This window comes from Chelonia mydas, chromosome 11, assembly GCF_015237465.2.
Source record: "Chelonia mydas isolate rCheMyd1 chromosome 11, rCheMyd1.pri.v2, whole genome shotgun sequence".
In the NCBI taxonomy this organism is placed as follows: Eukaryota; Metazoa; Chordata; order Testudines; family Cheloniidae; genus Chelonia; species Chelonia mydas.
Genome location: NC_051251.2, coordinates 13,207,545 through 13,471,227, shown reverse-complemented (window position 1 = coordinate 13,471,227; position 263,683 = coordinate 13,207,545). Strand labels below are relative to the sequence as shown.

Genomic DNA, 263,683 nt, shown 5'->3' with positions numbered 1-263,683 from the left:
GGTCACCCTACCTCACGTGTATTTTCCACCAGTGGGTTGCTTCCAGCAAGAAGCCTAGAAGTGCGAACTGTAAATAACAGCTTCATAAAGACAAACAGCTCTTTTCTATCATAGTGAGAAGGTAGTAATGGAGCTTTCTAGGGTGTGTATTGGAAATTCCCCTGCCCAAGGATCAGGCCTTGCACTGCGGAAGAATGTGTAAGCAGAGTGATGAGCTCTACCCTGACATCTGGTGGTGAGTCGTGGTGGGTTATGGAAAAGAACTTCAGGGGCTGATCTCATTTGCATAGGCACACCCACCCACCCCAGATTGTCACTTTGACAGCTGCAGGAGCCCCAGTTTCTCTGTTATTGGGGCAGGAAGAATAAACTGTTATTATCCTGATTATGTGAATAGTGGAACTGTACTTGGCCTTTTGTTATGATGGAGGGACTCACCATCAACTAAGCAGTACTCGCTAGGCAAGGGTCATGGGTTCCAAAACCTAGTGAAATGAGAGAGGCTGGGGGTAGGTATTAATATCTGGTGGTGTGGGCTGTACATGCTAATTGTACTGTTGCCTCTCTCTACAGGTGAATATCAGAGCCAGTTTTGATTCCATTAGGAGTCTAGTTATAGGGTGCTGAGCTGAATTGACTTTGGGCTGATGGTGTACCATCACTGAGGCTCCCCTCCTACAAGCTAAAATTACAAAGAGCTGAAATCACTGAGTGTTGTGTTAAGTAGTGGGTGGGGGCTGAAGATATATTGTGGAGCACTTTGTGGGATGGTGGGAGCGGCTCACGGGATGGTGAGCAGAGCAATTTGTGGGGTGGCTGGTGGAGCGGAGCCCCACAGAGAGGTAACACCCCCCCGCCCCCCATTTCCACCCAGGTTGGGAGGTAAAACTCTGCAGATAAACTTTTGAATTCTGGGGCTGCCCTGACCAGGGACAGAGGCTTTTGGGTTGTTGGACTTTTGGGATTTTGGGTGACTTTTGGGTTGCTGGACTCAAGAACCAAAGGGAAAGGACACAGCCCAATTTGCTTGGGGTGGGTTTTGGCTCATGGGTTGTTATGAATCCTGTTGGTGGTGTTTCCCCAACGTAATGCCACATTGTTTCTCTCTGTTATTAAAAGGGTTTTGTTACACTTGGACTCTGTGCTTGCGAGAGGGGAAGTATTGCCTCATAGAGGCGCTCAGCGCGGGTGGTATATATTTGTCCCAGGTCACTGGGTGGGGGCTCGAGCCGGTTTTGCATTGTGTTATTGGAAGGGAACCCCTAGATACTGAACCCGGCCCTTGTTGCTGCCAACTCTGATGGGCAGAAGGGTTACAAATATAAAAGATGGACATAATGATAGATATCACTGCAGACTGTAGAGTAACCAGCTGTGTGCCTTGTATACTCACTCTGCGCGTTGTAGAGCATTCCTCCCTGATTGGGCTATTTTGTGGAAATAAGACTACAAAACCAGCGGCAGGCCGGGCTGCACTGGCAAAGGGTCAGGGCATGGGGGAGACGGCTTTCCCTGTGCACGGTGAGAAGCTGTATTTCTTTGCCACGGTAAAGTTATACACACCAGCACCTCACTCTCTTTTGGCTTCACCATACTCTGCAGGTCATTTCGTTGCTGACACTGCACAATCCAGGCAGACCTTCTCTGCTAAATAACACGTTTTACGAGGACACCTGGCTGTGGGTGTGTGTGGGGGGGGGGGTATGTCTGGTGGTGGGGGGGAAGGGAATGAGGGGTGCAGGGGAAGGGATAAGGCCAGGTGGGGGTCCAGGGAATATGTGTTGCCGGGGCAGGAGCTTTGGGTGGCGCGGGGGAGGGCAGGAGCAGCGGCAGGTTTGGCTTCCCCGGGGCGGGGGCGGCTGCTGTGTCTGCTCGAAGCGGGTCTGGTCACCGGCTCTGCCTTCCGCCCCCCCCAGCCAGAGAGAAAGAGAAGCGGGGAGCGGACGCTCCTGCGGAGAAATGAAAGTGAAACTGGCCCTGCAAGCTGGGAGCCGCCCAGGCCTCACAGCAGGAGCTGGTCATGGCCGGGGAGGCGACGTGCCCCTTCCCGCTGGTGGTGGAGGGGGCTTGGGGGGGCTCGGGGCTCCCCAAGAACCTAAAGAAAAAACTCCTCTGCTACTTCCAGAGCGGGAAGAAATCCGGAGGGGGGGAGTGCGAGATCCAGGAGCGGCCCGGCCAGGTCCTGGTTTGCTTCGCCCAGGAGGCAGGTAAGGCGTCGGGGGGGGGGGGGGGGGGGACCACGGCTCGCTTTGCTTTGTATGTCATGTGGGCACCAAATGTCTGCTCGGAACGTGTGTGTCCGCTCCCTGCAGGAGTCCGGGTGAGTGAGGGGCCCACGGGCCGCAGGACAAGGCTGTGCGGGTGGGTCGGGTCCTCTCCCTCGCCCCAGGGAGTCTCTCTCCAATTTGGCCCCGTCCAGCTTTGATCTGACCGAACTGTGCTCTAGGTGCAGGGGCACCATTTCAGTGGGGGGCAGCTTTCCGCGGGGGTCTCGGGCCCACTTAGGCCCCTGCAAGCTCTTGGAGTTTTGTTTTTGTTTTTGGAAGGATACAATGTAAAAATCTGCCTATTTTTTGAGCATGTGTTGTGCGGATTTCCTGTATTTTTTAATAACAACTTTCCAGTACTGGAAACGTTTCTCGTTCTAGCTCTGTACTTTGTCAGCTTCTCTGGTGAAATTTACCAATGCACAGAAAGCTCCTGTCCTATGTAATGGCCTCATATAACCATCCTGACAATTGTAGTTTATATCTGCCAGCCCCTCATGGACATAATCTCATCAGTTCATGGAGGCCTTGATTCAGGAAAATCTTCAACTTTTAAGCATGTGCTTGAGGCCTGTTTGACTTCATTGGGGTTTAAGAACATGCTTAAGCTCCCATCCGAAATGGGCAAATAATCTCCATGCCTGTACAGTTTCTTTTGAACTGTGAGTCAGGGTATGTCTATACTGCAGTTAAATATGCGTGGCTGGCCTGTGTCAGCTGACTCAGGTTTGTGGGGCTTAGGCTGCAGGGCAAAAAACTGCAGTGTAAAGATCCAGACTCCGGCTCTGGTAACCAGCCTGTCTGTGTCACATTAATCTCCTCTTGCCGTTTCACTGAGAGACGGGAATCTGTGCCACTTAGTCCTCTATGCTGTTCACATCACATCTGGTTGTGTTGGAACTCACAAGCTGGACAGCACTGGGCTTTATCAGTATTTGGATGAAAGACCTCCATCTGGGAAAGCCGTGTGACTTGGGAAGCAGTGTTGGATGTTCTTCCTCGATAAGTGGCATTCAGAGGTTGTTATATGCCGGTATTTCTGCATAGTAGCTAGGGGTCCAGTGCTGTTAGAGATGCTGGGTATGGCCTTGCACTCTGTGTAGTTACATATGCCTGTGCAAAATGGGTGTATAACTTTACCACTTTGTACTGACTTTGCACAGTAGCACGCAGAAAGAAAGTCAGTAGGGAACCAGCCCTGCTGTCCTTCAGATGGGATATAAAAATGAGGTAATGACTTCTTGAGACCATTAAAGATTCCTTGGCATTTTTGCTAGAGTTAGGGGAATGTTGCAGCCTTGTGGTCCCGGGCAAATGCCTCAGTGTAATTGCCTTCTCTTTAACTTAAATTTGCCTTGTTGATTCATTAAATAGGATAGTCTCCTCCTCTGTTCCTAAAGGGATATGATCATCTTGAAATCTAGTGATTTTAAAAAAAACAAACGATAAAACAGGTTACAAGTAGTTTTGGGTATTACAACGTACTTTTGAGTCCCCATGCCAATTTTTGGCTTTTGCAAATTTTTACATTTAAAAAATATTTTCTTCTGTTGCTGAAATACCTACAGGAATCGGGGAAACAGAGAAAATTACTATATACAAGGTGCTGCCAAGTACACAATTTAAGCAAACTTATAAAAAGAGAACTCTTTTTTCTTTTTATAATCCTAAGTGTTGTATCAATAAGTAAAAATAAGTTCAGATGGAGGTATTATTTTGAAGTCAGCAAACTGTTATTTAGTGTTGCTCTGTGCTGTTAAACAGTTCCTGCACGCCACCCAGAAGTGGTTGCATTTCAGGGCTGGGTGAAATGTTTCTTCCATATATACAACAGTTTACCAAGGGCTAGATGGAGCCTTTGCTCCTGCCCTGAGTAAGGGGCAGTGTGCAAGTGCTTTGCCCCAGAAGGAACCTTGGGAAGGAATTGTGACTTGGTGAATGGAGTAATTAAATTATTGCAGCCTTTTACAGGGTGCAGGTTACTTCCTGCTTGTGTCAGCCCAGCTCTGTTGGTCATTATATTAGGGGGTGGGGCCTTGGAGCTGGTTCAGTCCTCACCCCCTGCCTTTCTCTGCCATTCCCTATGCACATGCTCCTGTTTGAGGGCTGGGGCAGGGAGTATTGGTCCCACAGAGCCAGCTCTCACAGCATCGATCTCACGATGATCCGGCCAGGCTGCACAGAGGTGTGGAAATAAACCTTACTCCCCTGCGTGGCCACGTTAGGGGCACTGACAGCCTGCCCCAAGTTCTGTAAAGCACTGGGGGTGAAAGTGCTATATTTATGTAATATCTTATTATTTATTACAAGTTTCTTCTCTTTAGAACATATTCCTGTAAACGATTGACTCATAGCTCCTGAATGGAAAACTGGGTGTCATCTATATGTCCATGTTCCCCATCCCACACACGTTAGATTCAGTAGATCTCAGACCTCCCGATACAAGTAATTCCTTTTTTCTTTTTGTAATTTTTAAGTTGATTAAGGCCGTTCATTTGTCCCTACCACAAATCTGCCAAATATGTATCTTTGACTCTGAGCAAGCCTTAAAAACAAAAACCAACAAAAAAACAAAATATCCACTAGATGGAGCCACTGGTTCAAAAACGGTGTACAAGAAAGTAAACATATTCAGGTTTCATGGTGCAATCAGTATCTGGTATCGAGGATAGATTAATCCTCTGGTGTGTCTGGATTGACATCGTGACATTTATGTTGGTATGCACAATGGAAAGTCTCTGTGACAGGTTCCCCGTCATAATACCCTAATCCTGCAAACATTTATACTCATGCTAACTTTCTGCACACAAGTAGTCAGGGGCGCTGGAACAATTTGTGTAGTGGGGGTGCTGAGAGCCATTGAACCAAACTGTAAACCCTGTATTTGATGGAAACCACTTCAGACGAGCACCCCCAGCACCTCTAGTTCCAGCACCTATGCAAGTAATCCCATTAGTATTAGGGTAGTGCCCTGACACACCAGTGAGATTGAGGCCCTATTGTGTTGGGTTCTCTGCAGATATGTGATAAGAGACAGTCGCTACACTGAAGAGCTTAAAGTTTTAGGCCCCATTCCTGCAAACATTTAGGCACTCGCTTAATGAGGTAGCCAATAGGACTACTCACATACATCTAGTTGAGAACTTAGATAAGTGTTTGCGTAACTGGGGCCTATGATCAATGTTCTTTAGTGCAGGGACTGTCTCTTGCTATGTGTTTTTACAGCACCCAGTGCATTAGGACCCCCATCTAACTGGTTTTGCTGAGCACTACCAAATACAAAGAGTGACGAGGGTAATATACCTAATAAATAATAATGTGTTTATATATTTTTGCTCTTCTCATGACTCTTCTACAAATGAACAAAGCTAGTATTTATGTAAAGCTAATATTTTATGTAACTCTGTATGCTGCCCCACCTCTGACTTTCTACAGCTCTTAAGATCAAGGGATGCTGATCAAAATTGCAGAACTGGAAAGGTAAATTTACCAGAGAAAGATTTTGTGAGATTGAGAGAGCCTTGAAATGAGCTTGTGCTCCCGTTGGGCCAAACAAGGGATGCCATGGTCTGACTGAGCAAATTTCAGTATGTGTTGCATTCGTGCCATGAGTCTAAAAATTATTTTCATGTGATTATTGGACATTGGTTATATTTTACCTTGTTCAATTGGGGAGGAGGATGTCACCTAGTATTAGGATATAAGAGTGCCACATAGACCTACATACAGACCATCCTTTCTACCAAGGTTATAAGTTTTCTTTGTTTATATTTTAGTGAGGCAACGAGTTCTTGAGAAAAGGACCCATGAGCTCGATTTGCCAGAGACAGGAGGATTAAAGCTCGTTGTCACATGGCCTGAAACAACAGGTGCAACCGAAGAGGCCGTGTTTCAGGAAGAGTTGGATCCCAAACAGGTAAATAAATACAAACCGAACCCGCAGCATCCAGAGCTTTGAAGCAATAGCAGGAGCATCAGGTCATTCGTTAATATTTCTACTGTCGTTTTCTTTTTAGACTTTAAAGACAGCAGGCAAAGCCCAGGAGCAAGGTAAAGTGTTCTTCATCATATAGCACATAGAAGAACAGTGTGGTTCTTCATCGAATGAAAATGTTGGTGCTAGAAGTAAAACTTCTCTTTCACCACTGAGCTGTACTTCTCTAGGGCGTTGTTCAGAACGATGTCTCTCTGGGTTTGGCTTCAAAAGCTGGTCAGAAAGATAGGCAGCTGAGAAACAGGAATATCTGGGACATGATCAGCAAGTGCCTATTCCACAATTCTGCTGAAAGTGCTCAAACTCTGAGACTTTTATGACACTTTTCTCCTCCCTGTGCAGAAAAGACAACTTCAGTCAGCTAAATATGCTCTTGAAACTAATAATTTTCCGTTCCTTTTTATGCACCTGTCTCATTCAAGGTTTAAATAGCCATGGTGTGTCCCTTAAATACCTTGGCTGTCACTGAAAATTCTAGGCATGACTACGTAAAACACACCATGTGTCTGGTCAGTGTACCAGATTATCAGGTACATCCAAAACTATCTTTCATATTCCATTGGTTTCAATGGGATGCCAATGGAAGAACAATAGCTGTGGAGGACAGGCACTGAAAGAGTTAAGCATAGGTGAGGGATCTTTGTGTACGTCTAGTTTCAAGATTCTTCTACAGAAATATGATGCTTGCAAGTATTTCCTGGTTCTATGACATAGTTACATTGGTGCCCATGTATTTGGGTCAGGTTGTGCGGTCACACATTGCGATACTAACTTGAAAAGACACAGTGGAAGATCCTGTTGCCGGCAGAATGCAGAACTACAAAGGGATAACTTCAAATGTTGTTATGAAAAATTATACATCTCATTAATATGTTAATGAGCTTACTTAGACCCCCCCTTCCCAGCAGTACTCTGGTAAACTTTCTCATTCAAAGTGTGGTCTAGAGAGTAGTATCTCGGACAGCAAAACTAATCATCACCAGTGAAAAAGTAAAGTTCAGTCTTCAGGTTAAGGAAGTTAGGTTAACCAGGAAATTCTTCTGTTGTTACAATTACTTTTATAGACATTTTTGATTTCTCAAAATTTAATATCAATCCTATTTTAGACATTACAATAAACTATAGCAGTAAATAGCTGTCTCTATCTTAATGTTTATTCAGTGCTTCTTTTCTTAGCTCTTCCCTGCTTCTAACAATGGGTACTTAAATTTAGCATCTGTTATATTAGTTCATGTTAGAGGTGGGCCCCCAAATAACCCCAAATATTAAAAATCTCCAGACTTTGGATCTGCAGCCATGTCTTGTATCTTAAGCCCATCTTCAGTTTATGCTTGTGTGCTTACTCCTGGGGGAATTCTGCACCACTGCGCATGTGCAGAATTTACGTCCTCTGCATATTTCTTTGCTTCCCCACAGAAAAATGACTTTCTGACAGGGAAGCCACAAGAGTGGTCATGTGACCCTTTCCAGCAGTATGTTTCAGATACCCAGGGCAGCCAGCAGAGAGGTAAATCACAGTGGAGCAGGAGGCAGGACTGGGGAAGACCCAGCTGGTGGCTCCTACCCTGCACCAGCCTCAGTTGCTAGTCACAGCTGGACTAGGGAGGACAGGACTTCCTCTTCCCCTGCACGGCATCCCCACCCCCCACACCTCCCCATTGCTCCTCAGCTGCAGCGAGAGGGATCCCTGTACAGGGAGCTGCTCCCCCATCCGCCCAACCGCCATGCATCCAGACCCCCTCGTACCCAGACCCTCCCGCCGAGCCTCACCCCCACCACACTCAGAACCCCCCTGATGAGCTCCATTCCCCCTGCACCTGGACCACCTCGATGAGCCACCCGCATCTGGATCCCTCCCTACCAAGCCCCAACCAGCTGCACCTGAATCCCCACCCCACTGAGCCCCACTCCCCCAGCATCTGGATCCCCCACTGAGCTCCCCAACATCCAGACCCCCCCACCGAGCTCTATTACCCCAACCCAGACACACACGCCCCACTGAGCCACAACCACCTTCACCTGGACCGCTCTGCAGAGTCCCTTTACTGTTGCACCCAGAACCCTCAACAAGCCCCTGTGCATCTGGATCCCCCACTGAGCCCCCCACACCCAGATTGCCCCACACAGAATCCTGTCAGCCCACACCTGGATCCCTTCACATTAAGCCCCTCCACACTTGGATCCCACCTTGCCGAGTCTGCCTGCCCACACAGAGGGGCAGGGTCCTGGGATGTTTCTGGGTCAAGCCTGGTCCTTGCGGTGTGTCAGGGTTGGGTGAAGCCTCACCGCTGAGCCTGTGTCCGGGGGGGTGGGAGGGAAAGCTGCACACTGATCTCCCACCTCTGTGCAGCCAGTGGCCTGTGCTCCCCAATGCCATGCTCCACATTTATTTGACAAAATTTGCAGAATTTTGCAGAATTTTAATATACTGTACACAGACTATTAAAATTTTTGGCACAGAATGCCCTCAGGAGTAGTGTTCTTTTGATGTTTTATCAGATGTGATGGATGAGGCTCTATTCCTCTGGGTGATTTTCCTGTAGATAGGTATGACTACCCTTTGATGTTTTACAGTATACAGTAACTTAAGCGAAGCTTTTGTCCCCATAATCATTTTACTTTTTCCAGAAGAGAAAGCAAGAGTCTTTTTGAGAGAAAGAGACAGGATGAAAGTTTAAAAAAATTACAAACATTAGAAAGTAAAATAATATTGAGTTTGCCCTAATATATTTACCCCATGAAATGTATTGAGTGTGTACAGCTGTGTAACCCAGTGACATCCTTTTATTTGTACTTTTTGTCAAACTAGATGTGCAGGAAGTCTTGCAAAGAAAGGAACGTTCGGCGCAGAATAGTGTACCCCATGTGGAGAATATTCAAGAACACCCCCAAACGACTTCATCTCTACTTGTGCTTGAAAATATAGAAGAGTCTGTCACAGAATGCATGTTAATTATGCTGTTAGAGACTATCAGTGGCTTATCAGGAGACAAGGACTTCAGTATGGAAATTATACCTGAAATAAATGCTGCCGTAGTTACCTTTTTAAAAAGTATAGGTAAGACAGAGTGTACACCGCCAGTAATTTTTATGTGTAGTTTTAAAAGGTAGCGGTCACCTAATGCATTAAGAATTGCCATAAAAGAAATCTGAATAGTAAATTGGGATCTAGATTGACTACAATCACTCATGAAAAAGACCTGGGTACCATTGTGGACAGATCCGAGAAAACATCTGCTCGGTGCACAGCTACTATCAAAAAGGCAACCAGAATGTGAGGCTGTAGAAAAATTTTAAGAGAAAATAATATTGAAAATATTATCATGCCAACTTCATAAATTGATGGTGCAACCACACTTGGAGTGCTGTGTTCCATTCTGGTCATTCCATCTCCGAAAAGATATAACAGAAATAGGAGGGGACGGAGTGCAGAGATGGGTTGAAAATATTAGCAGTATGGAAATGCTTCCCTATGACAAGAGAATAAAAAGATTAGAACTACTTATCTTGCAGAAGAGATTAATAGGAGGAGACATGTCAGATAAATACAATAATGAATAGTATTGAGAAAGTAAATTGGGTGCTCCTATTTTACCTTTATGATAATACAAGAACAAAAGGACAGCCAATGAAATTGAAAGACAATTAATTTAAAACTAATTACTGGATATAATGTATTACAAAATAAATAAATACCTTATTACACAATTGGCCTGTGGAATTCATTGTCAAAAACACAGTGGTATTTACACTAGGAAAATGTATAGAGAGAACCAAACCACACTCAGTACCATTCCAGAAATCATAGCTGAGCCCTAAGAATGCTACAGTAAAAAATGTTTCATGAATGCCTATTTTCTGATTTCAGATACCGTGAAATTTTTGGACATATGTGCCCAAAACAACAGAATGAAAAACTTAAAAATTACTTCCAGGCTTCTTGAATTGACACAAAGCATCAAGGCTGAAAACATACCATCTAATGTTCCTAAAGATTATATAACGATCTACTTTGAAAGTCCAAAGAATGGAGGTGGCCCAGTATTAGATGTTAAATATTTCTGTGAGGAGAAGTCAGCTATCATTACTTTTTGTGATCACAAAGGTACGACCGTCTCACTTTCATGTTCATTTTCTAATTAAAAGAAGTACTGATATTCTTAGAAAATGGTTAACCATCTTGGTGTTGAAAGTAAATGGCTACACTACTAATAAGAGACCCAGGTCAGGTTTGGTGTCATAAAAGCAAAGTGCTTAGGCCCTGTTCCAAGGTGCTGAGTTCTTTCCAGGAGGTGTTGTGCAACCTCTATTCAACATTGGCCTCAATGTGAGTTGCAGGTTCTCAGCATCTCAGAACTTGACCCAATGAAAGTTTATATCTAAATAAGAATTAAGTAGAATCCATGGGTTGGTTCACTAGAAATACCCACATGTATTTGTTGCCTGTTCAGGATTTCAGAACCATTCCATCCTGTGTACAGGAGATCTTTATCTAACCTTTAATATCTCTGTTATGAATGGATTGATGACTCTCTGATGTTGTTTTCTAATATAAACACATCCATGGTTTTTCACCGTAGTTTAATTATATGTGACGATAAGGAAATCAGGTTCTTTAAACCACTTTGAGCTGTGATCTGTTTGGATTTCATAAGCTAAGCAGGGTCAAATTTCTTCTCCATCTGGAAGGGATATTAAGTGGTGGTGATTCAGTCGGTTGCAGTGTTTCTTTTGAATCAGCATGAAACCAATGCCCCATCCTAGTGTTAGGGTCACCTCCAATAAATAACTCCCTGTATTCAGAGTCCCAAGGTTTCCAGAATAATTTTATTTGACTTTTAATTGAAGACCTCTAGTAAGTGACTTATTTTTGTCTAACATGCTAAATGATTGCTTAAGAAGTTTCAGTATGTTAGACTTTGATGCATAACCTGGCTTATGGTAATGACACTTTTTGTAGTATCATCAATCGCATTTTCCTTTGCATTGTCTATATCCCATTTAAAATGGCAGGAAAATGCCCCCAAATTGACGTAACTTTCTGGATGAGCAATGGACCAAGAGTTCTTTTGATAAAGTTTAGAATAAGAAATATTTGCTCCTCCTTTTGATATGGCACCCTTCCCTGCCCCTCTCTCAATAAGGCCTCATTGTAAAGCATAACTGAATTAAATGGTGCCCAGGTGTACTTAATGAAACAAATAGAAAACAGATTCCTCCACCCCTCTGAAAATAGTGTTTTGGAAGCCAAAAAACACAGAAATAGACGCAAAAGACAAATTATTATTCTATTTAATAGTGTTTCAGGCTGACATTTTTAATTTTTATTGAAATTCTTTGTATATTTTAATTTTTAGATCTGAATACTGTCTTGGAAAAGCAGCATTCCCTTGATCAAACACCAATTTCTGTACATCCGTACTACAGTTCTTTGGGTACAGCTCTTTATGGAAAGAAGAGACCACTAATAAAGATGCCAGAACCAATCAGAATCCCAGTGGATCCTTACATCTTGCAGTTTTTACAGAGCCATGATAGATTAATACAAGAAATAAACCAGGAAATGGAAAATTGCCAATGTGAGCTAAAATGGCCCCAAACCAAATGTACACACCCAGAAATTACATTGTGTCCTTCAGCAACTTTGTCTAAACAGAGAAGGTCAATGATTAAATTGATTGGGACTTGGAAAGAGGATGTTTCCACTGAGTTCTCTTGTGTCATGTCAAAGTACAAGGCTATTAAGTGCAAAGTAAATGCAGTGGTTTGGGAAGCCATAAAAAACAGATTGGCGAAGGACGGTGTTTTGACCATACCTGATGTTTCTAAGGAGATGGTTATCATAGCAGGTGACATGTTGGCTGTGGAGGATGTGGAGAAAGAACTGAAAGAACATATGGAAAACGCTGTGAGAGAAACAGAAAGGGAAAAGCAAAATACAGAAATAACTGTGTCAGTTCCCCCAGGAAAGTATGCAATTTTACACAATGCTGGGCTAGAGAAGAATATTTACAAGGAGTACCCATGCTTGAAGATCTCTTATGATGCTGCAAAGAAGTCAGTTGGCCTATGTGGAGTAGCTGCAGAAGTTTATAAAGTCAAAAGTGACATACTGGAAAAGGTGCAGAACATGGCACAGAAGTCAATTACTATTCATCCTCAGATTTTCCAGTTCCTACAGCACATCGATAATGAAACTCTGTCACAGAGCTTATTTGTGACAAATCAAGTCAATGCCTTTTATCAGCTTGAGAATGATACTGTACTGCTGGTAGGAGACTCTCCTAAAGTTCTCTTAGAAGCAGAAGAACGAATGAAGACAGAGTTAGACTATAAATGCATTACTCTGGAAGACCGAGAAGTCATCAAAAAGAGAGAATGGAGGGAACTCACTAGCACCTTGTACAAGACATATAATGCATTCCAGGAAACTCTAATAATGGATGACCTGCTCTCTCTGGAAGGAGATCAGAAAGTAGTTATTGCTGGTTATTCTAAAGCTGTAGCAGAAGCTTATCGAAAGCTTTCTGTGTTTGTAGATAGAAACACACAGGTGCAAAAATTAATCCCAGTTCAGTCTGTGGCAGTTGTACAGTTCATAGAGAAGGAAAAATCCCACATTTGTCATGAATTGAGAAAGAAAGATGTGACGATTAATTTTGGCACACGGACTTCACATAAAAGTATTTCCCTGAGTGGACCAAAGGTAGAAGTATTGAAGGGCATCCGCCTGATTGAACAAATTCTGTCTTCGCTATATTCTACAAATGTGTTAATTGATAAACCGGGAGCCAAAGCATTTTTCAGAGACAAAGAACGCTTGTATGTTAGTGAGGCAAAGCATCAATTTAACTGTCTGATCAGGCTGCAAGAAGATGGAGAAGAACAAAGAGAGGATGGTAATGATACGACAAAACAGCTCCGCTGTAAAATGATCCTGCAAGATGGAGTTGTAGTAGCAGTTTATAAAGGGAATTTGTGCAGTCATCCAACTGACGTTGTGGTGAATGCATCAAATGAGGACTTAAAGCATATTGGTGGCCTTGCTGAGGCCCTTTTAAAAGCTGCAGGGCCAGAACTACAAACAGAATGTGACCGTATTGTGCGGAAACGAGGCCCTTTGCAGCCTGGCCGTGCTGTTATTACAGATCCTGGGAACCTCCCATGTAAACAAGTAATTCATGCTGTTGGGCCCAGGTGGAGGGATCACGAGGCAGAAAAGTGCGTGCGCCTGTTAAAAAGAGCAGTGAAGGAAAGCCTACGCCTGGCTGAAACGTACAATCATCATTCCATAGCCATCCCGGCTATCAGCTCTGGGATATTTGGATTCCCGTTAAAACTGTGTGCACATTCAATTGCAACATCTATCAAGGAAACCTTGGAAGATTCTCCGGGGGAAAGCTGCCTGAAGGAGATTCATCTTGTGGACTTTACAGAAAAAACAGTTCAGGTTCTCACTGATGCCTTGAAAGAAGTGTTTACAGAGAAATCACCCCAACACAGTTTATTGCCTCAGTCCAAAACAGGCCACCAGCCCAGAGAAAGTAGAGGTGCTCAGAACAGAAAGGGTCTCCAGGTGGTAACAACGGATGAAGGTCTGAGTGTCATACTGGAGAAGAGAGACATTCAGGACGCCACAGTAGGTGTTTTAATTGTCAGATATAACCCAGTTTCATGTAAAGCTTTTTCTCAAAGTTAAACGGGAAATGAGAAGATACTAGGTTAACTTCATTTCTAAAATGAGTATTCTGTAATGAAACACACAGTGTGTGTTAATTAAATCAATAAATGGGAGAGGGACCCAAGCCACAAAGTTTACATCTAGGTCTGAATTTCAAACATTCAGAAGTTCCAGGGTTTTTGGCTCTGTGGTTTTGGTTCAGCTTACTATAAAGATAACGACCATTTGCAAACTGCCCCCTGTTTGGGGGTTCCAAACCCCAGTTTTCCTCCAACTACCACAAAGCCAGGATGTTTCAATCTTAGTTGAGTGTGATGTTGGGTCCACCTCTAGAGTCAACATACAAAATAATTGGCTTTTTCAACACACTGTATTGAAGTTAGAAGGGTTAACACTTATTCATAGTCCTCCAAGCTGATAGAAGGGAATCCAGGCCATGAGGTGCCATTTTCTCTGGTCTTGCTACTGTACAAGGGGTGTCCTGTGAGTTTCCTTCCCTTCTACCTCCACTGGGGAAGGCCATGGTGCTGAGTCTGAGTTGTACAGCTTGCAGGAGTCTTGAAAGAGGAAGACCAGAAGCGGCTGCTTAATTTGCTTTTGCTGAGGGCTGGATCAGTAGGCTGGAAACCTGAACCAATTGCACGTTGGTTTTCACACTCTCTGTTTATCCAGAGTTCAGCTGATGCATTTCAGACTGGCTTATCTGGAGTGTCTTTGTGTAGTCCCTTAGTGTTTGTTTGTTTTTTTTTTTTATATTAGTGGGTCCAAGTGCATCTCAGTAGTCTATATCTTAACAGCCCGATTTTTCTTTTTAATTAAAAACTTCCCCTCTCTGACTCACCACAGCCAGTTGTGGTGCTCCTTCATAAAGTGTGATCTTATTGCACTGGCTATTGGCTGCTCTCTTTGAAAGCTTTATATTTGTAAGTTCTATGGCAGTAACAGCCCTATCTAACCCAATAACCCATTAAAAATACCCCCGTATTCAATGTTAAAGGGGAACTACAAAACCAAAAATTGTGGGTTTTGCTCTTTACTGTGTCTTTATGATGCAAACAGACTGCCTCGGTTTCTACCACCCCAGTTTTATATCTGGGATATTGCTTTTCTGAGAAGTAGCATCCTGTCCCATCTCAGTTGTGGGGAGGGAGAAGAGCCCCTAGGTTACAGCTGTATGTGACATCAGAGACATAACTCATGGGTAAGGCTATGATTTGGCCACAGAGGTCATGGAAGTCATGGAATCCGTGACTTCTGCAGACCGCCGGGACTTCAGCCCGCAGCAGCTGCGAGCTGCAGGGTACCTCCACCTCCTGTGGTGGCTGGGAGCTGTGGGGTACGCCTGCCACCGCAGGTGGGGGGGTCCCCCACAGGTCCCCAGTCCCTGCGGGTGCGGGGAATCCCTCGAAGCTCCCCAGCCTCCGTGGGGGGGGGGGGAGGGAAAATCCCCTGCAGCTCCCCAGCCTCCGCGGGGGGGATCCACCAGAGCTCCCCAGTCCCCGCAGGTAGCAGGGGACCCCCGCAGCTCCGCAGCTGCCGCTGCTGGGGGAATCTCCCAGAGCTCCCCAGTCGCCACGGGCGGGGGAAGGTCCCCCGTAGCTCCTCAACTACCGTGGGTGGGTCCCCGCTGGTGCAGGGGACCCCTGGAGCTTCCCAGCCACCGCAGATGCGGTAGCTCCTCTGCCTGGAGGGGGGAATCCCCCAGAGCTCCCCAGTCCCCAGGCAGGGGGATCCCCCGCAGCTCCCCAGCCGCCACAGGCAGGGGTCCCTCCCACCTCCCAGCCACGGGGCAGGGGCCTCAGCTTCCAGCCACAGCAGGGGAGGGTGCTGGACTTTCCTCCCTCTCCATTTTGTCATGGACATTTGTAGTAAAAGTCAGGGACAGGTCACGGCTTGCGTGAATTTTTGTTTATTGCCCGTGACCTCTGCATGACTTTTACTAAAAATGTCCATGACAAAATTGTAGCCTTACTCATGGGTGTTTAGTTACTCAAGGCCATAAGTGTTTTGGCTTAAATTTGCTTCAGTTTCGTTTTGGTGCAGCTGTTTCTTCTGTTGGTGCTGCTGGGAAACTGCCATGGGAAGGAGAAGCTGCACAGCAGAAATTCTTCCCAGAGGAATTTAGAAAATGCTGCAGGGAATGTCAAGCAGCAAAATGCAGGATTCCTGTACTCCCATGATGGATTGACACCTCTATATACCTAGTATGCAGAGCTCTTGCTGAGAACCTCATGTCTGTGTCAACACATTACCTCTTGCAGCGTGTTACTTACACAGGCTATTGGTGCTGGTAAACACTTCTATTTAAGATCCTATTTGAAATATTTTTGTTTTGTTTTTCTTTCAGACGGATGTGATCGTAAGCAGCGTTGGCATGGATCTGCGGCTTGGTGTAGGTCCACTTTCTCAAAGTTTGCTGCAGAAGGCTGGACCAACACTCCAGCTTGAGTTCAATGAAGAAAGCCAAAGACAAGTACCTACTCAAGGGTCTGTGTTCCAAACAAGTGGATGTAATCTGGCCTGCAGCTTTCTGTTCCATGCCATTGTTCCTGTATGGGATCAAGGAAGAGGCGCTGCCATGACGGTAACAGTCTTTATACATTTTCTTCAGAGCATTTGTTTGAAGTTGCTCCTCATTTAACATGAAAATGGATTTAATATGGATCCTGTATTGAAGTTACATAGTAGTGAGCAGGGAGTATCAGCTCCATTTATTTCAGTTTGAATGACCTCAAGATGTGTGATGCGTGTTTAATAATGAGGGGTGGGTTTTTTAGGACCAACAGACACTGTTTGAGATTAAAGAATGAAGACGGTGTTGACAAAAACAAATGCTGCTGTTTTTTTTTTTTATACAGACCCTAAAAGACATAGTCAAAAAATGTCTGAAGAAAACCGAAGAGCTGTCTCTACAGTCAATCACGTTCCCAGCAATTGGGACTGGTGGGTTTAGGTTTCCTAAACCCGTTGTTGCTAAATTAATGTTTGATGAAGTGTTCAAATTCAGTAGTAACCACAATTTGAAGTCTCTTCAGGAAGTTCATTTTCTGTTGCATCCAAGAGATACAGATAATATTCAGGTAATTTCTTTCATGTTAATGTTTTTCGTATTACACACTGTTTTAGTTATTCATTATAAATATGATTTAGTTATCATCATGTTTTTAAAGGCCCAATTTATTATATTCATTATAAATTTAGTGATGGGTTAAAACTGATGTCTCAGTGGGCCTGATCCTGTGACCCTTACATGGGACATCCATGTTCATGAGAGAGGTGCCCTTGATCTCAATATATTGGATTCTGAAATCGTTACTCGGGCAAACTCCTGTTTAGTTCAATGGGAGTTTGCCCTAGTGAAGACTTAGTGAAAAGTGAGTGAGGACCTCAGGATTTGGCCCACTAAGTGAGGATTACAGGATTGGGCTCTGAAAGATCAGCTGCTTCCTCATAGAAATCTGAAAACATGCTGTGTGGAATCATGGTGCCACTGAAGTCAAAGGAGGTTTACCCATTTACTTCATTGGGACCAGCATTTCACTCTCTTGAGAAACACTCGTCTTCTGTTTTTGTTGGTTGTTTTCCTTAGCTCATTATTAATAGAGAGATTTGCATGATGACAGATTACTTGTTTAATCAGATCCTTCTGCTTATTCCTCAGATAGTCATTATCTTCTGCATGTGACTGTATAATTGTTTCCATAGAAATCACTTGTGATGTCACAAACAGATGATTTTTGACTTAAAGTGTGGAAAACCTCCATAAGCAGATGACCCGTAAACCAAATAAATAAATAAATAAAATAGAATCCTGTTTTCTTTCATATGTAGCCAGTAATAAAACTCTGAGGAAGAGGAATTCAGAAAACCTGTATGTGTGTATCTTTATTCTGTGTACGCATGAATATAATGTGCATATATTCAATATTGTTTCCGAACTGAGGTCCTGATTTTCAGACCTCATTCCCCACTCATGCTTTTTAAGCACCAGTGCGTCTGCATACAAGTGACAGGTGCTGCACTAGATGGCATTAGACAGTGCCAAAAATCAGCTAACCAATTCAGAACAAAGTAGCTGCTTAGCAGTGTAAAGTTTCAGTAGGCTCAGGATTTTAAGGTTCAGTCTACATTAGGCTCCCAAAATGTTTCTCACCTTTGCTATTACTGGCTCAGCTCCATGACTGGTAGAAATGTTGTATTAATGTAGACGAGATTCCCAGGGTTGTAGGCATTTTAAATGCTGTATTTTCTAACCCTGCTCAGAGTAGTTTTACAGTAGTAAAAATACCTGCAGCTACCAGCACCTTGTTTCCACAAAAGTTCCCGTTACTCCCACCACTGACACCTAGACTCTGCTGTAAGGTGGACATTATGTGCATGAGATATCTCCAATTCAGATACATAGCTGTTAATTTTACTTGTGAGACTAGCCAGGTTTGAATCTGTCTCTGTTGGGCAAATCTCTGAAACCTTGTCTGCAGTACCTTTTGATTCTATTTCTAGGCATTTACAGATGAACTAGAATCTAGGACCAATGGGAATCTCCAGGCTGTATCATCGAGTCCAAGTAAGGTTGTTTATTTGGATTGGGTTTTATAAATACACAGTTGGCAGGAGAACGTCACAAGGACGTAAAATAGTCTAATGAACTGACATTCCTAAACCTGGGAGGTGAAAAACTCAGGGGAGAAAATCTTTTGTTATGGTGACATTCTTGCTCTTCAGGGATGCTGCGAGGCTTACTACATGGAGGAGAATCCACTGGTACTATACTGATAGATTGCAGTGGTTGCTGGGATTGTAAAGATGCAATCGCCATGCCAAGCGAACCACAGATAACATGCTACAAGAGCAACCACTAGAATGGGTGGGCTCCCAACAGCATCATTTCCCTTCTTCGTGCCCTTTTAGGCCATCTGTGAAGACTACCCCCTTCCCTCTGTAACTTGAATGGTCCTCACGAAGGTATCCAGCAGATGTAGTTCCTTTCCATTTATTAATTTGCAGGAGAGAAATGCTGACAGCACAGTATGTGAGTGAACAGCACGCAACACCAGAGATTTGTTCAGGAGAATGTAGAACCTATTCCCTCTTCCGTTGAAGTTCATAGCAAAATCGCATCAACGTGAATGGGAGTAGCAATGGGTCCACAGTATTTAAACTGAAAGAGTTCTATGTCTCCTGGGTCCTATGGACTGAATAATGGAAAGCAGAAATAAAAAATCTGGGTTAGAGAATATTGGAGTCAAAGAGGATACTTTATGTCTGGAGATCCCAATCTGTGAACTCTGTACTGAATGTACAAAGCATACATAACCTCAAGGTAATAGCACTTTTACTAGGACAGACCACTCTTAATGTATTTTTATTTTCCTTGCAGTTTCCTCTGGGCGTGTTACAACCCCAGTATTGGGAGTTCATGAAATGCAGCTTGGTTCCATTACATTCCAGGTAGCAACGGGCGATATCACCAAGGAAAATACAGATGTGATTGTAAACATATCAAATTCATCATTTAATGCCAAATCAGGTACTTATTGAATATCTATTAATTTAATGATAAATTCACTGCCACTTATTGGAAATGGAGGGAGCATTTTTTTTCACGCTGGAAAAGTGGGATGGCAAATGTCTGTGCTTTGTGTTAGTTTGTTACATTAAAGGCCATCGGTCTTGTCCTTTCATTTCTGGGCTGTGGTTCTCCAACGTTAGTGCTATTTCCAGTGGGAATTTTCCATTGTGAAACGTATCACTTAGACCAGTAGAACCCAGCTTTGCAGCATTTGCAATTCTATTAGACGAAGAGGCTCTCAGAGAGCTAATAAATAATGGCTGAGTGCTCTCCTGACATTGCGTTGGGATGTTTCAAGATAGAAGCACAATGCCAAGACATAGCAATACAACCTCATGACACAAAATAATATCAGGGTACCCAGGCATAAGTCAGAGCCGCCTGAAGAGACAATCCCCTTGTTCTCCCACTCTCTAGCCTATGCTGTAATGTTGATCCCCCCCCCCCCCCCCCCCCAAAAAAAAAAAAATTCTAAATATATTGGTAGGTGCCTATTCTGCTTCCTGGGGGCCTGGCCCATTAGCTAATATATGCAATATGAGGTCATGTAAAGGACTGCCCATAAGTAAATTAACATTCACCATGCCCTGCCAACCCTCAGTCCACCCCGCTCCTCAGGAGCCCAAGAAATAAGATGGGCCTTGCCCCTTGCCTAGAAGGTTAACAAACTTAGTCTCTGGCATTCTGTGGAGGTGAGTCAGTTCCAAAGTTGAGGACCCCACACAGAAAACACCCTGCCAGCAGCCCTCATTTGTGTCAAGGGGGCTTCAGCTTGAACATCTCTGCTGATCCCAGCAGTAGCAGCATGACACAGAGAAAGAGGCAATCTGTCAGGTAACATAGCATGGTGACTGGCGTACTGTCAACCAAGAGAGCTATGAAATAACGTTAATTTGTAAATGGAGTATATTCTTTGCAGGCAATATGAGATGTTATGCAGATTACTGAATACAGTGGGGATTGGTGGGGCTCAGCATCTTGTCAGATCTGTCCCCATGGGAGTTTTGGCTATTCAAGGAATACAGAATATGGCTGTTAGTGCATGAAAATGTAGCATGTGGCAGGGCAAAGTTTATGAGAGTTTTCATACAGGTGTGAGGTGATTTTTGGGTAACAACAGTTAAACTGACTGAGCAAACTGACATATTTTCTCATTTATTTAAGGTGTCTTCAAAGCAGTGATGGAAGCTGCCGGACCCCAGGTTGAACTAGAATGTGCTATGCTTGGTATGATGCAACATATATTCCATTTGATTCCATTATTAGTATAGGTTTCAGAGTAACAGCCGTGTTAGTCTGTATTCGCAAAAAGAAAAGGAGTACTTTTGGCACCTTAGAGACTAACCAATTTAGAAGTGACCTGTAGCTCACGAAAGCGTATGCTCAAATAAATTATTAGTATACCTGCTCTTTCCAAAATTTAAATGGCTGCTTATGCTTAGTCATGATGTTACAATCCCCCAGTTGGACCATATAATTATAATAGGAAAGCACATTACATTAAATAAAATTGTGCTGGCTTTTTTGATTTTTGAAAACCCTGCTCTCACGGCACTCACATTATTTTTGCAAAAGGAAGATAATTTGGAAGAGAGGCTATTTGATCCTAATGAGTACATGGGAAGTAGTGCAACCATAGGCTCCTATTTTATGAAGGTACTTTAGCACATGCTTAACTTTCAGAATTTGAAGAGGCCCATTGGCTTCAGAGTCACTTTAAGCTCATGATTTAAACTCGCCTGATTAAAGTTAGGCACATGCTTGATGTACCTTCTTGAATTGAGGCAATAGCCATTTTGGGACTGATCCCGCTCCAGGATAAGACAATGGGAGCTTTGCCACGGACTTCAGTGGGTGCAGCATCAGGCTCTTAGATTATCAGTATCTCTCCTTTTGTATTCAAAAGTGCACAGTTGTAGTTAATTGAAATGATGTAACCCAATAGGTACTGTCTGTGAGCTCTTTTACAGTCTTTGGATTCTGCCAAACCAGTGCCGAAATTAAACCATTGCCAGCTGTGGCTGGCACCCATTAGTGCAAGAAAAACCCGTAGTGCGCATCCTGAATCACAAAATGAAATAGCGCCCCCATGATTCTGGCAGTTCAGTTCCAATATTGCACCTTTTGCTTCAAAATTTTTCACTTTTGGCAAATCTGTGGATTCTCCCCCTTTATTAGCCTGATCCTTGCCCTCAACTCCCAAGCCAATGGGAGTTGAATATGTCCTGCACTTAGCAGGATGAGCGCATAATCTCACAATCAGTTTCTTGCCTTTCTGCATAGTAGTGCTATTTGTACCGTTGCGCTCATGAGTCCATCAGTTTTTTGCCGTATAAGCCCTTTTTGATGTGTTTATAACTCATTTTAAATGACCTAGCACTTTTAAAGGATTTTATTACATGGGCTCTTGCAAGGAAGCTAAGGCACAAGTGATTTTGAGGAGTTTCTCATGCAGAGGTATTGTGCACATTCCATCGATACACATTTTAGGAAACGTTGATAATACGAATAAAATTATTTAAATTTCATATACATTAAAAGGTCGGTTGTGTTAAATTGTAAACTATTATTTGATGAGCACCCAGATTTCAGTCATAAGTAAAACAGGAAATTCGGAGCACATACGAAGTTCACCCCCAATTTAAGATATCAGCGTAAAGAAATTTTAAAAGCAGAATGTTAGCAGCGAAAACGTTAATCAGATGAAGCTGGTGGAATGTCAAGACCCTGTATGGGTAAAACATTCAAGATGGATTTGCTTTCCACTTTCCTGTTTGCAAATACCAGGCACGTTTCTATCCAGAAGCTATATTCTCATCTGGTGTAGATCAGCATGGCTCCATTAAAGACATTGGAACTGCTCCATTGTGCACCACTTGAGGCTCTTGTCCTTTGTTATTATAAAGTGTTGATCTCTTTATTTTGTGTGTCATATTTTTTTCTTCTATCTTCTAGCCTTGCAGCCTCACAGTGGCTTTATAACCACACAAGGTGGAAAGCTGATGTGTGGTAAAATTATTCACCTCGTTCATCAGAAAGATGTTAAAGCTCTGGTCTCTAAAGTGCTCCAGGAGTGTGAACTGAGGAAGTACACATCTGTCGCCTTCCCAGCAATTGGAACAGGTTTGTTTTTTCTTAGTAGATTTTGAAAGGAAAAGCAAAATCAAGATCACTGTAGTAAGTTTACACACAAACTCATACCAGCAGTGTAATGTTAAAATTACAGATTTGTACAGCAAGTATCCATATGGTATTAGCTTCTAAAGGCCTGACACTACTCTTACTGATTTCAGCAGAAGCATGTTCTGGTCCGAAAGTAGCCTAACTACTTGGTTCAGTTGGCTTGCTATAGACAAAGTGCGTATCACAACATTGGCAGGTAACTGTATGGCTGAGGGTTTTCATTCAATGGAGAGATATTGAAAAAGCATGCAGTAATGTACAGTCACCTGGCTAAGGGAGGTGCCACTTAATGATACCAGAGCTGAGTGAATAGCTGACTTTTTCAGGGGCAGAACTTTAAATTCTGAAAAAAAATTCAGTTTGGTTCTAATCAAAACTGATATTTTTTTTTCTTGCCAAAATAAAAATTAAAAAAAAATTTTTTTTTGATTTGCATCAAATAAAACATTTAGTTTAGCCCCAAACGATTTTTTTGGTTATTTCATTTTGTGGTGTTCTTCTCCTGTTTTTTTCAGTTAGCTATATCTTGAAATATCACACCGTTTAGAAAGGAAAAGTCAAAATGTTTTGTTTCTAAATGGCTGAAACAATCTGTTTCAACTTCTTTGGGGGAAAAAACCCACAAAAATTGGTCACCAAATTCGCAAGTAGTTTCAGAGCCCTGAAAAATGAAAATTTTTGTCTAAATTATACATTGACACTAATGCAGGGGTGAAAGTAAGTTAGAGGACTTACCGGTACGCTGGAGTCCTGAACAGGGGGCAGCCGGAAGAGGCAGGGCCTTAAATCTCTGTTAAATTTGTTAAATCTCTGTTAATCTTCATCTGATTAATCAAGATTTAAAGGGCCTCTGGCTCCCAGCCACCACTACCGCAGCTGGAGCCCTGGGCCATTTAAATCACCCCCAAGCTACCAGCTACAGAGGTGGCTGGGAACCCCGGGGCTCAGGGGCGATTTAAAGGGCCCAGGGCTCCAGCTGCTGCTACCGCAGCAGAGCCCCGAGCCCTTTAAATCACAGAGGAGCCCTGGGGGCTCCTGGCTGCCACCACTACCCCAGGGCTCTGGGCTCTGGCAGAGCTTTAAAGGGCATGGGGCTCCGCTGTGATAGCGGCTGCTGGAGCCCCGAGCCCTTTAAATCCCCGCCTGAGCCCTGCTGCCCAACCCCTGGAGTAGCGGCGGCCGGGCTCTGTTGGGGATTTAAAGGGCCCCAGGGCTCCAGCCGCTGCTACCACCCCGGCCGTTTAAATCCCCTCGAGCCTCGCCGCCACTACCCCAGGGCTTTAAATTGCTGTCTGGGAAAGCCAGTCCCGGTACAGCGCACCGGCTTACTTTCACTTCTGCACTAATGTGACATTATCTAGGAAAAACATGTTGCACTACAATATTTCTGCTTTGCAAACTATTTCTCCAAGACTGTAGACACGTTTTAGTCAACCTTTCAGATATATATTTACATGATAACTTCAAATGTCAGTGAACACTCTGGTGTCATTTTAAAAAAAACCTGTAACATTTACTTAAATGAGTAATTCTGTTGTCTTCAGCAGAACTGTTAGCATGAGCAGGATTATCTGTGTAAGAGTGGCAGGATTGGGCCACATGTTAGTAAAAAAGCGAGACATTCAGAACTGTTAGGGTAGCCTCTAAGACCACTTCCACACGGCTCCCCAAGAACTCAGTTCTTGTCACTCAGGTTCCTTTATCTGGCATACAGCAAAGCTATACTGAGTTGTTCATACTCAAACGTAGCGGGTAGGTACAGGATATACCACACATCCAAAGTAATGCAGAAACCCCCTTCTGTTATGTACATTTATACATTACGTTGCATTTACTTTACATTGCATCACATGGTTTTTGGATTGGCTTGGACACTTAGTAGGAACCAATCCCTGTACAGTGTTCACAGTCCATGCACGACTTACTCTTTACCTCATCTTAAGTTTCGGGCTTATCTTGTCTATTGTTCTCTCATCCAGTTAAAAGCTGTTAGTATTGTTTTAGAAATGTGTTAAATCCATTTGTCAGTGAAATTATACTTTATGAAAATGGCAGACTAATAGCTCTTGCTTCAGTTATGGCATCAAAAGATCCGCACTTTAGCAGGGATGTTGGTAATATGGATCTTTTTGGGGAGAAAGACAGAGAATGACATATTCATAGTCTGCTGCCTGTCAGCTAATGATTGCAACCAGAAAAACATTGGAGCCAGGTTTCTCTTTAAGAGCTTACAAAGTAACTTTCTTTTCACAATATATTATTTCCTCAAACTGTGTTTCATATCTGGTTATTCTGACCTCATTATAAGAATGAGACTGTATTGCCTTTAAAAGGATGTTTCAGTAAATCATCGTAGTCATATTTATCTGTTGTAATTATGAAGAATGAAGTCCTGTGTTTAGCCACAGAACAAGTACAGCACAGATATAGCAGCCGTGCAATATACCTCAATTTTGACTTGGAGGGATTACCTTTAATTATTATTATTATTATTATTTTATTATATTACTTTACTGTGTTAAGTGTCAACAGTGTGCTTGGCCCTATACAGAAAGAGTGTCTACCCTGACGGCTTGCAGTTTAGAAAATAGACATTTTTTGATCTTTTTGCTCGGACTGTTCACAACGTCTTCAGATAGTACAAGTAGGGAGCAGAGAGGCTCTTTGATATAGAGAGCATCTCAGTTCACATACTGTTCACCAGCAAATATGTATTTTTTTATTTATTTGTTACAGGTCAGGCAGGGCGGAATCCAGCTGAGGTAGCTGAAGAAATGATGGATGCTATAGTTGAGTTTGCAAGTACAAAAGCAGTCCAGCATGTGAAAAAAATTAAAATAGTCATCTTCCAGCCACAGATGCAAAATGTATTTTATGCAAGTATGCAGAAAAGAGAAGGAGATACAATTTCACCAACATCAGAATCATGGCTTTCTAAGTTAACTTGTGAGTAGTGAGTGTTTTTTAAATGGGTACATAAAATTAAATATTTTCTAAAATAAAAGTTACGTAATTACAGACCTTATACTTCATTGCAGCACTTTTAATGGGCAAAAAACGTCCTCCTGGAAAGAAACGTGGATTCGTGCTGGAGAAGAAAATTGAGTTAGCCACATTTCAGATTTGTGGTGAAAGCCAAAAAAATATGGAAGCCACTGAATCTTGGATAAAAAGTCTGATTTTAAAAGAACAGTATGACAACATTATTTCAGATGAATTAATTGACAGTTTTGGTGAAGCAGAAGCTAAGAAACTAAGTGAACTCCAGAAAAGCCTACATATTACCATTCATGTGGAAACCAAGGAAACTCCTCCTTTCGTTAGAGTTTCGGGTATAACTAGAGATGTCTATGAAGCTTCCATGAAAATTCAAAACATGATCAAAAGAACTAAAGATAACCAAGAAGAACAATCAAAGGCAAAACTTGTCAGCAATTTAGTACAGTGGAAGTATTCCATAAACAAGGTGCATTTCACAGACTTTGACCCTCTGATAAATATGCACTTAGAGGATGCTAAAGTAGCTAAAAAAACTCAAATTAATATCAAACTCCTCAGGAAGGACTACAAGGTAGACATACAAAATCTATGTGCTACAGATGAACAAGGAACAGTTATAATCATTCAGCGTGAGCCAAAGGATGAAGGTAAATTAAAGCTTTGTTGAGCTGTTCGTCATAGCTTTATTATTAATTATTATTATTTTGTTATTGCATGAAGGGTCTGACAAAGTACACACACTTTCATTCATATTTAAAATTCTAAATAATGCTAGTCTATTTTCTTAGAAACTATTAATGATTCTGAACATATATTTAAACATATTGAGCTTGAGTCTCTTCTCACTTACACTAGTGTAAAACTAGTGTAACAACATAGACTTCAGTAAAGTTACCTCTTATACCAGTGTGAAGGGGTAAAAAGAATTCAGATTTGAAGAGGACATAGGACATCTCCCAATAGGATATACCAAAAAGGCTTTCTCAGTCATCCAACAGCAATGCTTCTAGTCTAGATGAAGACTTATGCCCAGAAGTAAACCTATCTCTTGCCATAAATTTTCAGTTGCTAGGCATTACCTACCACTGTCAGTGATTCCACTTAGCAATTTTAGTTTGAAATGTAACAGCAGCTGTGTCAGAAAGCCAGCACATAATTTTAAACTGAGTTTCATAGAATCATAGGACTGGAAGGGACCTCGAGAGGTCATCTAGTTCAGTCCCCTGCACTCATGTCAGGACTAAGTATTATCTAGACCATCCCTGACAGGTGTTTGTCTAACCTGCTCTTAAATCTCCAGTGATGGAGATTCCACAACCTCCCCAGACAATTTATTCCAGTGCTTAACCACTCTGACAGAAAGTTTTTTCCAATATCCTACCTAGACCGCCCTTGCTGCAATTTAAGCCCATTGCTTCTTGTCCTATCCTCAGAGGTTAAGAAGAACAATTTTTCTCCCTCCTCTTTGTAACAACCTTTTATGTACTTGAAAACTGTTATCGTGTCCCCTCTTGTCTGGACTAAACAAATCCAATTGTTTCAATCTTTCCTCATAGGTAAGGCCCTACCAAAATCAGGGTCGATTTTTGTCTATTTCATGGTCATAGGATTTTAAAAATAATAAATTTCACGGTTTCAGATACTAAATTTGTGGGGTCCCAACCCAAAAGGGAGTCATGGGGGGGAGTTGCAAAGCTATTGTACGGGGGTCGCGGTATTGCCACCCTTACTTCTGTGCTGTTTCTGGTGGCGGCGATGCCTTTAGAGCTGGGCAGCTGGAGAGCAGCAACCGCTGGCCAGATGCCCAGCTCTGAAGCCAATACTACTGCTAGCGGGGCACCGTGGTGGGCGGGGGTTTCCCGTGGTCACCCTCCCACACACACACAGCCAGCCCAAGGCCCGTTTAACCCCAGAATGCTGGGGCGCTGGGCCTGTAGCCAGCGAGGGGCAGGGCTGGGGGAGCCCTGGCCAAGGACTCCTTCAGTATGCCAGACTCCAGCTGCTGGTCCTGGCTGGGCTGCTGAGGGACAGGACTTCCTCTTCCCCTGCAGGGGCCTCTCCCAGGGCCGGGTCAGACCCAGCTCCAGGAATCTTCCCCGACTGCAGGAAGCTCTGCAGCTGTCGGCCGGGAGCCCAGCTCTGAAGGCAGCAGCACTGCCAGCAGCAGTGCAAAAATAAGGGTGTCATGGTATGGCGCTGCTGCTGGCTGAGGCGCTGCCTTCAGAGCTGGGTGGCCAGCCAGCAGCCACTGCTCTCCACCTGCCCAGAATACATTAAATTGTAAATGTGTCTCTGTTCTTTTCCATATTTCATGGTGGATTATGTTTTCCAAACCCTTTTACAGTAGTGCCAGTAGAAGCGTATTCAGACCCCGACACAGCAAAAGTACATGTTTATGTACTGGATCAGGACCTCCATAAACAAATCTCTCTTACTGGCAGAAGAGTGAATTAGCTGTAACCATATTCTTTCTCAGCTTAATCACTTGGCTAATAAATCATTTGATTTACCAATATAATTTTATAAGCCAGAAGCAAATACCATTCCATATAAAAAAGATAAATGTTCCAGTCTTGCCACTCTTTACTCACATGAATTGTCCTTAGTCATGCGAGTTGTCCCATTTACCATAGTTTGTACCCTGAGGCCCAAAATGTTGAGTGGTCCAGAAGTAATGAGTAAAATTTCCCAACATTTCTAAACTTTACTTTAGTTAATTGTTTTTGTTTGGTAAGTGAGAGCTCAGATTGGTAGCAAAACAGAAAATCTAATCTGTGCTACAGAAGCCATGGTGTATTCATGGCAAAGAATAGGCTTGCCAAAGAATCTGTGGAAGAAAAGAATCGATAATAGGTGCTCTTTTCAGTTTTTAATAAGGCACAAGCCCGTATAAGCAGAGTCAGTTCTTGCTGTATTAACAAAATGTTTACTTTGCAGGTAAACAGTTAGTAGCGTTCCCTAAAGAGTGGTGTGATATGAAACAAGAACGTGTCAAAGTGGTTATGATAAATACAGCACAGCAAGACTATCAAGATGTTCAGAAGAAGTTTCTAAAAACCTGCTCCACATTCAAAATAGAGAAGGTGAAGTAACATGAGAGTGAAGTTTTTTGTTTGTTTTTTTAAACAAAAACTTTCATCTTTTATTTTTTATTAAGTATTTATTTGTAGTCACCCCTTCCAGTTCTGTATTTTTCCAACACTACACACTGAGGTCATTGATAAAATCCAAAACTTCATTGCAAATCTAAGGAAATTTTCCGTTCTAATATCATATGATAGTGGCTGTCAATGCTTAGATCAGTGGTCCCCAAACAGTGGGGCCCCTAGGGGGCATGGAGGAACATTTGGGGAGGTGTGGTGAGGCCTGGGCCAGCCTCACAGGGAGGGAGCATCACCCAGCCCTGCTCTGCCCCGGCTCTGACCCCAGCCTTGGTTTGCAGCTCCCGGCCCTGCTCCCAGCTACAGCTGTGGATCTGGACCCTGCCATGGCTCCACTCCTGGCCCTGGGTTCCGACCCGGGCCACAGTCCCAGCCCCAGCCATGGCTTCACTCCTGGTAGCGGCCCCAGCCCCCAGTCCCAACTGGGCTCTGCTCCTAGTCACGACCCCGGCTGCCAACTGTGGCTCCGGCCCCGACTCCGCTCCTGGCCATGGCCCCAGCTGCAGCTCCACCGCTGGCTCCACTCCTGGCCACGGCCTTGGCTCCCAGCTATGGCTCCTGCTCCAGCCCCAGCCCTGGCTCCTCTCCCAGCCATGGCTCCCAACACCGGCCCCCGACACCGGCACCAGCTCCTGACACCAGCACTGGCTCCCAACCACGATTTCAGTTCCAGCCCCACTCCCAGCCCCCAACCGTGGCTCCATGGGGGGCGTGGACAGAGTCCATTATGGTTATGGGGAGGCACGACAGAAAAAGTTTGTGGACCACTATCCTAGGGTGATTGGGCATTCAAGCAGTCTGTGTTCAGTATCCCCAAATTATGAGATATTGAAGGTAATTTATTTATGAAATATAGGCTTACACACATACATAGTCGAAAATCAACTGAAAATCTGTCTGCTGTGAATGTTACAGTAAACCATCTCTAAGAAACAATCAGATTAATCTCCACCAAGTAAATGATTGACTCTTGAAGTCCTTACTTATGCAAACCTCTCATTAGGCCAAATCCTGCTTGTTCGTCTACAGTGCATTTTTATTGCTGAAAGGAATCAGGATTAAGGAATCTTGTGCAGGAGATCTGCACATATCTCTGCATTGTGCGACTCTGTCCTGTAGGAAGCGAAGCTCCCAACAGCCCATTGTACATGGTGGGAGGCAGGCAAGGGGAACGTTGGGTCCAGGAGAATGGCACCTACTCTGCACAGATCCTTCTGCAGGTGGAGAGCTGGTTGGCCACACACACTTCTGCAGCCCTGAGGCTACAGTAGCAGTCATAGAGCAATTCCTTTAATCCGTAGAGATTAATCCACAGTTTGGGGACAGATTCCTTCCCTGTGAGTCCTATAGAGAGATCCCCTTCAAGCTATGTGCTGGTTCCAGGATACAGGCCACTGACTTCAGTAAGTTTTGCCTGAATGTAAATTGTAAAACACTTTACAAAGGTGTCAGCATCAAGGACAAAGCGGAATTAGTTAACATCAAAAGGGAATATAATTAGGAGAAATCAGATGAAATTAAGAATGAGTAAGTATTCTGAATATTCCAGGATACTTGCCAATGGTGAGATCCTCTATCCTTGAGGAATAATGTTCTGAGAGAATAGAGGAATGCCATAGCACTTGGCACATTTAAAAAAATATATGGAGCAAAATGCTAATTAGCATACAGTGGGAACAATTGCGCAATGGCATGACCTAAGCAAGCTTCTCCAGCTCTAGATTCTATTAATGTTAATTTGCCAGTTGGAAGCTTTTATACCAGTGCTCTTTGAACCAGCTCCAACAGGAACATTTCCTATTGACTTCAGTGGGAGTTGGATCAGGGCTTTGATGCCGATATACCAGGTTGCTCCCTGGAACCATTTCCTTACAAATAGATTGCTTTCGTGAGTAGGCCAGCAAAATTTGCTCCCTGGAAGTGTATTCTTAAATGGCAGTTTTCAGCGGGCTAAGTTATACAATTGAGGACATAATTTTAACCCCCAAGTTGGGATCTAGAAAAGAAGCTTGTTCTTGTAAAAGCATAATGGTAGCTCTACAATTCTCCCCTTTAATGGGAGAATTATCAGCAAAGAGTTCAGATGTTCAGGGTGCATCTTACTCAAAAGCCCCTTTTGCTGCTGGCGATACCACGATAGCAGAATACAACAGCATACCTCTAAAAACTTCATCATTTTGCTGAGAACATGCCAGTGTTTGCTCCACATACTTGGCACATGAGGCAAAGCTCAAGTGATTAAAAGAAAATAGTCAAACTAAAGACTTTTTCTAGGTTATCATATTCTGGTTATTTATTGGTTCACATTCTGTAATGTTTGGATTTCCAGCGTCCCAACTCTAAATAGACACCACAGGGGCAGAGTGATCTGAAAACCAATTAATTTATATTTGTTATTTTTTTAATGCTTTGCTGTCATCCTAGATATTGGGCATTATCAACAATGTGTTTTATTTTCTAACTTTGCAGATTGAAAGGATACAGAATCCTTACCTGTGGCAGACCTACCAAATCAAAAAACAGTCCCTGGACAAAAAGAATAGCAACACAAATAATGAGAATCTCCTATTCCATGGAACACCTAGTTCCTCACTGAGCACAATTAATTACAATGGGTTTAATCGTGGTTTTGCTGGAAAGAATGGTAAATTGTTATTCAAAGCAAGTTAATTTCCTAACCAAGGAATGGATGAGTGAGACATGGTGTGTGATAATGGTGTCATATGCACAGTGCATGGTGAGGAATGAGGTCAGAGAAAGAGACAAAGAATTAGTAAATATGGGGAATAATTCTGTATGGAGGGAAGGAAGTATTAGATGACCTAGTAGACTCTTCTGTGTGTGCCTTGAGCATATCCTAAAGGGATGTTAGGAATCATTAAAAAAGGGATAGAGAATAAGACTGAGAATATCTTATTGCCCTTATATAAATCCATGGTATGCCCACGTCTTGAATACTGTGTACAGATGTGGTCCCCTCATCTCAAAAAAGATATACTGGCATTAGAAAAGGTTCAGAAAAGGGCAACTAACATGATTAGGGGTTTGGAACGGGTCCCATATGAGGAGAGATTAAAGAGGCTAGGACTTTTCAGCTTGGAAAAGAGGAGACTAAGGGGGGATATGATAGAGGTATATAAAATCATGAGTGGTGTGAAGAAAGTGAATAAGGAAAAGTTATTTACTTGTTCCCATAAGAACTAGGGGCCACCAAATGAAATTAATGGGCAGCAGGTTTAAAACAAATACAAGGAAGTTCTTCACACAGCGCACAGTCAACCTGTGGAACTCCTTGCCTGAGGAGGTTGTGAAGGCTAGGACTATAACAGGGTTTAAAAGAGAACTGGTTAAATTCATGGAGGTTAAGTCCATTAATGGCTATTAGCCAGGATGGGTAAGGAATGGTGTCCCTAGCCTCTGTTTGTCAGAGGGTGGAGATGGATGGCAGGCGAGAGATCACTTGATCATTATTTGTTAGGATCACTCCCTCTGGGGCACCTGGCTTTGGCCACTGTCACAAGACAGGATACTGGGCTGGATGGACCTTTGGTCTGACCCAGTATGGCCGTTCTTATGTTCTTATATGAGAATTGTTCATATGTCACCATCCGTCCAGGCTCTGAAGTGCGCTATTGTATTCAGTAGTTATTGAAATGTCTAGCTAATGAGTTCCGATATACCTGTGCAGATATCATAATTACACAGCTGTTTATTCTTATCAGACAGACAGATCATTCCTTAAGCCAAAGGGTTTTCTTATGTTTTGGAGGGTTTATAAGTCTAGCCAGATAACATGCTTTCATTATTGGTTAATTTGAAGGCTTTTGTTTTAAGTTTATTTGTACTGTTTATTGGAGGGGTGGGCAAACTTTTTGGTCCGAGGGCCACATCTGGGTATTGAAATTGTATAGCGGGCCATGAATGCTCACAAAATTGGGGGTTAGGGTGCGGGAAGGAGTGAGGGCTCTGGGGTGGGGCCAGAAATGAGGAGTTCAGGGTGTGGGAGGTGGCTCCGGACTGGGGCCGGAGGTTGTGGTGCAGGGGGGGACTGAGGGCTCCAGCTGGGAGTGTGGGCTCTGGGGTGGGGCTGGGGATGAGGGGTTGGAGGTGCGGGAGGGTGCTCTGGGCTGGGACCGAGGGGCTCAGAGGGCAGGAGGGGGATCAGGGCTAGGGCAGGGGGTTGGGGTGCAGGAGAGGGTCAGGGGTGCAGGCTCCGGGCGGTGCTTACCTCAAGCAGCTCCTGGAAGCAGCGGCATGTCCCCCCCCACTCTGGCTCCTATGTGGAGGTGCGGCCAGGCAGCTCTACATGCTGCCCCATCCGCAGGCACCGCCTCTGCAGCTCCCATTGGCCACGGTTCCCGGCCAATGGGAGCTGTGGGGGCGGTGCTGGGGGGGGGGCAGCATCGGAGCCCCCTGGCTGCCCCTCTGTATAGTAGCCAGAGGGGGGACATGCCTCTGCTTCCAGGAGCCACGTGGAGCCACAGCATACGTGGAGCAGGGTAAGCCCTGGACCTCACTCCCTGGCGGGAGTGTGAAGGGCCGGATGTGGCCCCCGGGCCGTAGTTTGCCCACGCCTGGTTTATTGTCTAAAAATCGAAAAATTGTGAATAAGATCTGAGGAGTTTATCAATGTCAAGTGGTTAATCCCTTGGCCCGTGCACAATATCAGCTGCAGACGAGCAGAGAGATCATCGTACTTCGCAAATCTAAAATCATTTAAAACTTTGGTGGCCTTTGTGAAAGTTGATTATATTATGAAATGTATTACCTACCTCACAAAAACTGTTAATCAGAACAGTCACTGCCTGGCTTCCTTTGTTCATGCTCAGCTGAGATATTACAAAGTGAATGGACATAGAGATACAACTAATTATCTTTTCTGCCTAGAAAATGGTGCCGCCTTATCAGATATGAGACAAATTGGCTGAACAGTGTGGGGAAAGCTTCCGCTGCTGCTTGTGCTGTATCTGTTCTTGGGGATAATTAGATGACACCACTCAATCGGGCACTTTTCACAGGAGTTAAATTTAATATATACATTCTTCCTCTTTAACTAGCGTCATGGACAACTCTGTTACATATAAATCTGAGATGTTCTGCACTGATCATACAGTTGTCTTTGGGTGCTACAAACCAAAACATTGTATTTGGCGCAGAGACTATCTGAGGCCCTGATTCTGCAAAGACTTGCACCTGTACTTAGCTTTAAGCATTGAACTCAGTCAGATTACTCAGAATACGTACTTTGCAGGAGCAAGGATAGTATTCTACATGACACAATGAACAGATGTGATGCACAGCAAAGAGCAGATGGGGCAAAGAAGGATTAAGTCTTTAGCAATAGGATTCAATTCCCTGCATATATTTTTGACTGTTTGCATTAGAAGCTTTCTCCCACTTTCAGAAAAGAGAAACAGGTCCCAGATGAAGACCCATGATTCCTCTGCCTCTGTGAAGTATAATTAGAATATTATAATTACAATTATATAATCTTATAATTAAAAAATTCTAAATGTTTGCCATGTGGGATAGTGACTAGATAGATAGGATAGACAGAAAACTACACAATGACAAATAGAGGGAGAAAGTTTAATCTCTTTCACCATAAGAAAAGGCAAAGTAAGTCCGCATGATTAGCTCAGTGATAAAGTGTCATCTCAGTAAACTTATGATTGATATTTTGGTACAAGGGCCTATTCCAAGTGAGGCTGGAACGATGCTGTCAGACTCTTAATTTTAATTTCAAATGATCCTTTTTCACTGATAGAAGAGAAGGTTGCGCGTTTTAGGGGTTACATAAGAATGAAAGTCTTGTTGTTCTTCAAAAGTTTTCAAAACTTTGTCTTTCTGATGACAGGTGCAGTAATTGGAAATGGAACCTATTTTGCTGTTGATGCCAGTTATTCTGCTCAGGATGGATACTCTAGACCTGATGGGAGTGGCAGAAAATACATGTACCTTGCTCGAGTTCTCACTGGAGAATATTGCACTGGAAAAGCAGGATTAATCACTCCACCAGCAAAAAACTTGGCAGATCCTACTGACCTATATGATAGTGTGACTGATAACATGGTTCGTCCATCAATGTTTGTCATATTTAATGACATTCAAGCTTATCCAGAATACCTTATTACTTTTAGAAGATAAGATTTATTTTTTAAAAACAGTGGAAGAGATTTTTTGGTGCCTTTATTTTGTGAATAACATCGCAAGGATAATTTTGCTACCAGAAATTCGAAGAATGAGAAAAGTACTGACTTTTATAGCTTTTTATATTTTGGTTTATTGACTCAAATGACCATTTATATAGCCAATTGCCTAAATATATATAAATAATATTAAGAAAAGAGACAAGGTTAAGTAGATTTTAACATGCACCCTAACAGTGCTCATAATTTTGGTGTCGATGAGGGTTGTGAGCAATGTTCCCTCTAATTTTTGACAGGCCACGTGCGCAAAAAATTTCTTCTGTGCAAATTGTTGTGCTTCTGTGCAAATTTCTGTACACGCGGTGTTTAGGATCTGTGTGCGTGTGCACACACACACAGCTTAGAGGGAACAGTGGTTGTGAGAATAGCACATTCAGGCTAGGCAGATAGGGCTCTTAGCAGGAAGGGCTGTTGGATGCAATTTTTTGTTACCCACAACCTAAAGTAAACTGAATGTAGCAGGCTGGTGCATCAGTAAGGATGCTGTTCCCAGAACACATCATAAGGCACTGAATAGCTGAAAGAGGGTGTCTTTCAAACCGTCAGACGTGTATGCCACAAGCGGGGGGGCCCCTTGATCTCAATTTTTTCCAAGTATACATATTAATCACTCTCAGCAAATTACTGCTCCTGGTTAGCTTAGGGTTCAAGGAAAACCCAAAAACATAGCCACTAAGATATAAGTTACATTCAGTAAATCGCCTTTGCCCCATCCTATTCATCTCCTACATACTAGGGCTCATGTCTATATGGGTATTCTGCACATTTCTCTGTATTATCCAGATGCCTTTCTTCCCAGGTGCCTAGCTGACTGCTGGTGCTTTTGCACTTCATTCAGCATCCTGCAGAATCAATATGTTCAAGTACAAAATCAATCCTTCTGGAATATTCAAGATAATCATCATATTGAGAAAGCTGGCATTCTTTCTGCACAGCCTTGAGGCATAATAAGCCCTTTTTCTGTAGAATTATAACCTTGTATAGATGGTAACCTCTGGGCATGGGTTAAATTCTGAATTCTAGAAAACAGTTGAAAAACCATCTATTGATAAGCTTCATAAAGCCAGTTTTAAAATATTTGTACTTCTGAAAATTAGGTACATTCATAACAACAGTGATATTAACTTCTTATGCTGCCACTCATACCACAGGGTCATATTTCTGGTGTCTTCAATAAAGCTGTTAATTATTCTGAATAGTGAATGGTGTATTATAGGGTCATTAGTTATACAGCTACCAGAGACACAATCAATTAAAATGAACTTTTGTCTGAACATTTTTGTCTGCTATGATACAAGTGATACGTAGGCTCACTATTACTGAAAGGGTTTAGAGAAAAATTAGTCTCTTTATTCAGTTTGTACATTTTGTGTATTTGACAGCACTATGTGTATAGGCCCTAATTCAGCATTTCACTTAGTACAAGCTTAAAGGTTTTGCTGAACAGAGATTGACTGATGCGATCGGCCATCGACTGTTTAATTTTTGAAGAGATTTGGACAGTTTAAACTACAGGCTCTCTTCTTTGCCACTTGGTGTTCCCTTCTGCTCTGTTGCAGAAACTCTCCATCAAAGTGAATAATGCTTCCCAGCGACTGTGGTAAATGTTTCCATGGCAGTACACTGGAGATTTTATGATGCCCTATTTATTGGCTCTTTGAGAAACAGTTAAAATACCGCATTGCGCCTTAAGATTGCTAGAGAACGACTGCACATACACCAGAGATTTACTCTAGTGATGAGTTAATTGCAGCAGAGCCACAAGAACAACCCCACCCCACAGCGGTAAAAAGGAGCAACATGAGGGGACCATCTGGTTCAGAGTCTCCCTCTTTTCTAACACAGTAAAATATTTATTATTTATAGAGCAATGTGTATCTGGCACTTTTCCAAAAGGGAAAGGACCCATAGTGGCTGCCCTCCAGATTGCTATGGGGGAATCCCAGTCTCTGGATCCCAGGTGTTTTACGCTTCCCTGGGTCTCAACAGGCTGCAGCACCGTTTCCTCCCTTGGCCTCTCAGACAGATTTCTTGTGCACAAACCCTCAGGCTGCTTCCCCTTCACGGAAGTGGAAGCAGGGGTGCTGGAACGGGGACACAGGGCTCCGGGTTGGGGGGCCATGGCTCCCCACAGCTGCCCAGGAGGCTCTTACCACGGCTGAGCTGCTGCTCCAAGGCCCCGTCCACTGGCCAGAACCAGGCTGGGGTAAGAGTTGCACAAGCAGCTGTGGGGAGCCGTGGACTCCCCACCTGCCCTGGGCAAGTGTCCGGGGGTCAGGGACAGAGGCCGGAGGCTGCTCTTGGGGGTTCCCCCACCCCCAGCAGGTGGAGGGGCCCTAGGGTTGCCAACTTTCTGATTTCAGAAAACCTAACACCCTTGTCCCAGCCACTGCCCTGTCTTCCCCGAGGCCTGCCCCGTCCCTTCTCTGAGGCACCGCCCCGCTCACTCCATCCTCCCTTGCTCACTCGCTCATTTTCAACAGGCTGGGGCAGGGGGTTGGGATGTGGGAGGGGGTGGAGGTGGGGCCAGGGGTGAGGGTTTGGAGTGTGGCTGAGGGCTGGGGAAGGGAGTTTGGGTGTGGGAGGGGGGGTGAGGGCTCTGGCTGCAGGTTCTGGGCTGGGGCCAGGGATGAGGGGTATGGGGTGCAGGAGGGGGCTCTGAGCTGAGGGGTTGGGCTGAGGGGTTTGGAGTGTGGGAGGAGGCTCTGGGCTGGGGCAGAAGGTTGGAGTGCTGGGGGGCGGGTGAGGGCTCCGGGGTGGGGCTACAAATAACGGGTTCAGGGTACAGGAGGGGTCTCAGGGCTGGGGTAGGGGGTGCAGGTTCCAGGCGGCACTTACCTCAGGCTGCTCCCGGAAGTGGCCAGCATCTCCCTCCTGCTCCTAGGCGGACGTGCAGCAAGGCAACCCCATGCACTGGCCCAGCCTGCAGGCACTGCCCCCACAGCTCCCATTGGCTGCAGTTCCCAGCCAAAGGGAGCTGCGAAGCTGGCGCTTGGGGCAGGGGCAGCATGCAGAGCCTCCCTGGCTGCCCCTGTGCCTAGCGGCCACAGGGACATGGCGGTCACTTCTGTGAGCCACGCAGAGGCAGGGAGCCTATCTTAGTCCCGCTGCACCCCGACCAGACTTTTAATGGCCTGGTCAGCTGCACTGACTGGAGCCGCCAGGGTCTCTTTTCAACCAGGTGTTCCAGCTGAAAACTGGACACCTGGCAACCCTAAGGGGCCCAGGCTCCCCACCCGGCTCTGGCTTCCAGCTTAGCTGGGGGCAGGGTCTTGGGGGAAGAGGTGGGGCAGGGGTGGAGCCAATGAGGGGGCAGGGGCCCCACTCCCTGACTTTTGGGACGGCTTCCCCCCCCCCCGGCCATGATGACCAGAAACAATCAGTTCAATTCACTACGAATACTAATTTCTTTGCTTAATAAATCAGTCGGCTTTAAATGAAAACTATGTTTTGATAAACTTTTTTCTTATGTATCCAATCCAGCATATTTAAGGTATTTATTTAATTTACAGAAATAAAACGCTGTTTTTGCGCATTTGAGTTGAATTTCCACCCAAATAGAAGTTGGCACAAAGCCTTAAGTAAAAAAATTAATCATTATCTAGTAAATAAGAATTGCATCATTCACCATTTTCTAACTGTTAAGTGCTGAAGAATGTCGTTGCTGCTGCATCTTTGTTACTGTTCTTGGAGCTCCGATGTCAGCTGCGTTAGACTAGCAGACGGTGCAGCATGTTAATTCTGCAGACATCGATGTTACTCATAAGAAAGATCACAGGCTTGGTTCAGTGGTGAAGGTGCTCAGCCAGGTTTACTGTCGATGAAGCCCAGTTCCTAGTGCCCCACAGGCGCTACGCGTACACTAACACATGTACGCCTGTGAGAATGGACCAGCTCAGTCAGCCGTGGGAGTCTCTGCTGTCTCCTAGGCTGGACAAAAGTGCTCCTCCTATGACTTCCCCTTTTATACATTAGTAGAAACAAATTGCATATTACACTTCTGACATGGTTAGCTACCACCCTTATCCTTGTATCTGCTAGTTTGAACAGAAAATCCTCTTCCATTATCCTGTTGTCCCATCTTTATCTTACTTGGGGCCAGTGTGTGCCTGTTCCTTTGCCTAGAAATGTGTTTATGCAGTTACTTGAGACCTCTAGATGTTCCTGTACCGTCCTCGCAAGTGAGGAATGTGCTTACTTGGTGTTAGCTAATAACTAGTATGTTGTTATTTTGCATAGGCCAAGCCTATTCTGGTTCACAGCCTTTGGTTCACACTATTAGTTATGCCTAGGCCTGCAGCAAGGCCTACACTAGAACTGGAATACATGTAAGTTAAGCTAAAAAATGGCTTTAATAAATTTTTATAGATGTAATGAATCCTCCTGGTTAACAAATTTAGTGTAAAGGCTCTATTTAGTTGCAAATCAACATGTTTTAATGCTTAACAAACAAAGAGAATCAATCTTTCTTTCGGAAAATAACCAAAATATGATTAAAATTCATTATTTAAATCAAGGTGTCCTGCCTGCTGATTTAAATAATGATTTAAACAGTTGATTTAAATCTATTCACCCTGCATGTTTACCTTTCCTCTGCCTGCTGCACTAGTAAAGCTCCTTCTTAGTTCACTTAGGTAAAAGCCTGTGCTTCTGAAGCATAGGTCGAGAGTTAATTGATGACCATGCCGTGCTATACAAAGCAAGTGTCAAAATAACGGATGGTCACAGTTGTGCAGGAGATAACTATACCAGACAATGCACAAAAGGCCTGATTTCCACCACCTCACAGACCACAGAACTGCTGGTGGAGATGCCCAGCTCGCTTACCACGGGCCTTGCCAACCACCCTGTTGGCCAACCCAATCCCTAGCAGCCTTTCCCACTTTCCTCGTTCCCCAGCATTGCTCCAAAGAGGTCAGCCCAGCCCACTGCATCTCTGCCTGGACCACACACCTCAGCCCAGCACTGCCTAACAGACCCCATCTCTGCCTGGGCTACCAAGTCCAGCACAGCCTGCCCTAGTCCAGCCCAGCCCAGCCTACCCGATCTCAGCCTAGACTACCCAATCTCAACCCAGCCCAGCACTGCCTACCCTAATCCAGCCCAGCCCATCTCAGCCACGACTAGGGTTACCAACTCTTACGGATTTTGCCGGGTGTCTCCCAGAATGGGTCTTGATCTCCCAGAGGCTACTGAAACCAATCCGGGAGATTTTAGGCCCCTAAAAGTCCGGTGGGTGGTGCACCTCAGCCCAGTCCAGCCCAGGCTACCTACCCAGGTTCCGTGGCAGCTGGCACATCCCTCTAGCTCCTAGGCACAGGGGCGGCCAGGGGGTCTCCGTGTGTTGTCCCCACCATGAGTGCCCACTCCAGAGCTCCCATTGGCTGGGAACCACGGCCAGTGGGAGCTGCGGGGGTGGTGCATGCAGGCAGGGGCAGCATGCAGAGCTGCCTGGCCGCCCCGAGCCTAGGAGCTGGACATGCCGCTCACTTCCCCGAGCCGCCTGAGGTAAGCACCGCCCAGACGTAGCCCAACCCCCCTCCCAGAGCCCGCACCCCAACTGCCCTCCTGCATCCCAATCCCCTACCCCAGCCTGAGCCCCTTCCTGCACCCAAACTCCCTCCTGGAGTCCACATCCCCTTCTGCACCCCAACCCTCTGCCCCAGCCCTGATCCCCCCTCCCATACCCAAACTCCTTTCTGGAGTCCGCACCCCCATCTGCACCCCAACCCTCTGCCCCAGTCCTGAGCCCCTCCCACATCCAAACTCCCTCCCAGAGCATGCACCCCAAGACCTTTCCCACACCCCAACCCCCTGCCCCAAGCTCAGCCAGGAGCCCCCTCCCACACTCTGAACCCCTCAGCCCCAGCCCAGAGCCCGCACCCCAATCAGCAGTCAGCACCACCATGTTGCGCGATGGACACTTGATTACTGGACTTAGTGATGGACATTGGCGGGGAGCAGAAGGGGGCTCTGGGCTGAGGCAGAGGGTTGGGGTGTGGGAGGGGGTACGGGCTGTGAGCTGGGGGTGTGGATTTCGCGGTTGGGCAGAAATGAGGGGTTCAGGGTGCATGAGGCGGTTCTGGGATGGAGCAGGGGGCTGTGGGAGTGTGAGGGCTCTGCTGGGAGTGCAAGGTCTGGGGTTCAGCTGGGGATGAGGGGTTGGGGATAGAGGAGGGTGCTCCGGGCTGGGACCAAGGGGTTCAGAGGTTGGGAGAAGGATCAGGGCTGGGGCAGGGGGTTGGAGCATGGGAAGGGGTTCAGAGGTGCACGCTCTGGGCAGTGCTTACCTCAAGCAGTTCCCAGAAGCTGCCACATGTCCCGCTTCCGGCTCTTACACAGAGGCATGGCCAGGCGGCTCTGCCCCACCTGCAGGTGCCGCCCCCAAGCTCCCATTGGCCATGGTTCCTGGCTAATGGGCTGGGAGCCACAGAGTCAGCACTCGGGGAGGGGAGATGGAGGCAGTGTGCCTGCAGAGTCGCCTGGCTGCACCTCCACCAGCAACAGCAGGGGCGGGGAGCAGCCTGAAGTGAGCGCACCCACCGACCTCAACATTTTTTTTTTACCACAGACTCGTTGCCAACCTCTGACCCCAACCTCCTGCCCCAGCCTGGTGAGAGTGAGTGAGAGTCGGGGAGAGCCAAGGATGGAGAGAGGGGGTGAAGTGAGGCCCCCACCCGTTGGTGAAGGGGCAGGGCCAAAGCGTTTGGGATTGTGCAATTAGACATTTCACAACCCTAGCCCGGACTACCCACCTCACCTGAGCCGAGCCGAGCCGAGCCCGGACTACCCACCTCACCTGAGCCGAGCCGAGCCGAGCCGAGCCCGGACTACCCACCTCACCTGAGCCGAGCCGAGCCGAGCCCGGACTACCCACCTCACCTGAGCCGAGCCGAGCCCGGACTACCCACCTCACCTGAGCCGAGCCCAGCCCAGCCCAGCCCGGACTACCCACCTCACCTGAGCCGAGCCGAGCCGAGCCCAGCCCAGCCCAGCCCGGACTACCCACCTCACCTGAGCCGAGCCGAGCCCAGCCCAGCCCGGACTACCCACCTCACCTGAGCCGAGCCGAGCCCAGCCCAGCCCGGACTACCCACCTCACCTGAGCCGAGCCGAGCCGAGCCCAGCCCAGCCCGGACTACCCACCTCACCTGAGCCGAGCCGAGCCCAGCCCAGCCCGGACTACCCACCTCACCTGAGCCGAGCCGAGCCGAGCCCAGCCCAGCCCGGACTACCCACCTCACCTGAGCCGAGCCCAGCCCAGCCCAGCCCAGCCCGGACTACCCACCCCACCTGAGCCGAGCCGAGCCCAGCCCAGCCCAGCCCGGACTACCCACCCCACCTGAGCCCAGCCCAGCCCGGACTACCCACCCCACCTGAGCCCAGCCCAGCCCGGACTACCCACCCCACCTGAGCCCAGCCCAGCCCGGACTACCCACCCCACCTGAGCCCAGCCCAGCCCGGACTACCCACCCCACCTGAGCCCAGCCCAGCCCGGACTACCCACCCCACCTGAGCCCAGCCCAGCCCGGACTACCCACCCCACCTGAGCCCAGCCCAGCCCGGACTACCCACCCCACCTGAGCCCAGCCCAGCCCGGACTACCCACCCCACCTGAGCCCAGCCCAGCCCGGACTACCCACCCCACCTGAGCCCAGCCCAGCCCGGACTACCCACCCCACCTGAGCCCAGCCCAGCCCGGACTACCCACCCCACCTGAGCCCAGCCCTGCCCAGCCCAGCCCGGACTACCCACCCCACCTGAGCCCTGCCCAGCCCAGCCCGGACTACCCACCCCACCTGAGCCGAGCCCAGCCCAGCCCGGACTACCCACCCCACCTGAGCCGAGCCCAGCCCAGCCCGGACTACCCACCCCACCTGAGCCGAGCCCAGCCCAGCCCGGACTACCCACCCCACCTGAGCCGAGCCCAGCCCAGCCCGGACTACCCACCCCACCTGAGCCGAGCCCAGCCCAGCCCGGACTACCCACCCCACCTGAGCCGAGCCCAGCCCAGCCCGGACTACCCACCCCACCTGAGCCGAGCCCAGCCCAGCCCGGACTACCCACCCCACCTGAGCCGAGCCCAGCCCAGCCCGGACTACCCACCTCACCTTTGCCGAGCCCAGCCCAGCCCGGACTACCCACCCCACCTGAGCCCAGCCCAGCCCAGCCCAGCCCGGACTACCCACCTCACCTGAGCCGAGCCCAGCCCAGCCTGGACTACCCACCTCACCTGAGCCGAGCCCAGCCCAGCCTGGACTACTCACCTCACCTGAGCCGAGCCCAGCCCAGCCTGGACTACTCACCTCACCTGAGCCGAGCACAGCCCAGCCTGGACTACCCACCCCACCTGAGCCGAGCACAGCCCAGCCTGGACTACCCACCCCACCTGAGCCGAGCCCAGCCCAGCCTGGACTACCCACCCCACCTGAGCCGAGCCCAGCCCAGCCTGGACTACCCACCCCACCCGAGCCGAGCCGAGCCCAGCCCAGCCTGGACTACCCACCTCACCTGAACCCAGCCCAGCCTGGACTACCCACCTCACCTGAACCCAGCCCAGCCCGGACTACCCACCTCACCCGAGCCGAGCCGAGCCGAGCCCAGCCCAGCCTGGACTACCCACCTCACCTGAACCCAGCCCAGCCCAGCCCGGACTACTCACCTCACCTGAGCCGAGCCCAGCCCCCAAGAGCAGCGATTTGCTCCTGCTTCTAGCCCGCCCCTTGGGTGTCACCCCTAGGAGCCAATCAGGCGCTTCTCTCGGCCGGAAGCCGTCTCCTCCTCCTCCTCCCGGTTGGCTGCTTGGGGCGGAACGTGCTGCCACTCACTCGCTCCATCAAGACACAGCGGAAGATGGCGGCCGAGCCCCCCAGCCGAGACCGGGTGCCGTACGCTCGGCCGCCGCTCTCCGCCCTCGCCGCTGCGCTGCTCCTGCTGGGCTGCAGCCCGGCCCCCGCCGCCGCCTCCAGCTGTCACCATGGCGTTTCCAGCGGCGGAGAGGTGAGGGGGTCTGCGGGGCTCGGCGGGCGGCCCTGGGGAGGGCTCTGAGTGGGGCAGGGGGTTTGAGGTGATTGCGTGACGCGTGGGGCCCCAGGCGGGGCGGGGTAGTGCGCGTGCCCTCTGTGTCACGGGCGGGGGCGCCAGCGGGGCGTGGAGTGTCCTGTGCGTAATGGGCGGGGTATGGGGTGCCCTCTGCATGGGGGGTAGGGGTGGGGCTGGGGTGCCCTGTGTGTAATGGGTTGGGAGGGGTATGGAGTGCCAGCGGGGCTTGGGTGCTCTCTGCGTACAGGGTGGGGATGGGGCAGGGAGTGGGTATGGGGTAGTGCCCTCTCTGTAATGGGTAGCAGAAAGGTGAGGCGTGGGAAGGGGTATGGGGTGCCCTCTCTGTAATGGTTGGGTAAGGGATGGGATCAGGGGGTATCGGAGCAGCCTGGATAAAGGGAGCATGGGTGGCATGGGGCAAGGAGGATTGGTCGAAGGGTGGGAGAAGTGGGGACTAGGCTACCATGGTATCTGGGTGGGTTTTATAGAGATCTGTGTTAGGAGTCAGGTAGTGGAAGGATGTTAGAATGTAATGGTGCTCCAGTGAGAGATCTCAGTAATGCTAGAACCAGCTGCTATGAAAAATGGCTTTGCTGAAGCTCTGTGGAGTAAACTCAAACTAAAGCAAACAGATGGCAGATAATGAGATCATTCCAGTTGCAAAGAAAACGGCTTATTTGATATGGCATTCCAGGTTTAAATGCTTTGGTCATAATCCTGTTACTTCTAGGCCTGATTCTTGCTGAAGACATTTGAGGCAGCTACCTGGAACTTAAATCAGAAATTCAAGAGAGTAAATGTAAATAGACAGTCAGGGCTTCTGCTGCCGTCAAAATTATATGTTTAGCCACTTCTGAAACTGTCTTTTAAAAATTCAGACTATTTTAGTCAATATATAACTAATCCAAGTAAGAGGAGATAAGGGGTGTGTGTGTCTATGTGGAAGTAAATACATTGACTTTTGGGATGCTGTCCAGAGTACTGAGTGATCTCTGATTAGGAAGGTGAGTATTATTATTATTTTCATTTTATTTTAAATCAAGAGCCTTTCAATATGAAAAGCTCTTGATTTAAAATAAATTTTGTAATTCAGAATTTTTAAATACCTGTCAGTTTAAAAAAAATTGTAAATATAATTTGTCAAATCAAGTTCTCTGCTCCTGTTTTTACCAGGTTGTCTACAAAGTTTATCTTAAGGAAAATCATGTTCTCAAGAGAAATGTTGATCAAAAACTGAGAATTAAGACTATATATGACAGAAGTGTCGAAGAGTAAGTATAGTGGTATTTTTCTGTAGTTTTGAAATGTAAAAATATATTATCTATATCAAAAGGTTTCCTTTTTTTTTTTGTAGTTTGCTCCTTGAGAAACGACACCTTATAAAGGTATGTTTCACTTGTTTCCCCTTTCTGTTTGGGAATGTTATGTATGGCATTCCGCTGTCCCAAAAGCTATTCCACAATGTGCTGTACATCAGTTATCTGCTATTCTTTACTCCAAAAATGTCTGGTTTCTAGTGGCACTTTGTGTATAGTTTATAAAGCACTTTGGGATCGTTCAGAGTAACTATATATTACTGTCAATATTATTGCTGAGACTGCAGTGCCATACAGTGGCTTAGCTGCACTTAAGACTTCAGCAAGTCTTCATGTCATGCCATCCGTTCTTCTTCTGTGCCTTCATGTTTAGCAAATGTCCTGTAATGGGAGAGTTAGTGCTCCTAGGATGCATTTGTACTTGTATTGCAACAAGGAGCCCATTGTTTGTATTTTTGTTTTCGTTAAATTTAGAACAAACTTTTCCCCCAAGCTATTTCTTATTTGGAGAAGACTTTTCAAGTCCGCAAACCAACAGGTACTATTTCACTAAGCAGGTGAGTGAAGGTTTGTTTACTGTTTACTATGTTGATATTTAAAATAGTTTGAGTGAACTTTAATATAAATGTGGAACAATGTCTTTTTTTTCCACTACAGTGTAACAGTAACCTCTTGCAAGTAATATTTCTCATACTAAAACCTTACACAGTAATATTGTAGCATCTGTTTATTTCAGTATCTTTAGCTGCCATGAATTATTTTACAGCTTGCCTTTTCACTTATAAAATAATTTTGACTTTAATCTAAATTAATTGAAGGCAATGTGCAACAAACCAGTATTTAAGGAAGAAAGATGACCCTCATAGATATTGCCGAGGAGCCTGTGCAGAACACACAAGATGTGGCCCAGTTATAGTTCCCGAGGAACACTTACAGGTAGTTCAAACCAAGTGACATTTACTTAGCATTCTAAATTTTATGGTTTGTGAAGATTACTAATAAAGTTAATATTAATATGTTTGACCTTTTCTATGTAGCTTTTACTTGTGGGAGGTGATCAGATTTGAGCAATAAGACACAATACAATCTGAGGCAATAGCAGAGTTTCTCTGATTATATTATAGAGCCAAAAGTCAAGTGAAGCAATCCTTACAAAAATAGCTGTAATTGCATTACAGTGCATTGGTGTGGAGCGTGTGTCAAAATTATGCAATATAAATGTTACAAATACTAAGGAAAATAGATTCAGAAAGGACATTGTTGAATATTAAGTCCCAGATATTACCTGAGTTCTAAAGCCATTTCATAATACCACTTATTCAGTGTGTCCAATTTTCTAGAATTAATTTGCCATCATAGGGTCCAGTTGTGAAGTTTTTACTCATTCAAATCTTCTATTGAAGTCATGTTGACTCATTTTCGATTCATACTAAAACACATGATTAGCACTTCTCTTACTTGCTCTGATCATTGTAGCTTTACACCCTTGATAACATTTTTCAAATGTTTTGTGTAGCACTTTTACTTAGTTTATTTTTAAATTCGTTGAAATTTCATTAAAATGAATTGAGGGACACACTTAATGAAATGCAGTCAGAACCTCTAGTGATAAGTGTGCCTCAATTTTTGGATGTCCAAGTTGGAGACACCATGAAAAGGTCTGACTCTGAAAGTGCTGATCACCACCTTTTTAGTACACTTCGTATTGGGCACCACTCAAACTGAGGAATCAAAATCACTAATCACTTTTTAAAACTTTGACCCAAGTGTATTCACCCAGTCCACAACAGGGATTCTAATCTTTACTTGGCTTAAAAGAACAAATATTTGTGATTGGCTTTAATATTGACATATTACATTTCTAAGGATTTAAGTTATTTAGGCTAATTATTTCATCTCTTTCCCATTTTAATTGCATTATCATAGCAATGTAGGGAATGTAGTGAAAATGAATGGCATTGTGGACCTGCTGGTTTACCAGACCAAGAAGGAGTTCGAGATGCCGATTTTGTACTTTATGTTAGTGCTCTTACTACTGAAAGATGTGGTCAGGAAAATATTATTGCGTATGCAGCCTACTGCCAACTGGAAGCAGAAATGGACAGGTAAAAATTCATTCCAGGCTAACTTTTACTGAGTAATTTTTTCAGGTCTTTGCATTCACTGCAGAAATCACTAGATTTGTCTGTTCTGCTGAGTGTAATGGGTTGTTGGTTTACGTCTTATGTTCCTAAAATCTCATGCTTCAAGGCTTTAGCTGGTCACCTGCACGGGCCTAGAAGGGACTTCCCCAGTGTATTCTGGGTTTTTGCACTGAAGCATCAGAGATGGTCACAGCTGGAGGTGGGACACTGGATGTGGTGGGCTGGTGCCCCAATGTAGCTCTGAGCATTCTCTCTCTCAGCTGTTCAACTGGCTGATTCTTGCTCATGTGCTTATGGTCTAACTGATCACCATATGTAGGTTTGGGAAGGAATTTTCCCTCAGGTCAGATTGTCAGTGACCTTGGGGGTTAGCAATTTCCTTTGCAGCAGGGGTGCGGGTCACTTGTGGGATTATCTGGGTGTATATCATTTAATCAGTTCCCTGCCATTGCAGGGACCTCAGGCATTGGTTCACCTCAGTCCCTCTTATTTGCCTATGGCACAACAGTCCAGTCTCCTGTGACTTGTAATACTTAGGTCTAATTTTGGTTGTTGAGTTTAGCGTGTGAGTGCTGGATGATGTTGGTGGCCTGTATTATACAGAAGTTCAGACTAGGTCAATGGCTCTCAACCTTTCCAGACTACTGTACCCCTTTCAGGAGTCTGATTTACACCTCACTTAAAATCTACTTGCTTACAAAATCAAACATAAAAACATAAGTGTCACAGCACACTATTACTGATCTTTCTAATTTTTACCACATAATTGTAAAATAAATCAATTGGAATATAAATACTGTATTTACATTTCAGTGTATAGTATATAGAGCAGTATAAATAAGTCATTGTCTGTATGAAATTTTAGTTTGTACTGACTCCGCTGGTGCTTTTTATGTAGCCTGTTGTAAAACTAAGCAAATATATAGATGAGTCGATGTACCCCCGGAAGACCTCTGTGTACCCCCAGGGGTACTTGTACCCTTGGTTGAGAACCGCTGGACTAGATGACCCAGTGATCTCTTCTGGCCTTAAACTCTAGGACTCCACTACAGTGGAACATGGTAGTTCAGACAGGTTACATGTTAAGAACTAAAACATTCATTCTCATGTCTCTCCTTGACACAGTGTACTTTGAGATTTTGCAAAACAATATTTTGCTTTAAATATTTTTCAAGTACAAATTATGCCAACAGGAATATTTTCAGTATTTATTAAAATAAACTGAACTTTATTAATGCGCGCGCACACACACACACCAAACTACACTAAACCCAGAGAAGCTGGGACATAACTGAGTCAAAGCTAAACCTCCTTCCTTAATACGCATACTGTATAAAGCTTCCATTGAAGTAAATGGCAAAACTTCTACTAATTTAAATGGGAGTAGGATTGGGCCCCTTCTCTGCCGAATACATGCACCTTGATCTTGCAATTGTATCCATTATCACCTATGTGGAGCCTCATGGAAGTTGACCTGAGTGATGCACTTTGTCTTAAATCTCCATGCAGACAACTAGCTCCCACTCCTCTGCTGCTGCATGAAGTTTTACAAGCTTAAGCAGAGCGAAAATCTCTTTATTTTAAAATAGATCGGGGTTTTCAAACTGGGGGTCATAAGGTGGTTACAGGGGGTCATGAGCTGTCAGCTCCATGGGGCTGACAGCTCAGAGCCCCCATTAAATTAAATTACCCCCCCCCCCATTTTTAATTTATAAAGGGGGTCACACTCTGAGGCTTGATGTGTGAAAGAGGTCACCGATACATAAAGTTTGAAAACCAATGCCCTAGAGCTCCTGGGTGTGGGTAGAAAAGAGGTCTATGTTTCTGCTGCAACAAGTCAGTTTTTAAGAACAAATACTGGCCTTGTGGGACATAGTTCTGCAGTAAAGTAGTAGCTTGACCTAATTTTTAATTTTATTTTTAAATAGTGTGTGGGAGGGGGGAATTTATTTTGGGGGGTCAAGTAAGGGAGCTGAAATAATACTCCTTACCCTCCTTTTGAGGTTTTAAGAGATAGCTGGTTGTCTTTGTTTTCTCTCTCTTATTATGGCTATAAAACAGAAGGTTTGTAATGGAAATGGACTGACTGACCCTAAGCTTCAGTTGTGCAGTGTCTGCTGCTAGATTGGAATGCTTTTATTCGATGAGTTAACTCCGTGGTTTTCAACCTGTGATCCACTGACACCTGTGGGCCCACAGCCTGTCTGATTTCCAAAGGTGTCCACACTTTCATTCGAAATCTTGTAAGCATCCACAGATGAAATAAAGGTTGAAAACCATTGGGTTAACTTATTGACCTCCAATAATTACACACTTTTTGCATGCTGTGTTTTAGTGTGTGTGTGCGCGCACACGTACTATTGCTGGTAATCTATCTATTCAGGAAAAACATTACATGGAAGGACTTATCTCCAAAAGAGGGTGAAAAGTTATTTGCATTAAATCAGATAAGTGTTTTTTAGGTTTAATTTGTTACCTTCATATTTAATGTGATTTTTTTTTTTTAAGTTGCCCAGTATTTAATCAAAATCCAATTTATAAAACAAAGCAATGTTTGTCTTCCAGGCCAGTAGCAGGATATGCTAATTTGTGTCCAAATATGATTTCTACTCAAGCTCAGGAATTTATTGGCATGCTCTCTACAGTGAAACATGAAATTATTCATGCACTGGTAAGACTTGATATTTTAACGTGTCATTTCCTTACGTTCTCCCAGCTAGTTTATATAAAAAGGAATGCACTTAGTTTGCGTCTTTCAACATCTGTGCTAATTGCCTTCAGGTATAATATTCTCAACATATATTTTGGGGGTTGTATATTGGTCTCTTAATGGCTTTTAGTATTCTAGATGAATTAGTATTGTCTAAATATGATTTTTATTTACCTTTTTGAAGGGTTTCTCTGCTGGTCTGTTTGCATTTTATCATGATGATGATGGAAATCCTTTGACAGCAAGATATGCAGATGGGCTCCCACCTTTTAATGACAGGTATATTTTTAAATCCTTGAATCCCCTTGGTTTAACTTGACAGTGTCCTTTCATTTTTGCAAGAATATATTCTGGCTGTCAGCTTCTTGAAAGTCAGAGTTGTTTCCTTTGCAGAAATGTTCTTTCTCTTCACACTCAAACATTAGTTTCATTTTTTGTAGAGTTGTTTCATTTGTGGCATTATGCTTTTTTGTGTTTAAATATAATTTTATATACATGCACAAATACAAACCACCCCACCAAACATGGGGGAAAAAGGTCAGATTTAGGATGTTAATTACAGTGCTACCTGCACCTTTGCCTCCATTGGTGGTCTGTCTGGGTGCACTCCCTCAGGTGTCAGGCCTCATGCCTCCACCTATTTCAGAGTAGAGTTTTACAGTTCTCCCACTCTTAGATTGGGCGTTGGGCTACAGTACACTGTGTATTAACCATTCTTATCTGAATTCAGCCAAACCTGCAGGGGTATCTGTTGTGCCATTCTTCCCTTTGGGAGTCTATGACTAGTGTACACAGTGATTGGGCATCCTCCTTAAATCAAAGTATTGTTTGCTTTAGCAGTAGGAACAAAGAATTTAGAACAGTGGTCCTTAAACTGAGGGGCATGCCCTCCAGAGGGGGGCGCAGAGGAACGTTCGGGGGGTGGGGCCTGGGCCAGCCCTCACGGGGCATGGGGAAGGCTTGCCACTCACCTCTGCCACAGCCGTGGCTCTCAGCTTTGGCTTCGCTCCCATCCCCAGCCTTGGCCCCTGGCTGTGGCTCCGCTCTCGGTCCCAGTCCCAGCCTCGTTTCCTTTTCCCCGTCTGTGCCCCCGCCCCAAGCTGGGGCCCCACTCTTGGCTTGGTTGGGGGGCGGGCAGGCAGGGGTAAGGTGGGACAGACGGTGAAAAGTTTGGGGACCACTGATATAGAGAAAAAGGATTGTAAAACAATAAATAGTCTATAGGCAGTGGGATGTCTGTGTGTTTGTCTGGTTCCCCGGAACTACTCCCTTTTCTGAGAGCATTCCTTTTTAAACCAGCCAGAGTTCTTTTGACCTGCTGTGTTCCCAGCCTTTTCCTGTCCTGGGATTGTCTCTTAACTCTCAAGGCTTTGCTGAGAAGTTGCGTATCTTGAGCCATTCTTTCTCTTTGGCTTGTGTTTCCCCACAGCCTCCCATTAAACCAAAATATTCATACTATAAACAGCCCAGTAACCAGGTCAATATACAGTATTCATAAACTATGAAAGAGCAACTCCAAATTAGTCATATAGGGTCTATTGAATCTGGCAGCATAACTTCAGCTTTATTTCCCCCATTCCTCTACACTATACGTAATGCTAAGTAGCAGTAATGCCTACAATTAAACTGTGCTGATTAAACATTGACAGAATCCTATCAATTTTTCTTAAACTGACCACTTCACCTGCTAGCGATTCTAGGGCAATCTATTCAAACTTGGGGATTCTGAATATATGAAATCTTCCTAGACTGCAAAGAGTTGGAGGTCCTGTCATAATGAAATGGGACTTTGTCTTCATTTTTCAATAAGATCTCAAATTTGACCTAAACCTTAATCTGCAGTAATTTGGTCAGTTTTCCTGTCTGTTCCTTAACTGGTACCACCAATAGTTAGTTAACTAAGGGCCTTCCTCTCATTGAAATACTACGGTAGAATACAGCAGTTGTTCATAACTCTGCGGTATTATTATTCTGTGTGTTCAGTAATGGACAACTATTGTATAATATTGTAGGTTATCCTGCAGTCCTCTCAGGTCTTGCCTCTGAGGTCTGCATGATCCGTCACTGTGGATCAGTTCAGTGGTGTACTTAAACATACACCTAACTTTAAGCACGTAAGTAATCTTACTGAAATCAGTGGTACTATATTCATGATTAAATTTAGGCATATGCTTAATTACCTTTCTGAATCAGGGTTTATTCTTCATATATATCTTATATCGAGTAAACTCAATCACAATGATGTATCATATGTCAAATGTCCTTGTAATTTAATTTACTCAGTATAAGATGTCCATCTTGCAAGGTTTTTAAATATAGAATCACAGAACTGGAAGGGACCTCGAGAGGTCATCTAGTCCAGTCCCCTGCACTCATGGCGGGGGATGTTTCTAGACCATCCCTGACAGGTGTTTGTCCAACCTGCTCCTAAAAATCCCCAATGATGGCGATTCCACAACTTCCCCAGGCAATTTATTCCAGTGCTTAACCACTCTGACAGTTCAGAAGTTTTTCCTAAACTGCACTTGCTGCGTTTTAAGCCCATTGCTTCTTGTCCTATCCTCAGAGGTTAAGAACAACCTTTTTTTCCTCCCTCCTCCTTGTAACAACCTTTTATGTACTTGAAAACTGTCACCATGTCCCCTCTCAGTCTTCTCTTCTCCAGACTAAACAAACCCAATTTTTTCAATCTTCCCTCAAAGATTTTCTAGACCTTTAATCATTTTTGTTGCTCTTCTCGGGACTTTCTCCAATTTGTCCACATCTTTCCTGAAATGTGGTGCCCAGAAGTGGACACAGTACTACAGTTGAGGCCTAATCAGCATGGAGTAGAGCGGAAGAATTACTTCTCGTGTCTTGCTTACAATACTCCTGCTAATGCATCCCAGAATTATGTTTGCTTTTTTTGCAACAGTGTAACACTGACTCATATTTAGTTTGTGATCCACTATGACCCCCAAATCCCTTTCCTCAGTATTCCTTCCTAGGCAGTCATTTCCCATTTTGTATGTGTGCAATATGTAATGGCACTATGTAGGATGATTTCTGCATGCCTATAAATCTCATTTACTAATTTAAAAAAATCACAAAACACTTTCCTGTCTTTCAGTTAATTTAGATATTTTCAGTATAAATAAACAGTTTTGCAAGTGTTTTTTCCCTTTTAGTAGTAAAAACTCATTCCTTCATGCAATTTCTGCAAGTGAAAGTTCTTAGCTTTTTATATTCTTTCCTGATATGTACAATATATTTTTATTAGTGCATAATAATTCTGAAAATACCTCTTTAGTAAACTTCTTCAGTTTGGCTTATTACAAAATGTGAATTAGACTTACAACTTGGAAAATATTACTAAGGAGGAAAGTTGCCGAGTTAAACTACTTCATTTTCAATAAGGAATTAGAGTACATATTAAAAGGATACTGAGCACTGTTCCTTTATGGAAGGTAATGTTCAATTTTGGAGTGCAGCCTAGGTTTATTGCTTAGATTCTGGTAAAACATCTCTAATTAAAACACTCTCCTTACAGTCTAGGTTTGTATCAATGGAGCAACAAGGTTGTTGATAAAGCAGTTAGGTTATGGGATATACGAGGTAATAGGATGCTGCGCCATGACGTATTTCTTCTGGTAACACCTCGAGTAGTTGTAAGTACTGATTATCTTAAACTTCTTTCACACTGTATCTGCCCTGATTACCATCAGATACTTGAACTTCAGTCATTACTATCTTGTTGATAACAAAAATGTTAATTTACTGAAAACTAAAAAGAGAAGAATTCTTGACCACATAACCTGGTTTGGGTCAAACTTTAAAGAAAATCATACTCCTAGTTAATTGAGGGATATTTAAATAAAATGGAAAACAGTTAATTGGCCTTGAGGTGTAAGGGGAGAAATAATTGAAATGCGAAGAGAAAATTTAGGGCTTGGGTAGAGATACCATGAAGGATAGAGCAGAAAATTAAAGCAGATTTGTAGTGATTAAATGGACCATCCTACTCACATCTTGTTTCCATAAAGTCTGATCCTGAGGCTTTGATCACTCTCAATTGCTATTGACTTAAGTGGTAAGGCCCTTAATCCTTTCTCTGTTCAATATTCATCTTTTTTTCGTATGACCCGTATACCTTTTCCTTTCCCATTTAAATACTACTTGTTTCCATGTTTTCCTAATTCCGCCTTTAATGAAGTGTCAGAGTTGAAAAATTTAATCATACCTTTCCTCTTGTTTTAGAAAGTATTCAAAAACATTTGAGACCCTTTCTACTCAATGCTCCCTCCACCCCACTCTCTCTGTCTTTCCTCTCAAATTTTAACTTTTTAATTTTAAGGAATTTGAGGACAGAAACCAATCAATAAGTGAAACAGAACTACAGTACTTTCACCCAAACATTAATTTTGGTATTATAGGCTATTTGCAGAAATTCTAGTCTAACCTTTACTTTCAGGAAATTGAACTAACTATTTGTAGTCCAACTCTTAAAGCTATATTTAAAGCTGTGCTACTAACTATAGTAAGGGGCTTCTGCTCATCCTGGTTACTGTCATATTGTGTGGTGGGAGCTGGGAGGGCAGGCCACAAATCTTAGACAAGATTGTGATGCCGGTTGGCTAATAGCGGTATGTTTTGATTTTTCTCATGGAAAATTCCACCAGAATCTCTTTCTTCTCATGGAAAATTTTGATTTTGAGAGAACCTCATTTTCTAATGTGAAAATGTTTTGTTCAGAATTTCTTGAGCATACCTAATTGTGAAGGGGGGCTATTTGAGGAAGCTTATTTTCTGTGAAACATTGTTTTCAGATGATCCTGATATAAACTTGGAATAAGTAAGTAGTATGTATGTTACTTATTAGTGGCTAACAGCCAGATTGCTGGATTCGGTACTGGGAGACTCACTAGCTTGTTAGAGCTTCAATAAGGAGAAGTCCTTCTGCATTCAAAGGAAAATAGCAGACTGTGGTAAAAGGAGGACATTAAAATGGTTCTTTTAAAAAAAAAAAAAAAAAAAAAAAAAACTTTAATCAAGAAGTGCATATCTGAGTTTGTTTCTCAGTATTTTTAGAATGGGGTTGTAACACCAGTTCTGTTTTGTAGGAAGAAGCTCGGAAACATTTTGACTGTCCAATTCTAGAGGGAATGGAGCTTGAAAATCAAGGTGGCATGGGTACAAAGCTCAATCACTGGGAAAAGCGATTGTTGGAGGTTAGTGCTGGTAAATAATTCTAAATATACCTATCTTATCACTAAAGGGGATAAAAATGTAGATTTTCAATTTTTCAAGTGTATCCGTAGATCTATTGGAAACCCACCGGTGTTAAACTTAACTGAAATACATTGCAAATAAGTAAACTGTGCACATTAAACCTCTATTCATTCCCAAACAGGTCTCATACCATTCTCCAAACCCTTAATTCTCAAGGTTCACCAGTTCCTAGAAAGACAGTATCAAATGATAAACAATTGGAGGTTCACTTTTCTATAGTTGTTTACCTATCTTCCACAATTTGCCCTGTAGAGTTTATTAGTGTAATACAGCTATACAGTGATCCTAGTTTAATTTGTTTTATATACTTCTGTACCAACTAGTCTCTTCATAAGAAAACTACATTTATAAGGGCACTCCTTGAAGTTGATCTTTGTTTACTAAGTGATTGTATCTGGGGGAGAGGGGAGTGGAACTTCCTTTGAGCCAACTTATCTTTTTGTCATCCCCTCTCCTTCTACCTTTTTGTCTCAAATCCTGGAGCGTGCAGTTTAATCACTACCTTGACTTCATAAAATCATAGAAATGTAGGGCTGGAAGGCACCTTGTGAGGTCATCTAGCCCTTCCCCCTACGTTAGGGTAGGATTAAATATATCTAGACATCCTTGACAGGTGTTTATCTAACCCAGTGGTCTCCAAACTATGGGGCATGGCCCCCTTAAGGGGGTGCAGAGGAACATTCTGGGGGGCACAGCGGGGCCTGGGCCAGCCCCCACAGGAGGTGGGGAGGGAGTGCTGCTCAGTCCTGTTTTGCCCCTAGCTTTCCTTCAGCTGTGGCCCCGCACTCAGCCCCAGCGTCAGCCCCTTACCGCAGCCCAGCCGTTACCCCAGCTGCCGGCCCCCACTGTGGCCCGGCCCTGGCTCCATCCCTGGCTCCAGCTCCAGACCCGCCCCCCAGCTGTGGCCCCAGTCTCAGCCCCCTTACCCCTGTCCACATGTCCTCACTCCCACAGGAGCCACGGGCCAGGCATGACCCTGAAAAGTTTGGGGACCACTGGTCTAACTTGTTTCTAAAAACCTAGCAGGGGGATCCACATCTTCCCCAAGTAACCTGTTTCAGTGCTCATCTGTATTTCCATGATCCCCTCCAGTCTGGCTTTTGCCATCTCCACTGTGCAGAAATTCCTCTGAACAAGGCAATTGACTTTCTCTCACTAAGACAGTGGTCATTTAGCCTATTGGATTGTTCCTTTTATAGTACAAATGTTAGTGACCTCGTAGTCATGGGTAAAGCCACAATATCAAATCAGTGTTGTGGAGGTAAGCAATAAGGGAACACATTTCGATTTCAAGATTTCCTAGGGAAGTTGGTAAGAAAAAATTAAACGTTTTTGGAAAATACTTTAGTGTCTCTTAACTTGCAGTGAAATTTTATCTTTATGGAGAAATAACTTTTTAAACTACTTGTCAGGGAAAATGTGCTCTGAAAACACTATGAATCACTTTTCAGAAGCTTCCTAACAGTTACTGGTAATTTTCAGAATGAGGCAATGACTGGATCCCACACACAGAACAGGGTCTTCTCCCGGATTACCTTAGCATTAATGGAGGATACAGGGTAAGAGTGAAAAGACCAAATGTTGTTAGTCTTCAATTTCAGACCTGTGTGTTTTCAAGTTATAAACAGTGAAAGTATTGTGGAGTTCATGCACTTAGAGATGTTGCAGTTGAATGAATACAACTTGCTTTATGTAAAAAGTTAATCAAGATATTTGGAATAGCACTATATTATCTTCATTTTTCTTCAGATGTCTCTTGAATGCTATCTATCATTACTCTGTCCATAAAGACTACACCCCCATGTGTATCTGGTTTGTATAATCAAATTATGCCTTTAGCGTAAAATTCTCCTTGAAAAGCCATATAGGAGATCTTCACTGTCATTCAGCTCTTCTTACAGGTATAGAATTTCCATTCCTGGAAGGAGGGCAGAATCCATCAAGATTTAACCTGTGGATATGAGAGCAGAATTTCCCCTTCATATATGTAAGCCCTTTGGGCAATTAAATTTTTTTGGCATGTTTTATCCATTGTACAATGCCAGATGTGCATCTCTTGCTGAATAAATGATGACTACATTAATAAATAAGACAAGTTTTTGCTTTAATTCACTATCTGTAAAGTCAGAAGGAAATATTCATATCAGTTATAGAAGTATACACAAGGGGACATAATTTCCTTGTTCATTCACTGAAAATTTTAATGTAGGTTAAAGTTTTTTGAACTGTCTTCTGCTGATGGGTCAGAAAACCAGTTTCTCAATTGTATTTCCATTTCACAATATCTTTACAGCTGGTATAAAGCCAATTACAGCATGGCAGAGAAATTAGACTGGGGACGTGATAAAGGCTGTGACTTTGTGATGAAAAGCTGTAAATTTTGGATTGACCAAAAGAAAGAGAAGTAAGAACATACTATTTTTTAAACGCAGTGTTCATGTTCATCTGTATGTTTGTCTTCTCTCATATTATAAACTTTTTGAAATATGTGGCTGTTTAGTGGTGTGAGCCAAAAGTCCGATGAACTATCCCACTCATCGCAACGCGTGGTAGCTTTTAAATCAGAAGAGAGTTCAATTTTAGCTGCAACAAAATTTCCAGTCTGTCTCACCAGAGTGCTACAAAATCATTTGACTTGCAACAGAGGACAGATGGCCTTGACAATAAGTATCCTCTGTAGATGTTCCCTGCTTCCCTTTAGCATGTATCTCAATATGATGCTTTGGAACCTGCTGAATTTGCAGTTATTGCAGGGTGCTTTTTCAGTGTTCATCTACATCTTTCTCTTCTGTTGTGTAGACCATGAACTCGCTTTTATTAGGTTATGCAAGATTAATAGTTTGGCTTCCAGCACTAATATCCTTGCTTTTACTGTCTTTAATTTTTTTACATCTAATCTTGAAAAGTGGCCATGCTATTACTTTGTCTCCATTGAATTGGAAGTACAATTTATAGTACTCTTAGAAGTCTAAATATCTGATGCATCTGCAACAATGAAAAGTGGGTTAAAGTCCTCTTCAGAATCAGGCCTACTTTGTGTTTAGTTCTAATAGTATTTTAAATACTCCTTGGAGCTCATTGCTCTGACCCATGGGGGCATACCTCGCTACACTTTGTATTAGCAGGCCTTCTCAAATTTTTAATCTTTTCACCTGCTTAAAAATTTGTAAAGACAATAGCAAATTTCACATGCTTAAAAATGTGAAGACAATAGCAAAAAATTAGACCTTCTAGTTGAGTAAGTGCATCCTAGATGAAAGACTTTTATTTAGAGAATATTGTGTTGGTAAACATATGGATGCGTTTCCCATGACATTCAAGACCAATCAAATGGCAATAATGAGCTTGGCAGCCAACCAAGAGACCAGTGCCCAACACATGATGGACCATATGAGGGGTGGAAAAGAGACACCAGGCCTTATAGAATTGCCTAGCAAAAGCAATTGATGTAAATATGATCTCATTCAACTAAGATTTTCTTTCCTCTTTTTGAAGGAGGCAATCGGTGAGCCCATACTGTGACACTCTGAGGAGTAATCCACTGCAGTTAACTTGTAGACAGGACCAAAAGGCAGTAGCAGTGTGCAATTTACAGAAATTCCCAAAGCAGTTACCTCAGGAGTATCAGGTATGATGCATCTTACTCCACGGAACAGCTCAAATTATTTTTGTTACTTAGGTCAGGGGTTCTCAAATTTCATTGCACCGTGACCCCCTTCTGACAGCAAAAGTTACTACACGACCCCATGAGGGGGGACTGAAGCCTGAGCCCTGCTGCTCTGGGTAGAGGGGCCAAAGCTGACGCCTGAGGTCCTTTGCCCTGGGTGGGGGGACTAAAGCTGAAGCCTAAGGGCTTCAGCCTCAGGCAGGGGCCTTATAACCTGACCTCTGCTGTCCACCACTGAAGCCGAAGCCTGAGCCCCGCCGTCCATGGTGGTGGGCTCGGGCTTTGGCCCCAGGCCCCAGCAAGTCTAACGCCCGCCCTGGCAACCCCATTAAAATGGGGTAGCAACCCACTTTGGGGTCACAACCCACAGTTTGAGAACCGATGACTTAGGTGGTGCAAGAGGTAGTGATGACTTAGGGTGTAGCATTCTTTCCTCTGAGTTGGTACTGAACTAATATGTGAAGGGGATGTGTGTTGCTGAAAGTGCCCTATTTCAGAGAAGTACAAATGACATCATGACCATTTATGGTCATTAGAAATCTCATGTTGGTCTCTTTCGAAAGAACAATGATGTTAATCTGGCACTCTGACCAAATTCCGTCATAAGTCATTGCATGCTCCTACATAAATTTCCCTGGAAGATTTTCTATATATGGTATTTCCTCAATTCCTTACCTAAACTGCTGCCTGATATTGCTGTGCATTGCTAAAATAGTATGGTTTCACTCCGGAGGTGGCTATGATTTGGTAGGAAAAGTCATTTATCTCGTGTGTGCATATATGTGTATATATGTGCAGAGTTACTTAAAACAGACTCCTGTTACCAGTGCCTATGTGCAGCACCACTGATGTTAGAAATTTGTAATTATGATAGATTCAATAAAAGCTAAATATACACTTGTCCTTGTTGAACAAACTATTTCACTGCCTCCTTTTTTTTTCCCCCCCAGTACTTTGACAGTCTTAATGGAGTACCATCAGAAGATTTGCCTTATTATGGCGGCTCAGTAGAAATTGCTGACTATTGCCCCTTTAGTCAAGAATTTAGTTGGCATTTAAGTGGTGAATTTCAACGCAGCTCAGATTGTAGAATAAAGGAAAATCAGCCAGGTCAGTTTCCAGTGAAGTATATTTTCGAAGTGTCGTTCTTGTAGCAGAATTCACAAGGATGGTCTTATCTGGATGCCCACACATTTCCAGTTAAGAACATTCTTTAGAAAACAAGCTTCTTTGCTGTTTTCAGTCCACTTTCTATTGTCTTGTTTGTTCAACAGACCATTTTTTCCCTTCCTTTCTCCACTCCCGACACTTTCCTTTTAGTCTTCATTTTTCTTCATGTACAGATGGGGCAGGGTAAATTATATTGAACAGTTGCCATCTGATTCTCCTGCTGCACTCCTGCCTCATTTGATAGTCTGAATTTTTACACTGCTGAATTGAAGAAACAGATTGACAGAGCCAGAAGATTACCCAGAAGTCACCTACTACAGGACAGGTCCAACAAAGAAAATAACAGAACGCCACTAGCCATCATCTTCAGCCCTTAACTAAAACGTCTCTAACGGATCATCAAGGATCTACAACCTATCCTGAAGGACGACCCATCACTCTCACAGATCTTAGGAGACAGGCCAGTCCTTGCTTACAGACAGCCCCCCAACCTGAAGCAAATACTCACCAGCAACCACTAACCCAGGAACCTATCCTTGCAACAAAGCCCGTTGCCAACTGTGTCCACATATTTATTCAGGGGACACCATCACAGGGCCTAATCACATCAGCCACAATATCAGAGGCTCGTTCACCTGCACATCTGCCAATGTGATATATACCATCATGTGCCAGCAATGCCCCTCTGCCATGTACATTGGTCAAACTGGACAGTCTCTACGTAAAAGAATAAATGGACACAAATCAGATGTCAAGAATTATAACATTCAAAAACCAGTTGGAGAACACTTCAATCTCTCTGGTCACTCGATTACAGACCTAAAAGTGGCAATACTTCAACAAAAAAAACTTCAAAAACAGACTCCAACGAGAGACTGCTGAATGGGAATTAATTTGCAAACTGAATACATTTAACTTAGGCTTGAATAGAGACTGGGAGTGGATGGGTCATTACACAAAGTAAAACTATTTCCCCATGTTTATCCCCCACCCCCCACTGTTCCTCAGATGTTCTTGTCAACTGCTGGAAATGGCCCACCTTGATTATCACTACAAAAGGTCCCCACCCCTACCCCCCGCCCCCCCGCGCTCTCCTGTTGGTAATAGCTCACCTTAAGTGATCACTCTGGTTACAGTGTGTATGGTAACACCCATTGTTTCATGTTCTCTATGTATATAAATCTCCCCACTGTATTTTCCACTGAATGCATCCGATGAAGTGAGCTGTAGCTCACAAAAGCTTATGCTCAAATAAATTGGTTAGTCTCTAAGGTGCCACAAGTACTCCTTTCTTTTTACACTGCCAGTGACTCAGTGGCTTTACTGGGATGGTAAATTAGTACTACTAGTGTACAGTTTAGCTGGCAGGCATACATGTGCAGTCAGGTGGAAGACTTATTTAGTTTAATGTTAACAGAAGTTGATTTATTCCAGTGGATATTAAGCTGTTTCAGGTAGTATAATGTTCACAAATTGTGGAAATGGTGTCCTGGCATTTTAGTCTAACATCCTATGAGCAGTCTGAAGAGTTAGGTTTTCTTTTTGGTGTTTGTTGAAATTGCCCTATGGATCATTTACTACTTGAAGTTCATTTTCTTTACTAATTTACAGTAGGGGCTTGCTGATCATTTAACAAAGCTGAGTTAACTCTTCAAAAATGTGTTCCTCTTTCCTTCAGATCCTTTCAAAAACTATGGTGCAGAGAAATATGGACCAAACTCTGTGTGTCTCATTCAGAAATCAGCATTTGTCATGGCACAGTGCAGAAAAAAACTCTTTTACCCTGACTGGGGCAGTGGATGTTATCAGGTAAGGATGACATTTTAAATAAATTTAGAAACCGTTAAAAAAAAAAAAAATCACACCTTTTATAAAAACTCAGAATTTGTTTAAAAAATAGGTTAAGATTACTTAATATGACAAAAAGAAAAGGAGTACTTGTGGCACCTTAGAGACTAACCAATATATTTGAGCATGAGCTTTCGTGAGCTACAGCTCACTTCATCGGATGCATACGAAGTGAGCTGTAGCTCACGAAAGCTCATGCTCAAATACATTGGTTAGTCTCTAAGGTGCCACAAGTACTCCTTTTCTTTTTGCGAATACAGACTAACACGGCTGTTACTCTGAAACCTGTTAATATGACAAGCTGTTTTTGTTAAATAACCCAATAATTGTATGCGTGCTTTAAAAATAGCTTCCTAACAGGAACATGTAACTTAAACCATCCACTGGAAGTTTAATAAAAATAAATAAAAGTTAAAAAAAGATTGATGTTAAGAACATGGCTAGAGGACAGACATAGATGTTATAGTTATCTCTACCACAGACTTCCTATGAATGACTTGTCCAAGGTCGTCTTTGTGCCTCAGTTTCCCTAGCTGTAAAATAGGAATACTTATTTTTTTTGTTTTGTAATTTATATTGGGATGGCATCCTCACAGGATGTCTAGCTTAATTTGTTTTGTGAGTCCCACTGAGTTTAGGTGGAAGGCCCTGGATCTATGCAAGTTATTTTTCATAATGATTATCATCTCAGCTGTATTACTTAAAGAATGGGTTCAAAAATATTCTTGGCACAACTGAAAATGCACTTGTATAAAATCATTGGCAGTATGTAGATGATGATAGTAATTCTTAATTCAGTGGTTCAGTCAGTATAATTGCATAGAAGAATATGACCAAATCCTTGAAACAAATAGCAGATTAAAATAGTTAATTGCTAATTTTAGAACAATGTGGGTTTCCAGTTCATCTGTGCTGTCTCCAAGCCAGTTTGTGAACAAAATTATTTACTTATTAGAAGAATCTATAAACAAGTTTGGATAATAAACAGTGACTTATGTTTAAACATGACAGACCTAACTCGGTTTCTTTATTTTAAGGTTTCTTGTTCTCCCAAAGGGCTGAATGTTTGGGTCAAGGACACAGCATACTTGTGCAGCCGCTCAGGTCAAGTGTTAACTGTTAGCATTCAGATGAATGGATGGGTACATGCTGGAAATCTAATTTGTCCAGCTTGTTGGGACTTTTGTGATTCCTGTCCCCCTGAACGGGATCCTCCAGCTTCTAACATAACAAGGGCATTATCAATTGGTAGGTTGCCTTATGATTTGCTTATGTGAAATAAAGATAGGTAAAACATCTTAAAACTTCAGAGGATTTTGTCAGTTGTTGGAAAATATTAAGTGCTACAGGATTTCAGCATTATAACTATTCTTAAATAACTTGAATGGTTTGTACTTTGATTAATTAGATTGAAAATCGAAATGTAGACGTCTTTGTGGAAAAACTGTATTGACTGCCAAGTAAATCAAAATGGAGGGGCAAACCCTCCCTTCCTCTCTATTCCAAAGTCCTGAAAACTTTGAGAAGGAAGGGAGCAGAGCCAGAGTGGTGGTATATTAATACTGTGTGGTCATGTTTCTGCTGGTCTGGGGGATGGTTGGTTGGAAGAAATATGGCTGAGGAACAGCCACTTCATATGATATAATCTCTGGCAGTCCTCCCAGAGATGTCTCGGTAGCCTATGGAACTTCCAGTAGACCACGAGGCACTTGTGTGTTTGGAAGGTTATGACTCTCTCTTGGAACCTCTTATGGGCCTGGACTCCTGCTTGTAGTCCCCAGTGGGATGTTCAATTAACACTTTTGTAATTTCTCCTGTAAACTTGACTTTATGGGGATAAGATAACACAGAACATGTATAACCACTGTTTAGAGAGGTGGCTGCATGAGCATCATATGTTAATAACTGGTGGTCTTCCTTTACTGACTTGGAGCTTTCATTTTATAATAATTTGTTTTGCCTGGCTGCTTTCTAAAATGAAAGTTATTAACAGAAAATCACATAATTTACCTTATTCACACTAATGGTATATTACTTTCCCATAACTCCTAAAATGTTCTTTAGTCCTTAGATATGCTGCCCATATTCCAGCTTGGGTAACTACATTGTCTCTGTGAACCTGCCGTCTAGTCTCAGTTGAATATGCTATTTCTCTTCAACTCCTGTCCTTAAATTTCTATATAATTCTGTTGCAAATTGTTAAAACAGCTGTTTTTGTTCCATCCTGGAAGTGACGACATTTCAGTGGTTAGTGAAGGAACTAGTGTATAGTTTGTAAAAATTTTCTAGGATGAAAAGAATTATATAAATTAATATAAGGTAAATTAACTTGAGTTCTAGTATCTGCTTTAGGTTTAACATAGTGTATCCTGTATTCTTTGTGTATAGAGATTATTCAGAACAGATCTCTGAAACTGCTGGTTATGTTAGTATCACCTACCGTCTTATAAATCAATAGAAAAACATGCAGTGAGAACTTAGAGGGACAGGTATTTTTGCAAGCTCCCGCTTTCAGTTCCCCCTATTTTTCTTCCTGTTCTTTTCTTTACCTGAGTTCTGTGGTTTGGTTTTCAATGTTCTGCTTTTACGGCAATCTAAATCAGAATTATTCAGAAAACAAACTCTCTTGTGAAAGCCTGAGGCACTGTTAAAATGTTGATTCTATCCACTCCCACTTTTACCCCTCCTGCTCCTTTTCTTGCTGTGTTCAGCTATTTTCTGACCATTTTCCTAACTGCTAATCCTTAATCAGCTGTAGAAGCAATACAAAGCATGTCCTGTCCTAGGGGCTAATCATGTTGTTACTGCAGAGTTCCTAGCCATGGAAAGCTAATACCATTAACATAAACAGTATTTCAAATGACGTTTGTATGTTTTCATGCCTTTTTTTAACTGAAATTCATGCTTGTTAAATTGTTCGCTATTCTGTGTCTCAGGTGTGTGCATTTTGTAAACTGTATTATCTTTATATTTGACTTTAGATTTGTGCTCCTGTTCCTCCAGCCTGGTTGTAACTCTCTGGCTGTTGATGGCTAACTTGATCCCCTTGCTGGCAGGATTTCTTCTGTGTGTATGGAGTTAAGTGTGGGTAAAAAAGGTACTTACTCCAAGACTTCACCACCATGCTGCATTCGTCGGGTCAAGAGCGCTACCATAGTGCAACATCTTTGCAGACAGCAGTCTCACACTGAATGACTCCCTTTTGATCTATCTCACTACGGCTTGTAGCCAAGAAGGTGCTGACAACAGCAGCTAGCTTTTAAGAGGAGACAAAGTTTACTATATTTTCTCAATAAGTGCCAGTATTTTGTGAATTCAGACCTTTAATTTTAATAGTAACAACTTTTGAAGATCAAATGTGCTAGCTGCATTAGGCAACTGGCAACGCAATCATTAGTGATATACATGTGAAACCGTAAGAATGCTTCTTGGATTTTGTTTTGCTAAATCCTCTGTGTAAGTGGTAGAAGGGTGTTTGGTTGTTTGTTTGTTTTGTTTTTTTTAGCATCCTCAAACTGGAGATATACCTCAACGTTTCCGTAGTCAAAAGCCATGTAAAAAATCAGTTGCCATTGCTGCTAGGAACCTAGGCTGAAATGGGCTTTTACTAACTCTTGCCGTTTCAGCCACATGCAGAGAGAGAGAGAGGCGCACACACACAGACACATGCACAAACACACCCAATTGATATTCTGGCATTGCTTCCAAAATACTGTCCCGTACTTTGAAACTTATGATGAATTGATGGTATATTTTTCATGAAATTGGTTTCTTTACATTTATTGAAATATTTTAGGAGTCCCACTTCAGCTTTTTGAAGCCCATTCTCATTTAATGTGTGTCAGTTATATGAAAATTGATGCACTAAATATTTGAAACTTGCCAGGGTAACTTTAAGAAGGGGGAACACTGATGCACTTTTGATGGGGTGGTCAAAATATTTCACTTTACTACAGTAGTTTTTGTCCTTTACCTTCAATACCAGTGTTCAGATTGCAGGATTGGAGTGAGGTGGGTGGTGGTGGTTGTTTTTAGACACTTTATGGGTGTTCAGCAGTGAAGTAATGAAGAGTTCTATTCTGCATAGATAATGTGAACACACAACACCTGTACTCTAATTTGACTTTCCTTTGAGGGAAAAATAATAGTGATGGCAACTGTAGTAAACAAAGACAATGTTGACTATTTTTAGGCCAAAACAAGACTAATACACTAAGAAAACTATAGACTGGCTCTTCTGATGGACATGCGGCTGATCTCTAAAATGATACTGGATATGTGAAGATTTAAAATATTGCTATGAAAACAGCTGTTTTTTAAAACCAGTGCATACTGTGCTATAAAGAAGCACAGGTTAGCGGTGGACAAAATCTACTAGATTTAGGGAAATGTGTAGAACTTCTGTCTCTACAGGATGTCTGCTCCTGGGGACACTTAAAGATGCAAACTTGCCCATATTTGACCCCTTTGGACTTACAAATAAGTCTTGCTTGCCCTATTCAGTTTGTTCATGGTGATAGTTCTGATTCTCAGAAAACTGTTTCCATTACAGATGTGAGGGGGCAGGAGTGCCCAATGTTTCCAGAATATACCAAGACGAGGAGGATAAATATCTTTTTAACCTCCCTTTAAGTTGCTATAAGGCAATGGATTTGTCAGGGACTTGCTCCCTCTTTGCAAGGAAAAAACAGTGGAGATATGGAATAAAAACCCTTTGGTCACAGATGAACTTGTTCTTTAATAGGGAGAGTTTCCATTATGGTTATATGCATGTTAAAGAAAAATCTCTTTATATGGCTGCTGCATTTTTTTTAACATTATCCTTGTAAAAATAGGGTTTTTGTAATGTGGCCAATGTCACTGAACCCCCAATTTGCTACACAAGTTAAAACTGCCTTAAGGAATCACAACTGAGAATCCTTTGCATTGGGCTAGTTCCAAGTTATACACGCTGCTTTAAATTATATGAGGCCTAAATTAGCTTTAAATATGTGTGTTTTAAAAATTAAAATAAAATAAAATAAATAAATAAATAAAAATGAGGGATAAAATGTTTTAAACACATACAAATCTGGATTAAGACACTACAAATAATGAACAGACTGATACATTTTAATATATACACAATGCAATGATGGTGTGAAGTGGTTCCTTGAAAATGCATAATACTTTGAGAAGATTTCTTAGGCCCCAGAGGTTGATATTGTATCTTTTGTCTGTCGTGCAATAATAGAATTTAAGTAGCATCACTCAACAATGATGCTTTTTATACTTGAACATTTTTCTTGATTATTTTTTTCTTAATAATGTAAAATATTTGCACTGTCTCAACTTTCTGATTAACTTTATAGCTGTTAAGCATTTTTACCAGTGTTAATTTATTGCATTTGACACTTGATATCCTGATCTCCTGTCTGTACAAATGTGAAACTTGCTATCTTTGAATGAATAACCTTGTCTTCAACTGAACAGTTATCTATCCCAATTGCTTAGTCTTTTCTCTGAGAATTTTAGTGAAACATGTAAGGTGACTTGAAAAGTCAGTGCTTTCTTACATCTGAATTGTGTACTATATAGTAAGTGAAAGTGGCCATCATGCATTGTAGAGGGAGAACTCACCTACCTGTCAGAACTTCAAGGCAGACTTAACAGTACTCGCTGAGTAGCTGTTTTAATGTATCCGGTGAAGTAAAAATATAATTGCCTTAATAATCTGAGATTTCAGTCATGATTTCTGTGAGCACATGCAAGCAGTGAAGAATCCAGCTGTGAATGGTAGAATTGGAAGTGACTTCCTGATTTTTGTAGAAAAAATGTATTTGAACAGGTTAAATCAAACACTTGATATTTTTATATTAGTAAGCTAATGACAGGTAGCCCCATTGTAGTAACAATGTGATGGCTGATAGATGTAATGAGGTCACCTTAAGGTGAGAGTGAAGGCTGTCAATACAATGGAAATATCCCTTTCCATCTCAGAAGAAGTAATTGAATAAAACTGCCTACCTCAATTTTCTATACTGTCTTAAATTTAAATATTCAACATACTGTTAACTTCCAAATCTCAAGCTGAATAAGTAAAAACATCTCAGGTTTTTAAGAGCAGAATTAGAATAGGAAGCGTAAGCCATTTCAGAATATACAGCTGAAAGTCCTAGTTTAAACAATCATTTAGGCAGCCTTAAGTGTTGTCTACCTAACGAAATTGTCAGTGTTGTTTTTCTAAAATAACCTGCAGGAAGCTACTCTCGTTTCCTAGTTGCACTTATTCTGTGATGTACTTATTATTGCATCGTGTGTGTATTATTTCCAGCTTTCTTCCTGGACTAGCAAATAAGTTACTTGACTTGCTGTAGCTGTATTTTCTTGATTTATATAATATATAGAATATTTATTTTGTAAAATACTACGTGTTTGCTTATAGGGAAAAAAACTCTCATTTCTCAAAGGTGTTTCACAATTTTTTTCCTAGTTTTAATCTAAAATGGTAATGGAAAGTTCAGGTGACCTAGATTTGAGGAACACAATAGTGGCAGTGGTCTCAAAGAATTACAGGGAGAGAGGATAGTTCTTGGTCAGACAAATTGTATGCAATGAGCAAAATGCTCCAAACAGCCAGGCAGTTCTGTTACTTCAGTGTTCTGCTCTCCTAAATGAGCTGACTCCTGGGACTTCGGAGTCTGGATCCATTGCAGGAATCTAAGGAGAATTTTGCTCCAATGTCTTACTTGACTGTTGGTACAATGTAGTTTATCTTTTTGATGTGCACTAGTAAACTAGGAACAAATATCTAATCTAAAATCATGTGTCAACTGTCCTTATTTAGGAGGGACAGTGCCTATTTTCAAATATTTTTTGTCCTGAAATTTTTTCTACACTAATGTATCTCAGTGCAGCTGGAGAGGTATATGTTCGTTCTTCTCCAGTTCATATTTATGTCAAGTTGGTGAACTGTGGCTGAGCAGGATAAGGCCCTGACTCTGCAAAATGAGATGGATGGGATGTTGTGGGTGCAAGAGTCTGTATGTATATATCACTTTGCAAGGTTAGGGTTCGTGTGCATACACTGAGTGGTACGTTTGTGTGGTGTATATAGTATTGGGCCTATGTGTACAAATGTCACCTTTTTGAAAAATAAAGCTTATTCTGAAAAAAGAATTATTTTGGATGAGAACTGACTGTGACCTTGAGTATGTGTTTCCTATTTTAGTACAGAATATAAATATACAGTACGTTTTACAATGTTTGTTTTTGTGATTGGAATTGAGGATTAAGGGCTAACTTTTGTTTGTGCTGTTGCGAGTAGAAGTTTTTGTTTAAAAGTGTTAGGTACTGCCATCTTAAAATAATGAAACAAATCCTTGTACATCAATAAACACTTGTCTAGAAAATTGTATCTCAGTCTTGCCCTTCTCTGAGAATGACACACATGTTCTAAATTCAAACACTAAACACAATCAAAAAGTAATTTATGTATTAAAATAATGGACAATTCTAACAGTGCCTTTGAAAAATGAAATTACAGCAAATATTTATAAATTTAGCAGAGTTAAATTGCTTTATACTTATATGAACTCATACTTGATAAACATTGGCTAAACCTGAAAATGCTACATAATATTAAAATGACTTCAAATGGAGTTTGGCCTGACTAAGGGGAGCAAAGAAAGGGCCCAAAACTTCAAACCCATGATTGTAATTTCCATTTAAAAATCATGCAACATATTTACATTCAACCCCAAAAAGACACAAATTGAAGTTTTCAAAGCTGTGTAGGGGATTTAGGCATGCACTTTCCATTGAAGTGGATGGGAGTTGTGTGGCTGTTTCCTGATCATCTTTAAGGCTGAGATTTTTGGGTTTTTTTCCATGTTTCTATATTTTTAATCTGAACAAATCAGTGTAAAGGATGTAACAGGGTTCTTGTAAAATGTGGAAGAAAAATCTTTCTAATGTAAAAATCTTTTACTTCGGTCTTTGTATAGAGAATTTATAAAACAGTAACTTATGCCCTAGCATGATTGCGAAATAGAGGCAATTTTGTGCAAAGAGTAGGTTACATCCTTTCTTAATGTACATATCTTTTCAGAAGGATTGGAATACAAAAAGTACCACAATTCATTCATAGATGGCTTTTAACCCTGGAAAACATCAAGTATGCAAAGTTACCCAAACAGTTATAAAACAGTGTTCAAAAAGTTAAATTACAGCCTTATAATCTGGCTGCCAACTGTAGCAAAATTAAAATATTGGTTTGAGAGTCAGCATGGGTGTCATTTGAGATTCAGAAGTGATGTAGATGTTTTTGAGTGTAGACTGCATGATGGAAATGGCTAGTTTAATCTCTAAAAGCAGTAGGGGTGTGGCTGCAATGCTTGCTGTCTACTGGATGATGCATGAAGTTGCACTGGCCTCTAATGGAACCTCCTGCCTGGAGTTAAAATGCAGCATACTCATTCACCAATGTGATTACATAGGAAGTCTGCGTTTATAGCAATTATTTTGTGCATGTGTAGCAATGAAGCATGAAGGGCTTTAACTTCACTGTCCAAATTCTACCCCTCTTTGCACGCTTGTAACCCCATTGAAATCAACAACATTGCACATGGTATACATCAGGGTGAAGCTTGGATCCTAATTATCAATCTTAGATATATTTTACTATCTTGACTAATGGTAATTACTAGGCATCAATTGTTGAAAAATACTGACGCTAAACACAGATGCATTTTGCAGTGTTATTTAGTCCCTCCAAAATCCTTGTACTTTAAAAAAAGAAATTAATGAAAATCCCTCAGCAGGACACTTGGGAGCTTCAGAGGTAAGATTTTTCATTATAGTAAACTGTTTTGTTTGTGTCTACTGAACAGTCAGTCATATTTGAACAGAGTAACAATTACCCTTTTCCACAAGAGTTTTCTATTAGGAAATCAAATTGAATAAAAAGAATGAGGAGTACTTATGGCACCTTAGAGACTAACAAATGTATTTGAGCATAAGCTTTCGTGGGCTAAAACCCACTTCATTGGATGCATGCAGTGGAAAATACAGTAGAGAACATGAAAAAAATGGGTGTTGCCATACCCACTGTAACAAGAGTGATCAGTTAAGGTGAGCTATTAGCAGCAGGAGATAATAGTGGGTATGGCAACACCCATTTTTTCATTTTGTGTGTCTATCTTCCTACTGTATTTTCCACTGAATACATCCGATGAAGTGGGGTTTAGCCCACGAAAGCTTATGCTCAAATAAATTTTAGTCTCTAAGGTGAGAATTAGATTTGACGCGGGTGCGGGGCAGATGAGTTTGGGGACTGCTTATAATTAAGGCTCCGATTTAGTCATGGAGGTCACGGAATCCGTGACTTCAGCCTGCGGTGGTTGGGAGCTGAGTCCCCACCGCCTGCTGGCGCAAGGAGTTGCAGGATACCTCCGCCACCTCTGGAGGCCCTCGGAGCGCCAAACCACCGCAGGCAGCCAGTACCCTACAGTTCCCAGCCACCGCGGGCGGCATGGGAACCCTGGAACTCCCTGCCCCTGCGGGCTGGGGAACAAGCTCCCTGCTGGCAGTGGCAGGAAAACCCCCGAGCTCCCAGCCTCCGCAGGCACTGCAGTGGGGGAACCAGAGCTCTTGGTGTGCTCTGGTAGAGGAGCCCTGAGCTCCCTGCCACCCCAGCTGGTGGGGTAACCCCTGCAGCTTTCAGGTGCTGGGTTGTGTGTGAGGGGAGCCCCCCCCGCTTCAGGCCAGGGGTGGGGGGGAACCCCCGAGCTCCCTGCTGCTGCAGGGCAAGGGGAACCCTCAAGCTCCCAAACGCTGTGGGTGGTGGGCAGCTCTGGGCTTCAGTGGGAAACCCAAGCTCCTGGCACCTGGGGTACACCAGGAGCTGCAGGGGGCAGGGGTGCCCTACAGCCACCAACTGCTGCAGGCAGCTCCTAGCATCTGCACCGCTGCCCCACAGCATGGGGATCTGCAGATCCCCATTTTGTCAGGGATATTTTTAGTAAAAGTCACGGACAGGTCATGGCTTCCATGAATTTCTCTGTTTTGCCCATGACCTGTCTGACTTTTACTAAAAATATTCATGAAAAAAATCTTAGCCTTACTTATAAGCAACAGGAAAGAAAAGAATTCTCCTAGGGCTGATTCTGAAAAGACCAACCAAAGTCAAACCCATATTAAGGTTATTAAATCCTGTATCCATCCTACTTCCTTGGAGATACTGAAATATTCAGGCTGATGGTACAAAAAAAAATTTCTACAATTGCCTTTACAAGAAGAGTTATGTGCCACGTGACTTATTTGGCTGCTTTTATTTACTACCAAGTAGAGAGAAGCCCAGAAGAGATGAATCCACATCCGGATGAGCCACATGAAATTCTTATGTGTGTTGTGGATGATTCTGTAGACAAGAGATGAATTCCTGGACCAACCTACCCTCATAGCAGATCTGGTAGACAGTGGAGAACAATGGAAACCTAAAAGAAGGATGAAATTAAAGTGGTTTTGAAAGTTTACTTTATGCAAACAGCTCCAATATTCTTGACACCTATGAAAATGGCGGCTGTGGGAAAAGTGCCGCCTTTTTCTGCTTTAGGATGTAAAACAAAGTTTGAAGGGTTTTCATTCTGCTTTTTTCTCCTCCTTTCACAATTTCCTCTTATCTCAAAATTTTAAGCCTATCTATCTTGTGTTTTTTTCAGAGATTGTCTGGATAACTAGAGAGCTAGTTGTATGATTAAGACATCAAGTACAAGGAGAATGAAATTGAGAGGAAAGGATGTTACTGTTTATCTTGAGGTAGGGAAGGTATATGCTATTTAACATTAATGCCTGACAAACAGGTGGGAGAAAGCTGTATGGAAAAAACTCAACAACCCATGCTTTCAATTAAGGACTTGAAAAGCTTTTTTTTTTTTTTTTTTTGCTCCCTACTCCTCCCAAGGAGTCTTCCAGGAAAGACAAGAAGTGATATTCCTGATATTTTTAAGGTAAAAGCATGCAGAACTGATTTACTGATTGCCTTTTAAGTTAGATAATTGTACAGTCAAGAATGAGAGAATGGAATTGATTTGAAACTAAGTGTATAATTTAGAATATCATTCAAGGGGCACTGTGTGGTCAATTATAGGTTCTGTCAAAACAAGCTTTTATGAAATCTAAACCCAACAGAAATTTTTCCATAATTATTACAATTCCAATGGATGAGGTTTTTTAAATGCATCCTTAGTGCTTCCACCCTAAATACTGCAGCTGTGTGATAGTGTAGGAGAACCTGAAAGACTCATCTACTTTCATCGTGCAAGTTGAAACAGAGGCAAAGGTTAATTCTAATTCAAATTTTTTCATTTGTAATCTCAAGTGCATATATAGAATCATAAAAATGTGGGGCTTGAATGGACTTTGAGGTGTCAGCAAGTCCAGCCTCTTGGGCTGAGGCAGGACCAAGTAAACCTAGACCATCCGACAGGTGTTTGTCCACCTGTTCTTAAAAACTTTCTATGATGGGGATTCCACAGCCTCCCTTGGATGCCTATTCCAGAGCTTAACTATCTTTATAGCTAAAAAGTTTTTCCTAATATTTAACCTAAAGCTCCCTGGCTGCAGACTAAGCCCATTACTTCTTGTCCTACCTGCACCAGTACTATACCTGGCCATTTAGTCCCCATGGTGTAGTTGCACATCTGCATTTTCCCTTCATATGTGAATTATTCTGCACTTGTCTTTATTGAATTTTATCTTGTTGATTTCAGACCAGTTCTCTAATTGGTCAGTTATTCTGAATTCTAATCCTATCCTCCAAAGTGTTTGCAACCCCACCCAACTAAAAAATTGAATAATTCCAGGCTCAGGACTGAGCACTGTGGGACCCCACTAGATATGCCCTTCCAGACTGACAATGAACACTTGATCACTCCTCTCTGAGCATGGTCTTTCAACACACTGTGCACCCACCTCACAACAATTTCATCTAGACAATTTTTCCCCCATTTGTTTGAGAATGTCATGTGAGATTATATCAAAAGCCTTCCTAAAATCAAGATATCACATCTACTGCTTCCTTCCCCATCCACTAGGCCAGTATCCCTGTCAAAGAAGGAGATGAGGTTAGTTTGTTGTGATTTGTTCTTGACAAATCTATGCTGGCTATTCCTTATAAACCTATTATCCTCTAAGTGTTTACAAACTGATTGTCTAATAATTCGTTCTAGTATTTTGGTATCAATGTTAATCTGACTGATCTATAATTTTCCAGGTCGTCTTTGTTCCCCTTTTTAAAGATAGATACTATGTTTGTCCTGCTCCAGTCCTCTGAGACCCCACCAGTTCTCCATGAGTACTCAAAGATAATTGCTTCAGCTGGTTCGTTAAGTACCCTAGGATGAATTTCATCAATCCCTTGCTGACTTGAATACCTCTTATTTAAATATTCTCTAATCTAACCTGTTTTCCCTATTTTGGGCTGTTTTCCTTCCCCTTGTTAATACTGTGAGTATCTGGTCATTAACCTTTTTAGTGAAGACTGTAGTCCAATAGGCATTAAACACCTCAGACTTCTTGATGTCATCAGTTATTAGCTCTTCTTCCCATCTAAATAGAGGGCATACGCGTTCCTTCATCTTTTTCTTGATCCTAGTGTATTTAAAGAACTTCTTGCCTTTTATGCCCCTTGCTAGATAACTCATTTTATGCCTTATCCTTTCTCATTGTCCATACACACTTACACTGTTCTTTTGTACTCCTTAGCAATTTATCCATGTTTCCACTTTCTGTAGGATTCCTTTTTGATTTTTCAGGTCATTAAGGAAACTGTTTAAATGGCTCTGTATTCCAATAACATCCCTTTGTGCCACTAAAATGCTCCTAGTGCATAGAAATTTTTCAGCACACAAGGAGTCTTTGTTTAAAAAGATTATCCTGTATAGCATACTAAGAGAAGGCACTAGTTAAAGTTCATATTGTAGCTAGTATCAGTGAAAGGTGTAACAGTGATAGAGCATGAAATCTTATTTATCTACAGACCAGGTACCCAGGCTGCCCCCACCACTGCATCTCAAACTTTCCTTTTTTTGGAAAGGACCATTGCTAGGTGAAGTAGTTCGTTCTGCATACCATTCAGCCTTTGGCCTGTTCTGTTGATACTGCCAATAAGCATGCAGGCTAATCTGAACAGTGATGGTGCCTTGATGTGCACACCTGTCCTTATGGACATGGACAGACTATATACTAGTTTCATAAAGACCTTTTAAACAGTTGTGAACTAGTAATTTTTGCTCATAATAAGTCTGTCAACTTGATATTCAAAAAATCAAACTACTTACTTATCAACCATGTTTTTCTGTTTCAGCATCTTATAGACTTCAGCTGAAGTCTGAGGACCTTGTAGCTTTTGTCCATTCAGCATCTCTTTTTCCAGCTCCTCAATTGACTAGAAGAAATGACAGCAATCTCACAAACAGAATAAAAGGAAGGTGCATAACAGAACAGAGTGTTTCAAGTAGAAAGCTTCTGAAATGTTAGACAAAAGAATCCAGTGATTAAACTGCAGCCTACGCCTGCCTTGTACTTTTGTTATAGGCCAAATGATTAACGAACAGAAGGTAGTGGGAGGTTTGAACAGATTCTTTCTCGGGTCCCTAAGCCATGGCTGAGGCATACAGTCCATATTATATAACCGTTGTTTTTAAAAGCAGAAGGAAGCAGCACTGGATGTGCTGTTCCAAGCAGGAAGAGGATTTTCACTTATTCTAGAATTGTGGGATACTATTCTCTCTCCTTCCAATTTATTTTAGTCCATCTTTGTTCAGCCTAAAGCTTTCAACTCTTGGGAAGTGCTTGGAATAATATGTGCTACACCATTCCCTGAAACACTCTCCTTGCCAACTGCAAAGACTAGGAGTCACTTCTGAACCCTCCTCTCTTAGATCATAGAGCCAGTGTTATCCTTTCATCAGGACGATGACTGTTGATGTGTGGGTAAAACACAATTTATTAACACATGGGCTTATGATGCCTCAAAAATGCTTCTTACTTTTCCTGTCCGCACGAAGGCTTCTGCTACTTTCCTGTTGCGTCCCCCGTAGCATGTAGTGATTAGATCAGCAACACCGCAGCTCTCCAGAAAAGTAGCTATTGATACCGGACCCCTGCAGAACAGCTTTGCAAAGGCTACCATCTCCATGAGGCCCAAACGAATGACTGCTGCTTTAGTATTATCACCAAAGTCCAGTCCATCGCAGAATCCAGCTCCCACTGCTACTATGTTCTAAAACCAGTTTTATGGAAAAGGTGCAAAAGAGAGAAGGAAACCAAGTTAGATAAGACGTGCAGTTCCTTAGTAGCATATGCTAACTGTAAGTGAACACAATAAGTAAACTTGTTTTTACCTGAGTGCTCTCAGGTATTCCAATTCCAAATAATTGTGAGCATACTTCATAGCACTTAAATGTCTAATTGCTCCCAAATGTCAACTAGTTGGACTTCTAAGGCCTAAAAAAATGTTCCCATAATTATTTCCGGGTGCAAAATGAAGGGCAATGTGTTAAAAGATTTGGCCCATATAATGCATATGGAAATACTTTTTTTTCCCCTTGTTGCCAGGTTGGTGTCAGGATCCAGTGACCCTTCTGTTCTTACCTTTAATTGCATCTTTGCCTAGCCTCGGTTTCTACCACCATTGGTTGCAGGAGCTCATGCTTCTTTAGATCAAACTTAGCCCATGCCTACAGGAACATTTTGCTCTCCTTACAAAAGTTTAAAAGAGGTTCATTGGGCATCCTAATCAAATACTTAATCAAAAATATCCCACACTTTGTATTCAGACAGTGTAGTTCACTATAGATTGTAGTAGTAGGTGTTAGTGTGGCTACCTTTAAGTTTGAAGTCCCAGAAATGCTCATGCCTCAGTTTTGCTCTCTGCACCATTACTGCTGAAATTCTCATTTCAGTAGGAGCCAGGACTGGGCTATTTCTATACAAAAAACACTCCACTGTGGCTGAAAACTGCCTGAGATACATGTTTGTGTGTATAAATAACTAATTTACTTGTAGGTAAACCACACACCGATTCAGTTCAAGCCAAGAATGCTTTTTGTCAGAATAAGTTGAATGATAAGAATATACATGACTGCGCTGTATGCTGGAGTGCATTTTCAATGTGTTTCGAAGCAAACTCAAGTGCTGCTTGGAACAGGCTTCAACTTCAGTATCATTTCTCATTTACATTGCAGTTTAATGCAGAGGTCCCAATCAGGATTGGAGTGTGACTAATCCTGAATGTGTTACAAAACCACTGGGAGACATGGTTCCTGCCCCACAGAGCTTACAGTCTGTTACTTCCTTGTAAGTTATTACTTGAACTTTGGAAAGAAAACATTTGCTTACAGAGGACTATCAATCCTTTTGCCACCTCTTTTAAAAGAAACAAGCTCTTAAAGAAATCTAACTTAAGTTGTATATCTAATTGTAGTTCGAATGATTGATTATTTATATTACAGGAGTGTCCTGAGGCACCAAATAAGATCAGGGTAACATTGTGTTAGGTGCTGCATATACGCATGCTAGGAATTCCTACCACTAAGAGCTTACAATCTACCTAGACAAGGAAGTATTGAGGACCAAATTCTGCTCTCAGAAGCATGTATACCTACAACAAGGAAAGCATTTGTATAATTTGTTCTGAAATGCTTTACAAACAATCATTCCTCAACACACTTATGAGGCACATAAATATTTCCATATGATTTGCTCAAGGCTATTTAACAGCTTCGTGGCAGAGCCAGCACTAGACCAGGGAATCTTGAAACGAGACATGTGAGGGTAGAATTTGGCCCCCAAAAAACAATTATTTGGTTTGGAATCACTAACTTTTAAGGCTCCGCAGATCTCCACTGTATCACAGTCATCCACCACGGTAATCCTGAAATTTGGGGTCTGCATTAATTCTTTAAAGATCTGTCCATGCTTTTCATTTTTGCACCCTGTGGAAGGAAGGATGGGAATTACACGTTCTTTGTTACACAAGTTACAGGGTGATCAAAACGTGTATGTTTATAAGATACTGAAGTAGGGGGATGACTCTGAGGGAAGGGTTAGGTTTTGTAATCTGTATAACTAGACATTATTAAAGGGGGATTTGTGAACCAATACCAGTTCTTGCAGCTGGCAGCCAGTATAACGACACAAATCAAAATGCATTAGCAAAACACGTGTCCAATAATGTGTCAGGTTGTTACAGGTAGGTAGCCTCCAACACCCATCTCTGCCCAACAGGCATGGTTAGTCTGTATAATTCCAAACCTTTCCAAGTGCTGTTTTCTAGTGTACGTTTATAGTCCCTTACAGTGAAAGCACTGATTGACACACATATGCCATCAGCTCACACAGCCCTGCCTGAGGGCTACGGCAGCCTGAGCACTGGGTTGAGTTAAACTCCTTAGCTCTAATCCTGGCTCAGCTGTTGACTCACAGTTTGGGTATGGCCAAGTCACTTAACCTATTAGCAGGGTGGTGTCAGGATCAATTCATGTTTGCACATTGCTTTGAAAATGTAAAACAGCATCACTGCTAAGTATTGCTCACCCACTGGGACAAATGTCTCCTAACACCAAACGCATTCCCACTTACAGGAGGATCCATAGACAGAGGTGTTCAGTATTGGCGCTGTGAGAAAAGTGGTGTTACAGCCATACTGAGGTCATGTATCAGACTATTAAAACACTATCCTTTCGTATGGAGAAGGGGACATGACAGTGCTACGGGGAAAGCTGTGTGGGGATCTTTGAATGAGGCTTTACCTGGCTTTTGGAAAGTTGTGTTGGCCTTTGTTTTCATAAGAGCGATGTGGCCCTGACATTCAGTGGGCTGAGCAACAGCAGTTCCCATTCCAGTGGGACTTCTGGGTGCTCGGCCCCTCTGACAATTAGGCCCTATGCTGTTAAATATCAGAGCAAGCCTGAGCTGCTTCCATCCTGCAGCCCTGGTATTAGTGCACTAGCTCTAGCTCGGAAGCCTGATTTGGATCCCTCACTAGGCGAGTTGGCATGTGGAAATACGTTGTTTCTCTGAAGTGCCGATCTCTGGCCTGTCTAGCAGCAAAGGTAGCTCTTCTAGATGTTCTCTCCCAAACAGAAGTGGCAGAAACACTTCGAGGAAGGGCATGAGAACAAAGAGGCAAACTCCTCTGAACCTCAAAACCATCATTAAAACTTAAGCAAAGGTGCTGAACTCATCTCCAAGCCTTCAGAAAGATCTACTGCAACAGTACTGCTCAGCTAATGTTCATACTGATGTCTAATAGCCTCCTCAGAGAGCAAAAGTTGCCAAGATGGTATAGTTTTCACTATTAACATTGCACAGGAATGGGCGGTTTGAAATTTGCACATACAATCTGAAACAGCCAATCAAGCTGCAATAAATTAAAGTTGCATTTTTAATTTTCACAATAGATTTTAAGCTACTGTAAAAAGGTAAAGGTTAGGGAGGCCACTGAAACAGTTTGTGCTTAGGTAAGAAGCGTGAGAGTGTGTGTGTGTGTGTGTGAGAGAGAGAATAAGTGACACAATTTCAGTTACAAAGAGGTGGGAGAGTTGAGAAATTTAAACTAGGGGTGAGGGAGGGTTTGTGGGGCTGGTTGCACTTTCCTTGCAGTATGTCAGCTGCTGAAGGACTTGACATAATCTCTTTGACATTACTAGGAGTCTCCCATTAACTCTTGGAGGAGGAGAATTGAGCCTAATTTTTTAATGGACGAGATTAGCTAATAGCTGCATCTACTAGCACGTGCAGTAGTTTGAGTTTGATCCTGTTTCCATTGGAATTGTTGGAAATGTGGCCATTCCTTTAAGGGAAAGGGGTTCAGAGCTTAACATGTGGTGTATATATAAAACTGTTCAGAAACCCTTCAAAGGCTTCCATGTTTCAGTTACACATTATACTCCATTGTTATCTTTAGATGCTGTCCTATTCCTATGCTAGGGATTGCTAGAAGTAGAAATGAATATTTGTGGTAGAACCAATCAGAGCTCTTGACTGTAACTCTCCCTGAATGATAATTACCAATGGTGGTTTCACAGAACTTCTCATCAGCCACTTCATTGGCTATATTGGCCCCCATGAGCACGCTGACTTCTATCTTCAGTTTCTCTCGAATGATGTCTGATATGAGCTTCAAGCCTTCAGCACCCTCGTCAACTCCCTGGTTAAACGATAACGTTCAAAGTCAAGTCATTAGAAAAGAAACGAGGGTGACAGAGCATCAGTGTGTGAAAAGTAGGCCTCATGCAGTAAGCCTTCTGCAGGCAGTTCTCCCTATGATGTTAGTGGGAAACCTTTCAATGAAAGGCCTTAGACCCAGTGCCACAGTGCGTCACAAGGTTTTACTTTATGGTGAGGCTGCTTTTTCTTTATATGTTAAATTTCCCATAGTTGTAAAATCATTAAGTTTTCATATAATATGTTTTTAAATGTCCTAGGCAAGATTTAAACATAACACCTATTCTAGGAAAGCGGAAAGAGCCCAGCCCCGGTTCTGTTTTATATAAGGAAATAAGGCAAGGTGCATTATGCTTTCCCTCCTCTTATGTTGCTGTTTGCAGGAGAATCTTAAAAGGGAGGGAAAAGGCAACAGCTGTAGAATTGTAGGTCTGAAATTTTAATTGTATTTCCTTCAATTCATGTTTTAAATGAGACATTTTCTATAACAATTGGAAAGAAAGAGCAGTAGAATGAAAGCTGGAGGCAAACTGCAAGTTTTAAAAACCTCCTAAATTTTTTTTTTTCCTTTTCAGATTACAATGTCTCCGGATTCTTTAGCTTTTTAGCCGCCCTGATTCCAATTGCAAATCATTTTAACTCTCTGTAAAACCAGCTATAAATGTTGTTGTCCCTGTTTTTGTGCTTTCAGAATCAGCCCTGGAAGGGGAGAGTACATGGAATAGAGCATTAAGGCTTTAAAGTTGTAGCTCTTTGGCATTTCTAGCCCCAAGTTTTCCTTAATGCATACTTATTCCTTCACTGCATACAGATTGATTGTGGAGATCACAAATTACCTTGATCAGTGAAATGCCAAATGCTCCAGGTTTTATGTGACCAACAATCTGGTCACAAATTTGTGTAATGAATTGATGGGGTATAACAAAGATGAAAATATCTGCCCCAGCCGATGCTTCAACGACATCTGCTACAGCCACCTAAGATGAAAGTGAGGAAAAAAATTAACCATCCCTCGTACCATGAGTTAACATACTTACAAAATAATTGTACACCTAATCTGTCACAGAAGGACATTAAAATAGGAATCCATAAACTAAAAATAAAGGAATCGTTAAACTAATTAATGCTATGACAAAGTGTTCCCCTTTAATGCAATCAGTTATTGTATTCCAAATCAAAATGTCCATGAAGGCAGCATATCCTAACTTCTTAAACCAGTGTCCCACACTAGCCCTGTGGAGATGAGCGGGGAAGTATAATATACCCTACAGCTGCATTACCTTCTCAGAGCAGGGAAGGCCCTTCACACCTTTTAATGCAGTTCTTAAAGGCAGCCAAGTAACCCTGGTAATACAGTTACATTGGAGCCGTGCTGCCAGGGTGTGGAGGCATAGGGTCTCTCCGCAGATGACTCTGGTCACCTGTGAATGCCTCAAGATCTATGGGGATCTGCAGGGTTTGTGGGCAGACCCCATGGCTTACCATGTTTGGGTTACTCCTCTCATCTTGATGGAATGATCAAGGAGAAACTCTGCCAGGGGATTCTTATAGTTATCCTGCCCAAGCAGGATTTACTGGAGGAGATAATGATTTGGCCTAGTATTTGCAAAAAATTAACACAAACACTCCAAGGAGCTGGCAAGCCCTACCCCTGTCCCAAGCGTAAACCATTCCAGTTGGAATTAACAACAAAACCAGGGCTTATAAGGAAGCTAGCAGCTGAATTTCACTCTGCCACAGCTGCCAGTAGCTTTATTGATAATAATAAGAGAACATATTCCCCTAAGATGGGGGCCCTTCATCTGTGCCATAGTATAAGCTGAGCATAAATCGAACAGCACTTTCAGGTCCATAGCTAAACAAACTGCAGCTCTCCACATCAGCTCCTTCAAAGCAAAGGTTTCACATTCTTTTAAAATAACTGGCCTAACTCAGTTAGACCAATGCAAATGGGGAATTCCACTCTGTCATCGAGCATATTGGAGTGAAGTGAGCCATCAAAAACAGGACTGATTTTTAACTAATTAAAACACACCCTTCTAGCAAATTGTTCATGCACACTTCTCCAATAGCATTATCCAGCGAAGATGACCTGGGATACTTACGACCTAAGCAGTGAAGAGCTACTCATTGTTTAAATTCTACAGTGATGAGTGTGATACAAACCCCAGCATGTGAAGTGTCTCCAGTGGAGGTGACAGGGTCCCTGCTGATTATAGCATCCAGCATGTTATAAAAGGCACAAGATATGCAGGTGGGTCCAGAACTCCTAGTGGTGTTCTTCACCTTCCAGTTTAATTACCTCTGCGCCTTTCACTTTGTGCAGCACTGGGACTCTTCTTTGGGGTAAATATCTGAGCTTCACCACATCACTGTAACTACTCTTCCTGCAGGAGCAAAGTAGCCTGCACACACTCCTCTCCCCACAGTGCAAGGAAATCTAGCCCCTCCAGCCTGGACCAGCAGGCAGCATGAGACCAAAAGCAAGGAGAGGTAATTTCAGCAAAAAGTTAGCAGATAACAGGAAGAGATGTGGCGGCGAAGGCAGTCCAAGGCATTTAGAAGCAAGGGTGACTTCCAGTCACTGTGACCCCTGGGCAGTGGAGTTCAAAAGTGTTGCCGGAGAATGTATGTTGTGTGTATGAAGGGAATGTATGTTGCATTATGGGAATGCAAGTGGAGGACTGCTTATACGGTACAGGTTGTGCATCGACACTGCCACTGTGCTGATAGAACTATACCAGCAGGGGCTTATGTTCCTCCAAAAAGGGGAATAACTATGCTGGAAAAAGTGGAAAGTTTTGTCAATAAAAGACTAAATTAAGCATGGACACCTGCCAAGCTGTGCTGGAAAAAGGCTGGTTTAGCTGGTACAACTTTCTAGTGTAGGTCAGGTTTTAAGGTGAGTCTGCTACAGGGATAGGAATAAAAAACTGGCTTTTTCTCCTGTTACGTTGTTGTAAAAATAATCAAGGTTGTTCATGTCTTGCTTGGTGTTGGACCAAGGAGATCAAATCCATCTATGTCAATTTCAAGTCATGGGAGTGCAAACATGCTCTTATAATACTAAATTTAGAAAAATTAACTACTCTAAGTAAGGAGGCCACTCATCTGCAGCATGTTAATTTCTGTTTGCACGCATTAAAAGCTACTCTGTAAAGGCTATGCTAGTTTCTTTACTTTCCAAAACAGGACCATATGGCAAGCTCCTGAACAAACAAAATGTCACCCTGCTTGCTTTAAATTAAGTAGCTATAAATAATCTAGAATGATCATGTTTCTTTAAGTTTATGAAGCTATAAATTATCTAGTATGATCACACATTTTGAATGGCTGTAAAAGTTATAGTTTTTTGCTTTTGGTAGATTTTATTGCATTACCAATTAAAATGCCTCAGTTTTTCTATTCTGAAATCACACATGTAATCACAGCAATGCTATTCATGCTGTTATATTCCAGAGCTGTTAGCTTTTCTATTGAACTTTTAGTTAGAAAGGGAGGGGGAGTTAAAACAACCTTAATTTTGTTTAGGGTGGACGCTATGGGCCACATACTCTGCTGGTGTAAATCACCATCTCTCTATAAATGCTATGGAGATGTGCTGACTTACAGCTGGGCAGGATCTGGGGCTTTGTGTACAAAAACACAAATATAGCTGGTTTGTTTTGAAGTTGTATGTCCTTTAGATGAAACATTTGTAAGCAATGCAAACAGTGGGTCAAATTCAGAAGTAATGCAAATGTTAGAGTAAGCTGGGCGGAAAAGAGATGTAAGTAATCTTAATACTTGGCATGTGTATGTAGGATGAGATAGTAAATCCACAGATAAGGTCTGCGGTTAAAGCAGGATTAAAGTCCCTCTAATTCATACTTTAATGACTAACTGTAAATGATCCAAACAACAGGGATTCCATTTGAAAAATTAAGGTCTAAACAAAGAACTTTATCTTCTCCGAGTCAACCTATTACCTCTTTCTAGTGTTAAATCCACTTTAAGGTATTTTTTAAAAGCAAACCAGGGATTGTAAAATTCTCAATCTGGCCCCACCATCAATCCTAAAGCTTTGAAAGAACATTTCCGTTGTTTAGCCAACTTACCACATTTTTAGGTAATGTATGTCCTGGAAGATACTTCACATTTTCATGATCTTTGTTTATGATCTCTGTGAGTTTCCTCCCATTTATGATTTCTTCAAACACCCACATCTTCGTAACAGGATCAAACCTGTTAGATTTCTGGATATTTTTGCCAATAATTTTTGCAATAGCGGATCCCCTGTATAACAAAGTAAAATACTTAGAGACAGGATTCTGTATATTTGTTTTGAAACAATCTCCTTAGGAAAGTTGAGTAACCTTAGTTCCAACTGGAAGCACAAACTGCATTGAGCAAAATACTCCTACCTCATTGAAAGGCCTGCATTACAGAAACTATGGCCATGTTTATATGCTCACTGAGCCCAATACAAGGCTCTTCCCTCCATCAAGAAAATACTCACTAGAGATATACAGAAAATGGATACCAGGTAAAATACAGTTGTGGCCAGAAATCCAGGGTAAATATAAGCATGATGTAGCATGTTACATCTTGTTTTTAATTTAGAACTTCGAATAATATTTTTTGTTTCTCAGATACTTTTCTTAACTTCTTTAAAAAAAAAAAAAGTAGAGTAACTCAAGCGAGAAGATGCTGCTGAGCAATGTGGATACACTGAAGTCTGTGCATCTTACCTGAAATGTATCAAACTTTCCTATCAATAGCTGCATTCCAGGAGGGGCCTGCCTGAGCGGTGGTCTAGCTTAGCTAAATGGACACTATTAGGTTAAAAATCACTCTTAAAGTCTAACAGTGTGACAAACAAGACCTTAAATGGTTAAAACCTGAAACAACTGAAGTCATCTAGTTTACTTTGCATCATTCATGCTGTGCATTTACTTGCTTTTCTGTCAGCTTAGACCATTGGTTGTCAACCTGCAGCCAGCCGGCCTGCTAGCAGCCCAATCAGCACACAGCTGCAGCCCATGTGACCTCCTCGTGGCCATACAGACAGTGTGGATGCGTCCCACATAACACATATGTGGCCCACAATGGGAAATAGGTTCAGAACCACTGGCAGAGACAGTGAAATTAGACTAGTCATTTTCCCTGATTTCATTTGCTCATGCACCAGCACAATACTGCCATGTCTGAGTTATGAACACTGCAGGAAAAATATTTAAATTAAACAAAAAACTTGATTTAACTGTAGAAGACGACCATGAAAATACTGGTTAGTGGTCTTTAAATTTTAAGAAAGAACTTAAAATTTTGAGGCTACTTTGACTTTTAAGGACCTGTCCACACTACAAATACAACTTTTGAGTCAGCGGATCTGGTTACAATACTCTTGTCCCCTGACCCAGTTACAACACAGCTACAATTAGAAGCATGAACAGACCATAATTTGTGTGTTAGACAGTTATCTGTAACTGATAAAACCTTGGGTTTATCCAAGGTTAAGTCCAATTAGATGGTGTAGAAACAACAAGTCATAACTGCTTTGCAACTGGGACAGAGGGAAACCATGTTGTAACTGCCTCCCTTCACTCAAATACAGTAGTGACTTAAATCAGCTTGCTCAATAAGCAATAACAGAATAAGGGCCCCTACCTTACTGTCTTTATTCATTCAAAAGTCCCACTGAAGTCAATGGGCATTTTGCCTGAGTACTGGCTGCAGGGCAGGTGCCAAGGTATGCAGTGGTACCAGGCTACCCAAAGACCATGGGGGTGTTGTGAGGCCTTGTATAATGAAGGCAATTGTTTATTTTTGTAAGCCATTTACAAATGTAAAGTATATAGTTAAAAATTTCAGGGGGAAATCTTCATTAAAGGGGCATAAGAATTCTCTTTGTGAAACAGATGGGGCCTACCATATTTAATACTACATTTATACCTAATTTATAGTTCAGTTCTTGGCTCCTCCCATTAGAATGGGATACGAAGGTGGGCGATGGTTTGTGGAAGAACACAGTGACTATGCATTGGGGAGAAAGGTTGCTTTTGTGGTAAAGGCACTGGTCTGGGACTCTGGAGATCAGGGGTTCCTGGTTCTGCCACGCACTTTCTCTGGGACCCTGGATCAATGATTTAGTCTCTCTGTTCCCAATCTCTAAAATGAGGATAACAATGTTCTTCCCCTCCCTCCCATCCTTCATCGGGCTTATACACCCTTGGGAGCTGGGACTGTCTCTTACCAAATGCGTACTCAGTACCAAGTACAATACAGAGGCCAAGATCTCATCTGGAGCCTCTCTGGGTGCTACTGTAACATAAAAAGTTGGCCTGATTTTCAAAGCTACTGAGCATCCACAGCTCCTGTTGATTTCAATGGGAACTAGAGATGGTTGGCATCTTTGCAAATCAGGCCAACAAAGGCAAATCTAAAATTACTTAAGTATAAAAACATGATTCTGATTATTTCGGCTACCATCTAAGGAGTGCTAAATGTTAAGAGAAACTGCTTGTTCTGGCCTTTAAGCAATCCAAGCTCATTTTTTAAAATTGAAAGATAGGCTCCCACACACTATAACCTCTCTTTAAAATTTTTAATAGCTTACGATGGACTGGCAGCTCTCAGAGAACCAGACTGCTTTTCCAGCAGAGCCTTCACAGCTCATGTGCCCAGGTGCTGCTGGGACACAGTTTTGAAACTGACAAGACTGGAACACAAAGGAATCTAGGTTACTAACTAAGCAATTTTAGAAAAATCTGAGGCAGTGATCAGCAGTCAGCAGGAAAAGATTCTCACTGTGAATTAATGGGAGACTCGCACATGAACAAAGAGCTCAAAAACTGGTGCTCTATGTTACCTAACCTATTTGAAATTCATAGTTCAGCACTAACCAGCCTTTGGAAAGAATTGCTTTGTCTGTGAAGCCCGTGTTTAGTAGACTATAGGAGCATGGCAGGGAAGGTTCACGTATGCAAACAAAGCCAAGGGACACTCCCCCATAAACAACATTCTACCTCATTTATTCTCCAAAGGTCAATTTATTAAAGATAATAGAAGGCTGTCCTTTTAAATTAGATACCGATTAAAGCGTCGACAGAAACCCAATTTATAAAAAAATCAACAAAAATAAATAGTTTTTCCTGCTAATTCTTAAAACAATTTCCTCCAGGATAGATGAATAATAGTAGTAATATGCTTCAAGTGCTGGCTGTCAGCATTAATGGACCGTAGAACTTTTGGTGGCAGTGTTCTGGCTGAACTCAGTGACAACTCTACCAGTAACTTCAACAGAAGCAGGGTCAATCCCCAGAGGAGCCAGATGACTCATTAATATTAGAGTAGTGTCTTTCTCTTTAATTTGTATTGCAGTAGCATCCAGGAATTCCAGTCATGTATGAAAGCCCCATTGTGTGAGGCTTTGTATAAACACAGAACAAAAAGACAGCCCCTGCCCTGAGCAATTTATAATCTATAGGGTTTGGCTACCTGGGGAAGTTATACCAGTTTGAGCTAGGCTTTGAACTACGATAATTTATAGGCATATGGGTATAACGCCCCATGGGGGTGCACACACTTATTCTGGAATAAGAGTGTTTTTTTTCAAGTTTAGCCTATGTCACTCTGAAAGTGGTTTATGCTAAACTTGAAGAAAACACTCTCATTCCAGAATAAATGTGTCCAGATATGGGGTTGTACTGGTGGAATTATAGAGGTTTAATTATACTGGTATAACTGGAACAATCTACCCAGGTTTTCTACAGGAGAGACAAGTAACATTTCACACACACACATGCACAGAGAGAGATAGTGTGTGTCCCCTCTACATTAAATAGACACTTGCTCCTCTACTAATAAATGACAGGTTTCAGAGTAACAGCCGTGTTAGTCTGTATTTGCAAAAAGAAAAGGAGTACTTGTGGCATCCGATGAAGTGAGCTGTAGCTCACGAAAGCTTATGCTCAAATAAATTGGTTAGTCTCTAAGGTGCCACAAGTACTCCTTTTCTTTTTACTAATAAATGCTCAGTCTTTTAAAATAGTGAGCACCCCCAACTCCTACTGAAGTCAATGGGAGTGGAAGGCATTCAGCATCTTGGAGGATCAGGTCCCCAGATACTGTAATTCAGAAATTAATCTATATTTTTTAAACAAATAGCAGAACCATTACTAACTAACAAAACCTATTGCTCCTCTGGTTTGGCAGGTAATTTATATAATCAAATCAGCTGTAAGGCTTCCGATACTGTTGGCATAATAAGGATCACTGTGACTCACTGGGCAGCTGGGAGAAGCCGTTGAAACATTTGTGTCATGTGTCAACTGTCTTGCTGAGACTCAGAAATGATCCCTGAACTGTTACCTAAATATCTAGTTTGAGGGCAACTGAAGGAAAGATGAGTCAGCTAGAAGTAAACGAATTCCACTGTTATGTCTACTTTTTAAAGAAACACTGTTCCAACTTTGACAAGCTCAAAAAACACTCTTTCCCCCAAATAAAAATGATTTTTTCTACTTTAAAATGTGTTTCCACCAGCTGCAACTTCCCTAAGCCACCCAGCTCCTGGCTTAAACAATCCAAAGAACCACTGGGAAATCTGTATCACACACACACAGAAGTGTGCATGCCATGCTGTTCAGTCATACTCTGCTCTTACAGTCCAGAAGGAAAGCAAACTCCAAAGTTCACTGAACATAGAGGAAAGAGACCTACTGATTTCACTCATATGATGGCAGCAAATCCAGGACGCATTTAAGGCTGAATTCTCACAGAAATATGAAACCGTATCAGCACCTTTCTGGAGAACAGTGGATTCCTGGGAAAGGTGCTAAAATACTTCAAAGGAAAATGCAAATACTGTTTTAAATCTCTGTGTGGGTATGGTGTGAAATGAAGGCTGCCCTGGTGTTAGTCCTAGCCCCTTCATGTAAGGAGCACATACAAGGCGTACTGACCTTTTGCTCTCCTTCTGAGCCAGAAGGGGGATGAAATGAGATGGCCTGATCCTGCAAGTTGCTGAGAACCTTCAGCTCCCATTGAAGGCAAGTGGTGCTCAGCTTCGCTAAAATGCTTTGATAATACTTAGCACATTGGGATTTTCCTCTATAAATATTCGAGCGTGCTACAAAGGTGAGTAAATATCAATAACCCCAAGGTGGAGAATTGGAGGCACAGAGTGACAAAGTGATTTGCCTCAAGCCACTAAATTCCTGGCAGTGCTGTGAGTGCAACTGAGGCCTCCTGCCTTCCAGTCTGGTCTGGTGCAATAGATCACAGTAACAACAATTTAGAGTGAATAAAGGGGCAGGGTGACACACATAAACCTATTGTATGCAATTGCAGCAAACTCAGTGTCCAGATAGTGGTTTGGGTTGCTTAGGCCAGGAACTGGAATTTTAACACTGGGCAGCCCTCCATAGTTAGAGCTGCAACAATGTTATTCCCTTGGGGTACAAGGATAGGGACGTATATCGATATTAAAATGCACAATGTAATTTGTTTTGCTGCAGGGGGTTAAATTTTCAAAATCACCTTGTTCCCTTTCCAAAGGTGAATTAGGTGTTTAGGAGCCCAAATCCTATCGATTGAAAATGGGATTTGAGCTTCTCAGTTACTCAGGCGCTTTTCAAAATCTGACTTGTCATCTCTAGGGTGAGACAGAGTTCCTTTAAAATAGAGATGTTACATAATGTGTATCTTGGAGAGACTGGATATTAAGACAATAGTTCAGAGATCTGCATTTGAATATACATGCACTGTTCTTCAGAAAACATGGTTTCAAATCCCAGTGTAAACAAGACCTTATGGAAGAAACTCTGTGTTCTCTAGCAGCAGGGTGTGGGGATGGCAGAGAAATATTTTAAAACAAGTGTACATGCTAGTGAGAGGTATCAGATTTCAGACCTGGCCATCAGGGTTTGAACTGTGCCAGTATAGGGTGCTACACCTTTCAACTCTTCTCTGGGGACACCATCAGCTTTTGCAGAATTTAAGCTTTCAGTTTAAAGATGGTTGTGAAGATAATGACCAGAATTCTCATCCAATGCTGTCTTACTAAGTCTGCAGATAATAATACTCAACTCTGAAGGACTACCCTGAAATTCCATTCATCTCAGGATGTTTACTCTGAAACCTAATGATTTAAATTTAAAATTTAAACATTATTTCTCTGTGATCTTTTTAGCAGGAACAGCTTGGAATTCTGGGATTTCTGGAGTCTTAGTAGTGTATCCCCATTTTTCCCCACTGTGAACCGTGCTCTCAAATTTGTGTCCCTTTTTAGTGTAGAACTTCTTGAAATCTGTGTAAAGAACCAGTTCATTATTTTGAGCACATATTTTGGGAGACTGAACTCCCTCACTGGGAACAGAAGGGAAAATAATTCCTTACAGAGGTCCAATTCTGCACATATGCTGATCCAGATTCTGAAGTCAATGGAAGTATTATGTTGTATAATAGCTGTAGAATCAGGACCCTCATGTTCTCTTTCAGTAGGAGACATAAGGATCCCTGCAATAACTTACTGAGGAATATAGCCCAAAAAACACCAATCCTTCAACTGAGGAGAGAAAGAACTGTTTACCAAAGCCAAAGGGAGAGTAGAGAACCTGGCTATCCCTCTAGCAAATTGCATGCACTTGCCATTTCCAGGCAGAGGTAACAATACTAACTATCAAAGTGGGAGAAATTTAATCTGCATTCAGTGGCAGTTCATTACCTGAAAGTTACAAAAAGAAGAGTACATGTGAAGATGGGTGAGCATGAGGTTATTTCACAGTCAATCTGGGGACTGGGGCACATGTAAGACACTACAGACTCTCCTGGACCTCCATGGAATCCTCCTCCTCTTGCCTCTCCACCCAAGAGGTACAAGGCTCAGAGTAGTCACTTTCTACCTTTAGGTTTCAGTATGCATTTTACAGGAGCAGCCATGTGACATGCTTCCCCTCATAGAACAGTCGAGTGGAGAGGGCACTGGATGAGTTATCAGCTGACTTGGATTCTGGTCCCAATCCTGCCACTTACTCTATATGATCTTGGGCAAGCCATATAAGCTCTGTAGCTACCTAGTTTCCCCATTTTAAAAAATGGGGATAATACTGATGCACCTCTGCAAAGCTTTGAGATGTATGCATGAAAATGCTGCTAGTTCTTACTAATAAGTACCTGGTGTTTCATATTTCTATTGTTTTTTCTCCTATTCTTTGTGGCATGTGTTCCTCTTCCATGAGCCACCAGCTTCTGATGGGCGTGTACCCCTGATGTAGGAATTCCAAGAACTCTCCTCTGGACTACCATTGGGTTCTCCTAGCACCCAACTGTAAAATCCTGAAACTAAAGGTAAAAAACAGCTTCTTCCGCTAGTCACAGGCTTTCCGCCTATGTCCCATTGCTCATTATTGTTTCACATTTATATTACAGCAGTCCCTAGAGTCCAACCAGGTTGGGTCCCTGTTGTGCTGAACACTGTACCAGCATCTAGCAAACGTAAGTCCCTGCCACAAAGAGCTTACAGTCTGAGATGAGACTTAGCAGGTGGAGGAGCCAAACAAGGAGGTCAGGCTGGGGGACCAGGTAGAAAAAGTAACAAAACTAATAGATGCACTGAGCTCTTAGCCAAGCAAGACCAATGATCTTGTACGGTTCACTAGGAATGTTTTAGGACCACGGGTTCCTGGCTTTCCTATCAATAGACACATTCCAGGAGGAGCCTGCTTGAGGAGTGGTCTAGCTTAGTTAGAGGGACACTATCAGGTTAAAAATCACGCTTAAAATATAACGGTGTGACAAACAAGACGTTAGATGATTAAAACCTGAAAAAATTGAAGTCATCTGTTTTACTTTGCATATCTTTTTCTGGCATTTACAGCCCAATCCTGATTCCTTTTTTCCCCCAATCCAAATATTTCACTGACTTTAAGGGCTCTGGGGCTCCAGGCTGGGAGATGCTAAGAACCTCTTGTAAAGTCCTGAGTACCCCCTTCGCTCACTGTCTCTAGTAGCTATTAGGAGTGCTCAGCACCTCACAAGGTGAACTCAGCCTGCCAACTGGTAGTTCGCAGACTTTTAAATACATCCAAATTCTGCTCTGCTACAGGCTTCTGCTTCGGGACTAGCTGCACTGACTTCAGTGGAGTTAATCCGGACTCACATTAGCATGGGGCAGTATGTGGTTTTGCAAATTGCTTAAATATGCTGCCGGCCGGTACATACACCCCAATAAAACCATCTCGGGTGCCACTTTTTTGTGGTGACTAAAATTGCTCCGTTTTGTGTAAAAACACAATCATTCGCTTCTGCTCCGTGAGAAGGGGAGTCGGAAGTGGGAGGCAGGAGCTGGCTGCGGATTGCCCTGGAGAAGGGGCTGAGTTCGCTGCAGCCTGGCTGTAACGGACTGAGCTCCCTGGCCCCCCCAGACCCCAGCCAATAGACACAATCTCTCTTGCAGCTGAATGAGTCTCAAGCACTGAAGTCTCTGCTCCTCGGCCCGCGCCCTCCAAGGAGGAGAGAGGCGCTCTCAGCTACCCCTGCGCTGCAATCCCCTCGCCCTTCCAGCCCCAAGAGACAGAGCCCAGCTGAGCGCTGCGGACAGCACCGAGATCTCGGTGCAAAGCTAGAGCCCAGCGCGGCCCCGCCACAGGTCCCGGGCTCCAGGCGGCACTCACCAGTTCCCAGACCCCACGATGCAGACTTTCAGAGGAGGCATGGTTGGCTCACGCGCCCTGGGGCAGGGCCTGGTGCTTGTCTCCGATGTCACCGACCAGAAAACCAGTTGCGCAGCAGCAGCAGCTTGGTGCCTCCAAGTTGTCCAATCTTCCGCCTGTCAGTGTGTGTGGTCGGGGGAGGGAGGTTTGAACACTCCCCAGCGTGCAAGTCCCGCCCGCGCCCTCAGCTCCCGCTCGCCGGCTGCTTCCCCAGGTGTCCGCAGAAGGATGCTGCCCCTGGAGACCAATGGGAGAGAGCAGGGGCCAGTGAGCGACAGGGCGGCTGCTGCCGAGGTGGCGCCTACCTTTGTCCCCGGGGCTGGGCGGCAAGGGAGGGACAGGCGGGGGCTGGAGGAAGGCAAATGTCACAAGTTCGAAACGCCGCTGTGCAAAGCAGGTGCCGTGTGCCGCCCACCCGGGGGGACCCTCCCTGCTTAACCCTTTCATGGCTGAACATCTTTGCTACCCCGTCCACGGTGTCCCACCACAGCACGGGTCTCACGGGGTGACGTTCAGCAAAATCCAGGATTAAAGTCCACGCCTAACTCCGCCTCCCCGAGCCCCTTTATGGGCAGGCGCCGGAGCGATCACCCGAAATGGCAGAGACAGGACAAGAGGCGCTGTAAAGCCCAGGCGAAGGGCAGAAGATAGTGTTATGATAGCCTGGGACCGACGGGGCTGCAACCCCGCTGCAAAGTATTTATAACACCCTTTCTTTGCATGCCTATAGCCTCTCTTAGGCAGGGGGCACAAAGCCCTCTAGAAGAGCCATCCCCTAAGACAGGCCGTGTCTAAACAGGAAGGGTCTACCACTATAGTTATACATGGAGAGCTGTATCCCTATAACCCGCCGTGGGGACATACTCCTGGATAAGAGTGGCTTTTTTACTGTTAGCATAAAACCTTTCCCAAGCAAGGTAAGCGAAACCAAGAAAAGCCACTGTTATATTAGACTAAGACCACCCACTGGTATAGCTGTTTAAATTCATACCTTAAATTATGCCCGAAAAAACTTTCCCATGTAAACAACGCCTTAGTCTTGTAACCCCCATTATACAGTGAGTCAGCGTCATCTTCATTTTCTAGGTAGGGAAACTGAGGCACCGAACGATTCGGTGACTTGTTGAAGATTGGGCATGCGGAGGCAGTGGCAGAGCGCAGGAGTCCAGAACAAGTCCCCTAGTCTACCCAATAGTGCCTTTATGTCATGACCACCTGTGACCTTGCCTAAAATTGCCACACAGTTACCTCTCGAACCTCCTGCACCCACCTGTCTCCCCCTCACGTGCTTTGTCATTCGCTGACTTCTGCAAGCTCTCTGCTTCATCTTCTCTCTCTCTCTCTCTCTCTGTGTCATCTCCATGACTTTTCATATTTCCCAGTATTCTGCCACAGTCCTGTGCTTCGCCATCGTGCAGGGGACTGCGGGCTTGCTCACGGTGTGACAGCATATGCTGCCTTTGCAGCAGGACCCTGAGTCAGTGAGTTTCTGGCTCTGTGTGCTGAGGAGGGCTGCACAATGACTCACAGAGGGAAGACAGGCTGCCAACACCTGACAGGCCTGTGGGTGGTCTCTGAGGTACCCATGTGCTCAGCCAGCCCACCTGTCAGTGTCACCAGTTCAAATGGCTGGTGGCCTCCTTCAGGTGACCTGCGTCTGTTTGGGGTTACAAACCAGGACAAACTCTAGACTTTGCAAAACTGACCAGGGGGGTGTCCCTGACACCTGGCCACCCTTTCCTGTACACAGGTGTGTAACACTATTATTGCTGTATTGTCGAGGCCCCATGCACGTTCTCCGTTCTGGGCTGACTGGGAATACACCTACACAGCACCTGGGAGGTGTAATTCCCAGCGCAGGCAGCCACGCCTGCACCAGCTCTGCGTGAGCTAGCACCTAACAGTAGCCGTGTGGCCACAGCAACACGGGCAGTGGCTCAGGCTAGCCCAGCTGCCCAAGTGCGTGCCCAGGAGGTGGGGTGGGATTGTACTTGGGTAGCTGATCCAAGGTGTTCCCTGCGCTGCCCCAGCCACATGGCTACGTTTAGGCACTAGCGTGAGCAGAGGTCAGGTGCATATGGCTACCCATGCTAGGAATTCCACCTCCCTCCCCCTACTAGCGTGTAGACATACCCTGGGTGTTTGCTCCAACTCCCTCCTGCCCCCTGCCTTTCCGTCTCTTCACTTCAGCTTTACTCCATGCTTGCAGCTCAGATCATTCTCCCCTCCCTCTTCTCACTTGCCCTGTCCCCTTCATCCTTCTCCCTTCCCTTGTCTTTCCATTTAGTTTATCCCCTCCTAACTAACCCACATACCCCAACACACTGTGGACCTAAATATTTGCTGCCATCACATTGTTCACTCTGCTTGTGCGATCCCTTTCCCCACCCTGTGTCCATCATGTCTATTAGACACAAAGGCCTTCAGGGCAGGTACTGTCTACTGCTCTGTGTTTCTACAGTTGCTAGCACAATGGGGCCCTGATTTGGGGAGCTTCCCAGGCACTAAGATGATAAAAAAATAATAGCATTCTCTGTAACAAGCTGGATCTAAAGTGTGCAGCTGTTAGCAAACATTAATCTTTCATTATTCTTTTTATATGAAACTCTCATGATTACTTGACCAAAAACCCCAGAATCATTTCTGTCAGCCAAAGGTTCTGGCTAAACTCTGAAGAGGGTTTTCTTTTGGATACATGAATGTCTTTGTCCTAGTAAGCCTGTCCGTTATTATCCACTCTGTACTCTGAACTTTAGCTAACCCTAGTGTGTTATGAATACGCGGAACTTTAGCTGGACTATAGTACGTTATTAAATAATAGATTGCGTGTCTTTTGTACTGTAAACTCTTGACTCTTAGGGAAATGTCCAGATATCCAGAAAGGAACTACTTATAACTGATATGGGGCAGGTGTTTTCTGTAACCAGTAAGATAATAATCTATTGAAGGATGCTTTTAGCTTATCAGTAACTACTTTACCAGATTGTTTCTGTCATAGTGACTTGGTTATAGATATTTTTGCAATTGATAAAATAGTGGCTGGTTGAACTGATGTCTTTAGCTTATCAAGTACGTAAAACAGATACCATGAAAAGAAGTCCCCAGTCAATAGTTCATGTTCTTGGTCTCTTTTCTGTGAACATACATAGTATATAAAGAGATGGCTGTTCTAGATGTATGCTGTAATGGACAAAATGGTGTAATTGAAAAGGGTTGCTCATAAGTGCTCTGTAATTGATAAACTTGTAATTGACAAAATAGGCTAGGAGATGTGTTCTATATTCAATGTCTCAGCAAAACATTAAGGTATGGGTTAATGTCTAAGCATTAAGAGCTAACCATGGTCCTAGCAGTGATAAATTAATTACAAATATCATTGGCTTATTGATTCAAAATAAGATCAAACATGAGAGGACTTTTCTTTGTTCTGAACAGTCTACAAGAGGTGAGTTTCAGGGAGCTTGTCTGAAGGGAACTCAGGTAGGCTGCCTCACTTCTCTACTCTTAGATTTAGTATGTATGTTTCCTTTGCTATATTCTGTATAGTACTGCATTAAGTATTGCTTGATGGTCTGTCTTAACTAACTCAGTTGAAGTTTTATTTATTTGACATCATGACTTATTAAATCTGAACCTGCAACATAACAAATTCCCTAGTTTACGTGGCACTCTGGTGCAGCAAACTGGAAATTCCGTGACCGCTTCATTTAAATTAAAAAGGTAACAGCTTTGAATTAACTATAAAATGAATAATTCAATCAGTCCAGTAGTCCCAATGTTTATGCTGCCATACATTTCAGTTTGCAATAGGCTGCTGATTCAGCAGATTCATGGGAACTGTCAGGGAGAAACCTGGAGGTTTTGGCAGCTAGATAGGGGACAATTGGATCCTCCAGCACCTGGGAAGACATGGGGTGGCAGTCTGGGATTGGGGGGTAAGCACATTAGTTGCATGATACTGCTGAAGTTATCAGCTTGTGAAATACTTCACTGTCTTCACATTTGAATTGTCATCTTTTGACTGTGATGTCACCAATCCACCGAGATGATCGGGACCATTTACAGTTCAGAACTATTGTTTCAGGCTGTCTGCAGACAGCACTGCATCAGTTTACACCTTGTTCACATTTGAAAGGTTGTCTTAATGGAAGGCTTAGATTCCAGACTGCAGCAAGAGGTGGGTGCTGTAGCAAATTCCACAGTCATGGAATTGCAGACCACAGAGATAGTAGTTGTTATTTTATGAGGTAAGATGAAGGCTCTTTTATTGAATGGAATTATATCAAATCCAGAAAGGCTATTTTAACACAAGCACACACACCGCAAACATAAGTCACTGGGCCATTACGTAGATAAAAGCTCAGTCTGTTTAACAAAGTGAAGACAGAGACTAAACTCCCAAGGCCTCCTCTGCCACACCTCCTCCAATCAGACCCAGTCGCACTGGTAATCAAGTGTGCATCTTCTAAACAGCCATACTTTACAAAGGCAACAGCATCTTATATGGAGCTGAGGTCTTAACAGCTGCTACAAAAGTAACAGGTCCTATTTAATTGTAATGATACATGTCTAGGAGAAGTTGGAGAGGTAAGGGGAATCTCCCAGATGAGAAAAGAAAAGGAGTACTTGTGGCTCACGAAAGCTTATACTCAAATAAATTGGTTAGTCTCTAAGGTGCCACAAGTACTCCTTTTCTTTTTCAAAATACAGACTAACACGGCTGTTACTCTGAAACCTCCCAGATGAGACTCCCTGAAGCTAGCATAGGCCTTTTCCTACATTCTCTCACTGTCATGCTACCATCAGTGTAGCCCCACCAGTGGTTTCTACAAGATATGAGGAGTCCGGTGGCACCTTAAAGACTATCAGATTTATTTGTCTTTAAGGTGCCACCGGACTCCTCATTGTTTTTGTGGATACAGACTAACATGGCTACCCCTCTGATACTAAAAGATACGCTCTAGCTCAGCCAGAAGATATGGGCTTGATGTAGGAATCATTGGGTGAGGTTCTATGGCCTATGTTATGCAGGAGGTCAGACTGGATGATCACAATGGTCCCTTCTGACCTTAAAATCTGTGAATCAATGGAAACAGCCCTGCTAGTGTAGACTATTCTGTGGTCTCTTTAGCACTACTCTGAACAGGGTTAAACAATGCAGTCGTGAAATATCTCCATATCTGTGTCTTCTCTATATCAGTGCTCCAGCCACTGATGCAGGTGGAGCTGCAGTAGTGAGAGATTTTTAGAAAAATGCCAGGGCAGACAAGGTCACATAGTGTAGGTAAGTTCAAAGTAAAGCTGTGTTGCTATATTCATTCCCCTCCAATCATAGAATCATAGGACTGGAAGGGACCTCGAGAGGTCATCTAGTCCAGTCCCCTGCACTCATGGCAGGACTAAGTATTATCCAGATCATCCTTGACAGGTGTTTGTCTAACCTGCTCTTAAAAATCTCCAGTGATGGAGATTCCACAACCTCCCTAGGCAATTTATTCCAGTGCTTAACCACTCTGGCAGTAAGGAAGTTTTCCCTAATGTCCAACCTAACCCTCCCTTGCTGCAATTTAAGCCCGTTGCTTCTTGTCCTATTATCAGAGTTTAAGAAGAACAATTCTTCTCCCTCCTCCTTGTAAAAATTTTTTATCTACTTGAAAACTGTTATCATGTTCCCCCCTCAGTCTTCTCTTTTCCAGACTAAACAAACCCAATTTTTTCAATCTTCCCTCGCAGGTCATGTTTTCTAGACATTTAATAGTTTTTGTTGCTCTTCTCTGGACTTTCTTCAGTTTGTCCACATCTTTCCTGAAATGTGGCACCCAGAACTCTCTGGTGCCTCAAGCAGAGGAATGCAGTGCTGTGCTTCAGTGAAAGGAAATCATCTTTCTCTACCCCTTTCCCCACTACCACTACTGCGGTAAGAATCGGTTACTGATAAAACAGATAGAAGACAATTACATCGGCAAAGAATACAGAAGGCTAGACCCTACTTTCCTGATTCACCCAAACAATTGTGGTGCCTTCAAAGGAACTACTCTCATCAGTCATGATTTGGGCCAGAATGTCCAGTGGAAATAGAGGGATAAAAGTGCAACATGTATTTTAATTTCCCTCAGTTTAAGGAGAAACCTTTGTGCTGCCACTGGCCCACATTGATGGCTGCAGGTTAGCATTGACGCTCAGAGATGCTTAATACAACCTGGAGACTAGATGAAAACTCCCGCAAGGGTAGGAGGAGAAGAAACAGCTGCATAGCAAGAGTCGTGTGTTGCTAGACTCTGCTGCCACTTAGGCTATGTCTACAGTACCGCGGTAAGTCGACCTACGCTACGCAACTCCAGCTACATGAATAATGTGGCTGGAGTCGACATACCTTAGGTCAAATTACCGCGTGGTCTACGCCACGGGGGGTCGATGGGAGAAAATCTCCCATCGACTTACCTTACTTTTCTCGTCGGGGCTAGAGTACAGAGGTCGACTGGAGAGCGATCTGCAGTCGATCTGGCAGATCTTTACTAGACCCGCTAAATCGACCACCTGTGGATCGATCTGAAAGCGTCGATCCCCACTGTAGTGTAGACCTGCCCTTACTGGTGATGGCTGAACAGTAACAACATGGATTAAAACAGAGCAGACCCTCAGCTGGTGTAAATCATTGTAATCCCATAGAAATTAGTGGGGAGATACTTATTTACACCAGCTGACAATCTGTCCCACAATATCGGTATGACAGGTCACATTGTATGGAGTTATAACTGCAGCTAAGGGTACAGTTCTGCTTTGTTTTACACTGGTGCACTGTGGGGGAAGAAGGCACAGGGAGCCTCTTCCCTTCAGCCAGTACAGTCATGTAGATTGTAGAATATGAATTTAGCTCTCCCTGGAGTGAGGGTGGGGGGACCAGCTGGCTACAGAACGTGGCCCTTCTGCCCCCGCATGAGTACATACTTCTTTGGAGAAACAGTAAGCATATATGGGCGGGGGACCAGCTGGCTATAGAGCATGCCCCCTGGAGACATCCAGCCCTGGACAGACATGTAGCAGGGACCCTCTGCAATACCACTCAACTCCACCCCCAGCACATGCCCCACATTAGTAAAACCAGGATTTTGCCCCAAAGATGTCATCAGCAGATGGATGCACTTTTCTTAACATAAGCGGTTAAAACTCAATGGAATGTATCAGCAAACATGAGACAGTAAACACTGGTTCAGTGTGGACCTGGGGTAAATGCAAATTTTAAACAAACAGTGTTAATGCAGTGGTAAGGCTAGAGCAAGGGGATCACTTTTGGAATGTCCTGACTGAATGCTCAATATTTCAACCTAAACTTTGTATTGAAGAAAGTTTATTTTTGTTTTCTTTTTTTAAAGTGTATTCTAATGAGAGAAAGAGAAATCTAGAGTTATTTGGCTTGGGTAGCTTACTCTGGCTTTATCAGCCATGTTTGTCAATTGCTTGATCAGGACCTACTGCTTTCCTTTTGCAGAGCTTTCAAGTTCTTTTAACAAGCAGGCTTTTGCTGAAAGTTCTCGACTTGGGGGTTCTCTCTCCTACCGAGTTTATAAGAATTATAGGCTCCCAGCTGCAGCAGATCACATGGAGGCATCCTTAACTGACCTTAAGTAAGTTCCTCGATGAATAGAGACCTATTCAGCCTAAGACCTTACAAGTCTGATTGCTTCAGCAACAATGTAAGAACAGCCTTAACAAATGTGTACTTGAAATTAGAGCTGGTTAGAAAGCCAATTTTTTTCCCGCAAGAAATTTTAAATTAAAAACTGTTTTGAATTGGCATTTTCAATAGGTTTTTTTTAAAATCAAGAAACCACAACAAATTACATTAAAAATGAACATTTTCATTTCAATACTTCCGTGGGGGTGGGGGGATTGACAATTGTCCATCAGAATTGACATTTCCCCTAGAAATGTTTCAGTTTTAATTAAATCATGTTTTGGGTAGGTAAATGTCTGCACTAAAAATTTTGACCAGCTCTACTTGAAATGTGATTTTAAATAAAATTGAAATGCACACTTCCTCCGGAGGCTCCCATAGGAGAGGGTGAAGGTGCATGAAGGATCTACAACTTGATTCTGCTCTAACAGTTAGACCTGATTTAAAATTATTATTAAACATTTATATTGTGGTAGTGTCTAAAGGCTGCAGTCAGTTAGAGGCCCCTTTGTGATCGGCACACTGCAAATATAGAGTAAATGATAGCTCCTGTTCCCAAGGAACTTACAATCTAAAATGTTTGTAACTTTAAAACTACTGAACTGATTTTTGTCAGGTACTAAGGGGATTGATTTGATTGGATGAAACCGCTCCAAAATATGGCATGGAAATCAGTGCAGAGAAAACCAAGCTGATGACAAACAAACGTGATGGAATCAGCTCACATATCACTGTCCGTGGACAAGAGCTAGAGACAGTGAAACAGTTCAGGTATTTGGGGGCAATCATCAATGATGAAGGATCCAAGGCAGAAATTCGGGCAAGAACTGAGCAAACAACAGCAGCAGTGGCAATTTGGAGGAATAGGAACATCTCCCTGGAATTCAAACTGAAACTGCTGCACACATTGGTCATCTCCATTTTTCTGTATGCATGCAAGGCATGGACCCTTACAGCAGAACTTGAACAGAAAATACAGGTAGTAGAGATGAGATACTTCTGTAAAATCCTGGGCATCGCCTGCTTCGACCACATCACTAATGAAGAGGTCTGCAACATCATCACCCAATGCCCTGGGTTATATGAAGACCTCCTGATGACTGTGAAGAAGTGCAAGCTGAAGTGGTATGGCCATGTAACAAGATCATCTGGCCTATCCAAGATCATCCTCAAAGGGACAGTACAGGGGAAGAGAAGAAGAGGTAGACAGAAGAAGAGATGGATTGACAACATAAAAGAGTGGACAGGAATGGACTTCGCAGAGACTCAAGCACTGACATAAAATCATCAGGAGTGGAGACAATTGGTTAATTGCTCATCAGTGATGGTGCCCCAACGACCAATGCGGTTATGGGAGTAATGACTAAGGGGATCTATTAAAAAAACCCAAGTCTGAGGGTTTTAGCTTCACTCATTTTAGTTGGTTGGGTGCTCAATTTCTGATTGAAACATACGGAGAAAGTGTTTTTTACACCAGAATGGTTCAAAAACTGTTTATCTGATTTTCCTCAGGGTTCCCCAGAAATGTACCTGTAGAGAAGACCAAGCATGGAAAATTTCTGAAATTGTCTGCAATCCAAAAAATGAGAGTAGAATGGACACTGGAGTTCCACCTGCAAGGTTGGCGCTTGCTCTAACACAACAGAGAACATTTTCAGGGCAAGTAAAGTTCGTGGTCAATATTACTGCACTGTTGCAGAACGAGACAAATATTTAGAAAATAGCCAAAGCAGACTTGAGGATGGGAAAGTAACCAAAGATAATTCTCTATTCAAAACAGAATTTTGTACAAATAAAAAAGGAGTATTATGGTGTTTCAAGGAAAATGGCCTGTCTGAGGGCCAGGCATTCAGCACTTGTGAATGAAAAGCTGAAGAAACATTTGATCTGATTAGAACAGACCTGCAAAGATTCCCCAAAGTCTGAGCGCAAACAGCTTGTAGGCAGCACCAGTCATGATGAGACTGAGGAGATGACCATTTGAAGTTATGATGCAGGTACAACTTCAATTGAGCAGGGTAAGGAGAAGAAATAAGGCAGCTGGCAACAGAAAGAGCATAACAGCAAGCTCCCTTAAACGGGGCTGATACAACAACATATCAATTGAGCACAAACAAGCATGAAACACAGGTTTGCCTACCAAAAGTACGAATGGGTTTTGGCTGATTTTCCAAACTGACCTGGCTGTTGTGATGTACCTAGACACTGCACTTGAACACAGATTACATGGAGGTAAACGTGATAATGGGAGATGTACAGCAAATGGATAGTGTGACAAAGCTCTGTCCTTGCCTCCGTGGGTCCCACGTTTCCTGGTGGATTTTGCTAGCCTCAGAGGCTCACTGTGACCCTGCACGTAACCCTTCTCTCTCTAGAGACAAGGGTCACAGTCTACTGAGCCATTTTCATTATAAGCCAGCGAGGGAGGTGAGGAGAAGTTATCCTTCCTTGCACAGTCTCTGTTGTCTCCCAGTCTCAGTGATTAATCAGGGGGCAAAGGTGCGGGGGGGGGGGAGCCCGGGCCCACCCTCTACTCCAGGCTCCAGCCCAGGGACCCTAATAGTATCAGCTATGGTAGCTGACCTTTTAGAAACATTACATGTACAATTCCCTGGGCTACTTCCCCCACAGAAGCCCTCACTTCCTCAAGCTCCACTTCACCCTTACCTCAGGGCCTCCTTCCTTGTGCCTGATATGGGGTGTACTACTCAGCCTCTCCAACAGCACAACTTCCTCCCACAGCTTCTGACATGCACCCCCACCTGACTAACTGGGAGGCTTTTAACTAGTTTCAGCCAGCCCCCTGATTGGCTTCAGGTGTCCCAATCAACCTAGCCTTCTCCCTGCCTTCTGGAAAGTTCTTAATTGGCTCCAGGTGTCTTAATTGACCTGGAGCAGCTGCCATTTCACTTATCCTGGTACCAGGGATTTGTTTAGCCTGGAGCTAATATATCTATCTCCCACTACTTTTCTATAGCCATCTGGCCTTGCCCCGTCACAATAGATACCAACATTGCCATAGGAACCACTCTGCAAAAGTGTGTAGGAGGGCAGCAAGGCATGAAAAGCTTTTAGGAAGGAAGGAGGGGGTCGTGACTGAGGCAGCTGAATTCACTCAGTGACTGGTAAATTTAATCTAGATATTAATAAAATGCATTAACTTTCAAAGAGATTGAGAAACAGAATGCAAAACAAAAAAGGTCTTTGTCTTTTATTGCTCCTCTGTGACTCAGGGAGCAGCCTCATAAAGTGGCTCACCCCCAACTCCATTTCCTATACAGGCACCCATGAGAGGAGGGAGGGTGCAAAACGGATAAAGGGCCCCATTTTGCTGTAACTGGGAGGAGAACCAGGCCCTCAGTGTTTGAACTGTGAAGTTCCGGCTGCATTCCCCTTGCAAGGGGTCGGGTGTTCTTCAGACTTATGCAAGGAGAGTTTGTATTACATATGTTTTTACATTTAACTTTACATCCCCTTCACAGTGCACAATCCAGAACTGTTCCTAGTTATACCAGGCAGCTCTCTGCTCTGTTCAGCAATGACCCCATTGCTCACCTTTGCCTCTCCCAGCCTTCACCTTCCCAACGCAGCACTATGCAGGAGAGTTGAGGAGGGGGCACATGGGCTGCTGCTTCCTGGCTCTCCACAGGAGGGGAAGCCTCTGCAGGAGGTCAGGCTACCAACAGCTGCCTGTAGTGGCAGAGGCCACTGAAGCATCCACTGTAATTCAGCCAAAACTGCTGAGCTGTCAGGCACTTCCTGTGAGATCACATGAAGGAAAAAAATGCAGCAAAATCACAGGACTCACAAAAGATATAATAGGAGTTGGCAGCGCCGCAGCTGGTTCACATGGTGTGCTCCCCCTGCGCGTGTGCGCACACATAGGTGAAAACCCTGGGACAAGGCAGAATTTTAAAACAGACTTTTTTCTTCTTGTTTTGTACATTGGAAACATCAGCTGCTGTCTCCCCTCTGTACTGGAGAACCCTTTGGAGCAATGGTTCTCAACCAGGGGTACGCGGACCCTTGGGGGTACACAGAGGTCTTCCAGGGGGTACATCGACTCATCTAGATATTTGCCTACTTTTACAACAGGCTACATAAAAAGCACTAGCTAAGTCAGTACAAACTAAAATTTCATATAGACAATGACTTTGCTGCTCTATATACTATACACTGAAATGTAAGTACAATATTTATATCCCAATTGATTTATTTTATAATTATATGGTAAAGATGAGACAGTAAGCAATTCCTCAGTAATAATGTGCTGTGACACTTGTATTTTTTTATGTCTGATTTTGTAAGCAAGTCGTTTTTAAGTGAGGTGCAACTTGGGGGTATGCAAGACAAATCAGACTCCTGAAAGGGGTACAGTAGTCTGAAAAGGTTGAGAGCCACTGCTTTGGAGGACCGAAATGGAAGAATGCCATCACAACAGCCTGAAACTCAAACTGCAGTTTTCTCAGCCTTGTTAAGTCATCGATGTATAGATGGCTCATCAGCTGCTTGGTTTTAGATTGTTGATTCTGTAAGTCCCTGGTTGGTGCACAGTGGGATGTGAAAGTTTGTGGCACTCCAGCACAAAGGCAGGGTAAGCACGACTGGATCAGAAGTAACTCTCCAGCTCCTTGCGCTGCCAGAGCCAGATATGTAAAGGCATTTAGATGCTTAATGCACATTGGGAGTTAGATGCCTAAATATCTTTACAGATCCTGCCCCCACTCTCTCTCAGAAGTGCAAGGAAAAATGGGTGGCATATAGGTGGAGAATGGACATGTCTGCAGCAACTTCAGTTTATGAGCCTCATAAAGCCAATGGTGCTACACATTCCCCTCTCTTGCCTCATTCCTGCTAGTAGGCAGGAGCAACTTGGCCACACAGCATTATTGTGGGTTTGGGAATCCTCTGAGCTTCCTTGTCTACTTATATTTCAACCCTGCCTCTGTACACCTGAACTATTCAGGATCAAGCCCTAAAGAAGGACTTTCCTTCTGGGGAAAGCTTCTGTAAGCAGTGTCAGGATGAACTCCACCCTGACATCTGATGGTGAGGTGTGGCAAGTTGTGGAAAAGAACTTCAGGGGCTGATCTCATTTGCATAGGCACACCCACCCCGCCTAGAATGAGGCCATAGCTGCCCAAATGGTCATTTTGGCTGCTGTGGGATCCCCAGTGTCTCTGTTATTGGGGCAGGAAGAATAAATTGTTATTACCCTGATTATGGGAACTGTGCTTGGAACTGTACTTGGCCTTTTGTTATGATGGAGGGACTCACCATCAACTAAGTAGCACTTGCTAGGCAAGGGTCATGGGTTCCAAAACTCTGTGAATTGAGAGAGGTTGGGGACAAGTATTAATACTTGGTGGCATGGGTCCCTTGGTGAGGGCCTTACATGCTAATTGCACTTCCTTCTCTCTCCACTGTGGAATAGCAGAGCTAATTTTGATTTCATTAGGAGTCTAGTTACAGGCTGCTGAGCTTACTTTGGGCTAATGGTGCACCAGCACTGAGGCTCCCCTGCTACCAGCTGAATTCACCAAAGAGCTGAAATCACTGAGTGTTGTGTTAAGTAGTGGGGGAGCGTGAAGCTATATTGTGGAGCAGTTTGCGGGATGGCTGGAGTGCCTTGTGGACAGGCTGGTGGAGCAGTTCATAGGACGGCAGGAGCTGCTGGTGGGACGCGGAGCAGTTCGTGGGACGGCGGGAACTGCTTGTGGGCTGTGGAGCTGAGCAAAGCAGTTTGTGGGGCGGCTAGTGGACCGGAGCGAAGCGAAGGCTATGGAGCTGTGGGGAGGTCAGCTTCAGATCATGTAAGGTGCCTTTTACCCCCGCCCCCATCTCCACCCAGGTTGGGAGGTAAAGCTCTGCAGATAAACTTTTGAACTCTGGGGCTGCCCTGACCAGGGACAGAGACTTTTGGGTCATTGGACTTTTGGGACTTTGGGTGATTTGGGGTTGCTGGACTCAAGAACCAAAGGGAAAGGGCATGCCCCAATATGCTTGGGGTGGGTTTTTTGCTGTTGGATACAATTAACTTAGGCTTGAATAGAGACTGGGAGTGGCTAAGTCATTTCCTATTTCCCCTTGTTTTTTCCTACCTCCCCCCCCCCCCCCCAGACGTTCTTGTTAAACCCTGGATTTGTGCTGGAAATGGCCCACCTTGATTATCATACACACTGTAAGGAGAGTGGTCACTTTAGATAAGCTATTACCAGCAGGAGAGTGGGTTTGTGTGGGGGGGGGGGGTGAGAAAACCTGGATTTGTGCTGGAAATGGCCCATCTTGATTATCATACACATTGTAAGGAGAGTGATCACTTTAGATAAGCTATTACCAGCAGGAGAGTGGGGTGGGGGAAAGTATTTTTTCATGCTTTGTGTGTATAAAAAGATCTTCTACACTTTCCACAGTATGCATCCGATGAAGTGAGCTGTAGCTCACGAAAGCTTATGCTCAAATAAATTGGTTAGTCTCTAAGGTGCCACAAGTACTCCTTTTCTTTTTGCTCATGGGTTGTGTTATGAATCCTGTTGGTGGTGGTTCCCCAACATAATGCCACATTGTTTCTCTCTGTTATTAAAAGGCTTTTTGCTACACTCAGACTAGGTGCTTCCAAGAGGGGAAGTATTGCCTCTTGGAGGCGCCCAGCGGGGGTGATATATATTTGTCCCAGGTCACTGTGAGGGGGCTCGAGCCGGTTTGCATTGTGTTATTGGAATGGATCCCCTAGATATTGAATCCGGCCCTTGTTGCTGCCAACTCTGACGGGCAGAAGGGTTACACTTCAAACATGTCAGACTTCAAGCAAAAATTCTTTCACCTTTTTTGTTTTCTCTTAACATGTTTGCTAGTGCCTGAAATTACTGATGTGTAAATGGGTTCTCTCTTTCACAGCCTCCTCGTCCTTTATTCCTAGTTCAACCAGTGGCAATGTCAGACAAAATCTGAGATACAAGTCATTGCAAAAATAGACACACCGAAAACTAGTCAAAAAGAGAAAAGATTTATGGGTGCGATAATCCCTTACATGGGAGGAGATACTTAAGAAGGAAACCACCTGGCACTGGTAGAAAAAGTATGAGGGTACCAAGGAAACCTGTGAAGGAGAGTGAATGGAATGATCTCTGACATACCGTGCAGCAGCCAGTCATATTCCCAGCAGGCGTCTCCAAATCAGGGTGAGAATCGGGGCTGATATAAAATGCTACAGTTAGCTCTGAATAATGTAGAGCCTTATTTATCATGGAGGTCATGGAGCCTAGTGGGAAGCTATGAGTTGTCTAGAAGGGCTGCAAGCTTGTTTCTGCTCTTTGTGTTTCCACTGTTGTCACTTTGCCTAATTATTTAACACTGGTCCTCTTCATGATGCCAACAGTTACACCAGATCTTCTCTAAAGCTTTAGAAGCAAAGAATTCTGGGCATTCATGAGACCTGGCGCGCAGCTGGGGGAATAAACATGTCTGAATGTCAAGTTGTGAGAGGGAAACAATTGAGGGGTCCTGTTGTGAAATGTGGACACCTTATCAAAGAAAAATGTGTGATGTTACCTATCTGCAAAAATTCTTCAAAATTAGAAAGCAAATGCACTTTCTTAGTGGTACTAACTCTTTGTTCAGTGGTATTTAGGATACGTCAAAACAGAGTTTGGGAGGGTGTCCTATGAAGTTATGAGCAATGTTGGTTGAACAGATCTAGCATGCCCTAATGAATGCAGCTGGACACATTTAGACATTAGCATTATTAATTGCCAAAGCATTTTACTGACATGAACTAATATATACTCAGAACTGTGACCGAATGCACCTCTGTATTCACACCCTACACACTATTGTAATAATCTCTGTACAAAGTATGCTCTGTGAGGTATCATTTCAAAACTAATAACTCACTGGTGAATAATATCATGGTGAGATGTGTGTAACAACATTATATATAAAGTTACAAACATAAGCTGAAATTATATCTAAAATGTGGCTGCCAGACAAGTCTGGGGAGTGGATAAACCTGTTTTTCAAAGACAGAGGACAAGCTGACTCCTCTAGCCAGGTGTCACCAAAGTTGTTCGGCAATCTCCTGTCAAGTCGCCATATTTTGACAAAGAAGGGGGGCAAAAACAGATGGATCTACATTTTAGCAAACAGCAGCATAGACCTTCTTTCACTGTGAGACATCATGACTCAAACTTCATTCCTGCTGCGAGGTTGATCTAGAGGTAATCCTCAGGAAAATGCCTTTCAAAGGGGACTGGACTATAAACGTTTGGAGCAAAAACACCACAAGGTAGCACTCCCTATCTCTGTCTCTCTCTCTCTTTTACCTAAGTAGGCAAAAGAAGCAGCCATTTGACTTTGGGAGAGATCCTGACCTGAAATTTGGTCAGCCCTGTTGCTGGGAGCATGTGGTTAGGATATTATCTTGAACCAAGTCTAGTTTGTTAAGTTTTAGCACTAGGAAGCATTTTATCTTTATTTCTCTTGTAAGCATTTCTGACTGTAGTGCCTTGTACTTACTTAAAATCTATCTTTGTAATTAAATAAACTTGTTTTACTCTTTAATCAAAACTAATCCAGTGTTGCATTCAAACTGAATTGTTTGGGTAACTCCAATTAAAGTAGCAAACTGTTGGATATTTTTCCCTTACAGGGGTAATGGACCTAAAATATCGAACTGTCCAAGAAAGGGTTGGACACTGCAGAACACACATTCTGGGGGAAAATTTGGGACTATGTGTGTGTTGGGGTCACTCTGCAAGTGGTAAGCCAAGGCTTGTGGGAGCCAGAGTGTGACTGCAGCATGCTGGCAGGCTGCGTCTGTACACAGACACTCAGGATGTGACCTACAGGCTGTTTGGCTGTATGTGATCTGGATTGTGACATTGCACTTCCTATGCTTTATGGAAATATGCTTATGAATATGACATAACTGGAATATGCTTTATGCTAAATACCCCTTGTGTGGTATCATTAGAAAGCTTCTAATCTACTGAATGTGTTCATCCTATTTGTTTGTATGTATTATTTCTATGTCTGGAGTTAGAAAAATAAGATATAAACTTGTATTACTGATGTAAACATATTAAGTGAAAGCCATTAAGGGTGCTTCAGAATCAATGAACTGTAAATGACCCTGTTTATTTGCAAAACCTTCCTGTGTACATGTGGGCCAGTCCAGGAAGAACGGAGGCTGGGGTCTCAAGGGACATGTGACCATGTCACATGATACTGGAATACATCTTAAATCTGGTACTTTTCCATTTAGAAGGAGGGGTGGGGACCCAGAGAGACAAAAAATTCCTGTCTTGTGCCAAAGCTATAAAAGGGGTGGAACAGGACAAAGGGGGCTGCAGTCATGAGAACACCCCTGCTTATCACCTAAGGATGCCAGTCATGAGAAAACCCCTAGTTTCCACCTAAGATGTCTGCTGGAACTAACAAGGACTGTACCAGGGGAAAGGATTGGGCCCAGACTAGGAAGAAGTCTAGTCTGTGAAAGAAGCTTATTGGAACATCTCTAAGGGTGAGATTTTACCTGTAATCAGTTTCTTAATGTATTAGGCTTAGACTTGCGTGTTTTTGCTTTATTTTGCTTGGTGACTTACTTTGTTTTGTCTGTTGTTACTTGAAACCATTTAAATCCTACTTTTTATACTTAATAAAATCACTTTTGTTTATTAATTAGCCCAGAGAAAGTGATTAAAACCTGGGGGAGCAAACAGCTGTGCATATCTCTCTATCAGTGTTATAGAGGGCGGACAATTTATGAGTTTACCCAGTATAAGCTTTATACAGAGTAAAACGGATTTATTTGGGGTTTGGATCCCATTGGGAACTGGGTGTCTGGGTGCTGGAGATAGGTGACCTGCTGAGCAGTTTTTGGTTAAAGTCTGCAGCTTTGGGGGTGTGGACCAGAGCTGGGTCTTTGTTGCAGCAGGCTAGCATGTCTGGATCAGCAAGACAGGGTTCTGGAGTCCCAAGCTGGCAGGGAAAATGGGCTCAAGGTAACTTCAGCATGTCAGGTGACAATCCCAAGGGGGTCTCTGTGACAGAACCCATCACAGGGATCTACAGCAGCAAAGCATTGTGAGGCACTCCAGTTGCAGGGCAAGTGGTGTCAGAACTCCTTAATAGTCATGACTGCATCCTGGAATGCGATGACAACCCTCCTGTTAGGGTGCTAAATGTTATTCATAGATATGAAGGTCAGAAGGGACCACTATGATCATCTAGTCTGACCTCCTGCACAACGCAGGCCACAGAATCTCACCCACCCACTCCTGAAAAACCTCACCTATGTCTGAGCTATTGAAGTCCTCAAATCGTGGTTTAAAGACTTCAAGGAGCAGAGAATCCTCCAGCAAGTGACCTGTGCCCCATGCTACAGAGGAAGGCGAAAAACCTCCAGGGCCTCTTCCAATCTGTCCTGGAGGAAAATTCCTTCCCGACCCCAAATATGGCCATCAGCTAAACCCTGAGCATATGGGCAAGATTCACCAGCCAGATACTACAGAAAATTCTTTCCTGGGTAACTCAGATCCCACCCCATCTAACATCCCATCACAGGCCATTAGGCCTATTTACCATGAATATTTAAAGATCAATTAATTGCCAAAATCACGTTATCCCATCATACCATCTCCTTCGTAAACTTATCGAGTTTAATCTTAAAGCCAGATAGATCTTTTGCCCCCACTGCTTCCCTTGGAAGGCTATTCCAAAACTTCACTCCTCTGATCGTTAGAAACCTTCATCTAATTTCAAGTCTAAACTTCCTGGTGGCCAGTTTATATCCATTTGTTCTTGTGTCCACATTGGTACTGAGCTTAAATAATTCCTCTCCCTCTCCAGTATTTATCCCCATGTTGCAGGTGGGAAAATTAAGGAAGACTTTGGGCTTGATCCCGCAAAGTGCTGAGTACCCCCAAGAGATGCTGAGCAGCCTCCACTCTCACTACAGACAAACTTTGCCTCTCCATTGATTTCAATGGGAGCTGAGAGCATTCAGTCCCTTGCAGGATCAGACCAAAGTCACTATGGCTCGTATTTTCAAGGGATACTTCTTATCCTAGCCATCTCAGTTTTAGAGGGCTCAACATTAGACACCAATGGCCTCATTTGCAAAGTGCTGCCTTGGCCAGCTCTTGCAGATAGGGGTGCTCAGCACTGCTGAAAAGTGACTTACTCAAAGCCGTTTGATAAACTAGCGGCAGAGCCAGGATTAGAACTCAGCAGCAGCTGGCTCCAGTCCCTGTGCTCCCAGCATGCCTCCCTGTCAAAGCATTTTACAGAGTTTACCATCAGGGAAGAAAGTGATCCCTTTTGCCTCAACAGAAACAGCCATTTCATGAGCTGCAAAGTTCTGGAGGAAGGCTGCAGCAAATTCCTTAGCTTGTGCAAAATTAGCAAATTCAGCTGACATGCTTCAGTCACATGCTCGCATTGTGCAAGAGTGGCTTGGCCTTTCCACACAAAGGGAGACTTGGGAAACCCCCCCTCCGCCAACGTATGCATATGCATAAGTGAAAAGGGCAGGGGAGGGTTCCTGTGTGACTGGAGCATGCAGAGGCTGGAAGCCAAAACGAAGGCTTTGTACACATAGTCAGCTATTAACAACAGCACTGACACACTGCCAATTTAAAAACTGGGCTTGCTTCCAAAATCACTCCTGGCCTCTGGGGAGGTGCTTTGCCAATAGCAGGAGTCACAACTAAGTGACTACATCAGACTATGTGGAAGGCCTCATCTAGACTGGCTACAACAGCGTCCAGGGATCTGGCCACAACACAGTTGTCCCCTAACCAAGTGACAACACGGTTAAAGGCTGTAGTGTAGATAGTACCTAACTGTGGTTCTGTAACCAGGTTGTAGTCGTAATGCAGAGGGGGCCTAAAAGTCATCCTGAAATCCTGCCTCCACAAGACATATGCTGCAGTGAGACTGTGAGGTTCTGCTGCGTAGGTGTAGGGGCATAATTCTGGCAGCACATGCAGGGGTGCAGGAGGATTGTATGCATTTCACATGCTGTGCAACTGAGTTTGGCAAGCTACAGCCATGACGGCACATATAGGGGGGTTGTGATAGGAAGGGACATGATCAGCTGATCTGTAACTATGTAGATGTGGGTGACTTTCCTAGGGGCAGCATCATCTGCCACTGAAGGCATCTGCGGGTTGTGCATGGCAGAACGCTCTCCAAATATGGTGGGTAGCTGTGATTTAAGCAGGGAAACCTGTTGAATAAGCAGGTCCAGACAATCTGACAGCAGTGCCAACAGTGCACAGTGGAGGCGCTGCTGCCCTTATAAAATGCCACAGATGCCCAAAGATTCATAGATTCATAGATTCATAGATATTTAGGTCAGAAGGGACCATTATGATCATCTAGTCTGACCTCCTGCACAATGCAGGCCACAGAATTTCACCCACCACTCCCACAAAAAAACCTCACACCTATATCTGTGCTATTGAAGTCCTCAATGTTACTAGACATGGTGAATGGAGGCTGCCATCAAATAAGCCGGCAGCCAATTATAACCTATAGGGCAGTGGTGGGCAACCTGCAGTCCACGGGCTGCATGAGGCCCATCAAGGTAATCTGACTGCAGGCCGCGAGACATTTTGCTGACGTTGATCGTCCGCAAGCACGGCCCTCCCCCCACAGCTCCTAGTGGCCGCTGTTCGCCGTTCCCGGCCAATGGGCGCTGCAGGGAGCGATGGGCCGCAGGTTGCCCACCACTGCTATAGGGGCATGCAATGGCCCCTCCAGAAGTAGCTCTGGAAATATGGAGGAACTATGAGGGCTCAATGGTAGTCACTAGGAGAAGGAATTCTGAACTTACATCTGCACCCGTGTTTGTCACCCTATTCCTTGCAATTTCTGCACCGGTATGGCATGTGGCTTGCGTGGACGAGAAAGTGGCACTGGAACTGCACCCATCTTTTCCACTGTAATCCAATCACCGTGCAGGTAATTCAGCAACACAAGGCTGACTCTGCAACCTCTTAATCTAAGTGCTCCAATGATGGAGACAGGCAGAGGATGGTACAGCAGCTCCTGAGTCACAATCCTGCATATAGGTGGCCTGAGAGTGATGGTCATTTGTCATAGACTGAAGCAGATGCCACATTCATATCTGTCCTGTGTGTCAGAACAGCCCTATCTAGGGACAGTGCTGCTCTCCTCAACTGGGGAAGGGGATGGAAAAAGATCTCTAAAAAACACTTGTTCCACACAAATCTGTCAGAGTTCCGCATCTGTCTGCTGCAGTCTAAATATAAAGAAAACCCAAATAAATGTTGAAACTTGGAATTTTTTCATGTGCCTCGACAGAGGCGATGGACCTGGGCATAGCGGGGCACAGTAAAACATAGCTATTGGCTTCACTCAGTGCGCCAAGACTTGCTGGTGAGCCACAGCTAGGAGTGAGTTCTCATTACACCTTTTACTGGATTGGCAAATCTGAGGCTGAACGCAGTTGCTGTGGTGTGTGATTTGCCATTGGCTCTTCAATGGCCCGCAAACCTGTGTCACTGCCAAAGCTTGTTAATGACAAACTTATGCTTGTTTGTATAGGCCTTGTTAAAGGTTGTTATGTTTCTGTCATCCGTGCATACACACTGACAATGATCCATCCAGGTGAGCATAAGGAGGATGTCTATCAAACTCTTGGTAGCATCATCAGGTTGGTCCCATGTAATGATAAGCTTATCATTTCAGGTGATTTCAGTGCCACGGTTGGTCATCACTATGCATCATGGGGCAATGTGATAGGTCATCACAGAATAGGTAATATGTACTCTAACTGCTTGCTATTACTTTCCAAATGCACTGAATACAATCTAGTTATCACCAACAAGTATAAGATGACCTGGATGCTCCCTGGTTCAAAACACTGGCATATGTTCTGTAGGTGAAGAGATCTCAGGGACGTCTGGCTCACTCACGTCATGAGAGGCCTGACTGCTACTCAGAACCATAGACTAGTGAGAAGTCAAATATTTCTCTGTATTGCTCTCAAGCAGCATAGATAGTGACTCAAGCTTGTGAAGAAAATCAAATTTCAGCCTGGAGCACTGTGACACACAGTCTAAGATCCAACAGAAAGTCATAGAAGCATTTTCCTCAATTACAGAAGCCTCAGTGGCTGCTGAGACAGCTTGGAAACATTTTTGAGGCACAACATATAATATGGCTGCTGAAGTTCTTGGTTTCATTCAGAGGAAATATCAGGATGGGTTTGATGAGAATGGCCCTGAAATATATCCACTCTTGAACTCACAGCATGTTATCCATAGAACTTACATAGAGGACAAGGGTTCAGCAGCTAGGAAGACTGGTTGAGATCAGACTTCGGCAAATGAAATACCGGTGGTGGGAAAAGAAAGTATAGGGCTACAGCTGGCAGCAGACCACAAAGATACCAAAATCTCTTTTGTTGGCCTCTGTGCTGTGTATGGCCCCACGTGCAGTCAGATAACCCAGATGTGGTCACTGGATGAAAATTGACTCAACTAACAAAAAAGAAATGCTTAAGTGATGGATGGAACATTTCAGTTCCCTTCTCAATCTCCCTTCCAACATTTCCGAGGAAGCAATTAATGCTCTTCCGCAACTTCCATTAAAAGAAGCGCTTGCACTAGCCCACACCTTACATGAGACTATCACAGCAATCAAGCAAATGTCAAAAAGGAAAGCACATGAACCAGCTGGCATTCCAGCAGAGATCTATAGGCAGGGTGGCTACCACACTGCAAGACACCTCATGTGGCTCTTCTGTATTATGTGGGAGCAAGAGACAGTGCCATGGGATTTCAAGGATGCCAACATTGTGCACCTCTATAAACATAAGAGTGGTAGCGCAAACTGTGATAATCATTGTGTCATTTTCCTGGGAAAATTCTTGCACGGGTCATAAGGAATAGATTTAACACTATCTTGTGGAAACCATCCTCCTCGAGTCTCAGTGTGGATTTTGGTCTGGATAGGGCACTATGGACATGATCTGCACATCCCGTCAGCTTCAGAAAAAGGGTTAAGAGCAAAACTGTGGTCTTTATACAGTGTTTGTTGACTTAGCTAAAGTTTTTGACTCTGAAAATCATGAGGGACTTTGGCAACTTTTTGTTCATCTTTGGATGTCCTCCTAAGTTAATTTCTGTCATTCGGTCCTTCCATGATGGGATCATGGCCAGAGTGGTGGAAAATGGCAAGGTATCACACCCTTTTCTGGTCATTAATGGCACCAAATAAGGTTGTGTGCTGGTTCCCACAGTCTTTTCCATCCCTTTTATCAGCTATGCTTATGGATGCATTTCATGACTTTGACAGAGAAGTATTTATCCAGTTGTACACTGATGGGAAGTTGTATAGTCTGCAATGCTTCCATGCACATGAAAGTGACAGATTTACTCATTAAGAAGCCTTTATTTGCTGATAACTGTGCACTGGTAGCTCACTCGATGACAATCAGTTTTTAACCGATCACTTTGCTCATGCAGTCAGCCATTTTGGTTTAATAAATAGCTTAAAGAAAAATGAAGTACTATACCAGCCTGTGCTGGGGGATGTGCATGTCTACCCAATTATTAAGATCAACAATGCTCCTCTCAAGTCAATGGAATAGTTTTTCTAGGTGACTGTGAGCGAGATCTTAGCCACCGGGTTCTTTTGGGAGCTGGAGAGAATGAACGGGATCGGTTGGTCCCAGAACGATCAAGGGAGAGGGACCTTTCAGGAGAGCGATCCTGCACCGGGATTTTAGGGGGCAACGATGACCTGACTCCAATCACATGAGGAGCACCAAGCTTCACTGGGAAAGACTCTGTATGTGCAAGATCCAGTGATGGCACATAGTTCCTACTTGCAATCTCACTCCCCAGGAGCCCTGGCACATGGTTGACGGGTGATGTGGAGAATGTCGGAAGGCCTAAGCTTGTTAGTGCTGGATACTCTCCCAATGGTTTGACTAGATGTCTTGGGTTCAGAAACCACTCTGACTCTGCAGATTGCTTTGGTGAATCTCCAGTGTCTGCCTCCGCATAGGTCTCATTATGAAATCTTGGCCACGTAGAATTAAAAGTGCTCTAGTTGACTGTAGTGCCAGAATCTATGGCATAATCTTGATGAGGGTCAAAACTCAGACTTGAGGCCAAACCGTCCACCTGAACTTTAAGTTTCCGCAAACTTTCTTCTAAGTCATCAATGCTGGGATTCTCTTCTATATATGGAGATAAGCTAGTTTCAATTTGTTTTTTAAATAATGAAGTTCCTTCCCAGTTGCTGTGCAGTGTCTGGTTCTTTTCCGGTCCTTTGAGGCTCAGATGGTGAGTTGTAGTGGTTTTCTGGGTGCTGCTAAGGAATTTGTTTGGCTTCTCTCTGATCCGGGCTCCGTGGCCCTGCACCCGTAGCGCTCGCTCCGCCATGTCCAGCACTGGCAGCTTCCCCCTCCTTAGCGACGCCCCCAACACTCTCGTTGCTAGGCGGAAGCGCCGCCCCGTTGCCTTTCAAGGAAAGGAAGGAATAGCTCAGTGATTTGAGCATTGGCCTGCTAAAGCCAGGGTTGTGAGTTCAATCCTTGAGGGGCCATTTAGGGATCTGGGGCAAAAATTGGGGATTGGTCCTGCTTTGAGCAGGGGGTTGGATTAGATGACACCCTGAGGTTCTATGAAAGTGCATTAACACCTTATGTGAAAAACATGAACAGCCTACAGTGATCGTGGATGGTCTTGTCTGTCCCATCTGCATCATGTTTGTAGTTCTCACTTTTGTCTGACCTTGCATATAGATATTCACCTATAGTGTTTGCTGAGTCCTCATACCTTAACATCAACGTGAGACCCCATCATCATGTGGTTCCAGCAGCAAACCTCCTCCGCAAACATATACACACATGGTAGGAATTCAGTTACCTCAGAAGCTGCAATAGCAGCTATGAAGTAGCTGTTCCATAGGCTGGAGGAAGGATTTATTTTGCCCCCCAGTCTCTGCATAACACCCTTGGGCACAGGCTCAGCCCATTGCTTAGACTGTGCTTTTTTTGTGAGGAGAGCTACTTAAGTTGCCAAGCATGAAATCCTACAGAAGGACGGGCTTCAGTGCCAAAGCTTCCCAGCACATTGAATTAGTCCCATTTATATTTTCAAGCAAGGCTCATGTGCTGATGCTTTGATGCATGTGCACAGAGCGTGGCAATGAGTAATGCTAAGCAGAACTGGAAATATTGCAGAACTTGAGTTTGAAGGAGGTGAAAGGGGAATAGGGAAAAGAGGGAAGTTTCATACACAGAGTGAACTGCTGCCAAATTCTGGACAAATTTGGCCATGGCACTCAGTTACATAATCAATTGAGTGACTCTAGATGTACACCAGTGTAAATGGGAGCAGCATTTGGCCCTATGTCTATATGACTAAGGTTGGGTTTAAGAAAGAAAAGTGAGGACATTATGAGAAAGTGGGTAGCTACTAACCATTACAAATAATTTACAAAACGTGTTGGCCTATTAAAGCTACATGGGGAATTAGCAGTATCCAATAAAACCAAGCTCCTTAGTTTGTATAAAGGTCAGAAACCTAGAAATTTCACCAGGCCATTTCAGCAATTTAAAATACTATAGGTCAAATTCTGCTCTGTGTTACACTGACTCGGCTACTTTTGTAATGGGGGCAGGGAATACCAGTTGGTATGCAGGTTATTTTAGGAGGCAAGGCTGTTCTTTTAATTATATTTTCCCTTCAGATTTTGTGCTATTGCTCTGAATAATACCCCTTGCACTCAGTTTCTACTTTATTATAGCCATCAGCTAGAGAGTCACAAGAAGCAAGAAATGTGTGTTCTTAGACTATTAATAGACCAAATGCCAGTTGCTCTGAGTAAGTGATTAACCTTAATAGTCAGTTATTGATCAATCATTGCAAAGATTACAAACACAGGCAAGAGCACTACTAACAATGATATCTTGCCACCCATTTTCTCATCAATGAGTAACTATCTAATTCACTAGTACTCAGGGGAAAAAAATTCAGTGTGAGGAAGGTGGAGTAGCTTCTTTTCTTCACCAGGACCACGTGCACCAAAGCATAGGTTTCTACCATTTTCTTCTGTGTGGACCAGCTACCGGAGGGGAACACAATGCAATTAGCCAGGCTGTTTAAACTTGGTTTCAGCCAAAGGTAATTTGTTTTTAAACTGGAGAGAAATTTGTTCAGCTGTTGTGGGTGTATTGGGAAATATCTTGCCTGTTGTTTTTTTTTTAAATAAGACTTTTTGGGTCACAAATAACTGAAGCTCAGCTGATTTTGAAAACTTAAAACTTTGAATGTGGTTAGTCCCCAGTGAGGACTGTAGGAAAAGCTGATTCAGAGAGGTGTGGAGAACCCACAACTTCTGCTCATTTCAGATGAAGTCAGTGGGTGATCAGGATCAGGCCTGGGTAATTTTTGTAATGACCAGGTTACATATCATTGCAAATTTGATTTAATATGTGTGACAACAGAAGATGACTATTTGTTATTTTAGTTATATTGTTACCTGCACTGCTATCGGATTGTACATCTCTTTAATGCCACATTATGGAACTCCATGGTACTGCAAGTAATGACATAAGTAAACACCTAAACTAGTTTTTTTTTAACTGACCATGTATGAAAGCAAATCTATACTTTATTTATATTCTTATAACCCAGGGCCTGATTCTGAGAGGTCCTGGATACCCCCAGGAGGAAGCAACTGCCTTAGTCTTGTGTTGTAACAGACTGCAGGCAGAATTAACATCCCAGTGCAGGTGCAGCAGCAGTTACAAAGGGCCTAGTGGAAAGAGGTGAAAAGTTACTGTGTTCCTTTCAGTAACAGTTGCCCACAACAGAAGGAAATGAATCAGGGACATGAAATTTCTGACTTAGTTCTTGTGTTTCATGTTGCAGAAAATTTTCCGAGTATGTGCCTGTGTTAAAATACCAGGTTTTTCCTTATAATGCAGGGCCAGAGAGAGGGCTATTTTTGGCAGAGAATTTCTTCAGTGGAAATTCTATGGCCCCCAGCCCAATTTTGCATGGGTTCACAAAGCCAAAAACGCAGTAAAACCAGCCTGGTTCTGTTGTAGTGAGGGGTGAGGCTGCAGAAAGACAAAACAAGGGAATTTTGCACCTCTTCCTGCTCCAATACGTTCAGTCTGTGTTCAGCTCTGGGGGAGGAATCACACCCCCAGTTACTATGGAGAGCTCTCACATTGGGTTCTTTCGTTCAGGCTTTTGGTGAGGGAAAAGAATTTGGCCCCAAAGTAAAGTTCTAGAATTTCACTTTTAATACTGGATGCTAGTGAAGGTCCAACCTCACTCTATTGCCTCATTAGGCAAGGATGTTATGAATGTCACCGATATTCTCATGGCCCAAGAGTGCCTTTGTGTAGTATAAAGCGAGCTGCTAGTGGTAAGTGTCTCTTTCAGCTCTAAAGGGATAGAATTGTGTACTGAATTTTTTTTATTTGGGATAAATGCTCTCACAATATCCTTAGTCCTGTGTAGCCTATGCAGCCATGTGTTTCAAGTATTTTAAACATTTATAACATATACATACAGTGCCATAGGAGTTCTGAGTTAGACCTATTTTTAGGGGTGGGTATGGTTGCTGCCTCTTTACAGGAAGATGTCTGTTCCCAGGGATTAACTGTCCTGTGGAGAAAAACTGAGTCTCTTACTGGTCTGGTATTGCTTTTTCATTCTGCCGCCACTTCATAAGTTCTTTGTTTTTTGTAAGGGGAACTGTCGCTGTTATTTCACTATTATCAACCTTGACTTCGAGGTGTAGTACTTGATTTGAAATCCAATTTTCTTTAAAATCCCTCATTCACTAGAGGGCACCAACTGATCAACAAAAACAATAGCTTTTTTTTTTTTTTTGAAGCAAAAGGCTTCCTCCAAAAGAGAATACAGGTCAGAGCCAGGGCTAGAAGAGTGTTCTATAAAGGGTTGCAATCTGGTGAGGCCCATTACCTAAACTGATGTGGAAAGAGTGACTTTGACAGATACCACGGGAAGATATCTAGTTAAAGAAATGTCATCCTTTGAACTCAAGAGATCTGAAACAATATTGAGCTCTTCATCCAAGTAAGAACAGCACTTAATTTTAGCATTTTTTGTTGGCGGGGTTAAAGGATTGCATATTCCTGTCTATTTTCCCTATCTATGTAGAGTTTCCTAAACCATACAAGAAAAGATTAATTTTCTCAAACAAACAGTAGCAAGGAACCTGAAAGGAAAATAAGGTAAACAAAAACCAGCCAGAATGGTGTTGCCAGGCTGAAGAATGTAACAACTGATAGCTCTTATTTAATCTGTCCTCACAATACAATTTGGATCTTTTTTTATTTGAGGGTAAAATAATTTAAACACTTCCTGCCCATATGCTGACCTTTATTTTAACCTGTAGCTCTGAAAGAATTTAAGACCCTTATCTCCTGGAAATATAGGGTACCATCACCTTTTTTCTATTGTTTATATTACAGTAGTGCCTAAAAACACTGTGTTATTAGAGTCATGACCCCATTGTGCTAGCCACTGTATAGATATGGAACCCAGTCTCAAGGATTTACAGTCTCTTCCTGTATTATATTACTTAAGGTATTCGTTCTAACAGTATTACCGGGACATACATCAGGATGGGGGGAAAAGAAAAGGACCAGTTAAAAAAGGCTTGAAAAAACAAATAGTTAAAAATGTTATTAAAAAGATTTGGAAAGGATAAAAATTCCATTTGGCTGGTTGTGAGAAAAGAGTAATTTTTCGTGATTTTAAAAAACTGTTCAGGTGCTTCTTTTGCACTCATAAAATTAAAATAGCGTAATACATTTGTAGACATTTAGGATTGTCACTGTGCTACATAGCATGGCCATTTGGGACTTCACAGTGATGAAACTCAAAACCTCCTACTGCAAAAGAGCAGACCCTTACCAACAGAGCTAAAGGAGAATCTCTGTTAGTTGTTGGCAGAATATGACACAGTTAAGTAGTTTTTTCTATTCATTAGAGGAGTTGTATACGTACATACTAGCTAGTCCATCACTATTATTTGTAGTGCCTAGAAGTCCAAACCTAGCATGCTAGAACTGTACACACACACAAATATGGTCACTCCCTCAAAGAATTTTTGCGCCAAGTGTAAGAAGAGAATCAACAATTAGATACAACAAACATGAGGGGAGAGCACATATTCTCCCCATTGGACAGAGGCTGCCCTTGAATGTCTAGGGTACAGAGGAGTTTAAATTTCAGTGCTCACGCCAGTGCAACAAATCAGGGGCCACTTAGGGCTTTACGATTGTTGCTATCCTGTATACCACAGCCATTTCCAACTTTACAGCAGCAACAGGGACAGAAACCCTTGCTACATAAGCCTCAACTAATTGAACTAAGGGAGACTGTCCTTTAACCCTTAGCATTACAGGGCCTGTAACAGAGTGGAGCTATTTGGATTCTATTCAGGGGTCAGAAGTGGATTATACATACATAATAGCTAGCTTAGTTATAAAACCTCAAATTTTACTTAATCCTTGGAAATCCAAATGCCATTGAGCTGTCTGAATTAATTTGAATCAGAACTGTATTTGAAAAATGCCATACTATGTACAGTAAAAAAAGACACATACAAAATATGCCTGGGTGGATGCAGTGCTCCAGATACATGCAGTGCTTCAGATACCTTCACGTCTCAGCTCATTCAGAGGTGCTGAACCAGATGGTGAACCAGATTAAGAACCTGTGTGTCACTGCTAAAACAAACAAACCTTTTCTGTGGGAAGCCATGTGTTGATTTGATTAGAAGGTGTGGGGTTTGTTCCCCAGTTATACCATTTGAGTAAATTGCATCCTTCCTTGTGCTATGACAGCCTTGGAACACAAATATGAGCAAAACACCTGCCATCAGGTCTGTGAGGTTTGTTTGTTACAATGCCCTCTCAAATAATGCTTCCCCACTCCACAATGGTTTTCCATCACGTGCGGCTTATTGAGAATATGGCAGCATTTTAGTATGACAATATTTTTTATTAATATTTAATATTTGTTATGGTGGTGCCTTGCGGACCAGGTCTGAATTGTGGCCACATTGGACTATGCTCTGTACAAACACAGAGGAAGACACATTCCCTGCCCTGAATGGGCATACAATCTAAAAAGACAAAGATCTCCCAACCAAAGTGATCTGGATGCTAATAGTCACAAGTCTTACTAATTACATTGTTGTATGTGGCTTTAATAGAACAAAGCAAAAACACTAAATCTCCTTGCCCTGCCTTCCCTCCCCTATTCATCCCTTATCTTTCTTCCACACCAATTCCAATTCTCCTTACTGGACCCTCCCAACAGTCAACCCCCTCTCTCCATAGAGATTCATGAAACTAATACATATGTGACTGGGCTCTTGTAAAAGTGGGGCAGGAGGGATTTAAAAGAGGAAATCCAGAGGACCAGAACAGCAAGGGCATCCCATGATGATGATAATAAAGACGGCAGAGTGCAGGTCAGGCAGTCAGACTATCAAATTAATCAGTCAAATAATCAGTTTACCACACAGGTATCACCCCAGATCTATGGTATAGCCCTATTTGTAACTTTTAAAACAAATGTTTGTAGCCCTCTCCCAGTGGGGCAGAAGAAAGGGCAAGTGGTTAGGGCACTTGCTTAGGCTTGGAAGATCTGGATTCGAGTTGCTGCGCTCTCACAGATTTCCTGTGTGATTTTTATCCCCATCTGTAAAATAGGGATAAATAGCTCTTCCATACTTCACAGGGGTGTGGGGATGATAAATACTGTAGAGTCTGAGGCGCTCAGATACTGCGATAAGGGGAGCTGGTGTCATAAATATAAAGGGAAGGGTAAACCCCTTTAAAATCCCTCCTGGCCAGAGGAAAACTCCTCTCACCTGTAAAGGGTTAAGAAGCTAAAGGTAACCTCGCTGGCACCTGACCAAAATGACCAATGAGGAGACAAGATACTTTCAAAAGCTGGGAGGAGGGAGAGAAACAAAGGGTCTCTGTCTGTCTATATGCTGTTTTTGCCGGGGATAGACCAGGAATGGAGTCTTAGAACTTTTAGTAAGTAATCTAGCTAGGTATGTGTTAGATTATGATTTCTTTAAATGGCTGAGAAAAGAATTGTGCTGAATAGAATAACTATTTCTGTCTGTGTATCTTTTTTGTAACTTAAGGTTTTGCCTAGAGGGATTCTCTATGTTTTGAATCTAATTACCCTGTAAGGTATCTACCATCCTGATTTTACAGAGGGATTTCTTTACTTCTATTTACTCCTATTTCTATTAAAAGTCTTCTTGTAAGAAAACTGAATGCTTTTTCATTGTTCTCAGATCCAAGGGTTTGGGTCTGTGGTCACCTATGCAAATTGGTGAGGCTTTGTATCCAACATTTCCCAGGAAAGGGGGGGTGCAAGTGTTGGGAGGATTGTTCATTGTTCTTAAGATCCAAGGGTCTGGGTCTGTAGTCACCTAGGCAAATTGGTGAGGCTTTTTACCAAACCTTGTCCAGGAAGTGGGGTGCAAGGTTTTGGGAAGTATTTGGGGGGGAAAGACGTTTCCAAACAGCTCTTCCCCAGTAACCAGTATTTGTTTGGTGGTGGTAGCGGCCAATCCCAGGACAAAGGGTGGAATATTTTGTACCTTGGGGAAGTTTTGACCTAAGCTGGTAAAGATTAGCTTAGGAGGTTTTCATGCAGGTCCCCACATCTGTACCCTAGCGTTCAGAGTGGGGAAGGAACCTTGACAGCTGGGTAAGTACCATAGACAGGATTGCCACCCTTAGCAGACTGAGGTGCAGGTTAAACTTGTTTGTGTTGACATGGCTGGAACCGCCAGCATGACCCGGGGACAAGCTTGCATGTTTCCAGAGGGCTGGCTTCCAGACTCCCACAAGCAGGTTTCCGCGCTGCCGTGGCACCCTGAATGCAGGAGCGTCTCAGGGTCTGACTGAAACACACCCTGCAAAGGCTCTCTCCAACCCCTTGCCCGTCAAACCGCTCCCCACAGAGGTGGCTCCTGTCCCAGAATGGGATCGCCCCCCTTCGCCCCAAGGAGCTGCTGTGAAGGAGGGAGGTGCCCCCTTCCCCTGGGGGGGGGGCAATACCGGGGTGGGGGTGCTGGGGTGGCTGCTGCCCAGGGCTTCCATCATACGGTTTGGTTCAAGGGGTCTCTTTAACCCCAGGATACACTTTGTTCCAGCACCCCTGGGTGGGGGTGCTGCCGTGACAGGGAATCGCCCCCTTCTCCTCGGGACCGGGGGCGCTGTGAAGGAGGGCGGTGCCCCGCCTGGGGGTGCCGGAGGGAGGCGCCCCGCCTGGGGAGCGGTCAGCAGGTCCCTGCCTCGCCCCTCCCTGCCCGTGACAAAGATGGCAGCCGAGCCTTCCCTCCCCGCGCCGGGCGGCTGAGCCGGAAGGGGAGGCGGCGCTGGCGCTCTCTGGGCGCAGGGAGGACGGCGGCGGCGGGCCCAGCCCAGCCGAGCGGGCTCTGTGTCTCCGTCCGCCGCACGCTGAGGCCGGACCCCGGTGGGTGGGGAGCAGCGAGCGGGCGGGCGGGGCGGGACCTGGAGCCCACAGGAGGCGGGCGCGGCCGAGCCCCGCGGCCGGAGCGGGGGCCTGGCGTGGGCGGTGGCTCAGGCGCAGCCAGGGAGCGGAGCCTGTGCCACGGGGAGCCCAGCGCCGGGCGGCAGGGAGCGAGGAGGCCGAGAGGGAGGGAGCGGAGCAGCTGCTGAGCTCCAGCCGGTTCCTCTGCCCCGCTGACGGCTGCACCCCGGGGCCTGCGCCGCCCCCTTGCCCAGAGTCTCCCCCTCCCGCGCCTGGGCCGCTGGCTTCCCGCGGAGACCCGCTGCCCCCTGCGGGGTGCTGTGGCAGCGGCGCCTGGGGCGTAGGGCCCTTCGGATCCCTCCTGGGTCGGGTGGCTTACAAACGGTGCCATGCAAAGTGGGGAGTCGGCCTCGGCCGCAGCCATGAGGGTGTCCGAGAGCGAAGCGAAGCTGGAGATCCCGCTCCCGGCCCAGAACAGCAGCAGGAGCCCCGGCAGCCGGGGCGGCAGCGCCAAGGGCTGGCAATACAGGTAGGTCCTGCTCTGGTGGCCTGGCGACCATCCCCTAAGGAAAGGGGGTGAAGGGGATCCCTTGTGTGAGCTATTTACGGGTATCCTGCTTTCCCAGGTGCATCTCGCTTGGGGTAACAGCCTCCCTCCAGACCCCGACTGCCCTGTGATGTAATACTGTAACCCCAGAGGGGACAAAACGTGGGGGGAACCAGCCTCCCTTTGCGGGGAGGCTAGTCCCCAGGACCTCAAAGGGCTGAACAGGAGAGAAAGGGAGGCTGGAGAGAGGAGACAGAATGGGAAGTCAGAAGCAAAGATCTCAAGTAAATCTGACTGACCTACATACTTATTCATTTGTCATCTCATTTTCGGACAATATGTTCACTTTTACTCCATGTAAATCCGTTGTTGTAATTTATTAGCATAATTAATAAAATCAGGAAGCTGAAGTTAGAGGGACTACTATGAGAGAGATGGAAATTAATCCCAAATCATTTCAGCTTCTTTGATTTTTAATTATTTGAGTTGTTTCAGATCTTACCCTGATATTTAGGGTTTACCAGATAACACTGTGGTTAGTGAACCTGTCTAATCAGTTCCTTGTTTCTACTAAGTGAATTAATTTTTTTGATTGAGAAGTCACCTTTGTGAAATCAGTTGTCTTGCACAGAGAAAAAACTTTTAGATTATTTGTGCTGTTGTGAAATTTTATACATCTGTTTCATGGCAACAACATGTCATTTGTGACATTTCTCTGTTGCAATTGGAAACCAAGGATGCTGCTGGTTTCCACTTGTAAAGCTTCTTTTGATCTTAAAATGATCTTGCTCTATAAAATGGTTGTCAACAGTACTGTAATACCCATGAAGAGTGAGATAAAATCACACCTAGTCATTCCATTTGCGTGGAATAACATGGCCATGGATTTAATTATATTGCGTCTGTATTTTATTTAGGCTCGTATTAATATTGATGCTTAGTTCCCAAAGCTTGTTAGAAATATTAACCTATATTAGTTATAGTATTAAAGCTATAGTATTCTCAGATTAAATTATTTTTTAGATCAACTATTCAGTGTTTATGCTGTTCACTTTTTTGCATTTCTATCAGCTTGGACAATGAAAATATGTTAGTTTCCAGTCAGTTACGTTTTCAGGTTCTTGTGCATTAGCACAAAGCTGCAATATTTGAGTTGCAAATGCTATAAGGAAATGTTTGTTGGTTTTTAAAAAAATCAAAACATGGCAACATTTTTATTTGTCTTAACTTTCGAAAAAGGTTGTTTTCTCCTCACTTCCTCCCAAAACTTAAACTACAGGCCAAATTTGACCATGCAGTGTCTTTCAGAGTTTTACTAAAACCTCTATAATTTATATTGAAACAGCATACTTTTCACTGACTGATGATAGGTGGAAACTACTCCCTTTCCCCCCCCTATAAAATGCAGAGACTTTTCTCTCTCAAATGTTGAGACCTTTGATGTCATAAATATTCAGTTGAACAGTAAGTGTATGCCATTTTTAAAAGAAAAGAAAAACAATGTTACCAACGTGCCTGACAAATTAAACTATAAAAGGTAAATTCAGTGGTTGTGGAGGCAGGGCGGGAAAAATCTTTTTTTTTTTTTTTTTTTTTTTTTTTTTAAATTCAGTAGACAATATCAAGTTGAAATCTGGTCCATTAAAAACAAAACAATTAAAAATAGATTTGGGTGCTATGTTTGCTGTGAAATTCCTTTTCTTTTTTTGTTTTTGTTTTGCATTCATATTCCCCTTTCTGCCATTTAATATCTCTCTCTCCCCCCCTCCAAATCTCTCCCCCCCCGGTAGATTATGAGCTCTCTGGGATAGGCACCATCTTTGTTACACATGTGTACAGTAAGTCCTTGATCCTTGACTGGTGTTCCTACACACTATTGTAATAAAAATTCTAAATAACAATAATGCTGTTTGTAAGACTTTTGCAAACTGAGAAAGTGACTGACCGTTTAAATGGCATTACATTTAAAGTATTAAAAGTATTACATTTTAAATATTAGTCAAAATAGGTTAGGTTAGATCTTGTATCCACCTTTTTTATACAGAACAGTATTTGATTGTAATGGGTTATATATTGTAAACTAACTGTACTGACCTTGACATGGGGATTGCTTCTATTGTTGAGCAGATGTGCAGGCATTAAGGACGTGGAATAACTTGTGGCTGAAAGGTAAAGAAATATATATTCTGCATTTTTTAAAATGCACACTGGCTATGCAGTCTTTAGAAAAATATTGCAGGAAGTGAAATCTAAAGGCAATGGACACAGCAAACAAAAGCCTTGCTCCCAGATGTCTTGGAGTAAAGTTTTGAGGAGATTAAAAAGCTCAACATTCTTGCATTTCAAGCTATGAGTAGGAAGAAAAATGTGTAAGGCAGTGAAAGACCAAGAAATACATTAAAAACCATCCTTTAATCAGATCTAAAATTAACTAACATCTAAGGCATATATTTTGAAATTAAGGTGATTTGCCTCTTGGGTTTGACTTTGATAAGAATCCTTTCTAGTGAAGTTTGGATGAGTTGGAGTTAATCTGAAAGATCAGAGAGTCTCCCCCCGAGGGATCTATCTAATATCTGTAGGCTCTTATAACATGCCCATCACCAGAGTATCTGAACCCCCAAAATGCCCATTTTTAAGCCTACTGGTCTGCCTTTTAAGACTGTAAATTAAATTAGGGAAACCAAGTAAACTCAGTTATTGCAGCACACATAGTATTTGAGAGCAGTGGTCGGTTATTCTCTAACCTCTGCAGTAGGTTGACCCTTGATTCCCAACTCTGATTTTCTTTTTGTTATATACTTATGTCAACATTATAACTTAAGTTTTAGCTGTGCAGTGCATCAGAATTGCATAGCTAGTAGTAACTGATTTGATTAAGATTGGATTTTTGAGAATAAGCCAGGGCTTCCATTAAAGTCAAGGTCCCTAGTATTGTGATGAGTAAGGAAGTTCAAATGCATCAGTTTTAGTGGTCAGTTTTCTTACGCCACTTCTTTGTAACTTCCACTCTAACTCTTGTCCCTACCTGTTCTCTCGTTATCATTTCTGCTCTGTTCTGTTTAAAGGTAAAACTTCTTGGACTCCTTATCTGTGGATTTTTTTTGGTGATGATTTCAAATTATTATTCTAAACTTCTTTTGCTTTGCAGCAGCCAGCCCACAGCGCCTTTCACAGAGAGAGGCGAAATGACAGATTATTATTACCTGATAAGTCTGTTTTAGAGCTGGCATGCTTGCATCTCCTCTGTCCCCTTCTTGCATTTCTTCTTCCCCCTCCCTTTGTTTCTCTGTTGCCATGCCCTTAAAAAACTCATAGTTGGGTGCTAGAATTGTGACATCAAGAAGTAAGTCACCAATTGGCATCGCCCTCTCTCTCCTTCTATCTTTACCTTTCCTGTGTTTTCATACTGTTTTCCTATTGGTTAAATGCCTTAGCTCTAAAGTTTCAAATGATTAGAAATTTGGATGCTTCAATTTTTAGGTGTTCATCTTAACACATCTTAAAGATGCCTGGCTTTCAGAAAGTGCTGAGCCCCCAACCCTTTGAAAATTGGGACCCTTTAAGGTGGCTCAAGTTGGGTACCAAAAACTTGAGGCATCCGGATAGTCATTGGAAAACTTGGGCCTTTATTCTTAATGTGTGTGGCTTTTTAAAATCCTTTATTATTAAAGTTAAAATTGGTATGTGCTTTCTCCTGTTTAAAGCTCATTTTTCTCCTTCCCTTTCCATTTTTTGCTTTCCTTTTCCTGTATAGTGCCTGCTCTTCACTTACCCCATAGTCTCTTCCCATTTGCAACTCTGTGCCTTTTTTTGTGTGTCACCCTTATGCCTGTTACAGACTCACTCTTCCTATGTATCCAGTGACCTCCTTCTCCTTGAAATCTCTGAGAAGTTGCTTCTTTCATGACTGATCTCCTCTACGGCACAATGTACTCATGCCCTGGATCATGCAAAAGTTAATAAATCTTTTATTTAAAAAAACCCAATAAAACAAATTCAAAGTGAAGACAAATTAATTTACCCACTTACAAAGTAATACACTCAAGCAGTCTGTAAAGCACAGTGTGCACCTGTGATTAGTAGATAATAAATAATTACATGCCAGCATGGAGTTACAGCATCACTGTTTAAATATTGTCTGTTGGGAGCTGCATTGGCAAGCCTCGGTCTTGGGGATCTGCATTGGCATGCAGTCAGTCATTGTGATTTGTCAGCGGGGATGGCTGAAAAGACTTAGTGCTTGATGCTGCTTATCTTAATTTTTGACTTCTCTGTACTGAGAGATTGCACCATGTTACAGGGCTATCAATCGCAGTTAACTCATGCAAATTTATTCAAAAAAATTAATCACAATTTAAAAAATTAATTGTGATTAATCGCACTGTTAAACAATAGAATACGAATTGAAATTTATTACATATTTTTGGATTTTTTTCTACATTTTCAAATATAATCGATTTCAATTACAACGCAGAATACAAAGTGTACAGTGCTCACTTTATATTATTTTTGATTATCATTTTTACAGTGCAAATATTTGTAAACAAAAGAAATAGTATTTTTCAATTCACCTCATTCAAGTACTGTAGTGCAATCTTTCTTATGAATTTGCAACTTACTAATGTAGTTTTTTTTTACATAACTGCACTCAAAAACAAAACAATGTAACACTTTACAGTCTACAAGCCCACTCAGTCCTACTTCTTGTTCAGCTAATTGCCAAGACAAATAAGTTTGTTTACATTTATGGGAGATAGTGCTGCCCACTTCTTAATTACAATGCACCTGAAAGTGAGAACAGGCATTTGCATGGCACTGTTGTAGCTGGTGTCGCATATTATTTACGTGCCAGATGCGCTAAAGATTCATATGCCTCTTCATGCTTTGGCCATCGTTACAGAGGACATGCTTCCATGCTGATGACGCTCATTTAAAAAAATAATGCGTCAATTAAATTTGTGACTGATCTCCTTGGGGAAGAATTGTATGTCTCCTGCTCTGTCTTACCCACATTCTGCCATATATTTAATGTTATAGCAGTCTCGGATGATGACCCAGTATGTTGTTCGTTTTGAGAACACTTTCACTGCAAATTTGACGAAATGCAAAGAAGATAACAATGTGAAATTTCTAAAGATAGCTACAGCACTCGACCCAAGATTTAAGAATCTGAAGTGCCTTCCAAAATCTGAGGGGGATGGGTTGTGGAGCATGCTTTCAGAAGTCTTAAGAGCAATACTTTGATGCGGAAATTACAGAACCCAAACCACCAAAAAAGAAAATCAACCTTGTGCAGGTGGCATCTGACTCAGATGATGAAATGAACAGGCGTTGGTCCGCACTCCTTCGGATCGTTATCGAGCAGAACCCATCATCAGCATGGACATGTCCTCTGGAATGGTGGTTGAAGCATCAAGGGACATAGGAATCTTTAGCGCATCTGACATGTAAATATCTTACGACGCCGGCTACAACAGTGCCATGCAAATGCCTGTTCTCACTTTCAGGCGACATTGTAAACAAGAAGCGGGCAGCATTATCTTCCGGCAATGTAAACAAATTTGTTTGTCTGAGTGATTGGCTGAACAAGAAGTAGGACTGATTGGACTTACAGGCGCTAAAGTTTTACATTGTTTTATTTTTGAATGCAAGTTTTTTTCGTACATAATTCTACATTTGTAAGTTCAACTTTCATGATAGAGTTTGGACTACAGTACTTGTATTAAATGACTTGAGAAATACTTTTTTTTTACAGTGCACATATTTGCAATCAAAAATAAATATAAAGTGAGCACTGTACACTTCCTATTCTGTGTTGTAATTGAAATCAATACATTTGAAAATGTAGGAAACATCCAAAAATATTTAAATAAATGGTATTCTATTGTTTAATAGTGCGATTAATGGTGTTAACATTTTAATCATTTTTTTAATTGCATGATTAATCACTTGGCAGCCCTAGTTGTAATTCATATTCACAAAGGAGTTAAGCACAACTTATCACTCAATATAGACAAGGACTGTCGAGTTTAAAATTGTCAGCTGGTTGTGGTTAACCTTAGGGTCCATCCTGGGTTCACAATTATTAATATGATGAGGAGATGTGATTTTTAAAACACAACCTTTCTTGTTTACCTTGAGTCTTTAACATTGTGTTAACAAATGTTATAACAGAAAGCATTTCCCCAGTGTAGGCAAGTTTATGTTCATGTTTATGCACGAACTAAAGCACTAGATGGGTGGAACAAAGGGAAGGTCACAGAGGATGTTGACGTATGAGCAGTGAACCTGGCTGGTGTTTAAAAACGTGGACAGGATCATGAAAGAATGGCTAAAGGACTTAGGACAGACACTCAGAGGTGCAACTCCTACGGTTAGCTGTCTGCTACAAAGAAAAAAAAAATACCTGGGCCCAATTATACGTGAAGTGGGCCAATGGGGAGGGAGTGCTGAATGTTCCTCTTAATGGACACTAAGGACTGAGAACTCTGAGTCTCCAGTTCTGCCACTACCCTTCAGGAGCATCGGATGCGCATCTGACACGGACTCGGCTCCACTCTCGTGTACAGGTTACCTGGCCAGTACCCTGTCACGAGCAACCTCTAGGCTGGTAACTATAAACCCCTATGCAGAACTGGTATGAATGAATGAATGAATGAATGAATATATATATATAGTTAAGTAAGGAATAAGTAACGATAGGACAGTGTGAGTTTTATATTTCTTTATTATATTTACAATAAATGTAGCATTTTGCCTTTTCCCTCTAATAAGATCCTGCTGGTTTTTATATTATTGGTACAACACTCTCCACTGGCTTGTCAGGGCTGATGAGTGGTTGCTAAGAGTGTTATCCAGGTCTTGCTGCCATTGAGCGTCTTCACCAGGTAGGACCCTGAAAGTGAAGGCCGTAGAACCCATGGGGGCAGGAACGTGCAAAAGGCTCTATTCATTCATATTCATATTCTATATCATAGCAGAATATTTGTCTTAGTGATTTGACCCAAGATCACTAGATATTAAAACTATCTAGATATTAAAACTAAATAGAATGTACAGGGGAAATGTTTTTAACATGTCATTCTGAGAGATCAGATCATTTGTGTTGTTGATGGCTTCCTGTGGAATGAATTCTCATGGGAACCAAGGACCGTCACAAATCTCATTACCTTTTCACTACAAGTGCAAGGTCTTCAACCTTGTCTTCTCTAATGTAAACACATAACTACATGTATATTAAGAGTAAAAATATTACCAAAACCAAACGTTCCACAACGCACAACATAAGAAATTCTCCCCTTGGGGAGAACAAACCATGCATGGCAGATGTTTGTCATGTCACATAATGTACTATAGGAAAACACTTGACAATTACAGTTATGTATACAGTATAAGAACATACAAAGAATAGAATAGTTCCCTGAAACATAGGGAATGTATACAGGACTCTTACTTATCCTGAGCATTCTATCATGATACATGTTCCTCACATTAGATTATAGGTGCAGCTGGTAGCATCGCCTATCATTACAGTTGCCTAACGCTTTCCATTATAAGACCCTGTTTTTAGTTGCTTGTAACTTTGCCAAACTTTAACCATTTAGACTGAAATTTTCTGTGCTAGGTGGCTGCCTGAGGCAGATTATTTCTGGGGAGAAGTTCAGCTGTTTGAGAACTATGGTAGGGAAAAACACATTGTTTTGCCCATGTTAAGAAATTCTGGAAATCCTTTCTTTGAAAAAGCTGTAGCTCCCCCATGCTTTGGAGCTGAGCCTTGAAATTTGGCAGGTGGTGACCTTTGTGTACTAACTCTGTGAAAATCTGCCCAAATTTGGCCAAGTTATATGCCTTTGCGAAATTGCAGTGTGCACATGCTCTGTAGAGACATCTTAGATTTTAGCAGCTAGATACCCCGAACACTGCATCTACACTGGGCGGGCTCCATCTCTGTTTTTGCCACAGAACTCCTGTGTGATGCTAGTCATTGCTTAAACCAAACTTTTCACTTGTGGTCATTAATTGTGTGTTCTTTATTTTCTCAAGTCAAGCACCCAGATTCTGAGGCTTGGGTTTTCAGAAGTTCTGAGCACTTACAGCTGCAACTGAAGTCAATGGGAGCTGTGCTTTGAATATATAAAATACTATATAATGCTATGTACAGTGAAAAATCAGGTCTTGGACATCTCAAATTGGGCATCCAAACTTAGTGGATAATTTTGACCTTGATCTCTCGGTGCCTCAGTTCTCCATCTGTGAAATGGGGATAATACCTCTCATCTCACCAGGGTGTTGTGAAAATAAATTAGTGTTTGTGAAGCACTTAGATACTACAGTGATGCACACTATAGAAAAGCCCATGGGGACATTTAATAATTCTGTCTTCAGAGCAAGGTTTGAATAATGTACAGCAAATAAGGCATGGGGCCACACATTGAGCAAGGAGGAGAAAACACAATATTGAATAGCTGTTAAATGAGCACAGTCTATTCTGTACTCTGAATGAGGTATGGCAAAAAAAACCATGTAATTAAACACTATCATGGAGGTCAAATTAAAATTGCAAAGGCAACCTTAATTCTGGCACTTCCTAGCTTTTGAGTGCTTGACTTTGGAACCTTAATGTTTTTTTAACTTTTAATTTTGTGGTGTGTATGCATAGTATTTGAAACAGTCCTCTGAGTATCCAGACAAATTGCAGTTTGTTGTAAAATGAATTTAGCATTGTTAGGTGCTTTTCAGCTGACACACACAGAGAATAAAACCAATGAATCTGAGAGTCTTGATTTTGAACCATTTCTGAGATGTGGCACTTAACAGTTAATTATCTTTCTTCCAAGATTCTTCCAAAGGTGGTTTAGGGGATGGTGAAAGGACTTAATAGCGGATGTCAGTCGGTTGCATAATTGATTGCTTATGACTTGATGTTTGCTGCAAAGTCTATAACAGCCATGTAGAGTATCAATATTATTCCGGGATACGGTAGTTTTACAGTTACAAGAAAACCCTCTCATGTTTCTTGGTAGGCTGGGACCTACTACGTACTATTGTTTAGCAAGAAATGCAGTTGTGAAAAGAGACATAGGAGCTGCAGAGCAAACCATTGTTCTGGGCCATGCTTGTGCTAACCTAGATACGCTTTATAGAGATTTGTTTCAGAGTAGCAGCTGTGTTCGTTTGTATCCGCAAAAAGAAAAGGAGTACTTGTGGCACCTTAGACTAACAAATTTATTTGAGCATAAGCTGTAGCTCATGCTCAGATAAATTTGTTGTACTTGTGGCACCTTAGAGACTAACAAATTTATTTGAGCATAAGCTATAGCTCATGCTCAGATAAATTTGTTAGTCTCTAAGGTGCCACAAGTACTCCTTTTCTTTTAGAGATTTGTTGTTGTTTTTGCCTATTTCTGTGCATAATTATTGCTTAGGGTCCATTACTCTAAAAGTGAAATCCTTTTTATTTGGTTTCAAGAATAAGCCTGACATTTAATTCCAATAAAATGCATAGAAGCAAATTTTGTGTTGTAACGTAACTCTGAGTAGAGCAGCTTTGATTCACCTTCTGAACTTAATGAAATTGATGTCAGGAGACTAGCAAGTGAATGTTCTGTTGATATTTATCAGAAACTGCAATTACTAAGTGAAGTGGTGCATTGCTTAATTTGTGGTACCAGACTCAAAGGGAAATTTGTTGATATAAAAATGATGATGAAGCTATACCTATGCAGACAGTAACAATTTCTGTGCTCCACTGTGTAACATAACCATACTATTGAAATGTTGGCATCTTGGGACGTTTGTTTGACACATCCATCTCCAAAACCTTGCAGTTCATTTTATCTAGATGTATACGCCAGACTGTATATTGATGATGATTTTAATGGTGGTCTTCAGAAGCCAGATAATACAACCATAGGATTTTCAAAAATGGCTAGTGGTTTTGCATGTCTCCATTTTTAGGTGCTCAATTTGAGATATTTTAAAGGGTCCTGTTTTTCAGAAAGTGCTGAGAATGTACCCTATGAAAATCGGGCCTCTTTAAAATGCCTCAAATTGAGGCTTCTGAAATCTCCAGTACTTCTGATGCTGTAAGCCAGTGTCGCCCATAGATTTACTTTAGAGTTCATTTTGAATTGATGATCATAGTTGTGTATGTGGGAGGAGTCTTTGCTAAATTTAGATGTATTTACAGGGTAGTTTCAGTATTAATGTAAGCAGAAATTAAATTGCTTGTTTAAACACTCACTTCAATGTGTTTGTATGGCAGATATATTTTGAGTGCTAAAGAGCCTTCTGAATGACAGTGCAGTTAAACAGGCCATTTTACAGCTATCCAATGAGAGCAGTGTTTTGCTTTTTATTCATTAGGTATAGGGTCTTTGCTCTGTTTGCTAATTTCTGCCCTGCATCAGAGTTAGCGTGGTCACTTAAGGAGTTTCATTAATATAATGGACAGTAGGTATTACTATGCATCCTTTCCCCCCTTGTCTTGCAAGTTCAGGCAGAATGGTATTTCAAAACACTTAGGGCTGATTTAAAATTCCTGTTGACAATAAGTTTTCAGGGGGAATAACTCTTTTCTCCCAGTGCATACTGGCGCTTTCAGTGGGTACAGAAATATTAATATCTTATAACATATTAGGATTTCAGCCTTGCTACAAAAACTGAGCAGTGTTATTGACCTAGAATCTAATGTAATAGCAAATCCTCTCAGTTTGAACTTAGAACAAAGAGGGATGATCTCTTGTAGGTCGTAGGTTATAGCCTGAAACTTATAAATGGAAAGGGGTAAGCAGTGTGTTTAACTGAAATAAGTGTCTTGCAGCACTTCTAGAGGCTTACTTTGTGTTGTCCCCAAATTATTGATGTCTTTGTGTTACAGAATCCTAGAAAAGTTAAGGGAGAGCCCTTGAGAGGTTATCACAGGGGTGGGCAAACTTTTTGCCCCGAGGGCCACATCTGGGTATAGAAATTGTATGATGGGCCATGGATGCTCACGAAATTTGGGGTTGGGGTGTGGGATCTGGGGTGGGGCCATGGGATCTGGGGTGGGGCCAGAAATGAAGAGCTCAGTGTGCGGGAGGGCTGGGACAGGGGTGTGTGGTGTGAGGGCTCTGGCTGGGTGTGCAGGCTCTGGGGTGGAGCTGGGGATGAGGGTTTGGGGGTGCAGGAGGGTGCTCCAGGCTGAGGCCGAGGGGTTGGGGGGGGGGAGGATCAGGGCTTCGGCAGGGGATTGGGGTGCGGGGGAGCGGCTTGGGGTGCAGGCTCTGGGCAACGCTTACCTCAAGTGGCTCCCGGAAGCAGCGGTATGTCCCCGCTCTGGGTCCTATGCAGAAGCATGGCCAAGTGGCTCTGCTGCACGCTGCCCCATCCACAGACGCCGCCCCTGCAGCTCCCAATGGCCGTAATTCCCGGCCAATGGGAGCTGTGGAGGTGGTGCTTGGGGCAGTGTGTGGAGTGGAGCCCCCTGGATGCCCCTACAAGTAGAAGCCTGAGGGGAGACATGCTGCTGCTTCCGGGAACCACGAAGAGTGGCTCCCGACCCTGCTCCCCAGCTGGAGCGCAGGATCAGGGTAAGCCCCAGACTCTGCTCCCTAGCTGGAGCTCGAGGGCCAGATTAAAACGGCTGGCGGGCCATAGTTTGCCCACTCACAGGTTATCCAGTCCAGTCCCCCACCTTGAGGCAGGACCGAGTAAACCTAAACCATCCATGACAGGTGTTTATCCAATCTGTTCTTAAAAACATCCAGTGATGAGGATTCCACAATCTCTCTTGGAAGGAAGCCTTTCTAACCTCGATCTCCTTTGCTGCAGATTAAGCCCATTACTTCTTGTCCTACCTTAAGTGGACATGGAGAATGACTGACCATTGTCCTCTTTATAACAGCCTTTAATGGGTTTGAAGACTGTCATCAGATCTTCTTTTTCTCAAGACTAACCATGTCCAATTTTTTAACTTTTTTTTTTACTCTGTCCTCAGAGGTCAGGTTTTCTAAACTTTTTTTATCATTTTCGTTGCTCTCTGCTGGACTCTCTATTTGTCCACATCTTACTAAAGTGTGGTGTCCAGAATCGGACACAGTACTCCAGCTGAGGCCTCACCGGTGCCAAGCAGAGTGGGGAAAGTTACCTCCCATGTCTTACACATGAAACTCCTGTTAATATACTTCAGTGATATTAGCCTTTTCATGACTGCATCATGTTGTTGACTCAGATTCAGTTTGTGATCCTCTATAACCCTCAGCTCCTTTTCAGCAGTGTTACTACCTAGCTAGTGATTCTCCATTTGTAGTTTGATTTTTCCTTCCTATATGAAGTATTTTGCAATTTATTGAATGTCAGCTTCTTAATTGCAGACCAACTCTCCAATTTGTCAAGATCATTTTGAATTCCTATCCTGCCCTCCGAAGTGCTTGCAACACCTCCCAGTTTGGTGTTGTCCGCAAATCTTATAAGCTTACTCTCCACTCCATTTATCAAAGTCATTAATGAAAATATGGAATAGTGCCAGACCCAGGACTGACTCCTGCTGGACTCCATTAGATACACCCTCCCAGTTTGATAGTGAATCATTGCTAACTACTCTGAGTATGGTCTTTCAAAAGGTTGTGCACCCACCTTATGGTAATTTCATCTAGACCACATTTCCCTAGTTTGCTTATGAGACTGTCATGTGGGACTGTGTCAAAAGCCTTACTAAAATCAAAATATATTTTGTCTACAGCTTCCCACCCTCTCCCGGCCCGATCCACTAGGCCAGTAACCCTGTCAGAGAAGGAAATGAGGCTGATTTAACATGATTGTAAGCACCTAGATGATAAGAGGGTTATAAGGAAGAGCCAGCAAATTGATTGATCAGTAATTTGTTCCAGTATCTTCCCAGGTGTCGGAGTTAGCCTGACTGATGGTCTGTAATTCCTCTGTAATTTGGTCCCATATTTAACAACAGATACTGTGTTTACCCGTTTCCTGTCCTCTGGGATCTCATTCATCCTCCACGAATTCTTGAAATAATTGCTAATGGTTTTGAGATTGCTTCAGTTAGTTCCTTAAGTACCCTAGAGCAGTGGCTCTCAACCGTCTGTCTACTGTATCCCTTTCAGGAATCTGATTTGTGTTTTGTACTCCCAAATTTCATCTCACTTAAAACTACTGGCTTTCAAAATCAGACATAAAAATACAAAAGCGTCACAACACACTGTTACTGAAAAATTGCTTATTTTCTTATTTTTACCATATAATTATACATCAGTTGGAATATAAATATTGTACTTACATTTCAGTATATAGTAGAGCAGTATAAACAAGTAATTGTCTGTATGAAATTTTAGTTTGTACTGACTTTGCTAGTGCTTTTTATGTAGCCTGTTGTAAAACTAGGCACATATCTAGATGATGTGCCCCCTGAAAGACCTCTGGGTACCGCTGGTTGAGAACCACTGCCCTAGAGGAACTTGTTTCCTAGATTTGCTTGCTCTGTATTTTGACTGAGTGGAGGAGAATGTGCTGATTGCCACAGAAACCAGTAAGTGTGAAAAATACAACTTCTTCTGCCACAAGTCTAAATGATGGAACAGGAACCGCTGCTTCCAGTTTGCAGTTGACTATTGAAATGCTGGTGAATTGCACAGTGAATCTTACTGTTTTTCCCCCTTCTAAATAGCTTTTGAGAAAAAAAATAGGATGTCAGAGTATATGCTCTTTAAATGATCAAGCAACTTCTGCTGTCTCTCACTTGATGCCTATAGGGTCCCACCCATGCCCAAAAGACAGGAAAGGAGAACTCTTGAGATTTGGGTGGTTTCCCAGTATCGCATGGGCGTGGCACCACAGTTCTAGGAACCTATCCTCAGAGGAAGTAGTGGGGTGGTTTTGTCCCCCCTTCCCCCCCCCCCCCTGCTTTTTTAAAAGAGAACTAATAATGCTATGTAGATGGAAACTTTTGGACAGCCCATATGCAAGGGGAATAAACTAATATAGTCAGCAAGCCCCTGCACACTTTTCCTGAGATTTTAGATGAGCAAATGTTACGTGAGATCGGGGTATTACCTTTCAATTAGGAATTTTTAAAACTGTTACTTAGTTTACATTTTTCAAAAACATAGGGTTGTGCATTCTATTAGCTACGTATACCCTCTTCTTCTCTCCCTTTTCCTGCTATTTGTTTGTTTTTTTACTCACTTTGTTACAGTCGAATTGAAGGCAACATGTAAGGTCTTGGTGGATGAGACTCTGGTTTCCTGTGTTCGTACATAGCTGAGTACAATGGGGCCCTGATCCTGGAGGTGCCTTCATGTACTATCCTGTAATAAATAAGTGTTGTGATGGGAGTCATCAGATCTTGCTGTTAGTCTTCAAGTTTTCTCTTAGCATGCAAGCACTTCTCAGTCTGCTGAAATATTGCATCAATGTTAATTTTTTTTAGTAGATTATTTTTTTGTGTGGAGAGCCATGGCAAGCAGATTGGGAGTTTGCGCTCTGCTTTAATCTGCCTTACTGAGGTCAATTTTTGAAGCATATTTGCTCCTTGGAACCGGGCATTGGTGTTTTGGCTGAGTTTCTTGAATGAGGCCTGACTGCATGCCTTTTGTGACCACCTGTGTTCAAGCACTGCTATATATAGTGTGAAGTAAACAAGTTGCACAAAGAATATATCCCGATTTAGCATTACTGATTTCTCCAACAACAGGAAGCTGGCCTGCAAGGCTTTGACATCTGCTGTCACTTGACAGAGCGCCAACAGTAATAATACAAATGGACTAATGATAGTAGGTTGTGGAAAAATAGTTCTACATTTTAATGATCCTTGGACATAACTGTTTAGGTATCTAAAATCTGTCTCTTGAAAAACATCTGAGGCTTCCCCCCCTTTTTTTCTTCAAGGGAGTGTGTGGGCTATGAAGGAATCTAGCTTGTTAGGAAAAGGTACTGGAGTGGTGGTGTTTGCCCATCAGTAAAATGGGGATAATTCTTACCTATCTCAGAGGGGTGTTTGTAAAGGAGGTGGAAAGTGCTGTATATAAGGAGCTGCCTAACTTTAGCAGCCTGGAGCGATTCCAAGGGAAGGATGATTTTGTGGCTAAGACACTGGACTGTGGCTCATATTGGCTCTCTGTTTTTTCTCTGCCACAAACTTCCTGTGTTATGTTGGGCAAGTAACTCAGTCTTCTGTTCTGCAGTTCTCTGAGTGTAACGGGGGTAATACCGCCCTGACTTAGAATGATGGTGTGAAGATAAACATGGTCTGACATGAGCAGGTGCTGTGGTGGTGGTGTCCTTGCAAAATTTATAAATAAATTCCATTAGCTAAGAACTATCAAAGATCAACATTTCCATATAAATACTGTATACAAGTTTGGGCCTGAAGCTTGTTTATCAAGGGAATGCATAAGGGTTCAGTCTTGTTTTATGATATATGGACATATTTTGTAAAAGCAGTTACTGCACACCGAGGAATCTCAAAAAGCAAAATAAAGGCTTCACAGAGGAGTGCAAAATGAGTTCTTGTTGGCTTTCTCTAAAATAGGTGCAAGGATTTCATTGCAACACATGCCTACCTGTATAATATATTTGACATTTATTATAATAAAAGTGGCAGACTATGACTACTACAGGAGAGCAGTAAATGAGGCTAAGATTTTGGCACAAGAAGTTTTAGTAAATTTCACGGCAGAGGTTCAAGGAAAAGTCACAGGAAGGTCACCAACGTTCCTGGCAGGGGCAGTGTGGTTTTGCTTTTAGGCAGATTAGCCATGTACTTCTCATTCAAGGCATTCCACAGAAAAGACATTTCATGTCCTTGGTGGCCTAAATATATAGTCAGTGAAATCTTGGAAAAGTTTGGGTCAGGGGAGGGTTTGAGAGCAAGTTGACCCTGCATCAGCAGTTCCTGGACCCAGCTCCCCACTCTGGGCATGAGACCTGATGCCTCTAAACTTTGGGTATCCGCCGCTCTGTAGATGGAGGGGTAGATGGGCCAGATTTGATTGGTGGTGTGACCCCATGCGCTAGGTTGCAGTGGCATTCTGATTTGGCCCATCTGCCCCTCCTCCTCCAGCTACAAGAGGGGTGGATACTGAAAACCTGAGTGGTGCCAGATAGAAACACCTGGAGCAGGAAGCTGGGCCTAGCTCTGCAGCTGAAGTACTCCCCTCTTCTTCCCACAGCCATTTCCAGAATTTAACTAATTTTATTTAGATTCACAATTTCTGTGACCTCTGTGCCAAAATCATAGCCTTAGTAGTAAATATTTATACTGTGGTAGTATCCAAAGGCCCCAATCGGAATTGGGCCACATTGTCCTGTTCCCAGTATATCCTATTTTGGGATGAAACATCTACACAATGTTCGTGCTGTAATTCTGCTAATACTTTTACTGTATACATAACTCATCTTTTGTAATACAGTGGAAACAATTTTATTAATATTCTTGAAAATATAGTCTTCTAGATTAAATGATTGTTGAGACATGGGTTGTCTTAATTTTGTTTGTGGGCCTGAGAATATTGTCAGGACTTTTGTATTCACCCACGAAAGCTCATGCTCCAATACATCTGTTGGTCTATAAGGTGCCACAGGACTACCCCTCTGAAGCTTGTCAGGACTTAGAAATACTTACATCCAAGTGTATTTACTCCTGAAACTTAGATAAGTTATGAACAGTTGTAACAATTTCAAGTTACTATCCACTTAATAGAATAGTGTAGAGTTCATATTACTGATACTCAAAATCCTTTCCCAAGTCACTTTGAACAGTTCACTCACTTTTTCACTGTTACAAATAACTGAATCAAATACGCGTATCACAGATTTAGAGTGAATTGTACAAGAAGGTCATTATCTTTATATATTTTTTATATATAATATAATAAAAATATAAAGATGGGGTCTTAATATTGATCCATGAAGTGCCCTGATAAAGACTTTAAGGACAACCCTATTTTTTTTCTGATGTTTTACCACCTAATCTGTGACCAAGCTAATGCCTGAATTTCCAGACCAAATTCTAGAATATTAAAAGCATTCTGTAGATCCCTGAAAAGAGCATAAGTATCGTTATTTTCCACCCAATAAAATAGTGCTGTATTTTTTTTTTTAAGCCAAAGGTAATTGAAGCAGATATTTATGAAGTCATTGGGAGGTGAACTATCTCCAGTTCAACAGGTTAATCATTAATATTTGGAGGATTTTCTTGCCATGCTGTATTAAGAGGAGATCACCATTTAAATTTGTTTTATTTAACTAAAAAAACAACCTTATGTATTCTGGATTTTTTTCTTCAACAGCAAACATAATATTTTAACAAAACAAGCGCATGAATTTTTGAATGTAGTCAAACTTGATTTTAAAAAAACTTGAATATTTTTGTTAAAATTGTTAACTAAAATAGTTAAATGAAATATTAAAAAAAAATTAAATAGACTGTCAGCCAGGTTAACATGAGAAACTTAAAATATTGGCTTCTGCAGCTGACTTAGTCGTCTTCACCTTCATTTTCCTGTTTGTTCATAATCTGGAAAAGAAAAACAAGCTTTCCTGCTTTTTTCAGGTCCCAAACGATTTCTCAATTTGGAATGAATTAGTCCAAAGAAAGAAAATCATCTTCCTACACCAGCAGAAGAAGTTACTGCTGTTAAAAGTGAGATTATCACTTCAACAGTGTCTGAATCCAAGTGCTTAGGTGACTTCCACCAGTTCACTGGTGTGACTTTCTTTTAAAACCTCATCAGCAAACATATATTTCTTGAATGGCTCTTATTCCCGAACTGGGTCTCTTTTATGGCCTGCTGCCATAATAGGTTTCCCCTTCTAGTGAGAGAATGGTATGGTAGATCTCAACTCAATGAAGGCTACACTCAGAAAGACCTCAAGGCTTCTGGAATATGCTGCTCAAACAGTTTCACTTTTGTTTCTACTGCCTGTCCCTCCGTTCTCACATTTATCTCCAGACTTCTTCTCCAGATCTATTCCGCCCCAACCATCTTCTATTCATTGAACTTTTTGAAACTTTGCACTTCTAGAGAGAGGTAAGGGATCGACTCTGTACACAAACTTGCAGAGGGACAATAGGGATGATGTCTGTTATTTCTCTCTTTCTCTCTCCAAACATTTTTTCTGTTAACAAGCATGTTCTCTTGAGACACAAATCCACAGTTTGAGAACTGCAAAACTAAGCATCTCTGATAGTATCTTCTAGACTGAGCACTGAGTCCCATTGGGTAGATAGAAAGATTAACCTAAATAATCTGTACAGAAGCTCTTGGAACCCCATAAAATGGGGTCCCTAATCCATGAACTATTGTTTACAAAACTTGTTTACAAAACGTTTCTTAAACATTACATGAATATATTGTCTCATACTATAGAATTAGAATTTATAATCCCTATTCCATGATGAGACATTATAGCTCAAAGATATATCTTAATTAAAACTATGTTTAGACAGGTTTTTTCCTCAAAAAGCATTTTATCCAAAAAACCGATTTAAATAAAAACTGATTTTTTTTTTTTTAAAATCATTGATTTTTATCCATCCTGGTTTCCATGATAGTACAGAATGAACTGTGCGCACATACTTCTGTTTAAAGAAGGCATGACTTTGGCGTGGCAACACAAGTAGTTTTAAACCTGGTGAGGAGGCTTAGTCATGGGGCTGATATATGTTGAGTAAATTTTTCCAGCCATACTTTAATTATTTCCTTAATTGTGTATCTCGATGAGGGAGTGGATGGTTCATTGGTTAGCTTGGGTTGTGGGAGACCGAGGTGGAATTTCCTGCTCTGCCACAAACTTCATGTCTGACCTTGGGCAAGTTATTTAATCTCTGTAAAATGGGAATAATAGCACTTCTCTACCTCACAGGGGTGCTGTAAGGATAAATATATTAAAGATCGTGAGTTGGTCAGCTACTAAGGTGATGGGGACTATGTTGCTCCTACTGTACTCGGGAAATGTCGTCTGCTGGCATAGTTTGTGAAAAGTGCTGCTCAGTGCAGGTGCATGTGTGGGAGGCTGGAGACTCCATGTGGGGTTAAGGTAAATTCCACTGTTACTCACTAGAAGTTAACTTAATTCCACTGTGAAAGTCTCCAAGTCACTTCCCTTATGTATTCATCTGCTGAGCTGCACTTCTCTATGTTTCAGTCAGTGTTCTCGGACTGGGAAGATCACAGCTCTCTGTTTCACTGTTACTTATGTATTTTCATTAATTTTTTTAAACCATCTGATTCACCATCATTATAATCCAATAAGGTGATTTCCAAAACATAGTATGCGGATTGCCATATTCCTTTACTGGTTGGTTTCCTTTCCTCATCTTGAGGTGTTGCTTGCAGAAGCTACCACTCTGAATTTCCTCACACTTATTTATTTATTTTACAGCATAAGCATGATTTAAATTGTGGTGTCATGAAGCATGGTGGTGGTTCTGTTTTTTCTGAGTGTGCGGTGTTCTAAGGGATGTGTAAATGAAAGGCAAGGCTTGATTTATGTTCTGCAGTTGGTTTCATATCATGAAAAAGTGATGGGTGAATCCAATCCAAGGAGATTGGAGACAAGTTTCAGACCAAACTCTTTAAAAATTGAACTTCATACATGTTTACAAGCAAGCTTGTCCTTTAAAATTTCAAAACACTTTTTTTCTGTTCAAAGTTGTTAAAACTTCACCAAAGTTTAGGTAGCTCTAAATGAGTGCAACTGATTCAAATCTTGATACTTTTTTGTTTTGTGTATGCCAATAATATGGTAGCAGTTCTGAAGCATTTTCAGACAGTTTATTCCGTTACTGTTTCTCCCTTTAAAAAATTCTGTATTCAGAATATATAAGTCCCTTGTTTTCAGTTGAAACCGATATTTTTACTGGAAAAAGTCCCGGGTTTTACAAAAAGTATTTGTTCTTTTTCCAATTTTCACCCTACTTTTATATCATTCAAATATATAAAAAATAACTTGCTTTATTAGGAAAATACAATACATTGCAAGAGAGAGATGTATTACGATAATACACTAGTCTGTCTATATGCCAAGCTGCCTGTTAAAGTAAGGCTGTGTAGTAATCTAAAAGATACACACAACAAACAGGCACGCAAGTTCTAAATGTACTGATGAATCTCACACCTACCACGTACACATTCAAACTCTTAGCAGATAATGTTTAAAGGTCTGACACACTAAAATGGAAAGAAAACGAAAATCTGTATCAGAAGACATTTCAGACCACAAGGAACTAATTGAAAATTTAAAAAAAACCAAAACCGGAAAACATGAAATTGAGCGTATGCACTGCAAATGGTGTGGCCCAATTATTAAATGTAAATATTTATGGGCTAATAGTTCTAAGTCTACAACAGTAAACTGTTTATTCAAATGAAAAGTTTTATTTGGGGATTAGAGATGTATTGTTTTCTTAAACTCAGAGGTGGCACTGTGTTTTGAGTTTTGGTTCTGCAGCAAACCATACTGAATTCAATTAATCAAAGTATTACTCTACTGAATACTTTTTACCCCTGTCCCTCCGTCCACCAAAATAACCCTCCCATGTTTACGCAGAAAATTATTAAGTTTTTTCCACTGATTTTAATCTGTTTTTGTTAACGTAGTAATAAACACAGATAAATTCCTGGGAAAAATTAAATAAAAGAACTGAAAATGAAGGGCCCTAAGAATATATGACCGCATGATTCCCTTCCCCGAATGGTTTTGTTTTAGACCTGTAGTATTGTTTGAGCAACTATAAATAGTCTGCCATCTTACTGGGGATTCTTTGTTGCAATGTTTCTTTAATGCTGCCACATAGAAGAAAAGGGTGATTCTGCTGGTAACAGCTGGATATGAACTATTAAGCTCTGTTTTTAAATAGGGTGTGGGGGAAAGAGTGGAGGAGATTGTTGTGCTCTAATTAGAGCATGCCCAACCCACTCTGTTCTGTTTTGATCTTGTCTGCAGATATTGCTACTAAAATGTTTTGTAGTTATATCTTAGAATGAATCATGGACTAGATCTTATTTAGGGCATGTTTCCTCATGATTAAAGTGAGGAATTTCTCAGAGGCTGAGTGAATTGCTTCGAAATAAATTGTATGGGGGAGGGGCAATGAAATTTGGTGTAGTCAGTCCAGTGCTCTATGCAGACACTAAAGTCCCGTTTATCCACACAGGCAGCAATGGCAGTTGCAGTAGGACCACAAGATTCCTCCTATCATGCTCACCCAGCTACTGCATCCCACTCTGGAGGAGAAACAGAAGCGGGAACATAATTATTTCCCAAACCTGTCAAAGCTCTGTAATTCTTCTAATGGTTTCTGGCATGTTTGTGTCACATAGACATCTATTGATTAGGAACTAGACTAAGACAACCGAATTGATTTCTATAATATGGGCTTCAGAACAGCAAATAGTCTTCAGTGCAATTCTACAGTGCCTGTACCCATGCCTCAGTGACACCTTCCGCAGCTCAGAGCACTTACCTACTGGCTGTGTGCAGGCTCAAGAGCAACACAGGCAGTACTCAGCAGGTCTGAGCTCTGCCCATTGCTTCCTCCACCCTCCAGGTTTACTGCCCCAACCTCCAGGGCAGCAGCAGAGGAAGTTACAACTGTAGAATGAAAAATACGTCTTCAGTAACACTTTCTAAAACATGTAGACTTTGTCCACAGGGATTCTCTTGTTATATAGAAAGGACACAAACAGCGGCTGGTTAGTGTCCGGCACATACCTCAATGAATTTACTTTACTGGAAGTTGTCACGACAGTCAGTTCACTGCCCGAGCAGCATCTCTGTACTCCTGAGCAGTTTAAAACAGAAAACACAAAAGGATCATTAGTTAGAGGTTACATAGACAGGCAACTCACTCTTCTACTTAACTTGTGTATATGTGCTTAACTTCCCTGGGTTCTCCAGCACCTATTATTCTCCTCACTCTTCGAAGAGTGAATCATCCTCAGGATCCTTGACAGCATTACCTGGGGAAGGGAAGATGAGGAACTTACTGTAGGCCATAATGAGGGACCCAAAAAGATGTCTTCCCTCCAGATCTAGAGCATACCTGTCTCTCCCTCCTAGAAGAAAACACTGGGGAATGGAATTGTTGTTGCAGCTATGAAAGGTGGGGGAGGGGAATAAACTGTTTTCAACATGAAAAGATCAAATAAATGTGTGTGTGTGTGCGCACACACGTGCATACAAAATCCGCAAGCAGCGTCACCCAAAGACGGTGGAATTCATACTATATACCAGGCCTTGAAGCCTAGGAGTGGTGTGGCAGGAGTTGCTGGACCTCCTCCACCGTGGCATCTTCTAGTGTCTCATGACTCATGTAGATCCTCATATGTAGGATGGAACCATTCAAAACATCCACCGGACAAACCAAAAACATGAAATGTTGTTAATAGACCCATACCATGGAACTTATTAACTGGGTCCAAGGAGGCATTCATGGAATTGTGGGCTGGGGGAACAATTCTGAGGCTGTACGATATTTAAAAGGGGGGGGGGCTGTGTGGGGACATGATGTACTGTTTGAAACAGGATGGAGCTAATTTTTCACACTCACAATACTGCAACTTGTATTGGTTCTGTCACACCTATTTAAGTTGCTGCGCTGCAATTCTCTAATGAAAAGGAGGCTTGAATGACCTGTTTCTGTGCAGAATGGATGGAGTTGGGAAAGGAACCAGTCACTGGGTTTCTATAGAATACTTTTTGACATGAGAAATGTTGGTAGATTTTCAATATTGTTAGGCAATTCTTTCTCATGTTCTCTCTCTAAGATGAATGTTTCAGTCCTTATGTTTTGTCAGTTATTTACATGCTCTCTGGGCATAGTTCTGAAAGGAAAGAACTTTGATGGAGACTACCAAAGGGGAAAAATAGGTCCTCATTTATTAAAAGTTGCAGTCATTTGTGTCCTCCAACACAGTTTCTACATTTTGTGTGTGATAGAGTTAATTGTCCAGCTGCTTTAGCAAAATCATGATGCCTTTAGGAAAGAGATTGTCTGGTAGACTAGGAGCCTCTCCTCAGCCCTATGTAGACCTAGTTTTGTAATGCTATATGACCACATTCAACTATAGCCACTTGTGTTTTATAGGTCACAAGCCAGTTGCTATGTAAAATTAAATTGCCCTACTTTTTTTTCTTTAAAGCTCTGTGCTTCAGATGTGCCATGTTTAATGTACTATAATTGGGTGAAAGAATTAGTGTCGCTTGTTTTGATTTCCTCTGCAAAAAAGAAAAATTAAGAGTATTATTCATAAACTGAATAGCTTCATAGAGACCAAGTCAGCAAGACCTCTTACTGGAATAGTGATTTAGCATGTTACTTTGGATTGTCCGATTAGGTATGTCATAAAAAAGACTTTAAGATGTAATTGGGTGTAATTTTTCTACATAATGTTGAAATAGTAAGAATTTCACATATATAAACAGTTTAACATTGTCATATTAGTGAAATCTTTTGGAAACAAAATGTAGGCAACAGATTGATTTGTGCATACAGACAAAGATTTTCCACTGTGCCTAGCAGTCTTTGTTAATGAATGGATTTTACATTAATTCCTTGACTTCAGTAGCCATATTCTCCAGCATATGTTCTTTTAGTAAAGATGAAAAACTTGTTTACTTATCAGTAAGTTATCTAGGTAAGGTGTTCCCATATATTCTGAATTCCGGGAAATGTAAGAACCATCAACTACTATAATAAGGCAAACGTTTGAGATTTAATTAGAGGTTTAACTATGATGAAAATATTTATAGAGAATTATAAAGGTAATTCTCTAATAAAGTAAACAATTGCAGCCAGTGATTGCAGTCTTATGAGACCTGGGTTCAGTTCCTGGTTCTGCTGCATATTTCCTCTGTGATGGTAGGCAAGTCACTTAATCTTTCTATGCCTCAGTTCCCCCACTGTAAAATTGAGAACTTCTTCCACCCTTTGTCTTGTCTATTCGGATTGTAACCTCTTCCGCAGTAACTATATTTCACTGTGTGTGTGCATGGTGCCTAGCACAATGGGGCCTACAGGAATTACTGTAATACAACTCTGATCTGGTCTCATAAGAAGACCATCCCTAACAAGTACATTCAGAGTGAGTAACTATTTTGGCAAATATTTATTAATTGAAAATATATACTAATAGTTCTGTATATGGAGCTTAATATTGCAAAGTACTGACTGTCCTCATTGCCTCTTGTCTTCACTGGGAGATAGCGCTGAGCTTCTTACAGATTTCGGTCCCAGAAGAGAAGTTATTTGTTCATCTTTTGTGCCAAATTGTTGTAAAACAAATGGTGAAGACATTTTAATACTTTAAAGTATTTCTTAATGTGATCTGAAACTATCTCTTGGGTTTCTCAGAGCATCTTCTCTATTTGCAATATGGCAGTTTTAGTGTAGTTGTTGATGGTTCTGGAAATTCAACATAAATAGAACTTTATTTACTTAATTAGTAGTGCCTAATGACAGATTTCTTTTTAATTACTGAGATTAATATGGGTCTTTTTTAAGGTGTTAAAAATTAATTTTGTGTAGAAACTCAAAACTACGCCCCCCCCCCCCCCCCCGCTCGCGCACGGAGAGAAGAGGGGTGGGTAGGCAGGCAGGTGTCATAAATAGTTTATTGACTACTTAATATTGAAGCATCATAAATGTGTCCAGAAGTGTCTATTTTATGTTATGGATCCAGACTGTCTTTCATTGCTTCAACAATATTGAAAATTTTCATTCTTTAATTTTACTGATAGTCCAATAAGTCTGCTTAAAGTTTCTTTATTCTGCAGTAAGCCTGCAAAAACAAATTCAAACAAATTCTCCTTCTTAAAATAAATTATGAGCAGTTTGCTGAAAGTGGACTTTAGACTGCATAAATGAAAATCTAGATCTTCTACTTTAACGGTTTTAATTGTTAGTTTATTTGGTCTCATCTGACTGGTTTTTGTCTTGTTGTTTTTCTAACAGTGATCACATGGAAAATATTTATGGCTATTTAATGAAATATACCAATCTCGTCACTGGCTGGCAATATCGGTAAGTCTGATTTTTGGTTTTTTTGTAGCATTTTTTTAACAAGGTTGATTGACATATCTAAATCGATATGTTTTTCACAGTTTTTTTTTCTGCTAAGCAATTAACATAATGGAAAATACTTGTATGTATTTTTCAGATTTAATATGGATTAAACCAACAAGTAGATAAGAGGTGGACCTGCTACGTCCATATTAGGGATAACATTTTGTTTTAGCATGTGACTGAGAGATTAATGAAAAGCAGAGAAGGACTACTAAGCATTTCAATGGCCTTTTTTGGTTGTTGTGATGTATGTGTGTAAGGGGGGGTATTCAGCAACGCTTTCTCAAACTTTTCATGGCACTGCAACAATACAACCAACGTTGTGGTTGGAGGCACAAGCTGTCTAACGCAGTATGTTGCACAACAGTAGTGGCAGAGAGTTGAGCTAAGGACACCTGTTGAAATACCTTCTATTGTGTGCTGCATAAGTTGTGAGTGTGTCTATTCCTAACTAGCATTGGTCCAGTGATGGAAACTACACTCCCCTATCTTTGTAGCTGGTATTGCTTTGTCTTAAAGTTTCTCATATGCACAGTGCTAAGTCTTCCAAGACTGCGTTCCTGAAGTATCATAAATGTACTTTTAATTTACTTAGTGACAGGTCACGTACACCATGCAAAGGTTTGATCTTTAAAGAATCTTTGTATGAGTCTAATCTTGGGCAATTTTAAGCTGTTGCTAGTATATTTGGTGAGGTTGTGTTGGCAAATTGTGGTATTTGCATAAACCATTTGATGTCTGATGGTCCGATTAAAACAAAAACGAATTCTCCCCAAACTTATGTGGAGATAGTTTTGGTTGAGTGATGATTATTTATATTAAAAATGTGTGTTAGTTTTATTTTATAAATGGACTTTTTATCACAATCACAGATTTTTTGTTTTAAACAATGAAGCTGGCCTGCTGGAGTACTTCGTGAATGAACAGTCTAGAAATCAAAAGCCCAGAGGTACTTTGCAGCTAGCTGGAGCTGTAATTTCACCCAGCGATGAAGACTCGCATACCTTCACCGTTAATGCTGCTAGTGGAGAGCAGTATAAACTAAGAGGTATGACTTAAGTTCTTGGACAGAAGATTTTTCCACGAGAGGATACTCCTGCCTCCTATATGTGGTTGTAGTTTTGTTTGGTTGTCTCTTTGTTTGCTTTAGAAACATATGAACAAAACTGCACACACAGAATATAATATCCTAATTTTTTGTGTGGCGCCCCAAAATCTATGGGATGGTGATTGGTCCAAGACCATAAATCTGACCATAAAGACCATAAATGGGGAGGAACCTTAATAGACAGTCCCTTAAATTCTATATTTCAGTGTTTCATAACTTATGTTAGGTAACTTTTGCTGGTGGGAAGAGAGCCAGCCAATAATTCCAATGGAAAAAAGCTTCAAGTATCAGTGATTGGGAACCACTGCTATACAGGCATCTTAGTCTAGAGCCGGGAAAAGACTTTTATGGAAATTTGGGCTAAAGTCTTTTTGTTCCTGTTCCCTTGAGGCTCACCATTGCATTCTTCCTGACCTGTGTATGTTTCCTTGTATCGTGTAGATTTACCAAAGAGGAAATTGTACATTCCTTCTGAAGGACAATAAAACCAGGATATGGTATTGGTTCCATGCACTATATAAATAGTTTAATTTGGTTTCTCTCTTTACCCAGAGAGAGAAAAAAAGCTTATCGTGTACTAGTGCTACATTAGTGTTATTTTAAAGGAATAAGAAAAATTATCTGTACTCTTGCCTATACTTTAATTTTTGTTCCTGTAAAATTATTTTTGTTTTTTATCAGCCACTGATGCTAAAGAACGGCAGCATTGGGTTAGCAGACTTCAGATATGCACGCAGCATCACACGGAAGCAATTGGAAAGGTACTGCATGATTTTAATGTGTTCTTGAATAAAAACATATGAGAGAAAATATTCATGTTCTTTATCAGTTAGGGTCTGTGGTAAAAGTAATTGAAAACTGATATATTCTGTTAATCCATGAGCCAGATAAGGTTAAGGAGAAATCTGAAAAGTTCCCAATACTTAAAGAGGAAACGTGAGTGTGGCTGAGTACACTTGACATATAGTCTGGAGTAGAAATGGCCTTTTCCTAAAATATGTAATATGATACTATGAACTGGTGAAGGTACTGCAGCCTGTGAAGGGTTAACAGGTCCCAGCTGGTCATATTGCTGATAGTACAGAGTATAAAAGGAAGAGGAAGCTGAAGCCCCTGGGGGTTTTAAAGCTGAGTGTTTTTCATGGTTTGCTTTTGTTTTGTGGGTAACCCCACAAGCCCTGAGGAAAGGGCCATAAAAGGACTAATGGTTGGAGCTTGATTTCTCCTTCCTTGGTTGTTTATACCAGATATATTTTACAGGTACATTTTAGGATGAAACTTGAAGTTTAGTGACTTGAATTAACATTTGTGTCCTAACCTCAAATGTACAATAAAATTGTTCTAGCAACATGCTATAAATCACCTGTTGTTTTTGTTTTTATTTTTCAGTGATTTTAAAAACAATATTTTACTCCTAAGGCATTTCTAGAAATGTATGTTCGTTTGTTTGTTTAAAAAGTCAGTGTTTATTTTTATTTAGTTTTTAAGTTTTGTAAACTAATTCCTGTATTGACTTGCTGACTAGATGGGGAGTAGCATAGCAGACATCTGATGAAAGGGTATTGTTCACTGTGTCATGCAGTTCCTAATTTTAGCAGGTCCATTTTAAAGGTATGACCCTGAGTGAATTGAGGGTGAAGGAATAAGACTTCAGGAGTTCATTTAGGGCAGTGATACAATGCAGACATTCATCAAGGTGAAAATGTTTGTGGGGAGGTCACATTCTTTTATTTAACAAAGATATCTTGCTGCAGCAAGGGTGAATGTTATCTCGTAAGACAAGAAGTCAGCTCCACCACATTATTGTACTTAGGCTGTTTTTGTATTTGCCCCCCCAATACATTTCTACTAAAGTTTTGCTATCTGGATAGTTTTCAATACTTGAAAAACTCAGGGAGTGTGGCTATATTGAATACAGCTTTTGGTCCTAAATTTCTTGGTTTTAGAACTTGAGTTTTGAATTGTAGCTCAGATTTCCAGTTGTAATTTTCATTTTTTGCTTGGCTTGTTTAAAAGGAAAATTTGTTTATGTCCAAATTAATTCTCCTGAATTAGATTTCTTTTTTTAAAAGGCAACTCCATAAGTCCATGTTCCTTGAGAGGACTTTCTAGCAAGCCTGATGATTAAGACCTGCTAGCTCCTTTCGCAATCCATTTTCAACACTTCGTTGATTTAGTGTATACGTGGACTGTACGTTATAGAAGTATATTCTTAAATTTTTGCTTCATTTAACCTAAAATCTGGCGGGGGGGGGAATCCAAAACTCTAAGATTCTTCTAAAACAGGATTAACTCCTTGTGACTCCCCTATCATCAAGAGATTGAGCCCTGGTCTATGTTACAAACTTATGTTGTTATAACTATGGTATAAAATCCACATCCCTGAGCGACATAGTTATACTGACCTAACCCCTGGTGTAGACAGAGGGAGAGATTCTCCTATCAACATAGCTACCAACTCTCCTGGAGGTTGAGTACCTACGCCGATGGGAGAAACTTTCCTGTCAGTGTAGGTAGCATCTTCACGAAGTGCTGCGGCACTGTAAGTGTAGACAAGTCCTGCATGTTTTTCACTTTGTCTTCTAAATGGTTGTAAATGAAATTCTTCTCTATTAAATGTCAGGTTCAGCCCTGCGTAGTCTGTTGCCTCTCAGTTTACATGTTAATCTTCCTGCAGAGCTCAAACCTGAATCGAAAGGCCTACTTCCTAATCATATAAAGTGACGTATATTGTTTCAGCGCAATTTCTGGGTTGCATGTAAGCAAATACAAGCTGACTTAAGCAGTGGAGCAAGACAATTATCAGGAAATAGCACAAAGGAACAGATAACTTCCTCTCTTAACGCTTTGTGCACATTAATTACCAGAGTAGTTGAAAAACAGTGAGTTAAGCTAGCTTTCCCTCACTTTATTTAATTCTTGATTTTATATTCTGATTTATGTACCTAATGAAATATTTGTTGAGTATGAGGAATTTTAAATTTCTTTATATTCTTGTTTATTCACTAGAACAATCCTCCACTGAAATCTCGCAGCTTCTCTCTTGCATCCCAAGGAAGTGGCAGCTCTCCTGGTGTTCAGAGGAGACCCAGCCAAAATCCAGTTTCTTTTTTCAATGTTGGACATCACAAGTTGCCAGCAGGAAAGAGAGTTCCTATTCTGCAGCCAGACCACCTCATAGATGTTAGAGAGGTTTGTATGAATCAAAATTTAAATAAATTACTTTGAGAATGAGAGAGAACCAACATATTATTGTCCTTACTACTTTGGATGACACAGAAACCCTGATAATTTGATGGTTATAGTATTCCTAAATTGGCCTCAACTGCTAGTGTTTTGCTGTTTGAGGTTAAAGAGCTGCAGTGTTCCCACCCCAGAGCTGGCAGTATTTCAGTGGTGGTGGAAGTGATCAGAATGTATTTTTTATCTCACTTTAAATATGCTTCAGCATTAAAGTGCTTTGGCATTAAAGGTTCTTTATAAATGTCATTTTTATTATTTAAATTGTTGGGTGGGAGGTGACTTCGGTGCTGTTAGCTGTTATAACGTCCTGACGCTGAAGATTGTTTATCACATATTCCTGTCCCTGCTAGTCCTAGCATTACGGCTCAAGAAGATGTCATATCACATACTTCTTCCCCCTCTCAAGCCTTGGAAGAGTTGACTTCTTTAAGGGCAGAACTTTTTTTTCATGACCTTCATAGGATGGAGGAGGAATTAGTTTGGTTCGTATGAGAGAATTTTGCTGCTAATATACAAAAAGTAATGTTACAAAGTTTTATGGCCAAAACCTCAAAGTGTGATTGAGAGGGGAAAGCAAAGAAAAAGATGCAAGCCAGCAATATGATTCCACTGAATACTAAATCTGGATGAATGGTATACTTTGGTAAAAGGGGTGAGCACTACGGTGCATGACAATCCTTTTTTGTATCCTTTTGCAAATATATGTTGATTAAATGTTTTTAAATATCACTTACATCTAACATATCTCTAAAAGGAAAACTTGTTGCACCACTCACCTGTATCAATTATCTGTTCTTCTTATGTGGCATATCTATTACTGGAGGTTTGCAACCATGTTAGCCTGTTCTGTATGATCCTCTGCTAATCTTTTGTGGATGAATAGTCCTTTTGATCCATCCAGGATACCACATTGTCCATCCAAGATCTTTTTCTGTCTCCTGTTGTTCTGCCATCAACTTTCCCTTCCAGTGCCAATCAACATGTGTTGCCCACTGAATCTCTTAAAATGTGCTCTGCAAATTGAATCGTTCTTCCTTCTCATAAGATCTCTAACTAGTGTTGGCCTATTACTAGTATTATCAATATTAGTATTATCACGACTAATAATAGTTGTAATGTATTGTGCTGATCACATTGCATTAAACAAAAGATGTGTAACACCGACAGACCCTGGTCATTGGTGGGTGGGGTCGAACCTGGGACTTCTGGAGTTAAATCCATGAGCCTCTACTGCATGAGCTAAAAGCCATATGGACCTTAGCTAAGGCTGTAGAGCAGACTCATTAATCTCTCTAAGTGGTCTCGGTGCCACTAGATGGGACAGAACACCACACCCAGGTGTGTGGGTTACAGATGTTTTTGGCCACTAAAAGGTAGATGCACAGAAAATACTGTACTAAGGAATCAATAGGTGAGCAAGCGTTAATTAGTTTTTCTTTCCCCTTTTAATTATAAGATTATTGTAGACCTTGCAGTAGAGGCAAGTTTATAAAAGGAGCATGTTGTTGAGTGTGAGGCTTGGCAAACTGTCATAGACTGGACATTCCACAGTCACAAGAATCAAATTCCTTTGTTAAAGATTTCTGGAAGAGCCTTGGCTGTCAACGTACCGTAGCAAGAAGGTATCTTGCTAAAGTGGTGGAGAGATGGCTGAGATATTGAAGAGCCAGTGACTAGACTGCCAATATGAGTACCAACGCTAATAGCATGGCTCTTAAAAAATATATTACAAGGTGAAATCAGTCTTGAAAATGCATCCTTCCCCCTTAATCTGCATACAGATCCTGATCCCACAAATATCTTGAAACAAAAACATTGGCAGTATTCATGAAATGGATCTAAATATTCCATCACTTATTGCAACATTTCTGTGTAAAAAATCAAAAATTCCACATTGCATCATTCAAAATTATTGTTTTAGATGTGGTATATAATTCAGAAAAATACAGCTAAAGAATTCATGGAATCTAATTTTACCCTTCCTTACAGCTGGTTAGGAGTGGATCAACTCAAGGAACATGTTGGTCTGGAAAAGCAGTCCAAGGTGTAGACATGCTGAGTATGTCTACACTGCATAAAAAAACAAGAACTCCCTACAAGCTGTGATAGCGAATCTCAGAGCCTGGGTTAACTGACTTGGGTTTGCGGGTCTTGCATTACAGGGCTAAAAATACCAGTGTAGATGTTCCCACTTGGGCTGGAACCCAGGCTCTAAAATCCTGTGGGCGGGGGACAGGGTGCCCCATGATTCTGAGTTACTTGACCCGAGCTCTGAGACTTGCTGCTGTGGGGGTTTATTTGCAGTGTACACTTACCCACTTTCACTTTAAAACATCTTTCCAGTGCCACAAGATTAAAAAATGCTTCTACTTTCCATATGTAAATAGAGGTCTTCTGACCAATTATGCATCCTTATAATCTACAGACTAATCAATCTGCAAGGTTCCTTTAGGTGCCTGTATTTGGACAAGGATCTCTCCTTGTAGCTAAAGTTTTGTCACAGCACATCCTGAAATATGCAAATTGCCTACCAGTAATGTTTCCTTTCTGTTATGGCAAGCGCTACTTCTTTAGCCCATAGAACTGAGAGAAACCTGGGTCACAGACAGATATTTGTAAAGAATTCTTGCTTTATGAGACGAAAATATAAGGAAAGTGATAGAAATGGCAGGGTTTGGTCTCTTTAAATCCCTGCATTCTATCTGGTTGCTAACAGGCTCAGCAGTTCCTGTAAGCATCATGAAACACTGGAGTTTTGAGAGCAGGGAACAAATTCTGAAGGGAGAAGGTTCTGACTCCTAGGCAGTTATGGTCCATGAATGAACAACTATCCTCCTGTTTACTTTCTAATAGAAGGTAGGGATAATGCAACGTATGGGATGTTGCTGTGTAATGGACTCCGTGGTCTGTGTATGAAAAGAGCTAACTGTTTTATCTTTGGCCTTTTCATCTTGTTAGAGTAGGGTTAAATAATTTATCCGTAGCTTTCTTTTGTTATAGGTTATTACAAGTTAGCCTTATGTAAGGGAGAGAAAGTAAGCCTTGTGAATGTAAAAAGTCATAATTTTGCCACTGAATAAATGGGCTTGACTTCTGTTGATTTAAGCGCATGTGTATCTGAGGGAAGAACTTGGTCCCCAGTATTGCCTAAAGTGAAGCTTAAGATACCTGTGTTCCCTTTTCTCTGCTTCCTTGCACCATATCAATGAATTAGGTGTCTGGTAAGATCAGGGTGACCAGACAGCAAGTGTGACAAATCGGGACAGGGGATGGGGGTAATAGGCGACTATATAAGACAAAGCCCCAAATATTGGGACTGTCCCTGTAAAACTGGGACATCTAGTCATCCTAGGTAAGAGGTGTCTCTGGAGTAAAGTTACCAGCTTTGCTTCTGAAGTAGCTGCTTCTGTAGGCAGCAGATTTTCAGTAGCTCACCAGAGGAGAGTCCCAAACCACAAACAGGTGGTCCATCAGTCTGGGATTGCCAGCAGGGAGGCTGGAGGGCATAGCTAGGCACTGTGTGGGCATTTGTGATGTTGGAGGACATTAAGAGGGACCACAAATTGGGAAGATTGTCAGGGTGAGTGGACGCTGCCCACAATCTCTCTTTCCTCCTGATTCTCTATGCTAAACACAGCCTCAATCAGGGAGGTAGGCTGAGAGTGTCAGAGGGTTTTTTTGTACAACTCTTACATTCCATACCAGATAGAATCTGTTAAACATAAAGTTTGCAGAATCAAGCCCTCAGAAATTAGGAAGTGTAAGAATTCAGGTTGAGTGAGATTGAAGCTAAGGTGCATCTGAGTGTGGCAGAGAGGAATTTGATGTGTGTGATGGTTGGTTATATGTTGGAATAGTAAGGGAAGTTTACCATGGAGTTTCAGTATGTTTGGGGATTGGGTAGTAAGGCAAGCAAGCTTAGATTGGTGTGGAGGAGACTCCTGATTTAACTGGGTATTGTTTGAATAAAAAATGCATTTAAGCATCCTTTAGCTGTCAGTTACCAGATTTCGTTAGTGTGGAAATTGCCTTAACATGAACAATCCTTGTGCCCCTCATCTCCCTCATGCCTTTCTTAGGCCCATCCTCTCCCACATCTCTAATCTTCCCTCATGCCTCCCACATCGCCTTCCCCACCAGTTCTAATACCTCATTCTACTTTAAAATGCTGTGGACAAGTGTGGGTCAGAGAAGTGAGGCTGAAGAGAAGTTCCTGGATCATCACAGTGGAGCTTGTCTTCATCTACATGTCTCCCCTGAAGGTGAAACTTTGCCCATCTTTTCCTCTCCCTATACTGTGTGTCCTAGATAGTGCTGTCCACCCATCATAGTCTCCACATAGCCCTTCTCAACAGTCTTTTCTCCCACACAAGCCCCCTCAGACTTCAGTGCCCCAAATGGCTGTGGACTTGTCCAGCGTGCCAGGCAGCCCTTAAAGTGGTAGGCCTGAATCAACACATCTATCTCAAATCGCAGGTGTTATGTTCAAACTATTTTAGGTGGTGAGTGTGTTAGTTTAGTAGATACATGCTCTCTTTAAAACACACCTTGTAAGTGAGAGCCCAGTAGCTGTTTTGTGTTTACAGTATTAAGTTAGTTTTAGGTCAGCTTGCACACATGGTGCACGGAAGAGAGACCTTTCCACTGCTCCCGTTTCACAGAAAAGGATTAAGGAAAAGAGAATAACCTCATAAATATCTCTGTACCTCCCCCACTCCCACCCACCCCCCCACAAAAAAAGAGGGGGGGGGAGAAAGTAGAAAAGGAAGGAAGGAGACTTTATGAAAGGGATGAGAATATTATAAGTTATAGGTAGAGTAAAGCATGATTCTAAGGGACCTGTATTTCACAGATCTTCTGGTAACCGTTTGCACACGTGTCACTTACAAAGTAGGACAACAAATATGTAGGGCCATCAATGTGATTTCTAAAGTTTGCTTGTAAAATACAAAAAGCAAAAGAAACGTGAAGAAAAGATAAAAAGCCACCGTTTTAAAGATGAGACTTTTAAAATAAAATAAAGACAAGGGATCATGAGTGTTGGTTATTAATCTAGATGTATTAAGCAGACTGCTTTTCTTTTCCTCAGTGTGTTGTTGCTTGGTTGATAGGCATGTCTAAAAGTTCTGTGTCAGAATTTATAACACATACTTCATAAATTGGTAAATTCTAAGGCCAGAAGCGATCATTGTGATCATCTAGTCTGACCTCTTGTATAACACAGACCTTAGAACTTCCCAAAAATAATTCCTAGAACATATCTTTTAGAAAAGCATCTGAGTTTGATTTAAAAATTGTGAATGATGGATACTCCACCATGACCTTTGGTAAATTGTTCCAGTGGTTAATTACTCTGACCATTTAAAACCCCCCCCCCCACCTTATTTGCAGTCTGAATTTGTGTAGTGTCAACTTCCAGCTATTGGATTGTGTTAACCTTTCTCTGCTAGATGGAGAGCCCTATATTAAACATTTGTTCCCCAGGTAGATATTTATAGACTGTAATCAAGTCACCCCTTAACCTTCTTTAACCTTATATAAACTTGTATATGTTCATTTGTGAATGCTATACTTGGATATACCATGGCTTGACTAGTTGCAGTCTCAGTTCAAGAGTCTGTGGAAGAACCAGTCTTTCTAAATACTCATTGCACAATCCTCCTTTAAATTGTATAAAATCTGCACATAATAAGACCACAAATAACCCCAAACTGCACAAAACGTCCACTTCCTGACTTTCTTGGCTCTTAACTGAATCTGTATGTTGTATTGGTGCTTTGGAAACCTTGAGGTAGTTGCTTGCACTATAAAGCAAGAGGTCTAAGAGAAGAGACCACTTTACTCTGAGCAGCAGTACTTCTGGATGTGCTCTTTTCCTAGGAAATATGGCAAGTGTACTTTTTGGACTGGTTGATAGTTTTGAACTGAGTGGGAACTGTTGTTGTATATGAGCCTGGTTGAGTGAGGGAAAGTTTTAGAATCCTTGAAAGAATGATCTGTTTTTAAGAGTAGATATGTCTGGGCGATTTAAGTACTCTCCTGTGAATGCTTTCACTGTGTTGAGTGCATCTGTTCTCATTCCGCTTGCATGGCGACAGGAGAGGTTTCATGATTGGCTGGCTATTTTGTGTACACTTCTTCATCCCATCGAGATAATAGAGAGGTTGGGTGGCATAAGCTAGAATAGACTAATAAAGGCTGAGAGACATAACCTGAAGCTAGCCTGTGACTTTTTTTTCCAGCTTTGCAAACTAGGAATCTTTTTGAGGCAGCGATGGTCTCTTCGTATATGTTTGTACAGTACCTAGCACAAATGGGACTCCAGTCCTAGCTTGGGGTCTTTAGGTACTACTACAGTGCAAACAAACGAGGAAGACTCCCAGAAGAGCTTATGTGTATGTGGTGTGTGTTGGTTTCAGAGAAACAGCCGTGTTAGTCTGTATTCGCAAAAAGAAAAGGAGTACTTGTGGCACCTTAGAGACTAACCAATTTATTTGAGCATAAGCTTTCATGAACTACAGCTCACTTCATTGGATGCATCTTCTGTATTTTCCACAGTATGCATCCGATGAAGTGAGCTGTAGCTCACGAAAGCTTATGCTCAAATAAATTGGTTAGTCTCTAAGGTGCCACAAGTACTCCTTTCCTTTTTGTTGTTTGTTGGTTAGTTAAGCACCTCGATGACATGATTGATCCTGAAATCTAGTTTGCAGCATTACTCTGCACAAGACAGTTGAAAAGCTCACATGTAAGACAATTAGAGAACACTGTGACAAGAGGTGGATTTGACATGTGTATTGTAGAGTACCTGGTGTTAGGTAGTCTGTTGTTGGCAAAAGACATAGTAATATAGTGTTACCAAATAATACTTGTGATTTGCTGATGTACAATATTATTCAAATATTTCTTTGAAATCTAAAACCAGCTGCCTAGTAGAGACTCTGTATTAGGAGGCTGATAGAAAACAGAGTGAAAGGATACTGTCAAAGTGGGTAAACTGAAAACCTAACCAGCCAGTTTGAAATCAGACACGTGCATGAATGTGACATAAGCACATGCAAGAAAATCTTTTTCCTTTGCCTGTCAGTTCTATTTTTGTGTTCAGGCAGTTAACAGAAATTTGTAAGAATCCAGAGAGCAGCAGGATTCTTCTTAGTATTCCATTTGTTGCCTCTACCCAGGAAAAGAGATGGGCAAAATAAAAAAAAGAGGTTAGAGATAGTACCTGTGATCACAGAAAACCTGTGCAATATTTTGTCTGAGTGATTTTTTTCACCTACAAATTGTTTAGTTTTCCCAACACTATACTGTGTATGAATGCATGTGCCTTTTTTAGGCTTCACTGCAAAATGTAGGACCAATAATTAGTCACTGTTGTAGCTTCACTGATGGTAACTATGGTGCAGGCTGTAGAGTTGAAAGTGTTGTCTAACTTTGCTCTGGGGGAAGGAGCAGCATGGGAAGAACAGGGGAGGGGAGAGGGAGGAAATCCACTGACTACAGGAAGGCTTGTTTTTCAACCTGTCATGCATATTTTACATATGTATATTATGATGTAAGTTTGAGCCAAACTGTCTGTGTAATTTAGTGCCTGACCCTTTAAGGCACAGAATACATCCTATCCTGTAAGGTACTGAGCACCCTTACCCATCCCATTGATTCCACAAGATAGACTGTGTCAGCTTCCATGTTCTTAGAGCAGTGAGCTGTGAGCTTGCTACTGTGTTCTATATAAAGCATGGTTTTCAGTGTTGTATGTACGTATCAACCAAGCATGGAGAGCACTCGGCACTTAATAAGATTAATATGTTTGGATTTCTTTTTCACTTTGTAAAATCGTCTTGGTATATTCTCTCACTGTGTAACTGTAATACAATAAATACCATGGACTGCATGGGACTTGTGGCATGCATTTTGTGGAGGGTTTATTGGGGGCACAGCACAGAAATGTGTTAAACTGCAAAAGAAAAATATAAATTCATCTTTAACTATACATTTTAGGTGACAAGATGTACTTTTATTTTTGACACACATAAAACTAATTCTTATTAATTCTTTGGGACTTATATTAAGTTTGTAATGTTCTTCAGGGTTGTCTGTTTGCGAAGCACTTCAGTATAGCTGTATACCACAAAAATGTCTATCATCTTCTCTGACACCAGCACTGTTTTGTTTGATAGATGATGTCTCAGGCTGAGGGACAGCAGAGAGACTTGATTAGAAACATAGAATGCCTTCCTGCCTCTGGTCACCTTACATCCTTGGATCCAGACCTGTTAATGCTGAAAGCAACTTCCATGGCCACTATGAACTGCTTAAATGACTGCCTCCATATTCTCCAACTACAACATGCATCACAGCAAAAGGGATCCTTACCAGGTAGGTCATGGATTAAGGTAAAGGTCTACATTCTGTGTGACAGAAGCATAAAGCCTAGAATTAATTGATTTTAATTGAAATTCAGTAGAATAAGCATTTATCTTCCTGTGGGTTGGTTATCCCAAAACTGCCTCCTGCAACGTTTCTTTCACCTTCCTGTGAAGCAGCCTCTGGTAGAGACTTGGTACCGGGTTAGTTGGATCACTAGTCTGATTCAGTATGGCCGTTCTTATGTTCCTGCATGATTACTTTTTTTTAGGCCAGGTTGTCTCTAGTCCTGAAGCAATCGCATAAGTGGTGGGAAGTGTAACTCTCCAGTCTTTGTGACCACAGTAGTGCTGTCAGGACTCTCCCTTCTTATGTGAATAGTGGGGTGGAGATCAGGCAAAGGTGTAGCTACAGCCCATGTTCATCTCCAGGCATGAGGTGTGGGGTGCAACTTACTCTTTTTCCCAGGAAAGGGGTGAACTGGAGAGGTGTGACTGAGTCACAGTCCTTTCTACTGCTCTTCTTGGGGAGGCATGGCTACGTGCCGCTCTCTACACAGTACTAAGATTAAAGGCTCAATCTAGCCCCTTGTTTCACAGAATCCTAGCATATCAGGGTTGGAAGGGACCTCAGGAGGTCATCTAGTCCAACCCCCTGCTCAAAGCAGGACCAGTCCCCAACTAAATTATCCCAGCCAGGGCTTTGTCAAGCCTGACCTTAAAAACTTCTAAGGAAGGAGATTCCACCACCTCCCTAGGTAACGCATTCCAGTGTTTCACCGCCCTCCTAGTGAAAGTTTTTTTTCCTAATATCCAACCTAAGCCTCCCCCACTGCAACTTGAGACCATTACTCCTCGTTCTGTCATCCGCTACCACTGAGAACAGTCTAGATCCATCCTCTTTGGAACCCCCTTTCAGGTAGTTGAAAGCAGCTATCAAATACCCCTCATTCTTCTCTTCCGCAGACTAAACATTCCCAGTTCCCTCAGCCTCTCCTCATAAGTCATGTGTTCCAGTCCCCTAATCATTTTTGTTGCCCTCCGCTGGACGTTTTCCAATTTTTCCCACATCCTTCTTGTAGTGTGGGGCCCAAAACTGGACACAGTACTCCAGATGAGGCCTCACCAATGTCGAATAGAGGGGAACGATCACGTCCCTCGATCTGCTGGCAGTGCCCTTACTTATACATCCCAAAATGCCATTGGCCTTCTTGGCAACAAGGGCACACTGACTCATATCCAGCTTCTCATCCACTGTAACCCCTAGGTCCTTTTCTGCAGAACTGCTGCCTAGCCACTCGGTCCCTAGTCTGTAGTGGTGCATAGGTTTGTTGAGCAAGAGGTGTTCATGATGGCTTATAGACCATTAAATTGACAGGAGCAGCTAGTGGATATTTATTTTCAAATGTCGCCTGTTGGTGGGAATCATGGAACCTTCCCATTACCTTTGATTCCTTCTACATCTTTCAGCAGAAGCCCTTTAAAGCTAATTTGTCATTTCCTTTCTCAGCCATTAATGTTCTCAAGACATTTCAGATTCCCTAAAATTCATTTAAAAAAAAAACACACACACTCAAAATCATACTATCATAGGACTGGAAGGGACCTCGAGAGGTCATCTAGTCCAGTCCCCTGCACTCATGGCAGGACTAAGTATTATCTAGACCATTGCTAACAGGTTTGTGTCTAACCTGCTCTTAAAAATCTCCAATAACAGAGATTCCACAACCTCCTTAGGCAATTTATTCTGGATCTTAACCACCCTGACAGGAAGCTTTTCCTTATGTCCAACCTAAACCTCCCTTGCTGCAATTTAAGCCCATTGCTTCTTGTCCTATCCTCAGCAGTTAAGAAAAAACATATTTTTCTTCCTCCTCCGTGTAACAACCTTTTACATACTTGAAAATTTGTTATCATGTCCCCTCTGTCTTCTCTTTTCCAGACTAAACAAACCCAGTTTTTTTCAGTCTTCCCTCATAGGTCATGTTTTCTAGACTTCAATAATTTTTGTCACTCTTCTCTGGACTCTCTCTAATTTGTCCACGTCCTTCATGAAATGTGACACCCAGACCTGGACACAATACTCCAGTTGAGGTCTAATCAGCTCGGAGTAGAGCAGAAGAATTACCTCTCGTGTCTTGCTTACCACACTCCTGCTAATACATCCCAGAAGGATGTTCACTTTTTTTGCAATAGCGTTACACCGTTGACTCTCATTTAGTTTGTGGTCCACTATGACTCCCAGATCCCTTTCCACAGTACTCCTTCCTAGGCAGTCATTTCAGTTGAGCACACACACAAAATGGGATTGTTCCTTCCTAAATGGAGTACTTTGCATTTGTCCTTATTGAATTTCATCCTATTTACTTCAGACCATTTCTCCAATTTGTCCAGATCATTTTGAGTTTTAATCCTATTCTCCAAAGCACTTGCAACCCCTCCCAGCTTGGTATCATCCACAAACTTTATAAGTGTACTCTGTATGCCATTATCTAAATCATTGATGAAGGTATTGAACAGAACCAGACCCAGAACTGATCCCTGCGGGACCCCACTCATTATGCCCTTCCAGCATGACTGTGAACCACTGGTAACTACTCTCTGGGAATGGTTTTCCAACCAGTTTTGCACTCACGTTATAGTAGTTCCATCGAGGTTGCATTTTCCCTGATATGCATTGTTATAAATCAGAATGTTAGCTGATCAAAGCAAAAGATTAAGAACAGTATTTAATATATACCTATTTAATGCAAAAAAAATCTTAATGACAAATTCTTTTGTAGTTAAGATTAGGATTACTGTTGTGGCTCAGACTTTGTCAAAACTTGTTGCTCTCATTTCAGCGTGCCTCTTATTTCACAAGGTATCACAACGTGCAGTAACATGCAGTTACATTTATACAGCTGCTTTTCATTTTCAGGGATCTCGGAGCATGTTAAAAATTATTGCGCATGCAGCACCACAAAAATGAGGCTACCTCTGGGGTGTAGCATAGGTGCCGACTCCATGGGTGCTCCAGGGCTGGAGCACCGATGGGGGAAAATTAGTGGGTGCTCTGCACCCACTGGCAGCCAAGCTCCCCTCACCCCCCCCCCACCCCTCTACATCCTCCCCCTCCCCTGAGTGCTCCGCCTACCTCCCAGCGCTTCCTGCCTGGCCACCGTCAAACAGCTGTTTGGCAATGTTAGCACACTCTGGGGAGAGAGGGGGAGGAGCATGAATGTGGTACACTCAGGGGAGGAGGCGAGGTTGGGGCGGGGACTTGGGGAAGGAGTTGAAATAGGGGCATGGAGGGGGCAGGGTTGGGGCGGAGACTTTGGGGAAGGGGAGAGAAGACATGGGGCGGAGCCTCATGGAAGGGGAGGGGTGGAGTGGAGGCGGGGCTGGGAGTAGAAGGGGGGTCGAGCAATCACGGGAAAGGGGGGAAGTCAGCGCCTGTGGGTATGGCTGGAACAAATATGTGCATAGCATGCTTGACAGCAGTGATGATGGAGGCAAAATTTTATGGGCTTGCAAATTCTTTGGGGCATGAACTGTGTCAGGGGTTTTGAAAAACATAATTTTCTTCTGTTTGGGTTTAAGAAGAAATTGCTCCAGTGAATTCTATCACTGTTCTATTTTAGAACTTTAGTGTCACTCTGCAGTAGTGACATGAACATAGCCTATATTTTAAAATTTTACACTACAAACATTAAGTTCTAATTCTAGGCCTTGTCTATGCACAAGCTTTCACCATTCAAGTTTGTATGTGGCTACTCCTACTTTGATTTAGCTTAATCCAGTTTTTACAGGAATAGTAGATAAGGGATGTTAAGCTATGCGCCTTTTTGAGGCAGAAATTATCGGAAACTTCAGATTGGGTTGAATATAAAATTACCCTGTCTCTTAAATTAGAAAAGATGATTTCTTCAAGTAGTAATTGTTATGGAACAATATGCTGTGCCTGTGTGTGCACAGAGCATGTTTGTCTCTAATTGTTCATTTTCATGCAAGCAGATGTTTACCAGAACTGTTTTCACTTAATTTGTGCACATTTGAATATGTGCCTTTTCCTTTTGTGAGTCTCTTTATACATTAATATGTTAATTTTCGTGTATCTATTGGGTGTTTTTGTGTTCGTAAAAGCTTTTAAGGAAGCAAATGGTTTCTACTGAATAGCTACAATTATACCAGCCTCTTGATGATTATTGTAATAAACTAGTGAAGTTACTTACATGATGGGAATATATTAAAAGTATTGTAGTATGTTTTGCATTATGTATATTTTGAGATTCCCAGCTATGCTGAACTGTTTTTTGCAACAAGAACTGATGAATTGTACAGTAATAGTTATTTTTAGCTCACTTTAAACAAAAATTAGACGATGTGGTTTTAAACAACTATGTTGTAGGGGTAAACCATCTTTGTGCCTTTGTAACTTCAAGGTTTAATTTTTAAGATGGAAATTTGAAAGGTGCTTGTCCAAAACTTTGACTCTCTTTGTGGCTTTAACTTACAACAAACTAAAAAACCCACTGTACTTGGGAAAATTGTTTCCTGTTAAAAAGCAGCTACTGCATTCAGATTAACTACTTCTCATAAAAAATAGGATTTTTAATATAAGGGGCTGGAGATACTGATTAAATCTTCAAGTGCAGATTGGCCAAAGAGCAGAAGGGCTTTCTCTTAGTTCTTAATCTTGTGTACTGCTAATGTTAGAAAATTTGGAGCCGTTACGGTTCCAGGGGGAGATCTGGGAGAAGTGCAGTCCCATTTGGACCACTTGAATGACAGCATTTTATATGCATCTTTGTGGGGAAGTTGTAATCTGTGAATTGGTTTTTTGGTGGTGTTAAAAATCACTGAACAGGAAAAAGTTGAACAGTGATGTAGGTTGGTGTGCATGTTTTTTCTCCATTAAAAATATCATTCAGAACTTTCATGGTATATTGCCTATCAGGTGCCAAGGCTAACAACACCACAATAAGGGTAGCAAATCAATGAAAAGTTATTAGAATTCTTTACGATTATAGTTTGTGTGGAAACAAACACTGCCCAAGAGAACCATCCTTAATCATGAAATATTTTAGGAGCCTGTGGGAAGAACTGAAGATGGGAGCAGTGCATGTGATTTTTCTCAGAAAATCAAGAAGGAAGGAAAAGACTGGAAGTGGGTACAAAAGAATGCCTGTATTGCAGGTATAGAGAAAGAGGGTTGCAATTCTTTAAGCATTGGAATGTCGGCTTTGATGAAAGCCTATTTGGATTGGATGACCTCCACTTAACTAAGAGGGGTACTGACCTGAATTGCAGAGTCTTTAGGCAAGCTTTAAAGCTTGTTTATGGAAGGTTAAGGATTTCTTGCTTAACCCAAATGATCTGTTACGGACTTTTGACATACAAATTAAGGTGAGGATGAAGTTCCTAAATAAAAGATGGAAAGATTTAGAAAATAATAAAAGCTTTAGAAAGATGGGCTGGATGGTCTAATAGGCCATTTCCTACTGTAACTTCTTTGATTAGATGAAGAAGACTAAATGTGTCAGCATGTCTAATGCTAGAAATGCAGGATATAACAAACTAGAAGCAATACTAAATAGACAAAGACCTACTGGGTGTGTGTAACTGAGTAGTGCAGAAGAGGTGGAAAAAGTACTTAAAAGCAAGATACAATTTGATAGCTAAGAACTAGATAATAACAATAATCTCATCTGGCCTTGGTATCTATGAATCTGTGAATGTGGTGGTAAACGTCTTGAGTTAGAAATGACAGTGGGCATCTGCTACACACCCTCAGGACTGAACGAGAGTATGAATAAAAAAATGCCTGGACCTGCTGTCAAGGTGAACTGCAAATCACAAGATATTTTAATTGTGAAGTTTGAGAATGTGTAGGTTATTGGAAGGCTTCAAACTGTTGACCTGAATTCTGCAAAATACAGAATGGATTCATAATGCATCAGATAAAATTGTGTTTAGTTGTCAGAAAAGCAAATTTTAGAGCCCACAAACTACAATTCCCGTGAAGAATAAAAAAGCAGGAAATAAGAACTGGCAATGTGGTGTCACAAGGCATTGTTCTAAAATCGGAGGTAAAAAAGAAATCTGCACTGGAACTGGGAAAAAGCGAAGGCAATCAAGCAAGAATACATGGTATTAATTTAAGGCTTGTAAGGGAAGAGAGGGACAGCAAAAATGTAGAATAGGTTCATGTCTGCTACTTTGGCTAAGGGGAATATAATACATTGTCCTGGCTGAGGAAGAAGTATTAGAGGGCAAACCTGTCCATTAATAGAGGATAAAATGAAATTCTATTTAGAGAAAAAGATTTGAAATACTTAATTCTTAAAAATCAAACACACAAAGCTAAAACAAGTTTGAAATAAGTAGTAAGGTGGACTAAAAATAGCTGAGTAAGAGCAGAAAAGGAAATACTGCTTAAATTTGAATAAATAAGTATACAGATCAACCAAGATGGATTATATGCAACCTGTGTAGGTTTCTCAAGGATAAGAGGAGGAAATGTACTGTTTTTTTAAAAAAAGGAAGGAAGTTATCCTGTCAATTAACATGCTGAAAGTATAATTTCTGACACAAAAAAGGTTGACAGACTGATGAGAGAGTACTGTTTATCTAGATGCTAATGCAAGCAATGGTAATATTCTTCTTGTTTCCATGAAGATTAAATCTTGCCACAGAAAGCTGAGTTTTACTACTGAGTCCAGGCAAAACTGTTTAGCTAAGATGTTTTAGACAACTCTATCACACAAACAGTGGCTTTGGAACAGTTTTTCTAGTGGGGGTGCTGAAAGCCATTGAACAAAACTGTAAACCCTGTAAATGATGGAAACCACTTCAAGCCGAGGGGCGTTGTCTCGCCCCTAGTTCCAGCACCCATGCACACAAATTGCCCTCATAAAAAGGCTACTCCATTTTTCTGATCCTCCTTTACATGAAACCCATGTTATCTGAAGCAGGTTCCTGTCCCCAGCTTAAGTCAGGGACATGACCTCGTTTCCGATAAGGGAAATTTGGATAATTGAGGTTATAGTGTATAAGGATAGAAATGTCCAATATGTTGTTTTTTTTCCTGAACTTCCCTAATTTCTTTTAATTTATCTAAATGCAGAATACGGAATTATGGACAGAAGATTCCAAGTTGTTACTAATTCTTTTGCTTCTGGGTTCATGTTATAGCCAGAATGTTTCTGTCTCATATCATTTGTATGTGTTTTTAATAGAACTTTATTGGTGTCTACTGTACATTAGGCTTTGAAATAAAATGGAACATTTTCATTATTGATGAGGAATTGTATCCATTCTGATAGACTAGCTGAGAGTAACTAGACACCTGAATCATTAAATTAGTGGGTGACAGCTTTCCAGGTACTGCTGCTATCTCTTTGAGCGGCTATTATTTATTCAGCATAGCATGTTGTTCCTTCAACTGAGAAAAGACAAGTACTTTTTCCAGAGGAAACAATGCCAAAATAGTTTTGTTTTAGCCTCGATTTCTGAAACTGACAGAAGTTTGAGAATGAGCTATTGCTCCCATTTCTTTAATTGGTGCAAAAACTTATCCAAGTGGTTACATAACATTCCAGTTAGATTGGGTTCTTTTTCTAGTGTCTGATTACACCTTTTATAACATGATCTTATTCTCCAGTACAAGTTGCATATATTACAGCTGCCCAATCACATTGCTCATGCTAATGATCAAAGAAGGTGTTGTCCTGGTGCACTCACCTTGTTTTTTGAACAAGGTTAACTGCTTGCAGCTTTTTCAAAAAGTGCTTATTCGAAAACATCTTTTATTGAACTCCCAGAGTATGAATAAGTTTCAGCGCACACTTTCTTTTGCTTCAGGGACAACGATCAGTTGGTTGGAACCAAAGATATCTTTGTCAAACCATTTCAAAAATGGAGCAGCTCCAAATTTTTCATCAGAGCCAAACAAGCCAGCATCTGTCATAGAGGAGCAGTCTGTGCCAGAGCCCTGCCATCTAACAAGGGTAAGGTAATGTGACAGCCCAAGTTCTGGGAGGAATGTTTTTGCTTGCAGGATTATCTGCAGATATTTAGCAATATTTTTATACAATGAAGGTCCCCCCTCCTCCCCCCGTACAGACATTTGAGTAGAAAAAGGAGGACCACTTCTGAATTAAATGTTTTGTTGGTTTGTAGACAAGTCTGTCTTTCTAGTAAACAGCTGCAGGGTGAAATATGAATAAAATGTGTTAAGAGGTATGGGGAAGGCGCAAATTAAAGCATCAGTTTAAAATATTTAAATGCACACATTATTCCAGTTAGTGTCATTTTAATATTAGAAATCAGTGTGCAGTGAATAAATTGGATTTTTCCAAGTATTTACAGTATAAACTACTTTTGAAAATTGTTCAGCAGAGGGTAGATGAGGGAAACTAGTTGTTAGAAGTATTTTATAACTTATTTTCCTAGATGATATTGCATTTTTCTTTTTCAATCTTTATTTTGAAAAAACTAATCACTTGACTTCAGAGCAGTTAAAAAGATGTTGAATTCTGTTGTATTTTCAATACTCTAAATTATCAATTATTTTGAAGTGCAAAAACATTCTTGTAAAATACAAGAATAATGAAGATTGTGAAACAGGTTTTTAAGTTGCGGTTGTAGGCAACGTGGTTTCTGAGAATTGTGTGTGTATGACACAAAACAACTCTTTGGGAAAGATTATATGTTTAGGGTAATTATTATTCTATATGCATGTAACAATATCGACTCACTTTTCTGTTTTATAATATCTTTCAGTAGAGTTTGTATAAGAAACCTAAAAATATAGACTAGGTTGAAATTAAGTATTTAAAACCCAGGGTGAGTTCAATCCTTGTGGGGGCCATTTAGGGATCTGGGGCAAAAATTGGGGATTGGCCCTGCTTTGAGCGGGGGTTGGACTAGATGACCTTCTGAGGTCCCTTCCAACTCTGATAGTCTATGATTCTATTCACGTAGACTTTTCTTTCCGTAATACAGACAGATAGCAACCCCTATAGGCCAAGAAGCAGAATTACCCTTAAGATGAATAACTCGTTACCTTTACAAAGTTCATTCTAGGTTCATTTGTCTCACCAAAGGATTTAAACGTAGGGCAAGTATGTAAGACGTGTTTTGATTACTACTTTGTCTGTGATTGGAATATAATTACCCTCAGTGACTTCTTAGATTTATAGGATAATAGAAACATAGTCCTGCCTCAGAGCAGGGGGCTGGAGTTGATGACATCTTTGAAGTCACTTCCAGCCCTAAGTAAACCTAGACCATTGGCAGGTGTGTGTTCAACCTGTTCTTAAAAACCTCTGCACTGTCTTTCATTTGTGAGTACAACATGGTGTAGCATCAGCAGAAAGAGAAGTGGAACACTTGTGGTAATGTAGTGGTCTGGTTTTCTGTAGAAGCTCATTTGAGACCATTCCCAGTCTGAGAGATTTCTCTGTTTTTTTTAGAGTTGCTTCTCCTGCCCCATGGGGCACAGGCTAAGCTTCACCTTTTTAGTCCATTAGGTCTTTGAAATGACACTTGTGACTGTGGATTTCTCACATTAGGAACCTGAAGAAATAAATCCAGATGAGGAGCTGGAGGATACATGTGTTAACAAAGAGGATGACCTTGGAGCAGTGGAAGAACAGCGCAGTGTTATCTTACATCTCCTATCTCAGCTGAAACTTGGCATGGATTTAACAAGAGTAAGTAACCAAGGTGTGAAAGCTGGCTGTAGTGGAAGTGAAGTGACACTTAACCTTTGTCCATCCAAATGCCATATGGCAATTTGCTAGGAACTTGTGGAAACGCACCTATTTTGTGTAAAATGGAATAGATAGTAGCTATTTCTGTACAGAGTTTCAGCCTGCAGAGACTTCAGGTCCCAACTTCAGCCTGATCTGCAGGACTTGAAACATGTATCTGATGCCTACTAGCCAGTGAGAGAGAGAGAGAGATATAAAATATAGCTTACCGTACCACCCTAAAGTCACCTCCCTACTGTTTAAAGTAACAGCTGTATGCTGTAACTGTGTGTGTGTAAAGAGAGAAATGAAATTTTCTCTCTTCATCCCCTTTCTCTCCTTCTTTGCAGCTCTTTCTCTCCCTACTTTCTTTACTTCTCTCCAATATTTTCTCTTCCTCTCCCTCCACTTTTGATACATCTGCATACCACTCTCTCACATCCCCTCACCTCCACACCCTAACACAAAGGGGTTGGAGGTTTCACCAGATTCTTAGTAACTAGAGGGCTCAAGACGAATACAAAAGGAGTCATCCAGGGGCAACCTTCCCCCCAACTGCTGGGAGAGAGGAAGGGGCTGACTCTAGAACCAGCTTTGTGTATTTCAGAGTAACAGCCGTGTTAGTCTGTATTCGCAAAAAGAAAAGGAGTACTTGTGGCACCTTAGAGACTAACCAATTTATTTGAGCATAAGCTTTGTGTGTGTATCTTCTTTAGCAGTCTCTGGCTAGCAAGTCTTATAAATATGAGTTCCCTTTTTTCCAATCCTCATCTGGCTGTTAGAAAGGAGAATGAATGTTCTTTCATTCAGTTCCCAGCCCCAGAGCATCCTGGCATTCGCAAGCAATGGAGTTCTGCTACTCTTTCATTCTCTGTTTTCTGTTTGCTGCTGGGAAGTAAGAGGTCTCTGCTATCTTGACCTCCCACCCACAGCTTTCCTGCTGCTCAGAACTTTATCTAAAGGTAGCAAAAAGAAATTGGCAGCTACTTGTCAGTTTCACTGCTTCCCTGGAGGATCGGAGTAGCAGCAGTGAAGACTTGACAAAACTAATTAGTTGTCCCTCTGCATGGCTTGGGTAAGCATGGTACGGAAGCAGAGACACTGGAACTGTTTTTTGCAGATCTGGGATGATTAGGCTGCCACTAATGTATTCTTAGTTTATACGTGGAAGATGGGGAGATTTTCTTTGCAACTAGACTAGAAACTTTTTTAAAATTAAAGGTTAGACTCTGCAAAGTTGAGGATATTTGGCCAGAAAAGCTTTCTCCTCACCATACGAGATTGGGTTTTTCAAGTTTCTCTGATCTGAGTGGTGGTCTGATTGGTGGAGCTTGCATTCCTGCATTAAAGATGAAGGTACCCATAGGCCGCATTTTTACTATCCCTGCTCAATCAGGGTTCAGTTTAGTTCTCCCATAACTTGGTCCTTACTGCCATTGATAATAAGGTAGTTAAGTTCAGGTTTGTTTTTATTCTTCCCCTTTTCCTCGTAACAAATTGTCAGTCATGTTTTCCCTTCCTTTATGGCTGTTTCCCATTTTTGAGTAAGTTCTGTTAAGTTTTGGTGTTTACTCCACCATAAGTTTGTTGCGTTGCTTTTTGTGTTAAGTCTTTCATTAAAAATAAGTTTAAAACTTTCTTTTTCATGTCATTCCCATTATCCTGAGAACATTTTGCTTATTGGTGCCAGAATGGACTTTGCATCTCTGTTAAAAGTATCATATCCCTATTTCCCATTCCTTTTGTATTGTGATTACTTCAAGAATTTGTTCATAAATATATAGTCTACTTACTTTTAAGTTGTTATCGTTTTTTGTCTTTATTTCAGGTGGTTCTTCCAACTTTTATTTTAGAGAAACGTTCTTTGCTGGAGATGTACGCAGACTTCATGTCTCACCCGGACCTCTTCATTGCAATCACAAATGGAGCAACCCCGGAGGAGAGGATGATCCGTTTTGTTGAATATTATCTCACTTCATTTCATGAAGGTCGCAAAGGAGCAATTGCTAAGAAACCATACAATCCAATCATCGGAGAAACGTTTCACTGCTCTTGGAGGATGGCTAAGGGCGAAGTACCCTCTGACTCAAATAGTAACTCTTCATCCCACTCCCTCTCAGAGCAAGCCACTCTTTCACAAGAGCCAGAGAGCCAAGTGGAGCCAGACTACTATACAGTGAGATTTGTAGCTGAGCAAGTGTCCCATCATCCTCCCGTCTCAGGGTTTTACGCTGAATGTGTAGAGAAGAAGATGTGTGTAAATGCTCATGTCTGGACAAAAAGTAAATTCTTGGGAATGTCAATAGGAGTAACAATGGTTGGTGAAGGTGAGTAATTTATTCACTGCTGAACTGGAAGGTGGTTAAAAATATCAGTTGGATAAATATAAAATTAAGTTCTGTGAACTCCAGTGTCAGAATAACAAATGAATTTTGCTCAGTAGTTTCATCTATAGGATTTTCAAAAGAATTAATTTGCAGGGTTGTTTATAGGGTATTTTAAGGTGGTTTGTTTTTGTTTGTTTTTTGTTTTTTTTTAACAAAATACCCCTGGGTCTTCTCCGTTTACCTTGAGAAAGAGACTCTGAGAAACCTTAAAGTCCTGTTGTTAGATGACATATTTGTTTATTACGGAGTACAGAAGATGCCACATGTACATGGCAGAAACAATCAAGATTGTGTAAGATCACAAACCTGCACGGGGCTATAGTATTGCAGAAAAGCCAGACTATGTATCTAGAAACACAACATGAGGTTTTGAAGCAAAAGTACAATTTGTACAATCTAAACTAACTTTTTTATTATGTCTCCAAAGCACAAACCAAATTAGAATGTACAACATAAAATACTTAACATAAATGTTAACTTTTCTGTTGCTGTATCTAAACATATTTTACACTTTGATTCTTTAAATTTTCTTTACATTTAATAATGGGATCCCTTTAATAAGAATGTTGCTCATTATCCCAGGATTCCATTTTCCCTTAACATAACTCGCCAATTTGCTGGTTTTGAACTGGAGATGCCATCTCAGCTCTTTTTATCCTTCGTGTTTGTGTTGCCCCAATTACTCTGACTCACAGATGTCTGAATATAATCTGCACTCCTGATAAAATGAGGATAGGCAAGGAACACGTAAATCAGTGTTTTGAGTCTGAGGAAAGCAACTCCTGGAACAGAAGTCTCCTTCCAGACAGTTTAACAGAGCATGTGAGCATCTCTGCACTGCTGTTCTTCAAAGATTTGGAGTTTGCCCTAAGGCAGTTTCTTTAAAACTTGATGCCTCTCTCATCTGCCCATGAGGTGAGAGGAGCTGTGCCTAACTCACATGGGGGGTGTGATCCCTCAGCATTTTGGAGGTGAAAAGCTGCCTTCTTAAGGGTCTCTGTCAGCTACTGAGAAGGCATGGATGGAGCAGAAGACTGTGTGATGACAGTTAAGGTTTAAGTGATGAACCTGAAAAAGACAAGGATACAAGAGAAATTGTGAAAATCAAGTGTCAGAAGAAACACAGTGACCTAAGGCTACAGGAGGCATCAGCTGGCATATGCACAGCACAAAATCATTTTCTTCTTCTTTTTTTTTTTTTTTAAGAGACAGTTATCACTTTAAAATTAATTGTAATGACTTACATGAATAGCAGTCAGGAGATAGTTGTGTTCATTTATAAGTCAGTAATGAAAAGAAGTGACAGGAAGGAGGACACAGGCTGCTACACCCCTTCAGGAAAGGTGGAATGTACCATCTATTCTTGTGGGAGGGAAGTGAAATGTGAACATCAAACTCCAAATTCTCTGGCTTCGGTAATTCATCGCTCATCTCGTGCTTGTAGTATGGTTCCAGAGTGTGACACTCTCACCATTATAGCAATAGAACTGTTACAAGTGAACAGCTGGTGCTGTATAGGCATAGTGGCAGCTAAGTTTTTAGGATCATGTTTTTGAACCTGTAACATGAGGGATGTGGGTTTTCAAGGCTAACAGCAAATATACTGGTGCCCATGATACCCAGTGTCTGCACTTGTCTGTTGTACAACCTAACTAATGGCACTGTGGGGTTAACAAAATTCTTTTTGTGTCTGGAATCTGTAATTGTGATAGTTTTACTGAGAGTGTTAGATGTGTTTCCTTCAACAACCACTTGCCTCAGTACTATAAATTGGAAACATTTTGATGACACTCTTATTTTTGCATGCAGGACTCTTAAGTCTTTTGGAATATGGAGAGGAATACACGTTTTCTCTACCTTGTGCATATGCTCGATCAATTTTAACTGTTCCTTGGGTAGAATTGGGAGGAAAGGTCAATGTTAATTGTGCAAAAACTGGGTATTCTGCAAGCATTACTTTCCATACCAAACCATTCTATGGTGGCAAACTGCACCGGTAAGTACACTCATTTATATTTTAATGAACTCCCTATATTGTATCACTCAAACTGTGTAAATGAATACCTTGCCTCTGTTTTTTGTCACCATCTGTTTGCATGCTGAGTAGCCTTGTGCTAAGAAAACTGTATTCAGTGATGCATTTTTTTTTTCCTATTCTTGAAACTGTTGAGGGGTTGTGGAGTTATGAGGCATATTGCATGGCCCAGCCACACAAACGTCACAAGCAAAAGACTGTTTCATTGCTAACTAGTCAGTTAAATTCGAGGCTGCGAGTATCTGTGTGTGTGCACCCATGCACCCAGTTCAGGTGATCAGGAGACCGGACTTTTAGGTTTTCATTCCTGGCTCTGCCAATGACTTGTTTGTGACTGGGCAAGCCATTTAACCTTGCTCTGCCTTGTTTTACTGTCTGTGTGAAACATGCATGACGTATCTACCTCAAAAGGATGGTGTGAAGTTTAATGTTTGTAGAGCACATTGTATTTATATAGCACTTTCTATCTGAGTTATCAAAGTACTATTACTGTTTTGATGAAAGAATCTCCAACTTGCAGTAAAAACCAAATTAAAAACAAAAACCAAAACCCTGCAAGGTTGTTAGCCTGAGAAGGAGAGTGGGGTGCCAATGATAAGTTTTAACTGAAAGCATGTCTCGTGACCAGGAATATTTAGTACAGAAACATTTACAGACTTCTGTAATATTGAATAAAATATGAATGAAATTTCATTAAATACAGAAAAGGGGTGAATACAATACAAAAGCTATAATCCGTGTAAATATTAATAACACTAAATTATCTCCCAAAAACCCATTGTGGTCATTGCTATTCTAAAGCCTTTGGGATGGTAGACTGAGGATGTGATGCACTGCATGCTGTGCAGTGTTGGGGGTTGGAGTCTCTCCCCATAGTCTCTATTCTGTTTCCCACACACTTACTCAGGCTTTGTGTGTGATATGGAGGTAAAGGCTGGGAATGAGTTTTACATTAAGACATTTTGGATTCAAGGGAAGAGAGAAGTTAGATGGCTTTGGGGGCCCATTAACACTGATGATATCCCTTTTAAGACATAGTATAGTAAGATAAGTGATCTTGAGCACTCCCATACAAAGATGCAGACATTTAAATGATGGAAGAAGGAAAAATATAGAAAGGAGTCCTGTAGTGAAACAGTTTCTGGCCCTTAGTGTGCTCTGTTATCTGACATCACATGTTCATTTTTCAACCATCCACTGGACACAGTGCTTGTTGTTAAAAACCCTTACTTAAATATTTCATATTTTTTCCAGGTTTAGTCCAATAGGCCTGAACAATAAAGGCTTTTAAGTGTAATTTGCTTTGACAGTTTATTGCGACTCTGCAATTTGCTGTTGCAGAGAAACAGTTTAGGGAGGCTATCTTAATATAAGGTAAAAAGCATCTCAAACTTGAGGACCCATGGTGCCAGGGTAGTACTCTGGTGGGCACAGAAATCTGCAGGCAGGTGCATATGTCAGTTAGATAACATCAAGTGGATTTCTCCCCCTTCTCCTAGCAGCAATTAATGCAGATAGTTGGGTTTGTAAAACATATTTGTCCCTAAATCCCAAGATTCATATGGAAGATGAAAATCTAATTGTTGACAGGTTTCATGTGTCCTCCAGGGTATTTTGATAATTGAAGTTTACCTGTTCTTTTTGTTTGTCATTTTAAAATTACTTAAATAGCATATTATTTGCTTTTTATTCATACCATATGTATTGTGTCTCCAACTTTGTAATCATTTTGTTATGGCATTTTCTTTACCTGTGTGTGTTTAACAAATTTTGTTGTTGTTGTACTGGTTAGTGATTTGGGAGGAATGTTTCTGTGGTATACGGTGGTGATTATGTGGTGTAGTATATTGCTACATAAAATTAGAAACTCTTACATAGAGGGTCTATTTGGTGTCACATTTATCATTGATATAGCCACAGTTGCATGAACATATTTTCAATGAAATTTTGAAATTATGGTATTTGGACATTACCCAAAGCAATCACTCTACGAGACCAAGTAGCAGCGTTGTTATAGTGACATGGGCCACTAGTGAATGTTGCTGTGACAGCAACCGTTATCGATTTGGTTTGAGTGACCCTTGCTGTAAGACATTGGTTGGATATCTGTTTGTCAGCCCTGTGCCAGATAAGATTGCACTGTACCCAGCTGAATTGCTGAGGATAGTAATATTCAACAGAGTAATATGAATGTCATCTAGATGATTAAAAAACCCAGTATCAAGACATACGTGGTATCTTTGCTGAAACTTGTTCTGCCATAGGTATTCCTGATATTCAGGACTGGGAATGGTTGTGCAGTGCAAGGTAATGTTAATAGGAAGAAATTTAGGTCAAAATGATCACTAACAGTGTGCAGAATGTCACTCGTGAAGACGCATGATTGAGCTAAAATCCCAGTTAGCTTTACCTTTAAGTCAAGCAAAGATACCAATTTGTGATTGACACTGTGATATCTCAAATTGTACAAGCATCCAGTGTCAGTTTAACTGTATTACAGTTTAAATATGAAGCTGATAAACACATGAAATGTGTAAACATAAATACTGGCCATCTTAGTCTGTAATTCACTCAGAGTGCACCAGTCTGTTTAGAGAGATAATTGAGATAAATGAAAATTTCATAATGTAGAGTAGTTTCAGCGATGTGTAAAAGTCGCAGAGGATGCAAAAACAGCATAAAATCAATGGACTGGTACTTTACTGCCTAGTCTTCATAGTTGTTTTCAAAAACCGTTTAACCCACTTTATCGGTACACCGTATGTAGGGAGAGCCATGCTAACTGGTAAAACAAACCTTCACATGGAAATATGATTTTCAAGTTTAATGCACGTCTGACTCTCTTGCATTGTGTCCTTCTCAACTACAAATGTATAGCTAAGATGCATCAATTCTGTTCAGTCTAATATTCCGGTAACTACTCCAAAATTTTTCATATGGGTAAAATTAAACTTATTGTTCAAACATTGGTAAAGACTTGTAAAAATATGCAGTATTCCCACAAGTAAAACACAGAGGGCCAGATTCTCTCATGTGCTGAGATCTGCTTAGTGTGGGAGAGAGGGGTGGGCTTCCAGGCAGCCACTGTCCACCTTGTGCAGCTCCAGCCACAGTCCCGGTGTAGCTTAGGGCAAACATGGGGATGTTGTTTTAATATGCGTCAGCTGGCATCAATCACCTGAGAACTGCTGGAGTGCAGTTGTGCTCCAGCTCAGCCTTGGCATGTCACCTACACTTGGGCCAGGAGAGGTGTACGGGCTATACTAACATTGTGCCAGGTGAGAGCTTTCCATCCCACAGGGGAATTCTCATCTAGTCATATATGGCCAGTAGCCAGCCCTTTTCTGCTCCGTAAGTGGCACCTGGTTTCCTTTCCTTGCACCTGGTGGTTCAGAGTACCATATATGTAACTGAAGTTAATGCTACGGTAACTTCACACACTGAGTCCCACAGAATGTAGATGTGGCTGGGGATCAGTGGCAGTGTCAACACTGAACAAACCTCGTTTCCAGTGGGAAAGAGAACCTGGGGAGTAACGATGGTGTAGATTCATTCTGTACAGATAACTGGAGGTACGTAAGGTAGGGGCTGGCATCCCCAGTGAAGCCTTGAACTCCATGCAGCTGAGAGACCACTTGTCTTGTCTGAATTGCTAGCAAACCCTCACTCCTTCACTCTCATAAGGGAGAATGAATCTTCACTGCATGAAAGGGTGGGGAAATTTGGCTATTTGTTGCTAAGTCTGACTGGGTCAATCAAGCTTTCAAGTCTCCCTTTCCAGTGTCACTTCATTGTAAATCCATTGTCATGCGTTCTTTGGGCATGTGTTGTTTTTTTTGTTTTTTTTTTCCCACACAAGTATGCACTCATGGGAGTGATGACAATACTGTGTGTGTATATATAGCACTTTCTGTCTGAGGGTCCAAATGTTGTACGAAGCATGAATCCATCTCAGCACCCTGTTTGCTCTTAGTCACCCAGGAAGTCTCTGGCAGAGCCAAGAATGGAACACAGATCTCCATGTCCGACTCCTTAGTTTTGTATTTATCTTCCCCTCTGTTCTTGCCTCATTGTCTCTTTTTTAATGCGATACTTGCATTATAAACTTAAATAAAGAGCAAGTGGCCTACAGGACTAGCAGGTGAAGATAATTATTCTACAGAGAGAGTTAGCTTGTTAACATAAATATCAAATAAATATTATTTATGTTAAATATCAAGCTTGATATCCAGGAGAAAAATATGAACTGTAGTAATGGTTTACGAGTGTAACCCATGTGTCAGTTTCTTTTCAGCTCAGTTCTCCTGTGAAAAGGCTTGCAAGTTTTAAGTTAAAGCCAAAAAGCTGAGTTCTGTTGGCTAATATCACAAGAATAATAGAAAAATGACTTTTTCATTATTCCCCCTCCCAGCTTCTCAATGCAAATGCATACTTTAAGTAACTGACTTAAAAATTTAGAATGTGTGAAAGACTAGCTTGCAGTTTCTTCCAAAATGAAATGTCAGAATAGGCCCTAGCAGTCTGTTCTCAGTTGTGGTCTTTTTTTGTTGTTGTTGTTTTTGTTTTCCAGAGTCACAGGTGAAGTAAAGCAGAATGCAACAAACACTGTAGCCTGCAGAGTGCAAGGTGAATGGAATAGTGTGCTTGAATTCACCTACAGCAACGGAGAGACCAAGTATGTGGACTTGACAAAACTGTCAGTGACAAGAAAACGAGTACGGCCCCTAGAGAAGCAAGGGCCATTTGAGTCTAGGTAAAAATAATAATAATAATAAAAATTTACATCCGTTTAATTGTTCTATAAAATTTATGGAATTCCTCAACTTACAAACCAGGCTGCCTAGGAGAAATCTACAGACTTAAATATCCAAACTGGGTAGTGTGTGGGACCAGTAGAGCCAAAGTGATCTTGAATATTCAGGAATGGATAACACTGCTTAGAGCTAGACATAGTGCAGGAAAGTGCTATTTAAACGGCATATTCAGGGCACAGATGATTACCGTCTTACGAGCACATACAGTGCCTGCTATAGGAAAACCTCCTTCTTAAGCCTTTGGACATTACACAGTACAAATAATAATCCTCTCTGCAGCCCAGCAGTTCTTTACCGGGGCTGTCCTCAGCAGAAACAAAACTTTTGTGTGGCAGTTTTAAGATGCATACAAATGTCCATTTGGGATTAGGCTGAAAATTCCTAGACCTTTTCATTTATGTGCCAATCTAGCATTGCAGTCGAGAGCAGTTTAATGTTAGCCTAGAGGACTAAATTACGAGCTCCTTTTTTTCTTGTGCCTCTCAATCCTGTTCTATTTTACATTAATTTGGCATGCCAGAGAAGAGGTTGGAGTATAATTGTGAAATAATGTCACCTGCTGTACACCAGTTCTGTAAGTCAAGTGACTGCAATCCAGGAAGGCACTGAAAAATGTGAAATCAATTAAAGCTTCTGATTAGGACTCTGTCTGTCACAGAGGTCACAGAAGTCATGGATTCCATGACTTTCCGGGACTTCTGCAGTGGCCAGTGCGGCTGACCCCAGGGCTGCCCAATCAGCTGGCTCTGGGGACAGCCAGACTGGCCTCTGCTGGGGCAGCTCTGCAGCCAGCCTCTCGGGTGACCCCACAGCCAGCCACACCGGCTGCTGCTTGGGTGGCACCGGGCAGCTGGCCCTGGGGACCACCTGAGCAGCGGCTGGTGTGGCTGGCCCTGGGACTACCCAAGCAGCCGCTGCTTTGATGACCCCTGACAGCTGGTGCCGTTGGCCTTGCCCCTTTCCCCACCTCCCCCCCACAGCAGCGGCCCCCTGCCTCCCAAATCCCCCCAAGATTTAGTCCCGGATATTTATAGTCTATGTCATGGACAGGTCATGGGCCATGAATTTTTGTTTATTGCCTGTGACCTGTCCATGACTTTTACTAAAAATACCCGTGACTAAATTGTAGCCTTCCTTCTGATTTGTAGGCGACTGTGGCAACATGTAACAGAGTCTCTGAAGGATGGAGACATCGATAAAGCAACAGAGCATAAGCGAGCCCTTGAGGAACGGCAGAGAAATGAAGAGAGACTTCGTGCTGAAACAGAGACACCGTGGAGCACAAAATACTTTGTTAAAGAAGTAAGTAACTACTGTGTGTGAGTAAAATGTATGTATTGTAAATGCACATATGAGCATGTATATTAACGTGCAGGTCGTGAGCCTATAGAGGACATTCTAGGGAATGCTGATGACAGCATGCCATAAGGCCTTGGATCATATAATACATTAAATGAAATATCAGTCAATGCATTTCTATACAAGGCTATTCTTATGTTATGGTTCTTTCATTCCACACTGGGTGACTCTAAAGCTAAATGGTTGTTGGTAAAGAACTTCTGTGCATGAAACATAAGTGTTAAGGACCTAGTTCCTTGCTCATAAATAATAAAAATGGAAACAGTAGCTTTTGATAAGTTTCTATAAAGGCATAAAAATATACAGTGACTCTATTTCCAGAGCACTAATGTATTTTTCACCCAGAGTAACCAGCACTAGAAAAATAGTAGTCTTCTATACTAACTTACCACGTGGTTTAAGAAATCATATGACTTGAATGGGGTATTTATTACCTCTAACCCTCTCAAGCTGTCCCAAGAACTTGGTTATTAAGCATCTAACTTGAAAAATCCCTTTAGAGCCCTGAGGGGAGCTCCCTCTTCCTTCCTTTGCCTGCTGGTTCTCTGTCATTCTTAATGTGGGACGGACGGACGGACGGACGGACACACACACACACACACACACACACACACACTTTTCATTTTGCTAGCTGTTATAAGAAATTATATCCACAATATCAATCCTAGAGCAGCCAGTTGCTGTTCAATCTGAGTCTTCTGTCAGGGTAAAGTACTTGGCCTTTTGCTTCAGAGTTCATCTTTTGGGGAATCTGGATTGCCTTGTAAAACAGCCGGATGGTTTAAGAGCACCCAAACCCCTAGCATGCAGGAGAACATCGTCTACTAGCTCACAGCGCTCCCTGGTTTTGCAGTTATGACCCCACAACTGCAAGCGTTTCTTTGTGTGGCTTAACTTCTTTCAAAAGTAAACAACTTTTACAGTTCAGCTGAGACACATGGAAACTGTGATGTGGTTTAAAAGTGGACCATGAATACCTGAGCAAAACACAAAGGAAGCTATTGGAGCTGATTGCACCGTGTGCATATAAAACAAAAACATCATTGTGACTACCAGCTCTTCATCAGCTTTTCGTTAATGTAGATTTCAGGTTTTAATGCAGCTTGTCCATTCAATGGTTGGAGCATGATCAAGCTGTTATCCTGGTTATCTGTAAAAGGTGCTCCAAAAGACTAGGAATTTCTGGTGTGACCACTTTAGAGCAGATTTTCTTTCCTATGTGGAAACTAGCAGCTGCTGAGGTAGGCAGCCTGGCCCTCCTCTGTGGAGGGAATAGAGGTGTATATTTCAGCTATGCTGTGGAGCTTCAGATCCATATTGTGACAAATTTGTGTGATCACAAATGCAACAGTACAGTAAAATATGAAAAGCAAAAAACTATCTCCAGTTCAGCAGAAGGTTTAAAATATTTAGAACTAGATATGGTTCTGAACCACAAACTGCAGGGTATTCTAAAGCTAAATCAAAGGGACCACTGCAGAGTATTCCTTTTCACCCAGGATATGTCTACACAGCTGACTCGGGCTAAGGGGCTGTTTAATTGCGATGTAGACATTCAGGCTGCAGCCCAATCTCTAAGACCCTGCAAGGTGGGAAAGTCCCCGAGCCTGAATGTCCACACCACAGTTAAAAAGACCCTTTGCTGGAGCCCAAGTCCGATGGCATGGGGCAGCCATGGGTGTCTAATTGCGTTGTAGACATACCCTCAGTAACAAATCCCCATCTCTCATGGTTCAGAAACTTTGCTTAAGTAGCCTCTTTGATCTCAGAGTGTTATCTAAAAATCTAAATCAACTTTGACTTTTGGTTTCTGAAAACTTTCACTGATGTGTATTTATTTATCTGTGGCAAAGTGAGCAAAGAGAGAGAATGACTTAACTAGATAAAATTTTAAATTTGGGAGAGAATATCACTCTTGCATACAAAAATTTTCACCGCACAAGGAAACTGCTACCTTTAATTAACTTGTGAACGCAAGAAGTAAATATTTCAGACTAAGAATGTTTTTTAATCAAGTAGTTTGTTCTAATTGCATCCCTGAGTGACTGTTGACAGGAAAAATGCAGGTTGTTTGGTTTTAAAAAACGTTGTTTTCAGATATTTCATTTGAAAGCAGAATTTGAGATACTGGGTGGCTCAGAGTAGGGTAAATAAGATCCAGAACCATTTCATCTCCAGATCATCAGTTCAAATGTAGCCCAATTTGCTTGTGAGCACAAGCCATTTCTCTCTGATGGCTGTTTGCTGAGCCTTTGCAAAATAAGCTGCTGGTCTCAATCCAGACCACAGTGTGCCAGGGTTCCATCCTCATATCTACATCAGTTAGGGCTGACTGCTGCTGCTGTTGTTAGTCCCAGCAGAATACTTTCCTTGACTGGAATGAGCATGATTTCTTAAGGCTTGTCTACATGGTCAGTTACTGTGTGACAAGCCAGGGTCTGTAAATCTGCAGTGTATTAACTTTCTGTGTGCTAACTGGTCGTGTGGACACTACTATCACACCCTGAAAGTTCTGTAGAGCACTTTGGCATATTCTGTTTAAAACAGCCAGATATCAAGGTGCACTACAGACCTTCTAGTCTAGTGCATGATAATAGGGCTCACACTGTGACTTAGTGTGTGGCAGACTAGTGCACTGTAGATTTACATCCTAGCTTGTCCACACTCAGACATAGCGTGTGCCAAGCCCTTAGATATCCTCATCCCTAGAGATGGTCTCTCCAGAGCAGAGACTGTGGGGAAGCTTGCACTGATATCTATGGTATACATAAGCTGTGTACCTCTAGTTTCCAGTGCTGTCAGTCTGACGCCTGGCATCATAAAATACTTTTCTATGTGAATTCTTTTATTATAATTCTGTGTAACTTTCTTTTTTTTCCCCCCCATTTGAATTGCAGGGAGATGGCTGGGTGTATTATAATCCCCTTTGGAAAACAGTCCCCACCATACAGACTCAGCAAATGGACACTAACTAGATAAGACTCTTCAGGATGAGTTCCTCTGTTTCTCTAATCTCTATCACTCTCAAAACACAGTAAATAACACTGTGTCCCCTGTTTTTATAATTGCACAAATTCAAATGCGCGTAAAGGAATACAATACTAGGGCACTTTAAAGGTTACACATAATCAAAGGTGTAGAGACCACCTTGCCAGGTATGTTCACCAACTTGTTTTTGTATGATCCAAACGATTTTATCTGAATTATGTAATCTTTTAAGCAGGTCCTACTGCAAGCTGCCTAAGATAGAAACCATTTGACTTCCTGAACAGCAGAAGTCAGATGAAATGTTGTTGCTTCAATGGCTTTACCTTTGGAGTGACACGTGAACCTTTTCTGAGAATCTGTGCACTGAGCTCTGTTCAATAACTGTGAAATACTCAGCACCCATGTAAACAAAAAGAAAGTGTTTTGTTGCTTGTATACCCGGCGATTAACCTCCTGACAGAAACCTGGAGGAGGTTTCAGAAGCTGCACCTGGAATCAGTGTTAAGAATCATCTGGATTTGACAAGATTTTTTCCTTCAGAAGGAATGTGTGCATGCCCTGGAGGGATGTGGAAGCTAAGTAGAGACTACCCTTTTTTTTAAGGATTTATAAAATTGATTGGAATTGTAACCATGGAGACATTTTTTTCCTCTGAAACATTTTAGTATACTTGAAAGAATTGAATTGGAAGAATAATTCAGAACACTTTTCAGCTCCTAATTTTATTAAATCTCACTTTCTGAGTGACTGTTTAGGATTTGCTCACATTGCAAATGTAAGGAAGTTTAGCCCCCCCTCAAGGACTAAGGCTTTCAAACTGAACAGCAACCATAAAACCACGGTTGTATTAATTTCTTCATCTCCGTGCATGGGATCATCTTGGAGGTGAAGTGCCAGTGTTACATGCTGTCCATTGGATTGGTTTGATTTTTCTCCTTTTGTATATTTGTTCAGAACAACAAAAAAAAGCAGTTAAATGTGACCATTGAACACAGGGACTGTGGTTTGGTTTTTTCATAGTACATGAAAAGGCTTATTTTGCTGGAGACTGTGTTTTAATGTACATACAATCAGATATCAGGAAAGTGTATTCAGGTACAAACATCCTTCATTTTTTATAGTGTAAGTATTTTATTGAAGTCTAAGAATTGCTGGCAATTAAGAGTAGTACTGATTGTCTTTCATTATTGTTACTGCAAGCTACCTTAATTTTCCAAGAGTGGTGCCTTACTCTGTTTTTTCTTCTGATGTAGTCTTCCAATCAGTGTATATAACATTATCTGCCACTCACCAGCCGTTGTAAATGGCTTGACCTGTTCCATCATTGTGAGAACTCGTAACTGTGTGATCTGGTAAGATGTTTTCCATTGAAGACATAAGAATGTAAGAAGGCATCAAAGAAAATTTAAATAACCATGTTAACATTCAACAAAAAACTGTAAATTGTGCGCAAAAAAAAAGTAAAAACAAGTTTGGGTTTATGCACAACTACTTTGATTCCCTTGTACATTTTGCTCTGAATATAAGTCATAAAGAGTCCATGTGTGAGGAAAAATGGGGGGGAAAAATAAAACTAAAAAATGATTACCTTGTTTTGTCTGTTTTCCCAGAGTCCCGGTGATTAGGATGAATATTGTGCATACATCATTCTTTCATGTATGTCTAGCCATATTTCCACGGCCTCCCCAAGCCGTAGTATCTGACCACCCGTACCTGTCAGAGTAACTTCCTTCTGAAGAAGCGTGTGCAGTTTAGGCCCTGTGTAAACTATATGCTTCTAACTTTGTATAGAATACCCTCTATTTTTCCTTATGAATTTTGAAATAAATTGTTTAGCGTGTCTTAAATTCAGAGAAGGAGTAATGTTAAAAACTGAAACTACTGGCTTAGTTCCCTGTAGTGCCCTTGTGTTTGAAAAATAAATCTTAATTTATTTTAAAGGCAATGTTGCTATAATTTCGACTAATCGTTATTATAAAAACAAACTTTATAGTAGCCAAAATATTAAGATGTAAAGAAAACAGAATATCTGTTGGTTTTAACGCTTTTTTTAATGGTTCACTCAGGATTTTCGATTGACAGGCTGTGCTTATTGTCAGTGTACGCTCTTACTGCTCCATCTATGAATGTGTCTTAAAGGAATAGAGAGAGAGCCTATTAATAACAGGCTTAATGACATGGTAATGGTGTGCAAGGGTCTGTTTGTTAAATCTACAGAAGCAAAGAAATCAGAGTGAATGCAGAAACTTTATCCTTTACCCACTGTATTGTCCCCAGCTATTTCAGAGGTCTAGCTTTTATGCACATGCTAATAGCATTACACTGCTAACTCTGTCACTGCCAGTGCTCAGTTAGGGCAATCCAGGGCCCTTGGGATGGCGGTGGCAGGGGCTACCTATGAAAAATCCATCTGAAATGTGGGGTCTCCCCCCTCCTTGGCTGCCTACTCCCTTCTTTGGCTGGGTTGGGAACTGTCCAGGAGAAGGAGGGAGGCTTCAGCCCCTAGTAGAGAAGTAAGTGGCAAGGGATAATGGTACCGAGGGGTCTGCTGTGGTGGAAGGAAATGTACAGAGTTCTCTGCTGGCTTTGTGGCGCCCTGAGGTTTCCTTGCTCGTGTACCACATCCAGCCCGGAGGGTGAGAAGGGTGACCTTCAAGACCAGTAGTGGCAGACACCCCCACCACTATCCTGTGACTCATCAGAGCGGGGCACCTTCTGATACCACCTTCCCCAGCATTTGGCTGCTGTCTGGGGACATCCCACCAGAAGGCACTGGAGAGGACCCCGCCCCTGACTCAACCCAGCACTCCAGAGGGTTCTCTGCTGAGGTGGTGCTGTCCCATCTTGGGTGTGGCCATTCTCCCTCCAGCCATGTGCCGAAGAGTGGCAGCAGTTCATCGGCTATTAACCAGGTCCCATGGACGGAGCAGGAACTCCACTGTGGAGAGTGGGGGTTCCTGCCTGGCTCTGGAGCATGAGTGTGCATGCTTCTTATATATGTCAGGACCCATGCTGCAAGTGGTGGTGACTTTCCCTTTGAGATCATCATGTAACCCAGGACACCAAGGTGTGGACATAGACTAGGTCAAGCAGTTCTTCTGGTTCTGGGGTCTAGACCTGCTGTTGCAGGCAGGGGAAATCAGTAAAATAAACTGAGCCTTCCTCCTAATTTTATGCTTAGTTCACAGCTATTAATTAAAAAAAACAGGCTTTGTGACACAGGATTCCTGCAAGGGCCAGTGTGGTAGCACACAGTCCAGGCTTCAAAGCAGCAGCAGCCACAGCAGATCTTAATTTAAATACCTGAGCTGCTATAGCAGGAGACCAAGTTCCTCCTTCAAAAGTGTCCTCTGTTAATAAGCACATGCAGTTAAAGCAAGTTACAATCCCCTACTTAAAAATGTGACCTGGAGCCACTCCTGGATACCTGTTTATAAAGGGGGTGAGTTCAGGTGACATTTCAGTCTCAACCTTGATGGCTTTTCTTATTTTCTGGTTTTTAGTCAGATTTCTCCCACTTGGTATGACTGGTTTCACATTAATATCACTGTAGCTAATATCGATAGTGTACCAAATGGAACAACATTGATTGCTAAAGGAATTGTCTTTTTAATATGCAAGGCAAGACTCCTTCAACATGAAGGTGTTGAAAAGACCTCCTAGGAATTTCCTCTGTTGTTCAGGTGATCATCATCCATAGCTGGAAGAGGTTTAATGTTCTGGATTTTAACTCCTGTCTTAAAGCTAGTATCCTGGAACCAACACGGCTACAGCAGCGTGTTAAAGCAGTTTGTCAGTTCTGCTGGGGAGATAAAGGATGTAATGATAATTGTGGACCATTTTCCATAATTCTTACTATTGACTATTAGATTCAAACAATATGAATTTTACGTGACTCCTTTAAGAATCTTAGTCAAATCATAAGATACAATTTTTGATCTATGTTGATAGATTTTCGGAGGATTAGATGAGAAGGGACTGCTACAACCATCTGGTCTGACCTCCTGCAGAACACAAGCCACAGAAATCCGCCCTGTAAATCCTGCAGTGGAGGGAAGTATTTGTTGCTACTTTGTAAGCAAACCTTCAAGCCCTGTCTGTGGTTCTGATCCTACAGTTCCATACAGTGGAGCTCTGTGGGGGCCCAGCACAATGCAATATTTGGGCCTATGTTCCATCCTCCCTCTTTCTGGTGGGGCTTGATCTTGCACTTGTTTAAGTCAATGACAAAATTTCCATTGACATCGAAGGTGAAGAATCAGATGTCTACATACTATTTTTCATGTGTCAGTGTTTCTTTCCTGGACCGTTAGAAGTATTTCAGTGAAACATTTGGACAAAATCAATAGAAACAATCACTTTCAGTCTGAAAGCAGACAGCAATATAACTAAACACAAATGTTTAGTTTCAGCTATTCTTGGAAAATTGGGACTAAATAGAAAGTGACAGTCACAACTTTCTTAAATAGCCAGTGAAATATCAGTGGGATGGTAATCTTCAAAGGCAATTTACTGACCAGAAATACAAACTTGCTAGATAATTGGCCAAGGAGAATAGATGTCCCCTAAGCAAGTGCGGATGTATAGAAACCATACATTGTGTGATTGTTGATTCAAATGGCTGTAAATGGGGCAAAGATGGATGGTAGCACTGAAATTAGTGTGTCTCGATCTTGGCTGTATCAAGCATAATGACTTTACATGAGGATCCATGGGGACTCTCTTCCCCCAGTGTATGTAAAATATTAACTTTTCCTAAGCTGCTTCTGTGCCTAAATATGGATTTGAGCGGTTAAATAAGTGACCTTGTTTTCAGAGGTGCTGAGTGCCCACAACTCATTAACTCAGTGAAAGCGCTGGGTGCTGAGCATTCTGCTTTACTCAGATGCCTGACTTTAGGCACCTAAGCTTGAAAACTTTGGTTTCACTTTGTTTTCTTGAAAACAAAACAGGAAAGAAATGTGGCATATAAATAGCAGAGTTCCTGTTTTCAGGCAAAATTTCCTCCCCCCCCCCCCCCACGTGCTCTTTACAGTATCGCTCACAGACTATGTATACTCATTTTGCAAGGAATTGGACTTCAACCCTAGGATATAATAAGTAGGCTTTACTCTTGGTTACAATGTTCTGCTTCCCCCCACACTTTGGTGGATACAGCTCCCCTTGTGAGAGAGAGTTCAGGATGCCTTTGGAAGCATCTTAAGTTTATACTTATTCTGTGAGTTGCACTGTTTGTTCCTCATAGTGTCAGTTTCAAACTTGGAGCTGCAAAAGCTAATGCAGAATTCATATTAGCCACCTGCAGCCCTTAGATGTGGGAGTGGCAGTTTCAACTTTTCTTTCCTATGTGTATGCTGTAGACGGCTGTCTTGCTCTTTCTGTGTAATTGGTGGTAAGAGAGGAAGTGGGTTACATCAGAATTGTGATTAGTGGCTGAAAGAAGTGAGGTGCAGGGGGAAAGGGAGGATGCTCCTGGTAAATGGGAGAAGGGAAGCTGTTCCAAGTGCAGAGAGCTGCTTGAAAGAAGGCCCCAAGTCCCAAGCAGGAGGAGGAGGTAGAGAGGAGTCAGGGGAGAGGATTGAACCACAGTGCGTGGCGAGGGGCTATGAGATGGAGGTTTAAAACAGGTGCCCACCAGAATACCTAGAAAACCTTTTCAATAAAAACATTCTCTAGAATTGATGCTTCTGTGACACCCACATCTATACTCAGATAGTCTCTCTCCTTTGACCCATGTAAGAACCTGAGAGAGAGATGGAAACACAGCTGGGAGGATCTAGGAGGGAGGAGCCTTTTTAATTTGTCTTACTCCACTGAAGCGGTGCAAATCCAGAGTCAGGAGGCTTTATACAGAATCCCTCCCAATATCAAAGATTGCAAAATCCCGCACAGCCATTGTGCTGCTCTTTCGCACCCTTCCCCTTACCTGTACGGTAGATCCATGCAGTTGCAGACTTATGGGCAACGTGCCCCTCTGAATGCCACCCCATACATTGCCTTCGTGGAGATGACTTCATCGTGCTGGAGCTTGCAGGCTTCCTTGCACAGCAGAGCCACACTCTTCTCATTGTCTTTCAGTCCTTGCTGTGCATGGGAGTGTGTGTGTGGAGGAGAGGAGCAGGGTTTGGGTCAATGAAGAGGTTTGGAAGTCGGGCGTGACTTACCTTATCTTCTGCCATTCAGCTAAGAGCCTTTCCAGTAGAGGGGAGGAGCCCAACACAGTATTGCTGTAATTGGAAAGGAAGGTCCAAGCCCCACCAACCTTCATGTCATTTGCCACTTGACTCTTAGATCACAGAAGGTGGAGATGGAAACCATCTATGTGATGAACTAGACCTTCTCCCCAGTCATCTTGCCGATATCACTATTAAAGTGCACGTGCTGTTACAATATATCTTCTTAAGTTTGATTTAGAAGATAGCTGGGAGTCAGGAGACATGTGACTTGAAATTAATACTTAGCTGACATTCTGCATAAGTGCTATTTAGAGTTGAACCACATTCTCTGAGTTGTTCTTGTTCGTTTTTTTAGCCAAGTAACTTTGTACTCTTAACACACAGCTGGAAAAGTCAAGTATTCCCAGGAATTATACATTGGAAAAAGATGCGTTGGTGTTAAAGCCAATCAGGCTTTTGCTAATCTTATTTCAGGTATCTCCTTGCAATATGAAAAGGGCTGGCTGATCTCTCAATGGGTAATCGGAGACAATGCCTGTTTTAATGAGCTCCTGTCTAACACCTGAGGTTTGAAAGGCTAGAAAATTAGGGGTAAAGCTCAGTGGTGCAAGAATGAACATGAAAAAAATAAACTTAAAGGAATAGAGGTGGAATCCAGGTGCTTATTAATAAAGGTTAAACATTAATTTTAAAATAATAAAGAAAATGTATTAACATTGTACACTTAAGTACAAAATAATAAATTTCTAAACAATGTGGCACTTTAGCCAAAGTATTGATCCCAGGGCTCTTTGCATTGTACTTATGGGGTGAAAGGTCCGATAAATAAGTTATAAACTAGCTCTTAGTTCATTTTAGGAAAATGAATTGAGGTCTGTTTATTTTTTAGAGCCACGTGTTTGTCTTTTATCTCCTTGTTTCATTTCTTCCTGTTACTGGGTATTTCTATTCCCGTCACTGTTCCCCACTTAGAGGGGCTGTTTTGCTGCCTTCATTGTCTGTATTGTTGTTGAGGATGTCATCACAGTCCATTTGTGCCATCAGATTGAACCGTTCCGCCACACAATGGGCTGTAAGGCGAGCCTCGGGGTCATGGTCCCAACACTCTGTGATGGTGTCGCACAGAAAGTGCATTCCCTGAAACGAGATGATCTGAGATCAGGTTTATAGGGTCAGGAGAGAGAGAGGCATGGGAAATCTGCATTTTGAAATTCTAGGATTACGGTGCTTTAGGTGATTGATTGTCGCAATAAGAAAAGGAGTACTTGTGGCACCTTAGAGACTAACCAATTTATTTGAGCATAAGCTTTCGTGAGCTCACTTCATCGGATGCATCAGATGCTTATGCTCAAATAAATTGGGTAGTCTCTAAGGTGCCATAAGTACTCCTTTTCTTTTTGCGAATACAGACTAACACGGCTGTTACTCTGAAACCTGTAATTGTCTCAGTGTTACTGCAGTTATTTCCCATTCTAAGTACACAGGAAACAGCGGTTTCACAGATACTGTTGGGTCATAACTGGTGGTAAATGCTGCCATTCTAATTATTACTTAATATTTGTATTACAGGAACACCTAGAATCCCCATCTCAGATGGGGCCTCTCACTGTGCTAGGCTTTACCTAGTCTCATAGCTAAACTGACTCAAAGTTTTTAACCTAAGAGGGAGATTTTTAAAGGAGCTTAAGGGAGTTAAGTGCTCAACTCCCTTAGTCTCCTTTCATCCGTTTTGTCTAGGGGTTGGAGCCTTCAAAAGGTGGGTAGCAGAATAGGCTCAGAGAGGTGAAGTGACTTGCCCAAGGTCATACAGCAGGCCGGCTGTAAAGCTCAGACTAGAACCCAGGTCTCCTGACATGCATTCCTGGGCCGCATCCCCTGGAGCACGATGCCTCTCTGTGCAGAGAAGAAATGACTTTACCAGAGCAGTTCGTCTTCCCTAAACTTACCCTTTTTAAAATCCAGCGTGCTGTACTGCCGTTTTCTCCCCAGGAAATCATGCCAAAAAACATAGTGATACACAAGCAAAAGGTTTGTTTACTGACCACCAGAGGAAATACTGTTTCACCCAGGCTTGTCAGTGCAATCTCTAGCACATTAGTCTTTCCATTATAATAGCCAAAGCTCTGTACAGCCGATTACTTTTTATCCTATAGTGCTTTAAAAAGAGACCAGAACTGTCAGATGTAGAAATAAAATAGCAGTTGACTGGCCAATAATTTTTTCTGTGAGCTGAGCTAACTGCACAGAAGCTGTGTCTAACCTTCCTTTCACCCCACAATTCCTAATTCATGCTACTGCATTTTACATCATCATGTCAAATTTGCAACAGACACTATTGGAAAGAGGAAATTCTTCTAAATAAAACGTGTTCATAGTTTTCAGTGGATTTGTGTATTCTGTGCATTCACAATTACAATATCGCTAAAAACCTCAAGGACCCTAATGCTAAAGATAACTATTATATCTTGAAGTATTTCTCCAATACTCTCTATCTTTTTCTGACCCCTCACACAAATCTCAGACCAGTCTCTCTTCCGATTAAGGAACATACATTGGGATGACAAAAGTTAGAGAGAATGGAGTTGTCTACTTAAAGTGATAGACCGCATTTCAATATCTCCTAAAATAATTGATGTATTTGTCTTACTGAAAAGATTTACATTCACTTAACAATGAACAAATTTCAACCTAATCTTTTAATAAAGTTTCCACAGATAGAACCCACTTTTGCCATCTGTCCTAGTTGTATTGATTAAGTAGTAGATTGTCTTATTTTACCCTGCAATAAACATTTTGTTTTTAGAAAAAAGTTAGTTTAGAAATAAATTAGATCCTTTAAAACAGGCGACGTCTAGGCTAAGAGGACAAGAAGCAAGTTGAAAAAAGTTTCTTCTTGCTTTTCTAATGGCACAACTAGATATAGATAGATATAGATAGATATATTTTTAATTCAACCTGATTTTTACATTTGAGTCATGTCACATTTACAATATAGGGTAGTAAATGTGTCTGTGGTTGTTTTAACAGCTTTATGTTAAAGTTGGAATTTCCAACAGTCTAAGGGAGTTTTAGGCACCAGATCTGCGTGGCTAACTCATTTAGGTGCCTTTGATAATCTCAGCCAAAAATGGTCAGGACAAAAGGAGCTGGCATTTTGAGCAGTGCATTGAACTTAGAGCCTGTTCTCATTTTTTCTTCATGGGAGGGTTGGGGGTAACTCCCATTAAAATGAGTAACTTGTGCCAGTCTCTCAGTATCAAATGGATAATGTTCCTCTAAGTAGTAAGGACTGTGACAAAGTTCCTCCTGTACCTTGGTGGGTCTTGTGCTTATTGGTGGATTTGCTCGCCTTGAAGCTTCACGGCAGCCCTCAGTTTGGCCATTTTTGTGAACCCACAGTCCAGGTCAACTCCTCCTGTGTCTGACCAGGAGTTGGGAGGTTTGGGGGGAACCCGGGCCCGCCCTCTACTCCGGGTTCCAGCCCAGGGCCCTGTGGAATGCAGCTGTCTAGAGTGCCTCCTGGAACAGCTGTGCGACAGCTACAACTCCCTGGGCTACTTCCCCATGGCCTCTTCCCAACTCCTTCTTTATCCTCACCATAGGACCTTCCTCCTGGTGTCTGATAATGCTTGTACTCCTCAGTCCTCCAATAGCATGCGTTCTCACTCTCAGCTCCTAGCGCCTCTTGCTCCCAGCTCCTTACACGCGCACCACAAACTGAAGTGAGCTCCTTTTTAAATCCAGGTACCCTGATTAGCCTGCCTTAATTGATTCTAGCAGCTTCTTGATTGGCTGCAGGTGTTCTAATCAGCCTCTGTCTTAATTGTCTCCAGAAAGTTCCTGATTGTTCTGTTACCTTACCCAGGGAAAAGGGACCTACTTAACCTGGGGCTAATACATCTGCCTTCTATTACTCTCCTGTAGCCATCAGGCCCGACCCCGACATCACAGGACCTTTGGTGGTAGTGGGGTGGGAAATAGCTGTAGAATGAATAAACACATGTTCTATTTTCCTCCCAGCAGATGGCTGTCACACACGCATTTTAGGAGAACTAACTCTAATGTGCCAGGGGAAGATAAGGATCATGATCTGAAACACAACACTTTCTCAGCTTAATAAAAATCAATCGAGGGAGAGCTGGGCCTTTGGAATCTAGCTTGGCATAGCCTCAAGTAGGTGCATATTTTATCTGCAGTTCCAAATTTTACCTAAAAGCAGGTAGGGTGCAGATCTGCACCCTATGTTCAAAAATTTAAAGAACATAGTTGTGAGATTTGAGGGCTAATGACTGGCTTCAAATGCAAGTTATAGCAGCTGAGTGAACATTGCCAAAAATGTGCTCACAAACTTTCTTCCAGCTAGAAGCCACAGATTCATTTTGACACTGTTTACAGCATGGTTATTTCCATTCCTACGAGTGTTTATACAAATAGTGTTTTGTTACAGAGAGGCTCATGCAAAATGTAGCAAATGCAGGGCTCAGATTTTATTCTGCAAGTGTTGTGTGTGGCCATCTTGAAAACTCTTTGTGGGTTTAGAGGACCTCCATTTAGGAAGCAGAAACCAATACCCTGTGAATTAAGTGAGCAATTGCACAGTGTGTACAGGTGACTTGCTCTAAGCTATAGGTTTTGGCTCCTAACATCGAGTCTCTTTCTCAAATGAGCTAAGTTGCAGAATGGGGTGGGATTTTTTTTCAAAAGTGCATATATGATTTAGGAGTTCCTAAGTTACTTAGGCAATTATGAAACACCCCCTTCCTCCAGTGTCTTTGTGATTCAGGTGATTTGGACCATAGATGTACTGATATTGTTATTCAAGAATAATCATGTCCATTCCAAGTCAGGGCAATGTATAGATGACTTGGGTTGCTATAGTCTTTTCTTTGATTTACTATTTACCTGATGCACTAGCCAGTTGCAAGGTATCTCTGGGCGCCCTCTGCCGTGCAGCACAATGTCTCTCATGGTATCCACACAGGGTTGCTCCTGGACTTTCGACCCAAAAGGTAGCTCGTAACTTTTTATCTCTAGGTGATAAATCAAAGGAGCATTACCGGATGTCTTTCATGGTTTGGTGGTATGCATGTGTTTGTTGATCTGGCTGCTGTCCATGGCACTGAACCAGAAAGAGTATGATTTTTGTAGACCAGTCTAGAGCCACAAAGTTTGGATGCAGAGCTTAATGTCCTCAAAGGTCAGGAGTGTTGGAGCAGGGTTTTGGTTCAGGCTTAACTTTGGTTCATCATTAACTTAAAATGACCCCTTCCCCCACTGAATTTAAATGTGCAAAAACATGACAGCAGCCCCTGCTGTACGTGACCTCCGTGGAGTTGCAAATGAAAAGGCAGGAGGAGAAAACACTGATTCTTAATAATAAAAAAAAAACATTTCAAACATTTCAGAATCTTTTCGTTAGAAAGGATTTTTTGCTTTTGGCTTCCTGCCTCCTTGTGACGGCACTATTGCATCACAGATTCGGTAAGTGTTTTCAGAGAGTGACTTTGGGCGCGGAGACCCACTCGCAGACTGTACATGTGCCCTCTTGAGAGTAGGAGACCGGGAAGTGTTCCCGATGGAGACTCCAGAGCTGTGGAAATAGCTCCCTCTTGTGGCATGGGGGACTTGAGAGACTTACCCTTCAGAATACGGTGCATACCTCTTCGCCAGCTAAGCTTTTGTCAGGAAGGGTCTAAGATACAGTGGCTCGCTTCAGCCTTTAATTTTCAGATTTTTGAGGTGCTTTTATACCCGTATGTATCAAGTTAAAAAGGTGAATGGGGGGAGGTTTCTAGATGCCACAGCAATTGTAAGTCAGACTCATTTTCCCTTTCATGTGAGCCTTGTGAGCCTTTTTCTCTCTTGCTCTGTGGTGTAGCAGAGGGGAGGGTTCTCGGGCAGCTTTCATGGCAAAGAATGGCATTTCTTGCTACCCCCTTGGTTTGTGTAGGGATTGCTGAAAGAGGAGGGTAGGATCTCCATTGCTTTCTCCCATCCCAGGTCCTAGCAATGGTCCTCTTTTTCGATGTGAGAGTCTCCTGTGTTCCAGGAAGCATTCCATCTCCCTGGGCAGGGCATGGGAAAGGGGCCTGGAGTGAATTGTCGTGGCATAAAAGGAGGCCAGGAGAGCTCAGAGAATGCAGGAGGGGGTATGGATGGCGGGGAGAGAGGGCTGAGGCGAATGGGGAGATTTGGATGGAGGTGGGGGGGGGGGAATTAATCATAAGGAAAACGGGGGAAAGCTGAAAGCCTGAAGGAAAGACAGGCAGAGAAGGAAAAGGAGAAAACTTAAGAATCATAGTCAATTGTTGTACAGAAAGATTGGTGCCAGAACATGACAATGAAATAAATACTGATCAAAATGTCATGGGAACATGACTGGGTAGGATGCCCGAGCTTGTGAATTGCTTTTGGATGGGAGGTAGATGAGCTTCATGGTGTTGTCTAAAGGGACGGGGAGCCTGCTTTGGTTCTTAATATATATATATATAATAAATATATATTTTGCATTATTGTTAATGCAGTTTGCAATGTTTTTATGTGCCTGGCTGATGGGAAATGTGTATATTCAGGGCCTGGTGGCTTTGATATATGTTTGTTGTTATTTTAATAGAACATAACTTGCCTCTGGTGAGCTAGTTAATTCCCAGGCTAGCTCACTGTCTGCACTCACATGTGTATAATCTGCTTTCTGAAATGCAGAAGTCTTCACTGGGTGCTTCACATTTTTGGGGGGGTGAGAGCCCTAGGATCCCATCAGTCTCTAGTCGAAATCATGTCATTTTTAGAAACTGGGAGGAGCCCCTGCAGGGCTCTGCTCTGTGCACGTAGGTATGTTTACTTGGCTGGTTATGGGCCTGCTTGGAGGCGTGGGATAAAATCCTGGCTCCTCTGAAGTCAATTAGGGAAACTCCCATTGATTCCAGTGGGGCTAGGATTCACCCAGGAGCTCTTTTTAGACCCACCTTTTTCTCTTGTTCCCATTCCCTCCCCTTTGTAGTATTCCATCACCATGGACAACAGCCTCCAAAAATGGGGAACTAACGTGGAGATCCTGCTCTTTTCTCCATGGGCATTTGTTTATCCTGCACACCATCATGGCTTCTGAGAACCTGTGCCTGAAGACCATTCTGCAGCTGGCATGTAGCAAGCAGGGAATGCTTAGCAGATCGCAGGCCTGATCCTACCAGGTGCTGGAGAATCTAACTTCCATTGGTGCCCAGCACCCCTCAGGAACTGCTGAGCATCCAAGACAGAGCTGTATGTGAGATGAGCAGCAGGATTGTATCAATGGGAGATGTAATGGACTGATTGTTGCTTTGTGGGAAGAGAGCATGGAAACTGTTGTCTAAAGGTGATTCAGTTACAAAAATGCCGGGGCTAGCTCGTATGGCCTTTGGTTCTAGAAAGAAGGGAATACATGGGACTATGCAGTTTTCCTACCTCCTACAACCTCACACCTGGAGGCCATTTCCCATAAAACCAGGGCCATGGAGTAGACGTCCATTTGTTTGAAGGACTCCAGGTCTTCCAGATTCACTCTAGACTCTAGAACCTCAGGAGCCATGTACCTGGCAGTGCCAACCTAGCCGGAAAAAGAACAGAGATTAGCAAATATATCTGAGAGCAGCTGCAGCATGGTAAGTACCTGTCACGTCACAACTGAGCTGAGTAGGTGAAAAACACTGAAACATCTTCGTGGCCTGATTGTTCTTGCTCAGGAGCAAACTAACACCAACTGCCAAGCACTAGGAGTACATAAGATGGTTTCCCAAACTCTCTTCCTCCTGTTCAGCTTCATTATGAGCAGCCACAGGGAGTTCAATGACCACGCACTGTCTGCCTAATGACTCCGCAGGTGGGCCCCATCACAGGGTATCTGAGTCTCACTCCTGCACCAGCTCTTTTAGAAAAGCTACAGTAGATAGTTTATGTGCATTATCATCATCATTAAACATTACTATGCAATGAAACATCTAAACTCCCTCCCTGGGGCCTGAAGAAGATCAATGACTGTACTGGCTTTGTGTGTAATTTTAAAGATAGCATACCTGCAAACCATGATGCTTAAACGCATCCCAGTCCAAGACTGAACACGTTGATCAGATGAGCAACTCTAGTTTGTTAGATTTCTGCTTTAAATCTAAATGGCATGTGGGCAAATTCATAAAGTTCTCATACTTCCCCTCTCCCCACACACCCTGTCTCATTTCCAGCATAGCCTTGCATTTGGCAGCATGTGGTTTTCAGCTTATGGAATGCTTGAGATGTAGTGTTAAGTGACGCCAAGAATTTCTGTAAAGTTAAGTCAATAACCCAGCTGTGGCTTCACTCACCTGCCCACTGTTAGCAAAGTCATCCGCTGTTAAGGAAGGATCTAGCTTTAGAGCAATGCCGAAATCACAAATCACGCACTCCCACTCGCTCTTCACCAGGATGTTGGTGCTTTTGATATCCCGGTGAGCGATTGGGATCTTTGGCCTGCCACAGGCAGTGTAGTCGCTGTGCAGGTGGGCCACGCCGTTCACCAGGGAGCTGGCCATTTTTTGTAAGTCTATCCAGCTCAGAATGTGTCGGGACAGATAGTCCTTCAGGTTGCCCCTGCTATGGTAGGCAGTGATGAGCCAGTATTCCTTCCGGGGCCCAGACCCTCTGTCCTCTGCTGTAAGGAACTGAAGGACGCTCTCATGCTTGAGGCTGGCATCTGTAAAGATCTGGCTTTCGTTTTTCCAAGAGGAATATTCCTCGCATGGGAAAATCTTAACAGCTACTGTCTCGTATTGCCCCGAAGTGGTGTGGTTCAGCTTGGCCCTCCAGACCTCGGCAAACTGGCCTTTCCCCACTATCTCATCCAGCTCAATGGGCAGCAGCTCGGTGTTATGGTTGATGCTGTTGGCGCAGGTGAAGTTCATGCTGGAGTGATTGTCATCTGTCATCACAGATAATTTTTCATCGTCCTCAGCAGCTTTTCCTGGCTTGGGCAAAGCCTGGTGCTGTGTGTGCTTCTGACCCCAGTCCTTGGCTCTCTTTCTCCGCTTCTGGGTGCGGCAGAGGTAAAATATCACCGTTATCATGACAGCCACGAGCAGAGGGGGGAGCAGGCTTATTGCTGCTACAGGAATGACCTCTTTGCTCTGCAGCATGGAGTATCCTGCAGAAAGGAAAATGAATAAGAATCTGCTGCTATAAAATACCTGCAACAGCTAGTTTTGGTAGTGCCTGGGGAGAAAAATGGGAGCTAGTTAACTAAGTATTGCCAAGGACATAATACACACTGCCCGTAACTCTGAGGGTAAGAATTCACCTCTCTCTGATTATTAAAGGGACACTGTCAGCTAGCTTTAGGCCTTACATTTAGCTTGTGCAACTTGGTGAGGGTTCCAAAAATTAGTATTTTCATGCACTAGCTCAGTGAGTGTATGTGCCCCACTGCCCTCTACTGGATGGAATCAGAACTGCTCAACTGTTGGCCAGAGGTCTTGTAAGCTAGCAAATTCTGTCTTACAGGGGAGCTGAAACAATGTATATCGTGGGGATGCTGAGAGCCATTGAACCAAGCTGGAAACCCTGTATATAATGGAAACCACTTCAAGCCAGGGGGTGCAGCAGCACCCCTAGTTCCAGTACCTATGCTGTCTTAGCTCAAATGGTAGAGGTTTCTTGTAAGATGATAATGTTGAGTTCTTTTCATCAGTACACCTCAAAGCACTTTACAAAGGAGGTGAGTATCATTATTCCCATATAGGGAAACTGAGGTACAAAGAGGTGAAGTGACAAAGTCAACCAGCAGGCCACTGGCAGCACCAGGAATAGCACTCAGGGCACCTGGGTCCCAGTCCAGTGTTCTGTTAGGCCACACTTGCTCACCCAATTTCAAGGTATGAGAACATTCATCTTCTCTGTCACAGATGAGGTGGGATTCAGCCTGTGACTACTTGCACACAAAGCCTCCGTGAAGTCCCAAGTGGCCTTGATATGCAGCATCCTCACTGAGGTCATGTCAGGAAATCTGGTTGGTTGGTTCGTCTACATCCTTTGATTATGCAATGTGCACACCACCCATGTGTATATTAGTTCATCAACATCTTGGACCTATTAAAACTGATTTATTATAAACTACGTGCGCAAACCTTCCAGTGATCTGAAAGCCAATAATGAAACAAAGCTGGAAAGTCTGGATTGGCATTTTGAACACCTCAAAGATTGGGATAGTTTGGATCTGGGAATCTGGTTCATAAACAGAAGCCCTTTGCAAAACAGTCAAAACCAATGGTGTTCTAATCAAATGTAAATTGTTAATGGAGATAAAGCTGTGGATTAAGGTGGAATGGAGAATGAGACTCTTCTGTCAGTGCATTAGATGCAGTCTTATATCGGGCTAAATTCTGCCAGTATTAACTGAGGAGTATCTTACTGCACAGTATTTCTATTGAATTCGGTGAATCTACTCTTGTAGCAGGGCGCTATTAAAAATGAGCAAAGATATCTGAATCAGAATGATGAGAGTGAGTGAGTGTTCCTGGCATTACTGCTAGTGTGAATGAATATAATTTGAGATTAATGTGGCTGAGGGTCTGACTGCCCATAGAAAACTTTAACAAAATATGAAAAACAAAAACATTTCACCCAAATATTGACCAAGAATGTTTTTAAAAAAATCCCTCTCAGCATTCAGATCACTTGAAGAAGACCCTCACACAACATATAATTAGCTGATCCTTTGATGTTTGCAATTCCTGGAGTAAAAATGCTGACTTCAGGAGAGAGATTCAAGTAAAATCTTACTCAGATATTTTTCTGCCAAGTACAATAACTGAGGGGAAGGAATATAACATGCATTCCTTAAGCAAAATCCCCCGCTGTTTGACCTCCGTGTACAGTTTATAATTCAGGCTCTGGAAAAACGGATCCCTTGGCTTGTTTTACTTGGCAAATTCCAAAAAAATCCGTTGCAGCTAATTTCTGCAAAGCTGTGAAAGTATTTTTACAATAGGCATCAGGTTCAAACCACAAGATCAGCCCAAAGGGCTATAAATCGGTAACTAACCCAGGAATATGTTGGTTTTGGAAAGCGCTAGGCGTGGGTATCACCTACTGCTCTGAAGGGTTTACTCGATAGATATGATCACCTCTTTGAAAAGCTGAAGTTCAACAGAGTGCGAGTAAAGAATTTTCAGGCTTTTTTTTTTTTTTTTTTAGGGAATGACATGCATGAATCCTGCTAACAAATAGTCAGAGCTGTGAGCATAACTTTTGCCAATTCCTTAACAATGATGTTCCTGCATGCTGCAAAATCCCCAGATGTGAGTGGGGCCACTAAATGTGTAGATTTTTTTTTTTCTGAAAACATAGGCAGCACGTTGAAAACCAAATATTGCAGTGCATTACTGGCCATTTAATTCAATCCCTGTCTGATGTGAATTCGAACTCCTAGGCCAAGCTCCATCAGCACAACATTTTGAGAAGTCACCTCAATATTTAACAAGAAATGGCATCTTCTGAATGCATCATTTCAATTTCCACCACCAGCGCCTTGCTTCCTAGGCTGGGGTTCTCAAGCATAGCTTGTGGGAGGGGAGGAGAGGAAATGACACATCTGCACATGTAATGGGATGACTGATGAGCTCCAATGTAGACATGTTGCATTTGTGTAGCTTAGTCCCAGCGAATTACCAGAGTAAATCATTCCACTGCAAATTTTCTTCTACACCAGTGCAGTGTCACACTGGGAGTCCCAGATTTCCTTAATGAAGGCTGGCCCTAAGACTGTAAATAAATGGAAAATTGCTTTGGAAAAATGCTTATCTGCTTTAGTCATTTCCTTCATAATCATTTGTCTTTAATCAGATTTTGTGTCTCTAATATTTAAGGTTAAAATTTGAAAAAACAAAATGCAAACAATCTTTTAAAATCATATAAGAAGATATATGTAAGGAGATGCATCAAGTCTGGGTCTTGCAAAGTTATCATTGGCAAGATGGGCAGATAATAAATAAAAGCAGAAGAGTGATTACCTGATTGCCTTCTATGATGAGATAACTGGCTCTGTGGCTATGGGGAAAGCAGTGGAAGTGAGATATCTTGACTTTACCAAAGCTTTTGATATGGTCTCCCACAGTATTCATGCCAGCAAGTTAAGAGTGTGGATTGGATGAATTGACTATAAGGTGGATAGAAAGCTGGCTAGATTGTCGAGCTCAACTGGTAGTGATCAACAGCTTGATGTCTAGTTGGCAGCTGGTATCAAGCGGAGTGCCCCAGGGGTCGGTCCTGGTGCTGGTTTTGTTCAACATCTTCATTAATGATCTGGATGATGGGATGGATTGCACCTTCAGCAAGTTCACAGATGACACTAAGCGGGGGAGAGACGTAGATATGCTGGAGGGTAGGAACAGGGTACAGAGTCACCTAGACAAATTGGAGGATTGGACCAAAAGAAATCTGATGAGGTTCAATAAGGCCGAGTGCAGAGTCCTGCACTTAGGATGGAAGAATCCCATGCACTGCTACAGGCTGGGGACCGACTGGCTAAGTGGCAGTTCTGCAGAAACGGACCTGTGGGTTACAGTGGACGAGAAGCTGGATGAGAGTCAGCAGTGTGCCCTTGTTGCCAAGAAGGCTAATGGCATATTGGGCTGCTTTAGCAGGAGCACTGGCAGCAGATTGAGGGAAGTGATTATTCCCCTCTATTCGGCACTGGTGAGACCACATCTGGAGTATTGCATCCCGTTTTGGGCCCCCCACTACAGAAAGTATGTGGACAAATTGGAAAGCGTCCAGCAGAGGGCAACAAAAAATTATTAGGGGTCTGGGGCACAGGAGAGGCTGAGGGAACTGGGCTTATTTAGTCTGCAGAAGTGAGAGGAGATTTGATAGCAACCTTCAACTATCTGAAGGGAGGTTCCAAAGAGGATGGAGTTTGGCCGTTCTCAGTGGTGGCAGATGATAGAACAAGGAGCAAGTAGGGGAGGTTGGATATGAGGAAAAACTATTTCACTAGGAGGGTGGTGAAGCACTGGTATGGGTTACCTAGGGAGGCGGTGGAATCTCCATCCTTAGAGGTTTTTAAGGCCCAGCTTGACAAAACCCTGGCTGGGAGGATTTAGTTGGGGTTGGTCCTGCTTTGAGTAGGGGTTGGACTAGATGACCTCCTGAGGTCTCTTCCACTCCTAATCTTCTATGATTCTATGACTAACTAGCCTGAAACCTTATTGTTTCAATTTATAACATTTTTATATATCATTTGGCAACACAATACGTTTTGTGAAAATACTTGGTGGCAGTGGCATTTCCGAAGAGCCAGTCACCCTTTTTGTGTAAAATGATATACGCAGATATCAGCATTTGGACTTCGCTTTGGACTTCTCTTCCCCTCCTCCCCCAGCTCCCTGAAGTTCATGTACCTGCTATATTGGGCTTTGGAAACTGTAAAGACCTGCAAATTTAGCATCAGTAACATTCATAAAAATGATTTGCTTACTCTAAAAATTCATAGTTAGTGTTGTTAGGGATTTTCTCTATTAAGGCTCACCTGACAGCTTTCCACTCTCAGGTAGATAACTGTTCTGTTTTCCTAATGATATGACAATTAGGTTCCTTAAAGGACTGGAAAGATTGTACCCTCAACTAAGGGAACTCATTTCCCGTTGGGACTTGAACTTCGTTTTGTCTAAACTTTATGGGGCCACCAACTGAGCCTCTTGAAACATGCTCCTTACTAAACCTTTTGCTGGAAGGTGGTTTTCCTAATTGCTATCACTTCTGCTAGAAGAGTCTCCGAACTGCATTCTCTTATATCTGAACCACCATACAGTGTCTCCTGTGAGGAGAAGATGTACTTATGCCCTCCTCTGAAGTTTCTCTCTAAGGTAGTTTCAGATTTTTATATCAATAAATCAATTTACTTTCCTGCATTTTACCCCAAGCCACATACAAATAGGGAGGAGCAACAGATATATACAGTGGGTGTAAGACAAGCACTGGCAATTACATAGGCCTTGGCTACGCTTGCACGTTATACCGCAATAAAGCCACCCAGAGCGCTCTAACTTACTCCCCGTCCGCACTGGCAAGGCACGTAGAGCGCTCTGACTCCCTGGCTAGAGCGCTGCTGGTATTCCACCTCCCCGAGAGGGATAAGGTGTGGTGCGTATTGGATGAGACGCTACAGCATTCGTGTGAATGAGGAGTTGCATTACAGTGCTCTGGTTGCCCTCCGGAAACGTCCCATAATCCCATTAACTGAAGTGGCCTCTCTTGTCTTTGTTGTGAACTCTGGCAGGAATGCAAAAGGGGCCCTTTCAAAGTTCCTTTTCTGCGGCATGCTGGCTGCTTATCAGCGCTGAGAAAAAAAACAAACAGCTGTTTGCTTTGGGGCGGGGGGGGCCCCCGCAGGATCTGTACTTACAAAACAGCATGCTGAAACACTCTCAGCACCCCAAAAGCCCACTCTCGCTCCCCCCCACATATACAGAACACACTCCATCCACTCCCTCGCCATTTGAAAAGCACTTTGCAGCCACTTGAACACTGGGATAGCTGCCCATAATGCACCGCTCCCAATGCAGCGGCAAGTGCTGCAAATGTGGCCACGCCAGTGCACTTTCAGCTGTCAGTGTGGACAGACTGCAGCGCTTTCCCTTCTGCGCTGTACGAAGGCTGGTTTAACCCAAAGCGCTCTACATCTGCAGGTATAGCCAAGCCCATAGTCAGGACCAAACCATTTTGGCAGCCCACCCAACTGTTCATGGCCATAGTGGACAGAATTGAAAGGTCTTTCAATCTCCACACAGAGAATTTCATTTCGGATAACTTCTTGTATCCACATGTGTTATGATCTGGCAGGTGTCTCTCTCCCAGACAAGCTGACTGCCCACTCTGCAAGATATCAGGCATCCTCAACAGCATTCCAGTGCAGATCCATATCCTGGACATTAGCAAAGCAGCAACCTGGTCATCTGTGCACACTTTCTCCTGCCATTGCGCCACCATTCAGCATTCAAGAGATGATGCCAAATTTGGTTGATCTGTATTGCAGTCTTTGTGACCATGAACTCTGATTCCCCAGCCTATTTAACTGCTTGGCAGCCACCAAGAGTGGAATGCACATGTGCAATCACTTGAAGCAAAAACGGTTACTAACCTTTCATAATTGTTCTGCGAGATGTGTTGCACATGTCCATTCCATGACACAACTCCCCCTCCCCCACCCTTGGCACTGGAGTTTCCAGAAAGAAGGAACGGAGTGGGTAAAGGGTCATCTGGGCCCTTTATACCATCCCCAGCATCACACGGCTGCAGAAGTTGTTTGAGCTGCCCCACAGGTACCACTGAGTAAAAAAAATTTCCAGCAACTGAGTGGAGTGGACATATGCAATACATCTCGAAGAACAACAGTTATAAAAGGTTAGTAACTTTTTTTTTCTGCTCTCATTTATACCTGGGCAATTCCTGTGAGGCTTTGCCCCCAAAAGGTGAACTAATGTGTGCGAGCGATCCTGCTCTAAAATCCTAGTGGAGACAAGGCTCTATAGTTGTACCATGAAGTAAACTGGGTGAGGTGAACTGTAGTCAGGGGTTTAGTGTTGACTTCCCCTAGCTACGTTACAGTAAAAACTGCAGTGTCTTGTCTCCACGGGGATTTTAGAAAAGGATAAGTCACACATGTTAGTTATCCTGTGGTTTTTAAAAACACTACCTTTTTTGAAGTGAAGACACACCCTGACATCAGTGGGATTTCATGGGTGTATCTTGGTAGAACTTGCTCTAGAATTTCATGATTTATTGTAGCTAAAATTTTCAGAAGTGTTGACTAAGTGTGGGTGCCTCAGACTTTCAGTTTCTAATCTGAGCCCCTTGTGCCACAGGAAACACAGGCCAATGGTGGACTCTCCATCTCTTGATGACTTCAGTTCAAGACTGGATGCCTTTCTGGAAGATCTATTTTAATCAAGTGCAAGTTATTGGACTCAGTGCAGGGATAACGGCATGAAACTTTATAGCCTGTGACATTCAGGAGGTCAGGGTAGAAGATCTAATGGTCCTCTCTGATCTTAGTACTTATTAATCTGGTTTTCAAAAGTGCTGAGGGCTGCGGCTTCCAGTGGGAGTAGTGCACCTTTAAAGTGACATGCCTTCATTTAAAAAATAATAATAATAATAAATACTCACCATTGGTGTGGTTTTCAAATATGAGTTTATCGTTGCATTCCTGTTCATCCACACAACCACAGATGTAAAATATTCCTTCCTCACTAGACTGATGGGTCATGATGCACCGTGAGGTGTTGTAATTTGGAACCATTACATTTTCTACTGGGAGCTGTGGGTTGTGGCACAGAGTGCTGATCTTAATGCTGTCATTGTCTTGCTTCCTGAAAATATGCAAGGAATCAACAATGCATCAGGCCAAAATCTCTGCATCCAAAAAATATACAATAGCCCTGTATGATAAAATCATCTCAAACCTGGGCTGCTTGTTAGTTTGATACCACGTGATGTATGGATTGTTTGTAATGGGTATGGTGCAGAACAGGGATCTCAAACACGTGGCCTGCGGAGTTATTTACTGCGGCCCACCATAGGCATTGACTCCACTGGCAGCCAAGCTCCCATCACCTTCTGTACCCCCTTCTCCTCCCCGCTCCTCCGCCTACCTCCCAGCACTTCCCACCACCAAACAGCTGTTTTGGTGGTGCTTAGGACTTTCCAGGAGGGAGGAGCGGGGACGCCGCATGCTCAGGGGAGAAGGCGGAGAAGAGTCGGGACCAGGGTGGGGATTTGGGGAAGGGGTTGGAATAGGGGCAGGGAGGGGGTTGAGTTGGGGTGGGGACTTTGGGTAAGGGGTTGGAATGGGGGTGAGGAAGGGGTGGGAAGAGGTGGGGCAGGGGTGGGCCCTCATGGAGGGAGTGGAGTGGGGGTGGGGGATTTGGGGAAAGGGTTGGAATGGGGGGTTTGAAATGACGGTCAAAATTAGCACTGACTTTTTGCATTACAGTTTTAAAGTTAATGTATTAACTTTTAATAGCAAACTATATTACTCTTCATTTTTTTCATTTTTGACTATACTTTTGTATCGTTGTATGAAAAGGTTTCAGTGATGCGGCCCTTGGGTCAATGTACTAGTCCTCATGTGGTTCTCATGGTGACTTGAGTTTGAGATCCCTGGTGTAGAGCAATAGCCCTCAATCTTTCCAGACTACTGTACCCCTTTCAGGAGTCTGAGTTGTCTTGCGTACCCCCAAGTTTCACCTCACTTAAACTACTCACTTATAAAATCAGACATGAAAATACAAGTGTCACAGCACACTATTACTGAGAAATTGCTTACTGTCCCAATTTTACCATATCCTTGTAAAATAAATCAATGGGAATATAAATATTGTACTTATATTTCAATGTATAATATATAGAGCAGTATAAACAAGGTGTCATATGAAATTTTAGCTTTTGCTGACTTGCTAGTGTTTTTTATGTAGCCTGTTGTAAAATTAGACAAATATCTAGATGAGTTGATGTACCCCTTGGAAGATCTCTGCATACCCACAGGGGTATGTGTATGCCTGGTTGAAAACCACTGGTGTAGAAAGACATTGAAAAAAATGTTACACTTTTCTTGTATGTCAATGGAAAATTTACAATAGAGATCAATAGCAGGATATGGGTCAAAGAATCCAGTTGTTATCAGTAGATTACTCATTGGTTAATTATCTGTAATGCAATGTGGGGTTATCAGATAGCTCCTTTGCCTTAAATGGAACTAAGCTGATTTACGTCAGGTTGAGGATCTAGTCCATTGATTCCAGAAGTTCAAGGAAGAAGCTGCATCCTTCACATATTGATTGAATGATGCAACTCTTCCGATAGTCCATGGACCCCTCCTGACAGTGCAAAGCAGTGAGCTTTTAAATGTGGTCCACCTATTTTCACTATGATGGTAGGATCTGATCCTGAGAGTTCTGAACTCCAACTCATTGCTGTTTAGCACCCTTCTGAATTAGGTTGTAAATCGGCATTTATGTGCCTGGTTCATCGTGACACACCACTAAATGTTCTCTCTCTCTCATACTTAGTTACTGTGTCAACTTCTTTTTGGGATTTTTGTAGAAAAGAAAATATGGTGGTACACTGTGTGTAGCCCTTCCCCCCCAAGCTGTGGCTTAAGCCTCCTTCCTTTTCTTGCCCTGAGACTTGCTATCACTATTATTATTTGGAGCAGCGTCTCCCCTCTCCTCACATGGCTCAGGTCCTGGCTTCTGTTCTTGGTGCTTGGTGCCTCCACTCAAAGGGACTCCTCTCTGTGCCACGGGAAAGGAGCCACATCCTGGTCCCATCAAGGTTAATGGGGGTTTTGCCATTGACTTCAATGAGTCCAAGACTTGATCTAGTTACCATTGCAAAGTCTACTAAGGCATTGTGAATCTGCATAGTCTATATTCAGAGCTCTTTCAGTGCCCTGCATTCATGGCTTGTAACTAGTGCTGTTGATTAATCACAGTTAACTCATGCAATTAACTAAAAAAAAATTAACTGCAATTAAAAAAATTAATTGCGATTAATCGCACTGTTTAACAATAGAATACCAATTGAAATTAAATATTTTTGGATGTTTTTCTACGTTTTCAAATATATTGATTTCTATTACAACACAGAATACAATGTGTACAGTGCTCACTTTATATTTTTATTACAAATATTTGCACTGTAAAAACAATAAACAAAAGAAATAGTATTTTTCAATTCATCTCATACAAGTACTGTAGTGCAATCTCTTTATCGTTAAAGTGTAACTTACAAACGTAGATTTTTTTTGGTTACATAATTGCACTCAAAAACAAAACAATGTAAAACTTTAGAGCCTACAAGTCCACTCAGTCCAACTTCTTGTTCTGCCAATTGCTAAGACAAACAAGTTCGTTTACATTTACGGGAGATACTGCTGACTGCTTCTTAGTTTCAATGTCACCTGAAAGTGACAACAGGCATTCACATGGCACTTTTGAAGCTGGCATCGCAAGGTATTTACATGCCACATATGCTAAACATTCATATGCCCTTTCATGCTTCGACCACCATTCCAGAGGACATGCTTCCATGCTGACGATGCTCCTTAAAAAAATGTGTTAATTACATTTCTGACAGAACTCCTTGGGGGAGAATTGTATGTCTCCTGTTCTGTTTTACCCACTTTCTGCCATGTGTTTCATGTTATAGCAGTCTCGGATGATGACCCAGCACACGTTTGTTTTAAGAACACTTTCACAGCAGATTTGACAAAATGCAAAGAAGGTAGGACTGAGTGGACTTCTAGGTTCTAAAGTTTTATATTGTTTTATTTTGAATGCAGTTACTTTTTGTATATAGTTCTACATTTGTAAGTTCAACTTTCATTATAAAGAGATTGCACTACTGTACGTGTATTAGGTAAATTGAAATATACTATTTTGCTTTTTACAGTACAAATATTTGTAATCAAAAATATAAAGTGAGCACTGTACACTTTGTATTCTGTGTTGTAACTGAAATCAATATATTTGAAAATGTAGAAAACATCCAAAAACCTTTAAATGGTGTTCCATTATTGTTTAACAGTGCAATTAATTGCGATTAATTTTTTTAATTGCTTGACAGTCCTACTTGTAATGTAAAGTATTATTCCAGCACATTGTCTTCCCTGAGAGGGAGCTTTTCACTAAGGCAGATTTCATGGGTAGTGTGGCATTATTTGATGTGGTCAAATATCTTCTGGTGACTATAGTGAGATTGACACTTGTTGTTACATGATCCTGCTTCGAAACCAGGTCTGCTGGAATGATACGCTTGGTGCCCAACTCTTTGTAGCTGCTCCATGTGTGAAAAGCTGGGAAAATGTCTGTATTATCTCTGCTGAATATTGTGTGACTCTGTTTCCCAGTTCAGTTTTGTACTGCAGCCTGCTTGACTGCACAGAGCTAAATCAAAGGAGGCTGTTACAGAGCTTAGCAGGAAAGGTAAAACAATGATAGAGGTAAAGTCAGCGTCCCATACATAGCTTCAAAGGATTTAAAGTAACAATGGCTGGGCCGTTAATGGCGGCAGAACATAGGAGTTAAGGTAACAATGGCTGGCTCCGTCCAGGCTAGGAAGTTTAACCCTTCCCAAAGCTAAGTTTGAGATCAAAGGGAACTCAAAAAGCTCACAGAACCTAGAAAAGGTAGGGATTGGGGTGTGTGGTGAGCTGTGAGAGGCTGGCCAGCATGCATTAGTGAAAAGGCTGACTGTGTGACTGAGCTATTCAGAGACAGTGAGAGAGCTGCAAGCAGAGTGGGCCATTTCTCCTAACTCCAAGATGGGGAATAAACCAGACTCCCTGGAGCTACAGATAGAGAGGTTAAGCTTAGGTAAGTCAATATGCGAGTGGGTCTCTTTGCTATTTTGAATCTACTTCTCTTAATCACTGTGTAACCTTTGGTGCAAAATAAATTATGCTTAGTTTTTAGAAACTGTTTCTGTATCACTGCAAATGAAAGCTGTCACAGGTTCCCAAAGAGAAACCTGTGCAGGGTCCAACAATTGTATTGTGGTAGCACCAAGAGATACTAATACATGATGATGTGTCTGCAGCTAGTGGTGGTGATGATCCAAATCTCTGCTCTCCAAGATGTGCCAGTAATTTAGCTGATAGAAATGTTCACTCAGAAAAAGGTACTTGGATAAGCACTTCTATTTCATTCTTCTTTTTCAGGTGGAGCCAATAAATGGTATTTTCTGGACTCTTCCTCAGTTTGGTCACCAAGTTTGTGGTTTAATTGCTAGGTTTAACATGCTGTCCTTGAATGACCACCCCATGTCTGGCTTTCATTCCATAGGGGACAGAACTAGTCTTTTTGGATAACTCTTCACTGTTTCTAGAGATGTCTTGACCTTTTGGTTTGACAAAATTATAACATGCAGGAAAAAGGGCCCTGAGCATGCCCAGTATGTGTGTTGTGCCCAGGTTTACATAACGGATTCAGGTACTGAGTAACTACTGAGCAGAAAGAATGGGTGATGTCCCTTCTGAGCATTATCTCCTAGTATTTGCCATCTAGACATCCCCTGAGAGAGGCTTCAGGGATAGCCACCAGCAACGGCCTGCAAAGGACAATGGCTTTGGAAAGAGCTGTACTGCCATGAAAGATGGAATGTTGTGGAGGTTCTTAGAATGCAGGATTTCCCTCTGGATCTCAGAACAGCCATGGTTTAAGGGGCAAATATCCTTGTTTCTCCTTACTCCAAATGGGACAATTCAGAGGAAACTGAGACCTTGATGTCTTGGAGGTTCCAGGAGAATTTCCCCTTTCAGTGGGTTTCTATGTGGAAGGCAATGACTGTGGGGTTTTTTTAAACATGACTGCACCATTTAACTACACCCAAGTAATACAGTGAGCAATGCCCTGAAAATGCATGCAATAAACCTTATCAGAGGAATAATTCTTGATGATGTTGTTATATGAGGTGTTACAATGTAATCAATCCTAGAGTTGTACAGTGCTCCAGTTAAACAATGTTTTTAATGGACAGAGTTCATTTACTTTTAGTACCATAGATTTCCAGCCTTTTTAACAGGGACTTTGTGGAATATTTTCACGTGTCTAAGGGCCAGATTTTTAAAGGTCTTTAGGCACCTACCTGCATCTTTAGGTATTGCTAGGTTTAACATTCCATCCTTGAATGACCATTCCATATCTGGCTTTCATTCTAGAGAGGACATAACTAGCCTTTGGACACTCTTTTTACTGTTTCTAGAGATGTCTTGACATTTTGATTGACCAAATTATAACGTGCAGGTAATAGGGCCCTGAGCATGCCCAGTATGTGATTATGGTGATTATCTGTTGTGTTCATTCCCTTTGGGGCACCTGGCATTGGCCACTGTCAGAAGACAGGATACTGGGCTAGATGGACCTTTGGTCTGATTCAGTATGGCCATTCTTATAGAAATCGTATTATAATATCAGTAGTAATTGACTTCTCAAGAGATTTTACTTTCTGGAATTAATGCATTTGTTTGAACATCATGCATTTTGAATTAAATATTGATGAATTTTCTGAAACCCCTGTAGCTGTGTTGTTTTAGTCAACAATAAGAATAGTTAAAATATTTAAGGACCTGATCCTGAAAACTCGCTCAAGAAGCTGCGTTCACTTCAGTGGAATAACTCACATGAATAAGGTTGGCAGAATTGGGCCAAAGCTATTATAGCAATAGTCTGTACCTTGAGGTTTTATTTTAAATTGGTATTCTATATTATGTCATGTTATGATGTCAAACATTCTTCTAACATGCCACAAATTTTGCTCTATAGAGAATATCTGGGGTTCCTGTTAAATTCAATGGAAATCCTTTGTGCAGGCATTAAGAGAGTTCAGATCTAGATCCAAATTCGATAGCTTGGGTCCATTTTTATTTATTGTTTATTGCTTGTATATCATCACAATATACGTAGTGCTTTACAATATAGATGAAGATTAGATTAAGCTGAGAACAAACAGGAAATGGTAAGAGAACATATGGTTATGTAGGCCCTTGGATGCTTGGTGCATGTGTCTTGGTGGTAACCAAGTGTTACTTCTGAAATAAATTAATTTAATAATAAAATATCAGACTACAGTAATGTAACACACCTTGAGAAGTGGGTTTGGAGAAGTGTTTTAGGAGGAGGATGCATGGGCTCAGAAACTAGTTTGCTAAACATTGTATGAGAACTTATACAGATTAGAATGACCGATAGGGACAGGAGTCTGTCTTGGTACATGGCCTCCATCACTGTAGTATCTGATTATGACACTATGGTCAGGTAGTCACTTGGGCCCAGATCCTCAAAGGTAATCAGTAGAAGTTAGGAGCCTAGATATCTTTTGAGGATCTGGGACTTGGAAGCTAGAGTGTGGCATTATTCTTGGGATATCAGTCAGAACAGAATAAGGTATGAAGGTGGATGTGGGCAAAAAATACAAAGGAGTACCTCCCCAGAGAAGCAACTTGGGCTAAGTGAAAAGGTGATCAGGGTAAGAGAAGAGAGGTCAGAGGAGGAGCAACTTTGTGAAGATCTTTTTGAAGACGAGGTGCTTGATACTGCTCTGAGGGGGAACAATATGAATTTGTGCATATATCAGTATTCGTTATAAGGGTCAGAAACATGGTCTTGGGGCTGAGACACAGGAATGGGAGTCAGGAGACCAGAACAATATTCCTGGCTCTGCCACAGACTCCCTGTGTGATCTGGATACTTAAATTCTCTGTACGTCTGTACTTCATTTCACCTCACAGGTATTGTGAACTAAATGTCAGTAAAGCTCCCTGAGATCCTCAGATAGCCGGTGCTCTCAAAACGCAAAATAGCATCCTTTGTATAGCACCACAGATGTACACAGGGCTGGATAGTGAGTAACATGAATGGCCCCGCTCCATGGGGGTACCCTGATGTATGGTCATTACAGCTGGAGTGCCTCATAAGGCCTCAGACTTTTTTTTAAGGAGCAGAGGGTGGGCGCTTGGCAGCTATTAACTGGGAGATTGTTCCAGCTCTAATGGGTGGCGCATGTGTGTGTGCTGTATCGAGCCATATCTATTTAACAGCTAATAGAATGGTTTCCTGTTAGTAACTGTGAAAGCAGCATTCCAGAATTAGATGTGTGTCCCTGGCGCTTTGCAGAAAGCACTAACAACGATCTCCAGGGGGAAGAGCTTAACCACGAAACTGAGTCATCGTGTTTTCTTTGGGCTCTGGAGTTTTTCTTTCAAAACCAGCTTTTATCAGCATGTCAAGAACACAAATTTGGAAGGAAATGAAAAGCCAAAGCAAAGCCAGCCCCCGAGAGTGACTGAGGTAACCATGCCACAATCTCCAGTGAAAACAGGCGCTTTTTCCATGTCACATTTACCGCTGCTAGGACTGTGTGAGCATGTAACTCTTTCAGACGGGCCTCTGCCATGCTCAGCACCAAGAGTGGCAAAGAAACCCTGCAATGGGCAAGTTGTCAGCTGGATGCTTTTCCCCACTTGGGGTGGGGTGGAGACTGAAGGTACTCACCACACGTCTCTCCAGAGTGGGTGAGTGCAATGTGCTTCTAAGAGACCGAATGCCTGTTTCAAAGCCCATTTGCTTCATTGGGTTTGGACTGGGCTGCTGCTCTATGGCAATCTGTGTTTACTAACAGATTTCAGGCATCAAGGCATTGGAGACCATATGGAGACCTTGAAAAAACGAGGCTAGGACATGCATCCTGGGAGTTCCTGTGCATAAAGAAACTATAAACATAATTACCTTTGCACTCATGATGTTCTGCACTGGCAAGCATCTCCCATCCTGGGTTCGCAAAGTGGGGTAAATGAGGTACAAAGAGGTTCCATGACTTGTTCAACGTCTCTCAGAAAGTCAGTGGTAGAGCCAGGGATAGAACCCAGATCTGCTCTTTTTTAACCACTAGCCTATGTGGAAAACTGAACTACAATCCTGAAATCTGAATGCCAAAGGACACCTGACCTAGCACATCAAGGAGGCCCCCAATAACCTTGAGGGAAATAATTCTGAAAGTTACAATAATGATCTTCCTTCTGGGTCACTGAGAACAAGATTGTATTTTGGGGGTGAACTAGTCACTTACATCTGGAGCATACGGGAGAAAACACTATTGATGTAAAGCTGGGTACCAAACAAAAGATGAGGAAAGGTCACTTAAGATGCCAACAGAAGATGGGATCTAAAGCCCACTCTAGTCAGTAGGAGTCTGTATTGACTTCAGTTGATTGGCCCCTGAGAGATCAATGTTTTCCGGGGGGTCTTCACACAGGAAATCTGAGTTTCACAAAACAGAACAAGCTGTATCATCTGTGGCAGACTGCTAACAGCTTGCCAGTGCAGGATAAGATAAAGTGCTAACAAACTCCTGGCAAGTGAAGATGCTGATGAGGAGGAGGAAAGAGAGGTGAGGCTGTGTGGTGACAGGCTTTCGTACCTCCGACTCTGTCACAGCTCACAGAAACATACCTGCCTCTTCCTTAGTGATTTATTAACAAGGATCTGTTATCCTGTGGCCACCAGGTGACTTCCTCACCAGACAAGATGAGTGATTTGCAAAGGATTTACGGTCTGATTCCACGTGAGACAATGGTGTTTTGGTTTCTCCGGCAACTGTGGGCTTCTCCTGATAGAGCCAATGAAATGTCTCAAGGTTACTGTTCCCCAGAGAGAGACTCAGTTTTGTTTTCAGACTTTAAGGCCTTGTCTTCACTTAGAAAAAAGGTGCGTGTTTACCTCGTGTTAGCTAACACATGGTGACTAACTGAAGGGAAAGCCATAGTGAAGACTAAGCAATTTGCAGCTTTGACACTAATTAGCAGGTCAAGGTGAAGGCTATGGGGAGCCTAGAATTTATCTCAACCTGCTAGCTAATATGAAACTACAAATTGACTGGCCCAGCCAATCACAGCATCTCCCTTTATCGCGAATAGGAGATTCATAGGTTCCAAGGTCATAAGGGACCATTGGATCCTCTGTTTGGGTGCAGGGCTACAATTTCTGCCGAGTGTTATGGCACTGGCTCCATGCACTTTTACATTGTGTTACGTAAAGTCTGTATCTGTCCATATAGCCATCAAACGTGAAATACCTGACCATGTAGGAGGGCATAGACTCATAAATATTAAGGTCAGAAGGGACCATTATGATCATCTAGTCTGACCTCCTGCACAACGCAGGCCACAGAATCTCATCCACCCACTCCTGTAACAAACCTCTCACCTATGTCTGAGCTATTGAAGTCCTCAAATCGTGGTTTAAAGACTTCAAGGTGCAGAGAATCCTCCAGCAAGTGACCCATGCCCCACGCTGCAGAGGTTTGATTGATATGAGTTTGTGATGGCTGCATTATTCCAAGTGCTAAAGCCATGAGTGAATTATTCAGCGTCTTCTAATGTGAACGAAGACTGCCCACAAAAGTAAGAGTTTGACATATCAGGCTGTGAGGAAGGATTTGAGGATCTGGCTCCATAGAACTTGCTTGCAAGGTTAAATTCATGGGAGCCCTGCTGGAGTAGGGTTGCAGGATTTGCCCAATAGTAAACTTGAATGTAGTGAAATTTCATATATAGTGCATTTGAAAGTCTCAAATTGTATCCGTGCAAATTGCAATTGTGAATACAGTAGAATGAATCGGAGCGGGGGGGTAGGTGGGGAAGAAGATTAATGGAGAATGTGTCCTGTGTGTGTGTGTGTGTGTGTATAATATGTGTAGCATGCTAAAAAGCCATCATTTCTCACTGGTCCTTCTTTTGCTCTGTAAATAATTCAGATACTTTTTGCCATACTGTCAGGGAGTCATTGGGCCAATGCTCTGGAACTGCTCCGTAGGAAGCCAGCCAGGACTCTGCGGGAGCATGCCGCCTCCTCTTTCTGAGCATACGGTCACCCGGGCAAGAAGCTTCCACAGCTTCCACCTTCCTGGGTCTGACCCCGGAGCATGCAGTGTCCCTTTCCACACTGTGCGCTTCCCGCAGTGAGTCTCGCCATGCAGAGTTCCTGGGGAAGCCAGAGGGCCCTGCACCCCAACTCTGCAGTTAGCAGTGACTCTCAACCAGCATAAACTGGAAGGTTTATTAGTCGACAGCAACACAGCGTAGAACAGAGCTTGTTAGCACAGAAATCAGTGACTTTCATTCAAGTTCATCTTGGGGGACCCTGGGCTGGACTCCCCCTCTTCCAGTCCCCGCAAGCAGGCTACCCAGGTTCCAGCAACCTGACCTCTGACATGCCTGATGCTCCCGACCTCTGACACACCTGATGCTCCTCCTCGTCGTCTTTGTCTTGTTTCCCAGGCAAAGTGTCACCTGGTCGTCACCTGGTTGCATCCCTCTCCTGGGTCTCAGAGTACAGAGGGCAACGCAGCTGGAGCAGCATCGCCTGCCCTCGAGGGTCTCAAAGTCACACACCCTTATCCCACCGCATTGGTGCAATACACAGGGAAACTGAGGCACACAGTATTCATGCAAAACAGTAAAATTCATATAGGCTCAACAGTAAGACTGCCATACACTATAACAAGGGAAAATCCCCGCTTCGTGTCGCATACAGAAAGCACATGGGTAATAGGGTTGTTGCTTACCATATGGCCACACAGATTTCATATGGACTCTCACAATAGGAGTTCAGATGACAGTTGCTGTAGCACACCTTTTCCCCACACACTGGGGAGGTGGAGTCACACCATTTACACAAGTTGGTCTTCAGATTTCTTCGTGCCCCGGCAGAACATGCTGCAAATAGAAACAAAGCCTCTGAGTTATCGATTTTCTTTGTCATTCTTGTCTCGAGTCTTAGCTGGCACTTAGTTTGCCTATGAAAAAAAAAAATGTGTGATTCACATAACCACAGGAGGGGAGAGGGAACCCTGCACACAAGCCCAAGCTGACTCTGCTGTTTGTAAGTGCGCTTGTTTATCATTTTCCTTTGCTGAACTCTTAGGTCAAGTGTATTAGGCCAGAATTCACAGACAGCAGCTGCAGTTACACAAGCACCAAGGAAGCAGGTCCTGCTGGAGAGTGCTTATTTCAAAGTTGAAAATTCTGAGCTACCGAAGATAGGGTAATCCAGTGGATACTGCACTGGACTGAGAATTAGGAGACATGGGTTCTATTCCTGGCTCTGCCACTGACCCACTAGGCAGTGGGGGAGGGACATACTTTATTGGGGGTTCATGGATTCCAATACACCCACAGAAATCAGAAAACCAAGGGTGCAAAAACACCCAGGGTGGGAACAGGCAGCTTAATTTCCTCCTTTGCACAAGAAGCTGCACCTGGCTCCATAGCCCGGGCCGTGGTGGTGCTCCTCCTGGCCACGTTGCTGCATAATGATGTCAAAGTCTCTACAGAGGCCCAAAGGGCAAAATCTGCCAGAGGGAGTGCCATGGGACTCGGTGTGTCCCAGTCTCCAGGCAACAGGGACACGGGGCAGGGCACTGGGCTTATGGCAGGGAGTTTCTGAGCAGCTGGGAACAGATGTTGAGTGGAGCCACGTCCCCCATCACATCTTGGGTTGGGTGTCTCTCACTGCTCTTGCAAAGCAGAGCAGGCCCTGCACTGAGGCTGGGCCTGGGCCCACCACCAGACCACACACCCACCCCCAGCACTGTCATTGTGTCATCCTCTCTTTGTACTTTTATTGTTTTTACACAGCGGTTACACTGGATTTAGTATAATGCACCGATTTAATTGGAATGCTACGTTCACCCCTGCTACTGTGTGACCTTGACCATGATCACTTCGCCTCTGATACTCCATCTATAAAATGGAGACAAAGAAAATTCCTTTATAAAATGCTTTGAGGTCTGCAGAGGAGAAGCGCTGTAGCGGAGCTAAAGATTAGGGTTGTTTTCCCTTTGATGGGTGTTGAGAGATAAGAGTGAATCACAGCCTTTCTTCCAAATGCCCCTGAATTTAGGGACGGGATGAGGAGGTTGGAAATGTTGGTCTGAATCTGAAGTTAGCTCATGTCTCTGACCCTTCTAATGGGCCAGCCCAAAACCTCTCTTCTGAACAATGCTGAACGTTTGGGGGGAGGGGAGGGAAGGTTCTGGATTTCACTCTGGACCCAGACTTTTCAAGGGGAGAGCTCCCCTCTCATTTAAAGCCTTTGGTTTGTTGCGTGGCACTTTCCGCAGCACAGGTTACTGTTGTGTAGAGAGTCCTTATTCTAAACACACTATGATGAAGAAATAATTTCAGCAGGCGTGCAGTAGCTGCTGTGTATATGGCATGGGTACAAAATCCTATTTATTTTTGTACCAGAGCTGAAGGAACTATTTTAGGTTAAGGAATAAATCTCAGCTAAATTTAAACTTCCTGTTGGAAAGCTGTTTGTTTTTGATTTTAAAAAGGCAACCAAAAGAGCCATCAAGGAAGTGTTTTAAAAAAATGGCCCAAATGTAGGCACTGAATTAACGCAGCCTGATTTGCAAAGGCGCTGAGTATCTAAAATCCTCACTGATTTCGATGAGAGCTGTCAGTTCTCTCCACTTCACAATGAGATTTTCAAAACTACCAAAGAGATTTGGACACCCAATTCCCAGTAAAACCCCACTCTACCTGGTTCTGCTGTGACAGTGATTGGTTTTATAGCCTTAATATTAACATCCCATTAATTTTCATGGGTAATGGGTTTCCAAATCCCCTATGTGACTCTGAAAATCTTAGCCTTTGAAAATCAGGACACTCTAATTTAGGAGCCTAACTTTAGGCACCCAGATTTGAAAACTTTGGCCCTGTGTTCACGTGTTTATTGTTCCAAAGGGCTAGTCTGAAACTTAATTTTCAAAATAAAGCCCCAATCCTGCAAACTCCCACTCACCTAGCTAGGCCCTACTCACATGAGCCGTCCCACTGATCTCAAAGGTACCTCTTGACTAAGTTGCCTAACTCCTCCCAGGAGTACGGATTTTCAGGATCAGGTCTTTGAATGCCAAGTGTCAGTGAATTAAGAACTTTGTAGCAAAAACTTCAGGAACTCTTTAAAAGAAGCACCGACGCCACCAGCCCTACGGTATGTTAGCAGGGGATGCCGCAGTTGTACTCACGAGGATATTGTGCCTTATTTTGCTGTGTCAGAGAAAGGATTTGTTCCTTTTAATCTTATCACACATGGCAAAGAATCTAGTAGCAGACCATAGCAAAATAAAAGGCCAGTTAAATATATATGGAGTCCTAATTTTCGGTTGCTTGGGTTGTCTGTATTAAAGTACCCCAGGCAGAATGTGCTTTGTACCCAGACTTCTCCAAAGGGCTCATATTTAGGCACCTGCATGAAGTGACCAGGTACTCAACTATGCTGATCACCCTGCAGCCGCCACTGTTCTCAATAAGGCATCCTCAGTGCAGTCCCTATAAATCGGATCTTCCAGCTGCTGAGCACTTTGGGCATCCGACCTCTTCTCTTCAGTGCCTAACTCCGAGCTCCTGAAAATGTGGCCCCAAGTATCTTAGTTATTGTCACTTTATATTTTGGATAGCAGTGCCAAAAATCCAGTGTAATAACATTCTCTCTAGGAATTGATAGCACACCCATCACTGTGGTAACTGAGTGCCTCAGCTGAGAATAAAGTCATCCTTCTCCAGTATCTTTGTGTCCTCTTCATCTGGGTCGTATGGAGTTCAAAGTTTTCCATCATTAATTATCTAAAGTTTATTCTATGAAAAAGTCAAATTCTGCCCTGGGATGTGTGCCAGAGGTTCCTATTGACACACATCTGGGGAAAGTACTTAGCCTTGGATGTTCTATGTCTACACTACCCGCTGGATTGGCGGGTAGCAGTCGATCTATCGGGGATTGATTTATCACATCTAGTGTAGACGCGATAAATCAATCCCTGATCGCTCTGCTGTCGACTCCGGAACTCCACCATGGCAAGAGGCGGAAGCGGAGTCGACGGGGGAGTGGTGGCTGTCGATCCCGCACCGCGAGGGTGCGAAGTAAGTGATTCTAAGTCGATCTAAGATATGTTGACTTCAGCTACGCTATTCTCGTAGCTGAAGTTGCGTATCTTAGATCAATCCCCCCCTAGTGTAGACCAGTTATCCACCAGTGAACTTACAGGCACCCTGTTGCCTAAACATAGGTAACCTGCACCTGGGGGAGAAAACCCCAAAGACAATCTGTGAATTAGAGAGGGAGTGGAAAGATGCCTCATGGCATTAAGGGATTTTAGCTTCCTTGCTTCCCAAATCTAAGGCATGCAGGCTGCTCTAACACCATCTCGTGTGCCTAGTGTGATCCTTCCATCAGCACTGCTGCCCCTCTGATGTGCATCAATAAAAGAACACTTGGGACCCTTACACACAGAAATAAACCATTTACAAGCTTCCGTGGCTTCGGATCTTAGACCAGTGTTCACAACCAAGAAGGAAGCCTGGCTGGAGTAAACAAATCTGTTGATTCCATAGGCTGGGAAGAGGAATTTTTTTTAATTGACCTATGAAAGAGTTAAAATGCCACACAGCAAGGATGTCTCCAAGAAGCAGCATTGTGGCTGTGAGATGGGAATTTGGGTGGGGTGGGGGGATCAAACCAAGAAGATAGGCAAGGTTACTATAAAACTTCGGTACAAACTGATACCAAGAGTTCTGCATTTTGGGCCAACTCCTGGCCCTATTGAAGCCAATGGTAATTTTGCTGATGACCTCAGTGAGACCAGGATTTGAGGATAACCTCTCTAGCACACTGTTTTGAACACTGATACTGGACCTCCTAAAACTGGCCAGAACTGAAATCCTGGCTCCAAACACCTCTTAGCTTTAAAGAGTTGATCCAAGTCTGGATCTCACCAGCTCATCTCTCTCTCTAGGTCTGATTCTCATTTTACATAAATGTAAATATACTTGATGGCCCCTTTAAGGTCCCTTTACACGTTTACAGGAGTGATCTTAGTGTAATTGAGTCTGGCCCTCTGTCACTACAACTGTGGAGAAATTGGAATCCAGCTCCCAACTTTGCTGCAGGAAGGCTCATTGCAAGCACTCCCTGGTGGATCTAGGTGAAGAGCGTGATGCAGATAGAATTTGGGTGATGACTGCCTTCCTCAGGAGACGAAGCTAGAACGTTGGTGACAGGCTATGCTGAAAAGCTAGATCAAGTGGGAAGGCTCTGTGCTTTTCTTTACAGATATCCTCCCTGAAGCCCAGTGAACAAGACAGTGCTTGAGCCAGCCTGTGTCAAATATCCACCCGGGGAAACTCAGACTGGAAGAGGATTGTTCCTCCGTTGTCTGCAAAGGAGAGGAAGCACACAAGGTATGGGGGTAAAATGAAAAGAAAATGAAAGTTTCCATGTGTGAAGATCTGGGGGCCTCCCTTTAGAATTTTTGGATCTTTTTACTAAGAAAGACACTAATAGATCATGCTTGATTTACTGCCATTCCTGTGAATAACCCCTGTTACAGTCAATAGGAGTTGTGAAGGTGGATCAGTAATTATACTCAGCAGTTGTGTGGTGCTTTCTATCTTCAAAAACTGTTACTGCACCCATACAAGATAGATAAGCATTATTATTCTTGTTACAGATGGTGAAACTGAGGCATAAAAGATAGCCAGTGACAGAACCAGGAGCTCCTGGCTTCCAGTCCAGTGTTCATTTCATTAGTCCCCACTTCAGTCCATGTATTAGCCTGTTTACATTCTGCTTGTGACAGATATGGCAATTCCCCACAATATCCCTGAAAGACCTCCTTGTATTATTGTGGGCCAGGATAGTATGTAACATTTCTAGTGGGGAGATGTGACAAATGTGAGACCTGGGAGTTCAAAAGACTAACTTGGGACAATAAGTGTTGAGAGAAATTAATGCAAATTATCGCAATTCTGATTATGCAAAACTCCAGCCTTTTGAAGCTATTCCCTGAGGTGAGGGTCATTCTCTGACTGCCTGTCACAGAAGGCCAAGATCAAAGGCCAAAGCTGTATAAAGAAATGGTTTTGGATCTGGATCTAAGCCACATGAACTTGTAACCATGGGAAAAATCCACTTGTGTTTTGAAGGACTAAAACCTAGCAGAGCCTGAGGCTGGAGTGAGAGGTGACCTGGCACACTTCTTAGCGTGCCTTCTGTTTTAGCATGTTTTCTCTGTCATGCTTTTACTTAAGAATAAATGTGCTTGCTTAGAAGAAGCTATGTCGTAACTTACAGTATCGGGTGATCCACTGGTCACAGCCCTTGGAAAGAAAGCCAGGCACAAACACTGGCCTTTTAGGCAGTCTGGCTTGCTGGGGATTAAACAGAGTAAGGCAGGGAGCTGTGTGGCCTTCAAATCCAGGAGGTCAGGAGGAAGTGAGATGAGGTTCTCTGCCCAACAGAGATGACATCTGGAAGCCTGAAGCAGTTGCCCTTTGTGGACCGCGGAGGGGGAATACAGGTGCAGTTGCTCTGAAACGGACATTGCTCCCTATGTGTTTGCTTGGAAACAATGTTTTGTGACTGCAAATACTGGAATGGAGTAGTGAATGGACTACGTGCAATTTTAATAGTTGCTGAAGTGTGTGTGTGTGTGTGTGCACGCATGCGCAGGCATACCACAGTCTCTAAAGAATGGTTTGTTGTTTGTTTATGCCCCTGTCCTGCAAAACACCACATGCAGTCAGATCCTGCACATTCATATTGATTTGCAGGCTCAGGGCCCCAGCTTGTTTAACCAGACAATATTGTACCAGTGCCTGTGGAGGAACTAACTATTTGGCAGTGTCATTTGTACTGCAAAATGAAGAAATAAATGCAAATATCCGTTTAAAAAAAAAGTCTAATATAATTATGTAAATAAGATCCAGAAATAATGTTGCAACGAGTCAAAATTCTGTGGAGATTGTCCTAAACTATGTTTTTCATGGATTCCATTATCTTTTCTGAGAGAGATTATGGCAGGAACACCTACACTTATTTTTACTTGTTAATAAAGAGAAAGAAACCCACCAAAAGTTCCTTCAGGACTTTGTGTCCCTGAACAATTAGCTCGTAGGCACAATTTAGCTGCCACATCACTCAGAGTAGTCCTAATTAGACCCAGATGAACACTTTCAATATTAATACTCAGATGATTTAATAAAGCTGCACAAGCAGTAAAAGTAACAATACGCTTCCATAAAGGGGTTCCAGATGTTCCTGAGGCAAATGCTAAACATCAAAATAAAAACTTCAAAAAAAAAAAAAAAAAAACTGGATAAGCAAAACTTGGAACAGACTATAAACTAATTAAATGCGGGGTGGGTTTTCCAAAAAATAAATTGAAGCCATAAGGACGTGATGTGAGCCAATAAAATAATAGTTAGTCAAAGTTACTGTGAAACAACAGTTTGGAAGGGTGGTCTGAAGTCACCAATAGGTGGGTTACTTTGTGCTTTGTCTCTTCCTCCACAGTAATTTTTTGTGTCCTTGTGTATGGGAACACATTCATGCCTTTTGGTGTTGGTTGCTATGAATCAGGAGCTGTTCCAGATAGGATAAGAGCTGACTAAGCATTGGAACACAGACATGAAGCACGAAAAAGTTTTGGGGTTTCTCTTACTGGAGCAGCAGAATTGACACCACTGCCAAGGGGCTTTAAAGTTTGCTTTTCAGTTGCTTTAAGGGGCCTGTGTTCCATCTGTATAGAAGACCATTCTATCAGTAGCTTTGGGAGGCCCATGTTCTACCCTGTTGCCTGTGTGCTATTGCTCACCTCAGCCCAGAGGGGCCCATGTTCTACCATTTTTGCACTTACATTTATCCCTGTGACAGGATGCTGTTAACAGCTTCAAATTGGGCTCTCTGGAAGCCAGCACCCTGGTCACTTAGAACAGTGGTCTCCAAACTGGGGTGCGTGCACCCTAGGGGGTGTGGGAGATGATCCCGGGGGTGCACGGCAGCAGAAGCGCCGCCGGATGGCACTCCGTCATTTTTCTCCTTCGGCGGCAGCTCTGCACGTCCAGGGCTGGTGTTCCCCTCCGGCAGCCCGCCTGCGGCAGGTCTTCCCGTCGTCTTCCATCGGCGGCAAGTCTGCAGCAGGTCTTCCCGTCTTCACCCTGGGGGTGCGCGAGCCAAAAAGTTTGGAGACCACTGACTTAGAACACCCAGGGCACTGGGTGTGTTTAAGATAGAAGGGAGCATTTACACTTGCTGGTTGTCTGATGAGTTAATAAGGTAATTAGCTCACCAGCTGGAGAGCCCAGGTAGGAAAGCAGGAAATATAAAAGGCCAACCCTTGGAGCAGGAAAGAGGCTCCTCATAACTGTTACTCACAGCCTCAGACTTTGAGGTCAGAAGGGAGCATCATGATCATCTAGCCTGACCTCCTGCACATTGCAGGCTACAGAACCTCACCCATCCACTCCTGTAATAGACTCCTAACCTCTGGTTGAGTTACGGAAGTCTGCAAATCATGATTTAAAGACTTCAAGTTACAGAGAATTCACCATTTACACTAGTTTAAACCTGCAAGTGACCCATACCCTATGCTGCAGAGGAAGGCAAAAAATCCCCAAGGTCTCTGCCAATTTGACCCAGGGGAAAATTCCTTCCTGACCCCAAATATGGCAATCCGTTAGACCCTGGGCATGTGGGCAAGACCCACTAGCCAGACACATGGGAAAGAATTCTCTGTTACTATGTGGCTGTAGTTTGTACTGGAGTTTATGAAGGAGACAATCAATAAACACTCATGGTGACGGTACTTTGGTGTACCTGTGTGCTGCTTAATTCACCAACAGGTCTCATCACTCCAGGAAAAGCCTGGCTGGAAGAGGGAACCCATCACAGTTCCCTTTAAGCAGGGCCGTCCCTAGTAATTCTGGGGCCCTATGCAGTCTCCCTGTGGGGGTGTGGGGGGCTCCAGGGCTCTGTGGGGAGGGGTGGGGCTGGCTTAGGGGGCAGGGGGGAACCACCCCACAGCACGGCTGGGGCTGGTCACTGCACTTCCTGCCGCTGGTGAGTGCAGGCCCAGCCCTGCTGCAGAGCTTGGGGGAGTGGGGGCTGGGCAGAGCATGGCAGGGGCCCTGGGGAAGAGCTGGAGCACCACGCAGCTGCGTAGGGCACCATGAAATTTGGTGCCCCAAATTTCCTAGTGCCCTAAGCAGCTGCGTACTTTGCATATGGGTAAGGATGGCCCTACCTTTAAGATACTTGTTTTCTACACATGATGCACCATATTCTTCCTGTTTATATGGTGACCTAAAATCGCTTTTCCAGCAGCTCTCTGCACTGATCTTGTGCACCTCAATAGACTTAATTCAGTCCCTGAAACATCAGGCTCCCAGTGGATAATCTGAATGCACTAGGGGGAGGTGCTTGGATAACACAGTGATGGTTGAAGTCACTGGGACCACACAAGGGAGCAATCATCTTCCACAGCACATCTCAAACAGGTCCCATATCACAATTTGGCTACATATCGTGTAATGTCTGTGCTGGGCCTTCTGCAAAGTCACAATATCATTGGCCCCAAATGATAACCAGTAAGGATGGCAAAGAATTTGTAGTATATAGCATATGTGCCAGTGAAGCAAAAGGCATCTTCCAGCTGAAACAATGACATGTGCTATGCAATTAATTTCACATGTGCCTACTTTTGAAAACTGGGCTCTCCACATGGTACTGAAGTACCATGTGGAGCTTTATACATCCATTAGAAGGTGTCGATGAGTGTGAGCCATTTATTGATGAATAGAGACAAAATGCCCCGGAGAGTGTCCCAAAGCCACATGGTGTCCCCAAGGGCTAGATTTCATGTTTGGGTCTTTGCTTTAACTGACAGCTGTTGTCAGATGACATGGCAGCAAGGCAGCTTCTCACTGAACATGCTTTGGAGGAGAATTGTGCACGTTGTTTATTTCCTCAAGTGTATACAGTAATTTCCACTTGGCATATTTGTTCCTAATATCCCTGTCTGAGACAATAGGCAATGAATAACTGGGATGCAAAGCTAAGACCTCTCACGTGGGGTCAAACCACATCAGATTGGAGCCCAGTCAGACACCGATGAGGAAGACGCACACACGTTTAATGGCACTGGGATCGTACAGAGCTGCTGCTTAATGCACAGGATTCCCTGCACTTCTCAAAAGCATGGATTGAGGCACATTTTCATGAGGTGTACGTGTGTATCTGAGCCCAGGATTAGACTTCAGAATTGGATTTCATCTTGTGACTAATGACACAGCTATATAATAACAGAGCTACTCATAAAATTATTCTGAGAATGACAACATTCTTTCCCTGTTATACACTGTATTTGTTTCTCAGTATTAAAAAGAAAAGAAAAGCCAATGGGATCTAGCTTCCCTTTGATCCGTGTGAGAGAGCTAGAAACTTTCCCCATCAGCAAGTTTTTCCATAACTGCCTACTGCAGGGTTCCTTTCATGATGTCCAGTGTCAGAGACAAGATACTGGACTAGATCCAGTGTGACAATTCCTATATTCCTGATCCCCAATAGATTTGTACACTGAGAAATTACAAGGCCAGAAGGGACCATTGTTACCCTCTAGTCTGACTTTCCTGCATAATACAGGCCATAGGGTTTCCCTGAATTAATTCCAATTTGAACTAGCGTAAATCTTTTAGAAAAACATCCAGTCTTGATTTAAAAATTGTCAGTGATGGGGAACCCACCAGGCACTTGGAAAATTGTTTTAATGGCTGTTACTCTCATTATTAAAAATTTGTGCCTTTTATCTAGTCTGAATTTGTCTAGCTTCCACTTCCAGCCATTGGATCTTGTTATTCCTTTGTCTGCTAGACTGAAAAGCCCATTATTTTCAAATGTCTGTTCCTCACATAGATACTTTTAGACTCCATATATACACATGGGTATCAAGGGGAGGGCAGACCAAATTATTTGAGTTGGAGAGATTCAGAAGCAAATTTTCCAGGATACCCCATGATGTGCAAATCACATCTTCTATTAGAATCTCAGTGTTGCTGGAACAATTTTTATCGTGAGGGTACTGAGAGCCATTGAACCAAACTGTAAACTCTGTACATAATGGAAACCACTCAGAGCCAGGGGGTGCAGTTGCCCCTCCCCCCGCACCCTTAGTTCCAGCACCTATGGTGTTGCTTGCACTTCATTTGGTCCATACAACTGAATCCTGCCCTCACGTTGCCCTATACAATAAACTAGTGCACTTGTGAAGGCTGGAGTGAGTCCATAATGTACCCTGGTGAATAAAAAAGGGTTGATTTTGATTGCATTAGACACGGTGCTTCCTAAGGCCAAGTCAGACATGCAGTATACACTTTGTGGACTAGCTGGACCTTTTTCAAAGGTAGGATAGTAACTGACTTATTCTGTTATTTATCTTTTATTCTTAAAAGTATCTTCTTTAAATTGGAGTGTTTTGTAAGTAAGGCTTAGTCCTATTACAAAGTAAATGCTGATGTGCAAGGGCTAAACCAGTTAAGTTCTCAAGCCTGCTGCAAAATAGGAATAATGGAGATCTGTAGAATATCATCTCCCTCCTGTCTGGCTGTCTAATCTATTGTATTTCTAATCACTAATGTTTAAGCGCCATTGTAATTACTGGGCTTTGCATGTGGCATTTGCCTCATGACAGTTTATCATTATATGATGAAGTTTTATACGGTAACGTATGGGTGCAATGTCACAAAACAAACATCAAACTCTGCATGCGATTTCTGCAGTCAGTACCAGCGCAATCAAGGGCATCATTCTAGCTAACAGAAAGCAGGAGTAAGCCCAGAATGATATGCAAGGATTATCTTATGTTTCACTTCAATTTCTTTGGCTCATGCAGTTGTTCTCCAGCTCTTTAAATCACAGGAGCATAGAAATTAAAGATAGAAAAGATGTATTATCTAATCTATCTGTCTATGGTATTCTTTAATGTGCTCCTCAACATAATATCTAGTTGCTGTTACTGCCTGTCATCTAGCTGATCCCCAGTGAACCATTCCTGCATTACATCTTACTATTTTTTAGTGCTTTGCCCAGTCTGATGTTAAGTGTCCTGAGCAATGGAGTTTTCACTTCTTCCTTAGGCAGGTTATTCCATTCTTAGGAATTTTTTTCCTGCTATTAAGTCTAAATTTTCCTATTCTGAATTTCATCCCATTGCGTCTAGTCATGTCCCCTTGTATCACCCGGAATAGAAGAGAACCTCAGAGTGACGAACACCAGAATTACGAACTGACCAGTCAATCACACACCTCATTTGGAACTGGAAGTACGCAATCAGGCAGCAGCAGAGACCAAAAGAAAAAAGCAAATAAATGTACACTACTAAAAAATAAAGGGAAAGTTTAAAAATAAAAAAAGATTTGACAAGGGAAGGAAATTGTTTCTGTGCTTGTTTCATTTAAATTAAGATGGTTAAAAGCAGCATTTTTCTTCTGCATAGTTAAGTTTCAAAGCATTATTGAGTCAATGTTCAGTTGTAAACTTTTGAAAGAACCACCATAAAGTTTTGTTCAGAGTTACGAACAACCTCTGTTCTCTGAGGTTCTTCGGTAGTTATTCCCTCTCCTTGGAACATGTGCAGGCAATTATTATATCCCTCCTCCCTTAGTTGTCATATAGCCAGCTATCCATATTTAAAAGGCTGATCCTGGAAAATTCTTGATCACATAAATAGTCCCTTTGATTCTTGCGTGAGAAAGGGCTGCAGGATACACAATGCTAAGTTCTTTCAGTCTTTCCATTTAAGCCAATCCCACCAGCCCCCTTACTCACAGATGTTGTTCTTTTTCTGAACTCCCACTAGTTTGTCTCCCTCTTCCTGGTAATAAGGTGCCCAGTACTGAATATAGAATTCCCGGGGGCGGTCTCACCAGAGTGCCGCTGCATTATGATAGGTTTGTTGCAGCACAGTGGTACTGATGATTATTTTCCATATTGGGCACCCTCCTTTTTCGTTTGAAAACAACAACAGTGCTGACTGACTCATCGAGCCTACAGCCTCTGAGTCATTTTTTTATTTCTGGATTCCACCATTCCACCCTTTGCAGTGCAATGAATAGCACATACACACACACATATACAGCGTGCAGCTAGAGTTCACATTTTTCCAGTAATAATGAAGCAATTGCCATACCATTGAGGAGAAATGATTGTACTTTGCACGCTCTGGCAATTGTTTTCCATCGTGTGAACTCTGCACATGAAATAAGGACGGTTGTAAACTAAAACTGTTGTTGTTTTCACTCCGCTTGGCTGCAAGCTAACGTGAGGAGTCATTTAGACAGTCAGCTTGAACTTTGAAAGTACAGGAATTGACCCCTTACTCACTCACTCACTCTCACACACACACACACCACACACACACACACACACACACACACACACCCCCGCCCCCCGCATTTTCTCTCTGGCTGGTTAGTAGCCGGAATCATGGCAGATAGGCACTTCCTGAGCAGGTGGGATGAGTTGTAAGGCAGTCCCAAGCGGTCACACTGAACAACTAGAGGCCATTGGTGGAAGAGGTGTCATGGGGAGTGGAAGAGGCAGGCAGGCGAGTGTGGGGAATCCCCAAAGTGAGCGCTAAGAAGGAGGCGGGAAGCAGGGACTGCTGAACAGGCAGTCAAGGGAGGGGAAGGGATAAGTGAGTGGGCCTGGATGGTGGCTGACCAGTCCTCGGATGAAGGGCTTGCATACTGTAGGACAGAGGAGAGGGGCTACGTGGTGGCAGGCTGGGGGAGAGGAAAGGGAGGTGGCCCTGGGAGGGCTAGGAGGAGAAATGATCCAACGCCTGCCAGCCATTAAGAGCGGACTGTGATGCACTGTAGCCCTTTGATCAGACAGCTGTTAAATTTAAGTTCGACAGAGCTCAGCGTGTTGGCTACAGATCAGAATTTGCACAGGTGGCTGGGACTGAAGAGCTAACGGTAACTGACTGCTGTAATCTCTCTAAAGGATAGAGCCATCTTCATAGCATTGTCACCAGCTCTTCTCTTGTCCTGCTGTGATCTCCTGCCGTGAGGCCCTTAGCTAACAGGCATGCATTGGGAATAACCCAAACAAAACCAACACAACCAGTCGTTGGTTTGCCGATTCAGAGCCTGATTCTGGTGCCTGTTGCCGTGGTATCTAAAGGCCATATGGGTGTTGCAAGGGGTTGAGGGAGAATTACTTCCGAGCAGGAGAAAAGTAGGGCCAATGTAATCAACATGATATTGCCCCTCCTCCCGGCAGAGGGTGTAGTGCTGGGAGGGTGCGTGCCCAGAGCACTGAGCACTATGGGGGATTCCAGGTGGCTTTGCAGCCCATAGGCAGCTCTGGGGATGCTACTGTAAGTTAGAGCAGCCTCTGGGGTGCCATTTTACCCACACAGCAGCCCAGAATCCAGACGCAAAGCTGCTGCTGTTCCCTCTCTCCTAGTGCTGCCCCTTCTGTATTGTGCCCTCCCCCCTTTATGGGATCCTTGAACACAACTTCCTACCAGTCCTCCTCAGCTTTGTGTATAATAGGTACACACAAGGCGTAACACATGACTCCAACCAAATTCTTCCTGCACAGAGTTTGGGGTCATGAAAACCTCGGGGGGGGGGGTGGTTAAGCAGGAGCAGCGTGCACAAGGTGCTGCCTAGCTTGGTAACCACCTCTAGTCTCCCTTGCGTGTTGCAGCACTTCCAGCATCCACCCCACCAGGCAATGCTACTAGAGAAGCATGTTTGGGCCATACGGCCAGATCTGTAAAGGCATTTAGGCACCTAAAGATGCAGATATTCATCTCCCATTGGGGAGTTAGATGTCCAGGCGCTTCTGAAAATCCCACTAGGTGCCCAGGTGCATTTTTAGGCACCTAATTACCTTTAAAAATCAGGCCCATTGCCTGCACCTTGAGCTGAGTGACTAATGCAAGGCAAGTCAGTTAATCCTCAGATTTTGCCTCTGCTGTGCTCAGAAGGCTAGACTGTGATTTGCTAGGAAGGGGAAGAACAACCTGGGTCATCCCAGGAGCAGCGAAGCCTCAGGCAGTCACGATTCCTTCCCTGCGCTTGGTCTGGGGGCAGAGAGGAGGCAACTATTTGATATGGGGCAGGACACAGCCAGGGCTCGTCTCATGCCCCACCCACTTGCTTGCAGGGAATATCGGGTGGTAGCTGGAGTCACAATCTGAGCAGGGGAATGCGGGGGCGGGGGGGTGCCTTTGCTCCCCTGTGTAGCTGAGAAAGGGCTGTGACAATCTACCCAAAACGTATGGTGCAATTGCAAACTGATCGTTCTTAAGGTATTCATTGTACAGGAGTATGTACATTTTTTTTCCCATCGTGCGACTAGTTCACAAGCAGATGATGGCAAATGACATTGGCATTTGTGGTTTGTTGGCTAGTGACCTAAATCATGGTACTGGTTCTCTTCCCTGCTTGGATGATTTGTTTCATTAATATTTCTTTTGGATTTATCCAATGCTTAACATGCTGTAACTAGCTTACCACCCCAGGGTGCATTTTGAACTTTGAATATTAGAATCAAATATATAATTTATTTGCTTTGGCTGAATATTCAAGTTTGAATTCATTTTCTATGACTGTTCGTGCTAGCAAACCTGTGCTGATAAAATGTTTGTGGAAAGTAAATGCAAAAGGGTCATGAATGGGCTGAACTGAAATCCTTTTTCAAATTCAAAAGAATAATTACAGGATGCTTTTCCCTCTTGCTCCTCATTCAGGCTCCAATTACTACCCCTTAGGAATAAAGTTATGGAAGGATTGGGCTGTATTAAACTACAAGCAATTATAAGGTAATATTCTATATTTATTCTTTTGGTTTAGATGATTAAAGTAATAACATTTATTGTAATGAAGCAATCTTTCCCTTTTTATGGATCCTTTCCCATGTTCATTAAAATGTGGGTATACTGATTTATGATTTGTGTTTTACTTAAAGCAATTTTTTTTGTTAAAATGTAACCATTAGTGGGCAAAGGAAGACCTATAAAAAAGAAAAACAACAACCTATGTATCTGAGATTTTGAAGTTAAGGAGGACCTGAGAGAAAGTCCATTAAAGTCAGTGGAAAGACACCTATTAAATTCAGTGGGCTTTGGATCAGACCCAGAAAGGATATGAATGCAACCAACAAGAGGTATAGAATTTACATACATTTTGAGGGCACCAGTCAACCTAAATCAATGTAACTCAACCTGAGGCTGTTTCAGGAGTGAAGTTTCTTCAGCATCGAGTGACAGGAGTATGGCAAACCCCACAGGAATCTCCATAGTTTGATGTTTAAGCAAATTTTACTGTAGCCACTTATATTTTAGTTTCATACAAAGCTGATTGAAATCTTTTTACTAGAAAGATAGGCCCATTGGAAAATGTTGCTAGAAATTATTCACAGAAATGTCTGCAAATATTTTGTTTTTCAGGACCTGGTTAATCAAAGCACTCCAACATTTTGTTCTGTTATGAGTCACTACCATTGCTTCTCAACTCAATAAGGTCCAGATTCAGCAAACCTGTTAAGCACTGGCTTAACTTTATGCATATACTTAATTACATCCCTATTTGGCAAAAAACTAAGTCAAGTAATTAAAATTAAGCACATGCTTGAGTGCTTTGCTGAATCGGGGCCTTACTAGGTTGAGAAATAATATAATAACTTGTAACAGAATGTTGTTCTGTTGTGGTGGTGTAATTTTAAAATGATTGCCCATGGCTCCCTATAGGTGATTCCTGTGCCAGACTAAGTTACTTTGACTAGTCCTAAATAATAAAAATCACCATCTCGGGGAAGGAACAATTTAATCAAGGCATCTGATAGGGTCCTACTGCAGTATATGGGACATGACAACAGGAGAGCAAGTGGGAATTGGCCCTGGGTGAATTCACAATTCAACATGAGTATTACAAGAGGTTGGCACTCTGCCTGTAACACATCGAATGAGCAAAGTTGTTCTAAAACAAGGCATGGGTGGTTATAATTCCTGATACACAGTTACACCCCTGAGGTTAGTAGGCACCACGTTTTCAAAAGTGCTCAACACCCAGTAAATCCCATTGAAAATCTGCCCATAGTTGGGTTGTATGTCAGCACAGTGGTAGAAATTACAGTAATACTTCTAGTCACACAGGACATAAATATTAGATAACTGCTCTTTAATGACATGACAACTTAACATTGTTTTAATACCATGTAACTGCATAGCGTGTACTGGCACTTGCAGATTACTGTGTAATTACATTCGGTATGTCCGAAAGCAATTACCATGTGATGTAAACTGGCATGGAGGAGAAACGCAATTGTGGGTTTACCCTGTGATAATTGTTCCTAACCTGTTAAAAATGTAGCAGCTGTATGTTAATTACAGTACTATGAAATTCAAATGTGAATAGTTACTATGTAAACCATGGTATCCAAACTTTGTCCAACTAGGGGGCCATAGGGGCTGCTTGCCGGTTGCTAGAGGACCATGTCTAATTGCCTAATTTAATGAAAATGGAGCAGAATATGTCTATCATCATCTTTAATATGGAGATACAACCCATGGATCCTAGAAGCAATGATCCATCTCATTATGTGTGTGTACTTCAGTTTATTAACATGTGCTCACCCAAAGTCATGTGTAGACTCTTTATAATAATGTCATACCAATATCCAAAAGCTAAGAACAACCTAGAGCCTCTCCAACCTAAAACTCTTCAATTACTCCCCCCTAGACACTCTTACCTCATTTTCCTCCCCTTCAGGTCCACCTAGAAAAGCCCGAGAGAATACAGAAGGGCCTTGCAGTGTAACTTGAAGGTCCCTGAGGTGACCAGGACCTAGAGCTGGTTGAATAACGACAATATACTCATGAAATTCTACCAGCTCTCCAACGACCCCTACCCATTTACGACTTTACAGACTAAAGCCAACACCTCAGAATACACCATATCACGACTAGAAAGAAGACACTGCAGCCCCATGAAGAGCACATGGCAATAATCCCATCTCCAAGTGGCTAAATCATGGGTCATTGAGGTGAGGACCCCATGAGAAAGAAAAACTACAATCTACTGGCTGGTACAAATGCCATGAAGTGCTTTTGTCTTGAGCTACTATCAGGATGTCTAGAAGCTGCTGAAGACAGTCCAATGGTTAGGGCATTAGCATGGCACTGGAGAAACCTGGATTCAATTTTCTGCTTTGCTACAGACTTCATGTGTGATCTCAGGCAAGTCACTTAATCTCTCTGTGCCTCAGTTCTTCCTCTGTAATATGGGGGTACTAGCACTTCCCTACATTGCAGGGGTGTTGTGAGGATAAATATATTAATGAGTCTGAGGCATTCAGATACAAAAATGATAGGGCCCATATAAGATACTTAGATAAAATACAGGTTGCAAACCTGAGTGGCAAAAGGAGGGAACTAACACCAGCTCTATCTTTTTCTGCTTGTTTCTTCTGGGCTACCAACAAAAGGTCAGATTGGATGATTTTGTCTCAGTCAGCTCACCTTCATTCAAACCCCATTCTCAATAAGACACTGACCAGGGAGCTCTAGTCTTTGTAGGCCACCTCCTGCCCGTATTAATGGTGAAAGTAGCAATAGGCCAAAAGCAGAACAAAGTGAGCTGTATTTGGCCCACCGGCTGCTATGCCTTGACCACCTTGATCTTAAGAAAAATATTTCTATATTTTTTTGCCCAGGAACTGAGCATTGTGTGTATTTTCCTAGCTCTGCAGGAGCAGATGGAAGTAGGAGAACAAAAAGGGCAATAAAAAAAAAAACCCTAAAGATATCCTCAGAATAGGTAAACATAACAGAAACATTATCTGGGTCACATTTGGGCAACAGAGTTTGCTCTGTTTCAAGTGCAAATGGTTTACTGATGATTTAGATGAACTTCCTGGGGAGTGTTTGAAAATTCCTGGCACACGTTCTATTTACCATCTGTTAGGAGGACTTTGATGAGCCAGCAAAGACATGCTGGAATGGAGTAGTTGTTATAACTGAGTGATCCACTAACTTCAGCATCTTTCAATCCTTTTGATTATTTACAGTGATGTAAATAAATGTACTTTTGTCAGAAAGTTCTAACACTGACTATTCCTTCATATCTAATAAAACTCTTCTACGTTTCTACCCTACCGTGGAAATAACAGTCTCAACAAGCTGAAAAATATAGAAATTTCCTTCCTAAAGATCTTCTTCTGAGGTGTTATGAACAGTCATAATTTATTTGCATTGGTATAGTACTTCATCTTAACATTCCCACCAGGCCCATGTGCCCACACCTGGAAAGAAAGCTGATGGAATTTTTTCATAATTTCAAATTTTTGTACAAGAAATGTTACAATTTTTGCAAAAATTTCCTCTGTTTTTCAACCAACTAAAAGAACTGGTCAATAAAAGGTTTACCAGCTTTATCTGTAAATATTATAGCCTACAAGATACCAAATACTTTATCCTGTTGTACCAGACAAAAATGTTGTTAAATTGAAGTTAAAGTTGAGAATACATATCCATAACATAAAGGTTTTAAAAAAAACACCTTTATAAGGGCACTGTAATTATTAAAACCAATTATGCTCCAAACCTCTTGAAAAAAACAAACCAATCAAGCCCAAACCACGAAACTGAAAGTAAAAGTTGAACTTAAGAGACCCAAACTTTTGAATGCGCAGGTATATGGCCAACTGATCAACGCTGTGCCTTAAAATGAGGCTACTAACACTTCCCTACTTTACCAAGATGTTGTGAGGCTTAATTAATTAATATTTGTAAAACACTTTGACATCCTCACATGGAAGGCATTATAACATTGCAAAGTATTATTACAAAATATTAATTATAATTTGTATATGTATACACAAGATTAAATTATGATCCTCTTTCTCTCAATAGGTGTTCATTGCCTTTTATAGTAATGTGTCATGGAAAATAATTAAATCTGATTTACCCAGACATAATGTACATATTTTTGCCAATAAATTAATAATATAAATGATATGCAAGAAAAACAGTGAAACATAGTTTCCCTTTGGAAACTGGTGTGAAAAACTCTTATGTCTAAATACTGCCAGACTATCATAAAATTTAATGTGGAATATTCTTAACTGTCAATGTACAGTGATACTGAGCAGGTCATCCGTATTTTCCATTTTTTGCAAGAAACACAAATGATGAATTAAATCAATTGATAGTTGGTGGTGATAAGTGAGAATAGTTTCCTCTTCCAGGTATGTGGAATGATAGTTCTTTTTTCTTTCTGTCTTGTTTTTTCTCTAGATAAACCACACTTAAAATAAAGTCCACTAACCTGGACTTTAGTTGCTGAAGTCAGTGGATATGAGCGTACTCAGTAACAGGCCTTACATTTGTAAATTCCTAAGTATATTGGTTGAAATTTTCAAAAGTGTTAAGTGATTTTCAGTTGTTGAGTTGGAGACACTTTAAAGGGGTCTCATTTTCAGAAAGTGCAAGGCATCCATACTCTAAAAATAAGGCCCCTGCAGGGAGTCTCAGGTTGGGGCACCCAAAAATTGAGGCATGAAAGTCACCTTTTAAAATTGTAGCTTTGTTTACGCATATTCCTTGATTCAAATACTTTTCTGATTGTGACCAATTGGGCAAATCTGTGAAAAATGTAAATTAGCAACGACAATCCCATGTTGGTGTGGATTATCGTCATACGCCGTGTGGGAGAATGCATAACAAAAAGAATTTTAGTTGAATGCATCCCGGAAAGAAAGAAACATCTCTGCACAAAGAAGACTATTTCTTAAGAGAAAACTCCTCAAAAAGTGCCTGCAAGTCTTCTGCACACAAAACTAGCCACTGAATTTAATGGGAGTATTGTGTGTGTGCAGACCTGGTCCCTAAGCATAGCCTGAATACATGGGCTATGGACAAAGGAATTGATGTGGGGGAGCAGCCTGGAATGGGGAGGATGAAATTGCACTTCCAGTGTGGAAGCAGAACATCCTCACAGACAAACCATGGCAATTAGTGTTTCCTGCCAACTATGCAGCTCATATATGTGGTGTTTGGGTAAAGGGGATGGAACACAGGTGGATTCCCTTTCAGGGCATTCCTGTGCCATAAATGTGGCACAAGAGTAACATAGGTGGCTCTATGATGCCCACCCCACACAAGGCCCAAACAGGTAAAACAGGCCAATTAAGCTATAGGCTGCACCTGGCAGAAAGCCAGGGACTGCTAAAGCCTTATGACTGATTAAGCCTGCTGGGGTTGAGCTGGGATAAGTTTATAAAGAGAGGAAGTTGGTGTAGGAGAAGGGCTGCAGGGAGGAACTCTGCAGTCACTCCCTGGAGAAGAGGGGAGTTGGCTAAAGGCAAGGAGAAGTTCTAAGGGGTCAGCCACCAGGTGGACAAGGGTGACCCCTGGACTTTAAGAAAGCCTTTGACAAGGTCCCTCACCAAAAGCTCTTAAGAAAAATAAGGAGTCATGGGATAAGAGGGAAGGCCTCCTCATTGATAAGTAATCATTAAAAGATAGGAAATAAAGGAATAAAAGGTCAGTTTTCACAGTGGAGAGAGGTAAATAGCAGCGTCACCCAAGGATCTGTACTACTGGGACCTATGCTGTGCAAGTATTCATAAATTATCTGGAAAAAGGGGTAAACAGTGAGGTGGCAAAGTTTGCAGACACTACAAAATTACTCAAGATAGTAAAGTCCAAAGCAGACTGTGAAGAGTTACGAGAGGATCTCACAAAACCAGATGACGGCAATGCTGAAATTCAAAGTAATGCACACTGGAAAACATAATCCTAACTACACACACAAAATGATGGGGTCTAAATTTTATTACCAAGAAAGAGATCTTGGCATCATTGTGGCTAGTTCTCTGAAAACATTTGCTCAATGTGCTGTAGTGGTCAAAAAGGCTAGCAGCATGTTAGGAACCATTAGGAAGGGAATAGATAAGATGACCGAAGATATCATAATGCCTCTATATAACTCCATGTGACGTGCACACCTTGAATATTGTGTGCAGTTCTGGTTGCACCATCTCAAAAAGATATATTAGAAATGGAAAAAGTACAGAGAAGGGCAAGAAAAATGATGAGGGAGATGGAACAGCTTCCATCTGAGGAGAGATTAAAAAAACAGGGACTATTCAGCTTGGGAAAGAGATGACTGAGGGGGGATATGATCAAGGTCTATAAAATTATGAATGGTGTGGAGAAAATGAATAGGGAAGTGTTATTTACCCTTTGACATAACATACAAACTAGGGGTCACCCAATGAAATTAATAGGTAGCAGGTTTAAAACAAACAAAAGGAAGTACTACTTCACACAATCCACAGTCAGCATGTGGAACTGGTTGCCAGGGGATGTTGTGAAGGCCAAAACTACATCTGGGTTCCAAAAAGAATTAGATAAGTTCATGAAGGATTGGTCCATCAATGACTATTAGCCAAGATGGTCAGGGGTGCAACCTCATGGTCTCGGTGTCCCAAAACCTTTGATTGCTAGAGTCTAGGACTGGACGACAGGGGATGGATCACTCAAAAATTGCCCTGTTTTGTTCATTGCCTCTGAAGCATCTGGCACCAGCCACTGTCAGAAGACAGGATACTGGGCTGGATGGACCATTGGTCTGACCAAGTATGGCCATTCTTATGTTCTTATGTTATGTTCTTAAGCCCTGGGATCCTGCCTTGGAATACAGACTCTGGGAAGAACCTAAGAGAGGGTGAAGTAGCCATAGGGAGCAGAGGAAGCTCCAGTAGTAACCCAGTGGGGGATCTAGAAGATAGGGAAGACAGGTAGGAAAGAGCCCAGGGAAAGAGCAAGAAGGTGTGAGCTGGAGCAGACTGTGGTTGCTGGGCATAGGGTTCCTGGGCTGGCACCTGGAATAGCAGGTGGGCTTGGATTCCCCTACTAACCATAGGGAAAATCGCACAGTCTTTTTTGGGAAGACTGCCTGGAATGGCACCCGGACAGTGGGTTCAGTGAGACTGTGTTACCCTGGAAGGGGAAAACTGTATAGTGACCAGGCCGGAGGGCCAGGCCACGAAGACGGAGGGCCAAGTGACAAAGAGGAAGCACTGAGTCTCCTAGAAAAGGGATATGACGCGAGTGAGAGACGGATGGGAGCATCAGTCTGAGCAGAGCTAGTCCCAGGACACAGCCATAAGGGGGCATCCCAGCAGTGAGTAGAATCCCCATGACATACCCTGTCTCGCAGCCCCTGGTATAGGTGCATGGCAGAGATGGATAGGAAGGGGCATACTGGGAGGGGTGTGGCCAGAGAACTCCACACTCTGGCTATTCTGGACTTCGGGATTGCTACATTTGGAACTGTGAGCAGCAGTCACCCCAGCCACCAAAATAGCCCTGAACTGGGGATAGAAAGGTGGCACATAGCCACTACTGTGTCCCCCACATGCCCCAGGCTATGTCACTCAGAGGTGCAGCTCATAATCTGGTCCCTGTTCTGCAACAGTTATTTGTTTTACCAACCCTGCTCCTGCTCGGCAAGTTATCCCTGAAACATGCTCCAATGAGTATGTCACTAAACAACAGTTTTGTTAAACAAATTCTTTCCAAGCTGAGGCCTTACGTGCCATAGGGGGTAGTGCTGATGAAGATATATGGAACAGGATCTCTCACTCCTCCTCCGCTGATGGTGTTTTACAAACACGCAAGCACAGAACAAATATACAAAACTGGATTGAACGTGTGTTGGAGGGAATGCAACCTGAAAGTTACCTTCCTGCCCATCTGGTGAGAATGTCCTAGAGTATTTTCCAGCAATCCTGGAAAGATGCCTGTTGACAAATTAAAGACATAACAGGAACTAAACTCCCACAGGATCCATTGCTCTTGCTTCTGTGGATGGGTCTATTCCATGGGTCTATGATTTGGAAAGAACTGAATTAATCAAGAATTGAATTGGTAGTAGCTGGATGTATTATCACTTCCTGTTGTAAGAGGAAGGACCCTGCTATCTCTCATGGAATGGTTTGGCTAAATTTGGGACATTTCAAACATGGAAAAAATAACTTCGTTGAAAGGACAATTGAATCAGTGTCTTCTAACTTGGGATGCTGGCTTTTAGATTCTCTTAGTGTAAAATAATTCAGCAAGCAAAGACATAAGCAAATCTTTATTTTCATGTCCTGATTTCTTGCAGATTGCTGACTGGCTTGGACATAGAGATTTGCTCTGCATGTGCAAATGCAGGTGCGTTTTTATTTCATTAAAATGATTAAAACAAAAGAGAGGTTTTTTAAAAGCAATATCCATGTAGAATGCTGCCCTTTGCACATTATTATTATTAGTTTTATAGAGCCCAGAGGTATCGTAGGCACTTAAAAAAACACACATGATTCAAGTTTCATCAAAGAATTTACAGTCTTAAGGTCCTGGTACTGCAAGCATTTCTTCACATGAATAATGTTGTCCGTGTTAGTAATCCCATGCACATACAAAGTTGCAGGACTGAAGCTTACATGCTGCAATTGACTGACACGTGAGGATATAAAGAGCACTAGGAAAGGGAGGAAATGGGTTACAGATATATGATAAACAGCCAAGGTATACATTCGTCTTGGTGGTACAATATCTTTAAAGCGAGCACACACATTTTCCACCGTGAATGCAAAATACAGAGTAAAGCTACCTGGTTTGTGAAATACTGGCTGAAGTGACAAAAGCACTGTGTGAAAATCTCAGTAACCTTTCTGTCCCAGGTATTGTGCATTATAGCTCTTAAAACCACCCCGTTTGTTATGTGCAAGTACACACTAGTAGCTGCAGAGAGTTAATGAGATGGGTCCAAACTAGAACCTCTTATCCACCACCCTCACCCACAACTCAGATGTTACTGCTTTGGATAAAACGAGATCTGGTGAAAGTGAAGTGAAGTGGAGACTTTAGAGATGTCACGTCGTATCTCTGCGCCTCAGATCCCCATTTGTAACAGCTCTTCCCTACCTCACAGGGGTGTTGTGAGGATAAATACATTGAAGATTGTGAGTTGGTTACTACCGTGATGGGGGCTATATAAGTGCCTAGGAAAGAGAGGGAGAACCAATAGTTTGACGGCGGAGGAGATGGCTGCTTTGTCACTTACAGCCTTAGGTCTGGCACTGACACAAGAGGAAAGGCATGAGCTCTCTGTGAACTCTCAGGGCCTGCCAGAAGGTACTGCTGTCAGAACCTGGCATAGGGTTGAGGATTGACGCACCCTCGAGGGAGGCTGGTGGCCCTGCATGAGACTGTGCAAAGGCAGGCAGAAGTTCTTTTCACTTCCCTGCACCAAGGGGGAAAGACCTCACCAAACCTCAATCTGTTTCTCAGAACAAGATCCTGAGGGAAGATTGATAAAAGCCTTCAATGGACAGCCAAGAGGGGGAGAGTGGGACGAAGAATGGCTGATGGAGCTGCTGTTGGTGGATTGCTTTTTGTGCACTCCAGAAGAAGGTGGAGTTTTTGTTTTGGCTGGAGGACTAAACTACTCAGAGAGAGGAAAACTGACCCTCATCCTCCACAGTCAGAGGTAAGAGACTTTGCCACACTGCCCCAGGCAGAAGAGGGCAAGTGAAATTTTAGGCCCCATAGAAAGTCCCAGCCCAAGTGTTTTAGCAGAGTTCTCTCTCTACAACATAGAGGAGAGTGGAAAAGTGAAGTGAAATGCAGCAGCTGCCAGAACTGGCACTGTAGCTAGGATCTTTAGTGCGGTCTGTTCTTATTAATAGGTGCAAATTGTGCACTCTGTAAAATGATAAAAAGATGTTTAAATCTGATTATACACAATTCTGTCTTGTCAAGAATAACATTTCAATTAAGGTACATTTTAAAACTGCCAGCATCTATGCAGGCAATGATTGTCAGCTTGCTGTAAAATGGAAGATTGCGATGTACAGCTGGATAAATTAATTTCCCAAAAGACGAGATGCAGTTGCTCCAGTATAAATCAGCTCTAGTTTAGCTTGTTAGGCATGTTTGTGGCTTATCACCGGGAAGCTAAACACTACCAATGGCTGCAGTGCAATAACTGCTTGCAGGGGTAAATCCTGTTCAGTGCAATTGTTTGGAGCAGAGCCTGCAGTGGTGGATGCAAGACCTGTGAGCGCTCACATGTCTGATCTTCTGAAAAGGCAAACAGCTATCAGCAGTTGACAGTAAGAACTGATGTTGTCTATGCTAAATAGAAGGACCACTTGAAGAACAGAAACATGCCTATGATGGGGCTTTTGGATCCTTTCTGGAGATTGGTGAGGAAAGAGTTAATTCTCTTCCTCTGGACAGAGGCAGGCAGGATCAGGATTGTTTTCCTGGCATTCAGGGAACTACAGAATAGCAAGGCTGAGCCAGTTATGACCCACTAGCCCAATCCTTCAAGGCCCTGAAGAGCCTGTTGGGGACCTTAGCACATAATCTGGGTCCAACTATCTTCTCTTGGTGCACGCAGATTTGATAACGCCATAGGTGGTTGACTGGTCTATTGCCCCTAATAAATGCTTGTCTTTTCTAGAGGTAGGTTTTATTCTTTAAATTTATTTTTGTTTCTCTTACATTTGGCACTGGGCATTGAACCTTTTGATGTAAACAGAGGAGCAAGATGGTGTAGTTCAGAGGCCATTCCAAGTCATGGACACCGATTGTTTCGTCTCAGTCCCCGTCAGGGTAGTTTGCTGAGCTATGCTTAATGTACTGTGGGTACTTCTTTTTTATGAAGATTTGGGATGTTGCACATCTAATAAAACATGACAGTCCACAGTGGGGTGCATTCATTTTATTCCAGATTACAATACAAATACATAAAGGAACAGATTGAAAGCAAACATGATGATGATGATGATGAATCGTTGCAAGGAGGGAGAAAAAACATCTTCAGAGAGACACATTAGACAAACGGTGGAGCTTCGTGGAGCTTACAAAAAACTATATAAATCAGGGTAGACAATAGATGTTGGCATTACTTCAGAATACAGAAACACTTCAAGAGTCCCCTTTAAAAAAAATTTTTTTAAGCCAGTGATTGCTCATTTCATGATCAGTGAATCTGAGAAGTAAGTACATTATGGACTTTGATAAGGAACTGATAAAATTGACATGTGTTGTAACTAGAGTTGGCTGAACATTTTTAAACAAAAGAATGACTTTTGTATTAAATGGAAATTTTGACAACGATATTTTTTTCCAGTTTTTGGGTGTCCAAAATCTTAAAACTTTGGGGTTTGATTTTTATTTTTATGTAAACCTGAGAAATTCCATAACAAAATTTCTACAAAAATGAAAAACTTCATTTTTTTCAAACTTTTTCACAGAAAATAATAAAAACATTTTCCAAACCACTTTAGTTGTGACCATCCTGCTTCAAATCTAGATCCCTGTTCCACCTTCTGGTTGTGTTGCGCTGCTCAGGCAGCATAAAATAGCTGGAAAGGCAGGGGAAATTCCTGAGTGGCATAAAGCTAACATAACCAGTAGTATCCCACCTGCTCCCTGCCCCACAATTAGGGGGAATTCTGCAGGCATACGGGATAGTGAACAGAGCAAATTGCACTCAAGCAATCCTGGGCCAGCTGGAACAGCTCTAGGGAACCATTACTGTCAGGGTAATTTAGAGCAGCCCTGAGGCTGCTTTAAGTTATACCAAGGGCTAAAACAGTCTCTGTCTCATCCCAGTATGATGGGGAAAGGGGCAGGGAAAGGGATATAAATATGAGTTAGAACCACATGCCCCTGTCCCTATTTATTCCTGAGCCAATCATAACCTGGCTGGACCCATGAATCTGGCCATGCATCTTCACGATTGTTCTCAGCCTTCTGAAGGGTTGAATAGGTTCCTATTCCTTTTATTTGCTTACCTAAGAGCTGTTTTTTCAATCCAGCTCTCATTCAGCCTTTTCATAACGTCTGTGTCAGGTTTCCTTTACAAGGAGGCAGAAGCTGCCCAAAGAATCAAATATTTTTCTCCCCCACGGACACAAAGCTAACTATGGGCAGAAACCATTGATTGGTCCTTTAATCCATTATCAGATTGAAGGGGGAATCAGTGAAAGTTTTGATGGTGCTAATTTGCTCTTGGGCATTTCTGCCTATTAATGTAATAGCAAAAATAAATAAAGTCAAATCCTCGTAAAAGCAACAGCTCCCTTTGCAAAAAGTGAAAACAAATTCACATGTGCCAAAAACAAAACACGCCCGCCCCCCCCCCCACCTCACAGCAGAAGTATTTAAATGAGAAATGTGCACCAACTACCCAACTGGGTACCCATGCCTCCTTTCAAACAATAGTGCCTCCCCTTCACTGGTAAAATGTGGGTTGGTTCTGTTTTGATCTCCAACCTTTTAAAAAAAAAATCCAGGAATAACCATTTGAATCCCTGTGTTGCCTTATTTTGTGCCTTAACGTGCATAGAATATCTCCCCATCTACTCTTTTCAAAGTAGTGGTCGAAGTGGGCCAGTACAAATGGATACATTTAGAGGTCATGCTAAGGCAGGGAATACTACTACTATTAAATATATTAAGGTATTATAATGCTAATTCAGAGATGTAGGTCTCAACCTGTTTTACAAAGGAAAGTGTCTCCTCTCCTAAGCTCCACCTACAACCCACTCATGTATGGCATCAAAATGAGATGCCATCGGGAGTAGATTGGGCTAGTCTTCGCAATATGATCATCCCTCTCCTGTCTTGCGTGTGTTTCGGGTGTCTGTGCAGCCTACTAGTGTTTTCCTGCAGAGCTGTGGGAAAGGGTTGCCATGTAAACTTGCAACAGTGAATCCAGGGCAGAAATGGTCTCCAAAGCCTTCCTGGAACACTGGTTTTGACTCCAACTGCCATAGAAACAAGAGCCCCTCCTCTTCGGAAAGCAGCCTGAGGAGCCTGGGATAGGTCACCAGAGATCTCAGAACAAATACTAGGGATGTTTCTGTGACAGCTTTGGAGCTGCCTGTGGTAATTTATGAATACTCTATATTCTATATGTTTGGCTGCTTGTTGTAAGAGGGTTTACCGCATGAATATGTGGGGTTCGTTGAAGAGGCTGGCTGCATGTAAGCAGGAAAGGGAACAATGGCTTCAGCTAGCCATACAGCTCCCAACACTTGAGGTACAATGCAAGCGCCTTTACTCTGAAAGTCCATCACCACCACCACCCTTCTGAGGTCACCAGATTGTTTTTTGGGCAGTAGAATAAAAAGGGCCTGTTAAATTGAAAACAAAGGGTTTTGGCTGGATTTTAAAAGACAGTCCCTCAAGGAGAGGGGAAGGAGAGTTAAGAGGAACAGAATGAAACCTAGTCTCCCAGAAGTTAGGGGTCTGGGGCAAGATAGACATGCTTGTAGACCTTTTTTTGTTTAATAAATCTTCTCTTATGCCAGGTTTTGGCCTTAATGTTAAGATTAAGCAATACTTTGTTATAGGAGGGCTGTTTTGGGTCACTGTAATCCAGACTCCTGAAGCAAAGAACCTCTGGTGCCCAAACCCAGTTAATCTTTTTAGGTAAGCACAGCTAATCCATAAAGTACTGTAGCCTAGGGACAGTCTACGAATGGGAGAATTGTAGGATTATATCCCAAGAGAGGTAAAGGCCCAAGGCCTGAGACCTGACAGGACGCACTCAAGAGACCAGAAGAGGGGTCATAAATTCAGCTACCCTTGCAAATGTGACCATTTACCCAAAGGGAGGAAGTCTGAAAGGCTGAGGATAAACAGCCCCAAAATTGGGAGAATCACGTGCGGGCACTGTAGGCATAGCCAGAGCTCCTGGCTTATTCTCTGCAAGTACCAGTCCTTGCTGCTGCCACAATGAACCGAAGATCCCTGTTTACAGCTTGTGAGAACTTTAGAGACCAAGGGAGGAGAGACTCACAAGTGGATCTAGGTAGCCTCCTGCTACAGTTTATGGTGGGCTCTCCCACCTCACCCTCATACAGAGAGGCAGGAGTTCCCGAGAGAACGTTGTGCATCTTGTATCCTGCCCCATTACTGGAGTCTCTTATCCCCACCTACAAACAGAGCAATTTTGAGCACTTATGACTGAATGTTTTCTTGCCATTGACTAGTCAGCATTCTTAGCTAACCCATAATAGTGCGTTGAATTTAGTTTTGCATAAGGGAGATCCGTTTGGGGGTGGGGGGGTGAGTTTGGATCTTAGGGGTTATAATGTTAGCCTACAATTACCTAATGCAGTAAAGGCAGTCAGCCTTTTTTTACAGTAATCTGTTTTCAGATTCTTACCTCTTGTGAGTTTATACAAAGTCCATGTGTGCATCTTATTAACAAATCAGGTCACTCCCATTAGTGTAAATGGGGTACTCTAGGTTTCCCTGCAAATGAAGTTCTGGGGGAGGGGACTAGAGGGTGCACTCAGGGTGTACCAACTGCTTTGCCCGCTAGAGGTGCCACACATTCTTTAATCTTGTACCCAACATCCTTCTAGAAGCCCCCTTCTCAAGGTTCCAGTAGCCCCATGACTGTTGCTAAAACCCTGATGACAGCTACTCAGATGACAGTGCCCTTACTTGGAGCCAAGTGAGTGGAGTCCTTGTACAGGAGGTCTTACACTTTGATCATCAGTGAAATAGTTTGAAACGTTGACATTTATGCTGCTGTTAGGCTTCAGAGTTAACACCTCATTGGGATGGTTAGGTACAGTCCATCTGTCTCTCAGAGCTACTATTTCAGGCTGTCAGCAGGCGCGGGTAGATATCGGTGCAGTCAGTAGAGTTATGCCAGTTTTACACTAGTTTAAGTGAGAATAGAATTAGGCCTGGGGAGTTTCCTCTCCCTTGTATGGATTATTCCTATTTAAGGGTCAATGTGGCTCTAAATTACTAAAATCAAGGGAACACAAAATTAAAATGAACAAAAATATTACACTAATGCACTGTGGCCTATACTGGGAATTAATATGAGAAAGCTGAGTTAAGTAAAAGAAAAATATACATCTGTGACCCTTGTAGAAAGAGTACTCTACAAAAATGGGGCTAAGCAGGAGAAGAAAGGACCATGAAAGTCACTATCACATGAGCCAACAATATTGAGAGTCACTGATTGCAAGGATGATGATAACCTGATTATTTACTGCACAGAACTGCTGAGCATCAGTGACTTCCATTGGAATCAGTCCTTTCTCAGGGGGGTTTACTGATAAAGTATAGGCTCTTATGCTGAGTCTTATGTGACACAAGCAAATGATGTGAGTCCATTTAAAAAACTGAGCTGACCCAGTATTAGAAACAAGCTGCTTTTAGAATCTAGGTGGCAGAATTGTGAATTATGCTGGGTGTTGTTTGTAGCAACGGCCATCTAAAATATTACCCTTGAGTTGAACCGAGGTGGGGGGAGATACTTTTCTGAGCTCCAGACACAAAATAAGCTCTGCCCACATGAGACAGCATTCACTATATATTGTGCAGATATTCCAAGAATGATCATGCACACCCTCTAGAATCCTTGGGCTCAGTTTGCCGTAGGTGAGATCCAAGTACACCTATTAGCTCAGCTTGGCTTTCTCTTGGTGAGGCTCACATCCCCTGCTGGACTTCCTGAGCTTGATTCCCTCCTTGGGCGCTCAGATGCCCCATTGCAAATGCAGACAGATGTCACTACACCAGTTACATATTTCCAAGAACATATTCATAGATTTTAAGACCAGAAGGAACCATTATGATAAACTATTTTGACCTCCTGTATAACACAAGCATTAGAATTTCACCCAGTAATTCCTGCATCAAGCCCATAACTTTTGGTTGAGCTAGAGCATATCTTTGTAGAATCATAGAATATCAGGGTTGGAAGAGACCTCAGGAGGTCATCTAGTCCAACCCCCTGCTCAAAGCAGGACCAATCCCCAACTAAGTCATCCCAGCCAGGGCTTTGTCAAGCCTGACCTTAAAAACCTCCAAGGAAGCAGATTCCACCACCTCCCTAGGTAACACATTCCAGTGCTTCACCACCCTCCTAGTGAAAAAGTTTTTCCTAATATCCAACCTAAACCTCCCCCACTGCAACCTGAGACCATTACTCCTTGTTCTGTCATCTGCTACCACTGAGAACAGTCTAGATCCATCCTCTTTGGAACCCCCTTTCAGGTAGTTGAAAGCAGCTATCAAATACCCCTCATTCTTCTCTTCCGCAGACTAAACAAATCCAGTTCCCTCAGCCTCTCCCCATAAGTCATGTGTTCCAGTCCCCTAATTACTTTTGTTGCTCTCCGCTGGATGCTTTCCAATTTTTTCACATCCTTCTTGTAGTGTGGGGCGCAAAACCGGACACAGTACTCCAGATGAGGCCTCACCAATGTCTAATAGAGAGGAATGATCACGTCCCTCAATCTGCTGGCAATGCCCCTACTTATACATCCCAAAATGCCATTGGCCTTCTTGGCAACAAGGACACACTGTTGACTCATATCCAGCTTCTTGTCCACTGTAACCCCTAGGTCCTTTTCTGCAGAACTGCTGCCTAGCCATTCGGTCTCTAGTCTATAGTGGTGCATGGGATTCTTCCGTCCTAAGTGCAGGACTCTGCACTTGTCCTTGTTGAACCTCATCAGATTTCTTTTGGCCCAATCCTCTAATTTGTCTAGATCCCTCTGTATCCTATCCCTACCCTCCAGCGTATCTATCTCTCCTCCCAGTTTAGAAAGAGATCCAATCTTACAATTCATGTTGTTCCAATGGGTAATTACCCTCACTTTAAAAAATCTGCACTTTATTTTGCTTTGAATTTGTCTAGTTTCAGTTTCTAGCAAGTGGATCTCATTATGGCTTTCTGCTGGATTAAAGAGCCCTCTACTATCAGAAATTTTCTCTCCATTACAGACTGATTAAGTCACCTCTTAACTGTCTCTTGGATAAACTAAATAGATGGATCTTCTTTAGCCTCTCACTGTAAGGCAGGTTCTTCAGACATTGAATCATTCTTGTAACTCTTTTCTGAGCCCTTCAATGTTCCGTCAATATTCCTTTAAAAATCTGGATTCCACAACTGTGCACAACCCGCACTCCATGTGCAAAAGGATTCCTAGCTTTCCAGAACTGGAGTTCCGTAAGTTAATAATGTAGTCAAGTATCAAATTTTGCTGGGACGCCACTGAGAAGTTTCCTGTCTTCACATTCAGCTTTAATGCTCTTCAAAAAGCAGTCACAACAAGGAAAAAATATTAAGGATAAAATTTTGAGCAGAATCTTGTGTGTCTTTGTATAATTTACTAGTGAGAATTATGGAAATCCTCTATTACATTCATAACTGTACATCAAACTACAATCCTTGCTTTCATCACATACAGATGAAAATATTCAGTTACATTATCTAGTGACTGATGAAAGTAATATGGAAAAGACTGTTAGAAGCTGATAATGCACCAAATATGGTTCTCTACAGCACCAGTGTAAATCCATAGTAATATCCCTAAAGTGGACTACATAACCTCTTGACGCCCCTTCCAGCCCTGCATTTCTGTTATTTTGTGATGATAAAGACTGAAATTCATGGGATTACGCTGGTAATTGAGATGGAATCCAGCCCATTTTCTTTATTATATGATTAAGGATGTGCCATTTATGCTGAGAGGAGTTAATTTCCAGTTGCCACTAAACAGTTAATCCAGATGCCCTTTTACAATTAATCAACATGGTTTGGGGAATTTGTCGCTTTAAGGGTGATCAAATACTTATTTTAAAACATTTGGTAATTTGGGCTGGGAATTTCAAAGGAGTCTAAGGGTGTTAGGTGCCTGATTCCGATTAACAACAATGGGATTTGGGCACTAATTTCCTTAAACTCTTTAAAAAATCTCAGCATTACTGTACAGCTGATCTTAACTGCATGCATCAGAGAACAGGAGGTAGCACTTTAAAAATAGCATTGTTGAACTAAATCCAGTAAAAGAGATTCTGGCTTTTTCCTCCCTGAGACATTATATATTTAAACACTCAAAATTAATTGAATAACATTAACTTTGTTGACATATCAGTCATTTAACCTTTCAGATTAGTTTAGTAATGGCAATATCTTTTGGTTTGACTCTTTTCAGATTAAAAATTTGTCTTTCATGAGGAAAACCATGAATTAAATAACTTTAAAATTGGGCATTTCTCAAGGATAATTAGAGGTTTCCTTTCTTACCAACAATAATTCAATACTGTGATTAAAATACTACCTTGTAGTACTTCAGTTAGTTCTGCTAAAAATTTGGTTTATTTTCATAGTCACTTTCCAATGTAACATCCTGTCCCCTCTACGTTATAGCAATAGTTAGGGTTTTATCTGCCAGCTTATTGTTAGTATCACAAGTAAAATTTTGTGCAACTCTTTGAAAATCTTACTCTAACTATATATACTCAAATCCCTGGTTTGGCTCTCTATATTTCATTAGTTGCAATGAGGTCATATTTGTACACACACACATTATCTGTCTATCATATTTCATTCCCTTTTCTGTAGACATTGGGACCCACTAAAAGTGAATTTGGAGATAGATCCCCACAACCACTTCACTTGGATGTGAACAAAGTGAAATAAAAATCCCAGTGCTTCACTGCATTGAGATAAGAGCAATTCCAGTCAGTGAAATTTATATATTGAGCAAAAGTAATCTGTGTTTAAAAAAGATTTCACCATAAGAAAGTTCCAGTGTTTGCACGAATCTATAAATATACACTATATATAGATGTGTATGTATACATACGTATAGGTGCTGCATATACAAAGAGACATGTATACATACTTACTGGATGTGTATATAACACCCATTTATATACAGATCTATTCCTCATCGTGAAGCTATCATTAAGATTTAAACAAGAGAATTTAGAGCATAGAGAGGTACATTTTCAAATCCTGGTGTAGGGAGTTTATCTGCAGTATTAAGAGTGGTATAGAAACCCAACCAGAGTATTATTACAAAGAAATCTTTACATAAGTGCTGGAATGGTTTGCTGAATAACCAGATGTTGCTGTAGAGTCTCCCCACCCCCTTTCTTTAATAGTTTGATTAATCCTGCACATAAAACTGGGGCTGATTACAAAAAAAAAGTCTACGCTGCAAACATCTCCGCATCTGGACACAGCTGAAGTCAAATCATTCAGCTGTACATCTCGGTTGCTTTTATTGTGCTCAAATAAAATAAAACCTTCCAAAAAGTAACATTGACCTATATATATATTTTTGCACTGTAAACACTGACATCTCTGAGCAGCTCAGAAGTGCATGCAGAAACTTACATCCAAATCTAATGTTTACCATTTGTTAGAAGAGAATTTATTGCTGATTTCCAAGCCAGCATTACTGCTTGAGTATTGTACTAAAATCTCAGCTATTTCAAACCCTCTAGCTAATGGTCATTAGGGTAGAAATCAATGATTATCTGTCTGCTGGAGGAAGGACAAAATAAATGAACTCTATGAATATGCTGCTTAACATTGCCTACCAGAAACATTTTTCTACTCACAGAAGGACAGCAGCAGTAGAGAAATCAGACCCAGCCTCTTCCAGTAACCCATTTTCTGTATCCTGCCAGCAACTGGAAACCCAGCTTCACAGTTTTGATCAATTCATCCTCCACCAGTGCAGCCAGTCTGTGATTATTTTGCTCCCAACCCAAAGCTCCCAGGCTTGTGAGGCTCCTGGCTAAACTTGCAGGGAAGGCGGATCCAGCTGTTTCAAATCCAGCTGTGTGTGGGGTCCGCCCAGGAACTGGAGTTTATGAACAAACTAAGCCTGACTCTCCTCTCTGACTATATACAAATATGGGGGGTGGGGGGGGGGAGGAGAGCCTGGGGGAAGAGCTCTGGCTCTGAGAGCAGAGTTTGATTTTCTGATGACAATGTTCAGCTGCTTCAAACTCCACATTGTCCAAGGATCTTTGAAGAGCACTTCACTTCTATTCATTAGAATAAAACCCAGACTGTGACGTTCAATACACTGAGAATTGCTAATATACCACTTTTCTCACCTTAACTCTACTTTTGTCAATACATTTGTAAAATTATTTGTTTAAAAATGCGTAATTGCAGGATTCAGGACAACATACCTCTTCAGAAAGGGCACTTCAGCGCATGCTTAACTTTATGCATATCTTAAAGTTCCATTGATTCAGTGGGAGTTAAGCACATATTAAAATGCTTTCCTGAATTAGAAACTAAAATAATAATGCTTAGCATTTATGCAGTGTTTTTCTTCCCAAGATCTCAAACTGTTTTTCAAAGGTTTGTAAGCAATATTCTCCCCACTTTACAGATGGGGAAACTCTGCTACCTAGAAAAGAACTGGCTTGCCCCAGTTATTAACACAGGCCGTCAGTGAGAAAAATGGGAATAAAACTCAAGTGTCCTGACTCCTGGTCCTGTCTTCTATCCTCTGAAACACACTGCCCTGAAAATATGCTAAAGTCGTGACCAGAGTAATTTACCATGACGGAGAAAGAAGTGATGATATCCATTCTTTTACAGCCAAAAAGTTACTTTAATTTGAGACTCGTGTTCTGCAGTTATTGATACATAGTACTATGTATATATACTGTAAAGCTATGATTTTTCACTTACCCATTTTACAGTTCATTAAACTTTGTGTGTGTGTGTGTGTTGCTGATGATATATATCAGTTTAGCTTCAATAAGAAATGAAACATCAGGTCCTTATACTTATCTTCACATTCAAGGCCCATCACAATCTATCCCCACCCAAGCTAGCATCTCTACTTTGCTGTGATGTCTACAAAAACTGGATAATGATGAGGCGGCTGCTTTGCTGAGACCACTGGCGGTCATGATGACCAATACTGTCTCATTGTTTCCTTGTACTCTCCCATCTGTCTGTATCCATCTATTGTCTCTTGTCTTACACTTAGATTTTTAGCTCTTTGGGGTAGGGACTGTCTTTTTGTTCTGTGTTTGTACAGACCTAGCACAATGGAGTCCTGGTAAATGACTGGGGCTCCTAAGTGCTATGATAATACAAATAAATAATATTAATAATATGGAATGGCATTTGCATATAAACTGCATCCATCAAGGTTTATGGAGTTATCTGTAAACATTATACAGCTAGAAATACAACAGAAAGGAAGAGAGATATTAAGGGAGGAAAAACAAGAGTACTGAAATTAGATGGAGAGCCAATGAGGTAAAGAAATATAACATGGCTGTTCTACACAGCATGAACTGCAGAGGAGAAGGCTCCAGGATTGATAGTGGTGAAATTGACCAGAGCTGAAGAGAAAGAAAGGAGGCCAAATTGGATAAGCAGAGGAGCCTGGGAGAGGCCCAGAGAGGCAAAGTCTATGATGCAATGGGAGTAAGTCTGTGAAGGACTGCCTAACTTAGCAGATTGTATCTTGCTTATAGCCTTGGTGGGTTTGAGTTTGAATCCTGAAGAAGCCCTGGTGGCAGAAGTGAAAATTATTCTCCAGCACTTGAAGTCTTTAAACCATGACTGGATGTTTTTCTACAAGACACGCTGCAGTAGCCCAACCAGCAGTTACGGCTTTGATTCAGAAATTACTGTGTGAACTTGTATAGCCTGTGTTATGCAGGAAGTCAGACTAGGTAACCATAATGATCCCTTCTGCCATTAAAATCTGTGGAATAAGGAGGGAAGTTTTGAACTGGAGGCTGAAATGTTTAGAATTCTTTGCTAGGGGCAGTGTCTAAATATGTAGAGATCTACAACAGTTGAGAACTTTCCCAAGAAATACAAACTGGAGAATATGATCCTGCCTAAGAATAAATTGAGTCAGATTGTCAGCTGGTATAAATTGGTATAATTTTGATTACAACTGAGCTATGCTGATTTACACCAGCTGAGGCTCTGGCCCTGTATGTCTAAGTATGAGCAAATATTTAATAACATTTTTAAAAGGAATTATTGTCCAATCTATATATTGAAATACTGATTTTTTAACCAGGGATTCTTTGAGCAGATCACTGACTCCCTCTCATTTCAGAATTAGTGCAGTTCAAAAGGTCGACAGTTAATTTCTGTTTGGCCCTTCGGTTTCCAGGCTTGAGCACTGTGTGTTTTTTGTGTGCGTGGAAGTCAGAAGCAGGCAGGCTTTTCTTGGAAATGTCACAGATTATTCATGATGGATGTTTAAAACTCTTTAAAACCAGGAAGAATCTCCTGCAGAGAAGGAAAACTTGGAGAGAAACGAAGTCCCCAGCAGGAGCCCAAAAGAACTTTAAACAGTGGTGGACACTGACAAGACAAGGTCACTGTACAGTCAGTAGCTCCGAGTACAGCAAAATTACAGCAATGGAATTTTCTAATGATCAGAAGCTAGAAAACTAGTGATAGACCTGAACTAAAGACCTAGATCAAAATACCCACAAACTACAGTACAGGCATGTTTGAAATCTGAAATGTAAATCTGCATGTGAAATCCAAATGATCCCTAACTTTTTATGAACCAAAACAAACCCTACTGTGAATGCTACAATGTTTAGGAGCATTCCCAGCCAAGATCCAGCTTTTACACTTTGCGTTCATCTTCTCTGAAAACTAAAAATAGGAGATAGATGGAACATTAAAGGGCACGAGTGTGGAATACAGGAAAATACATAACGATATGGCTGTGCAATATAATTTTAGGAAAAGATTCCTGGGTCAGATTCACCCACCTGAGCTGGAAATGGAGGGTGCTCACCCTGGATGCAGGGCACCCTGGATGCAGGGTTCTCCTGTGGGATGGCATCTTTAAGATCCAGTTGGGGTTCTGTAATAGCCCTGCTGGTGGAGGTTGTCTGGAAGAAATGCTGACTCAAAGCAACATCCAGCTGGCTCGGCCCTGCCTCTCCTGGGGCTGCCCTAACCATTTCTAATGCTGCTTTAATCAGATCTTCCCTAGCCCTTGGCACAGTGCGGTTTGTAAGTGGCCAGCGCTACTGAGCTTCTCTGTAGGCAAACCTCCTGTTCCTGGGGCCCACAGCCCGCATTGCTCCAGAGTGTGTGTGGCCTTGACACTTTTTTGTCTGCTTTCAGATTTTTGTTTTAATAAGCTTAGATGAAGTTCTCCAATAACCTATATTTTATATTTATGTCTGCTGAGCTGATGCTATTTATTGTCAATAAGGGCTTGTCTACACAGCATGATAGTGCATGGCAACTCCGGAGCTGTGACCACATGGGGTGTGAGTGAATGTCAAGTTGGTGTGCTGTAGGCACCATGTGTCCCACCATGGCTTGCCATGCACTAACTCGCTGTGTAGACAAGCAAAATGTTTTACATATATTTTTCAGATGAGGAAACTGAGAAAGGGAGATTAAGTTACTCTCCCAAGGACATGGAGCGAATTGGTTTCAGAGCCAGGCTTATAGCTTAGTACTTTTTTGGCTTTCTGCTCAAACCACTAGACCAGGCCTCTGCCTCACAAATAGCTCAGGGCTGAAGTCCTCCCTTATTTTTCAGACTCTATGCAAGAAAAAAACCCCAAACTTACTGGGCACTTTGCCTGGCTAAGGAATGAGTAAGAAGTGAGTAACATCTTCAGGATTTGGCCCAAAGGGTTTTAATTTATATTCCAGTGCTTTGCTTCAGTGACAGAACACAATGAACTCTGGAACAAGACGTTGGGGAGGAGGAGGAGATAAATGGTGTTTTTTTAATTGTTGACTTGTTTATGCCTTTTGGTGTAAACTCCCCTGTTCCTCTATTAGAGGTCTGGACAACCTCATAACTCAGGACATACTGAAGGCTGGATTTTGAGCTCAGTCAAAAAGATTTCTGCAGGATAATTTTAAATTGCATTGTGGGAGTGGTTTTTCCTAAATTCTCACTTAGAGACTGAAAGACATTTTACTAAAGAACCAAAATCAGACTTCAGCCACCTGAAATAATGCATTGTGTATTTAAACAAAGGGCCAGATTTAGCCTTGGTGGAACTAAGGAAACTGGCAATAAAAAAAATTGCCACAGGAAGAGGTTGTGGTAACAGAAAGTGGCTTCAATCTCTCCTTCACCAGAGGGGGTATCTACCCCAGTGGGTACTACTGTCTGGGACTGGTCATAGACAAAGCAGCTATGAGGAATGTTAGCAGGCGCTCCGGGTGGTAAACCTATGAACAGCCAGGCAACAACACTGCTGGCCTTTCTTTCATGTGAATCACCCTTCCTCCCCCAGTGCAGAGAAAATCAGCTGGCACAGAAAGGTATAACTGACACTTCCCTGTGTCAGCCAGAGTAAATCCAACCCCAAATGTGTAATTTTAAAGTAGTCAAGTCCTTTCAATGGTTGTTCATCAAATAATAAAGCAGAATGGAACCTTGTCTCAGTCTCTCCCACTGAGCTTCCAACCAGCCACCGCCTTGTATGATGGTACTTTCTTAGCAAGATAGCTGCTATCAGCAGTGGGTTCAGAATGACAGCTGGACAAATGACAATTGGCCTTCAAATAAACCCCCAACCTCTGCGAAACCTGCAGACATATCTCCACTATTATGATCATCAATACTTCCCACAAACACCTTTCAAGATCCATAGGTCCTACACATGCCTATCACAACATGTGGTGTATCTCATCCAGTGCTCTAAATGCCCTAATGTGGGTGAAACGAGGCAATCGCTACACTTTGAAATGGACTCACGCAGAAAAATGATAAATGATAAAAACACCACATCACCTCTGGGGGAACACTTTTCACAGAGCGATCAATCCATATCTGACCTCTCAGTCCTTGTCCTCAACAGAAACCTGCACAACACCTTCCAAAGATGAACCTGGGAGCTTAAATTCATAACTCTGCTAGACACTAAAAACTAGGGACTTAACAGAGACATTGGTTTTATGGCTCATTACAACAATTTGTAAAATACCCTACTGCCAGCTAACCCTGAATTGCCCACTTCATTTTAAGTGATCTCCGACAGCATGTGTGAATCCGCTACACTTAACAATCTGTCCTGTATTTATTCTCTGGTTACCTTCCTTAGATCTGAAGAAGACCTGTGAATCTCGAAAGCTTGTCCCTTCCACCAACAGAAGGTGATCCAATCACCTACCTTGTCTGTCTCACCTGGAATTAAAAACATTGGGCCATATTCTATTCTAGCAGTTCTCAAACTCTAAGCTTTGCCTGAGATAGTGAGGCAGGATCAAGTCCAACAGCCTGATCCATCTTTTGTTCATAAGGATACTTGTTCTGATTCTGTGCTGAATGTCCACTCATATTGCAGTGCTCCTAATTCCTGGGGCTTTGTTACTGAAATTATACAAATGGGTTATATGGCTTGGTTTTTATATGGGTTCCCTGACATCATCTATGAGAAAACCCTAACCTTAATTGGGCTTTGTCATTTTTCATTCTCTTGGTGCAGCTCATTCAACATCTGCTGTGGTGACATTTAAGTGGTCATGGAGAATAGTTATGTACAGCTTATTCCAGTGATTCCTTATCAGGGATAAACTTATTAATTTTTGAATGGGGGGCACATTATGCTGTTTTTTGCACTGCCACACCTATTCCTCCTTAGCCTCTCACACACTAGTCTCACACATCACCTAACACACCTCTTGTTCATATCACCAAATGGATTGCATTGCTTTTCATGTACGCCTATCTGATGATTGACACCTATTGGAGGTGCATGGCATTACTTTCTCCTATGTTGCTATGTGTGTTATTTTTCTCTATAGGGTTTGCCTTGTTGTAGACCTTGTACAACTTCATTCAGTTCACTGAAGATGCACAAAGTCTAAATCAGGACACAGTTTGCCCCACTATGCTATCCTTAATCTCCTTTTCTGTTCCATTGTTTCCCATTTCTGTTTGGCTTCTTCCCATAAGGCTTTGGGTTTCTCTTGCTTCTTCCTCCTTGCTGCTTTTTGGACAGTTTTCAGCAAAGCCTTGTTTGTGCCATTGGTGATCACTTCTGGCTACTTTCAAAACTCTGAGTTGGTTTTGGCTCTCTAGTTGGTATTTATGGGCCCAGTTTTGCTCTTATTGAAGACCGTGGCAAAACTCCTGTTGAGTTCAAAGTGAGTGGGACAAAGTGAGTTCAAAGTGACTTGGTCCCTTCTTTTCTCTGAAAGTCCTCCAGTTCCTCTCTAATTATTTTCTTTTTATGAGTTTCTGCTTCCCTGTCTGGGTGCTTAGCTTGATTTTTGCTTTTATTGCTATCTTTATGGCCCCTTCACATAGTTACTCAATTCATATACAAACACATCCATGAGGTTCTTTGGGTGAAGGATTTCTCTTTTTGGTCCTATTAGGCTTCCTCCTTCCCTCTCTCTTGCATGCTAAAGCAGGCTATCAAGGATTTTTTACTGTTTATTTTTGGCAATTCCCTAACAGTGATTCTTCACCCCAGTGTCTCTTAAAGAACATACATTTCAGCCTTGTTTATCATTATAACAAACATGGCCACATGCATACAGATACCACGGTCTTCAGTGGGGCTCAAACATAGGCCCTTCAGCACCAAAAGGACAAGCCACTAGCATCTCGGGCTACAGAACTACTTTTATTAGCAAATAGCAGGCTTTATGTTTTCTGGAGCCAACCATTAGGGATGGGGAGCCAAGGCCAATTTCCCTGAGCCAGTATATTGTATCATCATTATACATTATCATTATTATTATTGATTTGTATTGTTGTAGTGCCTAGGAGCTCCAGTCATGGACCAGGGCTCCATCGAACTAGGTGCTGTACAAACACGTACGTCATATCTTTGGGAATAAGATTTGCCAGTTAATTGTTTCCTGCTTTGGTTACTGACCGTACAAATATTATTGGGACGTGCAGAAAGCCTAGCGGCCTGTTCTTTTTTTTTTTTTTTTTAATTTCTCAGCAATAGAATGGTGGATTTAAAAATCTTTTGCAATCTTTATTGTTTCATTTTAGATGCTTCTAAAAAGCCCCTTAAAAAGAAAAATACACATAGTTTTGAAGCTGTAAATAGCGCTAATGCAAATTAGGGTGTCTGACAAACTGCAGAATATCTATATTATTTTTTATGAATATGGTGCATGCTTCTGTGTGTTTGTTACAATAGGCTACTTGCTTTGGAATTAGATCAAAAGGGATCGTCAAAGGAACCAAGCAAGAGAGGTAAAACAATGACATAGATGAGTCCTTGCACAAACAATAAGGAATCTGTTTGGGGGAATACACTCTACTAGTGCCAGCCAAGCTAAAAATGGTTTTCTCTTCCCAAGGCTAAACCTAGGACCAAAAGGAGGATACTAATCATTAGGGCAGTGGTTCTCAAACTTATTTGACCATTCCCCCCTTCTTTGTGTCTGTAGTGGTTTATGCCCCATCCTCCTTCTGGGCACCTGGCCAGCAGCTGCTGCTCTCTGGCCGCCCAGCTCCAAAGGCAAAGTGGAGAGCTTTCCGAGCTGGGCAGCCAGAGAGTGGCAGCTGCCGGCCGGGTGCCCCACTCTGAGGACGGCATCTCCGCCAGCAGTAGTGCTGAAATAAGGGTGGCATGGAATATACAACTGTATGAACACATCCACAAAATCTGCTTTTTATGCACTGACCAACCAGTGAAAAATATGTGATTTCTCTGTGATTTAAGTAGATCTCTGCTGCCTATTAATTTCATTGGGTGACCCCTGGTTCATGGGTTATGTGAAGGGATAAATAACACTTCCTTATTCACTTTCTCCACACCATTCATGATTTTATAGACCTCTATACCCTATCTATCTATTTATTTATCATATCCCCCCTCAGTCATCTCTTTCCTAAGCAAAGACAGTCCCAGTCTTTTTCATCTCTCCTAATATGGAAGCTATTCCATACCTCTAATCATTTTTCTTGCCCTTCTTTGTACTTTTTAAATTTCTGATGTATCTTTTTTTGAGATGGTGTAGCCAGACTGCACACAGTATTCAAGGTGTAAGGTACCATGGATATATAGCGTGGTATTATGATATTTATTGTCTTCTTATCTATCACTTTCCTAATGGTTCCTAACATTGTTAGCTTTTTTCACTGCTGCTACACATTAGGCAGATGTTTGCAGAGAACTATCCACGAGGACCCCCGAGATCTGTTTCTTGAGTGGTAACAGCTAATTTAGACCCCATCATTTTATATGAATACTTGGGATTATGTTTTCCAATGTGCATTA

At 42.4% G+C, this 263,683-nt stretch overlaps 5 protein-coding genes and 1 long non-coding RNA gene across 9 annotated transcripts; 4 read left to right on the top strand and 2 right to left on the bottom strand.

Moving 5' to 3' along the window:
* The first annotated feature begins 1,866 nt into the window (after positions 1 to 1,866).
* On the top strand, positions 1,867 to 36,341 carry LOC102931446 (protein mono-ADP-ribosyltransferase PARP14). Of its 2 annotated transcripts, none has more exons than XM_027819468.3 (17): positions 1,867 to 2,207; positions 6,044 to 6,183; positions 6,284 to 6,317; positions 9,071 to 9,319; positions 10,130 to 10,366; positions 11,619 to 13,900; positions 16,290 to 16,526; positions 16,801 to 17,022; positions 18,446 to 18,509; positions 19,323 to 19,472; positions 20,679 to 20,741; positions 22,470 to 22,637; positions 25,434 to 25,643; positions 25,736 to 26,344; positions 28,635 to 28,780; positions 31,328 to 31,502; positions 34,716 to 36,341. In XM_027819468.3, exons 1-17 carry the CDS (start codon positions 2,021 to 2,023, stop codon positions 35,003 to 35,005), a joined length of 5,463 nt encoding a protein of 1,820 aa, XP_027675269.2. In that variant the 5' UTR covers positions 1,867 to 2,020; the 3' UTR covers positions 35,006 to 36,341. The 2 variants fall into 2 exon arrangements, with proteins under 2 accessions (XP_027675269.2, XP_037768697.1); XM_037912769.2 differs by having other exon boundaries at positions 2,001 to 2,207; positions 9,062 to 9,319.
* A 7,471-nt stretch (positions 36,342 to 43,812) lies between these two features.
* LMLN (leishmanolysin like peptidase) lies at positions 43,813 to 69,628 on the top strand. The gene is made up of 17 exons (XM_037912149.2): positions 43,813 to 44,067; positions 45,283 to 45,380; positions 45,464 to 45,494; positions 45,900 to 45,982; positions 46,244 to 46,361; positions 47,352 to 47,530; positions 50,135 to 50,240; positions 50,464 to 50,558; positions 53,809 to 53,926; positions 55,379 to 55,486; positions 57,030 to 57,106; positions 57,841 to 57,951; positions 59,043 to 59,175; positions 60,165 to 60,324; positions 62,063 to 62,193; positions 63,270 to 63,480; positions 65,214 to 69,628. Exons 1-17 carry the CDS (start codon positions 43,921 to 43,923, stop codon positions 65,312 to 65,314), a joined length of 2,007 nt encoding a protein of 668 aa, XP_037768077.1. The 5' UTR covers positions 43,813 to 43,920; the 3' UTR covers positions 65,315 to 69,628.
* Positions 69,629 to 69,684: 56 nt separating this feature from the next.
* On the bottom strand, positions 69,685 to 93,370 carry LOC102931901 (glycerol-3-phosphate dehydrogenase 1-like protein). The gene is made up of 8 exons (XM_037913061.2): positions 93,099 to 93,370; positions 84,540 to 84,717; positions 81,279 to 81,419; positions 80,287 to 80,425; positions 78,097 to 78,209; positions 76,262 to 76,495; positions 75,552 to 75,658; positions 69,685 to 72,707 (listed from the first exon to the last, which is right to left on the bottom strand). The coding sequence occupies exons 1-8, from the start codon at positions 93,137 to 93,139 to the stop codon at positions 72,611 to 72,613; spliced, it is 1,050 nt and encodes a 349-aa protein (XP_037768989.1). The 5' UTR covers positions 93,140 to 93,370; the 3' UTR covers positions 69,685 to 72,610.
* A 25,357-nt stretch (positions 93,371 to 118,727) lies between these two features.
* OSBPL11 (oxysterol binding protein like 11) lies at positions 118,728 to 188,603 on the top strand. 2 transcript variants are annotated; one of them, XM_043525717.1, is made up of 13 exons: positions 118,728 to 118,979; positions 150,872 to 150,940; positions 151,855 to 152,030; positions 152,772 to 152,851; positions 155,100 to 155,282; positions 163,514 to 163,712; positions 171,545 to 171,690; positions 173,257 to 173,397; positions 175,265 to 175,763; positions 177,633 to 177,819; positions 182,429 to 182,611; positions 183,821 to 183,974; positions 186,929 to 188,603. In XM_043525717.1, exons 1-13 carry the CDS (start codon positions 118,939 to 118,941, stop codon positions 187,004 to 187,006), a joined length of 2,136 nt encoding a protein of 711 aa, XP_043381652.1. In that variant the 5' UTR covers positions 118,728 to 118,938; the 3' UTR covers positions 187,007 to 188,603. The 2 variants fall into 2 exon arrangements, with proteins under 2 accessions (XP_043381652.1, XP_027675231.2); XM_027819430.3 differs by lacking the exon at positions 118,728 to 118,979 and adding an exon at positions 125,385 to 125,901.
* Positions 176,036 to 263,210, bottom strand: LOC102946534 (TGF-beta receptor type-2). Its single transcript, XM_027819463.3, is given in 9 exon segments — positions 176,036 to 176,891; positions 192,946 to 194,155; positions 194,157 to 194,332; positions 198,098 to 198,225; positions 200,639 to 200,780; positions 201,532 to 202,346; positions 209,366 to 209,568; positions 220,319 to 220,469; positions 255,062 to 263,210. Coding segments are annotated over 8 exon segments (1,695 nt in total). The 5' UTR covers positions 255,114 to 263,210; the 3' UTR covers positions 176,036 to 176,891; positions 192,946 to 194,127.
* On the top strand, positions 217,104 to 247,947 carry LOC122462485. 2 transcript variants are annotated; one of them, XR_006285042.1, is made up of 4 exons: positions 217,104 to 217,268; positions 224,869 to 224,996; positions 235,355 to 235,426; positions 244,946 to 247,947. It is a non-coding gene; the product is annotated as an uncharacterized LOC122462485 (long non-coding RNA). The 2 variants fall into 2 exon arrangements; XR_006285041.1 differs by lacking the exon at positions 217,104 to 217,268 and having other exon boundaries at positions 224,271 to 224,996.
* Positions 263,211 to 263,683: the final 473 nt, after the last annotated feature.

Coding starts and splice junctions, on each gene's coding strand:
- LOC102931446 (XM_037912769.2), top strand. CDS start 2,021: ATGGCCGGGGAGGCGACGTGCCCCTTCCCGCTGGTGGTGGAGGGGGCT. Junction 6,318..9,061: donor AGGCAAAGCCCAGGAGCAAG/GTAAAGTGTTCT, acceptor TTGTACTTTTTG/TCAAACTAGATGTGCAGGAA. Junction 9,320..10,129: donor TACCTTTTTAAAAAGTATAG/GTAAGACAGAGT, acceptor TTCTGATTTCAG/ATACCGTGAAATTTTTGGAC.
- LMLN (XM_037912149.2), top strand. CDS start 43,921: ATGGCGGCCGAGCCCCCCAGCCGAGACCGGGTGCCGTACGCTCGGCCG. Junction 46,362..47,351: donor TTCCCGAGGAACACTTACAG/GTAGTTCAAACC, acceptor GCATTATCATAG/CAATGTAGGGAATGTAGTGA. Junction 59,176..60,164: donor AGTTACCTCAGGAGTATCAG/GTATGATGCATC, acceptor TTTCCCCCCCAG/TACTTTGACAGTCTTAATGG.
- LOC102931901 (XM_037913061.2), bottom strand. CDS start 93,139: ATGCCTCCTCTGAAAGTCTGCATCGTGGGGTCTGGGAACTG. Junction 81,420..84,539: donor ATACATTACCTAAAAATGTG/GTAAGTTGGCTA, acceptor CTTTCATCTTAG/GTGGCTGTAGCAGATGTCGT. Junction 75,659..76,261: donor CCTTCGTGCGGACAGGAAAA/GTAAGAAGCATT, acceptor CATTTCTTCTAG/TCAATTGAGGAGCTGGAAAA.
- OSBPL11 (XM_027819430.3), top strand. CDS start 125,762: ATGCAAAGTGGGGAGTCGGCCTCGGCCGCAGCCATGAGGGTGTCCGAG. Junction 155,283..163,513: donor ACCTCATAGATGTTAGAGAG/GTTTGTATGAAT, acceptor TTTGTTTGATAG/ATGATGTCTCAGGCTGAGGG. Junction 175,764..177,632: donor AGTAACAATGGTTGGTGAAG/GTGAGTAATTTA, acceptor TTTTGCATGCAG/GACTCTTAAGTCTTTTGGAA.